Source organism: Aulonocara stuartgranti, assembly GCF_965226115.1.
Source record: "Aulonocara stuartgranti genome assembly, chromosome: 11".
NCBI lineage: Eukaryota > Metazoa > Chordata > Actinopteri > Cichliformes > Cichlidae > Aulonocara > Aulonocara stuartgranti.
Genome location: NC_138947.1, coordinates 14214223 through 14454641, shown reverse-complemented (window position 1 = coordinate 14454641; position 240419 = coordinate 14214223). Strand labels below are relative to the sequence as shown.

At 41.3% G+C, this 240419-nt stretch overlaps 21 protein-coding genes and 3 long non-coding RNA genes across 39 annotated transcripts; 14 read left to right on the top strand and 10 right to left on the bottom strand.

Annotated features, from left to right (window-relative positions):
* Positions 1-10240: 10240 nt before the first annotated feature.
* cox6b2 (cytochrome c oxidase subunit 6B2) lies at positions 10241-13289 on the bottom strand. 2 transcript variants are annotated; one of them, XM_082553129.1, is made up of 4 exons: positions 13189-13289; positions 12609-12778; positions 10969-11069; positions 10241-10598 (listed from the first exon to the last, which is right to left on the bottom strand). In XM_082553129.1, exons 2-4 carry the CDS (start codon positions 12712-12714, stop codon positions 10545-10547), a joined length of 261 nt encoding a protein of 86 aa, XP_082409255.1. In that variant the 5' UTR covers positions 12715-12778; positions 13189-13289; the 3' UTR covers positions 10241-10544. The 2 variants fall into 2 exon arrangements, with proteins under 2 accessions (XP_082409255.1, XP_082409256.1); XM_082553130.1 differs by having other exon boundaries at positions 13131-13197.
* A 2305-nt stretch (positions 13290-15594) lies between these two features.
* rasip1 (Ras interacting protein 1) lies at positions 15595-23941 on the top strand. 2 transcript variants are annotated; one of them, XM_082552577.1, is made up of 16 exons: positions 15595-15879; positions 16553-16674; positions 16920-17371; positions 17545-17805; positions 17915-18156; positions 18236-18400; positions 18930-19134; positions 19381-19679; positions 19785-19946; positions 20870-20910; positions 21189-21343; positions 21493-21605; positions 22403-22697; positions 22905-23068; positions 23156-23297; positions 23400-23941. In XM_082552577.1, the coding sequence occupies exons 2-16, from the start codon at positions 16553-16555 to the stop codon at positions 23576-23578; spliced, it is 2997 nt and encodes a 998-aa protein (XP_082408703.1). In that variant the 5' UTR covers positions 15595-15879; the 3' UTR covers positions 23579-23941. The 2 variants fall into 2 exon arrangements, with proteins under 2 accessions (XP_082408703.1, XP_082408702.1); XM_082552576.1 differs by having other exon boundaries at positions 23156-23941.
* Positions 23942-33156: 9215 nt separating this feature from the next.
* On the bottom strand, positions 33157-35826 carry LOC309716447. Its single transcript, XR_014279437.1, has 3 exons — positions 35718-35826; positions 34781-34906; positions 33157-33388 (listed from the first exon to the last, which is right to left on the bottom strand). It is a non-coding gene; the product is annotated as an uncharacterized lncRNA (long non-coding RNA).
* Positions 35827-36002: 176 nt separating this feature from the next.
* On the top strand, positions 36003-41713 carry il11a (interleukin 11a). 2 transcript variants are annotated; one of them, XM_082550245.1, is made up of 5 exons: positions 36003-36114; positions 36873-37030; positions 39639-39734; positions 39860-40021; positions 40120-41713. In XM_082550245.1, exons 1-5 carry the CDS (start codon positions 36108-36110, stop codon positions 40297-40299), a joined length of 603 nt encoding a protein of 200 aa, XP_082406371.1. In that variant the 5' UTR covers positions 36003-36107; the 3' UTR covers positions 40300-41713. The 2 variants fall into 2 exon arrangements, with proteins under 2 accessions (XP_082406371.1, XP_082406370.1); XM_082550244.1 differs by lacking the exon at positions 36003-36114 and adding an exon at positions 36399-36625.
* Positions 41714-42051: 338 nt separating this feature from the next.
* Positions 42052-52265, top strand: znf628 (zinc finger protein 628). The gene is made up of 9 exons (XM_082551362.1): positions 42052-42206; positions 42659-43223; positions 45714-45786; positions 45874-46812; positions 47425-47595; positions 48555-48888; positions 49037-49191; positions 49583-49825; positions 49930-52265. Exons 2-9 carry the CDS (start codon positions 42838-42840, stop codon positions 51925-51927), a joined length of 4299 nt encoding a protein of 1432 aa, XP_082407488.1. The 5' UTR covers positions 42052-42206; positions 42659-42837; the 3' UTR covers positions 51928-52265.
* A 2519-nt stretch (positions 52266-54784) lies between these two features.
* Positions 54785-56816, top strand: nat14 (N-acetyltransferase 14 (GCN5-related, putative)). Of its 2 annotated transcripts, none has more exons than XM_082552709.1 (4): positions 54785-54985; positions 55421-55588; positions 55697-56002; positions 56086-56816. In XM_082552709.1, the coding sequence occupies exons 2-4, from the start codon at positions 55508-55510 to the stop codon at positions 56527-56529; spliced, it is 831 nt and encodes a 276-aa protein (XP_082408835.1). In that variant the 5' UTR covers positions 54785-54985; positions 55421-55507; the 3' UTR covers positions 56530-56816. The 2 variants fall into 2 exon arrangements, with proteins under 2 accessions (XP_082408835.1, XP_082408836.1); XM_082552710.1 differs by having other exon boundaries at positions 55375-55588.
* A 2334-nt stretch (positions 56817-59150) lies between these two features.
* aicda (activation-induced cytidine deaminase) lies at positions 59151-61740 on the top strand. Its single transcript, XM_082553127.1, has 5 exons — positions 59151-59908; positions 60547-60712; positions 60823-61105; positions 61247-61359; positions 61473-61740. The coding sequence occupies exons 1-5, from the start codon at positions 59847-59849 to the stop codon at positions 61521-61523; spliced, it is 675 nt and encodes a 224-aa protein (XP_082409253.1). The 5' UTR covers positions 59151-59846; the 3' UTR covers positions 61524-61740.
* Positions 61741-61868: 128 nt separating this feature from the next.
* LOC309718113 (adaptin ear-binding coat-associated protein 1-like) lies at positions 61869-70203 on the top strand. The gene is made up of 7 exons (XM_082553126.1): positions 61869-62315; positions 63241-63341; positions 65333-65437; positions 65906-65987; positions 66111-66219; positions 66419-66566; positions 68613-70203. The coding sequence occupies exons 1-7, from the start codon at positions 62215-62217 to the stop codon at positions 68723-68725; spliced, it is 759 nt and encodes a 252-aa protein (XP_082409252.1). The 5' UTR covers positions 61869-62214; the 3' UTR covers positions 68726-70203.
* A 74-nt stretch (positions 70204-70277) lies between these two features.
* On the bottom strand, positions 70278-73887 carry mfap5 (microfibril associated protein 5). Its single transcript, XM_082553128.1, has 7 exons — positions 73665-73887; positions 72640-72714; positions 72496-72528; positions 72375-72401; positions 72207-72294; positions 71324-71397; positions 70278-70833 (listed from the first exon to the last, which is right to left on the bottom strand). Exons 1-7 carry the CDS (start codon positions 73870-73872, stop codon positions 70721-70723), a joined length of 618 nt encoding a protein of 205 aa, XP_082409254.1. The 5' UTR covers positions 73873-73887; the 3' UTR covers positions 70278-70720.
* A 555-nt stretch (positions 73888-74442) lies between these two features.
* Positions 74443-77864, top strand: LOC309717710. The gene is made up of 3 exons (XR_014279796.1): positions 74443-74477; positions 77681-77745; positions 77839-77864. It is a non-coding gene; the product is annotated as an uncharacterized lncRNA (long non-coding RNA).
* A 298-nt stretch (positions 77865-78162) lies between these two features.
* sbk3 (SH3 domain binding kinase family, member 3) lies at positions 78163-82808 on the bottom strand. Its single transcript, XM_082552237.1, has 4 exons — positions 82491-82808; positions 80684-80831; positions 80084-80286; positions 78163-79165 (listed from the first exon to the last, which is right to left on the bottom strand). Exons 1-4 carry the CDS (start codon positions 82494-82496, stop codon positions 78380-78382), a joined length of 1143 nt encoding a protein of 380 aa, XP_082408363.1. The 5' UTR covers positions 82497-82808; the 3' UTR covers positions 78163-78379.
* Positions 82809-92155: 9347 nt separating this feature from the next.
* On the top strand, positions 92156-109781 carry epn1a (epsin 1a). Of its 5 annotated transcripts, none has more exons than XM_082552230.1 (15): positions 92161-92246; positions 92987-93036; positions 93194-93239; positions 96648-96808; positions 97073-97174; positions 97550-97708; positions 99036-99164; positions 99495-99615; positions 99720-99877; positions 100044-100115; positions 101308-101391; positions 102622-102901; positions 103538-103702; positions 103938-104180; positions 107729-109781. In XM_082552230.1, the coding sequence occupies exons 5-15, from the start codon at positions 97106-97108 to the stop codon at positions 108193-108195; spliced, it is 1947 nt and encodes a 648-aa protein (XP_082408356.1). In that variant the 5' UTR covers positions 92161-92246; positions 92987-93036; positions 93194-93239; positions 96648-96808; positions 97073-97105; the 3' UTR covers positions 108196-109781. The 5 variants fall into 5 exon arrangements, with proteins under 5 accessions (XP_082408355.1, XP_082408359.1, XP_082408356.1 ...); XM_082552231.1 differs by lacking the exon at positions 92161-92246 and adding an exon at positions 92253-92474; XM_082552229.1 differs by lacking the exon at positions 92987-93036 and having other exon boundaries at positions 92156-92246.
* Positions 109782-113162: 3381 nt separating this feature from the next.
* Positions 113163-118671, bottom strand: foxj2 (forkhead box J2). Its single transcript, XM_082552234.1, has 10 exons — positions 118293-118671; positions 117614-117979; positions 117427-117501; positions 117235-117327; positions 116549-116707; positions 115959-116460; positions 115708-115869; positions 115514-115615; positions 114181-114516; positions 113163-113863 (listed from the first exon to the last, which is right to left on the bottom strand). The coding sequence occupies exons 2-10, from the start codon at positions 117935-117937 to the stop codon at positions 113751-113753; spliced, it is 1866 nt and encodes a 621-aa protein (XP_082408360.1). The 5' UTR covers positions 117938-117979; positions 118293-118671; the 3' UTR covers positions 113163-113750.
* A 103-nt stretch (positions 118672-118774) lies between these two features.
* isoc2 (isochorismatase domain containing 2) lies at positions 118775-121774 on the bottom strand. Its single transcript, XM_082552239.1, has 7 exons — positions 121685-121774; positions 121389-121501; positions 120901-121025; positions 120599-120811; positions 119961-120031; positions 119722-119839; positions 118775-118911 (listed from the first exon to the last, which is right to left on the bottom strand). Coding segments are annotated over exons 2-7 (594 nt in total). The 5' UTR covers positions 121390-121501; positions 121685-121774; the 3' UTR covers positions 118775-118845.
* Positions 121775-121871: 97 nt separating this feature from the next.
* atg12 (ATG12 autophagy related 12 homolog) lies at positions 121872-126459 on the top strand. The gene is made up of 4 exons (XM_082552241.1): positions 121872-121981; positions 124088-124224; positions 124331-124393; positions 126252-126459. The coding sequence occupies exons 1-4, from the start codon at positions 121888-121890 to the stop codon at positions 126309-126311; spliced, it is 354 nt and encodes a 117-aa protein (XP_082408367.1). The 5' UTR covers positions 121872-121887; the 3' UTR covers positions 126312-126459.
* A 2476-nt stretch (positions 126460-128935) lies between these two features.
* Positions 128936-134576, top strand: LOC309717563 (germ cell-specific gene 1-like protein; the record flags this gene model as incomplete). The annotated part of the gene is made up of 6 exons (XM_082552238.1): positions 128936-129131; positions 132209-132391; positions 132523-132570; positions 132679-132831; positions 132972-133083; positions 133184-134576. The coding sequence occupies 6 exons, from the start codon at positions 128936-128938 to the stop codon at positions 133554-133556; spliced, it is 1065 nt and encodes a 354-aa protein (XP_082408364.1). The 3' UTR covers positions 133557-134576.
* Positions 134577-134660: 84 nt separating this feature from the next.
* Positions 134661-138186, bottom strand: LOC309717565 (visinin-like). Its single transcript, XM_082552240.1, has 4 exons — positions 138079-138186; positions 137443-137984; positions 135465-135576; positions 134661-135076 (listed from the first exon to the last, which is right to left on the bottom strand). Exons 2-4 carry the CDS (start codon positions 137821-137823, stop codon positions 134988-134990), a joined length of 582 nt encoding a protein of 193 aa, XP_082408366.1. The 5' UTR covers positions 137824-137984; positions 138079-138186; the 3' UTR covers positions 134661-134987.
* A 3367-nt stretch (positions 138187-141553) lies between these two features.
* On the bottom strand, positions 141554-143644 carry LOC309717568. Its single transcript, XR_014279740.1, has 3 exons — positions 143571-143644; positions 143012-143058; positions 141554-141643 (listed from the first exon to the last, which is right to left on the bottom strand). It is a non-coding gene; the product is annotated as an uncharacterized lncRNA (long non-coding RNA).
* Positions 143645-144596: 952 nt separating this feature from the next.
* LOC309717557 (C-Jun-amino-terminal kinase-interacting protein 4) lies at positions 144597-156557 on the top strand. 3 transcript variants are annotated; one of them, XM_082552227.1, is made up of 29 exons: positions 144597-144751; positions 145690-145807; positions 145915-146047; positions 146150-146344; positions 146433-146553; positions 147617-147687; positions 147800-147864; positions 148353-148425; positions 148534-148703; positions 148823-149082; positions 149475-149532; positions 149729-149881; positions 149975-150017; positions 150111-150238; positions 150371-150424; positions 150840-150980; positions 151581-151713; positions 151985-152071; positions 152561-152608; positions 152753-152894; positions 153058-153100; positions 153235-153315; positions 153423-153490; positions 153609-153757; positions 153855-154026; positions 154698-154811; positions 154903-155001; positions 155121-155210; positions 155317-156557. In XM_082552227.1, exons 3-29 carry the CDS (start codon positions 145949-145951, stop codon positions 155433-155435), a joined length of 2976 nt encoding a protein of 991 aa, XP_082408353.1. In that variant the 5' UTR covers positions 144597-144751; positions 145690-145807; positions 145915-145948; the 3' UTR covers positions 155436-156557. The 3 variants fall into 3 exon arrangements, with proteins under 3 accessions (XP_082408353.1, XP_082408352.1, XP_082408354.1); XM_082552226.1 differs by having other exon boundaries at positions 145912-146047; XM_082552228.1 differs by having other exon boundaries at positions 144599-144751; positions 145690-146047; positions 148371-148425.
* Positions 156558-158505: 1948 nt separating this feature from the next.
* Positions 158506-163272, top strand: LOC309717561 (coiled-coil domain-containing protein 106-like). 2 transcript variants are annotated; one of them, XM_082552235.1, is made up of 8 exons: positions 158506-158634; positions 159053-159145; positions 159235-159333; positions 159452-159673; positions 159882-159938; positions 160052-160330; positions 160454-160618; positions 161317-163272. In XM_082552235.1, the coding sequence occupies exons 2-8, from the start codon at positions 159076-159078 to the stop codon at positions 161631-161633; spliced, it is 1209 nt and encodes a 402-aa protein (XP_082408361.1). In that variant the 5' UTR covers positions 158506-158634; positions 159053-159075; the 3' UTR covers positions 161634-163272. The 2 variants fall into 2 exon arrangements, with proteins under 2 accessions (XP_082408361.1, XP_082408362.1); XM_082552236.1 differs by having other exon boundaries at positions 158526-158634; positions 159058-159145.
* A 998-nt stretch (positions 163273-164270) lies between these two features.
* u2af2a (U2 small nuclear RNA auxiliary factor 2a) lies at positions 164271-173288 on the top strand. Of its 4 annotated transcripts, none has more exons than XM_082550361.1 (12): positions 164271-165013; positions 166231-166372; positions 167748-167783; positions 168060-168163; positions 168536-168687; positions 168817-168933; positions 169038-169194; positions 169295-169374; positions 169836-169958; positions 170045-170131; positions 170834-171082; positions 171189-173288. In XM_082550361.1, exons 1-12 carry the CDS (start codon positions 164965-164967, stop codon positions 171321-171323), a joined length of 1431 nt encoding a protein of 476 aa, XP_082406487.1. In that variant the 5' UTR covers positions 164271-164964; the 3' UTR covers positions 171324-173288. The 4 variants fall into 4 exon arrangements, with proteins under 4 accessions (XP_082406487.1, XP_082406488.1, XP_082406485.1 ...); XM_082550362.1 differs by having other exon boundaries at positions 164277-165013; positions 169038-169176; XM_082550359.1 differs by lacking the exon at positions 164271-165013 and adding an exon at positions 165924-166106.
* A 4852-nt stretch (positions 173289-178140) lies between these two features.
* cacng6b (calcium channel, voltage-dependent, gamma subunit 6b) lies at positions 178141-186445 on the top strand. The gene is made up of 5 exons (XM_082551768.1): positions 178141-178428; positions 180013-180725; positions 183258-183332; positions 184763-184900; positions 185019-186445. Exons 2-5 carry the CDS (start codon positions 180368-180370, stop codon positions 185237-185239), a joined length of 792 nt encoding a protein of 263 aa, XP_082407894.1. The 5' UTR covers positions 178141-178428; positions 180013-180367; the 3' UTR covers positions 185240-186445.
* Positions 186446-191695: 5250 nt separating this feature from the next.
* cacng8b (calcium channel, voltage-dependent, gamma subunit 8b) lies at positions 191696-221736 on the bottom strand. Of its 2 annotated transcripts, none has more exons than XM_082550657.1 (6): positions 221266-221736; positions 202055-202344; positions 201073-201297; positions 198141-198224; positions 195569-195709; positions 191696-194237 (listed from the first exon to the last, which is right to left on the bottom strand). In XM_082550657.1, the coding sequence occupies exons 3-6, from the start codon at positions 201293-201295 to the stop codon at positions 193435-193437; spliced, it is 1251 nt and encodes a 416-aa protein (XP_082406783.1). In that variant the 5' UTR covers positions 201296-201297; positions 202055-202344; positions 221266-221736; the 3' UTR covers positions 191696-193434. The 2 variants fall into 2 exon arrangements, with proteins under 2 accessions (XP_082406783.1, XP_082406784.1); XM_082550658.1 differs by lacking the exon at positions 221266-221736 and adding an exon at positions 220443-220621.
* Positions 221737-225484: 3748 nt separating this feature from the next.
* On the bottom strand, positions 225485-239861 carry cacng7b (calcium channel, voltage-dependent, gamma subunit 7b). Its single transcript, XM_082552415.1, has 6 exons — positions 239567-239861; positions 234446-234641; positions 234059-234145; positions 232997-233137; positions 230140-230285; positions 225485-227400 (listed from the first exon to the last, which is right to left on the bottom strand). The coding sequence occupies exons 2-6, from the start codon at positions 234639-234641 to the stop codon at positions 226945-226947; spliced, it is 1026 nt and encodes a 341-aa protein (XP_082408541.1). The 5' UTR covers positions 239567-239861; the 3' UTR covers positions 225485-226944.
* Between the last annotated feature and the right edge of the window lie 558 nt (positions 239862-240419).

Sequence of the window (240419 nt, the reverse complement as noted above, 5' to 3'; positions counted from 1 at the left end):
CTCAGCATAAGTCAAAATTTAGAATAGCGGGAGACGTGCATTATCCTGGTTATTTTTTTTGGCATATGTGCTTTTTGTCTTTTTTAGCAAAGAAAAAGATATCTTAAAATCATCAATAAAACCAGGGAGAGAAGGCTTAGCGTTCCTCCATTTAGCACAATGGATATGATATTTACTCAAAAGTATGATGATGTTAATAATGTCTGAGACATCCAATGCTAGATGATCCATATAAAAAAAATTATGATGTAATTCAAACAGTGGCACATCATTAATATTTAGGGAAATCCAATTTTTTAAGTTGCACCAAATACATTGTGTGATAGGGCATAGGAAAAAAAAGATGTTCTAGGGTTTCATTTTCATCAGTACAAAAAGAACACTGATCCACCTCAAAGCCAAATCTCTTTTTTTAGAAATTCTGCCACAGTATTAGTTTTGTTTAAAGTGTGTTTCTTTAACTTTAGGTAGAATAGGCTATTTCATAAATTTTTAGTATGCTTTATCCAGTGTATATGAAATAACTAAATTAGAACCATGCCATGTAACCATTCTGTTGTAACTATGAAATATTTTGTCTTTGAAGAAACTACTAACAAATTTCTTATTGCATTTTTATCAAACAGCTGACATTGCCCTAGCAATAAATTTGGGAGCACTGATGAGAAATTATTGTATATCATAAAAATTTTAATCAAATGAAGCAGAGGCAGTGGGACCAGTTCACAAAATTTGTTATATTCTCTTTGAGAACAGTTTAGACAATATTTTTCTGAAAAGTCTGTGTAACTTAGAATGACACCGTTATCATCCAACAAATCTGTTATGAATATAATATTTTTGTTAAAACCAGTCACTCTTGAAAATTGATTTTTGATTAAGTGTTATTACCCTATTATTCCATAAGGTTGAATTATGGGGAGAAGTTGTGGGTAAATCTCATTTTCCCAAAAATGCAACGTCTGTTTTGGAAAGTTTGATATCTTTATGGGGATTTTATTTGCCGCAAAATCACATTTCAAAATAAAGTCTAATCCTGTATATTATTTTATTAAAGAAGAATCATGGGATGTGGAGCTAAGTAGAGTCTGGCTGTGACAGACAAGATTTTAACCATTTAATTCTAAGGGTGCCAACCATAAATTCTAATTCTGGAGTTTTGATACCACCTTTATTGTATCCCTTCACAGGCTGAGATCTTTCTATGTAATGGGTTTTATTCCTCCACAAAAATTCGAAAACATTTCTATTCATGGTTTTCATGGTATTTATCATTTTTTTTATTTTATATCGTTTACGTGGCGCAAAAAAGGTTGGGGACTGCTGTACTAGCAGGTTGCTGAGTAGACATCCTTGTAGTGTTTTGAAATATACCACTTTTTCCATCAGTTTCCTTGTCAGGAAACAACTTCCTGCTCAGCGGAAATGCCTCTGGTTTCAGTTGTGTGTGTGAGAGCATTTCAGTAGTGTGTGTGAGAGCGTTTCAGTAGTGTGTGTGAGAGCTAAAATTTCAGTTGTGTGTGTGAGAGCATTTCAGTAGTGTGTGTGAGAGCGTTTCAGTAGTGTGTGTGAGAGCTAAAATTTCAGTAGTGTGTGTGAGAGCGTTTCAGTAGTGTGTGTGAGAGCTAAAATTTCAGTAGTGTGTGTGAGAGCGTTTCAGTTGTGTGTGTGAGAGCTAAAATTTCAGTAGTGTGTGTGAGAGCGTTTCAGTAGTGTGTGTGAGAGCGTTTCAGTAATAATGTCCCTTACGGCACCTCATAGAAAAAAGTGCGAGAGAGTGAGAGAAAGAGGGAAAAAAAACAAAAAACAAACAAACCACGGCTCGCAATAAGGAGGCGGCTCTAAGAGCCATTTCGTTCACGACCGACACATCACTAGTAGAGAGAAGGTGTGCTCTATGGTTAATGGACGGGAATTGGAAAAAGAACGGCTATTAAGGTGCAACACTGAGCAGTTTCTTAGCACCTGGTTGATGAGGGAACAAGGTTTGTAACAAAGTTTGTCCTGTGGATATGTACTTTGTTGTTTTACGGAGCATATAGCTGCTGACCGCTACTAAGGATAAAGGCTAAGTTTTCACCCACTAGAGGGTGCTAACATACCTCGTCATGTTTAGGCAGCGATGCAACGATTTCACTTACATGCAAAATTTGTTTCACTGTTATATGTTATTGTGGTATCGCAAGAAATTAGTAGGTTATATAAATATATGAGTATGCATAATAGTTATTATTCATAGATACCTACATCCTAAGTTCCTGTTATTCTTCTGAAAGAAACAGAATGAGTGTGTCGTTACAATGGTAATGCCAGGAGAGGCAGTATTAGTTCTGTGTTACATTAATGTGTAAGGAAGTGGAAGAAGAGTGTGTCCTGTAGGAGGCAGTAGAAAATGGATACTGATGTTCGGTACATGCCCTGAAAGAAAGGTTCAGTAAACCAGTGCAACGATACTTCATTGTAAGTCTCACTTATTGTATTTTTTATTTTTTGAAGATGCAACAGTTATGTAAAGTTAAAGATAATTACTTTGTGATTAATGAATAAGTCAAAAGGTTAAAGGTAACACACTGTTTGATTTACTAATAGTCTTTTAGTCTGTATGTTGTAGCTCTTATGGTGTGTTCACATACACGGCTGTTTAAGTTAATAAAAGGATTCTGAACCATCAATTTGCGAGACCATCTTTTCAACCGGGGATGCTAAACACTTAATGATTTACACCATCAGAACTCGCTGTTTGTCTATAGAAGGAAGTTAATTCCACCAAAATTGTGTTTGTGCTTCGTAGATATTGCCAACGGTTTAAAAACATTAACTTATGTTTTTGAATTTGTCTTCCATCAGAAAATTAGTTTCAGTTTTGTTCTGACAGTCTTGGTTTGTAATGCAGTTCATTTGAAAAGTAGAAGTTATGAAACAATTTCATTTCTTCCATTTTCTGTAGCAGCATGTTGAAAACAATAAAGGTAGCTTACAACACTTCTTGCAAAATGTGGTATCAGTTACTGTGTATAGTGTCGTAAGCAGGTGGCAAAATGTTTACTTGATCCTGAATTTGTAAGTTTGCTCACTTCCAAATTAATTACAGTCTAGATTTTTAAAACCCAGGACTGAGTAAAATAAGGATTTGAACTTTTTTTTTTTTTTATAAGTGAGCAAACCTACACATTCAAAATCTGATGAATGTTTCCAGCACCTTGCTGAATCCATGAAAACAATGCTGAAAACAAGTAGCAACCAGGTGCTGATAATCATATGCATTTGGCTAACTGATCTAAAGCACTTTGAGGCAACAGTTGCTGTGATTTGGTGCTATATAAATTACATTTACAGTGGGGCAGTCAAACGTTTACTATAGGTCTTTACCAGGTTTGCACACACAGTAGCTGGTATTTTTGGCCCATTCCTCCATGCAGATCTTCTCGAGAGCAGTGATGTTTTGGGGCTGTCGCCGAGCAACACGGACTTTCAACTCCCGCCACAGATTTTCTATGGGGTTGAGGTCTGGAGACTGGCTAGGCCACTCCAGGACTTTCAAATGCTTCTTACGGAGCCACTCCTTTGTTGCCCGGGCGGTGTGTTTTGGATCATTGTCATGTTGGAAGACCCAGCCTCGTTTCATCTTCAAAGTTCTCACTGATGGAAGGAGGTTTTGGCTCAAAATCTCACGATACATGGCCCCATTCATTCTGTCCTTAACATGGATCAGTCGTCCTGTCCCCTTGGCAGAAAAACAGCCCCATAGCATGATGTTTCCACCCCCATGCTTCACAGTAGGTATGGTGTTCTTGGGATGCAACTCAGTATTCTTCTTCCTCCAAACACGACGAGTTGAGTTTATACCAAAAAGCTCTACTTTGGTTTCATCTGACCACATGACATTCTCCCAATCCTCTGCTGTATCATCCATGTGCTCTCTGGCAAACTTCAGACGGGCCTGGACATGCACTGGCTTCAGCAGCGGAACACGTCTGGCACTGCGGGATTTGATTCCCTGCCGTTGTAGTGTGTTACTGATGGTGACCTTTGTTACTTTGGTCCCAGCTCTCTGCAGGTCATTCACCAGGTCCCCCCGTGTGGTTCTGGGATCTTTGATCACCGTTCTCATGATCATTTTGACCCCACGGGATGAGATCTTGCGTGGAGCCCCAGATCGAGGGAGATTATCAGTGGTCTTGTATGTCTTCCATTTTCTGATGATTGCTCCCACAGTTGATTTTTTCACACCAAGCTGCTTGCCTATTGTAGATTCACTCTTCCCAGTCTGGTGCAGGTCTACAATACTTTTCCTGGTGTCCTTCGAAAGCTCTTTGGTCTTGGCCATGGCGGAGTTTGGAGTCTGACTGTTTGAGGCTGTGTCAGGTGTCTTTTATACAGATGATGAGTTCAAACAGGTGCCATTCATACAGGTAACGAGTGGGGGACAGAAAAGCTTCTTACAGAAGACGTTACAGGTCTGTGAGAGCCAGAGATTTTCCTTGTTTGAGGTGACCAAATACTTATTTTCCACCCTGATTTATGAATAAATTCTTTACAAATCCTACCATGTGGATTCATGGATTTTTTTTTCACATTCTGTCTCTCACAGTTGAAGTGTACCTCTGGTGCAAATTACTGACCTCTGTCATCATTTTAAGTGGGGGAACTTGCACAATCGGTGGCTGACTAAATACTTTTTTGCCCCACTGTATTTGAATTAAAACTTAGCATTTTAAATGTTAAAGTTTATGACAGTACAGTCAGAAAAACTGAAAAACTACATCCTGGAGTAAGCCTCTTGTCTCTAAAAAGAACATGTTAGCACAACTTAGGTTTGCAAAGTTTCATCTGAATGTATTACAAGATCTCTGGAACAATATAAGATAAGATAAGATAACCTTTATTAGTCCCACACATGGGAAATTTGTTTTGTCACAGCAGGAAGTGGACAGTACAAAAGTTATGAAGCAAAAATTAGAATACAATAAGAATAAATACAGTACACAACTGTACAGAATAAAATAAAAATAAAATACTATATACAATAGAATAAAATATACAATAGGACAAAAATAGAATACAAATGCTGTATCCAACTGAGTAAAAATACAATGATGTCAGAAAAGAGTATTGCACTTACTGTTACTGCACATGTGTGGATGTGTGTGTTTGATCAGTTATAGTCTTTGTTGTGGAGTCTGACAGCAGTGGGGAGGAAAGACCTGTGAAATCTCTCCGTCCCACACCGTGGGTGCCGCAGTCTCCCACTGAAGGAGCTGCTCAGTGCTGTCACAGTCTCCTGCATGGGGTGGGAGATGTTGTCCAACAGGGATGATAGCTTAGCCGCCATTCTCCTGCCACTCACCACCTCCACTGGGTCCAGAGGGCATCCTAGAACAGAGCTGGCCCTTTTAATCAGCCTGTTCAGTCTCTTCCTGTCCCCGGCAGAGATGCTGCCACCCCAGCAGACCACACCGTAAAAGATGGCTGAGGCCACCACAGAGTCATAGAAGATCTTCAGGAGTGGGCCCTCCACTCCAAACAACCTGAGTCTCTGCGGCAGGTACAGCCTGCTCTGCCCTTTCCTGTAGATATGCTTTGGACAGACAAGAACAAAGTGGAGATGTTTGACCACCATGCACAGCGCCAAACACGGCATAACCACACAAACACCTCATTCCACCTGCCAGTCATGATGGAGGCAGGTTACTGATTTGGAGGGTCACTGAGTAAACCATGAATTCCCCTGTATATCAAAATATTCTAGAGTCAAATGTGAGGCCATCTGTCTGACAACCAAAGCTTTACTTAAACTGTGTCATGCAACAGGACAATGATCCCAAGCATAGCAGAAAATCTAAGCAAGAGGGGCTGAAAAAGTAAAGAATCCAGATGTTGCAGTGGCCCAGTCAAAGTCCAGAACTCAAACGGTCTGAAATACTGTAGCAGGACGTTAAGAACGCTATGCATGAACAAATGCCTGCAAATGTCAATGAACTGAAGCAACACTGTAAAGAAGAGTAGGGCAACATTTCCCCCACAGTGACTCAACAGTCTAAAGTCATACAGAAACCATTTGCTTCTAAGGTGTTTCTACAAGTTACTGAAAGATGGGCGTAGTTTTCTCCATGCAGCTTCTGCATTTTGTCTAAGAATTTCTTAAATACATTATTATTTCCCCTGCTGAATTTACAATTTTCCTCACTTCCAAAGAAATATCAACCAGAATATTAACCATAAATAAATAATAAGTATTTGATCCACAAAGCAAAGCATGATTCAGTAATTGTGGGAGAAACCGTTGTTGCTGAGACATTTCTTGTAGTTGGTCACCAGGTTTACCCACATTTCAGGAGGGACTTTGGCCCACTTGTCTATAGAAACTCGTTTGATCATGTAGGTCTCTTGGCTGCTGCTTAGGAACTTGAAGCTTCAGCTCCCCCCACAGTGTTCCTCAGGATAGGGATACGGAAACGCCATTCCCATGACCTCAATGTGCTTCTTCTTCTGTAGTCACTCCTTGGTTGTCTTGACAGTATCTTTTTGACCATTGTCATGCTGGATGACCCATCCATGACCTATCTTCAGTATTCTGGCTGAGAGAAGTAGCTTTTCCTCCACATGTCCATTGGCCCCTCAATATGGTGAAGTCCTCCTGTACCCTTGGCAGAGAAACAGCCCCAAAAAATAATGTTTCCACCTCCATGTTTGACTGTTGGGTGGTGTTCTTTGGGTCATATCATTTCTTTTCCTCCAAACACACTGAGTTGACTTAGTGCCAAAAAGCTCATTATATGTTTCATCTGACCACAACACTTTCCCCCCAGCCTTCTCTGAATTATTTAGACGTTCACCTTAGAACATAAGACTGGCCTTTAGATGTGCCTTTTTGAACAGGTGGACCTTGTGTGTGTGTACCTTAGATTTGATAAAATTCTTGAATACTTATCTAACACATCCTCTAATCCATACTGCCAGGAAAAACATTCAACGGGGGAAATAAATGTCAGAAAACATTGCTAGGGGTATTTTTTTTTTAAGGTAAAGCATTGTGTCCTAAACAAGCGTATTGCACGAAAAGTGGTGTGTTATGGAAGAACATCATTTTGTATATAGTAGCTGGCAAGATTTAGACTCTTTACTCATGTGAAAGTTATTATCCTACTTAGGAGGTTTAATGGTGCAAATGCTTGGGAACAAAATACTTCAAAGTAGCTACATTAAAAAGAACAATTATGCATGATTATTAATTATTATCAATCATGGTGGTGATTTAGAGGGGCAGCTTGTGGTCACTGAGTTGTCCATGAATTCCTAAATATACCAAAGTATTAAAGAGTCAAATGTGAGGCCATCTGTCCGACAACTAAAGCTTCACCAAAACTGAGGTCGTGCAAAAGGACAATGAACCCAGTGAACTCATCCACAGCAACAAATCTACAAGATAATGGCTGAAAAGAAGAGAATCAATGACAAAGGCCAGACCTCAACCTGACTGAAATACTGTAGCAATATCTTAAGAGAACTAATGCCTCCAGACTTCAGTAAACTGAAGCAACACTATAAAGAAGAGTGGGGCAACATTTCCACACAGTGATCTAAGACTCTGATAAACTCATACAGAAACCAATTGCTGGTATTTCATGTGTTTTTCTGAGGTAGTATTTTCCTGATTTTAAGACCGGACAGATGATTATATTTATATCCTGATAAGTAAACCATTTGAATCCTTAACTAGTTAAGGAACCACGTATGCTGCAACACAGGAAAGGCCTTGCTTATTACAGAAAATTGTCAAACCACATTCTGCATTTATTCCAGTAGCATGGCTCCATACTAAAGATAACATTTCATATATCTCCCTTTGGGCATCAATGCTTTTAAGCTTTTTAGCTGTGGGTGAACATAGGTTATTAATGTTAAGATTGTGGGTCATGTGGGTTATGAAGTAATTTCTTTTACTGCAAAGATCTGACAGACTGTGGAGGGATAGCACACTAACTAGTGCAACACTGCCACCTCATGTTTCAGATTTGCTATTGATCCAAAAGAGCATTTTTTTTACTAACGATTGTAAACACTCCTACTTATTCATTTAGCTGATATTTATTGAGCAGAGGCTGTTACAAACTTATAAATAATTATAATAACAAGGTTTATGTTTCATACACTTTTTTCAGTCAACTCAAGTCAAGTCAATTTTGAGCAGATATCATGTTTAACTTTAGATGATTAAGCGTATATTTTCTACAAGCTTACGTCAGGATTGATAAAGTTCTCATTGTAACCTTCTTGATTAATTTATTGGGGTTTCAGTCACCCGTTCATTAAAACGTCTCGCACTTCCCTCTCAGGGGGAGTTCAGTTGGTGCACACCCACCTCTGATGAAATCCATTCCTGGTGTAACTTCCGCATGCTACACAGTTCAGTTTATGACATAAATTTGGGTGTAGCACCAGCTATGCACCAATACACCCCATACAGTCTCTTTCTACATCACTAGCCAATGACTCTTACATGCCTTTATTGTATCCTCTGGTCAGTTTTGATCTGGGCCAACTATAAGAGAAGGACCACATCCTCCATTCAACTCACTTCTATGTGAGGCGCACTTTGGAAGGGATACATTTTTTAAGTTCCAGGCTCTCCCTTTTTGAAATAAGACTAAAATGCCTTTATTTGCACAGCAAGGTTAAAAGAAACACATTTTGGCACACAGGTCTTCAACAGGGAATAAAACATGAGTCAATGAACAATGAATGTTTCCTGAATAGGTGGAATACCACTCAGAGAAGAGTTTATTTGATATCTAAAAACACTTATTTTGGAGTAAAATATCTATTATTACAGGATATGATGTTCAGTTTTGCCAAACACAAACAGACGTGGATTTAAAAATAAATAAAATTTTAAAAACTCGTGCAAACTTCAAAGTGTGTGTTCAAAGCAGTGGTATGAAACCTTTCATGTGGGATTTCAATGAGTTTCCGACACTCACTGAAATTGCGACTCAGATTTGAAGCAGGAACCTTCTTGTTATGAGGCAACAGAGCAATCCACTGAATCACAGTCCTGTCACAGATCTTGTGATCCTTGTCAAGTAACCCTCTGACCTCTGTTCCATGCATTATTTGCAGTGTATATGACCACACCTGTGCTGCTTTATTCTTACACTGTCTGGAACAATCCTTAAGAAAATGATAGGTTGATGTCTTCAAGGGAACCTGGACAAATTTAGTGGGAACACAACTGAAGACGGTGCCAAGTTACCCCTTGAACCTTTGTCCTATATTATCTATTGTATATCTCTATCTATCTATATACAGAGGTAGTACAAATTGGGATTCCCTAAAGCCACCATCCTCCTTGATCTGACTCATGCCAATGGATCTGAAGCATTCTGATTACATTTAGCACCTATACAGCAGTATATTTTCATATAATTTAGATCACATTAGGGAAAGTAATCAAATTCCAAGCCAGAGAATGACACTTCAGGTGTTTTTACTGTGGTTTGGTATAAAAACTGTTCCAAATTGACTAAAAAAAAAATAATGTAGGGTCCAATTATTTTAACTATTTTATACAGCGAGTGACAATAGTGCACCCTTGTGGTAAAAAGGGTGGTTTCAACAAAATCAGCCTCTGACCTCAGTGCTCCTGCCACTCCGTGGAAACAAAAAGAAAAGTTGATAAATAACAGTGGGTGCTACCATTCAGTCTACCAGGTCGAGGTTGCCGAGATTTAAACTCCTCAGAGATCTGTAGTAGATGCACCTATGGTATCAATGTGAAAATCCTACATCCCAGCTTTCTTAAGTTATCACATTCAAATTTAGGTGTTCGCCCTGGGTGACAAGACCGCATCAGCATTTTGCTGAGGGTAACGAATATATCTGAGAGGATTAAATAAACTTAGTTACTCATGAAGGCCTTGCTGATACTAAATAACAGAACTGAAAACCTGCTACTGATATTCAAGTGAACTTTAAGACGAAAGCAGACAGATATGTAACAAGGCCAATGTGAACAGAAGTTTTTGTCAGATAAAGCTTTAGAGCATTTTTGTTCATTAGTTATTGACTTCTGTGTTCACATTTTAGACATAATTACACTCTGAGTGCGCTCCTACAACTACATTTAATTTATTCAGCTTACTGATTTTAAATGCTGAGAAATAATAAAAGAATGAACTTTTTTGATAATAACACGATCGTTTTAAATTACAGATGGCAAAAAAAAAGAAAGAACTCACAATTGATTTGTGAAATTGATTTATTTGCTCTCTGGTGACTCACAAGTCAATCCAAGACAGCAGAATACTGAACAACTTCCTGAAATAAAGCTGCACTGGTATTTATTAAATCAACCACACTAAAGACCAGTTTATAACAGAGGCAGGAAACACATGTTTAAGCTTTAAAACTGTGCTTGTTGTGCGTGTTTTTAGTTTGTAAGACCAGTGCTAATAATGAAAGGGTAACAGTTGTAAAGACATTTGTAGGCAGATGAAAGAGGTTGCAAGTAATAGTCTTGCAGCCACCTGTCATGACGGGTTAGTTCAGATCTTTCCAGGGAAACTTCCGTTTTCTATCTGCTCATCCCATTTAGAAACCTGCAGGAGACATTAAAGAAAACATGAGGCTTAAGTGTAACTTACGCCTACCAGCAGCATTATTAGCCTTGGAAATGGTGATGAGACACAACAGTCTCACACAAGTTACATGTGATGTGGAAACTGTTTCAAAACATCAACTGCAAACAAGGTTTCCAGCTTTGACTGCAACACATGCAGCAGTGAGAACTTTGTGTCACAACAGTAAATGTGATGAAACGCAAAAGCCTAATGTGGTTAAAGAGCCCCAAACTCTTGTTTACTCCAGAACAGTCATTCAGAAGAAAAAAAACAAAAAAACAAAACACTGGAAGTACAGGGAAACAAACTGTGGCAGTCAGAGACATCTGCAGTTTCTTCTTAAACTTACCCAGCTCATAGGGCAGAGGCTCTTGTAAACCTTCTGGTACCACTCACATGGAGAAACTTCCTGGCCTTTGGCTGACAGAGCTTTGTTGCACCTGTGGAAGTCTGCAAGAACAAAAACGGTACAGGGTTTACTTAAATGATAAAAGTCTTCTTGAAGACAAATAGTACCGGCATGAAGCAAAACTAAGAGCTCATTGTGAAAACAGGTTAAAGCTTTTCTGTTTACATAAAACATCATTTTAAGCTGAACTGGTGTTTACATTGCTGAAGTACCTAATATGAACACTGAATGCTTGGAGGAGGGGAATATGTCTTTTTTGTCCTTCTCTTCAGGATTTGTTTGATATGTTTCAACTTCCTGAATAACAATACCTATTGTCTGTCCAGTGCAGCAGCTGCTGTTATTGCACTGATTTTTATCTATTTTTTTTTTTATCTAACACATTTATCTGAAAAAAAGAGAACACAGAAAGATAACAGCCAGAAAACAATCAGGTTAGAATGTTAATATTAAGTAAAGTTTTGTTATGGTTTATTTACAAAAAGGTTTAAAGTCCACATCTGAGAGCGAGTGAACTTTTAAAGAATGTTTGGCGGTCTTGTCACCAAGTCAAGTATCTTTTACTCAACATACTCGCTCTTCACTAAAAAAAAAAAAAAATCCTTTCAGGATTAATTTAAGTACTTAATCGCTAAGAAATTTGTTTTTACATATCAGTTAAAAAAACATAGCGATCCAAGTATAACATATAGCATATCATTATACTTGGATGGATTGTGTTACACAGTGAAGGCATAGTGATACTAGTGTAACATTGGGCTTTATAATGTATACTTTGTGAGACTCATATAGGGAAGTTTGAAAATTATGCATGAATTAAGAGTACCAATTCCAGTCATCAGTCTCTCCCCCTCCATTTATTTATATTTTGCTTCCAAGGAGTCAGACTTTGTCATTTTTAAAGTTGTCTTGAGTAACAGTTCTGCAGCCTTTCTGAAGACCTTTCAAAGTTTCTTTTGACATTGGCTGCTTTTCGCTCATTATTAGTCCAGTCCTTGTACATGAACATTTCCAGAGGAATATTTTTTTGGTTTCTTTGTTTAGCCAACGAACACTGACCTATAAAAGCATTAAAAAGGTCAAGGGAGGAACCAGTGTTGCATCCACACATAACAACAACTCAGCAAAGAACCAATTTCAGATTGCATTTTTGGCACTTTGTTACTAGCACCAGTCACTGATTCCCATTTTTAAAGTTACATCTAAGAACCAGACCTTTTAAATTTTCTACTATTTTCTACAGCAAATGACCAGTATCATGTCCTTGAGAAAGGAAACATCAAACAAAGACTTGACAGATGCATCTGGACCGACTGTCAACAAGGGACACATGGGGGGGGGGAAGAAAAGCGTATCATTTTTTTAACCTTAAATACTGTATTTCCGTGTTTGTTTACATGTTCCAATGAACTGCTCACATTTCCCATTTCCATAGCACAAAGTGAAGAAATAAAAAGTGTTTTTGCACAGTACTAAAATTAGCCCCATACGCGCATGTGAAGTGCATGTCCTGTTGTGTTAAGACAGTTCTGGTCGGGTTAATGTATGATAATGTGTGATCACAGCACAGCAGTCCTCACCCAGGTAGTTTTGGAAGCAGTTTCTGGTCTGGTTGGTGTTTGGGAATCGGGCGTCAAACGGAGCCGTCTTGTAGTTCTTGATCTTATCTGACACGGCTTCGGCCATTTTTCTATCCTTCAGTCAGTGGGAGGTTTAAACGATGTTGAAACAGGGCACGGCCTAGGTTAGCCTGCAGGGGAAACAGGAATAAAAAGGTGTAAGACAAACGAGACATTTAACTAGTGTTAGCTATCACAGAGGGAACAATGTTAGTTAACCGAGCTACTAGACGTTTACAGTCTTATTGTTACTAATTCAGATACACACAAATTACATGTTTTGAGTATATAAATCTATTGTCATAAGCACACAGGTCGGTATACAAATGAGCCCAGTCAACGTAATCACACAAAATAACTCAGGCAATAGGTTATCGCTAGCCGTTAGCTCAAAGCTAACGAGTTAATCTGTGTGTATACGGCCGTAATTAACACGCAGCACTTAAACCGTTTTAAACGACAAAAAAAACGCTGGAAAGACACCTTTAAAGGTTCAAAAGGTTAGGATTAGAACAGCATACTACGAAGTTACGAAGCTAACCTTGGGACGCTTCTTCAACGTGTCCTCTCTAGAAAAAATTGTCCTTCCTCTCCGACGCGCAAGGCACGCTGGGATATCGCCGTAATCAAATCCGTCCTGTTTATTTACGACAGCGTTTAATCTTTAACAGTCACATATTTGTATAATAATTGTATTTATGTTTTTTTCAGAGGTAAAAAGTTAACATACAGCGAAATAAGAAGAGTCAAGGGTCAAAGAAGAAGTTTATTATATATTTATTTATTTGCTTCCCCCCGTGTGACCTCCGGATTTGTTGCTGCTTGAGGGAAAGCGGTGGTTTTCATTCTGCGACATAATATTTCCAGATTTTGGATCAAAAGATGACCTCACCTTCTTGCCTTTAAGGCTGTTTGGTTCCAAGTCACTTAGACCTCAGATTAAATCAATGCCAGACCCCAGATATCCTTAAAAAAATCAGATACATTCCTGTGTTTCTGCTCTTAATTTGTACCCATATTTTGCTGCCCCCTCCCAGAGTTTCCGACACTGTGACATGATAAACAGAAGAAAATATGTAACCTATTAAGAGCAAATTTTTCAAAGCATAGCTTAACCCAGTATTATTATTTTATTTTATTTTATTTTTTGGTGACATCTTCTTCTTTTAATGTTTTGGTTGCTCTTAGATATCTTGCATATATACCCACTAAATACTTCACTACTTATATGTTGCTAGGGTTGGGCTCCCTTTGATTCAACAAGGTGCTGGAAAAATTCCTCAGAGAGTCTGGTCCACATCGTGATGACAGCATCACACAGATCCTGCAGATTTGTCAGCTGCACGTAGGTGATGTGAATCTCCTGTTCCACCACATCACAAAGGTGCTCTATTTGAGATCTGGTGACTGTGGAGGGCATCTGAGTACACTTGAACTCATTGCCATGTTCAAGAAGCCAGTTTGAGATGATTTGACCTTTGTGATGATTTGACCAAGGTGTGTTATCCTGCTTGAAGCATCCATCAGAAGATGGGTAGACTGGCGTCTTAATAGGATAGACATGGACACGGCGTTTAAATGATGATCAGTTGGTACTAAAAGGTCTAACGTGTCCCAAGAAAACATCTGCCATATTGCAACAGCAGCAGCATGAACGATTGATACAAGGTGTTCTTTCATGTTGTTTACACCAAATTCTGATTTTACCATGAATGTCGGAGAAGAAATTGAGACTTATCAGACCAAACAATATTTTTCCAATCTTTTATGTTCTAATTTTGTTGTAAACTGTAGCCTCAGTTTCCTGTTCTTATCTGACAGGAGTAGCACGTGTTGTGGTGATTTGTTGCTGTGGCTCTTCTGCTTCAAGGTTGACATGTTGTGCTTTCAGAGATGCTTTTCTGCATATCTTGGTTGAGAAAGGGGGTTATTTGAGTTACTAGTGCCTTCCTATCAGCTCAAAGCATTCTGGCCATTTTCTTTCGACCTCTGACAAGAAGGCAGCAAAGGATGTTCACCCAGAGAGCTACTGCTCACTGGATATTTTCTCTTTTTTTGGACCATTTTCTGTAAACCCTAGAGATGGTTGTGTGGGAAAATCCCAGCAAATCAACACCTTCTGAAATATTTAAAATCATTTAACACCCTTTTCACATTTTCTTCCTCATTCTGATGCTCAGTTTGAACATCAGCACCACATGCACTAACAAGCAGTTGGACAGGTGTGCCTAATGAAGTGACCGGTGAGCATAGGTAATACATACAGTACTCCTCTGTTTCGCAAACAATACGAAATTTTCATATCACTTCACTGGTAGTGACAATAACAGGAAATTTAACATTTAATCATAAGTAATATATTATTTTCTCTTTTAGTCATGGTAAGAACTTGGAAATGGTGGAGGAGTCTTTGTAATGGGACAAACTTTATTAGCCCTTTATGATGACTGTGACAGTTTCTCTTTCCATCAACATCTTCCTGTTGAAGACCAGGTCAAAGATCACAGGTGTCTCGCTCTAGCTTCCTGTCTCACTGTGTGCATTTCCTTCATCCTCTTTTCAGCAAAACTTCAAACTTCCTTGCATTTTGTTGAGCACTGTGATAGTCTTTCTCATCATAAATCACGTCACAGTACCTGGTTTAAATCAAAAATAGTCTTTTAAACCCATTAAGGCTTTTTCATATAATTTAGCTTTATTCTGTGACATTTTCATTTAACTCAGATGGGCAAAAAGATAGATATCGAGATTGTTTTGTGCAGAGTACAATACAGTATATTATATTCCCAACAGGGTGCCAAACACCCATGTGTGTGTTTGTGTGTGTAAATTTACCGTTCTCTCACTTCTACCAATCTCTGCCTCTCTTTCTCACTCAGTCAGGATATAGGTGTTGTCCAAAGCAAAGGAAGGAAATTCTGTCACTTAGAACAATGGGTTGGTTTCTCTATCTATAGACCCAGAGCGCCCGAGAGCCAGAGAGGGAGGTAGCAGCCACTTAGAGTAAAAAACTAATGTAAAGGGGCATTTTCTTTAACAGAAGAAAAAAGAATTATTAGAATTAAAGATACCTTTGTCCATTTTTAAGGAGCCAAGGCCTTTAGAAAATGGATTTTCATCCTGAGGAGAAGGACAAGCGCACATTTTTTAGGGTACTTTGAGCTGCGCATTGGCATTTTGGTGGCAAAGGATAATCAAAACACACTATAAAAAGGATTTGAAGTAACTGTGGGTAAGTTTGTTCAAAACCAAATAATTTGAGTAATTTCTTTCTTGTAGTATTTAGAATTCTGTGAAAATATCCCAACATGGTTTTCTAGGAGAGGAGGCCTTTCTGCCTAGAATACCAATAACAGATTTTAGGTGTGGACGCATGTCGAGAAATGGCGTGTCTGAGGGAACAACTTTAAAAAGGAACTCATTTTCAACATAGTACTAGCCTTTATCTCAAAATTCTAATCGTAGCTAAAAGAAAACATGTTATCCTAAATTGTGATGGTAGGTTAAATAGAAGTGTTACAGAGAATTGGACAGGCAGTGACCTTTGGAGTGGGTTTTTCCCTGTCACTGCGACAGCTGGACCTGAGTCCTACAAAACACACTTCCTGTTTGAGGATAGGAAAACACACTGGGATTTTCAGGGGCTGTAGGGAGGGCTAATGTCTTTTCATTTGTTTTTACCATGTTGACAACCTGCTGTAGGTATCCTGTTGATATTTTTGAAGGTTGACATCATTCTATTGTTATATTGTTTATATCCTGGCACTGGTGACACACAGCCTTTGGTATGGTGCAGAGAAATATTATTAAGGGAAACCTAATGTTTATATATCTTATAAAAAGATGAGTTATTAAGTTGATTTTAGAGAGAATTGCCCTTTAATATCTGAATTCTTCTCGGTCAGATGGAGGGATCTGGCAGTCCTCGATTCAGAAAACTCCATTTCCCAGTGGGTTTGTGGATCAACTCCCCCAGGAAACACTTTGCAAAGCTTGGTGGTCGTTGGCCCAGCGCGCTCTCTGTCAAGTTGGTCTAAACTTCTTTAATTCGCTTTTTTTAAATTAATCTTTAGTTTTGTTCCAACTTGTGTCCTGCATGTAGAATTAGTTTGTGTATTGATCTTATCTTATCTCACTTCCACTGTCATTTGTATTCATGTCTTCCATTTATTTTAGTCCTTGTTGTTTGTCAGTCATAACTCACAGCTGACTTGTCCCTTCCTTTCTGCTTCCTCTCTCCTCCATCTGTCTTCCCTCCTCTGTTGTTTCCAGGTCGACTACCAGCTCTGACGCAGCCTCTCTCCACGAGGCCCCCTCTGCTCCTTCCTCTTCCCTTTCTAACTCCACCCCCTCGCTGGCTTCCCCTACCCCATCCCCATCTCCTTCCCCGGCCTTCCTCAGGCCGCGGCCTGCTGCACCCCAGTCCCGTGCTAAGCGCCTTTCCCATCTCTTCTTACGGGGGCGTTCCAACAGTGACCGGGACCGGGCAGTGGGAGAGAAGGAGAGAGAAGTTTGGGCTCATTCGGCAGCCCCCTCCTCCCACCACTACTTGCCCCCTGCTTCTTCCTCTGCCCCAGGCCTGATCAAAATCTATGGAGATGCACTCTCCAGTGGAGCCAATTATCGCTCCCTGCTGGCCAACATACACTCCACAGCTAGGCAACTCATTGCCCAGGTCATCACTCGCTACACTGAAAGAGAGCGGGAGGAGACAGATGACGCAGGTATGAAAGGGAAATTTTGGCTCATTTGGACCTCTGCTGCGATCCATGACTAGGAATTGTTTGCTTAAAAATTTTTTACCAATTGGGAATGACTTTATATAAACATAAATAGCAGTGTTATGGAAAAATAATTACCCTCCCCCTCATTCCCCCTTTCCTCCATTACTTTCTAGTTCTCCAGAAACACAGCCCTGAAGACTTCCTATTGTGTGATGTCATTGGAAAGCCCATCCAGCAGCCAGATGGAGCTATCAAATGGGAGACAGAGTGCCGGAGAAGCGTTGCCCCGTGGGAATGTCCTTTGTTGTTAGTGGACATGTGGCGGCCTAAGGATGGATTTGAGCGGCGCTTTGAAATCCAAAGGAAGGAAGACTATGAGAGAGAAGAGTTAGAGAGGGAGAAGGAGCGTGAGAGGGAGGGAGAGAACTACCAAGGTACGTATGAGATGCAGCAGATAGGTACAGTGGCAAGAAAAGAAAAAATTGACCATTTATGCACAGCACAGGGCAAAGCTGATTGATACTTGGGTTGTCTGGGCAACAGGTGTGCGCTGGCGGCGGAGCAGGATGTCATCAGGTGGCGGAGCAGAGGAGGGCGAACGGGGTCACCGTGGAAGGAACACAGAGCTGAGGAGGAGCATCAGCGACATGAACCTCAGTCTGCGACGTCGCCAAGGCAATCACGTCAGCAACGACCCCCGCGGTTCTGGAAACCGGCCTAACAACAGCGCAGGGGTGCATGACAGGAAGAACATTGTGAGCATGATCAACCCACAGCCAGGAGAGGTAAAGAGAAGGCTGCAGTAAGTAGAAGCTGAACTGACCACACGTTCGGTCTTCTAACCATCATAAACCATTTCTGCAGATCAGGGCGTCGAAAGCTGAAGGGAAGGTTGGATGGACAAACCAGCCGGCAGAGGATGAGAAGGATTATTCCAGCTGTGACCTGGAAGTGATGTCACAAAGTCTGATCCTTCCACCTACAGACCGGCCTTACTTCCTGTTGCTGCAGGGTTACGATCAGAGCAAGGCAAGACATGCTGACAGATGGTATCGCCCATACAAATTCTCGCAAACAACACCCACGCACACGTACATCATGTAAACACATAAACACACATAAACAGCAACGTACTCGTTGACATGCGCTCTCATGTGCGCATTAGCAAAAGCGCAGGCATGGCTGTAGTGGAGTTGTGCACACGCGTGCACGCACCCTGTGCATTACATCATACCTGCATGTCTGTAATCGCCACATACCATCAGGGTTTCCATCCCTCTACACGCTTCTCCCATTCACCACCCAGCACAAAACAGCCTCTGAGCAGCACAATGCCAGAAAATGTATCCATCAAATGCACAAAACCCCCCTGTGTACATCACTTCATCTCACACAATGACCTCACACAGGTCTCCATTGTAACAAACTGTGACACACTTCATTCCTTATCGACTGCCTTCTGTTTGGCTTAACATCTGATAGAAGATTGATATAAACCATAACACTTAAAAGATAACAGACCTCCCTGACTCACTGATCCACTGTGTGTTTTGTGTAGGATTTTGTTTTGTACATCATGTCGGGACATATGCATGTGTTTGGAAGGAAACCCACAATAAGGGAGAGAGAGAAGGATAGAGAAAGAGAGAGGAAGGGGAAGAGGCCGCTGAAGGTGGACACGTTCCTGTCTGCTCCTGACCTTTTGGCTAGACACTTACTAGTCCGGAGAGACTCCGCTGTTCCAGAGACACCCACTGGACAAGGTACACCGGCACAGATCATCGTTAGAATCTTGCTGCACTCTCTTGCAGAAAATACAAAACTAGAGAAGGTAGATTGTTCATCCAAAGTAGGACATCATTGTTCTCAATGTTATTCCTGTTAAAAGAGGATTCTTCCTCTCCATTTTTGTCAAATGCTAGTTCACAGGGAATAATTTACCTTGACATGACTGTCATAAACTGGTGGGTAAATTTAAACTCAATAATATTTTATGAATTTTATCCCAGCCCTGATGCGACCTTTCAGAGGAGGTGCAGTTACACACAATGGAGTGGCCCTTTACAGGGAGACGGTCCTAAAGCCGGGCGATGTGATTGGTCTGGGGAACCACTTTCTTTTCTTGTATCGTGACCCTCGTGTGACTCCGCCTCCACCGCTGGCACTGACCTTGCCATGGCAGACTGATGCCTCCACCACCTGCTGCCCTTCAGGGTTGGTGGACAGACAGGAAGCTCTGAGGCAGTACCTGGGCTCCACTGAGGCCGTGTTGAAATTCCATTCTCGTCACGCCGATTCCTTGTTACAGGTAAGAAGGGAAAATAGCAGACTTCTTATAGTCTGACTGTAGTTATCTAGTCGAAATAAACTTTTATTTATACATATATGTGTTGATCCTTTACTTTTCTCATAGGAGATCATCTCCAGAAATTCCTCTCCAGACTCTGGAGGCGGGCCTTTAGCTCCTGCTTATCTCCTGTCAATCATGATAGATCATGCCTCCAAACACCTGGACCCTGCTCTCCTACCACAGATATTGCTCAAGTCAGCCAATCTAATAAAAGAAATTGTGTGGGTAAGTAACACAAACAAACAAAAACAATAGCTTGATGTCATGTTTGGTATTGTTACTTGTTCACATCTTGTTTTTGCAATCCTCAATTTAGCATTTGCTGGTCATAAACCAAAGTATTGGACAAAATTAAAACTTTAAATGGCATTACATAAAAAGTCAGGAGATGGGTGTCAAAATATGTCACTAAAACACAACAATCTCAGCCTCCCAGTGAAAAGAGGGTGCAAGATGATTCATGTTGGTGTATTCTTTTATATCTGTTGCCCACTGAAATAAATTACTTATTACTATTTCAAACCTACTTTGCGCACCTGAATTCAATTTATCGTTCCAGTCTTTCCATTTTCCGTCTTAGTGTCAATAAAACATTCAAAGGATCAGCAAATTCAGAAGGATTCATCCACTGGGAACCATGAGTCTCTAGACCAAAGCTCAAGGCCATCAATTCACCAGCTGTTAAGATAACTTGGACAAAATTAATGGACCAACTGGGAGACATTGCTTTCCAAAGGGTCATGCTGCTTGTGTAATTAAAAAAATACAACATATATAATCATATCTGTGACGTGTGAATTAATAATATGTTGGAGGAAGTCAGAGAGTGGCTCATCTATGGAACAAATGTTAAGTTTTTTATATTTAATGACAGTATGGTCGTGACCATACTTAAACAAGTCTGGCAGATAAACCTCAGGTAGGCAGATTGAGAATGCCACATTAAGTCAGACAGAAAAACCAGCAGACAGACATATGCCCTTCATTGTGGCCTACTGGCTTGTGAGCAGGAGTGAGGATGGGCTGATGTCACTTCCCTCCCGCTGGAAAATCTGCTCTAACTGTCCAGGCTGCAGGGCTAGACTCCACTCCCCCTCCTCCACCCCCACACTAAGTCTCGTCTCTTCTGTTTCCAACTATCTTTGCAGGATAACATTAAGGAATTTGGGGATAAGCATCCCACGCAAAAGTAAGAATATTTATGTTCTACGTAATGTTTCCTCTGTTTAGAGATTTCCAGCTGAGTGATTCATGATACATTTGTGCCTGTGCTGTTATGTCTTTGGTAAATTTTTGTGGTATGATGGAAGCATTGTCTCGAATATAGCTAGATAATAATAACTCAGTCTATTTTTACTTCAGTATGGAGCGTTTTGCTTTTAGTGCACAAACACAAACCTGACAGGGGAATGTTCACAATACTTGATAGCAAACATAACTTTGGAATTACTTAAATGTGTTGTCCAGTTCAACAGAGCAAGAAGGAGAGATAAGCACGCCAAACGTCCAGAAACTGTCATCTGACCTTCGACCTCTCATGTTCTGGATGTCAAATGCCACGGAGCTCCTCAACTTCTTCCAGGTTAAAGTAGAAGTGATGGAGAAAGAATGGGAGTTTGAAGGTGAGAATAACTGGAAAACAACAGAAGGCCGGGGGGGGACCTTTAGAAGATCAAACGTATAAGCTGGCACAGGAATTTGGCAAAGCTAAACAGAGAAATCAAAGCTGACACTGAGCCTGGAATTGATCATAATGATTGTTTCTTTGAAGCCCCTGGGGATCCAGTTTTGACAGCTGATATGGACACCTGCTCAGAAGCTCTGGCACAGCTGGATGATGTCATTATGCACACCTTCCAGCAGTGTGTGTATCACCTTACCAAGGTAAAGTGGAAAAAAAGCCAGATACAGCGGTCCACATACTCCGATGTGCTTTGGCTTCAAATCAACGTTACCATTTTATGTGTAATGTTGCATGCCCTTTTAAACTGTAACTCCGGATAGCCACTTCTATTTAACCTCACCGAGAGACAGCACAAATTACTTTCTTAAGACATAAAAACTGTTCCTTTCTGGAACAAGCTCACCACCACCCACAATTGATTTTAATTTTCTCCAGCTGCATGCAGCTCCTCCAGTCCCTTTGTGCATTGCATTCTGAGACCATACTTAGGATGTACTCATTTGTGAAATCATACTTTTTTGGCTTTGTGTGGAAAACCTGTATTGAATTGGAACATACTGACATGGAAATAGCAATACTAGAGGATAACATGTCCAGAAAGCCGATGCAAGCATGTTGATGGTGTAATTTTTAGCATGTTAGTCATCTTCACTAAGAGTCCCAGCATGATCCAATCTATGATTTAGCACAAAGTGAAAGTGAGTTTAACAGAAGTGTCATTAGTGTTGTATAGTTGTGCATTTGCTTATGAGCACAAGATTAAAAGCTTAACCTGATGATGGCGCTAGAGGAAAAGTCACCAAGGTCAGAGATCTGGACCTGTACAAACTATTGTGATAGCCATCACTTCAAGTGTTGCTACAAATCATCTTAACATCTTCTTCCACTTAATTCATTCCAGTTTATACTGTCCATTCAACATCCATCATTTCCGGATTTTTATAATATTTTTAATATAAAAATGAACTTACTTTTTTTTCTCTTTCTGTCCACAAAGACACTGTACTCCCTTCTTCCAGCCCTTCTGGACACCAACCCATTTTCCAGCGAGGAGAAGGAGAAAGAGAAGGATGGAGCTCAGGCTGCAGAGGGAGAAGAGAAAAGAGGAGGAGAAGAAGAGGTAGATGATGTGTCCACCTTGCCGCCCAAGGTTGCTGGACTTGTGGAAGTGTATCGCTGTTCCCTGATGCTGTCACGGGAGGCATGTCTTTCCCCACCGCTCACCTCGCAAACCTTCGGCTACCTCTTCTTCTTCACCAATACCTCCTTGCTCAATACTTTGCTGGAGAGAGGTGAGAAGGCACGGGGCAAAGAAATCCTGTGTGGTTAATTCAGCAATAAATACGGTATCACTTTGTAAAAACTGAAGCTAGAGATGATAAAAGTGACCTTTTGGATAAAAGGAAGACTCACTGCTTTACTCCTGATAAAACAAACAAAATTAGCTTTTTTCAAATGTTTTTTCTGTTTTCTCCAACATCCTCTCCCCCTCTTTTCAGACGGACTGTTTTCATGGTCCAGAGCAGTACAGATCCGAACAAACCTAGACCTGGTTCTGGACTGGCTACAGGGTGCAGGATTAGGAGACATCGCCTCAGAGTTTATGAAGAAACTGTCAGTCACAGTCAACTTCCTGTGTATTCCCAAGACTCGACTCATCCAGGTAACACAGCTGCATGTACAACATGCCCTTTGAGCCCTCTCCTAGAATGCCATCTAACATCTCCTCCATTAACTTCTTATCTCCAAGTCATCCTGGGCCAGTCTACAGGAAGAACATGCTTTGTTAAGTCCTTCTCAGTTGCACCACCTGCTCACCCATTACAAGCTGGGACCCAGCAGAGCTCCACCAGCATCCTGGGCCCCTCCGCCAGGCACTGAACTCAGTGGAGGTAATAAATCAAAAGGGCTTATGATTGAACATTTAATAACTATAATGAATAGTGGCATTATATGTCAAGTAAACTGTTTCTCAACCTTTTCTCATTTTTCAGACATCTTTGAGAGCTTTTTGGACCATCCTCCTCTTATCCTGCCAAATGAGACACCACGCCTTGACCTCTCCCAGCCAATCCCAAGCCCTGAGCTACAAAAAGAAGTTACACGTCTCCGCACCTTCTTGTGGGGACTCGACCAGGATGAGCTCCCAGCCAATCAGAGGACTCGGCTCTGAGGAAGCCCTTATATGTCTCTGTATTAATGTCTCATAGAAGTTAAAAAAAAAGGATATCACCAAAAACATCAAACTGGACACCAGAAAATAATGCAAACTGGACATGCTTTCTGTATTTTTATTGGCTGGTTGTTGGTTTTCCTCACACTTCATATCATCTCATTTATTCACTTAGATATTGTCTAGCTAAATAAATGTACTAGCTCTGTCATGCCTTTATAGGATTTGTTTGAAAGCAAGGAGCAAAACCCCATGTCTGTTAGGTAACATAGTGTTGTGCTTTACGTGGCTGTTTTCCTTGGCTTCCGTGTATGTTTTCAAACTACTTGTTTTTAATAAAATGCTGAATTCAAGCCTAAAAGACTTACAGTTTCCGCATGGTCTTTGACAAGCTTGTTTCCCACAGCGGGGCCCCTGGGGCTTGGCACACACCTTTGCTTCTACACCAAAGAAACATTCCACAAGGTGGCGATGCAGGACTCACTCCACTTGTAGGTTAACCGATGAGTCTGCAGGTAGAACTGCCTGACTAAGGAGGTGACCGTACAACTGCATTATCGACTGATCCAAAGCACATTCTCATTTCCTGTAATAATGGCATCATTTTACGCAGGGGTCATGACTCAGCGAGCAAATGAGACTGTGATCATCGCACACAAAGGTTACCTTTACCAAGGTGAGCTGTTGTAAAGGCCAAAGCTGGTTACTTAAAAGCAGGAGTGAGTTTTCACTCCTGGTGTGTAGGGTTTCCTTTTTCATTAATGTGGTGCGATCCCCCTGGGTCCCTGAAGAAAAAGTCCAGCTCATTAAGCACAAAACAGCAAGAAGTTCTCGTGAGTAGACAGCAGACAGGTGATATCATCATTGAGAGTGAGTAACTTGAAAGTGCGTCTGTTCCAGTTTGGCAATATCCAGTCAATTTAACTGCGGGGTCAGCCAAACGTCTTTAGAAAACAGTTCCCAACTTTCTTTATTTTGAGTATGAAGCTCTGTGACGTCTCAGAGAAAGTTATCACGCTCCTCCTTTGGCGTCCATCCAAATGGCTTCCTTTCTTCCGGTCAGCTTCTTAGATGAGTTCCTTTACGGTAAAAAGCCAAAGAATTTCCAAAAACACATCAGTCCCGTGGGAGACCCCTGCTTACATCATTACTGTTGCCACTGGTTCTGTTCCCCCGCTTTCTTACTGTGCCGACACTGAAAAACATGCCACTGAAATAGACCAGTTATAGATTATGAATCATGAGGAGAGGCCCCCTGTGGTTAAATTCATCAATTAGGTGATTGTAATCACTCTCATTTGAAATTCAATGTGGCGTATGAGTGAGAGTGAGACTGCGTTGTGTGCTAATTTAAACTTTCCAGTAATGCCATACAGATGTAGTTTGTAGCTTTATAATTAAACACAGATGGAAGACAGACTGGTATAGGTCCGTGCTCATTGTGTGATAATACAGTAGTCTGTGATACAATGCGGTGACCAGTGTCTGAGTACTATCACTAACAAGTGAGGTTTTGTAAGGATGTGACACACACAAGGTTTTCTGTGATCTCAATCACTAACAAACTGTGCATGTCAGCCCCACTTTCTCCCAGAATTGCGTAGTCACACAGAGACGCACAACTCTTTTCTTTTTTTTCTTTTTTTCTGTCTGACACACACACAAGGACTAAGTACACTTCTTTACCCAGGTGCACAGCCCCACACCTGTTGTTGCAGCTCTCTGTAATTAGCCCGACACAATTATCATTGGTGGATGGATGGAGGGGGTGAAGACAATGGGGCAGTTATTCCGTCCCTATCATCTCTTTCTCTCTCCCTGCTGTCGAGTAATGAAAGATACTTCCCTTCTTCAAAGGGACGGAGTTTCCTACAAAACGGCTGAGTCAGAGGAGAAAAGGAGGGAAGGATGAAAAGAAAAGGAGAACAGTAGGGAGGCACGGGTGGTAACGCAATGCTGCTGGTGTGAGGCCCAGTGGACCACAGTGATTGTGCTCATTGTTGTACACACAGGAGTGAAAAAGCCTGTGGCTCTCACACTTAACGCTAACAGCTACAACATGGCACAGCGTCAGTATCTATTTGCGATCTGGTAGCACTTTACCTGAGCCTTGCGTCATCCTAAAACCTACAGTATAAGAAGGTTTTTCAGGTCATATGTCAGGCAAAAAGGGCAGAAAATGCTGACTACTGGATCACTCATATAGGACAAAGAAATGAGACTTGTGAGGTTCAAGTGCAAACTAAAGGTAGTTGTAGCGTGAAGTCAGCTGAAAGTGGAATAATGTGCATGTCCCTGTCAGAGACAACAAAAAAGACAGACTGGGGGATGTAAGAATCTGTGTGGGGTTTGAGATAACTGAGGAGAAGGTCAGGGATGCTTGGAGGGACATCTGTGAGACGCAGACAGACGACAGGCTGAAGCTGAGGTTGGTGATGGGGAGACTGATGATGAACCAGACAGCAGAGCCTCAGTGGGGTGATTACAAGGCCAAGAGAAAAGCTCAAGGGACAGATTTGTTTTCTCCTAGTTACATCACCCAAACGTGAACTCCTCACATAAACACATAAACTTCTTCTTCTTTCTTTTTTTGGTGCATGCATGCATGCACCTACACACAAATGCACACAGGCATAGGCCGTGATATAAAGGAACCCCTGTGAGGTCAGATCCACCGAGCTGAGGCTGTCCACTGTTAGTAGGACTAGCCAGGTAAGCCTCACAGTCTCTCTGGCAGCTACAACCACCACCACCAACCACTGTATCTTACCCTGCCCTGTCCTGCCCTGCCGCGGCCTTCTCTCCACTGGCGGCTGTCTGTCCTAGGCTGCTGCTGCTGGTTCTCTCAAGCAGCTTTTGCCTTCATGCACGTGCTGTTCAATTTGAGAGAGAGGTACAAATTTGGAATTGGTGGTGTTTTCCTCTTTACCAAAATGCCCTCATCTACCTCTTCCCTTCTCCTTTCTTCTTTCCTTCTGTTTTCCTGCTTCTCTCTCTCGCTTTCGTTCTTATTCAGTATGTTTCTCCCGGGCCAGGGGGCCTGTGGGCAGGGGCCTTATTCCACCAGCCTGGGGCTTCTGTCAGAGGCTTGTTCCATTTTGCGTCATGGTGTTGACTGAGCGGACCCCACACTTAACTCCCATAGAGCCATGGGGTTGGGCGGCAGGGCGGCCGGCGCGGGCTAACGCGGCCCCGTGTTCAGCGTGGTAATCTGATGGCCATGTTTATTTTATGTAGCGCTGCTTTGATGGAGCAGAAAAAGTCTTTGGGCTTTTTGTTTCAGCACTTTCACTGCCAGGTCAGAGGTGCTCGCCGTGGTTACGCTCAGGAAGAATAATATTTGCCCTTATATTCACTCCAAACAGGCTTTTTTCCATATTAGTGTCAGGGATACTCTCTGGGTTTCTGCCTTCCACTGATTCGGCACATTGGGGGTGAAGGGTGGCGGGGGGACCACACCTCAAAAGCATCGCTGCCTGGAGGATAATGAGGGTGTTCCACAGGTCGTCCCCAGGCCTGGTCTTATACCCCTGAGTGAACCCCCATCACACTCAGCTCAGGGCCTGAGAGACAGACCTGCAGCCACATATATGTATGTATATATATAAGTCCCAGGAGTGAAGGAAAACACACACATAAACACATGAAAACACTCTCCCTCCTGCTTGGTTGCCGCAGGCTCCACCTCAGCTGTCAGTCGTCCAAACTTCCCAGGGGTTCTTTTTAATGGAGTTAATGAGAAAAAGAAAAGAAAAACTCCTCCTTGTCTGCCTGAGCCTTTCACTGCTTCACCTCAAAACTCACACACCCACTTATCAGCCTTGTGTCAGCTGTTTCAGATGGGTCGAAAAGCCAGAGAACCGCACCGAGTCATTTTATGAGGTTTTGAACTAAACATACGAGAGAAAAGCATAACTGTCCACATTCACTGGATCCAATCCCGACCCTGCACAACCACACCATAAAGTACAAATGGAGTCTCATGTATTGGCTCTCATCTCATCTCATCTTGGTCTTTACTTACTGTGTCTCCATTAAGCTTTACAATGTTGACCTGGTCTAGGAAAGTATTTTCTGACTGCCAATTTAAATGACCTGCTTTGTCAAGCAAGAATGCTTCTTACTTTGAAGATTAATTAATACATAGCTTTTGAAAGAGAAAGCCCAGATTGTGGCTGAGAATATTGTTTATCTGTCTCAATTTTGTTATTATATCTGGCCAAGGTCTATGCTATGATCATGATATTACAGGAATGAATCAATGTCATACAAGATAAGACACCCTTGGGAGTTTTTTAATGTTTCATTTCCTTCTAGGTTGTTATTTATGATCTGAATACAGAAAAGACTGGGTTTAGGCCAGATAGGAACAATAAGCAAACATGCAGAAGCACATATACAGGCACACACTAGCATGCATGAACAGAAACTAGATCCCCATCAACCATCTTCTACATCTCTTATCTTTCCATTGAGTTGAATAAAAAAAACATACACAGGAAGGACTGTTTACACTTCCTGCCCTGTTTCATATATCCCATTATCTCCTTTGTATTCTAACACATCTGACATGTTTTTGGCCTCCCGTGCATCTGTGAGGTATGTGCTTACTCACAAATGAAGGTGCTTCTGTTCTGATGTAATCCGGGGAAAATGGGGAAACAAGGAGGGGGGTACTACCCCGGTGGTAGGTAATCTAATCCCTCCAGTCGCAATTTGGCAACTCAAAACAATTACCGCCTGGCTGTTCAGAAAAACAGCAGCCAGACAAAAGGGGTGTAGGCTCGTTAGAAGAAGCTGATGTAAAGTCGCATTTAGTAGGTCACTACAGACGGGAGGCTAATCTGGATCAGGGTTTGGCAATGTTGCGCTCGCTGTTTAAACCATGTTTGAAAGCCTCTGCACATGCCACTGCGTGGGAGATGGCAAGAAAAAGTCAGGTGAGTGAGTCATACAGAGGCGGTGTCAGTCAAACCGAAGGGTTCACCAGCAAGAAATCGGTCTGTGAGGTGTGTGTCCTCTTCCCAGTCACAGTCACCCAATCAGGGCTGATTAAAGAGCTTTATCTTTCCTGTGACATGCCTCTATCTGAACGCCCTCTTCCTGCCCCACAGCCAGCTCTCGATCTCGTTCAGCACCCTTTCAATGAACGATAGAGTGATTTACGTCTTTGTAGTTGCTATCTTTATTCAGTCATTCTTTTCCATGGTACCACTTTGTTTTTTCAAATCCACCTCTTCCTCTGTTAATTTGCTCTTTTCCCTATTAGTGTCCCACCTATCTCGATCCAGTCATCCCAACCCCTCCTGTCCCTTTCTTGTCTCTTTATGTGTGTCATGGCCCCATCCTTTTCTTCATCCTCTCTCTCGGCCTCCTAATAAAGCCACTGCCTTTGTTCACAGTTTTAGAGTCATAGCCTAGACCTACGTCAGTCTAGATTTCCTTCTTCCGTCTTTTCCAATCCCACCTTTTATCGTCATTTATTATCCCAGATGAATGTCCTTGCCCCCGGTTGCTTTTGGGCATTTAGTCCAGTCTACTGCAGGGAATTTCCTACTTATCGTTCACTGGGCCATTCCTTGCATTCTTAGCATACTTCCTGGCACTGCTGGAGGTCCAGCCAGCCGCAAGGGTGTCAGCAATGCAAGGCAGGCGCTGATGCAAACTAACATCATTCATACATCCAGGGGTTTGCTTTTGATGAGGATGGACAGTGTGATTGATGAACAGAAAGAGGATGAGGAGAAGGAGGTGACATAAAAAGAATGAAGCAGTGGGTAGTGGTGGTGGAGGGGGGCTGCTGTCAATGTGTGTGAACTCTGTGCCAAAAATAGAAAATTCTGGATAGCTTTCATTTCTAAGTCCTTGACTCAGAAAATGTTATTGAAAAAAAGGAGACATGCAAGGCATTTAAATGTCTCCCGAAAGAGCAGTTTATGGGTAATTGGAAACAGCAGGGGGGTCAAAGTGCACATAAACAGTCTGAATAATTATAGAGAGATTAGAATAACTTTCATGTCGTTCCTCTTAGTCATAGACCTCAATGAAACAAATGGTTCTCAAACTGCATCCTAAACTGAGCTTTTTATTTATTTATTTATTTTTTTGCATTCCCACGATGAACAAAGGTCAAGAAAATAAAACTCGAGAGACACCGGGGGCTGTGACAAGGATGTGCAGATGTGCAAGGAAAAGATGGCCGTCAAACTTGTCAGCTGGAGATAATGATAAGGGTGGTTAAGAAGAATGCACGCAAACACATTACTTCCATATCTTACTCTCACTATTCCAGAGATAAGATAGCATGTCCAAGAAGTATGGGGGATAGACAGTTCACATTTTAAATAAACATTTACAGTAAATGTTTTTGTTCCTTGGAGAATACACAAAAAAAGAAAAGAGAAGAAAAACAAACAGCAACACAACAACCGCTGAAATTTGAATCTAAGACGGACGACAGTGTATCTTCTGTGCTGTGTTTGCACTGCTTTTAGTCAAAGTCACTTCAAACCAAAGTTGACATTTCAGTGAACTTGAGGTCCACCTCCCCTCCCTGTGCGGTCAAAGCGCAGCCTACTGAATGTGGAGAGAAGTCTTTCTTGATTTCCAGACATTTTCAAATATACTCTCTAAACCAGTTGTCCTCGGCTCCCAATCCCTTTACGTACTCTGCTTCAAAACATAAACATTGACAACATGCGGATATGAAACTTCCTTTCCTGTGTTTGCTCTCATTTATGATGAAATTTACACACTCTCTATGGCTGACGCACAGGAAGTGTTCAGGAGAACGAGCTGCCCATGTGCTCTCTTATAAGTTGTGTTATCTGCTATCATTGTTGTGGGAGGTTGATTTACGATTGTCAGTGTGTAATGAGCGTTAATTTAATGAATGGCAAGTGATGAAGGGACCTGAAATGCGTCAGCATTCAGAGAAACAGCCGGACCTTGTCAGGTTAAAGGGGATAGTGGCCTATAAATAGTTTTAAATGCTGGTGTGAACAGACGTAAGCATATGTGTCAATGTGTATGTAGGTGTCCATCTGTCTGCAAAAGGGCATCCTCCCGCCTCCCCCAGTGTGACTAAGGTCATGTCACGTTGACAAAGTTGCTCTCTAGGGTAAACTGTGACGTCACGCAAGTCCTCTTGCTTTTGTCTGCTTGCGCCCCTCACTCTTTCCCCATCGTCTCAGCAACCTCTGCTGCCCCCCGCTCCCCCACCACCGCACATTCACTTACACCCTTCCCAGTTTCCCCTGTGTGTTTGTCAGCAGCTCTCAGCTTCGGTAGAATAACACGACGACAGGCTGAATGTGTGACTGACGCAGACGCACTGCGCGCCGGTAAGTAGTGGTCAGCTTTGATTGAGTACACATTTCACATAGATGTAGTAACTCACCACAGAAGTGGTGCAATCCTGACAAAGAGACAGCGAATGCACAAGTAAGGTCTCTGGGGTAACTACTCTGCAAGCACCAAGGAATGCACCAAAAATAGGAGCTTCACTTTCACTCCCCTCTTTTTATTCCTTTACTTGAAAAAAACAAAACAAACAAACCTCTGCATGGAGTCAGCGGTGGAGTGATATGTCGGGCTGGTGAATAAAAATTTGCTCGAGCACTATTTCACGGATCTTTCTCTGCACTGTCATAGAAAACAGGGAGATCAGAGGTGAAGGGGAAGGTAGCGAGTGAGTGAAAGAGAAAGCGAGGGGGAGCTGAGGGGAAGCACTTTGAGGGGAGGAAGAGATGAGGAGAGAGCGGGACGCAGACAGGACACACCATGACAGGAGAGGAAAGAATGTTTAAGGCGACTGAGAATGAGAGTGAGAGGAGCGGGAGGGAGAACCGGAGGAGAAAGCGGGAGCTCTGAGACAGGCCTGGGCTCTCCAGTGTATTAACACCAGTCTGAGATGAAGGAAGCAAGCAGGGTAGATGGAAAGAGTGTTTGCACAGTAAAAAGTTCCTTGTGCGTGGGTTGCTTACTTCCTGCTGTACACCCCACCACCCCTCCCGCCCCTCGTCTTCTCCTTCTCATACTCCTTCTGTGACCTGTTCCTTCAGCTCGCGATTTCCTCACTGGCAGACGCATAAATGCTTGGAAGCAGTGAGAGAGAGCTGGGGAGGTGGTGAACGTGAGCAGGTGAGCAACACAGAGTCAGCGAGGGAGAGGGTTTCGGTTGAGTCTGCCCGCTACACATGCATGCACATACACACACATACACTGTGTTTTGTCACATACCATAGAGTTTGGTTTCCAAACAAAATGACCCTTGTAAAAGTGTGCTTAATAGAGAGTTGATTTAAACGTTCTGGCTCCCCAACTTTCTGCCAGGGAGAGACGTCTGCTTCATGCTCTCCCTTTCATCACTGCATCCTGCCCTTTTGCACGGCTCTGTGAACTAAGCCAGCGGAGGAAACCTGCCATAATGATGCTGGTTAATATGCTCCTTTAATGGGCGAATAAAAAAGGCAAAGCAGTAGATGCACAACAGCCATATCTGTCTTGAGTGGGCTGCTCGAATGGAAAAGGAAGAGAGCAATTGACACGCGTAATTTGTAAATCGCGTCTGCAGGGAGTTTTCTCAAATAAGAGCTTGCCAGTGGCACAGAGATGTGGGGACTTGAAAGAAGCCCCTTCTGTCTGATAGCTGTTTTTAAAAAAGCGCAAGAGCACATTAAAGCTGATCTTTGACATGGACAAAGAAAGTCAGAGACGTCACTTTATAGCCCAATGACTGCAGCCCCCTTTCTGTGTGTCACTATTTCTTCTTTCCCCCCAGAACTATTAGCACACTCACTCGCTCTCTGACGTAGGTTGAGGTACAGTAACAGGGGTTAAGCGGAGGAAAGAAGCGGGATGGAGCAGTGATAGTGATAGGTAGGATAGGATACCCCGCTGGAGTCCCCCAACTGGGAGCAAGCTGGAGAAAATGAATGAAGGACAGAATGGCGGAGGAAAGAGGAAGAAGACAGGAGGTTGAGGAGGTCACAGGGAAACTTGAAAGCGTACTGTTATAGGAGGATAAATATTAACAGTAATGGGTCGGACATTTGGTTTCCCCTTTGAACGTAATCTCCTGGTTTGTTTTTTCAGGCCCCGTTGGAATTCCCAAGAGGAAATGAGGGTGCAACATAAAAATGGTGAATTTATTACTACTTCTTCTCCCATAATCCCTTTTACCATCGAAGCAGAGTTGCGTCACGGCCAGCGTCTTCACTGTTTACTTATGACACTGAGGCAAGCAGAACATGAGACGTAACCCTAAAATCCACAAAGACTACTTTTTCACCCACCTGGACCTGGATATTGACCCACGGCAATAAACATTTATGAGAAAACCAACATTAACAGAATGGGCTGATTTGGTATTTGTTCTCATAATCAAAGTACAACCACAAAGCACACTAAAGTAAACATTGAACAAAAAAATCCCACATTACAAGATCTACTCTTCAAGCTTTTCCCTGTCAGTTTATTGCAGGATGTTACAAAAATACACACACTCCTGAATTTGATAGTTTTTTTTTTTTTTAATGACTAATGATTTGAGCAGCTGTGTGGATTAACAACGAAGCAAAATGTGAGAGAAGTGAGCGAGGCATTCGAGTGATTCGAAGAAAGCATAGAAGTGCGAGTACATGTCATGGCGCACAGCAAACCCAGTGTAAAGTACGGGCGAAGTGAGAGAAGCTTGTGTGAGTAAAGTTTGTCTGGCAGCGAGGCAGGCTGGCAGGCTCTGTCACAGGTTCCCCTTCCTCTCTGATGTCTTTGAGGTCGTAGTCTGAGTGTCTCACTCTGTTTCTCCTCCTGTGGTGGTTTACACAGATTGGTGATGTAATGGGTAGCATATGAAGGCCACACACAAACACACTCTCACGCACAGACGCGCACGCAAACGCTCATGCATGTTATACAGACACCGCACTTGTACCACCGCATACCCATAATTACACACATATACTGTATGCACACCCATTTACACAAACCCTGGATTCCCCCTTTTCCAACATGCGCCGCTCTGTGCTCGCTCTCACACACGAAAAGCAAACGTCTAAACAAAGATACAGAGCTTTTTCTTTTTCTTTTTAAACTTTGCACACTGACATCGATGCACGTGTGCACACTCCCACGTGCACAAACGCACACAGACGCACTCCCTGTGTCATAGTGTGTGAGTGATCAGTGCTGGCGGATGGCCTAACAGTGCTTCAGAACCACCCAGGAGACCCCCATCATAAGAGGCAGCCCGGAGAGGGAATGAGGGAGAGTGACTAACTTCACTCTTTCTTTTCTTCTCTCCCCAGCTGTGTCTTCAAACGTCCCTTTGATGTGGGAAATTAAAAAGAGCGAGTGTGTCAATATCTCCCTACGTCCAACCGCACTCATCTATTTCTTCTGCTCCTTCCCCCTGCTCTCCTCCTTTCCCTGCTTTTTTTTTTCTACTGTTGACCTGAGAAAACAGAGCATGACCCTTTTTCACCACAACAACTCCGCCACCCACTCGTTGCCACCGGGCCCTCATCATTTGGAGGGTGTTTGTTTGTCTGTGTAGGCCCACCGCTGGACTGGCAACTCTGTGTGTATATGTGCATGAGTGTGCAAGTGTGCGCATACAAAGCCCACCACTAATTATTTTCTAACCACACCATGAGTGTATGTCTGTGAATGAGGGTCTCCTAATCTCACACCCAGACTCAAAAACGCTTTCTTCCTTTTCCCCGCTCTCTCTCCGTCTCTCCTTCCTTCTCTCGCGTTCTCCCTTTTTTCCTCCCTTTGTGTATGTCTGAGTGAGATTCCCTTGTGATTTACTTTACAGTGTGTGTACAGTATGATGCATTAGCTGTCCCAAATGTGATGACTGGAAACTCATTTTTGCCCTTTTGCAACAGTGGGCCACGCTTTACTGCACCTGACTGAGTGTTTCCAGGCTGCCCCGCTCTGTATGTGTGTGTGTGTGTGTGTGTGTGTGTGTGTGTGTGTGTGTGTGTGTGTGTGTGTGTGTGTGTGTTTGTACGAAAAAGAGACACAAACAAGTTGGAGTAGTGAGTCTGTGATGTTTCTGCATGCATCAGCATGTGCGTTTTGGTGCCAGAAAAAGACTGTTTTGGTTTATTAGAGCTGAATCCTCCTTTCTGTGACACATCCACATGCATCTGTCTCTATATGATGTTGACCCAAACACAAACACAAATAACCCACCACCGCCTCGACACTCCTGTGGCGTGTGTCCGCTCACTGTTTCTATGCAACACTTTGAGAGGCCCCTTCTGGTCTGGACAGCACCTCTCCTGCTCCTATCCGTAGTCTCTCACTCTTTCCTTCACCCTGGAGAGGGAGAGAAGAAGTGAAAAAAAGAGAGGGGGTGGGGGGGCAGTGGAAATAACAGGCTGCTGTCTCAAGAGGGGCTCTGAAAAAAATAGCAAGGGGTAAAAAAAAAAAAGGAGGAAAAGAAATACAGGAGAAAAAGGTGTTTGCTAAAAGGTATTAGCCATAATACTGTACTGGGAATGTGACGTGTGTAGCCTAAACCACAAGCAGGAGCACAATTTCTGTGACATTTCCCCCTGAAGTATAACAGGAAAAAAAACACAAAAACACACCAGCACGCAAGAAAAAGATAGGACAGGTAAAACTAGAGTGTAGAGGCTCGAAAAGATACATGGTTACATAAGATATACTGATACACATGAAAACAATGGGCTTTTTAAAACATCTGCAGTGATAGAGAGTTAGGGGGGAAGAGATTTGGCGATGGAAAGATAGAAAGAGGTAGATGCGACTGATTGGGGCAGGTAGCGAGATGCGACGGAGGAAGTGCCGGAGATAGGGACAGGACAGGATAGGATAGGATAGAGAGAAAGTGATAGAGGGGGAAAAAAACAACGGAACATTTTTTTAAAGTTTCGCAAAGGGAGACAGGGCAGAAGGGAGGGGAGGAGGAAAGGGAGAGAGAGGGCGAGAGAGAGGGCGAGAGAGAGAGAGAGAGAGGAGGGAGAGGGAGAGAGAGCGTGTGTCTGCGTGTGTGTGTTTTTATGAATGAAGTGAGTCACTGCCGATGTGTCATAGGCCCGACGTCTTTATAAAGGAAGTTTTAAACAAGCCTAAACACTTCACTGCGCGCAAAAATTGGACTTACCACACTCGCATCCCTCTCTCTGCATTTCTGTAGCCTCTCTCTCTGTCTCTCTCCAAACTGCCAAAGTGCTTCTCTGCCTTCAGCACTCTATAAAGACTGCAGGGGCTCCTCTCAAACTTTACTGAAAAAAGAAAGTTTGACGATATTCGCTTTTTTTTTTTACCTTTAACTTTCTGACTTTGCCGTCTGAGTGCTCGCACTCATCACTCTGCGCTCTCTCATCCAGTGTGTCCTGACAACTTTCCTCCTCACTCTGACAGAAGAGTGAGCAAGAAGAAACCGGAGCACGTGACCGTTTCCGGAGTTCAATTTATTTATTAATTTTCTATTTATTTATTTATTTGCCTCCGTTTTTCTGCTGGTTTGCCTATCTCTTGGATCCGAACCAATATGAAATGTAAGTGATTATATGACTGTGGGTTAAAAAAAAATCTTATAAATGTTTCTCATTTTTAATCAGCTTTGTTCTAAAAATTTTTTGTTAGTTTTTTGTTGTTGTTGTTAAAAAGTTGCTTTCCCCCCCCCCCCCCCACTGTGCACAGGTTAAATTATTTAGAGATCAGAAAATCTAAGCAACTGCTTCTTTATTGCTCGACTGAAGATTTGGGCAACTTAATTCTGTTAAAGTTGCTCTGGGACGAAGAGCTCAGATGCTTCTGCAGTGTTATTTTGGCTGCGATTCTTGTGGTTCACCTGTAATTATCAAGCATTCATCATCTCAACACCACTGTGGTTCCCTTTTAATACTTAGTCTACCTTGTACTTGAACTTGAAAGGACAAGAATGAATGAGCTTACTGTTAGGAGAGTTGACTTGGCTTGACTTGGTCTATATAATTTATACCACCGGCTCACGTACCTATCGAGTTGCAGGTGTGACAATCAGCGGCATTCATTGCCTTGCTTATGGTAAAGATGAAATGGAGCTATTCTGTGTCAAAGCCTGGCATTTAATGTTTTAATGATTTGCATTCAGCCTGTGAAAACATGACTCTGAAGCTCTTCAGGATTCTTCTTGCCAAGTCTGGAGCTATTGTTTATATCATGGTGCAATATCTTCCCCTAAAGCTGACAGCCGTGCCCCGAGGCCATTATCATTATGGCGAGATGACAGCGCCTCTCCACTAATTGCTTCCGTTTTGTTCTACCCCTGCAGTGCTGCTCGACTCCTCCTCATCTCTCCTCTTCTCGCTGCTATTGGCTCAGCTGCCCGTGTTCACGTCTGCCTCTCCGGTGCCACAGCGGCGACCCAGTGACTTGGATAAACTGTCCAATCAGACCAAAAATCTAATGAAACTCACCACAGAACTGCTGGTAAGTGATGAAGCTGTCCTCAAGACCATTAGGTTTACCAATCAGCCTCTGACATCGGGAGTGGAGGCTGCGAGGCCCTGACCACCCCGTGCTAATTGAATTGGAAGACGATGCTGGTCATTACACCACAGACTGATCTTTTACTAATTGGATTTGGGTGCTAATGTTAGCTTTCGGTTTAGGTAACCTCACACATTAAACTGCACCCACTTTGCATCACGCACTATTGTGCAAACGCATACCAGGTTTGCTCGGGGCTTTAGTCCACCTTAAGCTGCTTTCACGAGTCCATCTGCATGCTTACACGGGGCAACAAACGTCTCGGGGGGGATTTGACTCAGTGATCTCACTTTTAATCCACACGGGAGAGGCGGTCTGACTCAGCAGCATGCCGGTGTGCCTGGTCACCTCCCCTGGTGGCGGTTGCATTAAGACTTGGTGGCAAAGAAGGTGCCAGTGGAGGTGCAGTGAAATTAAATCTACCTCCATCCAGCTACAAAAACAGCCAAGCACGCCGTCTGTGAAATGACAGCAGCGTGTGTCGCATGCTTGTTTACACAGAAACATGTTTATGGTCGGCGGTTGGTGAAGTGTTGAGCTTCTCTCCCCAATTAAATGCGACAAGTCTGGCCCGAAATCCTATTGCGATGACAGTCGAGTTAGTAGGGAAATCAGATTTGAGAACTTAGACAAGATTTGGATCCGACAGGTGATTGTGTATCAACACTGTGTTTTAACAGGTGAAAAGAAAACTGCATCATATCTCTGGATCTTTGGTTACACATGGCTGATATTGATTCTATTTTTGCATTATGCAAATCTTTAAACTCTTTTGTTCAGGAGATAAAATTAGAAATAGCCACATACTCTCTCTAGTCTTGTCCAGCAGTGTTGAGAAAGTGTTTGCGTGTGTGTTTGTGTTTGTGCTTTGAAATAATGTTATAGTCATTGTGTAGTAGCATCACAATCTGAAATCCAGATGTGAGCACACCAGGATTATCAAAGGGCATCCGAAACAGTGTTAGACAGTGTTCACTAACACTGGGGATTTATTTTTAATTCCCCCCCCCCCCTTTTTGTGTGGAATTCCACTAAAAAGAGGACAAAGTTAGGAAAGATAAATAGAATGGGAATCCATGGAAAGTCCCTGCAAAAGAGCAATGAAACTGATGCTTTAAAGAGGGAGAAATGTGCGTATGTGTATAAACATAGTTCTATATGGGCCCAGGTTTTCCAGTGTGCCTGTGTATGAGTCTGTGCACACTTGCATACATACAAATGTGTATACGTGTGTGCATGCGTTTGTCTGTATGCATTTTTGTGGCCGTGTGTGTGTGCATTGAGGGCTCTGTAAATAGCCGTGGTAGTGTAGGTGCGGTGTTTAGTGTTTTGCTTTCGGTCGCCACAGCAAAGTGACTTGATAAAAATCAAAAAGATTTATCACATTCCAGTATTTGCATTCAGGAAGAAAAAGGTTGGATGCTAGGTTCTGTCGGGTGAGGTCATGGTCTGGGATGAAGAGAGCGAGAGAAACTGGGATAAGAGGCAGAATTAAAGGCTGAGAAAGATGGGGCAAAAACCACAAGAGATGAAGAGAGATCAGAGAAACAACTAGATGACAAGCCGGTGGTGTGTGTGTGTGTGTGTGTGTGTGTGTGTGTGTGTGTGTGTGTGTGTGTGTGTGTGTGCATGCATGCACATGTGCACGTCATGTTGCATGTGCCTGTGCACCTGGTATGAGACACAGGGAGAGGCGAGGGACGGGGGAAGTAAGGGACAGCAGGGGAGAAAACGGCAGCGGAGACAAAACATTGGACCACAGACATAAGTGAGCTCTTATAAAGGGCTGATGGAGAGACAATACAGGACATTTATCTCCAAAAACATCAACAAAAACAAGTGGAAGCGAACAACAAGTAATGCAAGGGAAGCACAGAACAACAGGTTAAGGAAGCAATAAGCGCACTCAACTTGTTTATACAAAACATTTCTCAGCAATCATTATTCTAATGTTGTTATGTTCCTCTGCTGATTAGAAATGACGCATACCACTTCACTCATCTCTATTTGTCCCTATTCATTACTAAAATAGGCCTACGTCTTTAATACTAAATTGCACTACTGATGAGCTCAGCTGCCCTTCCAAAGCAGAATCCCATAAACCTGGCATTAGGTTGTTTATCCCCCTCTGCTGGTCAAAGTGGGCACTACACAGGCTGAGCTGGGCAGCGGCACTGCGTCATTCTTTCTTTTTATAGCTGTGACCCTGGAGTTTCCCCGCAGGCCTGTGTTGTCTGTCCCACTTGGAGCTTTCTTAGTCACTGCGTATGTTGTTATCCACACTCCCAGCAGAAAACATCCTGTGGGTTCAGCTCATTTTCTCTTATTGTTGACATTTGGGGAGGCTGAATGTGGGTGAACTCACACTGACCCGATCGACCACACTCCCCTCAGTGAGAGCTACTGTCTCTAAGTGCAGAAAACAGGCACCCAATCAAGATGCTAGACTAATACTTTCCTCATGCTGCCGTGACTTGTTTCAGGATGAGTAAAATTGCGCTGATGTAAATTGCTAAGGGGCTGCTCTGTGTCTTGTTTTCTCTTTCAGAAGGAGCATGCATTTGACTCAGAAGTGGAGCCCCACAGGTTCAAGTCTCTGCCAGAAATGAGCAACAGATCAGCCCATGACCTCAACAATCTTGAGGTAATGCTCTGATAATGTATTTGTGTGTGTGCATGTGGCGAGAAAGAGAGAGAGAGGGGGCGGGGAGCTGGCCTGTTTCGACACTCCCATGCTAAGTCTCTGAAGTATTTTTGCGTTGTTTCCAGCTGAAGCCCACGCTCTCACAGCTTCATTCCGACCTGAAGCTGTACGAGCACCACTTTGAGTGGCTCAACAGAGTGTCGAAGAAGCACCACCACCCTGCAGTGCCCAAGCTGGTGGAGATGATCAGAGAGATGAAATCTCTCATCACTCTGCTGCACCGTCAGGTGAGGAGCTGAGTTTGTCTGTTCGATTCTCAGCGCGCGCCACCGCCGCTGTGATTGAGCTTTCTAATCCGTGTGTTTGCCCGTCTTCTCCTCCACAGATGCTGAGAGTTGAAGCACCAAGGCTCAGTCCGGCGACCCCCTCCCTCCCCCCTCACCTCCCCTATCAGTTTGATGTCCTGCAGTCCACCAATGAGCTTCTTCAGCACTTCAAGCTCTTCTGTGACTGGGCGTACAGAGCCTTCCTCAGCCTTAAGCCCAAGGTCACTGCAGTCCAATGATGATACAGAAAGTAAAAGGGGGCTGCAGAGCCAGTGAGAATACATGGACTTCCGTCCCCATCAAAAGGGAAACAAGACCATGTCAGTGTGCACTGTAGTTGACAGCATCCCTAAAGAGGCCCAAATATCAACCTGTGTGTCAGCATGTGTGTTGAGGAATGTGTCTTTCCATCAGAGCCATTGAGGATGCACCACAATGCAGCCAGTTACAACCATCGATTCCAGCTCAAGTTCCAGTTTAACTCCAATGATTATGTCAAGAAACCGTCATGTCATGACTGTGTTATTTATGTATTTATTTATTTATTGAATGTTAGTTATTTATTTAATTTTTATTTATTTATCTTATTTCTGTACTAACGTGAACTCATTTGCCCACATTTCTGTAATCTTTCCCTTTCTCTTGTGTCTCACTGAACCCAAAAACAAAAACAAAAAACAAAAAACAAACACTGTAGCACTTCCTGAACTGATAGCTCTGATAATGACATTTGTATAAATCAGCTTAATTTACTTTTACATTTTTATTTTTCTTCAGATGATAATTCTTCCAGTAGATGTAGCATGCATTTGGGGCAGCCTAGGCCTTCACTATTCCTTATTTATAGGGCCCTTAAAGTATACGTTTCAAAAGCTCATAATGTCATCTCCAGCCATGGTAAAATATTCCACATGACACATTAATTTATCAATTCCTTATCAAATTCATTTTACTTTATTTCTTCCACGTTAGGATGGTATTTGAAGAAAAGCGAATCCTTTCTTTCGTACCACAGTCACATTTGTGTTTTCAGTGCCTGCTTCCCTTGTGTTCTGCACGTGGAGGCGTAGTTAACATTGTGGTAAAGTCATATGAATGTGCCCTGTTGCTAAGCACTGATGATTCTGATTAGATTCTTTGCACAAACTTGTCGGGATTGGCCCTTCCTAAGAGTGGGATGGCTGATTTTGAACCTGTGCTTTGGTGTAGAAAAGTTTGGGGATTTTTTTGTTTTTGTTTTTAGTTAAACACCCAAAGCCTTAAAATACTATGTATTGTGACACTATGTTCTGTACAGGTGTACATAAATGTACAAGAATGTAAATGTTGTATACAGTGCTTTTGTGTATTATGTCGTTTTCTACAACATACTGTAGATGACCAATTTTATCACTATAATTTTTATTCATTCCTATTCTAGTATTTGTTACAGTATTGACTATTTATTTAAGTAACTTGGTGGAACTATTTATTTTGTGCTGCAGTGGAGCAAGTCTCCTGTCCTTTTGTACTTTTATACAGTTTTTATTCTTATTCGCTATTATTATACCATCACGTTTAAATTATTGTTGTAACATCAAAATGCCTCTTACACACACTAATTGGCCTCAATGTGAAATATGTGCCTTGGTGAAATAAAAACTTCAGAATGTGCACACTGGTTTTTGTGTGTCTTTAAATATGCGTGGCCTACTACCACACCTGTAATATGAACTGTGTGACAGATGGACGTTTTTTGAGGGGGTGCACACTCAGAAACTACATTACCCAACAGTCTGTGCAGAAGAGTCGAGGCAAAAACTGATAAATGTTGAGCTCGAATGTGAAAAAAGCTTTTAGATTAATTTGGAGCATCTTGGAGTATGGATCCTTTACTAATAACTAGCTTACGCCAAATTTTGATTTTCTAAATGTTTTCTGGTAAGAACGTCAACCTGTCTGTTCAAGCCCCCAGCCAATGGGAGTAGCTCATCTATTGTACGTATCAGCCAATCGCTGCCGCTGTTCTTGAAAGGCGGCATTGGGTGGAGAACTGCTGTTAGTTTGTGCTGTGTTTATTGTTAAGGTTGTGTGGATTAGCACTGCAGCACCCAGTTTCTTTTCATATGATCAACAATATAGCTTTAAGATGAGTTAAGTACCCGCGGTGAGTACGGCCTCAGCCCGCATTCATGCACATTCATGGCGAGCAGTTAAAAGAAGCTGTTCCGCACTGAGCCGGAGGCTTGGTTAGCTTTAAAAGCAGGCCACTAACTGTTTTTGTTAATTCGCCAAAGAATCTGTGTGTGTGTCTGCTTTAACTGCTGGATTGCAAGAGCTCGTCGGAAGACATTGGGACAGTTATAGAGTAGCTCGGTGTGTAACTTTGCTGTAGCCGCTGGTTTGTGGTGCTAACAAGCACCGCACTGCGGGGAAGGACAGAAACCGTGCGCCAGTGTGGAGATACAGCGCACACGGACTGACGGCCGGAGGAAAGACAGCGGGGAGGGAGGACCAGCTTCAGAGATGGGAGGGAGGGAGGGAAATTTAAAGGGAGCTTTGGTACCAACTGTTATAATGTTGTAATACTGTATTTATTTCCATCTCCTTTTATCTCAGACTTGCCCTCATTTCACTGCTTGGGATGACAGCTGGTGCTACAGTGGCCAGCAGGGAAGGAATTTATGAAGGCACAGAAGAAAAGATGAAAGAAAAACCATGATGCCGCACACAAACTGATCCCACCCACCCCTCTGCCTCTAAGGAAAACCATCATCTGCCACCAGGTTGATCTGGTAATGGCCAACTCAGTGGCCCTAGTCGTCCAAGCAGAGCTTTTGCCAGCTCAGTCCACCACGTCCCTCTCACCTTTCCCGTCTCTTCTTGGTTCGGGGGAGGATGGCGAGGATGAACGGGAGAGAGGGGAGCTGGTGGAGGGAGAAAAAGGGGGAGTAGAAGGTGGCGAGGAAGTGGTTCTGGACATGGTGTCATCGTCAGTGTCCGGGTCAGTCCCGCAGCCAGAGCAGACGGATCATCCCTTCCAGTGTCTGGACTGTGGCAAGAGCTTCAGGTGGTCATCCAGGCTGACCCACCACCTGCGGAGCCACAACAATGAAAGGCCCTACCGCTGCAACCTCTGTCCCAAGGCCTTCAAGGGCTCCTCTGCTCTGCTCTATCACCAACGGTACCCACACTAAAATTATATTAATATTGAGGATTCACATATTAGGAAGTTCATGACCAGTTCTGATGTCTAAAATAATGTTTTGCTGTAGCTTTCTTCCGGCTAAAGGGTTGTTTTTCCTTCTCACTGTCACCAAGTGCTATCTCATAGGCAGTCATCTGATTGTTGGGGTTTTCTCTATATTTTTGTAGAGCCTTTACCTTACAATATGAAGCACCTTAAAGCATCTGTTGTTGTGATTTGGTGCTACATAAATAAAATTGAATTGAACATTTTAGCTGTTAGCAGATACCAGTGATGTTTTCCAGTTTGTTTTCTTCTGTTAATAATTCCAGTCTTTGTACCAGGAGGAGTAAAAAAAAACAAACCCAAAACTGTGTTTCATAAAAAGATCAGCATCTCCTTGCTCTTTATGCTATGTTTGAACATTTAGTCACCCCAAAAAACCACAAAAGGCAAATGTAAATGCATATATGTTGGTATGAGTCAACAAGGCTAATATCAGCCGATATCCGTATTTGGCTGTTATATCATTAAGTTTGATACTGTTACAGTTTTGTCTTTTAAGGCTAATACGGTTCTGCACTAACAAATTTAGTCATTTAACCTCCCTCACCTGCACATCTCAATGTGTCCTCATTAAATATGTTTGCCAAAGGTGGAGTCTGCTAAGCAAAAAAAAAAAAAAATCACCCTTTTTCTTCAATCAGCAGTCATATTATCAATAAACACTAGTGACCCGGTATTCTGACAAACCATCCTACTTTGGGAAAACGTCCTACCGTAAGTAGTTTATGCATATTTCTGCTGTCACAGAGTAATTCCAGCACAAATTTAAGTGGGTATGATGGTTTGCCACTTAACTTTGCCCATCAGAGTATGCCTGTAGCTCATAATTATAAAGCCAGGACGGTTTGCCACTTCATTTTACCCGTCAAAGTATGCTTGTAGGTAACATTCACAAAGATAGCATGGTTTGGCACTTCATTTTACCTGTTAAAGTATGCTTTTAGCTCATATTCACAAAGGTAGGATGGTTCGCCACTGAATTTTAGCTGTTAAAATATGCTTCTAGCTCAGATTAACAAAGGTAGGACGTTTTGCGACTAAATTTTAGCTGTTAAAGTATGCTTGTAGGTCACATTCACAAAGGTAGGACGGTTCGCCACTTAATTTCGTGTTGTGCGCATGCGCACAAACAACGAATAGGATGGTTTGTCAGGTAGGATGGATTCCCAGAACACCGGCTCATCCCATAACATTTCCTCCACCATGTTTTACAGATAATGTGGTAAACCTCAGATCACAGCTTTTTCTCTTCTTCTCAGTGTCATCTAGGGTTGTTTTTTTTTTTTCCCCAGAATGGTGAAGGCTCATTTAGATTTTTTTATTTTTTTTTTAATCTAATGTGACCTCCTGAGTGTAATGAGGGGTTTGCACCCTGTTGTGAACGCTCTGTTCATAAAGGCATCCCATGATTGTGGACTTTGACAATGACACACCTCCTTGGTTGGATGTTGTGAAGTTGTTTTTGTAACCATGGAAAGTCTGTCATCATGAACTTTAGCTGGCTTTGGATTTCTTTCAGGCTTTTTGGTGTTACTGAGTTGGCCAATGCATTCCTTCTTTTGAAGAATGAACAAAATTGTTGATTTGGCCACTCCCAAAGTTTATTTAATCCATCAGATTTATTTTATTCGTTTCGGTCTAATGATGGCCTCCTTCACTTCCATCGCCATCTCTTTGAACCTATTCTATTAGGATATCCAGTGAAAAGCTACGAAGTGCAAATTCAGCACTTGTGATCAACTCCAAATATTTTATCTGTTTAATTTATCACGAGTTAAAATCCACTGTGGAAGTGTACAGAGGCAAAAATACCAAATTATGTCGCTGTCCAAAAACCCTAATGGACTAACTCTATAACAGGGGATTCAAGAATTGTCTGCTACGTCTTTGTTTCAATCCTGATGGTGTTTTCATGTTCGCCATCTCATATCTAACTCGATGATGTACATTTCAAATACAGAAGACGTTCTGCAGTCAATTGGCTTCTACAGCTAAAATACAGATCCATTAATATTTTAATTCCTGCGATCAGGAATACAGGAATAGCATGTCATGTAAACAATATTTAATAAACCCAGTTTACTAGAACTGACCAGGAGATTAATCAGAAGCAGTGAGTGATTAGGGAATGAATGAGAAGAGGACTGAATATCAGCAGGAAGACATACAATCTAACCAGCACCTCCCAGCCTTCCTTTTTCACATCTTAAATCGGGCCACAGTCAGGTTGATGGAAAGTGTCAAAAAGGCAAATTTCAATGTAAAATAAAGAGCTAATTTCTGACATAAAACAAGATGTTATACTATACGATGCATAGCAAAAGAAATTACTTAGATATGGGTTTGATTGTATTTTGCACAAATAATGATGTCATATGATTAACCATGTTTTCCTCCTGAATAGTTACCTTTATTTTGCAGGTCACACTCAGGGGAGAAGCCTTATAAATGTCAGGACTGCGGCAAAGCCTTCAAACGCTCTTCTCTTCTCCAGGTGAGACGCCAAAAAAGGTTTTTTTTGTTTGTTTGTTTTTTTCAATGTTTACAAATGAGATATTTCACCATATCGGTTTCTGCCCAGGTCCACCAGAGTGTCCACACTGGAGTGCGTACCTTCTTGTGTCCCTACTGCCCCCTTACTTTTAAATGGAGTTCTCACTACCAGTATCACCTGCGCCAACACACAGGAGAATGCCCATACCCGTGTGACACTTGTCCGAAGGCCTTCAAGAACTCGAGCAGTCTGCGGAGACACAAGAATGTCCATCTCGGTCTCAAACCTTACACCTGCACAGTGTGTAACAAATCCTTCACGCAGTCCACCAACCTGAGGCAGCACATGAGGATACATACAGGCGAGAGGCCCTACATCTGCGGTGAGTGTGGACGAAGCTTTACTCATTCGTCAAACCTGGCCCTGCACAAGAACTCGCACTCCAACCTAAACGCAGGTGGGAAAGAGGGAAAGAGGGGCGAGGATGCAAGGAAGAGAAATGAGGTAGTGGAGGTGGTGGTGGGGGGAGAGGAAGTGACATCATCAATGTTGACAGACATGGTGGGATTTGTGAGCCAGGAAGGAACTGATGGAGTTGGGGTGGGGATGGAAGAAGTGTTCCTGTCAACCACTTCCTCTGGCCAGAATCCAGGCCTTCTCCCCCAGCTCACCCTCACTTCTTCTGGGGAGAACATGTGCACATCTAGAGCCATTGGGACAGAGGTTCACCTGAGTACAGACACCGGAGCCAGTGTGCTCTTGTACAGCTGTGGCAGCTGCAGCCACACTTTTGGCACACGGACAGACCTAGAGGAGCACCAGGCCATTCACATGGCTCCAGAGGAAGATGGGGTTGGTGGAGGGGCAGGGGTCGGCTCTGGGATGGAAGTTGGGGATGGGCTGGTGGGAGCTGGACACCTGCTTGCTGACTTTGAGGAGGTGGTGGAAACTACCACAGTGGCTGAAAGTGGACACACGACAGAGGTGCTCCTTGGATTGTCAGAGGGAGTAGATGGCAGCAATGCAGTAAGTGATGGGTTCAAACGGATAAATGCACATTGCATAAAAATATTTATCTCAAAAACTGCCAACATCACACATTTCTTTAAATGCTTTAAAATTTGTAGTTGTACAATTAAGCCCAATTTAGATCCTACAAATAGTAGAAACACATTCATAATAGTGGTAGAACCGATTTGAAATAGGGCGTTAGGCAGAAAAACTGTGATAACCATGAATTGTTGGTTGTGCACTTGAAACCGCTGTCAGTCAACTCATAGGCTGACACAGGTTTTTGCAACAAACTTTGCGATTGGCTCATCCTGTAACTGCTGCTGCAGCTTATGTGTCGTCTGAACATGATGTTGGTGTGTGAAGGCCACAAATGATCAACACCCAAACAAGCATTGTTAACATGAACCCAGTGGTATGCAAAATAAACTGGCGTGAATTCAAAAGGTTTTCCCTGTTAGATAGTGTAGCTTCTGTTTTTTATGTAATGTGGGGCAGAAGTATAAGTACTCTTAATTAAAATATACTTTGAATTGGAGCAAATAAAAGTCCCTATAAAGCCAATGAGTTCAGTTTGAGGACATATATTTTTGATATGTATTACTACTTCCTTTGGTTTGTCCTCAGAATGTCGGCACCACCCAGGCCCAGTTTGACCTGTTACAGAGCTTCACTGAGGTGACTCAGAGCTCTGAGACCGTTCAGCCAGAGGCCAGAACCACATGGGCAGGGCTGTCATGTGGCTACTGCAATAAGACCTTTAAGACGAGCGGAGGCCTCAATAGACATGTATCACTGGTGAGAATGACTGTTGCAACTGTTCTACTACTAACACTTTTGTACAGATTACAAAACCTACAGCAAGACTAACATTTATCCATCTTAAAGGTCCTTTTGTTAGTGTTAGTATAAGTGTGTCATATATCAAGAATGGGACTTTTATGGATTGTTTTATCATGCCCATGCTGTGTCTGTAGCTCTACATGAAATCTAACAGGCCTTTCCAAAAGAGCCCTCCAGCTCTCTATGAACTGTCGGTAACAAAAAAAGTCCAAATCGCACACATTTAAAACCACAATCCAACTCAGTACAGTGATGCAGTCATGCTGAAGTCACTATGTTAGATAAAACACAATGTTTTCCTGCAGTTGTGTTACCATTTCCAATAGTACATTAATTTTTAGCTAATTTTTCACTCGTTTGTGTTTGGGAATGCTAAGAAATAATCCAACTAATTTTAAGTGGCACTGTAGGTGATATAGGGAAAAAAATGCACCCCACTCCCAGTCCTTGTTTATTGGTCTGAAACTGGTCTTCGAGTTTCCATAAGTTCCGATTTCCTCCAAGAATGTTTTCTTTTCCTGCTGAGGGAACATTGCCACCAAAAATAAAAGTAGCGCATTGGAGTGCACGAAGACTCTTACATGGTCTTGCAGTAAGCAACAGGAAATTTAGTGTCATTTATTGCTTTTCTTGTGGCTGAGATGTTTTAGAGTCAGAGCTGGCAGTGCCAAAAAGGAAAAAAGTTGGATCGTTGGTGTAGGTGGGACTAAAGAGTTGTGGCATCACAACATTATGAAAGTCTTCATAGCTTGTGTTCAAGGCAGTTTCTGAGTGAACTGTGTGCATTGCTCTCTGGGTTCTGCATTTTCTATAATGTACTAATATTTATTTAGATCAGTGCTTTCTAATAAAAAAAACAACAACTATCAAATGAACTACCTCCTGTTTTCATTTTCTTTTTTTTCCCCCTCCAGATGCACTCTCTTTCATCACAGTCCCGTTCCCAGTTCAGCTGCTCTGCCTGCGACCGCTCTTTCCCTCTTCTCTCCTCGCTCCTCACGCACCAACACTCCCACACTCCCGAGCAGCGTCTCCTGGCTGAGGCAGAGGCCGAAATCGTGTGCCCTCCATCGCTTTCCTTGTCTCTCCCGCTTCCCTCTTCTCCGAGCCAGGCTGACAAGCAGCAGGAGGACCAGAGGGAGATTCATGTCGACATCATAACCGTTGGAGAGGAACAAGAGGAGCAGCCAGCAAAACCAACCAAAGCCCACAAAAAGACGGGATCTAGCAAGAGCACTCCTGCTGGAGGTAAAGATAATTAGAAAGAAAGCAGATGAGGCATAAAACTGTGCTGATATTCAGTCTCTTTTTTTTTCTATTTTTTTAAAGAACTCCTTATTCTGCTGTTCTTTTTGTTGTTGTTATTTTTAAACTCGTGTCTCACATGTTCACACAGAAAGGCCATACCGCTGTTCAGAGTGTGGAAAAGCCTTCAAAGGTTCATCAGGGTTGAAATACCACATGAGGGATCACACTGGGGAAAGGCCCTACCGCTGCACGGAGTGTGGAAAGAGCTTCAAGAGATCATCACTGCTCTCTATCCATCAGCGGGTAAGGCTCACTCTTCTGTTCCACTCAAATAAATCAAATAAGGTTTTAATTACCAAAATAATTTTCTTGATGTGAGGTTTCTTGATTGTGGTCTGTGTGAAACTCTACATTCCACTTGATTAGGTATTTTAGCTCTCATGTAATTACCTCTGGAGATGAATGCAGTCTACATCAGACAAATGCAAACAGCAAAAGGAAAAAAAATATGGTGTAAGTTATTGGTCTCTCATGACTAAAGTCACTGTCACTCAGTGCTTCAGTTGTAACAAGCGTTCATATTTTGATGTTCCCTGTGATGACTTCCACTCTTTGTCAAGCTCAGTTCTAGATTCTTCTTTTGGTAGGACACTAAAAATTAACTCCCCCCTTTTTTAACATATATCTTACCTAGGTGCATACAGGTGTACGGGCATTTCAGTGCCCTCACTGCCCACTCACCTTCAAGTGGAGCTCCCACTACCAGTACCACTTGCGGCAGCACACAGGTGAGAGGCCATATGTGTGTAAAGAGTGCGGCAAGTCCTTCAAGAACACCAGCTGCCTGCGCAGACACAGTCAGATGCACTCTGGTCTGCGGCCTCATACGTGCTCCATCTGCTCCAAGTCCTTCTCCCAGACGTCAAATCTGAAACAGGTCAGTGCAGCTGCAGTGTCATGTTATAAAATGTTCAGTTTTATCAACTGATTTCATAACTTCTTTTCTTTTCTTTTTTTTGGTTACTATTTTTCTGAGAGCAGCATGAACGCACGCATTCAGGCGAGAGACCTTTTCAGTGCACCCACTGCAGTAAGAGTTTTACTCATTCCTCCAACCTTCAACTCCACCTTCGCACACACTCCTCACGCAAGGACTACAAATGCCCCTACTGCTCGAAGGAGTTTGTCATGCACTCCTACTTGCAGAGGCATATCCGCACCCACGGCACTGGCGTTTCCCTGCCATGCCCAGGTGGTGGAGGTAAAGACGGCGTGGCTGTGAAAGCCAGTGTTGGAGGAGTAACCACCACCACAACCCTGCTGAACCCCATCACCCTGGAAGCCTCAGGAAACAATGGCAGTCTGATTGTATCCCAACCAGCACTTAATATTCCCCCCAACACCTCCCAGAACTACTTCATGATACAGACAGCAAGCGGCCTGCAGCTCATTCCTCTGTCAACGCCTACGCCAGTCCAGCCACCACCTCCTCCGCCACCACCGCAACTGTCCCAGCCTCAAAACTTCCTCCTCTTGCAGTGCCCCTCCAACAACGGCAGCCAGTCCAGCCTGATTCTCCTCCCCACAGCAAACAACCCTCCACCAGCTCCAGAGCCTCAGTCCCTCCCCATGCTTCAGACTATCCAAGCATTCCAGCCTGTGCTTAACCAAAACCAGACTCAGATACCCCAGTTTCCATCTGTATCACAGCAACAACAAATCATAATTACTAACAACAGTAACAATGCACACACTCCAGTTGCCACACCAATGCACAACCTCTCAGCCAGCTCCCTACTTACGAAGCCGATACTGGGGAAGAGCACACGGACTGCACGAGGCAGACGGGGGCGCAAACCAAAAGCTACACTTCTGAAATCGGCCCCAACCCCAGTCAGTCACACTGCAGGCGGAGCTGCTGCAGTAACAAACTCTAATGTGACCAGTGGCACCCAGACTGTTACTGCTGCTAATACTACCACAAACTCATCTTCTCTACCCACAACATCTGACACCATTACCCCGACTCTGTCATCCCCTGCCACTGTAGCCCCCATAGCGGATACCTCAGGACCCTTGCCGACTGTTACCATGGTTACACCAGCCACCACAGTAGCTGCAGCATCAGATTCTGCTCCTGTCCCTGCAGAAAGGAAACCTCATTCCACTGTGGAGCAAATGAGGACTGGGGAAACTTTGTCAGGGAAAGAGTTTGTGTTGTGTTTTGATAATGAAGAACAGGCAAAGGAGGGGATGAATATCGGGGAGGCCGGGGAGTCATACGTGCTGCAGTTTGAAGGGAATTCATCTGGGGAGGCAATCGATGAAGGAATGGGTGGAGAGGGAAAGTCACTCGTGCTGCAGTTCAAGACAGATGTGCCAGGTGAAGAGGAAAAAGGGGTAGATAAGGGAGGGATGATGTCACTCCTGCAAGAATGGAGTGGAGAAAAGCAGGATGGGAGACAATCGGGTGGGGATGGCAGCCAGGGGGAGTCGTATGTCCTTCATTTCCACACTGACACACAGGATAGTGGTTCAACCAGTGCTACCTTCAGCCAAGGGCAGGACAACAGCCTGCAGCTTTCGTGCACATCTACCCAAGGCTTAGTACCCCTTAATGGGCAGGAGGTGGTGTTTGAGCTGGGGGGTGAGACCAAGCTGGAACAGGAAACTGAGGAAGGCATGCAGATGATAGCCCTGATAGAAGGTGAAGGAGGAATGATAGGAGAGGAGGGCCGAGGTTGCAGTACTGGAAGTGGCACAGTTACTGAGGGTGGAGGAGGAATGGAAAGTATCTTTCAGCTGGAAAGTGGAGATGAAATTGTAATAATTGAAGTCAGCACCAGCAGCTTAAGAGAAGGGGGAATGGAGAGAGAAGGGGACGGGGAGATCCCACAAAGTAGCGAGGTGAAATATGAAGGTGTAACAGCAGAGGCCAAGGAAAAGTCTACAAAGGAAGTGAACTCTGCAGTCAGCTCAGAGGAAGACGCACTGAATGGACCTAGCTCTAAACCTAAAGAGGTGCAGTTCTCTAACTGAGAACGGTGTGCATGTTAGAGACGAATAAAGCGTATGTATGAGTAAATGCCTCACTTTTTGTGGGCTGTTTGTTAGCACTTTATAGTCAGTTGAGTTCTCATGCAAGTGAGCGAGGACATGCAGTTAGATGAGTACTGTGTTGTAATGCCATGCCAAATGTTATACATTTAAATAGGCTGTACATGGACCTCAGAATATTCCTAAAGATTAGTTTAAATGATACTGTCGTTGGCAGTTTTATTAAGTAAATATGTTTTTTGTGAATAAATGTTGTATATTGCCTACTTTCTTCACAATGTTAATAGTAACTAATAATTAATAAATCTGTTAATACCTTTTGTCATTTGGATTTTTAATTATTTTTACTACTTGTAGGTAGGGTGTCCACATCCCAACAAACAAAATGTTGAACAAAGAGTGTGTTAATATTGTTTAGTTGTATTTCACCTGCTCTTTAGTTTCAGTTCAGGGATACATCCAGAGTTAAGCACGTCCATTTCTGAGGTACATACAAGCCACAAGGCAGGATGACTGGTCAGGTGTCAAATTCATTTCAGTTCATGGACTGCATGCCACCACTAAAGGCGTAAAATTAATAAGAGCAACCCTTTTTTTTTAAAGTAATAGTAAAAGCCCACATCGCAGCACCACAAATAGCCTTTGATTATACACTCACACGACTATTTCTTAGATATACCTTGCAAGTACTGAGTTAGACCCTCTTTTGACTTCAGCACAGCCTTAAATCTTTGTGGCACAGATTCAACAAGGTGCTGGAAACATTCCTCAGAGATTTTGCATCACAAAAATGCATCACAGATAGCATCTGCAGATTCGTCGGATGCATGATGTAAACCTCCTGTTCCATTTGCCATTTGAGTGCACTGAACTCACTGTCAGGGTCAGCAACAGTCCACATAAATGTGATGGGCAATCAACTTTGATGAGGGTCATTTGGCTCAAGTCACTTTGCTATTTCAAATTTTTGCTTTTAAAAATGATATGCTCCAGCTGCAGAAATGGGCAGTTGATTGTGAACACACAATATCCATATTTTCAAGTAGTGTCATGCTTTAACACTAGCACACGTTGATGAATGACCTGCTTATGGTGTTATGAGGTGGTGTTATGAGAGTTACTTCCCAAAACGTGACTTGCAATAAATCATCCGCTCATCCGCACCAGGATTGCTACACTAAACTACTTTGAACTGAATAATTATTCAAATTCAAATTTTATTTGTCACAACCATACACAGTATGACATGGGGGTGAAATCCTTGTAGCTGTACAATGCCCGACCATTAAATGACAGAAGAAAAGTTTTACAATATTTACAATTTACAGTTTACTACAAAATTTACAAATTAACTTAGGAATTTACAGGAAAGAATGTGCAAATAGCAGAAGAGATTATAAAGATTATAAAGATTATAAATTATAGGATTATAGGAAATGTGTGGTTGTGCGTGTGGTGATGTGATGTGTGGGAGAGTCCAGTCCTACACCTGGTTCAGGGCCCGAATAGCCTGGGGGAAGAAGCTCCTCCTCATTCTCTCTGTTTTGGCCTTAAGGGAGCGGAAGCGCTTCCCAGACCTCAACAGTGAGAAGAGTCCATTGTTGGGATGGGAGAGGTCCATCATAATCTTCCTAGCTTTGGACTTGCACCGCTTGGTGTATTAAACTGAGGTTGCACTGTAATAACTTTTGGTCTTTAAGTTTTTTATCACAAAATAGTATGAATCAATGTAACTTATAGTTGGACTGTATCAGGAGAATTCAGCTGAGAGGGCAAAGTGACTTTACTGGGATTGGACTGGATCCGTGAGGCTCATCCATAACACTGATGAATAAAACAGTTTGATACGATTTGAGCTTTGTTGTATTTTCCCGCACAACAAAGATCGGTCTTTAGTAGATGGACATGGTCAACAATAATACTCAGGTAGATACTAACACTCTGTGTGAATGGGTGCAAATGGGTAAATGAGGCAAGCAGTTGTAAAATGCTTTGACTGCTTGGAGTTAATAAGAACCAGATCATTTACCATTTATTTGTTACTAAAGAACTAAGTATACAAACGAAATATACCCCACACCATTACACCACCACCTCCAGACTGAACTGTACATACAAGGCAGGAGGGTTCCACAAGATCATATTATTTACACCAACCTCTGCATACCATCTCATCTGAATGTTCCAGCAGAAATCAAGACTCACCGGACCACACAACTTTTTTCCAATCATCTATTGTCCGGTTTTGGTGAGTCTGTGTGAACTGTAGCCTCGGTTTCCTGTTCTTAACTAACAGGAGTGGCACCTGGTGTGGAATTCTGCTGCTGTATACCATCTGCTTCGAGGTTTGACTTGTTCATTCAGACATGCTGCATGCCTCAATCATGACAAGTGGTTTATTTGACTTTTGCCTTCCTGTCAGCTTCATGAGGTCTGATTATTCTTCTCTGATATCTGGCATCAACAGGGCATTTTCATTCAAGTGCCGCGCACGGGATATTTTCTCTTTTTCAAACCATTCTCTGTAAACCCTAAGTGCGTGCGAGAGAAAATCTCAGTAGATCAGCAGTTTTCCGAAATGCTTAAACCAGCCTGGCTGTAGTTTTGGCCATGCCTACAGACCTAAATGCATTGAGTTGGTGCCATGGGCTTGACTGGTTTAATACTTGCATTAAGAAGCAGTTAAACAGGTGTGGCATACAGCAGCGACTTTGCCACTGTAACTCCATCCAGACTGGAACTTGGTTGACGTCACAGCGGCCACCAGACGTACGCAGCGCTGTCACGTTGCGTTCGCTATTCACGTAACAGTTGCGCAGTGTAAGTTTTACGTACGCAAATGGCGTAGACAGCCACATTGAAAGCGTATAACGGGCATAAAATAGAGTAAGCTTGTATTCATAATTCCCTTCTTTCTGCAAGAAAACATATGATGGTCATTCAGTGAAACGTACCAAACGTACACGGGCTAAAAACCAACAGAAACGCACAGAGCGCGTTTCCCACCTTTCAGCTTGATCTGAGGTACTCTGTGCAGAAGGTAAGCGAATCTGGGGGTTAAATGTGTCAGGAGACCGCAGCACTTCGTAATAACCATATAAGGATTAGAACCAGGTCTTTTCGCTTTCGAGTGTACCTTTGATGATCTCTGTTAAATGTAAAGACGAAAGCTTGATGTATGTGAATTATACAGTACTGAAAAACGGTGCTGCAGGCTGCAAATCCCCCATAATCTCCATCTGCCTTTGTTGCTTGGAGCCAGTGTGGGTGTGCTGTTACAATGCAACTACTGGCTCAGTGGAAGCGAAGTCTAGTCCATTTCATAGTTTTGAAATGTATTGACCTATTTTAACTACGTCACGTTTGTCATACTATGTGTTTAAAAAAACACTAACCAGTATCTTACTGTCCAACAAAATCATCCACAAGCGTCTCACCAGAATTACATCCTCCTATCCATCCACTCCTCTTCAAGGCTCCCTGTGCAGACGGTGTGGATGCTGAAGTTTGCAACGTAAGACAGCGTTGGAGCAGGCCAGCTGTTTGAGCAAAAAGCCTAAATATGGTGAGGCTGGAGCTTGACCAGGTGGTGATAAAGAGGATGAAGGAGGAGGACATCGAAATTGTGAAAGCCCTTATCAAGGTTTGTATTTAGACAATGCTTTGGGCTTCATCATGTTGGGTATTAAGTCAAATCCTTTTGAGGTTAGTGCCCTTTATTTTTTTAAAAAGTGCATGAATTTCTTTGCAGGAGGGCTGCGAGGGCACGGAAAATCGTCTCATCCTCCACATCCTCACTCGCCCACTCTGCCTTTTCATCCTGGCTGTGTTTTCCTCAATTCTGCGCTGCCTTGTCCACTCTTTCATCCTGGCCCTTGCTATACCTGTCTTCCTGTTAATTGTCTTTCTCAAAATCACCATGCCGCGGTCAACCGGGGTCCTGGGCAGCAGCCGGCCCTACTGGGACTATGTGGGTAGCAGCTACAGAGAGGCACAGGATGACACCCTGCAGAATCCCTACTGCCGGATCAGTGGCAAGACACCATTTACAAAAAAGGTTAGTCTGTTGACTTGCTTAAATTCACTTTTTTTGGAGCAGTTTTTATTTAAGACTAGTTGCTAAATATTACTTCTGTTCAGCCAAAGCGCCGAGCTGGATCCAAAGACAAGGACAAAGAGACGACAACAGAAAAGATCACTCCAGAGAGGGAGCAGGCAGCAGGGCAGGTCTGGCTGGCAGAGTGTGAGGGAGATATCCTGGGCTGCATCTTCCGGGAGGGCGAGACACGAGCGGGCATCAGCAGGATTTGCAGGCTGGTGACAGGCTCCTGGTACCGCAGGGAGGGCCTCGGTCGGCTGCTTGTCCAAAGCCTGGAGCAGAGAGAGAGGGAGACAGGGGCACACAGAGTGTATGCACACGTCCCCTACCCCTCAAAGTTGGGGGAAGCCTTCTTCAGGAAACTGGGTTATCGCCAGCTTGGGGTGGAAACTAGTGATGAAGATGATATGGAACTGAAACAAGAGAGTCCTGAGAGAGGCTTCCTGGGCTACCCCCTCACTAAAGTGTATTACAAAGACTTGTGATTGAGTTTTAATGGACACGTGCAGTTTAAAAGGTAAAGAAGTGCGTCTGATTTCTGCGGCAGCATGTTCAAGTATTTCATTTTTGTAATCTTTGTGTTATTTATTCGATTATTTATTGAGTGTGCTGCTATCCCGAGGATTCATTGTTTTGAGTTTATTTTTTATCATCTCGTCATTTTCATTTAGATGAAAAACGGATTCTTTATTTAATCATTCAAAGATTGCATGATCATGCCTCAGCTGTGCTGTTCTCTGAGCATTTGTAATAAAGTAATAACTACATTTCATATCTGTTAGCTGTGTTTGTGCAGTTCCTTTTCTTAAGCAAAATCAACACTGTAAAAGGTGCGTGTGTGTGCGCGCGTGTGTGTGTGAGTGTGTGAGACTGCACGCATTTCTTTGTGTGAAACCAAACAGATGTGTAGGAGGCTGTACAGTTACTGTATAGGAAGTATGTGCGGTTTCGTGAATATGCAGAATTTATCTACTTTTATCTCTGCACTCCCTGACTGCCGCTGCTCACCTTCGTAATAGCTTGTGGGTCGATGAGGCTGCAAAAACAGCACAACCTCAATAACGTTTTCTTCCACTTTTAGTTTTCTATGTTATATTTTAGGCGATGGTAAAGTTATCAATCGCAAAGAGAGTGCATACTTTAATGCTAGTGTTAATTGATAAAATATATAGTGCTTTAACAATGCGTTCTTGTTCAATTATACATTATATTTCCTTAATGAAGAGGAAATAAATCATTATTTTCCACTTTCATTCATTTTAATTTATACACTAGAAACTGTATTATCTTTTTTTAAAATTAGAAGCTATTGTGGGTCACAGCATCATAAATGCAAGGATTTTTTGTTTTTTTCCATTTAAATTTACGTTATCACTAAAATACTACATGTAGATTCATTCTGCAGAAAGTAGCTATTAGCTGCATCCCCAAAATACTGAGTTATTACAAAGATTTAATCAAAATCAGTTATGCTTTCATTTGTATGGAGATTGTTGCACGCTATGTAAAAGTTATACATAGATATTATGACTTGAGCATGTGTGTGGTTTGCAGGTGAATGGCAGTTTATATGACTAAGTGGGGAAATGCACACAACCCCCCTGCTTGAGGCTAACCTTAATATGGTTAGCAGCCCTCACGCTTGCATTGCGAGTCTACCCCACTGCTAACCTCAGACGATGTCAGTATAGCATCAATCTGCCACACATAAACACCACAGGATGTTTGTGCAGTGTTAATGTGTGTGGGAAGGAGGCATATCACACCTGATGTGAAGGCAAATATAGGCCTATACTTTGCTGCTAAATCATGCAAGCCAAGCCATAGTGGAAAATCGCCGTCCTTTAATTAACTTAAATGACAAAGCTGAAACACCTAGTAACACAGCGGTGTTGTAGCATGCACGAGTAAGTGTGTGGTCAGGGCATTTTCGCCTTGTAAAAGCTGTAGTCTTTACTTGTGACACTTCTCGGTCATCATCAGGTTGTTTCCACGTGACTGCCAAACAGTAGACACCTGTAAGCTGGGCCTCTACCCGCCTGATCTGTAGCTATTATTGTTGTCAGGAAACAGATGTGAGTTCACACACTGGAAAGAAAGTCTGTTTGTGACTGTGGTCATATGCGTCTGCACGGTATGGCTGTGTGAGTGTGTATGTGTGTGTGTGCCTGTGCGCGCATGAGCAGGGTGTGGGCGGGTGGGTTTCGGAAAGTATGACTTGGCATTTCTTACACCCGGTCCCCCCCATCCTCGACTACGGTTTAAATGCATGTCTGGCCATACGGTACTACTCCAGCACACACACACACACATTCATACAGTGCACAGGAGGGGTGGTAGTGCACGCATGAGTGTTCATGAGTGACTGTGAGATGACCTTGGTCAACTGTGGTCAAACCCAGAGAGGTGGTTGGGAAGTGGTTACATATAGTTTGGCATTTGATCAGCCTCTTGAAGTCCAGAAAAGACACATGCGCTCAAGATCAAATGTGCAGAGACATTAGGCTTAGTGCGCTGTCAGAGTAATGCAATATGATGTGAGGTTGTTCAGTGCATGTAGACACACACACACACACACACATGAATCACTCTAAATTTGGGGGCACCACACAATCACAGGATAAATTAGATAAATTTGTTCCAGATGATGTATAACATATAGACTGTGTTAATGACATGCTCATACAGATGGCCAACACACACATGCTTGCACACATACACACACAGATGAGCGCCAAAAACAGCCACCCTGGGAAACGGTGAATTCCCCAAACCACAGAGTGCATGAGAGGGTGAGGGGAGTCATGGGAAAGCAGGATGCCTGCATGCAGTGCCACTGAGTGAGCAGACTGGGCCCAAGCTAAAACAGACTGAGCAAAAAAGAAGCAAAATAATACACATCCTGATTTGGCACCGAACCGATGACAGCATCTGAAGGTTCAAAGGCTTGTGAGTGCGATTTATCCACACGCTGTGGTCGGTCAGCTGGCCAGCCAGTCCGGCAGGCACGTAGGACGAGGTGGGTCGATTACAGGTCTGCTCCCATCCTGACACAGTTTGGGAAAACCCAGATGAAAATACAAAGTACGTGTTACGTCTGGGAACGCCTGTAACTCCACCAAATCTTGGGGCCCCTGAGGAAGTGGGGAGGGGGGACCAGCTAGGTGGAAAAGACTGAATAGCACTGTAAATCAAGGTGAGACGGTATCTGGAAGCTTTTACTTGATGATATGGCAAAAACAAACAGTTGAGAGCCTGTGACTACATGAGTCTTAAGTGTCTGGAAAGTTCCATCCAGTTGGCTCCATTTACTGACGTCTGTAAAAACTCCAAAGGTTACAAATCACGTCAAACGCTCCTCTCATGTGTGGTCACTCGGATTATTTTTTAAAATCTGCGTTGTGTAATCTCCCCCTCCAATAAAATTCCTTTATTGCCTTTCACCAAAAGAATGGTTTCACTTTAATCATTGTTTAAACAGATGTCAAATTCTTTAAATAAACATAAGAACCACGAAGCATTCAAAAAGAAAACATTTGGCCAGTGAGTAATCCAATTACAACTTTAATTGCTTAGCAGCAGCACGGTGTAATCCAGCCGTCTCTTCTGTATCACGCCTCCCCAAATTATCTTTGAAAAATCATTCTGTCCAACCAGATGCTGCCTTGTGTTGTATGCAGGATGTTTATGTTTAGAGGTATATCTTCTCAGTTCCCTCCCTTTAACCCCCCAACACACACACACACACACACACATACACACACACAAACACACTTTCACTCTTTCTCATTTACCTTCCTTTATGCTACCCAAGCCCGACGAGTGGCAAAGCGCGTCTTTTGAAATGATTGCAAAGCTAGACAGGTGAGCAAAATGGATATATTATATTTATATGTTGCATTTATCGTTCCAAACAACAACTATTTGACCAAATTGTGCGTGCAAACTATTTAATTAAGAAAAAAAAGAACGCTTTTTTTATAGTTCTTTTACCACGCTACGATACTTTTGATGCCATTATAAGATTTGTCATTGGAAATCTGTTTCAATAATTATGACCCTTTACTCGTGAGTTATATCAGGGTTTCAGTATTAACAAGTGATGAATAACTGTCCTGCTTTCACTAAAAGTCGTGAAACTGAGAGTGAGAAAAGGTTTGTGAGTGAACGTAAGCCGCTTTCTGACTGTCCATCACTTGTGTTTGGTTAACCACAGGTTTTGCATGCATTACTTGTGCTAACTTAAGAGATAAAACTTGTATTAATGAGCGACTCATCTAAGTAGTAATAAGAATTAGTCTCAGACCTTAGTGGTGTAAAATTATTAATTGTGCGAATGACTAGGGAAACTTTCTGACACCACAAAGCTGCCACACCTTTTGCACTGAAATGTTGACTGATAAATTCAACATAGCGTGCTTTTAAATTGTATCTTGTTTTTTTTTAAATCTGTGCTGTGTCTACTGCAGTGTGCTCTTTAATGTTTTCTCCCTTTATTTCAGTATGCTTTTGCCCAGAAAAAAGTTCCTCTATCATTACAAGAATGTGCGCTGGGCAAGGGGCCGGCATGAAACATACCTCTGTTTTGTAGTAAAAAGACGAGTAGGGCCTGACTCCTTGTCCTTTGACTTTGGACACCTCCGCAATCGCAATGGCTGCCATGTAGAGGTAGGTAAAGTGGGAGAAGATATGAAAAGGGTCTGCTCAGTAGCAAGAGAGAAAACAGCAATTGAATGAAGGCTGTATAATGATTATTTTATTCTTATTTTTCTCTGCAGCTGCTGTTCCTGCGCCACCTTAGTACATTATGCCCTGGTCTATCTGGGTATGGATTTCATGGGGAGAGGAGGGTCAGCTACTCTATCACCTGGTTCTGCTCCTGGTCTCCCTGTGCAAACTGCTCTTCCAGACTGGCCCAGTTCCTCAAACAGACACCCAACCTTCGCCTCAGGATCTTTGTCTCTCGTCTTTACTTCTGTGACATGGAGGACAGTCGTGAAAGAGAGGGTCTCAGGCTGCTTAAAAAAGTCGGCGTGCACATCACAGTCATGAGTTACAAAGGTGGATGAATGAATTTATGCATATGTGGGCGATAAACAGAAAAAGTAGAGACATATTTGACTTTAGAGTTGTGCACTATTCCCTAAAATAGTCCTTTCCTGGATGTCAGTAACAATTATTTATTTTGCTGATTGTTTTAAGACTTCTTCTACTGCTGGCAGACTTTTGTGGCTCAGCAAAGCAAATTTAAGGCCTGGGAAGATCTGCATCGAAACTCAGTACGTCTGGCCAGAAAACTCAACCGCATCCTCCAGGTATAACATGTAACACACAACATATTTTCCCTCAGGCAAGCAGGATGAGGCCAATCGAAATAATGATGTGTTCAGAATGATAATAATGTCCTGTTCTGCCTTTTCTCTTTCAGCCCTGTGACACAGAAGATTTAAGAGATGCCTTCAAGCTTCTTGGACTGTAAAACAAACCTGTGGCTGCCTCTGAAGTTAGCATTAAGTCTATTATTAAGTCTGATGAGAAAAAGATATGTTGGTGTTGGACCATCACTACAAGAGCTAAACTGAGAATTAGAAAAACTGAGAAAAAAATGCTTTCAAGTTGTGGCAAGGCTTGTAACATTGGGTAGCTGCTGCTTGCTGTATCTGTAGCGAAGTCAAATAAAGTACTTTACAATCAGATACTGGATTGTGTTATTGATTGCGAACGGTAATCATTATTAATGTTATAGTTTTATAGTACCAATTATTCTGGGCCGATAAGCTAACTACCGGTAGGTAGTAGCTACCATAACCCACAACTGTACTGGAATAGTTTTTCACATTTAAACTGTACTCTGGCAATAAAGTCGAAAAACAAAGGTCGTAATCAAAGCAGCAAAGGCTTAATATCAAAATTTTTAAGTTAAACCGAAAACAATCCCATAATACAACCAAGAGCTATTAATCATTTGATTTGTTCCTTTTGATCTAGCGTAGAAAATGTGTGCGTAACACCCCTTTAATGTAGCAACGTGTCGGTAGCAATGGCGCAGAGGGACCCGCTTATGCGCAAATACACCGTCTATTACGGTCAAATAGCCGTTAACGCGGCGCGGACACACCACACCGTCACCATCACCGCCACCGGCGTACTCCGACTGAGTAAAAGTCAAGATGGCGACTGATGGTCAGTTCGAATATGAGTCGATCCTCTGTGTCAAACCTGAAGTCAACGTTTACCGAATCCCACCGAGAACATCTAACCGGGCTATCAGGTGAGGGATGGGGGAGGTTTCTGACCCAGCGCTCGCTTGCTGCTGCCTTTAGAAGCCGTTGCCTCAGCGACCTGCCTACCAACCTACCCAGCTCATCCGCTAGTCACGAAGCCTCACGTAGCGGCGGCGGTAGTTTATGAGCAGGTTGTTTTTGGGTGTGTATTTACAAGGTCATAGGGTTGTACTGGGCCCTGTTAGCCCACTTAACAACGACTGTATCGGATCGGCTACATCCCTCTCGGTTTGTCTGTGTTCGTGCTTTCATCCTGTGACACATCAGGAGAGATCTGGCACTTAAAATCAGCTATCAGCTGAGAACAGCGTGCTACACGTCCTAATTTCGCTAGTTTGTCGTTTAAGTACAAACAGAAGAGCATCCCTGAGGCTGCAGAGAGGCTAGAGTCCTCCTCAAGGACGCTTGAACATTGTTTGATGTTGCTCCATGTCAAGGGGTTAAACATGGGATGTCCTGGCTCATAGCCAATGTGGTCACCTCAATCCATTGTTATGTCTTTACTGTGCAGATAATGCATATGTTATAAAGAGGTCGATATTGGTTTGTTTACCCCATTTTTCATTGGCTGGTCCTTCAGCATGACCTGCTGCAGCTGCTTCTGACTGGACATTACACCAACCAAACAGTAGCATGTGCCTCAGGTCCCATGAGCCACAGGATTGGTTAACCGCTGACCATATGTATTGTGAGTAAGGGTGATGATGTAATATTTCATCCCCATGTCTCAGTGAAATGTCTTAGTCACGTTTTGCACACGTAGAAAATGAGTGTGTCTGAGTATGACAAATCATAACAGTAACTTTCCTGTGTCTTGCTTATTCACCTCCTCTGTCAACATCAGTCTGAGTAAACTGTCAACAATTCACCTACATCACAACATCTACCTCTGTGTGTGTGTGCGTGTCTTAGGGCTGCTGATTGGAAGCTGGATGCTCCTGACTGGACGGGACGCATGCGTGTGACGGCCCGGGGCAAAGTAGCCTACGTGAAATTGGAAGACAAAGTCTCTGGTGAGAGACGAGCAGACAGGGCAGCGCCATTGTTTACCGGGCTGTCGCTGCTGTAAATCACTTCACTGTATAGTCTCCTGTTTGTCACCCTGCCCCTCTGTTACTCATCGATTCCAAGGTGACCCAGCCTGCAGCCGAGTGAGCAGTCTGGAGGCTGCATCAGTGCATTTTTTAGAAACTTAATGTCCTTGTTTTCTGTAAAATACACCTTTTGTTTTCCATTCACGTAACATGGCAACAATTACAAGTTCTGGTCTGATTCTTTAAATCCTAAAGAAAGGTGGTTTATTTACTACCTCCTTCAGCATAGGATACAAGTAATGTCCTGCAGAACAATCAGAATAACAAATAGGTGATGCAGATCGTGTAAATTTGAATTAACATAACCTGATGATATGTTTTGAACCTGGAATAGCAGCCTTTAAATGTGGACACAGAACTGCTGTGATAAAATCTTCATCATGAAGTAAATCATTTAGAAAATCAAGATTATTCAATTCAGTTTTATTTATCTAACTCTAAAACACAAGAACAAACACCTCAAGGTGCTTTATATTATAAGGTAAAGTACCTACAATAATGCAGTGTAAATCCCACCAATCAACTAACCCATTTTGAGCAAAGATTTGGTGACAGTGGGAAGGAAAAACTCCCTTTTAGCTGGAAGAAACCAGGCCCAGGTAGGAGCAGCCATCTGCTGCGACCAACTGGGGGTGATGGGGAGAAGACACAATGTGAAAGAGATTCATAGCTGTATTAAAATGACCAAAGTGAGTTTAAGGTTTACAGTAATTGAGCTTGAATACGTTATAGTACCATGCAAAAGTTGTTGTTGTTTTTTATGGACATTGACTACTTTTTGGTTCATTTTCGGTCCAGTCCCTGTACCTGACCATTTTCAGAGAAATGTTTTTTTCTGTTTGTTTGTTAAGCTGCTTAACATTGACCTGTGACTCATTCAAGCATAAAAAAAGACACCTGACTCAAGTGACAAACCAGTGTTGTGTCTACACATAACACTTAGGAAAGAACCCAGTTTAATTTGTACCTTTAGGCACTTTGTCACAAAAACACATAATTTGTTCCCATGTCTTTAGTTAAATCTACAGTAAATGCCAAAAATAACACCGTTGGAGAGCACAAAATAGTATTTTTTGTACCAGCAAGGTGATTCCCAAAAATTTGGCCTATGTCAGCATGGTGTGTAGTGTATCCTTAAAAAATGAGTAAACTGGATGAGAGTAGAGGAAAAAAGAAAAAGTGGGAGGTGTAAGACACTGTCTAAAGCAGATGAACAGAAAGCCTTGTCCTTAAGAGGAAAAACTACAGCAAAGACCTGAAATTTGCAGTTCAAGTCATCAGTATGTACGGAGGAGGTACAACAGCCATCTCCAAAACGTGTAGAAGACTCTGCCATGGTTTGGGGCTGCATTTCAGCCAATGATGTTGGTGAACTTGTCCAAATCGATTGAATTATGAAAACAAAGAAGTACCATCAGATTTTGATAATATAAAGAAATGATGAGGGATACTCAGGATGTTTGCATAGGACTGTATATCCGTTGTTGTATTGCTGCCTTTAAGATTATCATGAATTCATCTGACCTGAATCACATAAACCTTTATTAAAGTAAGTGAGGACATGATGACCAACTAATCTGAGTATGACCGGGATTTTTACTGACTTTATAGGCTATATATTCCTGTTTATTTAAAACCACCTGAAACATATTGCAACATACAAAGCTATAGGTGAGTATCTAAAATAAGCTTTTTGTAGTCCATCTTCAGGGCCCTGTAGTTTCAACACAGTCGACATCAATGATGTCATCGTCACATTGTTTAAGAGACTTTTGTGAGTGCAGTCAGATTCTCACCAGCTCCACACTTATTTAATTATTCTCCTTCACATCTGTCCTTTACCTCGTGGCATTTTCCATCAAACCTTCAGACTGTTTTGCCAAGCTGATAACGAACACATATCTTTTCAGGGGAGCTTTTTGCCCAAGCACCAGTGGACGAGTATCCTGGAGTTGCAATGGAAACAGTTAGCGACTCAAGCCGTTACTTTGTGCTGCGCATCATGGACGACAACGGTGGGTAAAACAATTATTGCTAAGCCATAAAATATTGAAAAAAAATGTGTTTGAACAGGATACAAGGACATTATCCGGATTGATGTGGGGTTTTTTAAAAGTCTAATAAATTTAAATTAAAGAATGTTGGGTATTTTTTTAAAGCCTTTAAAATATTTTTTATAGAATCACATACTGTCTGTTTTAGAGATTACTGAACTGTGGAGTAGCTGTATCCATAATTTGTTTCGCAAAGACAAAACTTTATTACATAATTCAAATTTCGTTCAGTCCTGATTTTTATTTTAAAGGTCTTCATTTTTAAAGTAATGCAGGGACAGTGATCATTACAGAAGTTCTGTTTCTGTACAGCACATTTTCAGCCAGTTTGTGCTACGGTGTGCAGGTCATTCTGAGAAACCTGTGGGTTTATTTTGTTTGTTATTACTGCTGTAACTTGATTGTTGTCTTTGTGTTTTTTTCTCAAAGGCCGCACTGCATTCATAGGCATTGGGTTTGGAGACCGAAGCGATGCCTTCGACTTCAATGTCGCACTTCAGGACCACTTTAAGTATGAAGCTGCTCTGTGAACGCAGCTCTAATCATGACTAATTGAGTTGTCAGTGTATTTTTTCCTTTAGTGTTTCCTAAGATACATTTTTGTATCACTGCTTTCCTCCCTTGCTTTCTACAGGTGGGTGAAACAGGAAACTGAATTTAGCAAGCAGGCTCAGGCTCCAGACTCCACTCCAAAGCTGGACCTGGGCTTCAAAGAAGGACAGACCATTACTCTGAACATTGGGGTATTATTTATTTTCATAGAGTTTCATAGTACTAGTGTGGTGTTCAGGCCTTTTTCAAAGCTGTACAAATATGTCTCTGTCAAGCTCAAATGCATTGCATCGCATATATTTACTGCTAGGTTTAAAAAAGCATCAATCATACTGGATATACCCTCATTCATGCACAGATTTTGTTTCCTTCCATCTATATCTTATCTAGCAATCGAAAAAGAAGGACAGGTCTCGTCCACAGAGTTCAGGCGGCTTTGGGCTCCTTCCGCCTCCCCCTGGGGGCAAACTGGCTCCACCCCCTTCTTCCAGATCAACAAATCATAACACACAACCATCAGCAGGAGGAAGTGACTCTGGTATGTAACAGTCCAACAACAACCCCATGTTTAATCTTCACCTCAATTTACAATGTTATGAGGTTAAGAAAAGATATAAAGGAGGTTTCAGAACTAGGGCTGCGGTATATCATATCGTCCAGTATGATACCGGAATAAATTTTTACGTGATTTAAAAGCGTCGTATCGTGATATCAGCGATAGAGCGGCGCCATGTGTTTACATTCCCTAGCATGCACAATAAGAAAACAAGCCCAGGCATGTCTGACTGCGAGAGTCGCATGTTAGCTTCCGATGATGATTTAGTAAAAGAGGGAGCTACTTCACTGAACTCCAAACACAGCACAATGGAAGCAACAAACTTATTTCACCACTCGAGGCAAAAACAGATCGTTGAGTTCAAGAAGGCTGCAAAGGTGGAGATGCTAGCAGCTGGTGATGTGCAGCCCAAAAGTAAAACAAATGAGTCACATGAGTCGCTGGCTATACTCCATATGACAGGAGGAGCATATGTGGATGGAAATTACTGATGCGGTTACTCTGTAGAAAAGTAGGGCTTTAAGGAGCTGGTTAAAAGTTCTACTCAAGGTAGAACATCCCGGTTGAAATGAAATGCTGTTCACTTTCAGTTTTATAACATGACAAATCTGTGCACAGTCCTAAAGAGTTTCAAGTTGTGAATTTTTTTTAAACACCGCATAGGCTTCTTCATCGCTTACATTTGACTTAATGCTGTGTCACTACTACGCTCAAAATGATGCTTGCAATTCCACCAGGTGCAGCGCAGCAGCTCTGGTCTGCGATACTTAAAATAGCATCGGGTCAGTTTTTTTATAGAACGACTGTCAAGCTGCACAGAGCCAATAAGGAGGGCAGGAAGTCAGGTATAGAAATCTGGCCACTTTTCAAAATAATAGACCACATGCACAGTTTTCTGAAACTCTCCTGTTGTGATTTGAAGCCGTGCTAAAGGCAACAGAAAACCGCACTCGAGACACAGTCTCACAGACAAGCGGCAGGTGTATTTCAGGGGTTAATGTGAAGGTCGTGAATCTGTGCAGTTTGCTGGTTGAGCCCAGTTTTTAATTTATGTCAGAAGCAGTTTTTTTGATTTATAGTGCAAATGAAGGTGAACCTTATTACTCCATTAATGCTTCGAGTTTGGGCGCTGCTTTTTCATTTACAGTGGGGGATCTGACCTGCTTAAAGCAGAAGTCAAACTGAAAAAAAAATGCTTCCAGAAATGAATCAGAGTGTTGAAGATTAGTTCCTTGAGCTTGTCTGTTTCCATTGAAGCACAAGTCAGTCTTCATAGTTGATGTAGTGAGTACAGTGTTGCGCAGGTCTATTATCCAAAACTATGACACATATTTTTTTTAAATATCTTTCATTTAGAAAATAGTGTTTCCTGTAGCTTCTGTAGCATAGATGTTTACAGAGCTAAACTGTGTCATGGTTTTCTACACTCTTCTAGTGGTATCTAATCATGCGCGCGGTTTCGGTTTCGTGTATTAAGATTTGTAGATGCCTGTGTAAGATTTCCTCCGCCATCTGTATAGAGCAGAGGTGAATGTGTGTTTAAAGCACTGAAAAACATTCCAAAAGCTTGTCTATCTGAAATCATTGTCCTGTTAGTGGCGCGGTGTGTGTGGTTTGTCCAGAGTAAATGTGGGAAAAGACTCACTAGTTTTGAGTTTCAAGTGGAAATTTTCAATACTTTACCACCATTGTGTTTGGGTGGCGGCAGAAGTTTCAGAGGTCGAGATCTAGAAAGCTCAGTGCATAAAACTGAAACCGTGTGCATCACTGATACCACCAGGGTAAACTGGAAAATAGTGCGAATACCACTGTAAGTAAAAGTTGTAGGACAATATTTTTTGTTATCTGGTGAAATTATATTTTTATCGATTGCTTAGAGCTGATGTATTATTTGAGAAATCCTTGTATTGACATTCAGATAACTTTTTTAATCCCTCAAAAAGACAATTTGTTTGCAGATTATAACATATGACGTGTATTAAAGTTTCAGATGTGCGTCTCTCTTTTTCTTTGATTTCAAACTGCCAGGGTGTTTGCTAGACCTGGACTCCAGTAACTCCAACTCTGTGGCTCCACCCAACCCCACCTCGACAGGCAGCTCTGACCTGTGGGGAGACTTTGATTCTGCATCCCCGAAGTGAGGAGAGAGTCCCCCTGTTTTTTTCTCCCTTTTCTCTGTAAATTTATGCAGCACTTTTTGCAACTTTCTTTTCCCGATTACGGGGTCCCGTATCTCTCCCTGCCAAGCAGGGTAAGCCCCTGTCGTAGTTTTATTTCTCTTGAATTCCTCCTACTTTGTTCTGACCTCACAGCACCGTCTTAATTACGCTTACAGCTACAGCTGCGGGCCAACTTGACATATTCAGCAGGCTCTGCATCCCCATCATTCACTCCATCTGCTTGGACTCTGTATTTGTCTAGATTCGCCCTGTAACAGTTTGTTCCGCCAATTTTCCCGTTCTTACAGTGTTTTATTTGCTAATGATACACAATAGGAATATCAAGGGAGGCATAATCTTGTCATCAACATCTAATGATCTACTGAAATCTAATGAAATGTTCATGAATGACTTAAATGTACAGAGAATATTTATTTTAAATGTGTATATACATATATTGTAAGTGGTTTGTAATTATTGTTGTTGGTCTACGTCCTGTTTCTCCAAGTCTCCAGCAGCGGGACTGATTATATGCACTGACTGACGGTCGCATCTGTCTGTGTAGTTAGTAATTCATGAAATCCGCAGTGAACGCCATGATTGGCTCATGCTAGCTTCAGTTTATTGCAACGTTTACCGCATAAGGATTTTACTTGAAAGACTCCTGTTAAGTCGCAGCTGATTTACAGAGCGGCTGTGCTCTTTAGCACTCTCTGCTCGGCTCTTGCGGTTCTGCAGCTGTCAAACACATATTCCACCGGGGACGGGCCGCGGGAGCCGCGCGCATTGTTTTAACCATAAATCAGGACACTTGGAAGCAGGAATGCTGGATGGGAGAGGGTGTAAGCAAAAGAAGGAGAGGCATCAAGTGCTTTTATCTTTGCCTCAGGGGGGAAGCAGAGATGATTTAGTCCGTGTTATGTCATCTTCACTCAGCACAGCTGTTAAAGTTGTGACTGGTGAGTCATTTAGGTCACGGCCTCTCTCCTCGTCAGTGAATCGCTCTGTGTTTCTGTCTCCGTAAGTGTTTATGAGAAGGGCGATCGGGTCGTGCTCAAGCACAGCGTGTTGTGCTGTACAGATGAGTTAAATGTGAACTCCAGTTCCATATCAAGGTGTTAAGCTATCAGCGGTATTGTGATGCAGACAAATGCAACGTGGAAATAAGATAGTCCGTGTTTGATGCAGTGTTTTGTTGTGATATTGTTGTGTACCCAGAGATGGATTATGTAAAAAATGATATCACACGCACATGTGTTGTAACAGATGTGCAGTGGAAAGTGGTGTGATAATGGATCAGAGAACAGAGTGTGTGTGAGTGTAAAGCCCCAAGGATGCTTGTCAGTGTTTGTTTATTGTCTAAATTATTTCTCTCAGATGTTACCTGTTATTCAAACCGTAAGTGTGTGTGCAAATGAATATGCAAAGAAAACTATAAAGAAAACACTTAATGGCCATAACTTTCTTTTGTGGTTGTTGTTTTTTTTTTCTTCTTCTTTAAATTGAGTAGTAAAAAAATAAATAATCTCGTGAACAACTTCCATTATATTTTATTGGTTACAATAGTGCACATAATACTGAACGGTCAGTGTGTACCTTACAATCCACAACAGAGTGGGTCTTTGTTTTACTTTGTTTCTTATACGATTAAGTGACTCAGTGCTCCTATAGGCCCATTACTGCAGTACCTCAAATGGATCGTAAACCATGGAAGACATGACCTGTGTCCAATACACACGGACGAAATGAAATACTCACACAGTAAAAGGACGAATACATAAACATATGTAGATATGACTCAGCACACGTGTGTGTGTGTGTGTGTGTGTGTGTGTGTGTGCTCGCGTGAAAGAAAAGGAAAGAGACCCTCAGGTGTGGCGCAGCGGATTTATGGTGTTTTTATTGGCTGTTTTCGATGACGACGCCCATTGGTCGCACCATCGTCACCCGGTGGTCACGGGCCCATTCTAGGCAAGATCAGGCTTTGTTTGCCCAGGTTTGGGGGTTGCCACGACGATTGCGACAACGTTTGCTATTGGATGACCTCTGGATACGTCTGGGCCACCCAGACAACTCTCTGCATAATTCAGCTGTAATGTAAAGAAAGGGGAAAAAATGGTTATTTATTTGTATGCATATTTTCATGGACTGTAAGATCACTGTTCCTTTATACAGACAGGTGACAAATGAAAGGCGAAACCTGAGCCCTGCAGTGGAGGGATCCTGTGGCTCTGACCTGCTGTGGTGTGGTTCATACCTGCTGTTATTTTTATCATTCTTCATCTATTAAACAAAAGATCCAAGTTTAATTTTAATAAAATAAAAGTGAGCGTTACAGCATCAGCAAATATATTATTATTATTATTATTATTGGCGATTTATTTGGTTTTTACCCTCAAAATCAAGCTGATGAATGTACCAACTTGTTAAACTGCACTCTTTGGCATCATCAACTGAGGGAACAAATTATATTTTTTTGGTTATTTGTTTTAGAGAATCACTGCCAAGGAGCAATGAAGCTGCTCCAGTGTTGTCTTTTCCTTTAATTTGTCACCTGTGTATACATTAAGACTAATTCACCTTTCAGATACTCATCCTCACGGCACACTGTCCTCACACAGATCTCTTTGTTGATCACATAAACACGAGGGAGGCTGCGAGAGCACCGGGGTAAAACATGAACATTATGAGGATGGATATACTGATACAGGCTGACAGGGTAACTGTGTTCAGTAATGAAAGTCTTGTGAGCTCAATACTGTTACACAAATATTGTACTAATAATTAAGGACGCTATTTGTAGTACTTTATACTTCTAGCTGTGTCTGTTAACATATCATTTAAGTAGTCTTCAGTAGTAGTTTTCCAGGCTTCTTGAAGGACATTCAAAGCTCTTTACTACTTGTACTGATGCAAAGATGAAGCTGTCATTTTCAGGGAATACCTCTTTGGGAATCACCCTGTCGGTGCAAAAATACTATTTTATGCCCGTCAAACGATGTTATCTTTGGCATAGATTAAATTACAGAAATGGCAACAAATTATGTGTTTTCGTGACAGGCTGCTGGTAACAAAGTGACTAAAGATGCAATTTAAAGCTGCTTTGCTGAGCTGTCTGTTATGTTTAGACACAATAGTGGTTCATCCCTTGAGTCAGGTGCCTTTTTATGATTGAATGACTCATGGGTCGGCGTTAAGTGGCTTAACAACCAAAAAATAAAAGTCCTCTAAAAATGATCAGGTGCGAGGACTGGACTGAAAATGTGTGAAAAACAGCCAAAATGTCCAAAGAAAAGCCTGGAGAACTGTTGCTCAAGACCATTTCCTTGTTTTCTTTCACCACCTGTCGTTAAAACACTGAAGAAAAAGTAAGACCTTTACTGCTCAGTTTTTAAAAATAAGTAAGTCCTTTTTCTGGAAAAAAGACTAATTAAAAGTGTGTTGTAGAGGATTTGCAGATCACCTGTAGAGACAAAGACTACCAATACATCTCTTGATGGGCTTGTGAACTGAGTACATCCTGGTGCAAGGATACGTCTCCTCCCTACATTCTGCAGAGTGATAACAGCGGAGACACATGTCATGTTGATATTGTGTAAATCACAAAAGTCCTAAAAGTGGAGATACTCACCGGTTGGTATGGCGTTCCCAGGTGCTTCTAGAAGTGAGGAAAGAAAAGAAAAAGAATAAATGAGAAAAACTCAAAGAGTAGCAGACGTCTGTCATCATTATCAAAAGTAAAAGGGCTTTACCAGTTGGCTGAGTTTGGGCTATAACCGTGAGTGCTGTGGAACAGAAACCGCATGAGGGGAGAGGTTTGCAGCATAAAAGCAAACACACAGCGACTCAACCATAATTAAACAAGTTGATTTGTGTGTCCTGTTTGGTAACGTTACCCTGGAAACTGCAGAGGAGCAGGACCACTGGGAGGCTGCCCATTCCTTCAGCTTGTAAGGGGTGAACTTTACGAGCTGCAGGAAACCGAAGAGGAAAAGAGTCGGGATGATTTCACAGAGTGGAACTGCTCAATATCCTCACTATGATTTTTTTTTCTAATTCCTTAACTGTTTATGTTTCCTTTAATCCCGTTACATAAATGCTAACAACATTTCAGCTCAGGGTAATGTTTTCCTTAGAGTTTTGCATCAGCTGAAAACACAAATGTGTAGCACAGTGTCGCACAAGAGCCTCTGATGTCATTTTTCCTACATTTATTTATTCTAGTATTTATTGGACTCCTTGTAAACAGATAAGTGATGCTTGATTTCCTTCCTCCTTTCTCCCCCCCCCCCCCCCCCCCTTCCCTCTCTCATCTCCCGCCCTGCACCATTCCTCTCCTGATGTGTCACAGTAACTTTGGAGTCCAAGATGTGAGTTCTCGCAAAAGAATGTGTTTTTTGTGTGTGGCCTATTTGAGAAACCCCTCCACCCCTCCTCTGTTACGCTCTCACATTCTTTCCCAGCTTTATTTTCAGAGAACATATCGCCGCTTTCCAACTGTACAATCATCGCCAGCCAATCTGAACTCGATGGTGGTTTTTTTTTTTCCACATCTTGTCCTTTCAGCAGCGATACATCCCAGAGTCACACATTTGCAATCACTCAGTTGAAAACACTGCATTTTTCTGCTTTAGCTGCTTGTTTGTCTCTGTTGGCTCGTTTGTGAGAGTTTTTTCACTCTTTATGTCTGCTGAACTTCGCATGCAATCAACCCTTCACTCGTCTACAAAGCCTTTTTGACTAAGTTAGTTAACTAGTCAGGCATTCTCCTCCTAACTTGTGTTTACATCTAATCAGAAGGATGTATCACCCAGTTAATGTCTTTGGCTGTGAGTTATCCTGAGTCTGCAGATGTTCTTCTGTGTAATTCCTACAGAATGTGTACAAATCAGGTGGAAAAAGAAACATAACTTGTACTCACAACTTTTGCTGTCGTCCACAACTGCTTTAGTTTTATGAATCTTTTGTCTTCTCTTCTTTTCCCCTCCTTCCCTCTCCTGCACCCTCCTTCTCCTCCTCTGCTTCCTCCTCCCTCTCCTCTTCCCCCTGTCCTCCTTCCCCTGGCACTTTTCATGCTTTTCGCTATTTTCATGTCTCGATTTGATAAAATCTTCTGCCTTTGTCGTCATATCTGATGGTTAGTATCCAATTATATTGCTGTGATAACACGCTATACTCACTTTACTTTGTAAAGGTAAACAGTCTACTGGACTGTATTATTCTCAAATCTAAAGGTGGGTCTTTATGACTGTTAGGATGCAGAGTAAGTTCAGGGGGCCTCCATGTGATGGATAAGAACTAAAGCTACCTGAACCTTTGCACAGTAGTGCATCTTTATATATTTTTACTTCCCCGTGTTTCACTGTTTCATCAGCATACATCAGCAGTTATGCTTCTCTGAATAAAGGTAGATTGAGCACAGGAGTTACAGACATGCTCAACAACTCATTTTCTTTGTATTTGCTTGAAAAAGCACACACAAAGATAAAAGAGATAGAAAAAGCTTTAATTTAATATTTCCTCTTGTATTCCTGTGACAAATGAGAAGGCTGTAAACATGAGCCATTTATTTCCTGGCATATGTTTGTAGTTATTTCACAAATTAACAGTCAAGAATGAGCTCCAAATCTGACTTTTGCAATACTTGGTACAGCCAGCAGATGGAGCAATGCACATAAGAAAGTGGTGCCTCCCATTAACAGACAATCGTCTTGACGCATGCTCAATCATTCAGGTAAGGATGCTCTCGTGGCCATTGATCAATGGTGAATGATCAATCATCGTGACAATTTGCATATTAATGATCATGATTATGATAAACAACATGAAGGCATGAATCCCTCCTGTCTTATATCAATGGTATTAATAGTGTTGGAAATATTTTCTTGGTACACTGTGGGTTCCTTAGTACCAAGCGCAAGCACAGCCTAACTGAGTGTTGTTGTTGTTGTTGTTGTTGTTGATCATCTCCATGCCTTTATGACCACATCACAGAATGTCACAAAGCTCAGATCATTTCAAACTGTCTTCATTGAGGCAGTTCTGCTTGCAAAAGGAGTTCCAACCCAATACTAGCAAGATGTAGAAAACAATTAACTTAATTAAAGTTATATGAGAAATGGATCATGTTATGACCTTTATTTAATTTATTGCCTGAAGTTAAAGGCGATCGACCTTGTCTGTATTTACAGATTACACAGGTAAGAATTAATCATGAATGCTCTCAAGAAAATAACAACATGTAGCTCCAAAGATGGTTTCTCATCCCCGATAAGCCCAAAGTACTTACACTCTGTCATCACCTCACGCAGCTCGCTGTTTGTTCTCTTTCGAAACAAAGAGATGCATCACAATTGCTTGGAAGACCACAAGTTAGACAGGGAGTGGACATTTTTTATTACTGTATATAAACTTGTCATCTGTGGACTACAGTTCATTACATACCTAAGCTATCATTCAGAGTTGTCTTATCCGTGTAGATGAAGGCCACTGTTCCAGACCCTTTGTCTCATTGTGTTGAAAGCTTTCTTTCATTGTGACCTTTATAGCAGCTTTGGTGAAACTTGACTCTTCTTTGGCTTCTACGAAGTTGACCAATATAAATATTGCTACGCATACTCTTGAAGCTACAAAGTCTTACTGGCTCTCACCATGTGGTGGGCCAAGTCAGCTCAATAGGGACACACTCATCATCTCCCTTGACATATTGGGGCTACACGGACTCCAGGTTGAGCCTGCGGGATGCCCCTAACAAGGTCGACAGGGTGAGGATGATGACAGCTTGACAGATAGATGCAGTGTAAGCAAAAGAGACGAGGAGAGGAGCCAATAAGCACGATCAGTCCTGCGAACGTATCCAACTGCCCCTCGGTCTACACTTCTGTAGCAGGAGCTACAAAGTAAAGCTAAAATGAAGACAAAAAAGAGGATTAAAGGGGTCAGGTGCTGAGCAAGAAGGACCAGCAATGGTTAAGGCAAAACATGCCTGACTGTAAACACATGATAAAAACTCTAGTTGTTTATTAGTTGTATGGCATTGCATGAGGCATGCCGGCAATGCAATACATACCCTCTCTCCTCTCTTTCACCCCAACATGCTTCGCCTTCGCTCTTCGTCTCACTTACAGTCTCTGGATTTCAACCAGCTGATAGATTTTTGTTTTTTTCTAGTACTGCTGTGTTTCCTGTGCACGAAAACCAGCAGCGCAGCACACTTAAGCACTTCGTTTTCTAAACTAGATCCAGTGTGGCTCATTGATGCTTCTCGCTGTTCAAAACTGATAATCTCAGGTTCTCCCAGTCAGCCAGAATCACCTCTGCCAGTCCTGTTGTAAGATGCTGCCAGGTGGGAGAAAAAGTTGCAGTGGAAATATTAGGCCATGATGGGCAGAGGGTTTGGCTTCCAAGTTGGGGTACATTTCGTTCATTTGGCTATATGAACATTTAATTTGGTCAATTAATCTGGCTCTTATATCGCCGTGCATTTTTGCAGACCTCATTCTGGTGACAGGTGAAAACCTTCATCAGATATCTGTCTAAATATCTGTTACATAGTGTGGAGTTTTCAGGCTGGTTTTCTCTGTGCCCTCTGTCTCACCTTTGTAAAAAAATGCACTTTTAAAAACACTAATGCATGTCCTCTCAGAGTCAGAAAGAAGGCAAACGCTGTATAATGTAAAGGATGAAAAATAAGCAGGTAGCTTGAAGGCAGCGAATGTGATGATGTAGACCTTTACAGAGTTTAAACTTTCCAGCTAAAGTGTGCTTCATGCAATATTGGTAACACGCAATCTCAATGGCGCTGACATCTAAATACTAGCTTCTTTGGTTTCTGGACGTGGGAGTGTGTCTTTCAACTTGACAAATGTTCAAAGGTCTGTCATGACATGTGACTTGGAAGTACATACGTGAGTTAAAATAAACTAAGCTGCATCTCCAGCTTGGTTCAGCAATTCAGCAGTAGTCCACATGTGTAGCTGTCCTTGTTTCTCCTGTTTTCATCATCCCCGCTATCTGTCCTTCTGAACCTCCAATAGATTTGCACCTCGATCAGCATCTTTGTGTTGGCACTCGATTGTCTCAGCAGTCTGCACCATGTGTTTCCATTTGTCAGGCTGAGGTCCTCCTTTAACGCCCAATCTGAGTGTCACATGAGCTTTGGTTCCCAGAAACCAGTAAATCCCAAACCACCATTGCTAAAGGAGATAACAAATGTTTTCACGTAAACATTTGGTATTGTGTGACACAGCTGATACGCGGCCGTGATCCGAAAAAAGAAGTAAGTAGAGTGAGGGAATGACAGCCGTCAAGTGTGAAGAAAACAGATCTGACTGTAATTGCAAAGATGAAAGGGAAAGACCAGGTCCAAGTGGCACGGCAGAAGAAAGGGAAAAGTAATCTGCACAAGGGCCAGAGATAAAACGAGATGAGGGTAAATGGGCAAGATGGGTCAAAGTGTTCCATCAGATTGTGCTGCTACAGGCCTGTGGGCGCCAAGGCAGCCTGACTTTTGCGTTTGGAAGGCTGTGAAGTGCAGATAGTCAGAGGGAGGTGATGATTTGCATGGTTTGTAAATAGATGGCCCAGAAGTCTATTTATAAATCCATCTGGAGTGGTCCTTAGCAGGGGTTAGCGCAGGCCCCACCAGCATGCACACACTCACGCACAGCGCATTAGCAGCTCGCTACCAGCAGGGATCCAGTCCAAATGGTACATTTGCTCCACATTAAATAGTCCTTGCACCATTTAATATCTAGCAGGGTGAGGACTGCGTCGTGTTTTTTCTTACATACTACTGGACAGTTAACATCACAGCATGACTGAGTGACGGCAAATGTGAACAAAGGCGCCATCAGCAATTCCGTGAAATCCATTTCGGAGGGTTCTGTATGCAGGCTTGCAGGTGATCTTTCAACGAGTAATTATTCTCTCTGACAGATACAGGACAGCTCTCTCCTGAATCCATACTGAGGCCAACTAGCCACTTGCAGATTTCCCATGAGGTGTGTTTCATTGTCAGTACATCACCTACAGTGGGCATCACTGAGAACAGCATGAAGGGGTCATTTTAGCCCTAAAATCCTTTTCTCTCCTAGTATAGGTGCCATGCCTGTGATTTTCATCACTCCAGCACGAAAGAAGATCATGCTGGTATCGCTGTCAGACTGTATTGTTAGTCCAATTTTAGATGTGCTCCTGCTGTTCTGCTGCACCTGTTGCTTCAACACCACATCCAAGATGTCACAATTTCCATAGATGTGCTTGTCTACGTGCTGTATGCAATGCTGTCTAAACAGAATAAAGTCTAGGGTGCTTTGTAGTGTCTTCAAATGTAGCTTTTATCTGAACCATCATCATCTGCAAATCCTCTTTATTGTCAGCCTGACTTGCTACTTATATAACACATGCAACACCACTGATTTATTTTGCATAAACCAACATTCCAACACAAGTCTTTAATAGCATTATAATACAGCTTTTTGTTCAGACATCACACTTTTCTTGTATTATTTTCACACAAACACACATATTTACAAACGTTCACAAACAGAAATATGTACAATGAAGTTGCACTTTGAGTATTAAGGGTACTTATAAAAATATGAAAACGCTTAAACAGTTTCATAAAGACAAAGTTTATCTCTCCCCCCTTCCTTCCCTGAGAAGCTCTTCTTCTACCCCCCCTCTCTCCCTCATTTTTCTGGCTTCCTTCTCCGCCTCCTCTGCTTTCCTCTTCTCCTCTCTCTCTGTCTCCATCAGCCACGGCCCTCCCAGATAGCTCAGGATCTCCTCTGGAGTCCCTCTGTGTTTGGGCTCAGGGTGGAGTAGCTCCTTCAACAGAGTCATCACTAATGGGCTGAGGCCCTCAAACTGTGAAGGAGGAGGATTGTCTCTTTGTTTTCTCTCCATAATAATGTAATCATCAGCGTCCTCCTCACCCCTCCACTCGCCATCTCGCATTTTCTCGTCACGTTTGGCCTCACGGTCAAACCACTCCTTATATTTTCGGTAGCCACGATCATCGTGAGTGCTCTCCTCCCAGGGGAAGCAGCCAGTTAGCAGGCAGTAGACGAGCACACCAAGAGCCCAGCTGTCAATGCAGGGCTCTACTGATATCCAGATGTCTTCTACCTCTTCTTCAGTTCCTTCAGTCCGCCTTCTCTCCATCTCCTTCTCGGCCTCCTTGGCAGGTTCCACCTCAGGCGTGCAGAAAGGCGACTCGTACCAGACAGCTCGAACGGTGGTGCCGATGGCTCGGGCGAGGCCAAAGTCCCCGAGTTTGACCCAGCGACAGGAGCTGTCACAGAGGAAGATGTTCTCAGGTTTGATGTCACGGTGGACAAAGCCCAGAGAGTGGAGGTGTGTAACTGCACCGCTCAGCTGGGACATCACCCTCTGCACGCAGTCCTCATTCACCCCTGCCTGAAACAGACAGACAGTATGATTGAGTGGTGGCCCAATATCAGACAGTTATTATTATTTTTTATATAATATTTTATAAGACAATTAGGCCAAGTGGAGTCTGATAGGAGGACTGTGTTACTGGCACTAAGACAACAAAATCTTAACTGGTTGGTGACGCATTTGGAAATCCCTGTTTAACTTCATGTACTCTCTCTTCACTGAGTGAGAGCGGGCTGTTCTTATTCTTATCAGCACTTCATTGTGTTATTGGCAGAGACACAAACAGGGAAGTAGGTGAGCTGGAAGCTGTTATCAAGCATGTCTTATGTTTAAACTTTTAGAAATGAGCGCTCAACAAGTACAAACTCCCAAAAGAGTAAAGGAAAATTTGTGGAATAATATGCCAATCTTCATGAATACAGTTAAACACTGTGCATGCTGCTGCACATCTTGTGATGTGATGCAGTTTGTGTGGCTGAGATGAATGTTAAGGTTTAGCTATAGACTCCTGCAGTGATTCATCACACCTGGTCACTGTTCACCTTCAGGGTTTTTGTTAAAGTATCGAATACTGCAGTGTTTTTTAGCTGATATGTCATAGTCTAAGAAGGAGAAGAAACTGAATTCAGGGTAGGTGATGTGAGTGAGGACATGCAGTTATATTATACAATAATATTTGGAGACTACAGCAGGAACACTTAAACAACAATACTGTGATTCTATTGAAAGTAATAAACTGTGTAGGCTGTAATAGCTGTAATAGCTTTTTAGTTCTTTGGATAAAATGACTGGAATATTGGGATTCTGGGGTTTATGAAGCAAAAACATATCAGCTTGTATAACATTTGTATTAAGTTTTGCTGCTGTATATGTTTTCTGTTGTATTAGTAGGGCGTGCATATAGTTTCTTTCATGCCACACGTCAGCCAAACTGACCTCGGACACTATAACACTGTAGAGGTCACCGTATAGACCGGCTTGCTGGGCAAACACATAGTAGGATGGCGTGGAGAAGAAGATGCCCAGGGCTCGTGTCAGAGACGGATGGGTGCAGTAAGATAGGGACAGATTGTATTCACGCAGGAAAGAGGTGAGCGAGGTAGACTGACGAGGGAAGAACTTCAGAGCCATAGGAGTTCCTGATGAGAGTAAACCAAGATGAGATCTAATTAGCTTTAAAATTCCCTTATAAATAATCTCACCACCTGTGGCATGTGAGTGTTGTCCATCACTGTGAACAAATATAACTTCCCCTTTGGGGAGACCATATTTCACGTCTACACCCCAGTTGCAGCAACTTTATCCGAGAGAATGTAAGAAAGCTCTTCATTAGAGCAACAGAATAAAGAAGGATCTGTTCTCACGTTACTGCAGAGCTGACCCCACAAAAAACATGTGGTTTCTTTACTAGAAGGAAAACTGAGTCTGAGGTGCTCAGGGACACTTTTGCAAATACTTCAGATAGGCAGCGAGTTTAAAAAAAATGGAAAAATGTTTAGTTAAAGAAGCTCCCACTGAACTGAGTCTTGCACTAACCTCTCTTTCTGTGCACAGCCAGCATGACTTTCCCATAGGATCCTTCTCCCAGGAGCTTCACCATCCGAAAGTGTTCAGAAACTTTCAGATTGGGCATGGATTGCGCCGAGAGGAAACATAGCTCGTCGAGTTCCTGAGCTGCTGCAGCCTGGGAACATATGAAAGCACACACACATAAATCCAAATTGATGAAATAAGAGCCGCAGCTTGAGCAGCATGTGTTGATGTTATTGATAGATAACTTCAGAGAATGAAGTCTGAATCTGAGGGAGCACGTTCAGATGCGTTACCTGAACCTCGGGCATGACAAGACCTCGGGACTTCAAACCTCACACATCACATTAGCTGCAATAGTAAAAATCTTTTTTTTTTTTTAATTCTATGCAAGTTTATTGGCTTACTATTTAAGTTTAAGATGTTTGTGCCATCCCAGCAAACATTTGGCAGAAAATACTGGAACATGTTGGGGTATATAGACACTCCAGACATCAGGATGTCTTATCAGGACTATCAGAACATTTGGCAGCGTGATTTAGTGTTCATCCCTATTGTTATTCGTTGCTTCATGAAGTCTCACGCATGATGATTTACTTTGAAGTAGATCCGCCACCACATAGCCCATAACACCAGGACGGGTGTGAACAACTAAGACAAGAGCTTAACGCAAAAGATAAAGAGACTCCAGAAGGATAACATATTTTTATTCTTGACCTTCCACATGTTGTGTAACTGTGACGTCCCTGCAAACACCTAGTAGTATTTGCTGTGCTGGTACCAATCAATATTTCTGGTTTGAATTAATATAAGAAGCCTGATTACTGTTACAGAAAAACATTTCCAATCACTTACAATCATTCCAAATGGTTGGAAAATTGATTAATTTCAGCTTTGAGTCATTTTTAAGGAAACTGATAGACTTGATGTGCAGCCAATACTGGAAAAAAACAGGTTTTGACCAGCCTGCGAGCACGACGTTGTGCAGATGAGCTGTATTTTAAACAGACTAATGATGGCCCGTTTGAGGACTGATACTGCACAGATTAATGCTGCAGGTGCAACAACAGACTCTGCTCTGCAGCAACTAAAACATTTTATATCACAAGGAGGATCAAACATGACATTTCAGACAGCTTCCACATGCATGAAAGCAAAATGTTGAAATGTTTTTAAGCACATTTCCACGAGTTTAAGCCTCAGTGGGATTTCGTTCCAGGAGCTGTTAACACGAGTTGAAGTTATCGCATTGTCAGATTCTTTTGGTGCTCCTCATTCCACGCGTGCTTAAGTGAAAATGACTATCATTTATTTTATCTAGGTCACAGTTTAGCTGAGTGACTCCTACACATTAATCACACAGAAGCATCTAAGACACTGGTTGTATGCTGATACTTGCCATGTCCTAAGTCACTAAGGTGATTATTAATTAAAAGCTCTTTGGCACAAAGCAGTAAGTGTTATAATGTCTTAATGTAGCTCATCACTAACTAATTTGAAGTCCATTAGAAGTGTCAAGCATCGGGAGTTGAAAACACCACTTAATGATACAGTCTGAAGCCAAAGAGAAATGCTGTAGTAAAAAGTCATCAGTGTATTCATGCAACGTCTGCATGCCATCCCATCAGCTAGAGGCAAATCATTAAGGCATTACAGAAAACCTGCAAACGGTCTGCACGATATTACTGTTTTCTTGACAGTAGTTTTTCCTGCACTCACATGTTGACATTATGAGTTTGATTAAAGTCACAAATATGTATCTGAAAACTAAATGTAAAGGTTTGGATGGACAGGAATAATGTGCAATACTTACTGTCATTTTCTGCTCAGTTGGATGATCTCTACTCAGTTTTCTCTGCTCTTTTCAGCATCTAATCAAAGAGACTTTGAAAACTTGACAGGCTCCTGTTAGGGAGCTGCTGTTCAGGCTGAAGATCTACTGAATGTTTGCAGCTAGACTGATAATCAAAGTGGATATTTTTGCCTTGGCTCCCTTGTTCCATGCAGTAGCACAGCTGACTTTATAAAGGAGGCTTATAGATGTTTACTGGAGACCAGGATATTGGCTGTGTGTTTCTCCCCATGAGACACATGCTTAACTCCCTCCCTCTCTTTTCCTACTCTTGTGCCAAGACTCCCGCTCTCTCCGCCTCTGGCCTGTTATGCTGGCAAATACGCACGAACCAGCTACAAGGCATTTCAAACCTCCTACTCCCCGTGTGCCCCTCTCTACTGCACAGCACTGCTAATATCCCACCTCTTCCAATCTGTCAGTCAGCCTGACCACATTAACCCATCGCTCTCCTGCCTCCCCTCTCCTCAGCTGTCATTCACCTTGTACCCCCTCGTTTTCCTTCCATGTCTCTTTCTCACCCTCTCAGCCTGTCTGAGTCAGTGAAATCCACACACAGTATAGGATTCCTCTTTTAATCAACAGGTATGCTGGAATGATTGGAATAGGCCAACAAGCTGTATCCATGATCCCTGAATCTTACTGGGATTACAGCATATAGTTACAGAGCATTTTATTTTTAAATATTGATGTTCTCTCTTCCTTATCCTTGATATCTGCCACTTTCTGATGGAGGCATTTAAAATTGATCAAAATTAAAATCGACTAAAATATAATCATCACATCCATAAATGAAGGTTTTCATTGGTCATCATAATTCCTCTTCTTGTTACACAATGCTATCTGACTTACTCTCTTTTCAAGCACATATTAATCATCAGACTCATATTAAGAAGATCTGAGACCTTGCTTTAAAAGAAAAACATAAAACTTAATTCTGCACTTGATCTAAATGCCAGCTTTATTTCCTACTTAACACCAGCTGTAGGTCAGGCCTTTCCTCCAGCTCCCATAGCTTCAACACCCTCCTCCTCTTTCGGTCTGCTCAGATAGATTTCCCCTGGTACTACATACTACAGACATATTCTTGCCACTGGATTGTTGGCTGTGCATTATGTAACACAAACACTGGCTGCTATCACAACGGGCCAGTCCCTTCTCAGGTTACTAACACCACTGCTTGTGTTCAGCTGGTCATCACCGACGGGCTGCATGTTTGTGCATGTACCACAAGGCTCTTTGGCCTCTGCTGTGACAACCAACTTGCCCACTCCACCAACAAAACTCTTACTGCTCTCATTTTGATGCCAAGATGCATTCAGTTTCATTCACAAATACTGTGTGTAAGGCATGCATGTACAAAATGCAAACAGATTGCCCACTTTGTTGCTGATGATGTTTCACACAAACTTTCAGCTTTGCTTTACTGGCACATTACATAATATACAGTAGATAGATATATATACACAAAGTGGGCCCCATTTGTCCAGGTTCCATGTTCTTTAAGGGATGTTCTGTGCTTATTATAACTCCTGCAGTGCTGGAGTTATGCTCTGGTTGGGATCTTTTCTGGCACGGGTTAGTCTTCTTGTCTCCCAGAGGAATGGGTGAGTGCAAATTAGTACAAATAGTCCAGCGTCACCTTCATCCTGCAATGACACATTTCCATGCTAATGAAAGCAGTCTCTTTCAGGATGTCACTGCCCTTATCCACTGGGGTTTGATAAGTATGATAATGATGGTAATCACATCATCTTAACCAAATCATTTATGTCAGGCTTCAGAAACAGAAATAGTGCACAGTCACCTCACAACACAGCCTGACTTTCTTATATGCATTTTGAAATAAAAGAATCCTGTTACAACTTGGTATGTTTGTGTTTCCTTATTATTTTATTTTTTCATCTATGGGTACGACATTTTGTCCTTATTTCCTGTTTCACTGATAAAAGTTCATATTAAACATGGCTAAATGTTTCTACATGAGCCAAAGGTTGCACTAAAGGTTTGGGTTATGACATTTTTTTCTATTGCTGAATCTCTGTGATGTCACAGTGATGTCTTAATATGGGCACGGGACTGTTGTGGCAGCCAGACAAAATAAGGTTAGTTTAACGACAAGCTAAAGCTGCTTGTTTCAGGCAGCGGATGAAAATGAGGTGTTTCACCAAGATTGAGTATGCAAAACCATGCAAAGCGACTCTGATACAGTCTAAACAAAGAGGAAAAACCTCTCACCTCTGAGACAACTGGAGCAATATTTGATGGGTTTATCTCAGTAACACAGTCTTCTCACGACAAGAAGGTCCTGTGTTTGAGACTCCAGCTAACAGAGATGGGTTTTTTTTTTTAATCTGTTTGCATGTTCTCCCTCTGTGCGTTTCTCCCACAGTCCAAAGACCTGTTAGCAAGCATGCCAAGTTAACTGATGATGCTAAATTGGCCATAGATGTCAATGTGAGTGTGAATCGTTGTGTCTCTTTCTCTCTCTCTAACCTCGCTCTAGTTCATAATAAAATGAAAGTGCCTAAAAAATGAATCACTTCAGTTAGTCTTGAGTTGATGCAGTATCTTTTAGTCAGTTTGTCTTGTGGCAAAGTAATAGTCAGGTACTGAGCAGCCGATAAGCAATGTATTACAAGTACAGTTTTCAAAGAAACTGGTTTGCCATCTCCTCACTCATCGGCAAAACAGGAATGAATAAATAAATGGAAGCAACTGCATTTACTGAATAGCCAGGAGCTCAAAAGAGGCCAACAAAACAAACTTATACAGACTAATACAAAAGGCAATTTTAGCATGATGATAAATTATTAATTCAAGTGATTGTGACAAAAGGACCTGATACGTACACAATGTTGCAGGGTTGAGCCTACAAACAAATACCTACTCAGAAAAAAAACGGTTTTTTTTAGTAATAAATAAATAACTAGACATAAAATGAACAGAAACAGATCTGAGAGTTCATTTGTCAGACAAGAAACCACAGTGATGAATGTTATTTACATCCAGAAAGTGACAGCACAGACTTTCAAAAGAGCATCTCGTGAGAGCTTCGGTGTTAGTTTGTTTGATTCCTCCTCTTCAAAAGCCCCTCCTCAGGCTGAGTCCAGGTCTTTCTTTTAAAACAAAGTAACAATCCTCTCCTCTTGGGGGAGTGGGCACAGAGGAAATACTAAATAAAGTTTCAGTGTGACATAATAGTGGAACGACACCTGTCAGAATAATTTATACTTGTTATAATCGCCGGCATTTTGCTTGTCCTCATAAGATTAGTGTTTCCAAAGCAGAGTAACATTACATTACAGTCATATAGTTTGCTTGAGTCACGCTGCAATGTTTTCTTCAATCCCCTCCTCCCTGGAGAGAAGGGAAAGATAAAGGGATAAAGAGATGAAGGATTAAAGGGGAACTTGTAACACACATGCATGCCAGCTGTTGTTCTGATCCAAGAGGCTTGCGGGGTATTTTTCATGGTCCCAGGGAAGGCAACGCTGGTCTGGTGTCACACCAGATAGTTCGAGGATGCCTCTCTGTGGACGGTGAGGGTCATTGCAGTTTTGGGCAGAAATTGTTGCTGCACGTTAAATCTTAAGATTTACTCAATTTATGGTGTCACTTTTCATGTTTTCATTCATTAAGAAGTGAAATACTTCCTGCTCAAATATTTCTCAATATTTTTCACATCATCAGTGTGCTTATGGGTCTTCTCACTCTGACAAGAAGCTTCAGTTAAACACAACATCAAAATAGAGTCTTTGGAATTTTACTTAAATGATGCGCTGTTACATAAATAAATAAATAATTTGTTCCTTTCCTGATTTTTTTTGTGCTTATTTTTTTTAATACACCATAAAATCAAATTCGTTTCCAGAACTTAAAAAAAAAAAGTAGTAAAGCTTACTTAAGATAACTAAGGCAGGACAACTTGTTCATTGTGGGTACACAGTACTAAAAATAACTTGAGTTTTCTTTTTTTTCTTTTTTTCTTTTTTTTTGGCCTGTCCCGTTTGGCTCTTTTGCCATCAGAATTGTTGTCTAAAGGCAAAGGAAGATGCCCAACGGATTTACTTTACCAAACTGACCATCCCAGCCTTGCCGTAATGGTCCATTTGATTCACCTTTTATTGTTTATTTTATTTTCACTTACTGAATACGGGACAGACTTGACTGGGGGAAAGAAGGGGAGAAAGAAAGAGGGAAAGAGAAACAGCTGAGAAGAGGGACGGGGGAGAAGGGCAAAAGACAAAAACCAACAGAACGGGCAGAGAAAAAAAAATGCATATATCAATCACCTGGATCACCTGCTGAGAAAGAAAAAAGAAAACAAGCAGAAGAGAACAAGAGTAATAGAATAAACAGCATCACAATGATATATGGGAATATGACAGTAAATACTAAATATTAAACATTATTGTGCAGCACATAAGATCAACAGAACACAGTGTGCTTTGAGGTAGGAGCCAAAAAGGGTGTAGTTTGTGGGTGTGATCACCCGTGTGTACACCTGTGAGCATGGACGCGCTTGTTTTTTTGGTTTTTTTTAAAAGGTTCCTTCATGTAATGATCTGCCTGAGGGTGTGGGGGGGCCACAGCCCGTCCTCCAGGGCATGAAGTAGGTATGGAGGAGATCAAAACTCCAGACATCCAGAGGCCCCCAGAACACAAGAGACCAAGGAAGACCAACAGAGGGGCAGCTGCGCCACTGTCCCAGAAAGAGCTGAGGAGAGTCCCAGATGAGGGCTCACTCAGCAGCCGCGGAGCAGAAGCCAGGGGGAGTTGCAGTGACGCGCCCGTGAGCTCCGCCGGCAGCCAGCTGTGCCTGAGTGACCGAGCCCCAGGCTGAGAGGCCGGGGGCACCCCACCTCCGAAGTGGCCCGAGCGAGCCCCAGGCTCCAGGCCCCGATAAGCGGCCGCCAAGGAGTGAGCCGGTGTGTACCTGGACGCCCATCCCCGGACACAAAGAACCACCAACGCACCGATGTCTGAGGGAGTCCGCCACTGGCAGGGGAAGTGGTGGTAGGGGGAGATAGGCCTCCAAACCTTGGAGGGCCTGAGATGTCCCCAGAGAGGTGGCGCCTGACACCCAACCTGACATATAGACACAGAAATACAGGCACACACATATACAAACATCCATTCCCACCCTCATGCTCTCATATGCACTTACTCCACACTCAACCAACGTGGAGACAGACATAAAGAGACGTTGTACACACGATCACACTCCCCAAGCGTACTCTACAAACCGGGTCTAGGTACCCTTGCCCCTGGAGGGGGGAACTGCACCCAGACCCAGGTGGTGTTACCCTTTTCCCTGCGGTGGGGGGAGGCAGACTGCCCCGACTCCGCAGCAGCAGGGAGGCCCCACACTCCAGACCGCAGTCGGACGGCCAACTCCTCCTCCTAGCCCCCCCCCCCCCCCCCCCCCCCCGCTCCAGCAGGCCGCAGAGAATGGGGGTGAGAGAAGACTCCAAACCTCCCTCCACCCGCTCATTGTAGTGTTGATGCATGTGTGTTCTAAGGTGCATTTAAAACCCAGGAGGGCATGGAGCTACCTGCCAGAGAGCAGCAGGTAAGCGCTCCCTCCTGCTAGCCCTCAATGTCTACGTGTATTTAACTTTGAGAGGTGGGCAACGACGCCATGGGTGGGGTGTACACCCTGATGGTACTTTGGACTCCGTGCATCGTGCCCACCCCCAAGATCCTATATGTATGTGTAATGAGAGTGTGAGTAATGTGAATGTCTAAGTTGTGGGATAAAATTGAGGCAGAGGCAGCCAGAAGGGGACGGGGGGGGGGGGGGGGGGGGGGGAGCCTCCTCTGCACCCTGGTGACATACCCCTACTCCAAGGTCCTGCATGTGTGGGTGGATGTGGTGGAGCGGGAAGGGGGAGGCAGCTGGAGATGGGGAGGGAAGGAAGGGAGGGGCAAGTGACCCCTCCCTGGGGCCAGCTCCCCCGCTGACCCCAGTAGGCACCCCCATACTCCGCCAGGGAAAGGGGGCCCAGGCCCATCCAGACCGGGGCCCAGTGGGCAGTGGACAGTCCACCCAACCCCACCACAGAGAAAACTGCACCCACCCCACCATCCACTCATCTTCCAGACTACATAAGACAATAAACACCCAGGCTGAGATCTTCCTCCACCTCTCCTGTATAACTTGAGTTTTCTGAGTGAGCAATACTAAATATTTATCCACTGACAAAAATCAACTAAATTAAATCACAATTTGTGAGAACTTTAAATTTTGCTTTCATAAAAATTGAGTGTAACTAAACTAAACTAAACAAATTATGTTTTATCATCCTGGAGCTTAAGAAATTTCTTATACGGTGTTCATATTAAGTGTTGTTGTATGTAAGCATAATTAAAAACACTTCTTGTAATGCAATTAAAATCAGCCCAACTTTTATTTTTAAATGCAAAAACAGTATTTCAGCCAACATGCTGGACACCATTCTGCTGAACAACAAACAAGTATACTGCAACCATTGTAGCTTGAGTTATTTAAATATTATCAAATTGAAATGTTATATTTATTTTTACACAATTTTAAACTTGAATAACCTTACAATAAAACAAGGTCTCAGATATAATTATTCTGAAACTAAACTTAGGCTTCCCATAACTTTGTACTGCAAGTAACATTAATAAATATAAAATGTATTTATTGTTCAGCCATAAGTGCAGTCTGTAGCTCAAACAACATATTTGTTTTGCATTTAAACACAGAAGCTTGGTATATTGTAATAGTTCTAAGGATAGTTTGTTTCTCAGTCCAGGCCTTCTCATTCCCGGCACTTCACACTCAGCTGTGAACTGCTCCATTGCCAGCTGGAGACCACCACTTGATGGCTGACCAAGCCCAATAGGACTCCTCCTTCAGCTTGATGGCTCCCTTCTGGGATTACCACCACAAAACAGGCACCACCAATCACGCAAAATAAAATGACCATTAAAACAAAAATAAAATGACCATTTCATATGTTTGTTTTTTTTTTAATTATGAGGGCATTTGTATTGACCTGAGATACACTCTCTCAATCTACTTCTTTGTTTTTTTATCTAGAAACAAAAACATAACAAACTACAAAAAAAAAAAAAGGTCAACAAGAAAAAACGATCAAAAATATATGAACTAATTAATAATTAATTATTTTAGTTGGGTGACTTATTTGTATGTTTTACATACAAAATTCCAACAGTAGTATAAACTGTCAGATAATGAAGTAAAATATAAAATATCCATAGAGAGGCAGCAATAGAGAGAGGCATAAAAGGCCAGACACTCAAGTAAAGTAAGCTGCCTGTGAGATGTAACCTACTTAAGTACAGCACAGAGTAAATTAACTTAGTTACATTGCACCACTGAAAAGCAAAATTTCCAGCTTAAATTTTCCTAATTTAAGCCAATTCAAATAAAGTTAGAGTTATTAATCAGCTTTTTTTTTTTTAACAAAAGCTGCTGGTAACTTAAACTGAATTCTAACAAGCTGACAAAAACTGAGTTCAGTCTACTTAATGTTTTTAATTAAGCACAATATTAGGTTTTACAGTTTACTTACATGTTTCAAAATCGTCAAACAAGAATAGAATAGAATAGAATAGAACAGAATAGAATAGAATAGAATAATCCTTTAATTGTCCCACAAGGGGAAATTTGGTTGTAACAGCAGCCAGAAAGACACATATACAAACAAACAGTACACAGGACAGAAACATACACAATTTAACATATGGACAATGGTTGCTATAAACAGAGTACTGTACAGTTATTAAATTAAATAAAAATAACTACAGATAAGAGGCAAACCAGGTTGTAGTGCAAATCGGTTGATTAAATTATTGCAGTTACAGCGCAGATGTAAACATCTGTGTTTGTTGGGAGCCGTTCTGATTGTACAGTCTGACAGCTGCAGGGAGGAAGGACCTGCGGAAACGCTCCTTCATGCATCTAGGATGCAGCAGTCTCTCACTGAAGGAGCTCTGCAGTTCAGCAACATTTACATGCATGGGGTGGGAGACTCTGTCCATCAGAGATGTTATTTTGGCCAGAGTCCTTGTTTAACAAATTTTAACATTAGATAACAATATCCCGAGCAAATATAAAATGCATTTTTTAAATGATGGTTTGGTTTATTAAGGGCAAAAAAAGCTATCCAAACCTATCTGCCCCTATGTGAAAAAAATTATTGCCCCTTAAAGCTAAGGGTTGGGCCACCTTTGGCAGGAAGAACTGCAATCAGTCATTTTCAATAACCGGCAATGAATCTTTCACATCACTGTAGAAGAATTTTGGACCATTTATCGTCTCAGAATTGTTTTAAGTCAGCCACAGTAGAGGGGTTTTCAAGCATGAATGAATTGTTTATGGTCAGGTCAAAGCATCTCGATGTGATTTAAATCTGGACTTTGTCTAGGCCACTCTAAAACCTTTATTTTCTTGCGTCAGAGGTAGGCTTGCTGGTGTGTTTCGGAGCTTTGTCCTGGTGCATAACCCAAATTCACTTTGAGTTTCAGGGTATAAATTAATGGCTGGATGTTCTCCTTCAGGATTTTCTGGTAGAGAGCAGAATTCATGGTTCCATCAATTATGGCAAGTCGCCCAGGCCCTGAACCAGAAAAGCAGCCCCAGACCATCACATTAAAACGACCATGTTTGAATGATGGTATGATGTTCTTTTATGAAATGCTTTGTTAGTTTTACTTCTTTTGTGACATCTTGAGTGAGTCATTAATGTGCTCTTAGACTAATTTTGGTTGGCTGACCACTCCTGGAAAGCTTCACCACTATTCCACTTTTTTTTTTCCATTTGTAGATAATGGCTCTCACCATGGTTCACTGGAGTCCCAAAGTCTTAGAAATGGCTTTGTAACTCTTTCCAGACTGATTGATGTTGATGACTGTGTTTCTCAGCTATTTCTTTAGGTTGTGGTGTGAAGCTTTCCTTTTTGGGATCTTTTAGCCTATTTCACTTGGTCAGACAGGAACGATTTAAGTGATTTCTCGAATCAACAGGCTGGCAATAATCAGTCCTGGAGACAGCTAAAGAAACTGAACTGTGCTTTCTAAAAAAAATGTTGTTCACATTAATTAACAGTTCCTTTACTGAGGAGGGGCCAGCTAGGTTTGGATTACCCTAATGAATGAAATCATCATTTAAAAACTGCATTTTGTGTTTCTTTGGGTAATCTTTGTCTAATATTAAACCTCCTATCACAATGTAAAAATATAAAATCAGGGGCAAGTTCTCCATTTTCTTGCCAATAGTAAAACGAGTTCCTCATCTAGGATTTTTAAAAATGAAACCAGAGAGACACCTTGTATAGTATCAAACAGTTTTCTTTTCTATTAGCCACACAAAATCTTTTTTTTTAATCTCTGAGAAGTCTGGAAAACGTGGAACAAACGTCTCCCAAATCAAAAATAATGACAAAAAAGAGGATGTGAGTTCTTCCCTTTGACACAAAATGAATATTAAAGAGGAAATTTATCTCAGATGTAAAAACGTACCCCGTATTACGTATTAAACGGTAATAAACAATCATTTCGATGTCTCTTTATTTGAGACTTTCATTTCATCTCAATTAATAATTCATGAGTCTCCTACTACCATCACAGGAAAACAAAGCTACAGGGGGTGCGGTCTTTCCTGTAGGCGAGAACGGAAGCGGAAATTCGGCCATCTCCTCGTACATTCAAGCTACAGCAGGGTCAGTAGACATTTATTTTAGATATTTATTGTGCCGGGTTGTCAGCCTTTTTCGACTCTTGAATGCGTGTATTCAGTAGTGTCCCAAAGCAGGACGTGAAGCTGGAGCTCATACGGTCTGTCAGTCATGTAGCGAACTAGCAACAGCTAACTGCTACCAGGCTAGCTGGCTAATGTGTCCGAACAGCAACAGCAGCAAAGTGATTTCTTTTATCAGTCAAAGTGGCAGGTAACCTTCACCTTTTTATCGATTTTGGGGTAATTCAGCGCTGGGACAGGAGCGACTCGTTCTGTTTAGTTACCCCGCTTTTTTGTGCCTAACTAAACCCCTCCGTGCACCTGTTAGTACTACACCCAGACTTTTTGATAGCAAAGTGGTCGCAAACAGTTTCGATTAGCTTAGCTGGGAATAAGAGAGTTTGGTGCTCAGCTTTAGTCGATAAATTAAGCCTCTGCGACATAAAAATGTTCGCTTAATACCCGTGTGTGCCATTTTACAGCGGGCATTATCGTTTGCTTGCAGCTAGAAAAACGTTAGATGACAGTTTGGTTGCTAACATGTCATTTAGTTAGCCTGCTATCTTAATAGGTGTGACAGGGAGCTCAGCATCTGCCTGGCAGGGTCGTTAACGTTATCTGGGTGGGGGTCACGTCTTCGGGAGGCTGTGCAGTGTTAGCTGGATATGAGTGATAGGAGGAATAAATCAGTTAACACTTATGCCTGCTTTTCGCCTTTTTTAGTTGGCTTCAACCATACAATCCATCCTTCATATAGAGCAGCTTCCTGTGACGTGAGTTATGAGTAAATAAACGCTACAGCAGATCGTTTATCGCTTGTTCTGTATGTGATATAAGTGAGAGATCTGTGTATTTTTGGCGCTTGAGGCTGATAAAGTGTGTACTGTAGTGCTTCTGATGAAACTTTGTGGGGGATCTTTTTCCCTTCAGTGTGGCTTCAGACTGACGATATCCGAGAAGAGGAGCTATATAAAAGGTATGTTATGTCACTTATCATGGTTATCACGGATTAGCTGGCGTGTCTGAACTTTGGCACTGGGCTTCAGGAGTCTCTGAACTGACTTTTGCAATGGTTGCTTTCTGTTCAGTTATGCAACATGCTCTCATGTTTATCTGACCTACAAATCTGAACCCCTTATAGCTGTCAGGCTCATGTAAAACACTTAATGATCTTTGGAACGGTTATGTTTTTCATATAGTATCCAAACTAAAGGCTTTAAGTTTGTGCCATTTAAAATCCATTTAAAATGTGTAATCGAATGGTTTTCACACAGCTGAAATGGTGTGAATGACAGTTTTAGCTGTGTGGTCAGATGAAGGCATTTTTGAACGTGACACTGGGGCCAAACCATCCTAAATCATCCAATTGTTAAGAACATTTTCTGCTCAACCTTGTCCGATGTGCCTGTCTTTTTTTGTACATTTTCACTGCATTTTTAATATTCTTTGTATATTTTAAACCTAACCTGAGTCATACAGGGCAGTAGGTCTTGAAAATTAAGAATGTGCATGTATTTAACAAAATTTTCTCAGTTGAAACTCTGGAAACTATAAATTTACTATATTTGGATTATGAATTAACTAAGAATTTCATGTCAAAACAATATTCTACACATTTCATTTTGTGTAATTGTGAAATAAAATTATATATCACTCAGAAATTATTAATAGTTGGCTTTTGCAATGTGATTTTTTTTTTTAATTTTTTTTTTTTTATCAGTATGTGAATAAACATGGGAATTTACAAGATGGCTTTCATTTTCCCCCTCCATATTTTAGTTAGAAAATACTCTGTATTTGTCTGAAATTACAGATCCCGATTCATCATTTGATATAGTAAATTTCAGGTATTTATCTTTAATATTTGCTGAGGTATGCTCATTCAAACATGGTCCCAAATTTCAAAGTGTAAGCTAGAGAAGTATTTCATATATTAATATAAATCCAAACTTTGGACCATCTCATTTTTAGGGATATCTGCGATGTTCGAGCAGAAGGCCCACTTTGTTTTGTGATGGAATGACCCAGCAGTTTTCAAACTTTAAACCAGTGTTTATATCTGCAGAAACTAGCCTTTATGTCAGCTAAAATGGTGTGAATGACTGTTTTAGCTGTTGTGTCAGATGAAAGCACTTTTAAGTGTGACACCTACAATTTTTTTTTTTTTTTTATTTTTTTTTTTTTTTTGGTCTCCAGTAAGCTCCACAAACATGCAACTTAGTAGTCGGAGTTTCTCTCAAGATCTGGTTTTCAGGTGTGTCTTGCTTGTGTGGCACAGCGTTCACATTTGTTAATACCTTACAGAAAATAAAGGCCTATTAACATCCCAGTCCAACTGAAGCTATAAAAAAGTATATTTTTTTGTATTTTTTTTTTCCTCCTAACAGTTCTTGATCTTGAAGTGGTTGTATGTGTTTTTCTCTATACAAAAAAGTGATCAGTTTTACCACTGTGCAAATTTGATCCTCACTCTCAATCAGGTCATTTCATGTCAACTAATGTAGTACATTTGAATTTCATTGGTTACTTCTTGTGCAGTTACAGTAATCATTTTTTTTTATCCAGCCACACTATTTGGGAACCACTGGTTTAAACATTGTCAGCAGGTTGATTTATTACTGCAAGTTACAACTTATTTTAATAAGTAACAAGCAGTCAGAGCTAAAATCTTATTTTTCTTTCGTTCTTTAACTAATCTCAAGTTTGTAACCAGCATGCTGTTTGTAGAAGTCAGTTTCTTTACTTTATTGGTTCAGTATGAAGAAGGATCTGCTTGAATCTGGAGAAACGGAAAGAGCAGCAATGTTTCTTGCCAGTGCTGGTTTGCCACCTGGGGGAAGGTCCTCATACAGTGGGTGGGGAAAATTTGATATTTATTATATTATAAAGGAAAGACAATGTGCTTCCTTTATTTTGATCTGTTTTATTGCCTTTATTCAGTTAGATCCATAAGTGTTTTGAGAGTGATAGTTTTTGTAATTTTGCCTCTGTTCACATCAGAAAAGTGTAGCTAGCCCCTTCAGTGCTTCTGTCGGTGTCCAAATACTTATGGACCTGACCGTATTTTTGTGGCACAAGCTGAGGTAGCATCTGTTACGCAAGGAAAATGCAGATTGTGGCAGTGAGAGCTTGCATCTGGTCAGCAACAGTGTTTCAACCTGATGCGTGTGCAATCGGATACTAAAAAAAGCTCAGCAGGTAGTGAGGGATGTGCTGTTGATCCACAAAAATCATTCTGCGTGCCTTTTTTCTTTCTCCATCAGCAAACAGAATAAGTCCATGGTTTTTTGTTTTTTTTTCTTAGACCAAATTCAGGAACTGTCAGTGGTGTTGCAAAACAGAAACTATACGTTATTGCACCATAAGGTTTCCCACACTTGTGGGTATCAATCTCTTCGAATTAAAATACTCATTTAAAATCCGTCTCAAGTTTATAGTTTGTTTTAACCATGCGTGTCATTTTCTTGACATCCATACGTGACTCTGTCTCTGATTAGTGTCAGCACTGGTTGATGATATGTTGTTTTTAATAATCCGTGGTTCTGCTCTTGAGGCCTGCAAATATGGGTTCAAGATTAAAGTTTGTGGCAGTGTAATGATTAGAGTACCTGAAGTTAAGTAAACGGATCCCTTCTAAAATATTTATCTTAGTGCAACTCTTGTATAAATTTAGTCTGGTGTGAAGCTGGAAGTTGCCTAGATGTTTAGATGTGAAAACTAAATTATTGACTTTGTTAAGGAATCAAGGTTGAGGAGCCAAAATGGTTTGCCTGAAAGTGTGAACGCCATCTTTTTCTGTAAAATCGCATCCAGTTAAATTCACTGCTACATTTCTGTCATAAATTTACTTTGTTTTCATTCACGCTTTCTTGCTCTTTTTACTGATTACTTTTATTTTTTGCTTCTAAAGATGGAATTTAACATTGTCAGTAAACATTATTTATCAGTTTGGCCTGGGGTAAATCTTCAAAGAAGATGTAAAGAAGAGAAAACAGACTTTAAAACTCACTGAATAATTATTTATAGTTAGATTGTAATGTTTCTCTTCACTTGACAAGTAAATAAAAAGACAACCTGTATTAGCTTTCAGTCAGATGGTCATATTTAAAATGACTGCATTCCTATTTTTAAGCTGTTTGCTCTAATAAGAGAAAAAGCTTGTAACTGATAAGTTGTGTCTCTGTGAAGCATGTGTGGATCAGCAACAGATCATGTGATATTTGTTGCTGAATATCTCCTTTGTCCTTTTGTTTTTTAAAATTTTTATAAATGGTTACTTTAGATTTAGTGACAGATTAAGTTTAAGGCTGCTTGCTGTGCTGTAGCAGAAGTATCCAAGTCACAATGCATTTACACTTACATTAATCTCAATCCTGCTCCCTAGTTTTCATCCCCCTTAGTCTGTGGTTTTGGGACCCAATGTTGCCACGGGAAGAAACAGACAAACCGAGACAAAGCACTCCATGAATGAGTGGCAGCCAAGATAGAGGAACGGCAATATACCAAGAGGAGAGACCCTTTTCCTGCATCAGTCTTGTGTAACAGGTGTGCATGATATTGTCTTTATTCCTCGTTTGATGCTGATTTGGGTTACCAATGCCATCTTCCACTCACTGATTGTTCTTCTTAAAGTCTGCTGCTCTTTCTTTCAGACTCTTGTATACGCACACTTCAAGTCTTCATCGTCTTTCTTGCTGGTTGTTTTATTGGTTGTAAGTCTTGTTGATTTGTGTGCGCTGGAAATAAACTTGTATTATTTGTATTGTACTAACTATACTTTACATTTCGTCTTGCCCATCTGCTGTTCAGATTTCAACAGAGCTCAGTGGCCAGACCGTTGCCATGTCGACCTCATCGCTACGGCGACAAGTAAAGAACATCGTCCACAACTATTCAGAGGCTGAAATCAAGGTTGTCTCTTGGCTTCTTAGCTGGCTTTTCTTCTTCTGTTTCATTTTCTGCACACATTCCCATTTTGTATCTAGGACTTAAGTGTAGCAAATGCATCTCTGCCACACAGATGATGAGATTATGCGGATTCCGATAATCTAATATTTCTTTGGAGAACCTCCTCACTCTTCCCCTTGTTATGTAGAGAATGAGCTAATCTAATCATATTGTACCCATTCATTATTCTCTGCAGCTTGTGATCTGATTGAATTTATTTTGTTAGTCAGAACACTGTGCACCAACATGTCACAAAGTAATGTCTGAAATAATTCCCATCTCAGTCGGTTTGAGTGGAATAATTAATGGTTTATCCCTTTTGTGTGTTCTTGTGTCCAGGTTAGGGAGGCAACGTCGAATGACCCATGGGGCCCCAGCAGCTCCCTTATGTCAGAGATCGCTGATCTTACCTACAATGTCGTGGCCTTCTCGGAAATCATGAGCATGGTGTGGAAGCGCCTCAATGACCACGGCAAGAATTGGAGACATGTGTACAAGGTTTGTGAGTCCAGAAGTGAAGTTGGGGAATAACAATACAGATTAAACACAAGACCGTAAACACAATGGGAAAACTCCAAAATATAGCATATCATTATCTCATTATTTCATCCAAAGGAAATAAAGCATGCTACTTAAATTGTGAATATTTAAAAGTAAGTTGTTTGGAACAGTTCATCAGATATCTGGTTTAATAAAAAGGGCGAATCTGGGACTTTGCAGTGTGCAACCTTTTTTTTTTTTTTCTGCATATTTCTGTCTTTTTGCTTAACCGAGAGACCCAAAATGTTCCTGCAAGTATTATTTTCATACTAATCTCGTGGTATTTACACACACAGAGCACCACTGTGACTATTGGTTGACATAGTATTTATGCCACCCCTCCTTCATTAGGTGCCTTGGTAAAAGCTGACAGTGGCGAACGCAGCCTTTTTGAAATGTGTAAAAATATGGCACAATTCTTACAGACCTTTGGAAGGAAAGTGCCTCAATTATAGGAGAATTCATAGTCACAATTATTGTATTAAATAGTAAGATTACAATTAATTTTTGGTTTTGCAAAAATCGACTGACTAAACGTAAAAGAAGAATGATGTCTTTTATACAAGTGTATTTCCATTAACTTTAATTCAACTGAAAAACTAAATAAAGAAATAAATGTGAACCAAACTAAATCTGCTGCCTGGCTGGAAGTAAATGTGGACTTTTATATAGAGGTTACAGTAAAGGAAAGGAATGTCCAAAACAGAGTGCAGCATAATAATCTTTCTATCAGAATCAGCTTGTGTTAATAAGTCGTGGAAACCGAAATTAAGGTTCACCTAATTGCACAGCCATAGTCTTTAAAAAACTGCTTGGTAGACACATCACCCTTAGATGTTTTGTAGTTTCAGTGTCTGCAAGTGCGCTGCTTGGGTCCAAGCAACAAAAAGTCTCCCATCAGACATTTTGCTTGAAGCTGTGTGCAGTTCTGTTTTCTTTTCTTTTTCTTTTTTCTTTTTTTATGACTGCGCAGGTTTGTTTACAGGACATTACCAAAGAGTGCACTACCTATGTGCCCTTTAAAAAAAGTTTTCCAGGAATAACTACTTATCCGCAATGTCTGAGTGTCTGCAGCAGGGAATAATTGCCACCTAAAAAGGTTTGGGGCTTTGGATGGGAATCCATGGCGTAGTTATGTCTGTAGTACAGAGATGGTCAGTAATTATGTGCGGGATTTAAAAACCGAAAGCTCAAATATTTGTTTTTATTTTTGTGTGTAAGATGTTTATTTTCTTTTTGGGAATTTTTGTATTTGAAAATTTACAGTTCTCTCCATTTTCTCTAGGCTATGACTCTTATGGAGTACCTGATCAAAACTGGTTCAGAACGTGTTGCCCAGCAGTGCCGAGAGAACATTTACGCAGTCCAGACCCTCAAGGATTTCCAGTACATAGACCGAGATGGCAAAGACCAGGTACACAGACACACCCATGCATTCAAAGCTGAATGGAAAGGAGAAGTCAGTGGTGATTAAAGTCCACGTTTGTGGAATGCAGGCGCACTCTGTAAAACGTCCTTGACTAAACTACAAGCAGCATGTTTGACTAGGTGTCTCTGACCTGTTGTGCAACTACACAAAGCCAGCCATAAAAGTTTTATTGGTTGTTGATAAATGAGCTTTGCTTGAGTTAAAACATTTTTTAAATCAATACAGTATGCTGTGTAAGTAACTGCTTTTATACTTGATTTTGTATCTGTTTTATGTTATGTATTAAATTAACAGTGGTTCGCTTTGTTTTTCCAGGGTGTGAATGTTCGAGAGAAAGCCAAACAGTTGGTGACGCTGTTAAAAGATGAAGAGAGACTAAGAGAGGAGAGGATCCACGCCCTGAAAACCAAAGAGAAGATGGCACAGACCTCCAGTGGTGAGACACCTACTCTAAGTAGTTAACAGACTGATCCAGTGGTCACAGTTGCAGTATTTATAAGAGGGTTTGGTCCCTTCTGTGCATATTTATCTCCACTTTAGCCTCCTCAGCCCCCTCAGCACCCAGCCTGGGGGGCAGCCTGTCGCTGGGCTCACATTCTGGGGGTGCTGATAGTGAGCAGGCTTGGCCACAGAGCTCTGGAGAAGAAGATCTGCAGCTCCAGCTGGCTTTGGCTATGAGTAAAGAAGAGGCAGAGCAGGTAACACCAAGTAGACCTGTTGAGCTAAGCTTACTGGTCCTTTACTTCAGATAAGTTTGCAGTCAGTCTAATGTACACGTCACTTATGTACACAAAGGCTTTACAAATATTGTACATGCAGCACACCTAGCTTTGCTCTCACCATTTAACCCCTGAACTCCCCCAGAATAGCACGGACCCTCTGGAGGATGCAGAGCTCCGCTATGCACTCACACTCAGCAAAGAGATTCACCAACAGGTCAGGGGCAGAGAGTGTGTCCAGCTGGCTGGAGAGCCAGTCATCAACTATCTGTCTTTCTGTCAAATGGAATTTCTCAAGCAAATGTCAAGTATTGATCGATCAAGAAAAAATGAATTAATGCTCGTATTTGCAGTAATCCTGTTGCAGTAATTCAGTTTAAAAAGTCGCATCCTAAGAGGCGCTTTTCAGAACCTCATCAAGATGTGTTAAAACTGCAAGAAAAACGTGCACCTAACAAATTAATCATCTGCCATCTAGAATTTGCATGTCACTTGCAAATATTTGCCATAATTTATTAACAATGAGTGGCTTGCAAGTATTGATTATTCTTTCTTTCTCATTGCCGTCTCTGATAGCATGCACTTAACCCTAGTCTTGATTTGAAACATTTCTTTCCTAACCTCTAACACCCTCCTGCTGTTGTAACTTCCTGTTTCTGTGTTTACTGAGTGCTAACCTTGTTTGTCTGCATCAAGTGTTTGCAGTCCTGCACTTACTGTAAAACTAGACTAGTTTAGCCTTTCAGATTTAATGTTAATGTTGCTTACTGGCATTAAAGACGATCTGTTGTCTTGCAGATAAGTCTGTGTTATGCTGTCAGTCCTCAGTGAAATGTGTTAGAATAAAGGTGGCAATAGGCAGGATCTTAAGTTGATGTTCAAGATCTCCATCTGAGCTGAAATTAATTGTTATTGATTTCATATAAAAGGCTTTCTATTTCTACTATAAAAGTTTTGTCCTTCAGGTGATAAAGAAGCTCTGCTGTGCGCAGCTACCGAACTGATACCATTGTTGGTGCAGGCAGTTAAAACCCACACAGCAGTTGGAGTATTCACCATGGCAGCATTTGATAGCAAACAAACGAACCACAGCTGCTTTTGCACCTGTATCCTCCCTCTCAGGAGCCGTTTTGCCTACCCATGTCTAAGACATCTTCCTGCCACCGTCTTCAGTTTTAGGATGCCGCGTGACAGCGCTTGTAATCTAAATTGTGTTAAGCTGTGTAAAAATTACAAGCTCTTCACACACATTGTGTGAACAGCCTTATCTTTTGCCTTTGAATCATGATTAAAGGTTAGGGTTTCCTCTTTCGCTCATACTGACCTTCAGTGTGGATTTAATGAATCTGTGCCTGTGGTGCGTTTTTGGAGTTTGCTGATGGATATAATTGTGTGTTTGTGATTGGCAGGAGGAGCGGCTGCGCAGAGGTGATGACCTGAGACTGCAGATGGCTATTGAGGAGAGCAAGAGGGAGAAACCAAAACCAGAAGAGGTGGGTGTTTTTGTTTTGTTTTAATGAATATAGATAAGCTGCATTGGATCATCTGCTTTACTTGGGTCTGTGTGTATCTCCATGAGTAAATTCAGCTTTTTTAGCTGTGTGTCTGATTAACAAAGTGTGACTTGACTTGAAGTGAAAACTTTCAGATACTAAAAGTGTTGGTAAAATACAGATGGACTGTTCAGCAAAAAGAAAAAAGCAGATGGTACGTGAAAGCATTATCAGGTGTCTTATTTGACTTCATGTGTAAGCAGTGTTGCTAAGGATTCAAATTTGCATGAAGCTTGGAAACACACAAGGTTTTCATTGTACTGGGGAGACACATTGTGCTCCATAAAACGCACAGTGCGTAGATTTTATCATGACTGATGCAATAATCCGCTCGTTCGTAAGAAAGCTTTGGGTCCAAAGCTACTCCTCAGTGTTACACAACCCTTCAGGTCTTTCAAGTTTCAGAGCTTAAGACACATTAATCATTCTCTGAAATGTGAGATACCTTTGTGCTTTCATTCAGTTTTTTTCTCCTCTACAGTAATAAAAATCAGTTCAGCCGTTGCCAGAATTTTCCACCAAAAAGGCATCTTTGTTGAGACTGCAGATGGTCTTCAAAGCATAACTAACAGCTATTATTATTTTTAATAATAAATTAATTAATATTTCTAATTTTCAATTTTCTCCTTTATCAGAACACTATTATCTAACCTCAGAATGTCACCTGAGGTTCTACTCCCCTGATCCTTGGTTCATACAAGCCAACATTTGAGATTATCCCAATTTTATTCATGTAAAATAGTTGCTTAAAAAGACCAAACACGCATAAGAAAAATGGAAGCCTCTGCAAAAACAATGGAGAGGAAGAAGGCCTTTAACCGCCCACACAGTGAGCAGTTTGGTTAAGGCTTACTTCCCTAAACTATTTGGAAAACTAAACTTTTGAAACAAAGATTGAAATCACTTTCATTTAAGTCCCAACTCAAGTAATAAATAATTTTTAAAATGTTTAAAAAACAGCGAAAGAAAAGTTGGTGCTGACAGAGGAGAGATGCCAACAATTCTCCTTCTGTGGTTTTACATCTCATCAGCACTATTGATGAATGCCCGAGAGAGAGAACAGGCTAATAAGACTGATAGAAAATGATAAATGTGCTGGCATAGTGAACCGTGTGTAATGATGTCCATCAGCTGTGCAAGCATTAATTCATTAAATGTTCTCTTGTACAGAGCGCTCTGATGGAGCTGAGTGCTGTGGACCCCTGGGGGACCCCTGCTGCTCCTGTCGTGAGCTCCGCCGGGCCCTCACCTCTACCCACAGTTTCTGCCTCTGCCGCCTCGGGCCCGTGGGGCACAGCCACCACAGATCCATGGGGGGTAGCATCACCCACATCCCCTACAAGCTCTGATCCTTGGGGTGGGGGAGCTCCGCCTGTTATAGCTCCTCCTCCAGATCCATGGGGTGAATCGTCCAACAAAGTAAACAACGTCGACCCCTGGGGAAGCTCAGGTAAGGATCTTCGACCTGTGGTCATGTTTGACCTCTGTCGGCAGTCAGGTGGGTGGGACTGTACTTGTTGCTGGTGATTAAAACAGAACCTTGTCTCTGTGGGTGAAAGAGGATGTGGAGACTTTTTCTCCCCTTCACTCCACGGTTGCATTTCCCCTCATACATGTCACCATGCTGTCATAGCTGATCTTTTCATCCGTCTATACATGCTTTCTCTTTGTAGTGATGAAAGCAAGCATGCCATTCCCCCTCTGTGTCTAAACCAGGGATTTTTATCCTCTTGTTTTTACTCAGGACTGACTGTGGCTGTCTCAACCAGAGCTTTCTCTTCTCTTGCCCTCTGTATGCCTTTTTCAGTTATTTATCTATTATTTATTTATTTATTTTTTTAAATGTATAAGGTTGCTTCTTATCTCTCCTTTACCTCCGATAAGTTTCAGATTATCTTTAGGAGTAAGTAATGTGGCTGTCAGTTGCATCAGTCCTCCTGGAAAGTTAACAATGGAGAGGTTGAGGAGAGAGAAACACCTCTGTTGTTGCCCAGCCCAGCTTCCTGTCCCCGCCTTATTGTGAGTTGTACCTGTAAGGTGTTGTGTTAACCCTCCCCTCCCTTGCGTGTCCTTCCCTCCCCTGTAGCTGTGACCCCCCCCAGTGCTGACCCCTGGGGTCCTCCATTGCCTCCCAGCACTTCCTCCTCCGGGGGGCCAGTAGACCCCTGGGCAAAGGACGGGCCTGTCCCTGCCTCTGACCCTATCACCTCTGACATCTGGAGTGGCTCCGCCAAACACACTAACGGCACAGGTACATTGACACTTAAAACTACGTGAACTCTCACATGCTCGGGTTCTGGCGCAAAATTGTAAACAGAATTGACATATTTTGCACACAAATTTCCAAATGCATGCACTCAGCAGCTGTCCTGTCTAACATTTCATCCTCCTTTGTGTGAGTATGTACTCGGATATTGTTTTTTGCTGTTATGAGTGCGTTTTTAAGAGTCTGATTTACTCTTTCTGCTCCTCATTACCTCGCTTAGGAGATCCAGAGCAACTAGGATCTTCAGGAGCAGGCGCTGACAGCACAGGCTCACCGGTACCCTTTGACCTGTCCTCTCTTGGTTCTTCACTTCCTGTTCGGAAGACTCCCGAGTCCTTCCTGGGCCCCAACGCAGCACTGGTGGATCTCGATTCTCTGGTGCCGTCTAAACCCAAACCCAAACAGCCACCGCCTCCCTCTATCTCGTCCTCATCAGCACACAACCCCTTCCTTCAGAACACAGGTTAGTTACAGCTGAACTTCATGAGCTCAACGTTTTGTGTCCAGAAAGACAAATTCAGTCTCGCTGAATTCCTGTGACTCGTATTTAGGGAGAGCCTGGAATATTCATGAATTTCTGTAAGCATTTATATGAAAATGACTGACATTAACATGAAACTGCTGTGTAATGGGGCTTTGCAAACTTTAGGGGCGTACCTTTTATCAGCCTATGGAAGCATTTACAGAAATTGAAAAAGGAAAGAAAATCATTGAGTTAATAAATCAGTAGAAAATATATAACTTATTTGTTTAAATGTAAAATTAAAATTTGAGTAACTGTAAAAGTAAAATGTAAGAGCAAATGTTTGCGTTTCCACCTTTATTTTGTGGGACTGAAACAAAATATGAGTATTTTATTTGAAAGATGAAAAATGAATTTAAAACATGCTTGTCAGGGAAATAAAAACAAAATGAAGATGTAAAATGATTATCACAGTGGTTTCTGATTAATTTGGTCGATCAGTTTACTAATTCAGCTCCCGTCTCTTCATTTTTATTTATTTATTTATTTTTTGCATTTGCCTCACTTTCATGCACATGTCACAATATCATAATATCTGATCAACATGCAGAAACCAGGCTGAAGTCCAAAATATTGTTTTGCTTTTTTGTTTGCTAAAATTTTAAAACTTCTAGGTTAACATGGCGAAAATTGATTTAATCTTCTCTGCGAGATTTTAACTCGGAGATGTCAAACTGTCTCCATTCTTTTATTCATTATTGTGGTTTACAAATAACGTTTGTGGCATTTTCTGATTCGATAACGAGAAACTTCTTCTTAATCACAATCCACACATCGTTACCGACCAAACACAGACAATAATGGCAAAAAACACAGAAGTTTCAGAATGAACTGCTCTTTTAGAAAGTGCAATGTATTAAAAATTAATTCCATAAAACGTCTGTTAGCAAAGCAAAGACAAAACGCAACCCTTTTAATTGTATGTGCGTGCCATATTCACATTTAGTTTGTTTGTTTTTTTTTTTTAAAGAAAACATTTTCTTAATTGCAAAAAATATATAATAATCTCAAATACTGTGAAAGATCATTGCATATATATCTTAATATATCTGGCTATGTGAACTAAGCCAGTAAAAATGTATCTTTACTATGTCTTAAAGGCTTTCTGATGTTAATAAGGATGATGTTATGATATAGACCAGGGGTAGGCAACCTTTCTGATGATGTGTGCCGTCTAAACTTTCCTCAGAAGTCAATGTGCCATATGATTGCATTAGCAATAAATTTAATAACGCTCTATATTAACAGTTTCACACTATATAGAACCACTTTGTAAAATTATATTTGTTTGTAGATGTTGGCAGCTATCAGCGAATAGTTATCAGCTATTTTGAAACAAAAAACAGACACTTTGTATCCATAACAAGAACTTCATAACAGCAAATGAACTGTACAACAGAAATGCAAATACTATTTATGGTCTCCTCACAACAATGATAAGAAAAATTAACTGGGCCAATATGGCATGTTTGTTAATGCAGAGACACACATGTTAATGTGATTTCTGGTCTCCCACTCAGAGACACAGGTCTCCGAGTGTCCAGCATTCAGACGGCTACCTGAGGACACTATTCGTGTGAGAGAAAATCTGCTCACACAGATACAGTATGTAGAGCCAAAATCTGTCAATAAGACCTCTGCAATGTTCTGAAGACAGTTAAACCTGTCAGGTAGTGATGTCCAGCAGGTGAAAATGCAAGTTCCATGAACACGCACAGCTGTGGATTCCAGCTGCGTTCGTAGTTCTGCAAACTTTGACCCCCACAGAGTCAAGCTTTCCAGTTCAATCAGCTGCATTTCAATGTTGCATTAACTGGCATTAACTCAGCCAGTTAATGCGAGACAAATCCAGCTGCTCATTAAAGCTTTCTGGTTTGATCAGAAAAGAAAACATTGGTCCATACACCTGAAAGTCCAGAAAACCTATTGTGAATTCTGTCTCAAGTCTACGGAGGTAGCCATGTATTTCCATGGTGCTGATGCTGCGCTGAGCAGACAGCTCCTGAAGCTTTTGAAGTGTCAGAATGTGGAAAGCTAGCAACGTCCCTCTCACCGGTAGGCTACGTTATTTTTAGCCAATTACAAGTTGAATCTGGTAGTTGGGGTTGTTAGCTAAGATACCATCAATAAGAAGCGGCACAACTACTGTGTCTATGTGAGCTAATTTGCGATGTGCACCGCTGGCCCGGCCATTTATTTGAATGCACCTTCTCAGATTAATTCACTGCATGTCGTGCCCAGGGCTGGACTGGGACAAAAAACAAACGAGAGAAAAGCTGATCACTGATCAGTTTCATGATTGGAGTAGCAACAGGAGAGGGAGGGGGAGAGAATGAGAGAAGAGGCAGCTGTGCAGCGTATAGACCCAGAATAACTCCAGCTTTGTGTCTTTACGGGACAAACTTTGTTTCTTTTCAGCTCCATATGAAACGTGTAATATTTTCTCTGAATACGAGACGATTCTGTTTTTCTCTACTAACTAACCTTATGAATAAAATAAAGTTCACTATCAGTAACATCATAGCACCCACCCAGCTGTATAGAAACTCAGTCATGCTAGCTAGTACGCAGTATGAGTTATTGTAACTGACGGTAAAAAGTAAGCCCAACGAAAATAAACTACACCTAAACTTGGTTTATATCTGACCCAGATAGACTGCAGGTCATAACTTCTTATCGGAAGTTCAGTTCACCTGACACTCGGACCGGCGGCCGCCTCGGGTCTCTCCTCCTCCTGCTTCCCCTTTCGCTCATCCACCTGCTGGCCTCTGTGGATCCTCTGCCACAGCAACCACCAAACAACTGAGTTATTTTTACACATCGGCCAGCATCTGGCCAATCCACCACCATTCATTGTTTATGCTGTTACAAAAAAATAATAATAATCGGCCCATAAAAATGAAAAATCACCATTGACCCATCAAGCAAATGTCCGGTATCCCGATGGCCAGTCCACTTATGGCCATGCCATCAGTTAACCCAGCTGGCAAGCGTGCCCAAGGTTGCCGACCCCTGGTATAGACGTTAATTAATATTAACAATAATTCACTGACCAACCTAACAACCCTCGGGTCAGTTTAATGGCTCATGAAAAAAAACTTTTATTTTTTATTTTTTTTAAATATTAATGCAATCTAAATAATATTTTTTTTTTATATCATTTCACTTTCAATCTGAAAAATGTTATGAAAGCCTTGTAATGAATATGGTCTAGTACACCCCTGCCCCCCTTTAGACTCACTCTGTCTGCTGCAAGTTGTTCCTTCCATGTAAAATATGACAGCTGCCGTCAGCCTTTAGAAAGCTGTATTTGTAATTTAACCATTCTGATATCAGACTACGTTAACAGATCGTCTGCATGTTTAATACAACTCCACAGCCTCCAGCTCCACATTAAACTGTGCCAATGTTAATAATAACATTAAATTAAAAATGTGTTAGACGAGTGAACTTTGATTTATCCCGTGTACGTGTTTCTTCTGTCCCAGGTTCATCTCCTGCTACTGGCATGGCAGTGACTCCGGGCAGTACCATTTCCAGTAGGGGGGTTTCTCCAACACCTGCATCATCCAACCCTTTTGGGGTGGCTCCTCCTATGACCTCCATCTCACCTCAGCCCTCCTCACTCGGCCTTAGCGGCCTCCGCACCAGTCCTGTGCCTCCCAATCCCATGCTGGGCATGGTGCAACCAGGAATGGGCATGGTGCCAATGAGTATGGGAATGGGGGCTCCGGGAATGGGCCTGGGCATGATGCAGCCCAGCCCCATGAGCATGCCGTACAGCGGGCTCTCCCCAATGGCACCCCCAGGCTCAGGTCTGATGGGACCCGGAGTCGCACCACCTCCTCAGCTGATTTTGGGTGGGCCCACAGGACCAGGAGGGGTGATGGGTGCTGGAGGATCAGTGGGAGGTGGAGGAACGACGGGCACAAGCACCAACCCATTTCTTCTTTGAGGAAGTGTCACCACTACTTGGCTCACCTTTCAGCCTCCTCTGTCATACCTGCTGCCCCCTTCAGTCACCCCCCCCCCCCCTCACCAATGCAATTTGTGTCCAAAAAGAAAAATGTCTACATCTCTATATTTAAAGAAAACAAACAAACAAAAAAAAACGAAATCAAAAAAATGTTTCATCTTTTCCTTTTTTGAAAGCATTATTTCATTTCAGAATAATTATTTCGTTTATTTAGTCCTTTCATTTCACGGGTTATTTTACGGGTGGGAAATAGAGATCTATTTATTTTGTTTTAATTCTGTTCTGTATCGTACTTCATGTATTTGTTTTTGTTTTTCATTTTTGGTCCTTTCAGTCCTGTCTTGAAATGAAGGTAAGTCTGTGATACCTCGAGGCTTTTTCAGTAGTGTCTCTATTCTAACATTACTGCACTGGGAGAGAGGGAGGATGAGGAGACAGCCACTAACAAACTGGACAAAGAAACTGTTGTACCTGCCTCTTCCTCTTCTCTCCCTCTAGGATGAAGACAAACACTGAATCACTGAAATGAAACGAGTGCATGAAGAGCTATTTTTAATGAACTGTAGACTGAGATACGGGCTGAACAACCTGCATTAACATTTCAGGCACAATGTGGTCAAATTGTTTCACTTTTAATTTAATGGTAAATGTAATTTATTTTTTCCAACTTTTTGGGAACAAATAAACAAGGAGGATTGTGTGATGATGCCATCTAGATCAAATGCCTTTCCCCCCCCCTTTTTTCCCTATTCTGCTTCTTCCTGGTTACTGTAGAAAACCTAAAGAGCTCTGACATCTGTGATCCAATGGGGGGAGGGAGGGAGTGATGTTCGTTGAAAGTGTGTGTGTGTGTGTGTGTGTGTGTGTGTGTGTGTGTGTGTGTGTGGCAAAGTGCGAATGAGAACACAAATGCTCATTTTTGAGTGTGCAAGTACGCAATTGTTCAAATGTTCATGTCTTTGTATGTGTCTGTCTCCATTTTTTTTTTCCCCCCCGTGTCCGATCTCATTTCAGTGACTCAGAAAGGAAGAATCCACATTGATTATTTTTGCTTTTGGAAGTTGTAATAATAAGATGTAATGTGGGGATTTCAAATGAGGTGTTGTAAGGGTCACCTTTGTTTTTTTGTTTTGTTTTTTCCCTGCCAATCATATTTCACACTCTTCTTTTCAGTAATTAAAAGCAGTTTTTCTTAATCACACATTTCATATGGGATTCCTGGCATGCAGGTGTCCTAGAGCAGCACTGTCCTTGTGTTTCATCCCCCTTTCCTTTGGAGAGGGACGGCAACTGATGCTTCTTTAAAAATAAGAAATAAACAAAAAAAGACAATTATTTCAGCAAATGGAAGGAGATAAAACTGGGACTCGACAATATGCTTTTCATGCTGTTCTTTTAATTTAGTTTGATGAATTTATTGTTATTTTATATCAACAAGAAGAATATCTCTTTTATCGGGTAAGGTGGAATTTTGTGTGGTGTTGACTGTGAACATTCACATTTGAAAAGTAAAATGGAAAAAAATCAGAAGAAATTTATGAAATAAAACAAAAACACGAAATGTCTTTTGCTTTTTCGTTCTTCCAATGTGACTAAAATCTTGTTTCATTATTTGAGTAGGAAGATGGGAAATGAGTGCATTAATGCATGTAAGGTGAACTAGCAAACACCGTCGTAGTTACATGCGGCTGTCTTCTTGTTTGATGGCAGATACTCCCTTCACCCTGGCCAAAAAGGCTAAAATGACCAAAGAAAAAGTGGAAAACAGCTAAACATGAGAGGTTTTTGGACAAAGTTTGTTTTTTCCATTGTTTAAGCACTGCTTCCAGCCAAGAGTGATGCCATAAATCCCCTATAGCTGCAGAAAAGGCTAACATTGTTATCTTTTTACAAAAAAACAGCTGAACATGACAGGTTTTTGGACAAAGTGTGTGTTCTCCATTCTTTAAGCACTGGTTTAAGCACCGGCGTTTCAAAAGTACCGGTTTGGTACTGGTATCGGATAAAACCTAAACCATACCCATCCCTATTCTTGGATGGATCAGCTGAAGTCATGTATCTCTGTGTCAGGTCTTTGCTGGATTTTCGCCTGTTTTTTAAGGATATGACTTTTCAGATACCATCCATCATCCACCATTTTTTAGGCTTGCTACTTCTTTCTTTTGTCCAGTTTCCTCAGATTTCTTTAAGAACACACCATGCCAAGTAGTAAAATAGCTCTGTGACTAGGGATGGGTACCGGTATTCGGTGCCATGATGGCACCAGTTCTGACATAAACGGTACTAGTAGTAACCAGACCGAAAAGCAGCGCACATTTCGGTGCTTTTTCCCCCCCTGAGATGTCAAGGATAGTAGGCGGGCCCAGGTACGTACGTTATTTTAGAGCAGAGCTACAGATTAAAAATGCCCAAGGCAAAGCGGTCAAAAGTCTGGCTGTACTTCACAGCAAAAGATGCAAACTCAGCAGCCTGCAACAAGTGCTTTAAGCTGATACTGTGATACTGTGCAAAGGAGGTAACACCTCAAATCTGATGAGACACCTGGCGACGCATAGCGTTTTTTTTAAAAGCCGAGAAATGTGCCGTATTTGATAGCTTGCTGCCAGACCTCACACCGAGCACATCTACTGCGGGTGTGGTGCCTGTTATCGGACCCGGAGTTAGCAACATCCCCCAAAAACCCGAAGAGGAGAGTCCTGGCCCCTAGCCCTGCCAGTGTAGCAGAAATGATGACGGATGATGATGGCAGCAGCAGCCGTTCTTCTCTGCGTGAGTAGCTTCATGTTGTTCGTGTGTAATTTACGCTGAGTAGGTTAACCACGTTATTACATTAATGCATGTAAGGTGAACTAGCAAACATCATCATAGCTACATGCGGCTGTCCTCTTTTTTGATGGCAGATACCAGAGGTGGGACCAAGTCATTGTTTTGCAAGTCTCAAGTAAGTCTCAAGTCTTTATCCTCAAGTCTCAAGTCAAGTCTCAAGTAATGTCAGGCAAGTCAGAGTCGAGTCTCAAGTCACTGGTGTAAAAGTCCGAGTAAAGTCACAAGTCTGAAATTTTGAATTTCAAGTCATTTCGAGTCTTTAAAAAAAAACGAAAAAAAGCATGTTGCAGTTTTATGCTAAGTGTAAATATTAGACCATGTAATTTTTAAATCTGTGTTTTTCTCAACACATGACAAAATAGTGAACTTAGAAAATATACACAAATTGTGAAATTGCACCTCTTTAAAATGCAGCTCAATTAAACCTAGCTCCAAGAATAATTTTCACCGACAGTTCTGAGATAAGCTGCATGTTATTCTTGGATGTGGTTGTAGGACCGGCTTTAAAATCACATGACAAAAATATCATACACATTAAAAAAAACTGCATCACCAACGTAGCCTGGACAACATATGCAAGTTAGATGAAGTCAGCTATCTCATCTTAGCATATTTATATGCATATTTATAATTATACGGTTCTTGGAGTGAGTGCATACACTCATGAAGTTTAGTAACTTCCGGTCACTGCAACAAGCCCAGGTACAGTTTACCGACGGATGGGTGCAGGACCTTGAAATGCACCGTGTAGAAAGTAAAGACCATCGTACGTATCATAAGTTTACCAGTCTCACAAATTGTCTTCATAAATACACATTCGTTAACCGTTTATTAATAGGACCTTTGAGCTCAATGGTAATTAATTAGCAGTGGAAATAATTTTTGGTAGCATCACAGAAATGTAGCAGTGACAATAATATTGTATGCTGTAATCCTACTGTGCAATTAGTGATACAAAACAACTGTTTTATCCTGTGAATAAAAGTATATGTTTTTGTCAATGTACCATAATAACAGAAGCGAAACGCAATATTGTGTCAGGACAATTTACTATTTATGCACAATAAATAAAGGAGCATAGCGCGACCATTTCTGTTCAGCGCCAGACTTGCTTGTAACCTATATCACCAATTATGTTATGAAAATGACGCATTAACTACAACAGCAGACTGACCTTTGTGTAAATGCTTGGAGCAGACTAACATGTGAGCTGGAGTGTTCTGGGACGTTATATTTTGTCTTTGAATGGCTGCAATCCAGTCGCCTCTTTGTTACTTCGGAAACATGGCTGAACAATTTCTCTTCAACGACGTAATCCGATAACAACCGATCTCTTTACCCGTCGGCTTCCCGTGGCTGTCATGTGACCGGCTATTGCAGTTAATAATACAACAGCTTCTTGACATTTTTGTGTTTCTTTTTATCGCTGTATAACTGATTTTAATTGAAAGCCTGCGTGCGCTAGTACCGCTTGCCACGAGTTCCCAGAATCCTTTGCGGTTCTATCCGTGAATGACGTCACATTTTCAATCTCTATATAATATGCATGTTAAATTTTATATTTGGGGTAAAATATCAAGTCTTTTCAAGTAAACCGGTTCAAGTCCAATTCAAGTCCCAAGTCATTGGTGTAAAAGTCCAAGTCAAGTCACAAGTCTTAGAACATTTTTTCAAGTCAAGTCTAAAGTCATAAAATTAATGACTCGAGTCCAAGTCATGTGACTCGAGTCCACACCTCTGGCAGATACTCCCTTCACCCTGGCCAAAAAGGCTAAAATAACCAAAGAAAAAGTGGAAAACAGCTAAACATGAGAGGTTTTGGACAAAGTTTGTGTTTTTTCCATTGTTTAAGCACTGCTTCCAACCAAGAGTGATAGCATATAGGCCCCATAGCTGTAGAAAAGGCTAACATTGATATCTTTTTACAAAAAAACAGCTGAACATGAGAGGTTTTCGGACCAATTTTGTGTTCTCCATTCTTTAAGCACCGGTTTGAGCACCGTTTAAGCACCGGCACTGTTTCAAAAGTACCGGTTTGGCACTGGTATCGGATAAAACCTAAACGATACCCATCCCTATCTGTGACAGGCAGCAAGTAACAAAGAGCCTAAAGATGCAACTTAAATTGAGTTCTTTATAAGTTATGTGTAGGCAACACTGGTTCATCCCTTGAGTTTGGTGTCTTTTTAATGATTTAAAGGTCAGTGTTAAGTAGCTAAACCAAAAACAAAAAAAACATTCCTCTGAAAATGGTCAGGTACAAGGACTTGGCTGAAAACGAGTTATCAAAAACAAAAAAAAAGCAGCCAATGTCCAAAGAAAAGCTCTGAAAGACCTTCAGAAATCTTGGAGAACTACTGCTCAGGAGCACTTTTACAAAAGCCTGGCTCCTTGGAAGAAAAACATAAAAAGATGAGGTGAGGCTCAAGACCTTTACACAGTTCTGTGTTTTACAATCCAATAGACACCAGCCTCCCAACTACCTACATAGGATACGCTAAACAAACAGTATTACAGCATATGAATTTGAGTAATATTGAAAAAATAACTATTTGAACCTCGGGGGGCATTCAGTCATATGTGACAAACTCGATCCCATACTTGCTGTCAGAGAAGCTTTAAACATGTACAACAGAGTGAGACAGCTTCTGCAAAGAGTAGAGTATTTTCTCAAAAACATTTTGGGGTTTCCACACAGAGCGAGAGGGTCAAACAATCAGAGAGTCCCAGTCAAAGTCGTCCTGGATCTCCTCACTGTTGCTGTGCAGATTCTTTAGTGGGGGACGCTGTCGTGGCGTCATCGGCTGAGGATGAATCCCAGCTGAGAAGGAAAAAAAAAGAGGACACATGGACTGAGTATATAACAAGAAGGAAGTGAGAGAATGTCAAATCATATTTTTCTATCTAAACAACTTCTTTTAAACAGACAAAACCTGCTGTCCAGATTTATAACAATTTCTGTTCAATCTTAGGAGAAAAACTGTTTTTAATTCAGTGTTTCCATAAATAGCTCTCATAGCAGAAACATGTCACTGATCTGGAAGATTATTCTAAAACAGGCTTGGGGAAAATATGAACCCATCCTGTCTTATTTCATAAAAGTAAAGAAGAAAATATGTTTTTAAGTCCAGGTCTCACCGGCTGTGCTTGCAGGCTGTGTTAGCTGTGGTCTCTGAAGACCTGGTCCCTGCATGGGCAGAGCCCGCCGCGGTGGTTGTGCACCATTGGCAGGGGGAGCTATTGAAGAGTAGGGAAGGGGTGAGGGCTGAGTGAGGCTGGAGAGGGTAGGGGGTGGGTTGAAGTTAAAGGCTGGTAAGGGTTGAGGGGCACCAGGGGCTACAGGGGAGTTATTCCCAGGGGTGATCATGCCTTTCTGAGTGAAGAAGCGGTTCAGAGAGTCGCAGAGGGAAGTGAAGACCGCCGGGTCCAGAGCCCAGTCGCAGAGCTCTGCCTGTCTCATGCTCTGAACAAGGTCTGCAAATATAAAATGAAACAGCAGATCAGAGCACGAAGGTCCAGTCTGTGGCTTTTTAAGAACAATATGAAACATCACAGGCCTTTCTTTACAAAATACAGAAAAGCTTTCAATGGATTGGATTGATTGTTTAGTGTGCATGATGTGCTTGTCTAACTTCTAAAGAGTCAGGCCGCCCAAATGACAATAAAAACACTGGAGGAATATAGCTACGACAACTCTTGTTTCTTGGCTTAATAATAACTTGCACACAGTCTGCAGACAGCCATTTTTCACAGCAGCCATTTAACATGAAACAGCCTTTCAGTCAGGTTGAAGTCTGACTGAACCTTGGTTCTTCATTCATAAGCTGAGTTGTCATGTTCTTTTTAGAGGGAAGACTCTTTCTCCTGGCAGCTCTTCTAAACAAGCCATACTTGTTCAGTGTTTTTCAGATTTTACAGCCGTGAACTTTAACATTTAACATCCTGATGTAGTTCTCAGAGTTCTTGAGTCTTGCACCTGGGGGGGGGGGGGGGGGGGGATTTGCTGGGACATCCACTTCTTGGAAGTTTGTGAGATTGACTGAATGTTTGATTAGGATCAGTTAATCAAGTGTATTTGATTAAAAGTGTAGGGATGATATTTATCCTATGGAAGTTGTAAATGTGTGCATGGTTTTTCAGAGGACTCTTTGCAATCTTTTGTTTTCCTGCCAATGTACGTAGCACTGAAACATGTCTGTGTTTAACCACTATTTCATGTAAATGGTCGCAGTGAAAGAGGACTGTGACATGTGACAAAGATAAAGGTGAAACCAGAAAAGACTAAATAAATAATAATAATAATAATGATTAAATTAAATGATGAATTAATGATCAAAATGACTGAATTCCAATCACTCTATTAACTGGCTGATTAAACATTTTTACCCATGTCCTCACGACTCTAAACTCCACAGATCTATGAACCCTGATGATTGATTAATGTGCCCATTTAAACAAGAACAAAACAGACCTGGGTGACCAGTGAGGTCTATGTTTGCCCAGTCTAAGTTGCTGGCAATGCGGAAACTCTCCTTCAGAGAATCTGGGTTACTGAACCAGTCAGCTGGCACCGCTACAAGTGGAAGGCAAGAAGGCAACTTTAGAAGCATTGAACTTTTATACAGTTTATGCATTTCTGGTTTGAGAAAGTCGCATGAGACTTACTTAATTGTGAAATGCGCTCAGTGTCGGCAGGATGTGCAGCTGGTGCAGCCAATGCAGGTGGTGCAATTTGTGCGGTTGCAGGATGGGGGGACATGGGTAGCAGAGTTGGAGTGTGAAGTGGGGTAATGTCATTATTTGGGATCACCAGGGGAACTATATCCGCTGGAAAGAAAAGAGGCAATTCCTTCAATCCATCTATGCAGAATCTAAACTGTACAGAGTCAAAACACAGATACACACATGCCACTTACACTGCGAGCCTCCCCTCTCGCGCACTGTCCTGAACAGAGACTTGAAAGACGCATACAGATCAGGTAAGTTGAGCTCGTCAAAGGTGAAACGCAGCAAGGGATCAGTAGGGGGGTTTACTGAAACGACGGGAGGGGCGACGGCTGATGATGGGACAGTCAGTTCGGATGAGTGATTGGGTCCCGAGACGATGCAAATGGGAACAGCTGTCAGATCAGGCGCGCAGGAGAAAGCGGGAACAGACACAGGGTCTGAAGTCACAGGAAAAGACAGCGCAGCGTCAGAGAAGGAGGGAGCAGCTGGAGACGCTGTAGACATGTTGGCAGGAGCCAGAGGTGTAGCAGAAGCAGGGGGGATGGAGAAAGTGGGGCCAGGTGGGTGAGAAGGTGGGAAAGAAGTGATGGATGACATAGGGGCTGCAGGTGGGAGCACCGCTGATGGCGAGACGGATGGATGAGGGACAGGGAGACTGGAGACAGAGGTGGGCATGTAGGGAGATGGTTGCTGTAAAGATAAGAATAAGGTGTTATGAAGAGCAAGGTGTTGTTTAATTAAAGTAAACCTTATAAAAGGAGTGAGAAAGTGACTGTACTTTGCATGGGGGAGGAGAGAGGGAGGCAGACTGTGGTGACTGCTGCTGGATGCCTCCAAGTGACTCTGAGTTAAAGAGCTGTTGGTCTGTGTGTGAAGCTGATTGAGGCTGACGAGGAGAGAGCCCCGTCTCTGCTTTTAGTTCCTGCAGTTGAGGAACCTGTAACAGCACAGCATAAATACTTTCAACAGCAACAACAAAAAAAGTTGTCAATATCCTGCAGGCTAATATATATATTAAATGTTAAATAAGACTGAGCACCTCCACTACAGCCAGAAATTACCTCCTTTCAAAAAAAAAAAAACCAACTCCCTTTTGGCTCTCAGCTTTTATCAAAAAAGAAAGTTTGCTCAGTCTAATCTTAAAACTAGAGATGCTGTTTGTCTCCTAAATCCAAACTGGGAGTTGGCTCCACATTGGTACACTTCTTTTCATAGGACGTAGCCATACCAAAACTGATATCTTAGTCCATCTTAATGTTCTCACACATTGCAAATAATGGCATAATTAGAAAAATGTGGCGGTTTTAATAATCTGCCACATGCTTGAGGTTTGGTTAAGAGTTTTAAGCGTTAATGGGCTATAATTTACATCTGTGTTTGCACTTTATGTGGTCTCATTATGTATTTGACAGGTGGAGAATAAAGGTTTGTCACAAAAAAACACCCCGAAAACCAAAAACATACATCCTCTCTCTCCTCGTCCTCTTCAGGATAGGAACGTTTAGGTGCCCTCACTTGATGTCCGTCTGAAGGTCCATCCATTGTCCAATAGGAACCCTGGAAAGACACCACAGGTTTGTGAACTCATGCTCTTTTTTTTAAACAGTCATCAATCTCAAATGATGAAAACTCCAACAGTAGGTAGAAGTAACTCACCTTGCCAGGGTCGTTCTGCGGTCGAGGAACTTTCCTGAAGCATTTATTAAGGGACAGATTGTGTCGAATGGAATTCTGTTGGGAATGACATGTGTCAGGAATGTCCAGTAAAGCAGATGTTACACTGACTACACTTTAGTGACATATTATTACTGCTCGCCCACACTGATAATATGTTGTAGCTTACTTTCCATCCGCGGCCCGCCCGGCTGTAGTAGGGGAAAGTGTCACTGATCCAGGTGTAAATGTCATTTAAACTCAGTTTCCTCTCAGGTGCAGCGGCTATTGCCATGGCGATTAGAGTAGCATAGCTGTGAGGGGGTTTCCCTTTACAGTTAGAAGGGGAGGGGTCCGGCACTGAGGGTAGAAAGTCTCCTTTCTCCCTCCCTCTGTCTTTTTTCTTCTCCTTCTCCCCTCCTCCTCTTCTCTCTTTCCCAGAGCGCAGGCTGCTGATTCCCAGCTGGGGCAACCAGTCAATACTGGTAAGACTGGAGTCCAAGTCAGAGGACATTTTTCAGTTTTAGTTTGTTTTGTTTTTTTCTCAGTCCAGGCTCTGAAGGATCAGAAGAGAAAGTACTGGATCAACAAGTCTTTTTACATTTTGCTTACTCTGAATATAGTAGGCAGTCAAAACACTGAGCACTCCCACAGAGGATTTCCCTCTGCCTGTAACTGTGTCAGCAGTCCTGTTCCTGTACTTCCCAACTAGCGTCTATTACACACCAGTAAGTTCAGACAGAAGACACTTTGTGCTGCTCGGGAAACTTTCCACTCACCAGCAAAGCCATAGCATGACTATAGGTACATATGTTTGCCAATTCCAACTACTTGTGTTGTTTTCTGAGAAGGAAGAATGACTTACTTACCTCTGTATGGTCACTCGAGGCCCAAGGCCTTCAGAAGTGTTAATGGCTTATGTTGTCATCAGCTGTGCACAGCTGCTAACAAACTGCTGTACGTCCTCTCCTTCAGGTCTCTGTCCTCAGCATGTCGGTCCCCGCAGGGCTGCAGTCATACCTTCGGCTAGTGAAAGTTTGTGTAACTTTGGAGAAATATACACACAAAAAACTTATCCGACAGCTTCCTTTTTCGCTCTCCCTCCCTCTCTTTGCTTCCCCTCCCTTTCTGGTTTACCAGAATTACGTCACTCACTCCTCCTCCTGCGTGATATCACTCTATGCACCGCCTCTGGGAGCTGGTTCCACCTCTTTACTCTTTCACCAGCCTTTTCTCTGCCTGTCAGGTTCTGGTTACAGATAATGCACCTGAATTTTCCACTAAGACAAGTCCAAGCTGTTATGCAAGGTACAAGGGTCTGATTCATATACACAAACACACACAGAGCAGATTTAAAGTAGCAGCATCGCTTTATTGGTACAGCTCTTTACAGTGGGACACAATGGTAGGACATGGGTCTCTTTACAGAGCGCTGAAGAAAGCAAGGAGGCCGGTGTCAGGAGACGGATGCGCCAGAAGCTTCTGAATCTGTCAACACAGTTTACGACGTGGGTTAGTCATGTAATCGTATAAATTTTGGCATGTTCACACGCGCAAAAACAGGTGTCTGATTGCTGCACCCTTTACAACAAAAGGTCAGTGGGGATAAGTCGCAAATTATTACCACTCACAACAGCTTATTGTGTGTGTGTTTGTGTGTGTGAGAGAGTGGGGGAGAGCGTGCATGGGCCATTTCTGTTACACCTGGTTTTTGTTTGTGTTTTTGTCTGTTTTGTGTGACTTTAATGTTTAGCTCTGTTTGAATTTTCCCTTTTTTTTTTTTATTCAGCCCCTGAATGCCAAAACATTATCTTATGCATGTCTGAGCATAGACATCATCAAACATTTAAACTGACATGCTGTATCACTGCAAGAAAAGAATAAAGTAATTTTGAATTTGATGATAGCAAACTGTCTCCAAAAAGCTGGGATGAGGGAAAACAAAGGGTTGGAATTAAAACAGCTGGAGGAACATTTTGTAACTAATTAGGTTTACTGGCAACAGATTGAAGTGTATTTCTTTTTTCTCACCAAAGAAAAGGATTAAAAAAAACATTAAAGGAATTTGTGTTAATATTGTAGTTATTGTGTAATTACTTTAATAATGATGATATAAACACAGAAATGTGTATTTTGCTCATTTTTTTGTTTGGTTTTCTTTAGGGGGTTAAGCCTGTTCAGTGTCTGTTTTGTACATTGACCACCAACTGTTTATGGAATCTAATATGTGTTGACTGAATAAACTAAGCTAAACAATACTGAGTCAGGAGGGCGACAGGAAGCATCTGTAGCAGGTACCTCCTTGAAGTTGGGGTGTTTGGCATCTTGAACCAGCTGCAGCAGAACAGCCTCTGTGGTGGTGAGGTATGCTCCGCTCTGTTTCAGTCGTGACAGAGCAAACAAACGATCCGTTTGGCTGAGGAGGGAAGTGAAAACGTTATAGTAAAGTGCACATGTAACTTCCCCAAGGCACACTCATTCCGTGTGTGTGACATCTCTTACTGCAATGAAAAAATACTGTTCAAATACACCGATACCTTCTGGATGACACGGCGTCAGCTACAATATGAACCTCTATCCCCTTCTCGAGCAGATCAAAAGCTGTGCACTGAGCAAAAGACAAGGAGGAAAGTTTTCTATTTGTCAACTAAAACTGCAAACTCAGTCAAACACAGTTACAAAATTACATATTTATGTTACTTAATGACAGTGTAATAAATTAATAATCACCTAACATCATTACCTCCACCACTCTGTTTTTGTGATTAAAACTTAACACTTAGCCGACATTATAAAGATACAATATCTTGCATGCATCCAAGTGCACCTTAAATTATTATATTTATGTCATTTCTGCAGGTCACAGATAAACTGCTTGTTGCTTCTTTTGTGGAACAACTGATAAGACACATACTGATGTGACATGCATTGTTTGTGCATGTTAGAGAATCCAGTTGAAGACTAACGTCTCCATATAATTGTCTCCTGATAACTACAACTATGCTTCGCATATAAAATATACATTTGAAAAATATGAAAGAGTTGGTGCCTCATTGAATAATTGTATGCTCAGAATAACAGATACTGAATGTCACTCTATTCAAAATACCCAAGTCAATGGAAAGATTTTGTTTCGTTTTAACGGCGCAGATGCTGAATCCCATTTGTGTCTTACAGCGATACAGGCGTGAGCCTCTATTCCACACAGTATGGCTTGTTTGGGGTTCCCCAGGGCCTCCAGCTCCTTCTGCACCTCCTCTATCATCATGGTGAATGAAGTTTTAGCATGGGCCTTTAGGTCCTCAGCTCCCAGCTCTGGTACTGTGGGCCCAAGACCTTTAGGATATTGCTCTGTCAAAATGGGGGGGATGCCCAGGATACGACTGGCCTGTCAGAGAAGAGGAGAAACCTGGCAAATCTGATTCAGACTCTCCAAATTATTCATCCTCGACAACTGTGCTGATGAGGAGAACCAACCTGGAGCAGTCTGGCTGCATTGCTGACAATGTTGGTGAACTGGAAGATGTTGGGTCTGAACTTCTCCTGCATATCGCACAGGAAAAGCACTGCATCCTTGGTGGAGAGCCTGCCAATGTTTGCCACTACAAGAGCAAGGTCACAGAAGGCATTCAGGTAGATTTAATACCATCTTGTACTATCATCAGAGAGATTTGAAGTAAAATTTATAAAGGTGAAACTTTATAAGTTTTATAGCTTACAACTGTAGCACAGCTGCTTGTTGCAGTCTTTAACCATTATTTGGACAATCGTAGACTCTAGCTAACCTGTCAGCATGAGTCTAAAATGGTGCGTTTTCTTCCTTGTAGGACATTATTTCCTTCTTTGATATTGCACTGTTTTGATAACAAAGGCACCAGTGACAACTCAAAAACAGCTAGACTCAAAGGAATTTGCTAAGATCATGGCTCGTTTTAGCGAATTAAAGCATAAGAAATGTCACTTACTCTTGTTGCTTTAATAGTCCAGAGGTGAGGTAGAGAGTAGTGGGTAACAGGCTGAAGGGGACTGCAGAAACTTTAACTGTCAGGTTAAAGTATTATTTCCCATGTGACGTCGCCTGTGTAAACCAAATAAAATATTTACATGTCTTACTTGTAATAGAAAAAAGAACGACCGAATTTAATATTGCAGACAAAATTGCGTATATGTAATCATATTAACTAATAATAAATAAGTATATTTGTTATTAAAGAGTTAATATATTAGCATCTATAGTCGGATGTAAAAAATAAAAACTAACCTAGCACGAAGCTAAGAAGACCACGGAGTTCAACTTCGGCTTCAGCCTTTCTTTGACAGGCGCTGCCTTCCTGGGAGCGATTATTGACCAATAGTATTGCGAGCTGTAGAGATTGACGCTTCTTTTGCGCCAATAGCCGCCGCTGCTGAGCAAATGTTGAGGTGGTTGGAAACCATAAAGTAACCCGGAGTGGTGAACCAAAGATGTCTGACACTGCAGAGTCCCCAACAGAGACGCAGAAAGAAGAAACACAGCCGCCGTCAGACGACTCGACGACAAATGACGAGAAGAAGAAAAGTAAGAGAGCGGAAAATAACTTCTCAGTTACAGGAAAACAATTGTGTTTCTGATGACTGTTGCTAATGCTAAAGAAAACACATCCGGATGTGTGACGTACAATATGATTGACAGTGAAAGTCGGCCACTAGGGTGGAAGCATGTTCTCTCTTCAGCCAATAAGCGCGTCGTTTTCTAGCAAGTGGTACTGCCGGTTTGGGGAACAGCTGAAGCTAATGCTAATAAACATTACATGTATTTTGTATTCTTATATGTTACATAGTTCACAGAAAGTCTCTGTTTTGCCATATTTGATCAAATATACTAACCAGTCGTCTCAATAGCAACATATTCTGCGTGCAAATGCAACAAGGATCTTAAGGAGCTACACTTGGCTCAAATCTCTTAAAATGTCACAAAATCCATGGAGCTGAAAATCTGGGATATGTTAAGAAGAGAACATAAACTAGAATATATAAAACTTGCATGGTGTGCCTACGACTGTGAGTTTAAACCTAATAAAATAGTTTATAGAGTCGAATCCTGGACTGCAAAAGGAATAACAACAGCTACTACTGATATTCTGATCTACACAAAGGGGAAATTAAAAGGCTTTGAAAGATTGATATCACTTTATAATATGACCTCTAAAAACATAACTTTTTCTGTTGGCTCCCGATGTGCGACTTTGAACATACCACTAAAAATAGAACATTCCATCTCAATTCATAATTTTTTTTTACATTTGCTGCTCAACTGTCTCCATTTGCCTAAAAATGTTAAGCTCCAAAGTTTTCATATATATACAAACCACTGCTGTTAAAATATTAGCTTCATAAATCAAATACTTTTAAAGATATATTTGTTTTAATAAATTGTCCATCAATCCACTCCCAGGATACTCACTTAGGCGATGTTTGAACATCGAAAAACTATAAAAGATAAGCCAGATGTTTTCACTGGCCTCTCTTGCCATAAAAGTCAGTCAATATCTGTAGTTTGGGACTGATCTAAAAAGATCTGAATATTTCCTTGTTCTACAAAAAACAATTCAAGCAGTTCAAAGTTCCATACTAAGAACATACTAATGAAAGTAATAATAATAGGTAATAAGAGACAAACAGCAACTATTTTTGAATGATATATAGCTAATGCAAAATAAAATGACTATAATACTTTTTAACATGAACTTCTTAGTCACAAAAGGGAAGAAAATGCTACTTTCCTTCAACCTTCCTGCTGGATTTACCAGAAATATGAGTAGACAGTCTAATGAACAAAATTAGGAGTTTGCAGATGTTATATCAATTATAACTACGGAAATAACGTTAAATATATGCATATTTTTCATTTTTGAGACCTACTGCACTGGAAACATTCAAGAGTAAAGAAAATAAGAAAAGTAAAGATAATAACTCACTTAACCTGCGTAGTTTTGCAGGACTAATTTGCACAAATACCACAACAGAAATTTAAATTAAAATGAGGTAAAGAGACAGCTTAGTCTGTATGTAGCCAGACATCTAATTTCAATTTTGCAATACCCTGCCTAAAATTTAATGAAACAAATGAATGAGGTCATAGTAACTTATAACTAGATTTTAGTAATTGAATTAGATCTGGGTGTTGAATGTTGTTTATATTACTATTAGAGGTTATGTTTAAGCTTAGGCACTGTTTGGGTTTTTTTTTGGGGGGGGGGTTCTGCCCTTCAGAAAAGCTGATGTGAAAGCACACGAAGACAAGAAGTTAAAGGCGGTTATTATGCACATTCCACATTAAACACATCACAAAAAAAAATAACAACACCTAGAGCAATATGAAATTAAAATTTCCACAGGGGAGTGTTTGATATTTCACCAAAACACTATTGGGGGAAAATATTACAGTAACATTTTTGAACTCTGTGCAGCACTGGCTTAGTTGCATAGGTAGATGTTTACTTGGGATGAGGGTTTGCCTTTACAGTGTTTTTGTTTTTCCACCATGGTATAATGTAGTGTCTATGCATCAGTGACTGCACCTTCCCAGAAATTCCACTGTAAATTCAAGTTGAGATTTGCCTGTGCCAGTCGGCGTTGCAACAATGTTGAATAACTTTCAGTTTTGTTTTCTTCATTTTTATAGTCGATGTGCTGTTGAAGGCAGTGGGAGACACTCCTATAATGAAAACAAAGAAGTGGGCAGTGGACAGGGGGAGAACAGTACAGTCTCTTTCACAATTCATATCTCGCTTCCTCAAGCTTGATGCCAATGAACAACTAGTAAGCATGACATTTTTTTCTACCAGCTTGTTAATTTTTGAAGTCTTATAATGGACATGATTTAAAAACCAATTATGAAAACTAAATCTTTTTTTTCTTTTCTCAGTTCATCTATGTTAACCAGTCTTTTGCCCCCTCACCGGATCAAGAAGTAGGGGTCCTCTTTGATGTGAGTGTAGTTTTAAATGGGGCAGCACACACAGACATACAGTTTATCAACAACATTATGTTCCCTGTTGTTTTATTAATTTAATAGCGCACAGTCTGGAGTTACAGACCGAGTTGGTCTTCACTGAAATATTACATCAGTAGCACTAGTGTTAGGCAAGTATTTAACTGGGTCCAAACTTCTTTGGACACTTCTTTTTGCCTCTGTACATCAGCTCAATTAATTTTTAACTCAAACCATCAAAATGTGACTAAAGTGCAGACTTTCAGCTTTAACTCAAGAGTTTTTTTCTTTTTGTTTTTGTTGTTTTTTTAATACAGAATCCATTGTCAGAGGCGCAAAATTAATTGGACAAATGAACATCATTTTAAATATAAGTATTGTTTTTAGTAATTGAAAGAAAATCCTTTGTAGTCAGAGACTGCCTGAGCTCTAGAACCCAGAGACCTCACTAAATGCTGCGTTTCCTCTCTTAAGCGTTTTGACCTTTACTGCAGCCAGTTGCTGCTTCATTGTGGTTCTCTCCACAACCAATAACTGAAAATCTGCTCTATCAGGTTGACATGAGGCCACTGACATGGCTATTGAAGTATATCTAATTTCTTGGCCGTGAGAAACTCTTGAGTCGCTTTTGCAGTACGTTTTGGGTCATTATCCATTTGGACTGTGAAGTGCTGTCTGCACAGTTTTGAAGCATTTAGCTGACTCTGAGCAGAGAGTGTAACCCTGCACACTTCACAATTTGTCCTGCTCCTTCTACCAGCAGTGACATCATCAGTAAACACCAGTGCCCAGCTTCCACTGGCATTTCCTCCACCAGATAATGTCATATGCTTCGTGAGCTGTTCTTTCCTTCTCCATACTTTTCTCTTCCCATTGTTCTGATACAAATGAATCTAATCAGACCTTCTTGTTCTTGAGGGGTTTACATGTTATTGTAAAGCCTCTATATTTCTATTCATGAAACGGTCTCTTGCTTGTGGACCTGAACAATGCTACTGCTTTATCCACTTGAGTTGTTGTCTGTGTTTTTTCAGGCCATTTGGTGTTGCCTGACCAGATTCCTCCCTTTTTAAGAATGAGCCAGATTGTTAACTTAACCACTCCTAAAAATTTTTGCTGTCTCTCTGATGGCATTACTTTGTTTTTCCAGCCTAATGAAGGTTCCTTTACTTGCATGAAACTACTGTTTGGACATCTTATCGAGAGTTCCAGTTAAAGCTGCCAAATGCATGTTCAACACTTGGAAATAACTCCAGATCTTTTATCTACTTAATTTGTTGTTAAATAACAAGGGAACCTGCTTCACCTGGTGATTACTCTGGAAGTCTTTGTATAAAAATCATTGTGGTTCCTAGGCAGTTAATGAACACTTCTGTTGAACCCCTTAAACTAATGCTGGACATCTGCACTTCAATCACATCTTGTTTTCTTGATTTAAAATCCACTGTGGTGGAGTATAGATGCAAAATTAACAGAGGGGAGAAAACGGTCAATGTCCAAAAACGTATGAAACTTCTAGACCTAACTGTTTCTGCAGGTTCAGCCTGTGTGACTGGACAGGTCATGCAGAGCTTCTACCAGCAGAGGGTGCAATAAGAGACAAGCCTTCTGTGACATAATCTTAAATCCTTGAGCACTGGTAAATGTCTTAACAAGTAACAGTAAAAACGTCAAAGTCTAGATCAGTGGTTGGCTGATCACCTCTCTGCTCTCACTGCTAGATCAATATCTAGTTAAAAGGTCCTTTCTGATGTCACAACAGCAGTTAACACTGATTTTAGACTTTGTTGACAGCTCACTCCTGTGTTTGACAGTTTAACTTCAACGTTTGTATTCCCGTCTTTTTGTCTTTCAGTGTTTTGGAAGTGATGGCAAGCTGATTCTACATTATTGTAAATCTCAAGCCTGGGGTTAGCTGCTTTCTACAACTACATTTTCCCTCCTATCCCCATCCTTAACTTCTAAACACGACAACATAGTGTTGTCTTTCCCCTTTGCTGTTTGCTGTCTTACAGGTTTTTTTGTAAATACACTGTAAATAAATTATTGTGTATATCATAAAAGTCTTGACACTGTTCTTGTTTTTTGTTCTGTTGCTAATCTGGGGAAATGTACATAAGGTACTATAATGTTAATAAAAATAATAAAATAGAGCTGTAATGCAGTGGAACTTAAACTGCTGCTTAAAGTTTAGGGAGGGTTAGTGAAGGCCACCGCTGAAAAGGGACAGACACGGGAAGAGAGGGGGCACTATAGTAACAGATGGACTTAGAGGGATTACATGATTCAGGGTGGGTTTGTGTCATAAATTACCAAGAAAGACAGTAAAGGGAATAGAGTGGCTTGGAGACAGACATGCAGTCACTCCATTGGTTCGCATCTCCATCGGAGGAGGATTACATGGGGCTTGCAGCCGGAGAGGTAAGGGCCACTGATGCTCACACTGGAGAAGGAAAGCTGATGCACAGAGAAAAGATGAAGAGAGTAGCAACAGAGAGGGTATTCAAGATGGAGCAGCTGAACTAAAGTTATGAACGAGCTTTTTGATTAAGGGCTTATCAAGAAGGCAGAGAAAAACCACAATGTAAGTTCACTGCAAGGCAGTGAAATATGTTTTATGATGGACATGAAAGACTACAGAGGGCGAGAACAAAGTCTGGTAGGTATTTTACTTATTTAAAAATAATTTGTTCTGAAGTCATTTGTGGATTCTTCATCAGCAATCGCAAAAACATAATTTCTTTAATATTTACACATAGCAAAAAAACGTCGTTATTACACTGAGTGTTCAATTAAATCTGTCATTTGTGAACGAAAACTGAACGAGCTATTTTGGATGGACGTCTGCAAAAATTGAGCAAGCTGGAAAATGATGCATCAGCTAGTTACTGACGTGTAAAGGCTGAAAATATTTATTGTCTTAGCAACAGTCGACATGGTAAGGTTCATGCTAAGAGTAACCATTTCAAACATAATCTTATAAATATCAATACTTGGTCACTGGCTGCTGTTAAACCATCAGTAATATGCAGAGGTAGACTTTCACACAGATTATCAAGGTGCTTTGTGGGGTAATTGTTTCAGTGCTGAATGAATTAAACTGGCATCTCTGTGATGGTGTGACGCGCTGAGCGGTAATCTAAACAAACAGTGCTTAAAAGATGTGCAGTTCTGAAAGGACATAATGTACATCTGAGAATAAACGCAATGCAAGTATTTAGGAAAGCCTTATCTCTGCTGAGCATTGGCTTTAACTGCCTCAGTAACACTCCAATGGTCATTAAGCGTATTATCATACTGATGGAGTTTTATTCCCAGCAGTACAGATGACAGAAACCATGCTAAGGGATGAGTGATGTGCTACATTCACCTGATTTAATCTGTGTTATGTTTCAGGGGCTGTAAGCTGACAGGGGGACATTGCATGAGAGAAAGATTGGCAGCAGACATGGTCAAAGTGTACTTCACACTAAAACACACCTAACAAAAACAGATTAAAGCAGATTTCCAGGGATTACGTGTAAAATTTCATTTAGATCTCTGGCTTATCTATAATTTCATCAAAAAAGTAATCTAGTGTTTTGCTCCCCTGCATCGTGCCTTCCACTTAAGGCTCACAGTTTATAATGAGCGGCAGGCTCGGGCTTGAGTGCGTTAATCAGGAAGCACAGAGATGTTAGCCGGGGTCACAGGAAAGTACACATTACTCAGCCTTTCACAACCCCCCTTTAAACAGCTGGAGGACTTATGTGACTTCAGGCAGTGATTGACAGTGTAAAGCTAGATTTCATTATATGGGCAATTTCCTTTTACCCTCTGTTTTCTTTTTTATGCTCACTTGCTCTCAATTTCATTTAACTTTTTTTGCAAAATAATAAGTTCAGGAATCTATTTTGATGTCCTCTTTAGACATACAAGTTTTATTAATAAATTCTAGTATTTGTAGATGCTTTTTTGATACAGTTGAATTGATCTAATACAGGAAAAAAGGGCTTCGAGTGTTGATTTCAGAGGACGCATGTCTGTATCTGTTCCCGCAGGAATCAATCGCTCCTCATACTGAAGAAGTCAGGGCAACAAAGAGTAATATCCTGGAATCCCTCGGTTCTCTCCCACTGTGCCCAAATCATCCACCTAAATCTCCTCTTGTTCATTTTTTTGTTCCTTCTGTCCCTCTTTCCCACGTGTATCAAAATCAGAGCATCTTGTCGTGCTCCCTGCTCTCTCTCTTTCTTTATCTTCCTTTCTATTAATCCCACTGACTTTACAATATCGTTCCCCATCTGTTTTCTTATCTTCTTTCTTTACTGTTACATCACGTTTTTATTTGTTTTCTTTTTAAACCTGGCCGCCCATAACCTCTTAAAACCCCCACAAAGCATCTGTCCCACCCTCTCAGCTCCATCTGTGGCTGTTTTCATACCTTCTGTCCTGCTATTCGCGTGTGCCTTGTCCCGTTCTGTCCCCTGTTTGTCTTACTTTGACCTTCCTCTCTCTATATCTGACCCCACCCGTACCTCCATCTTCTCCCGCGTGGCCATGCTGGAACGCATGTCCCGTCGCTCTCGCTCCCTGCTCTCCCTCACCTTGACCTCTTTGGCTCTGGCCCTCTCTATCCTGGCTCTCTGCACCTCCTACTGGTGTGAGGGCACTCACAAGGTGGTCAAGCCCCTCTGCCTGTCGCCTGTCAAAATGAAGAACTGTGGTCAAAACAACAGTGAGCCTTACACCACAGGTAGGAAACTCAACATATCCAAAGGAGTTCTGTATTTATTTACTGTTAATGTATTGTACATACACTTACAGTGTCATCGTCAAAAGGAGTTTACTCCCTTCCCGATTTCTTAGTTGTTTGGATATTTGTTAAACTTAAATATCTCAGATCAGACAAACTTTAATATATTATACAAAGATAACCAGAGTAAACACAATGCCGTTTTCAGATGCTAATTTCACTTGTTAAAAGCTATCAAAACCTGAATCAAGAGATCATTTAAATAGCTCCTGTCAATAAAGTGAAGAAGGCTATAAGATCTCAAAAGCCAACACATTGACATCTATCAGTCTAGAACGGGTTACAAAGCAATTTCTAAGGCTTTGGAGTGCCAGTGAACTACAGTGAGATCATTATCCACAAATGGAGAACACTTGGAACAGTGGTGAAGCTTCCCAGGAGTGGCCAGCTTACTAAAATTACTCCAAGAGCACATCAGCGACTCATTGTAGAGGTCACAAAAGAACCTAGAACGACATCTAAAGAACTGCAGGCCTCACGTCTCTCAGTTAAGGTCAGTGTTAGTTCCAAGTTCCACGGAGAAAACCTCCTGCTGACCAAAAAAACACAAGGGCTCATCTCTCATTCGGCAAAGAAAAACTTTAGATGAGCCCCGAGACCTTAGGGATAATATGATGTGAACTAATGAGACAATGCTGGGACTTTTTTGAAGGTTTGAATCCTGTTACATGTGGAGTAAAACTAACACAGCATTTCATAAATAGAACATCACACCAACAGTCAGACGTGGTGGTGGTAGTGTGATGGTCTGGGATTGCTTTGCTGCTTCAGGACCTGGACGGTTTGGTGTAACTGATGGGACAATAAATTCTGCTCTTTATTAGAAAGTCCTAAAGGAGAATGTCCAGCCATCAGTTTGAATTTTTGCTTATGCAGCAGGACAATAAAACATATCAGTAATGGCTCCAAAAACCCCAAAACAAAATAAAAGTTTTGAAGTGGCCTAGTCAAAGTTCAAAATTCAATCGTGGCAAATGATGATTGCAGTTTTCGTTGCCAAGGGTTACACAACTAGTTATTTGATTTAGGGCACAATTACTTTTTCCACATAAGGGCAGGTAGGTTTGGATAACTTTTTCCCTTTAATAAATTAAATCATCAATTAAAAACTGTATCCATTTTTATTTGCTCAGGTTATCTTAGTCTAATGTTATTATTTGTTCGATGAAACATGTAAGTGTGACCAAAATGCAAAAAAAAAAGAAAAGAAAAAAGAAATCAGTACGGGACAAATATTTTTTTCATCGCATTGCTTTTTGGTAACCTTTAACCTTTTATCGTGTACCTGTTTATTAAGACTTATGCTTTTATGATCTGTGAGTCATCATATTTTATAGTATAGTTTTGAAATAGCATCACTAAATCTTTAGGGCGTCAGCAGAAATTCAGTGTCAAAGTGCATCGTCCTTTGACCTTTAGACATTCCATGAAATGTGGAACCATGTGGAAATGCTTATGCTTCATAGTAGTGTTCAGGAGTATTTAAGAACATCAGGTTTTGACTTGGACTAAAAGAAAAAGCAAACAATCAAATCGGAGTCGACTTCTGTGCTGCACAGAAGTTGGGAAAATACACTGGTGACTAATCCAGAGTCTGCTGCATCACGTTCACAGACATGTCACAATTTGCTTGTAACAGCAAAAATTCTTGGATTCATTCTTGTGTAAACAGTTGTGATATTATCTTGGCATTTAGCCACTTGAAGAGCCTGGGATGATTTGAAAGTCTTAACTGTAAGTAGAAAGGTACAGCCAATCATAGCCACAGCCTTATGATACACCTTCAAAAGCAAACATGCTGTCTTTCATTGCATTTTATTGCAGTAGGTTGTATAATCGCCAACGCAATACAATAAAATAGGATTTAATTAGGGATTTCTATCATTTATAGACAATAGATAAGATTTGATTTGATTAGACAGATTTGTCAAAATAATTTAAATTTTTTCTGGAGCTTCTCTCTGGTTCTCAGTGTTCAGGAACGCTTCATGTAAAGCAGATGGAGGCAGCTCTGCTTGAAGCAAACTCCATCTGCTTCATCTGAAGTAAACTCCATCTGGGGGAAGTTTGCTGAAAAGAAAGCTCTGCTGAAAGGAAAAAAGCTCAACAGGTGGAGTCTTAGGTAACACTGTTATGTGAAACCACGTTTTTAAAGTTTAAGATTGAACCTTCATGCCTAGGTGCTTTTTGAGGCTATGCTTCTATCCTAAGTTAAACAGTATCTAGAGAATTCAAATCTGCTCCTCAGGCACACTGAGATTGTTTGCGGTGCTGGATCGGCTTACACAATAAAGTGGATGAGGCTTTCTGACACTGAACTGTTAGAAAGCAATTGTCCTTGCTTTTAATCTCCTTTCCCCCCCAATACCTTTGTTCCACAGTGTACTCAGTTATGGCTTAGTATTAATCTGTGGGGTGTGAGGTTATTTCTAAAGGTTTCGTTGTTGACAGCTCTTATTGCATATAACAATCATCTTTGACACTACACGTGCTTTGTGAACTCACACAGAAATATTTCATTTTTACTATGTACAGTGCGTCCATTTAACTCTCCCTTATGCTTCTAAACCTCAGGACGTGTTTGGCACATCATAGTGAACACTGACAAGACTGCATGTACACAGAGGCTTGCTGATTTTGAGGCACTGGTATAATTAGCAGACTTGCAGGACTTTTGTGTTTACCCCTAACCATTCTCTTTTTAACGACACATACTTTTACATGCTTACCTCTCAATTTGATACCCGCTATTCTGCTGTCTAACTCCCTCGTCATTTATATGTTCTCACTGCCTTTTCTTGCATTGTGTGTTTGACAGTCAGTGGATCCGCTGTTAATACTCACGCCTCACCAACAACATTTCCTGAATTTGTTAAATGTTTGCATCATATGGTGAGAAACTACATGGAGACAGAACGTACCCCTAGTGAAGGCTGGATTATACTCTGACCACATTAAGAATGAGCAGGTGCAGAACCGAACCTTAAATTTGCTTTTTTCCACTGTCACCCTCTCAGAGAGTCCCACTCAGAACCCATACAACCGCACGCTATCTCCAGCCAGGAGAGAGGAGCTGGCTAAGATCAGACAAAGGCAGCTGGCCAACGCTGTCCACTACATATGGGAGACGGGCGAAGACAAGTTTGCTTTTAGATACTTCCACACGGGCTTCTGGGAAAGCTGTGAAAAACACAGTGATGGTAAGAGGCACACCTGGGCAGTTCATTTTTTTGGTTGCCGTTTGGTTTCAACTTGGATTGTTAATCAAAGCTGATGTTTTTCACTTTCAACTACAAAACTTTATCCTTAAATCATGACGTTTTGTTGGCAGGGGAGAAGTGTCGCAGCTTTATAGACTTAACTCCAGGAGAAACTCAAGGTGAGATGTGAACTGCTTAACAGTCTCCTGCCTTAATATTGCCATGTTGCCATTTGATTAAAAGTTAGCTTGTGACAGTGTGCTCACACTGTTGTTGACATGTTGCAGGTGTGCTCTGGCTGTCAGTTGTTTCTGAGTTTACATACATCGGTCTGCTGGGAATGGGGTTCTTACTCATGTGGCTGGAAGTCTTGTGTTCCCATAAAGAGATGCACTCACTAAAAATCAATGCCTATGCAGCTATCTGCACTGTGTTATCAGGTCAGACTCAGTCTAATGCTCACTTTTACATTATTTTGTAACCCGCGTGTGCATATTCAGATATATCTATTTTATTGCATGTTCCTCTGATCTTTCCGGTTTATGTTGGATTAAGTTTGTCTGTTTCACCTCCTGTGTAGGTCTTCTTGGGATGGTGGCACATATGATGTTCACCACAGTGTTTCAGATGACAGTAATTGTGGGCCCCAAGGACTGGAGGCCTCAATCCTGGGACTACGGCTGGTCATTTGCGTAGGTGCCAGATATGATTTAAGCTTTCGTCGGGACTTAATGTTTCACTACAAGCTTGATATTTCTCATCTCCTAACTATGTTAAATTCCCTGCTCCTAGTCTCGCCTGGGTGTCCTTCAGCTGCTGCATGGGAGCTGCTGTCGTCACGCTCAACTCATACACAAAGACCATCATCGAGCTTCGCCGCAGACAGAGACTACGTTTAGAGGAAGCCAGAGCCACCACTCACGCTCCATCCTATGACGAGGTGGTCCCAGGGGGAGGGCTCTACTCTGTCAGTGGCCTATTGCAATGTCCAGATGGGATGATTGATGTGGCGTGGGCTCCAAATGGCAGCGTAGTCGGAGTGGGAAATGGGGATGTACCAACTTTGGTTTTAGTAGGAGGCTGTGGCCCTGAGGGGTGTGAGGACTGTGAGAGAGAGATGGATGAGATGGGGGAAGCCATGGACCGAGTTGATTCACCTTGTTAGCGAATCAGTAACACGTATCAACTGAAAGGGCTGAAAATCTGAAAAGGAAAGACACTTTAACTAAGGTGGAGAAGGTCAATGTAAGCAGACACATCCTTTCTTTCTTGTCGTCCACTTTGACTCTCTGTGAACATGGGATGTACTGATTGGGCTCAAGGTCCAAAGAAATCCACACATATCAAAACGCTAAGCCTACAACGTATGTATCTGTGTATGTATCTCGTTCACATGCAAGCCTGCATTTTTCTGGGTATTTCTCAGTGCCTCATAGTAGGAAAGAAATGTATGACTTTGTTTGCAAATGGAAAGAAATGCTTCCTCTATTCTATTGTTTATATATTAACTTGAAAAGCATCATCTTAGCGATCAGTTCGTTTCAGAGGACGATGCGTGTATTCCTGAAAGAACAGCACGTTCTATAGAGAAACATGCTGGTCATAAACATGTTTCCTTTTTTAAACTTCTTTGGTCAGAAACTTTTGAGAGACAAAATTTTTTAATGCAATTCATGTATAGCAGAAGCTACCACAAGCACAACCTCTCTGGAGATGCACAGACAAACCCATAGAGATGGAAAGATTACAGAGATTTTGAAAAGTCTGCTCTCTGATGTTGAACAGAAGATTATGTGTAAACCAGTAATCCCGAGTTGGATGGAAGGGAGGAGGAATAGAGGGAGGAGAGTGAAGCAAGAGGGGAGCAGCATGTGGGGGGGTCAGGATGAAAGCTGGAAAGAATTGCCTGCACACACTAATATCTGCAACACCGAGACACCAGTTTCAGGAAAACAACGCTCTAAAAAACTGCATTTAGCTCCTGTCATATACTATGTTTGAGATAAAATTGTATAAGTACTGAGGTTTTTTTGTTTTGTTTTTTTACAAAAGTCAAAAACAAGTAGTTAAATTTACCTTTAATTTTTGTAGGTTATACATTTGAGGTAATCCTGGATTTACTGTCAGGGATTAATACAATTGAAAAAGTAAAACCTAAAGTGAAATTTTTATCAGCTACCAGCATTTTAATATGCAGTATGTTTCTAGGTCAAAGGAGATTTAATTGTTTTCCAGGAGAGATAAGATAAATAGATTTCCAAAGCCCAGATGAATGATAAAATCTTTAATTTTTTTGTACAAGTGAGTAAATTACAATACTGGAGGACATTTCAAATTTCTAAAAAACAAGAAAAGCATAACAAGCTAATAATTAAGTATGATACTTAATGTGTATAAGTATGTGTAACACACAAATGTACAGAAACTGTAGGAATGCTTATTTACAGAGGGGCCGAGAATTTAAGGAAGAGGACGGAGAAAACATCTGATACGGAGAGAGAAAGAAGAGGGAAAAGTGGGTTTTTAAAAAAAGAAAAATAGTTTAATAAAAACTGAAAAGGGGTCCAAGAGGAGAAACGTAGGAATGAGAAGGGATTTAATGTTTTATTGGTTCGTAATGGATCAGACGCATTGCGTTCTCATTTTCGATCACTCCTGTAATGAACTCTCCTTCAGCCAGTCGATCTGTGAAGGGAGGAAAAAATAAGGAGTTAAGACGAGAAACGTATAAGTACAAAACAAGCCAGGAAAGTGAGATAACACGAGGATGGATTATTGTTATCTAAACAACATGTTCTTATCTCGTGTGCTTGGTACACAGTAGCATGCGATGTATAACTTAAGATGTTTTTGGGCCAATGATTTGTAATAAAGCTTGCGTGACACAAGTGATCCTGTAAGTGGAGACTTGCCCCCAGGTGGATTAATACTTGTATTACTGTTAAGCCAAACAGCTGATTGTAAAATGTAATCTCCCCCACAGGATGCTGGAACATCAGCTAAAGAAAGGTAGCAGAGGCTTCCATTGATATTATCTCCCTCTGAGCAGAAGCACTACCACTACACGTCCTACCATTGTCTTTCTTTTCAAAGCAGCCCCACAGCTTGTTGGCTCTCTTCTCGGGTGTGTTCTCATCATCTGGTAGTTTGCTGAGGTCCTCTTTGGGGATCAGCTTAAACAAGGCCTGAGAGGGGGTTGGGTATAAGATGGAAAGTAATGCTGCATGATTTTTCTCATCACCAGCACAGTACATAAAGCAGATGGATACTGACCAAAGAATATGTAAGCACTAGTAAAACTGAGGATGCTAACAGCCTTCTTCAGTTAATTTATTAATGTCTTGTGCATATTTGGAGTTACTGGTATTGTAGTGAAAATATGGAGGCCAGTATTTTTTTTTATAGTTTTTAAACATAGACTATTTATACAAATTGCAAAATCCTTTTATTACAAATACATAAATATTCAAACAAGCTACAGCATTTCATAGGGCAACTCTCCTGTCATCTCTCAGACAGTGGACTGAATGACTAACTGAGTGTAAACCTCCTGAGTGTGCACTTTAGGTTCAGGCCTTTAAGTTTGTGTCCCACTTAGAGAGGGAGCACTCATCTCCCACATTTAAGACACCTAGATTAACATGGATTAGTGCCAAGACTCAGGCCACAGGCCAAACACCAAGATGTCATCTCTTTTCCCTGGACTATCCCTCAATCTCGCCCCTGCTCTGATGTTATGGTCAGTACAGTTTAGACTTCAGACTGTGATCTACGCTGACAGACATCAAGGTTGTGAAGTCATAAAAATAAAATTAAGCAGCTGGTTTCCTTAAAATAAATCACACTTGCAGTCTTTAAGGATTTGTCTAACATGTCAGAACAGTGTACTTGCGGGCTGGTTTTGAGGCATTTCCACCTTTTTCACTTATGTTTTCTAATTTAACATATTATTTATACATTACATAAGAATACTTTCTGGAAAATGGAGGCGGTGTATCCTTTTACCACACAGTAAATTTGTATTTGTCGACCTCTACCTCAGTGTTTTACAGACCGGAAAGAATCTCATCTTATAGTAAGTTTTTGAACTGCTATTGGGGCTTTAAAATGCAGCTATTTTATGCAGTGTGCTGTAAACATGGTGCTTATGGACTCAAGCCAGTTGGCCAGGAATTCAATCCCATTACAATGCCAGCTGGATTCTTGGCTCATCTGTCTAAACCTCTTACAATTCCATATCATTTGTCTGAAGAGAGAATATAGAAAAGTGTAAAACCTCCATAAGTTTCATAACATTTATTATAGTACAGTCTTCAGTCCACAGTGGCAGTCTCACAAGTAAAACAGCCGTGGATTAGAATCGAGATGATGAGTATACTCTTGTTTAGGAGTGGAACTTAAGAGTAGCTCTGCTCAGGAGTAGGGCTCCCTATATTGTCTGCAGGCTAAACCTGTAATCGCCAAGATTATCAGGAGTTTTAGGCTCAAATAGACTGGCTAATAGGGCTGCCAATTAAGACTGAGACCTACATACCATGAGAAGAATAGTAAATTCTTAGTTAACAGCAACACAGCTTTAATGGATTTTGCAGAACGTGGACAAAATAAGGAGATAACCTAACAAAATAATCCATTAATAATGCTAGTTGACCTAATGTTACAGAGTTAAACCAGTTAAACATAGAAAAAAAGCAAAAACATTAGATTCAATAACAGGCATTAATGTAAGGTTTTGCGTTATGTTGCCTTATGTCAGTTAATCCAATAAATTTAATCGGACATCTCCGTTCCCTCCTCACTGAAACCACGGCTGGGAGAATAGTTTGAACTTCTGATTTACAAAGTTGTTATAGTGAAAGAAAAATAACACTTTAGGTTTTTGGGGGCTTGGGGATTAATAAAAACCAGAATAAGAAAAAAAGATCAATGTTTAAAATGAATCTCTTTCTGACGGGATATGAGTTAACATTAACTGCTTGCTGTCACACTAGAACCATTAAAGCCACTCATCCATTCATCAATGTCGCTTTTATAAACTGAACCACGCTCACCTGGCATATTTCTTTCACTTCTGCCTTGGTGATGTATCCGTTCTTGTCTACATCAAACAGGGAGAAGGCCCACTCCAGTTTTCGGGTTGTCCTCCCAGTGGAGGTCATATGTAGTGCAATGATGTACTCCTTGAAGTCTAAGGTGCCGTCATCGTTGGTGTCAAAGGAGCGAAACACATGCCTTGCGTAGCTCTTAGGATCACTGTCAGGGAAGAAGCGCTCATAGATTTCCTCAAACTCCCCTGGTGAGATGCGTCCTGATGGACACTGCTTCTGAAAGTTCTCGTACCACTGGGAGATTTCTTGCTCAGTAAATATTGTGGTGAGCTTCAGGTCCTCCAGGATCTCCTTTGATATCGCGCTACTGGTTGCATTTCCCATTGTAGTTTCTTTTTAATATCTTTGCAATGTGTTAAACTGCTTGGCTGGGATATGCCACTTGATAGGCTTTCTTCTCTGGTGTCAAATGACTCTTCTTTTTCCAAACTATTATTGCTTACTGGCTTGATGTCTTCTCTCGATGTCAAAAACCAAGCAGAAATCTGAAATATAATTTTGAATTGTGATATAATTCACTTAACTTTAAATTAATAACAACTTGCTTGTTAAAATGTGCAAAATGTGCAGAAACCTTACCAGTGTGTTGTGTGAGCAGATGATGGCTGAGGAACCGAGTGTCTCTCTCGACAGTAAGACAGTGAAAGATATAGGCGGGCGGGGAAAGCACATCCTACACGAGTTGACTAGGTTAAGTCTGTTAATGCGGGATTTAAGGTGGATGAGCATTTGACCAAATTGCAACCCCAGATCCTAATTTTATCTATTGTCTGTTTGAAAATTCCGGAAAGCTCTAGTGTACGTTTATACCCCTGCTAAATTACTTATGAACTCTGGCAATCAATTTGTCCCTGTTAGTCTTGTACTCACTAATTTACTAGTACTAAATTGCTGAATATGAACCGATAAACAGAACTTTAGTGCATCCAACTGTAAGTTACAGTTCACTCTGGGAGCCAAACGTTACTTCGGTAAACTCACCAAAAAGTGATTAGGTGCTTTCTAGCAAACTGTGAACAAAGCTTCAGGTGGGTTTCAGAAAATTCTGTCTGCTGTTTTAGTTATGACCTTCAATAGGTTTGATTGAGCACTGAAAGCCACTCCACCATCTGTCCAGGCAATTTTAACTCCCCCAGCAACCCACGTCTACGTCCAATCCCACCTGCGCCCTTAATATCCCTGTCACTGCCGACCCCGTCTGTGCACGTCCTCCTTCCTGTCCTACAGTACTGCTTTCCTTTGAGTCACTAGTTTAGGTTTATATTACCTAGCTAAACTTTGTTTTGTTTTTTTACATGTTTTTTTGACTGTATGAATTTCTTTAATCTCAACATTAATAGTTGCGGACATGACTTACATTCTCTTTTCTCCGCCATAAGGTACTTTCATGTTTTAAAGGCTTACTGAACTGCACACTAACAAAACACACACTGATGACTTCACTTGAATTTTTTTCTGATAGAAACTCTTTTCTGTCTAGTCTCTTGTAACTCAGCTCCAATTTACTTTTTCTTGTCGTTTCCATATTCATTGCCAACAGCTATGTTCTCATTGGAGGCTATCAGGTATTATCAGTATAACAAACTCACTTCATGACACTTTGGCTGCCACATTTACGTCATTAGTCTGTTTACTTTGTGTCTACTTTAATTAGAGCGAAAGTATTATCTTGATTGTCTTAGGTGTTGTTTCAGACCAACATAGCATGTGTAAAGGAGACTTCATGAGTTATGCACACGTATAAGAAACACACATAAACACCAGAGATGAAAGCAGCATGCACTTATTGTATTTAGGACATGTATTTCCCTGTATGATAATCAATAATTCATTTTTTATGTTTAAACTATAATTTGCTAACTGGATTAGTCAAGCCCCGCCCTCTCCTACACAAGCCAGAGAATAGCCAATTACCCCCGTCTTCATCCTATAAGGGTGACGGTCAACTGAATTACCCCTTCTCTACAGAACAATCCCTGACATGTGATCTCTACTCTTGTTTGGGCTAATTGCTAGAGCCAGAACGAGCAAGGATTTGTAGCTACTCTTGAGATGTTTTTCCACTTGGGGGAGAGAGTGCGTAAAAATATCGGTAACATGGGCGTTTGGCATCTTAGATTAATTAGGATTCTGTCAGAACTTAATAAAGAAGTTTTAACATTGCTTTGCAACATTAAATCTGTATTTCTTTCACAGGCAGGAACACATGCACATACAGTAACATAAACAATGAAAACTCGAAGGTTTATTTGTATCAGAAAATAACATGACTATAAATATCCACAATTAGGTCAGTGACAACCTCCTACTTGGCAGCATTATATGGTATTAATGGGCTGTATCAAGTGTCGCATGTGTTACAGCACTGACCTGTGAAACGTCAGTACTGACGTATTCTATAAATCTGCAACACTTAATGTGTCAATGAAGGATCAGCCTTATTAATTACTATCTACATTTGGTAACAGATCTCTGAAACAAGGTTGTCTTGAAGTTAATCGTTTATAACTTGAATTTGTGTTGACCTATAGTTCTGTTTTAATATAGACAGGCTCAGGATTGAAATTCCCCAATAACATTTCAAAGTTGAGTACGAGTATAAAGTTTGAGATGTAAGAGCACTGAGAAAATAATTCGAGAAATAGGAATGCCAAACAGGAAAACGTTTAAAGAAAAAAAAAAACAATCTTAGTCCAAACAGTGCCTTGGTGGGACGCAACTCAAATCTTAAGACTGAAAGCAAGAGGAAAGGAGGAAGGGAGTTGTTTCCAGATAAATATCTGGTAATGGCTCATAATGACGCGTAATGACAGACGACAGCTTCCTACTAAACACAAGGAAAGAGGGGAACAAACATGCTGTGACGGAAGTCTTGATGATTGCGTCCACAATTTTGCAAGGCCTCGAGTAGGTGATGTATTTCAGAAAAGCACTTTGCCGCTGGCGCCCATTTCTACACCCACTGTCCAGAGAGAAGTCAGGAGTGCCTTTAGTGTCTAATCATAGAGAGTTTCATATTTAAAAGATACTTACTTTAAGACTTTATTTAAGGACCTTCACTTTTATAAAGTTTCCTCTGACGTCTAAGCTCCTGGATCAAGACTGAGGTAAGAAATGTTACACTTAAAATGTAAAAAAAGAGAAAAAAATGGACTTTTTTGGCTGTCTAAAATTACAAATATTAACAATTCATTTGGCTTTCTAGAATAAAAAGCTTTTATATCCTAATATTCAGGTCCACTCAATTAAAAAAGTAAAGAGTTACAGTTACAAATACTGGTAGAAAACCTGACGTGACAAACGCGTGTGTGAAAGGTTGTTTCGATTATCAGATTAAAACAATGTCCAATCTTTAAAAAAGTGTGTACTGAGCTAGTTTACATTTAATTCACTGAGCCTGCAGTGAATTGATCGATGCATATTATACTTTACAGCCACAAAATACACATCGGTCATCAGTTAAGGCTTTTTCATGAAATGTGTATAATATGTATGGCTATCATTATAAAATACAGATCCTATAAGCTTTGGACATTTTCTTCTGGTTGCCTGCCTAAACAGGTTCAGTTATTTCAAGGAAAGCTCAAACACACTGATGGGAATTTGACACAGTATATAATTATACAAAGTTTATACCAACAGCTTGGGATGATTTATTTTAAACTTGAAGCTGCATAACTGATACCAGACATGAAAGCAAAGTGGGGGGTTTTCTAATCAAGACTATGTGTGATATCGTAGAAAGAAGAGAGAAGAAGCTACATGTAAAAAGCCCTCTTGGCCATCTACCAAGCAATAAAAACAGACCATGGCGTCCAAAATGGAAACCCTTGATCCTTCAACTTTATCAGATGTCACCTCTACTGTGAGATACGGGTCTAAATCGGAAACCGTGACCTTACCAGGAGGAGTTGTGTCAGTGGCGGGCATCACTGTGGTTACTGGAGGCGTTGAACTGTCTTGTGGATCCTGCATGCTAGCTTTTGGATTTTGGGGAACTCTCATCGGCTTCAGCTGCCTGGCTGTGGGGCTGTGGGACCAGCTGAACTTCTATAAAGGGGGAACCTCTCATTTGCTGGGACTGGGGCTTGTGATACTGGCCCTCAGTTTTGTGGTGGTGGTGGGTGTGGCAACAATTCACCTCCTAACCAAGAGAAAAAGACAGATGACAAAAGAAGTGAGACAGCATGGGAAAGAAGTTCTTGTAGAGAGTGGTAGGGTAATAAAAAAAGTCACAGTATAAACAGTGTTTAATGACAGACATTAAGGAAAAAAGATCTCTGATCTTTTAGAAATAAATTATCACCATTCCAACCCAACTCTGTACCACTACTTATTAGGTATCTTTAATCTAAATAATGTAGAAATGCAGTTATTCAGTTTTGAGGCATTTTATTTCAACTTACAGTCATTAAAATTTTACACACTAATATTGTAGTTTTGTATTCTAATTGAGCCGTGTAGGCTGGCAAAGTTCTTCTTAATGATCAACATATGTTATTGCTTATGCTTATGACTTGTTGCTTTGTAAATCTAAAAAAAAAGCAGTGAAAATGAGTTTCGTCTTGAGCAGTGGTTTATGTCACATTAATAATAATAAGCCAATAATGTAACACTATTCGACTACATTATGCACATTGTGCTACTTACACTTAATTAAAATTATGAATATAAATGTTTAATCCCACTAATTATTTTCCTTGTAATGTTTTTTTTTTTTTCACTCCTGCAGCTTGTAATGTGTGCACAGAGCATAAACAGAATGCAATAATTGGACTGGGTAAAATGTGAGAGAATCAAAAAAAGGAAGAGAGAGACAGGGTTTTATTACAACAGAATACAGGACATTGCTCATTTTAACCTAGTGGGTCCCATGCATGCAGATACCTTTTAGGTTTTGTATTTGCACCCAAACTTGATATTAAAAACTCAGCAGGACGACATCTTTATAGAAACACTGGTTAGTGAGGATAACCCAAAGCCTTTCACAATGTTGCTGGGATAACAGAGACCTTCCTGTCTACGTATCTTTTAGGATCAGATATGGGGATTATCCTGAGCTACATTATCCTTAGTATTTTGCCTTTTATGATTTTTTTTTTAACTTTAAGCACCACAAATGTCATTTGAGGGTTTAGTTAAAGTTACTAGTAACCAGACAAATTTACAAATCACAGTGAGCATGATTCATAAAAGTGCAGACCAACAGAAGTAAGGTAGACTATAAAAAGCACTGGAGTTACTAATACACAGAAAAAAAGTTGTTAATTCTTTTTTGGGAGTCTCAGGAGTGTGTGTGACAATAAAATACTAAATATAATTTTAAATTGTATATTATTTTTCTAAGATTTGTGTTCACTGGGGTCCTTTATTTTGTATTTTTGGTCAGATCATATTTGATTTTATTGAGCTTTCCTGCTTGATTTGTAATTTTTTGTTGTAGGTTATGTTTAATGTTTTGGCTACTGTAACGAGAATAAATAAAGTACAAAATAAATGTTATATTTCAGACCTGTGCTTCTCATGTGATGTGCCCATATGTCTTTGCTGCTCACTGACCTGAAAAGGAAAAAAAAAGTGAAAGAGAAACTATATCACCAGTAAGACCCACAGAAGTTAGCTAGACAGGGACAGTTAAGCTAACTTAATAAAGTGCAAAACAAAGTTTAGAAAATTAATTTAATATCACAAATAACATTAAAAAATAAACAAAAGCAATGAAATACTTGATATCCAACAATGCAATTCAGGTTGTTTTTATCAATATTTTATTTAGTCAAAGAAAATGACCATATCGTGGGAATTTCATGGAACACAAAGTCACATAGTCATTTTGTTTTAGTCAACTCTAAAATTTGCAATTTGATGAATTATTCAACTAATTATTTTAATCCTGTAGAGCTAGCTAGGAGGCTAGCACAATTAAAAATGTTTGTATAGTAACACTCTGACTATCTTCTGACAAAAAGAGGGACAGGACTTCGGATATTAGGTTTCTGTGACTGTCTAACGTGAGAGTTTAAATGTATTGTTAATTTTTTGCTGAATTTACCTTGTAAAATATCATTTACCTGTTAAGGTTCATGGAGCAGGCATTTTAAAGTGAAGGTAGCTGCATGATGGACATCCTGCAGATAGGATTCATGATCATCCAGGTATAGTATAATACTTTACAAAAATAAAAAAAGGAAGGACAAAACTCCGAAAGGCTTTGTTTTTGTTTCCGTAGCTTATTTTCATTGACACTGAGGAAGTGTAATGTTCTTTTATGCTTGTAAAAGCAAATGTAAAAAAGTTGTGAGAAAACAAAAACAGCAAAACAAACAAACATAACAAAGCTCTAACCACATACAATGAACATGAAATGTACTGAGGGACCAATACTGCCCAAAATACTGACTTAACTGATTTACCTTCATTTTCCCTTTAGTTTTGTTACACAAGAACAATGTTTAAAGTTACATTTAATAAAATCGAGTCCAATTAACTGTACCCGATTGATATACATTCAGGTTAAGCACATTTTCCTTAAATATTAAGTATTTGAATTATTATTCTTTTTTTCTTTTTTTTTTTAGAATATCGCCATCTAGTGGAAGGAAAACTAACTGTACTTTATCCTAAGACAATTCTAGCTTTTGCAAGTTTGCAGTAGTTTTACTTTAGTTTCGTCGGTGTAATATTAAACACGTTTGCATGATTGTTTTTCCCCATCTCACTAGGAAAGAGATCCCTGCACAAATATCCCTTAAAGACACTTCATCTCTTTCGACTTTTTAATTTGACATCACATCTGTAATGTTTTTATTTTAATGATTCGCTCACAAACATTGCGGTAAACTGTTCCAACCACTTGTGGCAACATGGGAAAAGAGATTGAGCTGTTCTCAGGAATGTAAGGTATTTCGACAGGTTTCGGATTCGAACGTGCTTTCCTCAGATCACCTGACAGTCCGCTGCAAACTCCTTGGTCACGTGTCGTCGCTCAAGTTTCAGGAAACCGTTTTTTTTCCTCCTCTCGAAAACAAAACTAACAATGTCCCGCCCATTTAACCGTCCATTGGTTAGAGCAAACAGTTACAGCGCTCGCATTGGTCAATCTGAGGACATGTCTGCGCACGTCAAATTCGAGCAACACCCCCTTCTTTAAACTCGTTTATGTGTAATTGATATCGTCCCGAAGAAAAAGACGGCTGGAGTTTCCTTATTTTGGGGCAGTAAAATGAAAGTTGTGAGGAAGTCAGGCGCTAAGGTAAGTTTGTAAAACGGCAGCCGAACAACTGAAGAAACACGGCTTTATTTTTGGCTAGATTTCAACTTTGTGAACCTACTGCTAACGAACTCTCAAGGTGTCCACTGTCAGGCTTCTTACTTATTTATACAGTATGCCGATTCGAGTCTGTTAGGTCTAGTAATGCTTACCGAGAGTATTAATAATTAGAGTAAGGAGTCGAATAATAAAACCTATCGCTGTCATAGTCTGTCATGTTTGCTTAGTTGGTGCTATTTGTGGAGCTTTTAAAAACACACACACAGGAGGTCACTTGGTCTGCATGCTATGGTATTATCCTCATTAGATCCATATAAATAATTAACAGAAAGCCTCACCGTACTGAGGTGAAATGTCAGCAGTTTGAAGCACACAACTCGACTTTAAAGTCAAATATGAAGTATGTGATTCTTCGCTCTATTTGCTAGTTCAGAACATAGTTGTGTCTTGTGCTATAGCCTGGAAAACCAAGGAAACGGACAACATCACATTAGGTATCTATAGTTTAGTTGTGATTTATAAGGGTTTTTTTTAAATTATTATTGATCCCAAGGTTGAACTACTGGGGAAACTATTATAGATTAAGATCAATTTATTTGGTGTGAAAGCAGACGTTTTAGCTGAGTAAAAGTGCAAAACAAAGCGTTTAAAAATAGAAAATACACCAAAACCAGGAAATAGCTTCCTTTTCTTATTTCTTTTAATATTTAATTGATCAAAACCTAATAGCCTGCTTCATGGTCTCAAAAAAGTTCAAAGAATCATACCGGAATACAAGAAAACCAAATGATTGTGTTGTGTCACTTCCAAGGTTATAGTAATGCTGAAAAGGGAAAATGGCCAAAACAGCTGACAGTGCACTTCCAGTTAAATCATCTCTAAAGAAAGTGACATGACCTTTTCCTTCCTTTTTTCTGCAGGATGGACTCTAAAACACCTCCAGACATCAGATAAACCTCTATAGAAAGTGAAGTCTTCGAGGATGCTGCTGTATGAATGAACATGTGGAGAATGGGAGGTGCTAGTGTTGGGAGAAAGGTTAAGAACCTAGACAAACGAGTTGTTAGTGAGAAACTGTAACACACCATCGACTCACAGATCTGTTTGCTTTTGGTTTTGAGCTTTTGGCAACTGTGTTGCAGCAGAGGTAGCGAAAAAAAAGAAAAAAATCTTTGGCTGATGGAGTACAGTGAGAGAGTGCTTTGTGGGACCGGGGAGGTGGAGCCGGACCCAAACATTGTGAGTGAAGAGGCAGGAAAGCTGTATTCAGAATTACAGGTAAGAATGAGAACAATATGTTATGTTGATCTGGGTGGAAATATTATTTACATGTGGTCACAGATACCTGTTTTCTCTCTCTGCTGCTTTACTCTATCACAGACTGTTATTGAGATCCATGGTGAAAGCGTGGTGGAGTCTCTGGTACCCATATTTGTGTGGGTACTGGAGGGCCTGGCCAGCTGCAAAGCACAGCTGAGAGACAGGGAGGAAGAGGCTGAGAGGGAGAAAGCTGAACGAGAAGAGCTGCTCGAGCGATATCATGCAGAGAAAACACTGAGGAAAGAAAGTCAAGAGGTGAGTCATGATACTGTGAAGGTGTGCTATTGCAGGTTTTATTGTAAAAGCAGGCATTTCACTGTTCAAGTCTTTTTCTTTTCTTAAGAGGTATCTTGAGTTGGATGACCAAATTGAACAGGAGAGGAGAGCCATGAGGGGCAGGGAAAAGGAGCGAGAACGGCGAGAGAGAGATCTAGAGAAGAAAGCAAGACAACAAGCTGATCAGTGTGCGTATTTGAATATTTATCAGCAACAGTAATGTCACTGGTATTGTTTTGACCCTGTACGTCGGTCTCTGTTGATAAAATATGTTTCTGGAAACCTCTACTGCAGTAGAAGCTACTGCAAAGGCAATTTGAGGATTTTTAGCTGGTGTTCATATGTCTGTGGACAGATACTGTCAACATGACAGCAGCACAACTGTACAGGCGTATTGAGATCAAAATAAAGTCTTAGATTCATGCAGTAACAATGCAGTAATGACTACTCGGGGGTTATAATTTTAACATGTTAATCGGGTTTGTGGGGCTCTCATGCACAGTTTTCTCCAGGACGTTTAGTTGTTTGGTTTCATTTCTGTTTTTTCTTTTGAGTTTATCCTGTCTTTGCTGTGTACAAAGAGTCACGCACAATGAGGTTGGCAGCAGATTGTGTGGGTTTGCCATCCAGGGGTGACATGGTGGTGCAGCCTGCAAGTTCTTCCTGTGACTCTGTGGATTCTCTCCAGGTGTTCTGGGTTCCTCCCACAGTCCAAAGATACGCATGTTAGCTTAAATGCTGATTTGAAATTGCCCGTAGGTGTTTGAATAGTTGTTTGTCTCTATATGTGACCCCTGTGACAGACTGGTGACTTATACAGGGTTTATCTTGCCTCTCACCCCATGACAGAAGGAATAGGCTGCACCCCCTCCCCCTTATGACTCTGAATTGGATAAACTAAAGAAGGTGGATTGATGGACATTTGAATATGGTTTGCACAATGGAATAGGCTTGTATTCAGGATTTGGGAGGTTTAAAGGCCACATCAGTCCCTTCTTTCTGTGTTTCTCTAGCCATTTCGAGACAATTTCTTTAGTAGAGGACATTGCCCTGAAATAAATCACATTACACAAAAATAAATGTGAAGGTGCAAAGTTTTCCCACAGAGCACAATTTTCACTTCAAATGTCAGTGGTTTAAAAGTTGTGGCTTACTGGTGTGTATCAGGAATAAATGCCAAAGAGCAACTCAAGTCTAGTTTTAGGTGTCTAGACTGTATTCTGTTCTTACATGCCTTCTGTTTTCTTGCAGTGGTGGCCTTGGAGGAACAGAAGGCAAATCTCAGTAGAGAACTGAGCGCACTGAGAAATACCCACAACAAGGTCAGATATTTTTGGTTAACCTCCATGCGTATGCTCAGTAACCACTGTCTTATTCTTAAGTCGTCAGGTTTCTTACATGTAGCTGATGTTCTTTTCTTTTCTTTTTTTTTAGTTGGCCCTGACATATCGGGAACTTTTGGAAAAGAGGAAGGAGTCTGAAAGAGATTCTCCTTTAAGGTTCTTTTCAACATTATGCTAAAACACATTTGCTATTCTGCATAAAGTATCACACAGGAAGACTTTAAGTAGCAGCAGCCTTATTGTGAATCGTGTTGTAGCCATGCGCAAAATGAAAAACTCTCAGCCTGTTGTAATATTAAACTAAATGTTGAATGCTTCTGGCATTTCTGACAGCAGGTTGGTGGTATTTCTTTGTTTGAAAGGGATATCAAGTACAGTGTATACCACATGTGACTGAAAATGAAAACCTGAAGCTACTTTGTAGCGTTAACTTCAGCTTTTTAGTTGCATTTGGCAAGATACTCGCAAATTCTCTACCTTTATTGTTGTTAAATGCAATATTTGTGGAAAGTGATTAGTAAAAGATTATTAACTAGAAATTTTTTTTTTTTAAAGTCACAGGATATATTTTAGAAACACCGTTGCAAGAACATGGTGAAAAATAAGAGGATTTAAAAAAGCATAAACTGAGTTGTTGCGTTTAGGAATCATGTGCGTTCCAGGAATGCTGACTTTCCGTCACATCAGGTCTTGCCAGAACCCAGTGTTACTGAAAAGGTAAATGGCTTTGCACCTAAAATGACCATCTTCCAAATTTCTAATTCGAGATTTTGCCAAAGATGTAGCTTACGTGTTCTGTTTTGTTTTGTTTTTTTTCTTTTACAGATGATTAAAAGACCACATTCAAAGTCTGGTCCCCCCTGTTTGGAAGATCTCATGGCCAAGAAAGAAAAACAGGTCGATAAAGCTGCAAAGCCTTCCACAAATCAGTTTGTCATTGACATCATAAACTCCACTCCTGAGTTGGCACATTTTAATGGCTGTGTAAATGCAAGGTACTAACCTGAAAGCATTAACTGATTTATTTCAGCTTTATATTTATTAACTAAGCCAACATTTACTTGAATTCATCTGCTCGCACACATATTGTATCAACCACCTCCAAATTTTTCAGCACCCCAGTTAAACCTGACACTGAAGAACCTTTAAAAGGTGAGCTGGAGATCAGCTTCAAGGACGAGATGAATGAGTTGGGGCAGAGCAAAGTAGAAGAAGAAAAAGGAGAAGAGGCGGACAAAAAGGATGAGGGAGAGGAGGTAGAGGACGAGGATAGTATAGAGTGGGAGCTCCGCAACACTGACTCTGTATTCTCTGAACTGTCTGAGCTGAGCCGCGATTATGTGGAGAGTGTAGACCGAGGGGCCAGTGTCAGAGGTAAATGCAAGTTTGTTTTTTTTGTTAAGATCTGCATTCCTGAGTTGCTTTTTTGAGTTTTAAAGAAATAAATGTCACAAACATAGAATCTTTGCTGCTTCTTTGAAACACAAAGTGATCCGAGGCAAAAGAAGTGACAGAAAGTTGGTATCCAAAAATAATCAGGCTCTGTTGGGAGACTATTTATACTCTACTTATATTAAGTTCAAGTATGTGTTTTACAAAGTTTTACTTCCCCTTTTCCTATTCTACAAAATCTCATGTCCTGATTTCTTCTTAAACATGAATGCAGGTTAAATAGTCCTTAATACAGGTTAGAAATGTATTAATTTCAGTACTTGTCTGTTTGCATGTGCATTCACGCAGTTTGATTTTTTTGTGTGTGTTTTTAGGCAGCGTAGACCAGTCTGAGGAGATTCTTTCTCAGTATGAGGAACTGAAAGTCACCCAGTGAGTCCTCAGTTTATTTTCTATGACTAGTCTATTGTGATTTGTTGAGGACATGGGGAGTTTCCAAACACTTGGATTTCTTACTTCGCCAAATACCAACAGAAAGCTTTGTATTATCTAATATGATTAACCACTGTTTTTCTTTTCCACCATAATTCTGAGTTTTATATCTGATGCTATACTTCCTTTTTCTCAGTGAATTGGTTGAAACTGCTCGTAAGACTTTGATATCTCGGGTAGTGGAGCTGACAGATGAGCGTTCAGCTCTTAAACTGGAAGTGGAAACTCTTCGGGAAACACTCTCCCGATTGGAGGGGCGGGTGAAGGAGAAGGAGGAGGAAACTAAGAGGTGAAGAGGATCATTCAGCTGTTCAATAAATAACCTGTTCATTGTTGTTATTACATACACGTTCTGACAATAATCTCGCCCTTTATTTTACAGACTTCGGAAAGAACTGGAAACTTGTCAGTCTGAGGATTCTGATGTAAGCTGTGATGTACTATCTGTAGGTGTAGTCTTCACTGCCTTTCTAGCTGCTCATAGATGGTTTGATGGATTAATTTATTTTCCCCTTCAGGTGTCTCAGCCAGCATCCATGCGTAACTTTTCCCGTTCTGAAATGGCTCGCGTGGTCATGGAGAAGAACCAGTATAAGCAGCGTCTGTTTGAACTGCAGGAGGCGGTTAGACGCAGTCAGACACTCAGGTAACTTTTGTGCCTTTCTTGAAGATTTAAAAAATTGTTACATTTGAGAATCTGTTGTGTGATTACAACAACTCGTGTAACATCAGTGGCTCAAATCTTTGCCTCCAACCTCATCTATTACTTTTTCTTTAGAGCAACAAAGGAGGAGAGATTTTCAGAAGAAAGAAGGTCAAGTGTTTGGAGAAAGTAAGTAAATCTGTCTTTGAAAATAATTTACGACTTGTTACACACCCATCCTCCTGTACCTTAAGATGATGTTGAAGCTCTTATAACCCAAACAGAGGTGGGTGGTGCAAGCCGCATGATCTGATATCTGAGCTGACATCTTCATAACAGTGTTAGTCCAGGATCATCATTGCAGCTGTGCAGTCACATTGGCTGAGCATTCAGCTAGCAGTTGCCAAGAAGTGCAGAAAACAACACGAGATGAGAACCATTACATAAAAGTGAAAAGGCGTCAGTTAAAATGCAGGAGGGGGACAAATGTTTTGGTGTTGTGGTGTTACTAAATGCACCTGGCATTAGGTGGGCTGAAATTAAGAAGTGTATATTTGTTCATGGTTAAAATACTTAGAATTGTTCATTTTTTCTTCAATTAAAGATTCAACCGCTTCTTTGGCCGGTCCAAGGAACCATTAGTTTCACCTCCTGCTTCCATATCAGCTCTGCGACCTTCCCCATCACTCACTCGCACTGCTCTGGGCTCTCCACAACCACCAACCATCAGTCGAACTCAGGCTGAGTAAGCATCTGTCTCTTAATAAGTTACTCCTGCTTATGTGTTTTTCAGCAGTTGTGTGCAAAGATTTAGACAAAATGCAAGTGAGAAAAATAGAGATTGGATCTGAGTGAGGTCTTCTCTGAACTACAGAGTCTGGCCTAGCTGATTACCTCATTGTCAATAAATATTTTTCATTCACGGTTGGGGTTCAGCTACTTGCTAATGCAAGTGAAATAAGAATCAGACATGAAAAATTATCCGTTCCCTTTATATCTGCGGGAAATTCATAAGCACGCTTCACAAGACAGCCTAAGAATATCTCAGAATTTTAAGCGATAAGCTGGAAACATTGGATGAAAATCATAAATAGACACTTTCTATTTATATACAACAAGTGTTTGCCTCGGCCACAGGAGAGGTCACTAAGTACTGAAACAGGAGTGTCCAAACTCTTGCACCGGCCTCGGGTACTTCTTTCCACTTTCCAAATTATTAAGTAAATGAAATGCAAGATACTAACAGTGAAGGCTCTTTGTCCTACCGTGGCTCTATGTATTTCACTTAAAAAAAATAAAACATATTTAATGTGAAGCTGATAAATGCCAGAATCATTTTGTCTAGGTCTGCTTCTCCTGCTGCTCTTTCACCACGTGTCAGGAAGAGGGAAATCTACAGAGAAATTCGCTCCCAGATTTGGGGAACTCTGGGAAAGCGGCAGTTACATGGCTGGAGCCTGCCACTAGCAAACACACAGGTAGTAGAACCACATTTCTATATACAAATAAATAGTGACGTGCTATAGAGAATAAATAGGAAACAGTGGAATAAAAAGCTTCCTGTTGCTGTTATTGAGTCTATATAGTTAAAATACTAAAACAATGAAAATAGTAACTATACCAATAAAAAAAATAAAATAAAATAATGTCTGGCTTTCATTCAAGACTTTTTTTTGCACAATATGGATATTTACTGTGCAGATCACTATACAAGCAATACTCCGGTAAAAATATTGTTAATTACTGTAGGACTCCAGTGAACCAGTACCAGAGCCTAAAGACGTGCCTGTTCTAATGCAGCTCAGACTGCTGGATCACAAAGAATCGACTGCCAAGGTAAATGTCACTCAAAGGAGGCTTATTTTCTGTGCAGAAGTCTTGAACTACCCCACTGGATGTCACTCAGTGGTTTCGGGGACCTTTTTTTTTTTTTAAAAAAAATGGATGGAAATATGAACCCAGAAAAGTACCACAAGATTTTGATCCACCATGTCATACGATCTGGAAAGTGTCTAATTGGCAATACCTTCATTTTTCAACATGACCATGGTCCCAAACATACACATTGGCCTCACCACAACATTATTGAAGGGGTGCATGGGATCATCTTGACAGAGAACAGAAGAAAAGGCAGCTGTCATCTAAAGAAGAGCCTTGAAGGTCCTTCAATATGCCTGGAGAACTATTCCTGAAGACTACTACCCAGTTTCCTTGCAAAATGTAAAGAAATTAAGGGTGGCTCAAAACTTTTGCACAGCACTGTTTAATGCACAAGATGTTTTTTGTTTTTAACCATGAATTCAAAGCTACTTCTGTTCCCTTCAGCTTAAGTGTGCAGTCGCAGTCCCATCTGAGATCTCTGGCGAAGCCACAGTAAGTTTGTCATAATCCTAGTTAAGAAGCAGCTACAGTCATCCTCTAATTATGATCACCCAACCATGACTAACACTTGTCGAGGCACAAATTGGTTCATGCCATTCATCTTTTCAAACTTCATATCCACCCCTTTTCTGCCAGTGTTCTGTGTGGGTAGTTTCTGGCCCTGCCTCCTGCAGTGATATTACAGTGATTGATCCAGCACGCTCCAACACAGTTCTGGATCAGTTCAGCCTCCCTCCCACAGCTCCTGCCCTCTGCATCTGTGCTGTGCCTCCCATAGGTCAGTGCTGGTACAATGGGCTGCAGCAGCTGCCCACAGATGACTTGTCGAGTGTATTCTGTACTTCTATTATCCCCTGTTACCGTGCTGTTTTACTGGAAACGCTTGGAAATCAACATTGCTTACTTAGCTCTGACAGGGCCTGTCTGTCTTGTTATTTAAGGTAACACTGCAGGAACTGTGTGGATTGGAACTCAGGAAGGAAGGTAGTGCCAGCTGAATAAGCAGTTTACGACAGTAAATATCATCTAAACAATTAAAAGACTTTTTTGTCTGTTAGTTTATCACAGACTGCCTCTTCTTCCCTTGGCTCCTTTCTCCCATTGTCCTTCTCTCACAGTATACTGGTGCATTTGGCCTCTGCTGGCAGAAGCCTCTGTCTGCGGTCTGTATCCCTCTCTGAGAGTGTTCATTCTCTCACGTGAGTTCTGTCCATTTGCATTTGGATGTTGTAACACGAGATGAGTTACCTTGAAGTCTCTAAGCAGAATTGAAAACGATCTACTTTGTGTTGACTCGCTCTCACAGGTATTCACAGGGTCAGGTCATTGCTGGTTTAGGTGATGGGACTTTGGCTTTTTTCTCACACAGTACAGGTAATGGATTTGTTTCAAACTTACATCCAGCTGTCTCGGCTAATTAATTTCTTCATTTTGTTTGATTTGCATAAGTGAGTGAAATGAATAATGATGCAATGAGTCGTGTGATTAATAGATGGCTGGAATCTGCAGTCACACTCTTTGATGCCTCTTGGATCAAATCCTGTGCAGCCCATTCGTTGTTGCCTTGCAAAAGGCGGCCGCTTGTGGGTGGGATACTGGAACAAAATCTACGTGGTAGACACTGAAAGCAAGAAGGTGGAGGTAAGAAACAGAGGAAATGATACCTATTATTGTTTATTGTGTCTCATTCTTACCATATCTTTAACTCACTCTCTTTATTCCTTATCCTACTTTATAGCAAACATTCTCAGTCTCTGAGCGCAGTGAACAGCAGGTTCGCTTTCTGTGCGCTGGTGGAAGTGGGGTTTGGACTTCCTGCCGACTGGACCCAATCCTCAGGCTGTTTGACTGGTCCACAGGACGGCCACTACAGGAAGTTGACTTTGCAGCTTTGGTCACTAAAACATTAGGTAGTCGAACCGTTTTTGTTTGTTGTTTTTTTTTTGTTTTTCTTACAATACATATACCTGTATGTATGACTTAAGTGTTGTTACTGAGCAGCTACTAGAGCAAAAAAATCATTTGATGGACTACAGTAATGGGAACATTTATTACTATCATTTCTTATTTGGTAACTGGGAAAAAAAAGTAATACATCTCTTTAAATTTTGCTTCCAAAGAGCCAGACTTTGTTGTACTTTTTTAATCAGTCTTGAGCAATAGTTTTTCTGAAGGCTTTCTGAAGATATTTCTCTTTTGACATTGGCTATTTGAAAGGCTAAATGTGCCAAATTACACATAAACTGAACTGAAAGTCAGTGGCAACAGGTCCTATGTAGTAATGAACTCTCTTAGAAGCTTTCTTGTAATTTGTCGCCATATAAGGTGGTCACACCAAATATTGACTTTGAAGCTTGTACACTTTTTTGCCTTATGTACAATATTTCCATGTATGTACGTTTCAATAGATTGATGCCCCTTTTCCCCATTTTCTGAAGAAAATATAAAGCAATAAGGGATGCAGAGTACTGTGTGTATATTTTATTCATTATTTTTGTTTTACATACATTTTGTTTTGTAACCGACCACTTTAACTTTAATCTCACAGCTTTGCTAACCAGTTTTCTCTCTCTCTCCACAGGCCAGCCCTTCCTGACACTCTCACCTCTCCAGATCTCCTCTCTCACTGTTATCTGTGGCCGTTTGTGGGTGGGCACAGGAGGTGGTGCCATTTTCTCCATCCCTTTGTCCATAAGTATGTTTAGCTTAAGAATGCCTGGAACTTAAAGTTATTTGGCCATAAATGGTCTCTATGTACTATTAACCATATTACGAACTCTCTGCAGCTTCAGAGGATGTTTCCATCCCTTATTGCTCCACTGCATCTGCCCAGCTGTGTTACCATGGACATAGACAAGTTGTCAGATTCATCATTGCTGCACCCGGTAAGAGTTAGATAGGCATTACATGTAACTTCTTAACAATTAAGTGAGACGCTTCAGATTGCACATGCATGTTATTTTTTGTGTTTGAGTGACCACAAAAAAATGTTTGTGCCTGTCAGGTTGTTTGATCACCAATCCTGGCAGCAGCCATGTCACTACTGCTCAGCTTATCCTCAGTGGAGGAGAGGGCTACATCAACTTTCGAATTGGTAAGCTGAAGAATAATAAAACTGTACTTAAGTCTGTCTCATCCATTGCATCATTTGTGCACTACTTGGTCTATTTAAAGGCTGACAAAGTCCTCTTTGTTTCCAGGAGATGATGCAAGCGATGACTCGGAAGAGGTGTCCCAAGCCACGCCACAGCGATCTGAACGTAGTCACATGATCATCTGGCAGACTCCCACACCACCTGTGCCTAACCCTGCACTCTGAGCTTTTTCATCTCACACGTCCTTTTCCTTCAGCGCAGTGCTGGTACCCAATCTAGAAGCAACACCAACTAAATATATTTCTGTACCTGAAGTTTGAACCACTGATGTCAGCAGCTGTGTGAGAGTGTGAGAGGGACTAATGCAAGAAATTCTTCTGACTCAGTTTATCCCAACTTATCCCAGGTTTAAACCTGCTGGAATTCTGGCAGCTCTCTTGTTCCCTCAGCACCAGCACTGCATTGATGGAAAGGAGGTAATTGTTCCATGCTTCTCACCTATGATGAAGATGGAGCAGACTCAACAAAGCATTGAAACGGGTCTTTCGTGGAACTGAATGAACCAACATCTTAGTGTGGTAGCAATAAAATACCATTTAAAGATATGAATCATACTTGTTTACCTCATTTATATTTTTATATATATATATATATATATATGTACTCATATATATTATATATATATATATATATATATATATATATATATATATATATAATTATCCTAATGGATGGTGAAACCTTCCCGTGTGCCTTCATCTCATTTTATATCACTGCTGTATAACTGGTCAGTAATTCAGCTCCCTGGTGGTTAATAGATCAATACCTTTGCCCTAAAAATCAATGCAGTATTGCTGACTGTCAACTGAATTATACATTTTTCCTTTGCTTGGTGGGGAAAAAAATGTAGAGAGGAGTCGTGCATGCATCAAAAACATATAAGCTGGTGATGTGGCTTCTCTCGTAGCTGCTGTGTACATACTTTGTTGTTAATTGTGAACTGGAGATAGATTTTTGGTCTCGCACCATAAACACAATCAGACATTTTGTCTTATTAAAGCTCCATCTTTTGTGATGTATATTTTTTGGGTATTCCTGCCATGAGTGTTAACTCAATTTCTACCTGTTCACAGTGCTTGAGGTGTCTGTATTGAAAATATATCCGATATCCCCTCGCTTAAAGGAACAACTTCAGAAGCTGTTGTTAAAAATGTTTTATTTTCTCAATTGGCTGTTTGCTTGACGTCTTCCTTTGGATGTTATGCAATTCTTTTAATTTCAGTTATGTTTGGATTTCTGTTCTTGTTTTCCTTGTAAAATAAGGGAGATAAAATCTTTCAAATGTCCTTTGCAGTATTTATATGCAGTTTGTGCACACATGTTGATGTCGTAGCGGCTCTGTATCCTTCTTTGAAATTATGTTTTGACTCAACCTTGTGCAAATATGATTAACAGCTGAAGGCATTTTAATAACAATAATGTACAATCCTTAGCTTTGAGTGATTCTGCTGCCATAATCTGGTCCAGCAATATGACACAAGTAAATGAATGAATAATTTTCAATTAGCACTGTGAGACAATGTTGCAGATTCATGTCTTCAACCTCTATAAATTATTCCCTTTATATATTAGGTAAAGATGAAACAAACATAGTTTTCCTTATAGAAAATAGCACAACAGATCGTTTTTAAGTAAATGAGGTGGTGTCAGCAAAGGAAGTATTTGTAAAGAGTCAAACAGTAATGACACTCCTTTGCCTCAGGCAGTCTGGCCTGCTGCCTAAATAAGGACAGCCCAAGTCAGTTAGTCTTTGGTCCAGTGAGGCTTCTCTACCTACGATGGACTGCTTTGGGTCCTGGGCAGCCGTATCCTGCGACTCAGGTTGCGGGCAAGTCTGTCCACAGCTCCACCCACAACTCCACCAAGCTCTATTTTGGAGGTTAGACCCTCAATGTTTCCACTGTACCACATGACCCAGCCTGCTAGGGAAAACAGCACCAGCAGAGCTCCCGAGTACACCAGCAGATCCCCAAAGTCTTGACCTTTGATCTCCAGTGGGGCAAAGACCCCCAGCAGCAGAGATATCACACCGAGCAGGTCCATCAGCACAGCAAACACCAGAGCCAGCTTACAGTGGGACAACCCATCATACTTCGGTGCCATTACTGCACTGAAAGAGAGAGGGAGGGAAGCTTGTTCCTTTAACATATCAGCTTTTATATCTTTTGACTCCATTGTTAAAAATAGATACATAAAATATTTAAACAAAGTCATATTTACAACATATTATTGGGGCGACCGTGGCTCAGGGGGTTGGGAAGCGTATCTGTAACCGGAAGATCGCCGGTTCGATGCCCGGGCTCTTTGTCCTGGTCGTTGTGTCCTTGGGCAAGACACTTTACCCTACTTGCCTACTGGTGTTGGCCAGAGGGGCCGATGGCGCGATATGGCAGCCTCGCTTCTGTCAGTCTGCCCCAGGGCAGCTGTGGCTACAACCGTAGCTGCCTCCACCAGTGTGTGAATGTGAGAGTGAATGAATAGTGGCATTGTAAAGCGCTATATAAATCCAATCCATTAATATTATTGATTTTCACACATCTCTACCTAAAAAGAATTTTAAAAGAAGCTAACAATATAAAAAAATGTGTGTGTGTATATATATATATATGTGTGTGTGTGTGTAAAAATGGGAGTAATGTTGATAGCACTGTTTACACCGGCCATGCCACACTTATAACACCTGTGGATGCGCCTTTAACGCCTTTTACAAACAGATTTTACTGTTTACATGAGCTAAAAAAAAACATTTTACCAAACAAAAAACACACAAACTCAAAACAGAACACTTACCCCCTTCTACGTTGTTGAGTACTTAAAAGTCAAATGTTTCTACGCTTTTGTTGTCCTTCCGCATACAGTTTGTCAGAAGCGACCAGTAGACAAAGCTGAAACCTGACACCTCGTCACCTGTTCAACCTGTCCTGTAGTTTTCCTACACCAGAGGAAAAACAATGAAATGTTTCGAAACAAGTGAGTGGAAGTTACGGTATTTTATTTTTGTTTTTTTACAAGTAACATTTTATCAAGAAACATGAGTTTAAAAGTAAAAGGTTTCCCAAATATCTTCAAATAATATATACATTTTATATAAATATACCTAAACGTTTATATTTACTTATATATTTAACTATACACACGCATTAAATACCGTCGTTCAAAAAACCCCAACACTTTTCCTAAAATAAAAGTATCTGCAGCGGGCGGTCATCCGGAAGTGACGTCAGAGTCTCGGTAGAAAAAAAAAACCCCGATAATTGTTATTGTTAGCTTGTTAGCTAGCCGACGAACTGGTGAAATGGAGATATGACGGAGTTATAACGTCTTATTACATGTGCAAGACTAAGTTATTACAAACATAAAGTGGTATGTAACAGTTTCTGCAGATGATATTCGTAACTCGGGGATTTTAACAATGTGAGAGTGAAATCATTAAACTTGAGGGTGCAGAAAGAAATGGATTGTAATTTTATATTGTAGCTAATTTTTTGTGCTAATATTACAGGACGCTAACATAGGGCTCTCTTCTGAGCGCCGTAGCAGGGCGCTACAAACTTATGTTTGAGTAATACAATCAGTTTCACTGTTTTAATTTCTAATTGCATGGGAGAGAGCTGTGTGATAAAATTAGCTATGCTTTGTAGGCTCACTGCGTATGCATAAAGCACAACACCCCCACGTTGTGAAAGGTTTCCGGTGAGCTGTAGCTGTTTAGATAAATGTGAGCACATCATCGCTAAATGTAACAAAGTCACTGAAGACACCTTTTAAACTGTGCACCAAGCAAAGGTTTGTCTGTGGTGTGAGATGGAAGACGGAAACAGGAATGATGCTGCGTCCACATCCAAGAGCCACGCAGGCTCACTCCACCTGCAGAGTAAGATTTAGAAGTGGTCCCAGCACATATGGCCGTCCTGTCTTTGGGTCAAGCATGATAATTAATTTGTTTACGTTGTCTCTTCTCAGCGCCAAAAAATGAGGACGCCTATGAAATTTCCATCCCCTATGAGGAGGGCAACTTTGAGCAGCAGGGATTTTTTAACCAGAGTGATCAAAATTTTGATGGTGAACATCCGCATCAATACTTTAAATCTACTCTACAATAACTTAATTCCATACACACAATCTGTTGATGTGCATTATTAGTTATTGGCCAGACTAACTATCCATCGATACTCTTCAGAGTCACCGTCATCTGCTGGACCATCTCCAGTCAACAATTCCTACATGGTGATCACCAACCTGCGGACCCAGCTGCAGATCTCTCTAGAGAAAAACTCTTGGCTTCAGAAAAGAATTGAGGACTTGGAAGAGGAGAGGGACTTTCTCCGTTGCCAGCTGGACCGCTTCATCTTTTCCACAAAGAGCCATGGACAGGAGCAGAGTCAGAGCCAATACAGTAATGGTGAGGACAGGGGGCAGGTGTGAGTTAATAACACATCCAACAGTTTTACCCGTGGTTAATCCATGTAGGGGACTGGCAGCTATCCTATCTGTCACTGGGGGAGAAGATGGGTTCATTAATGTTAGTTGGTCAACGAGAAACTGATTTTTTAGCAAGTCTATTAGAATCAAAAATAATTTTTTATCTCTTGTTATTTTTTTCTCTTAAGGATATGAATCAAGACGATTTAACTGGAGGGCAAGAAGAGAGGAAGATCGTCCTGCTGGTAAAAATTTGAAAAGTCATAATTAGACATACCCAAACAGCCTGTTAATGTTATACTTTATTTCATATATTTGGGCTTAGCTTGCAGATTCTCAGGTTTCCTTCTTTTTGTAGAACAACAGAAGACCGACTCTCAGCATTTCCCCTCACGTCACTTTATGCAGCGAAGGCCTGGTCCTCCAACTATGGTGACTTCGAAAAACCACGTGTCCAGTCCATTGACCAATCAGCTTGCATCTATGAATGCTCTCTTCAACTCCACACAATCCCAAGCCATTCTGCAAGGCCATAGCCATAGTACTTCCAGTACAGCCAGTGGCAGCAGTGGCAACAGTAGCAGTGCTGCAAGGTCATCCATGAATGAAATGAGTGGGCATAGCAACGTACGTCCAGGTAATATACATGACACGGCATAAAGCTTTGAATCACCGTAATTAACTGAATGCAATCAGTGCTTTATACATGTTGTCTTTTAACTATTGGGTTTAGTTAAATAGAACATTTTTGTCTCGTCAGATTCCCTTTCACTATTGGGAGAATCAGATGAGTATCTTGAGCAGGATAGCTACATTGAGGAGGAGGAAATGATATCAGGGGAAGATGTGATGTCAGACGCCATTAACAGCAACAGACAGTTAAAAAGAAGGCGGGTCTTCAGACCTCCAAGAGAGCGACAAAGAGGTGAGGAAGGGAAAATCTCAACATTGCAGTGTCCTTAATACTGACTGTATATAAAAGCTGGACATGGCTTTTGGGTGTTGTTGACTGATTAACAAAACATAAAGACAGAGCAGAGCAGGAGCAAACTAACTGAAACCAAGAGGTGATTAAAACAACAAAACACACAACATGAAGTGCAACAAATCACAAAACTGATAGCAAATCACAAAAGCCTTGGGTCCAAGACCGAGGGACTACGATACTGGGTGTCTTAAACCTGTGTTCTTTCTAATGACCAGCAGGCTGCAACTCCTGGTTGAAAAAATTTAACCCATAAAAAGAATACACTTGATTCCTGATGAGCTGATAGTTTCAATCGTTAGTTTCTAATCTTGTTTAATACAGCATTAGGTTAATTCTGTAAAATGTGGTCCCATTTAAAATACAATAGATGATAAAATGTAGTTATGATTTAGTGTGTGGATGCCTTTTGACGTACAAGTCGCTACCTGTGGTGTGAGTGTGCACTGCCCTCTCTTTCTCAGTCAGATTTGTGACATCTGGCCACAAAAATGTCAAGTTAATGGTTAAAAATAGTATTTCACAAACCGCTGTGTTACATCCTGGCTGTTTAATCTGTCTTTTACATACTATGGTCATGAGTTACCACAATGCTCATGAGATTGTAGCTGACTCACCTGTGTGTTTTTCTTCTTCAGTGAAAGATGCTGCTGGAGTGCTTTTCCGTTACAAGAAGATCCTACTTACATACCAGCGACTAAAAAATATGTCCAAAGCCTTCCAAATTCATGGCGTTGACCGCAACACAGTGGCGTCTACCACGCCCATTGCTGAGCTGCTGCTAGTCGCCCCAGAGAAGGTGGCAGAGGTGGGGGAGTTCGATCCATCCAAGGAGAAGCTGCTGGATTATGCCCGGCGCTGCTACACTGCCCTGGATGAAGAGACACTTAACAGAGTCCAAGCCCTGAAGAAGAATAACCTGCTTCTGCCCATCTCCTACAGGTTCAGACACTAAGGAAAGAAAGAGAGAATAATGGGAGATCTCTCTAAACAACAACTGTGGTTTGAGTAGTAAAAGGAAAGGCAGTTAGGTTCTGCTGGCTAGCTCACTCCCAAGAAACAATATTAAGATCATTTTATTGTTATTATTTATTATTATTTTGCTATCTCAGCAATCTGGTTGTGGCCATGTAACCTGGGACAAACCCTTCACGTGTTACTTTTACAAACATCCTACACGTTTGTTGTTTGTCCTTCGACAAATCTTCACTGCAGTGGGTATTGAGGATGTGGGGTGCCTGCTGCAGACAGAAAGAAAAAAAACACGCTTCTGTTGTTGAGGCCAGGAGGGTATGTCTGTGTGATCCAGATTTGGTGAAAAACAATGTGTCTTTACCAGGATTATAGAGGAGACTGCTTTTTTCAGTACTTAAATGAGCGTCTTTAGCTTACCTCATTTAGGGCTCAGCCTTTATTGTGCAGAGCTGCACTGTTGTTTCCTTTTCTGTTTACAAAATCTGAATCAGCTAGAGGTTACGGGTTCAGTGTTTTACTGTCAAGATCATTTTGCAGCATGAATGAACACTTGGTAGATTTCAGAGGCAGGTGGAGTTTCAGGCAATGCATTCCTTCTAAACCAGCCAACTATGGCATAAAGCTTTGGTGGATCTGACCTTGGAACAAATTAGAATATCTAAACCGCTTAGGTATGGTAAACATCAATAATAGGGTCATAAATGACCACTCTGTCATGTTAGTCATTAAAATATCTTGGTTGCTTAAGGGTTAGTAATAATAGTAATATGACTTCCAGCTGCTCTTGTGTCTGCATTACTCTGTTGTTTCACTGAGGAGTGCACTAATCCTTTTTTGTACATGACCTGCACTAAATTACAGTAGATGTCATTTCTTATGCTTCTGATACCGAGGCTTCTGTAATGCATTGTGACACTAACACATTTTTGTAAAATACGGTTTTGGAGCCTTTAAAATGATTATTACTATACTGGTTTTCTGTAACATTGTGTAACTTTTGGTTCCTTGTGAAAAATTGTGAAACATTTTTACAGTGTCACTTACAACTTTAGCAAAAGCAGCTTTCTCATGATGACAAAAGATGTTTTATTCCTTCTCAATGCTTTCTCGATGCCGCTGCAAGTGCATGTTAAAGAGATCTTCAGTGAGCTGTAGTTTATAGGGATCTTTTACATTTCAAAGTGGCACACACATTGACTATAATGTACAGTAATGTATAGTGTGTGTTCCAGTGAAGTGAGACAGTAAGTTCTGTTAGAATAAAACAGACTAAGTTACAGTGGAATACTGTGACCTCATATCTCAATAACCTGTTTTCCTAACAGTGATAAGTACTCCAATTTGTGGAACTCAAGCCATTTTAGTGTTTGGTTGTGGAGCTAAAGAGCAGACAGTGAATCTGCTGCAGAGCCTTTTAAAGGTCATACCAGTGTGCAGTGTTTAAATAATGTAACGTATTATTCACCTAATGTATAGTAAGACTCAGAATTCATTACAGCATAGATTTCATACGAAAATGTAGATTTATTTGTCTGTAAAATTGCACAGCTCCACTGTTTATGACTCATGAACTCTACTGTTAAAACATAATACTAATTAAAAGATTTCATTTCTGATAAGTAGTGCGAACTTCTAATTTTATTTCTACTTTAATGGATTTGTTGCATTGCTGGTGCTGGGTAAGATGTGAGGAGACGTCAGGTTACAATAAATAGGTGATAAAATGTCTTAGTAAGTTATTGTGGTACCACCAGATACCAGACCAGCTTCTATGTCTCAGAGATTCGACTGAAGGGATGGAGGATAATTTTTCCAAAGATATTTCCTCATTTTTACTGCTTTGATACTGTCCAACATGTCAGTCCAAAAAGTTCCAAATTGATGTTTAAATGGGTGAAAACGGGTGAGTGTGATTGTCAAAGCTCACAGTGCTGTGAAAAAGTGTTTCCCTCTTCTTCGGTTCTTAGTTTTTTGCACATTTGTCAGACTTGCGTGTTTTAGATCATTAAAAATGTTTTAATACTAGCCAAAGACAACCCAAGTAAATACAATATTTCATTTATTAAGGGGAAAAAAGAACTGCAATCAAGTGTTTGCAATAACTGGCACTGACTCATTCACATCGCTGTGGAGGAATTTTGGCCCACTGTTGTTTGCCAAATTGTTTTAATTCAGCCACCTTGGAAAGTTTTGCAGCAGAAATGACTTGTTTAAGGTCATACCAAAGCATCTCAATCACATTTAAATCCAGACTTTAAATAGGCCACTCCAAAACTTTTTTAGAGGTGGACTTACTGGTGTGTTTCAGATCATTGCCCTGCTCCATAACCCAAGTAAGCCTCAGGGCACAAACTTATGGACAGAATGTTTTGCTTCAGGATTTTTTGGTAGAATTCATGATTTCAGTAATTACAGCAAGTTGTCCAGGCCCTGAGCCAGAAGACAAGACAGCAGTCAGGTTTGCAGTAGGAGTGACAGATGGGTTCAGAGTGTGGGTGGGATTATTTCAAGTGTTGGGCTGATGTTGAAGGTAAGAAGAGAGAGTGATATGGAGGCCTGTGGCGACCCCTAAGGAAGAAGTAAAAAAAAAAAAAAAGCAGTTTAAGACTGAAGTTAAAGGTTTCATCTTCACTTGAACTACAAAATAAAACTTTGACACTTTGGGACTCAACATGTCCTTAGCAGATAAATTAACTCTGATGGGAAAAGAATAAAAAACAAGCGAAAACGGACACCGGAGCGTCTCTTCTTTCTCACTCACCGGAAACAAGGCATTCATCAACTTCCTGTGTCACGGAGCTCCAGGGAGACGGAGCAAAAAAAGCGGGCATACCGAAGTCTTAATTGTTTTCTCTAGCTTCGAAATATTTGAAAGCGCATATATTTGTCTTGTAAAGCCGAACAACTGGCTCCCGTGGATCATTAACTCCCCGGATCCGCTTTGGGCTCCGAAAAGAAGCTCATTCATTCGGCGTTGGTAGCTAGCTAGGAGCCACGGGCCCACTATTCTTCTGGACTTTGCTACAAGCTAGTTAGCTAACGTTAGCAGGCTAACCCATGCGAACACGTTTTCTTTATCAATGATTCTGCTGTTACGTTGTAAACAAATACTTTGCCGCTAATATATGTTCTAGTTAAACATTTTCGATAAATCTGTCGTTAGGTAAGCTACTAGTCGAGGCTAACTTTCCGGAGCTGCATCTGCAAGACACTTGTTTTTAAAAGTGTTGTTCACTTTGTTGCTAGCTTAAGCTAGCCACCGCCAACTGAGCAACGCAATCTCCGAAAGCGTAGCAGGCTTCAGCAGAGAGATGTCGGACTTCGACGAATTCGAAAGACAGTTATCTGAAAACAAACAAGGTAAATCACTTTTTCTTTTTGCATCAGCATTTAGAAACGCCAATGGTGCCTTTGTTTGTACAGGCCGCCATCAGTGTATCCTACTGTGGCCATGTCTATTTACTGGAACAGTATTAGCAAATTACTAGCCTACAGTTTTACGGGAATATTGCTCGTCATTTTATTCTGTTGGATGAGCATTTTTCCGACTTTTCTGTAAGTTTACCGGTAACCAAATACAAACTAAATAAAGGTTACTGTTTCTTTAAAGCATTGTAAGTTTATATCATGAGTCAAGACCAGCTGACTGAATAATTGGTGCAGCTAGCATTCATTCTTTGCAGCTGTTGCGTGCACTGAACGTTTCTAATCCAGATTACTATTACTACTAGATTATTGCCTCTAACTTTTCGACACACAACCAGTAACTGTACCAGTTAAAAAAAAACTTATCCGACACAGACTGTTTTCAAGGTAGATTTGTATAGATACACGCACACTATGAGCTGCATCCGTGTAGTGGATGGGGTTTATTAAATTCTACGAGCTGTTATTCACGTTATTAATCTATAAAAGCTGTGGTCTTGTTTTTAAAATGCTACCATAACCAGTATTTATTTATAAAATGCTAACGTAACCACTTTAGCATTTCCTTATAATTTCAAATATCCTGCTGTATAGCACTACAAGGCTTATGGTCTTATGTCTATGTAAAGTTTATTTAGTTTATTTTACCAATCTGTAAATTAAGCTATGTGTACACCCATACGGTACACAGGACTAATATTGTGTGGTCTCCATAGGGCTTCAGAAATACCTTGTGGCCTATGGACATGGGCTTTTTGTTCAACCATAGACAGGGAGCAGTGGATCTTTTTGGGTCCTGTAGGTTGTGAGTGGATATTCTGTATCCAGCTTGTCTGAATGGATCCTACAAATACTCTTTCAAATTGTTATGATGCAGTTTTGAGGCTGTGTTAATCCTTTGAGCCATTCTTCATGGCCCTTGCAGTTTTTTTTTTTCTTTTGCTATCTAGGAGTGCAAGGCAGTGGGAACGAGGTGTAGTTGGATGTGGATTGTACATTTCAATTAAACATCCACAAGATGATCAGTGTTAAGTGTCACCTCTCACTGGTTTTAATGCTGTGGCTAATTGGTGTATATCCCCAGCTAGCTATGTATCCCATTTATGTGCAGTCATGCAAGTTATTAAACACTTAATATTTAATTCCTACAGCTGAAAGGGACAAAGAGAACCGCCACCACCGTCGGTCCTCGTCCCGCAGTCGCAGCAGAGAGAGGAAGAGGAGGAGCAGAGACAGGGACAGACGCAGCAGAGACCGCCGTGGAGACAGTAAGGAGCGGAGACACAGACGCAGGTTAGTACCACATCTGGGCCAACAAGCAGTCAAAGCTACTGTGTTGCATCAAGAATCGCCCCACTATACTGGAATGTAGTGTACATTGTATAGTCATCACACTGGCCGAAAATAAAGCATCTGCAAAGAATAGATCAGATTATATTAACCTCTGGACACCTTCTTAGTACAATGATGAAAGCTACTTGTGAGTCCAAGTAAACTTGGATCTCACAAACATGTAAACACTAAATTTTTGAAGTTTTAAATTGCCCTATATATATGCAATACAAATGTGTTGAAACACCAGCTTGTCTAAACACCCTCGACTTTGCACTGACATCGTGCCGCACAGTAGGTGGCTGCAAATTCCAAACTCAAGAACATGCGCACAAAAAACTGACACTATAAAAATTTGTTATGTTTGCAAAATGCAGCCCTCTCCTTCCTGGCTTTTGCTGTCATCTGTTCTTTTTCTTTTGTTTGTTTGTTTGGTTTTTCTGTCTTAATAGCATATTGTGTTGCTGTTCAGGACAACAAATGCACTTAAACACATTAATCAGAACTAAAAACTAGCTTAGGCAATGAGCTTCTGCCACTTCCTGTCGACTGTGGAACTCATCATGCAGAATATCAAGAGTCAAAACTGTTTTTTAAAAAGAATTTCAGGTCTATTAATAAAACTCCAGAAAGAATCTTTTCTGAAACGTAGATTATTTGCATATTCACTCTGAAGTTGCATAATATCGGGTGTCTCTGAAATGTGCTCCCACTTTTTCTCGTGACAAGCCTGATCTGCAGTCTTTGATCAAATCTCGTTAAGCTTCTTGCTGTGGGAAAATTGTCCGTTCTTCTAAGAACATCATCTTTGATACCAAAGAGATGAAAGCTTGCCTGTTGACGGGGCAACACATAACCGTATGTGTTTATGCTCACGATTAGCCAGTCTTTCCTTCACTTTCACCTTTGGATTGCATTTATATACAATAACTTCTCATTTGAAGTCACACATCTCCTTTGTGACTGCTTCATTATGTTCACTCTCTTGCGGACTTCTGCAAAGTTTTCCAGTTTCCTGCTTCTTATTGGCTGTGAATGTGACCTCTTTGCTTGACTGCTGCTTGACTCTTTTCTTTCTCGGTACCAGTATAAAACGCGTTACTTGCAGATATGCAGTGTGAGTAGTTAAAAAGATGTAATATCTGGCTCCTCAATTTTTAACGATGTAATTTATGCTTTCATTGCCTCATTAATAGTTTGAATTCGTGCCAGCTGTGAGGCTCACTTAGTGACTGACTTGTATTCAAAATGGAAGCTCTAATTTTGTCAAGTGGAAATGTTGGTTAATGTGTTTATTATTTGAGAGAAATGTGAAACCCTTCCGATGTCATTTCAGCTCACCATCCAGCTTCCCCCAGGACAATGCTGGAAGGTAATACAGCAAACTAACACAAAGCTGGTTTGTGCATTACTGCAGCAACTGGATTTTAATTATCTTCTTAGATTCTGTCTACCGTTTAGTATGTAAATAACTGCCTGGATGAGGGTTTTCTATCCCTTTTATCATCTTTAACATGAGTTTTACAGTGTTGTGATTGAAATGTAGTCTGTTTTGTTCATTTCTGAAATCAAACCATCGTTTCCTGTAGTAGTCCAGTGTGAGCTAATGAGAGATATGTTACATGATGATTGTGTGTTCCTCAAACAGCCGTTCTCCCCACCGTGAGAAGAAGAAGAAGGTGAAGAAGTACTGGGATGTCCCTCCACCTGGTTTTGAACACATCACTCCCATGCAGTACAAAGCCATGCAAGGTAACCATCCATTTTCCTTCTCGTCTCATCTATTTATATGTTTACTACAATATTTGATTCTGCCTTACTTGAATGAAAGACACCTTTAAAGTGGATCTATTATGCTCTTCCTTATTTTCCCATCATATTTTAAACATAGTCAGTGTGTGTAAAATTACTCGTTTTCACCCTTAACAGAAACATAGTAGAACTAAGGGGCTATACCAAGGCCCAGCTTAAGATGAAAAATGATTAATGGAGTCCAAAAATGCAAAATATGAAGAATAGAAATGAGCATAATAGTTCCACGTTTATGTGCGTATTAATCTGCCACATGGCTTTATTGAAACAACAGAATGAGGTTGTTAAATATTTCCTGTCTTCACGCTCCAGCTGCAGGCCAGATCCCAGCTACAGCCCTCCTGCCGACCATGACTCCAGATGGCCTGGCTGTTACTCCAACCCCAGTACCTGTAGTGGGTAGCCAGATGACCCGACAGGCTCGTCGGCTCTATGTGGGCAATATCCCCTTTGGTATCACAGAGGTGAGTAACAGGAGAGCATTTGACTTTGGCTCCTGCCCTATAAACATCCTGCAGTAATTTATACTTGTGTTTGGTTGTTATTGTGCAAATTAACACAATCTATTATTTTTTCCCCTCCCTTATGTTTAGGAGTCAATGATGGACTTCTTTAATGCCCAGATGCGTTTGGGTGGTCTTACTCAGGCCCCCGGCAATCCCGTTCTTGCAGTACAGATCAATCAGGATAAGAACTTTGCCTTCCTTGAGGTGAGTCAATTTTCCCATGAACACTGATTGTTCTCTCTTGGTATAATACTAAAACCTTATTAAAATACGCAGTTTTGAAGTCAGCCATCTTTTGTCTTGTGTAGTTCCGTTCTGTGGATGAAACAACACAGGCAATGGCCTTTGATGGCATCATCTTTCAAGGCCAGAGTCTTAAGATTCGCCGTCCCCACGATTACCAGCCCCTGCCCGGCATGAGCGAGAACCCCAGTGTCTATGTGCCTGGTATACAGACAATTAATGGTTTTTAACTCTAATTACTTCTGGCACAATTCTCAGCAAATTGTAATCTGTGTGAACTCAATTTCTCCATTAATGTTTCTGTCTGTTGCTGCTCCTGCAGGTGTGGTGTCCACAGTAGTCCCAGACTCTGCTCACAAGCTCTTCATTGGTGGCTTGCCTAACTACCTGAATGATGACCAGGTCAGTGTTTGTGCCTTAAACAGCTCATATTTTCTTATAAGTGCAGTACAGCTTGTTCAGTATCAATTGTTCTGCACAATACACTTACACACTCACCTTGCAAAATGGCCCAAACAACACTACATTGCATTCTGTTATACTTTGAGTCCTGTATTTCTCACATGACTAAAGGTTAAAGAACCCCAGAGTGTACTCTGTTCTTTCTTGTGCTTTTCTGAAAAAAAAATGTGCATACATCGGCATATAATTTCCACTAGTATTGAAACATAGAGACACTATACTTACTGTTGGAAGAAGCGAAAGAGAAGGAGCATTGTGTTATTCTTTTTATGTTTGCTGTCATGTTACCCAGTAACACATCTTGAACAGTGGTGTCATGTTGGGAGTGTCTGGTGTTCATGAGACCTGTTGGAAACCATTGGAAATGCCTTGCAGTGACCTTTATGCATCATGTGTGCTAGGTGAAAGAGCTGTTGACGTCATTTGGCCCTCTGAAGGCTTTTAACCTGGTGAAGGACAGCGCCACAGGCCTATCCAAAGGATATGCCTTTTGTGAATATGTTGATGTCAACCTTAATGACCAGGTAACCAGTCCAACAGAATATACAATGCTATCTCTGTAGTATGAGTTTTTGAAGGCATGGTTTTCAACGTTGTTATGTCATTATAGGCTATTGCTGGACTGAACGGCATGCAGCTGGGAGACAAGAAGCTTCTGGTGCAAAGAGCCAGTGTGGGATCGAAGAACGCAACTCTGGTAAGTGTCCAGGAGCTGGACAGATGACAGCGGGTGGTGGGAGGATCGATGCTCTTTTAGAGAGTGTAAAATGCATAAAGATTGTTTGGCCACTCTTCTCCAGCAATTCATGAAGTTACTCTTAAATTTAACCATTTACAAGTGCACATCTAAATGTAGTACATTTTTAGTTGCCTCCCCCTGCTTTTATTATTATTTTATAATTATTATTTTATAATAAAAGCAGGAAAAATGCATGTAGCAGCACTTTCCTTATCACTGCCTGAACTAATCTCTGTGTAGTACATCCATTCGGATTCAATTGGATACGGTACAATAATAATAAAATATGAAACAGATCGTATTTATTACTAATCGGCTATGGCCAATGAAATACTGCTGACTGAAGCTCTGCATGAAATCAGTTAAAACGTGTTCACCCGAAAACACATTTTCTCAATATTTTATGAACCAGCAGCCGACACTACCTAGGGTTAAAGCTGCAACCACACTTACGAAAACGGTGATTGGAGACCAAACTGAGTTTAAGCTGGACTGAGATTGTTTGTCTGGTGGGTGGCAGTGGCCAGTAGTTTTTGTTTTTTTAGCTGTGAAAATGGATGTAAAGAATATTAAATTGTTGGCTTTATACAGTTTACTGTAAAATGTAGAGAAAGCTGTGCTATAAAATGCCTCATCTAACCTTTGTGTGTCTCCTTCCAGTCGAGTATAAACCAGACTCCAGTGACGCTGCAGGTGCCAGGTCTGAACAGCTCCGTGACTCAGATGGGCGGTCTGCCCACGGAGGTGTTGTGCCTGATGAACATGGTGGCCCCTGAAGAGCTGTTGGATGACGAAGAGTACGAGGAGATTGTGGAGGACGTCAGGGATGAGTGCAGCAAGTACGGCCAAGTTAAAAGCATTGAGATACCTCGACCTGTCGATGGCCTGGAAGTGCCTGGAACCGGCAAGGTAGGAGCCGTTTACATTTGACTTGTGGTAAACAATGCTGTGAGATGTTACAAGCCCTCACTGCTTTTTTTTTTTTATTTTTTTAATCTTTTTAAAAAAATTTCAGATCTTTGTGGAGTTCACATCAGTTTTTGACTCCCAGAAGGCCATGCAGGGGCTGACAGGCAGGAAGTTTGCCAACAGGGTGGTGGTGACCAAATACTGCGATCCAGACGCCTATCACCGCCGGGATTTCTGGTAGAGGGCGCATGACGAGAAGAGGGGAATGGGGAGGGTGTGCACTGCCAGTTTCCAAATCAGCCCCCAAAGTGATTTTTTTATTTTTTTTTGTGTGTGTGTGTGTAGCGCAACGTTGCAGGTCGATCTGGGAGTATTATTTGTTTGGCAGTGGTGATATCCAGATTATCATTGGAGATCTTCACGAAATATTCAGCAGTTAAGACAGAATTGGAAATGGAGGAGGAGAATTTATGGGGTTTGTTTTCAGTACATAATAAAAGGGGGCTAGGTTTGGTTGCTAGTGGTGTCGCTGGGTGGGTGGGCAAGTTAAAGATTTTTGAGAAAAAAAAAGTGTGTAATAATAGGTCCAGGGGTTGGGCGAACATTTTTTATACTTTGTGAGACAGGGATGTCATTTCTGGGTGGGAGGGGGGGGTGCCACACTTTAAGGTTTGTATTTAAATGGAGTTAGCCTGTTTTAAGTACATTAGGAAGGAGCCGCGGTAGGGCACTTACTGGAAGATTCTGGTTGGGGGGTAAAAAAAAAAAAAAAAAAAAAATGTGACAGGGAGGTTTTGGGGAGATGGAGAGGAAGATGGGAGGGCATTTTCATTTGACCATCCAGTGTAGATACACAGTAGTTGTAACATCCACTTCAGCTTTTCTGTCATCATTAGAAAGGCAAAAGAACACTCTTATTATTTTTTTCCTCCACCCCCTGTCTGGACTCTGTCCTTTCCTTATGTTCCTTCATTTTCATCAGACTGCTGCCCCCCACCCTTCAGGATGATCTCTAGAAAATCTGTTGTCTGATTGGACTCTATCTGAATGTCAACTGTAATTGTTCTGATACTGTGTGTAGCTTCACTGATTTCAGCTGTAATATCACCCTGCATTCAGTCCCTTAGAATAACACAAACTGCAAAAAAAAAAGAGAATTTTTTTTTTTTTTTTAATTATGCGCTTTCTTGTTTTTGTTCAAATTTTTGCATCATCTTTTGTGAACAGCATTTTAAAGGTGAGATTGTTTCGTCTCAGCAGTTCAGCCCTGATTTAGTTTAAGAGACAATAAAGACAGATTGGGAGGGGATTTCATGGGGGGATATATATTTCTTCCTTACCAACAAGCCTTAATGTTATTACATGTCAATTTGCTATTGAAAGAAATATGGCTTACCCCTCTACCAATGATGTCTATATATTCATGTATGTTACTGTCTTGTCCTTCAGCCAGCTCACATTTTTCCTTGTTTCCCAGCAGATTTGGGATGTAAGATGTGTTGGACCCAGTTGTTTGTTTGTGCAGCGTCTCACCTCTGACAAGACCAAATAAACATGAGACTAATACCCACGACTCATGTTGTACTGCAGAGTGAAACTAAAATCACAAAATGCCAGATTTGTCTTTCAAAAAATTAAAATCAGAGTTAAAAGTAAAACTAATACTACAATCTCCTTCAGAAATTTGGGGGCTTTGAGGAGATTATTTAGGGAAAACAAATAAAGTAACCTGATTTTTAAATTTTAGTGTTCACTGTTAGTCATTTTTCTGCTGTTGAACTATTTGGTAATTTCACTAAATCTGAGGTCAGCTGTTGGGTTGATAGAAAACAGTCCCTGTGTACGTAGACACAATCTGCTTATCGCTCATCTCCCTCATCTTCTGCCCTGTATCCTCTGAGGACCACATGTTCAAACTGTATGGGCTTGAGACTGTGCTTTCATTTGATCCTTTGGTTTGCTTTACAGCGCTGAAAGAGAGACTGTGTCAGTGATAACACTTTAGAGATGTTACTCCTTACTTTCTGAAAATCTGCTTTTCTTTTCTTTTTTTTTAAGTGTCTTTTAGTTTCTTTTTCTCTGGAAAAAAATGTGATTTCTTAAATGATTTAAAACCTAAAAGCCACACATAGTTTATAAAAGCAGAAGCAGTCTTTCATTTGTCCAGTTTGTTTTCAAATGTTGATTAAAACATGAATTTACATGACTGCTTTTCTTCCCTTTGTGCTTCCTTTTCCTGTGCACGCCCACATCCATTCACCACACCGTAGCACAGTTAATAATGGAGATGGAGTAGACTGGAGCTACAGTCAGCTTTACTGACCTGATAGCATAATTAATCAAACTGTAGTTATTGGTAATGTCCAAATGATGGTGCTATTTCACAGTCACTAGACTGACTTTTACGTAAGAGTAGTATAAACATTGGTCACACACAGGGGCCACAACTGCCTCAGTTCTTCATGGTATAGATTCAACAAGATGCTTGAAGCATTCTTCAGAGATTTTGATTCATACTGACCTGATAGTTGCGTTCAAGCAGCCAGTTTGTGATGATTTGAGCTTTGTGACATGGCGTGTCAACCTGCTGGAAGAAGTCATCAAAAGTGAATAGATATAAAGGGATGGACAACAATATTTGGGAATACTGTGGCATTTAATTGAAGCTCAGTTGCTTCTAAGGGGTCCAAAGTATGCCAAGAAAATATCCCCACACTATTACACCACACCCAGACAGCCTGAACCTCTTGTACAAGACCGGATCTTTTTTATGTTTAAGCCCAATTCTGATCCTACCAAACGAATGTTGAAGTAGAAATCCAGACGAGACAATGTTTTTCCAGTCTTCTATTGTTCAATCTAGGTGTAAATTGTAGCCTCATTTTCCTGTTTTTAGCTAACAGAGAGGAGCATGCTCTTCGGCTGCTATAGCTCTTCTGCTTCATCGTTCTGTGTGTTTTGCATTGACAAATGCTCTTCTGCATAGCTCGCTTGTAACAAGTGACTGATTGCCTGTCTTCCCATTCCTCTGATGCTCAGCTTCAACTTCAGCAGGTCATCCTGACCACGTTGTCAAGCTTTAAATGCATTGAGTTGCTGCCATGAGTGATTAGAACAGGTGTACTTAATAAAGTGACCGTGAGCATATAGTTTTCATATATATAAAAAATCCAACTGAATCATGTCAATCTTGATGATAGATTCAGGCTTATTTTGAGCCAAGTCATTTATGTTCTTCCAATTAACCCATTTATTTTTCTACATCTCACAAGGTACAAAGAGTAAGGCAGAGCAAAAGCTGGATTGTCTTATTCAGCCTGGATTTCATGTAAAATGGTTACAGGAAAGCAACTACACTCTGTCATGCAATAATGTCCTGTGTCAGCTCTATACTACCCATCTCTATCTGCATCGCTGCACCTCACTGCACAAAACCCAGCAGCAGCAGGGCCTCTGATGCAACACTCACTACCCAGTAGTTCCCTCAGGACAAAGGTAAATCAGCAGCTCTCTCATGCAGTTGAAACCATGTCCACTGGAGCAAAAATGGAGAGCTGACCCTGAGTCTTTTAGAGATGGCTGTCTGTCATGAAAGCCGCTGAATGTTATTGGCAGCCCTCTCTCAAGTGCATTGTATGCCCTCCCCAGGCCTAACGCTGCAGTAAAGGCTTGTTAATACATTATCTCCCTCTAGTGGCGGATGCAAGACTCTGGTGATGGTCATTGTCATTCTAGGCAGTGCATCCCCATTGATCTTCATTCAAAAAGATAGAACACTGCAGCAGTGGGAGAGTGCAACAGTGGAATAGAATGGACACATTGAGTACATGATCCAGTTTGTATTTAATCCACAGGAGGTTAGACGAAGTAAACACCTCACAAGAAAGAACTTAATAATACGTACATGTCAAAAACATTAGTAGAAATGTGTCCTGTTGATGTTCTTCCACCTGTGTAAAAATGTCAATGATTTGCAATAGAAGAGATCAAACATTAATGCAATGCAGACAAGCCATATTTGTAGTGTTTATCATTTAGAAAAGGGTCAATGGGCAGGAAACTGGAACTTTAAAATATGAATCTACAGAGTAACATAACTGTTACTAAACAGAACATGTAAACTGCACAAAGACTGCAGGCAGCTTATCCCAGGATGCATGAATTAATGTATAAGGTAATGGTGGTGATGAAATTTGGGAATTTATAGTTGTAGTTTACATACATTCATTCATCAATGTTATGGTAATTATGGGCTTTTAATGACCACTTTGAACTGTTCTTTTTCCCGGGTGGGAATATACGGCATCAGATATATACATCCATCATATTAATATTTGGTCTATTAGTAAATTCCATCAACATCCATCAACAAGCTTCTCGCATTTTGTGGTTGGATATTTTACTACTCTACTTGGCAGAATTGGTAGAGTTCATTAAAATTGGTTGGTTTCCTGGCACAGACACCTTTTAAGCATAAATACACAAATATACAATAGGGTTGAGTTCAGGGCTTTGGTAAGTCCATTAGCATGGCTTAGTTTAGCATTAGCTAATGTTAGCCTGCTTTTCAAAACCACTTTTGGTTTGCTTTTGTTCGGGTTGTTCCTGAACATGCTTTTGATTATTGACCCAACAGTGTCCAAGTTTCAGCCATCTTGCTGTTGATTCGAGGTGAAGATGAAGAATTTGGACCGTGGAAATGTGCTGATATACCTGAATTACTTGTACTTACATTTACATGTTTAAAATAATGGATGATCTTGGAATGTTTTTTTGGAAATAGCTTCAAGAGACCTTCACAACTTCTCTAAATCTGCAGTTCTCCTTCTTATCACTTCATTGACTTTCTTGCACTTTCCCATTGTTCCCAGCATTGGTCAGTCGAAAGAGTGACGTCAAACAAATCCTTTGCATGCTGGAAAAGAGAAACTACCCTGCCCTTGTGGTGTTAAAAGGCTCTCGAGACCTTTCAGCACCACTTATTAAAAGTTTAAGTGCACATATAGATTTGGTGTATAGCTGTTAATGTGTACCAAGACACATACATTAATATATCTTAATAAAAGCCATCCAGCAGTATGACTGAACATTAATTTTTTACTTTAATCTAGTTATTAAGTCTTACCCCTGAAAAGATTGAGGGTTTTTTCCTAACTGTCCACATCGCTCTCAGTGATCTCCAGGCGTATACCAAAAGGTCAGTTTATCTTTTGCTGTCTCAGTGGCATCTGCCTTGACAGCTGCTGTTAATAAAAATGTGTCTTTTTCTCCAGGAAGATATCATAGAGCATCGTATCAGATCAGTTACTCGTTGATCTGTTCAAAAATTAGATTGATTAACAACAATTTACTACCTAATAGAAGGAACCTGTATCTCTTTATGTGACACAGTGGTACATTGAATTTGCTTCAAGGTCCGATCTGTTGTTCCATCAGAAATGCTTTTCTGCATACGTTGATTGTAACGGGAACTTATCTGACTTACTGTTGCCTTCCTGTCAGGTCGAAACAGTCTGGCAGTTCTCCTCTGACCTCTGGCATCAACAACGCAGAGACACCCAGAGAACTACCGCTCACTGGCCATGTGATTGGTTGATTATATATTTGTGTTAACCAGCAGGTGAACAGATATAAAAGTCCCCCCTTTCCCTTACCGGATACTCAGGATACTTCTGCAGTCCCTTTTTTTGTTTTATCAAGTTCATTATTGAGTTTTAAAGCTTTTTGCAGGATTGTTCGTAGTAGGAAAATCATCAGATGCTTCAAGTGGGCAAATACTCTTAGTCAGTACTACTTAGCAGCATGAAACTAAGAATTTTCTGTAGCTGTAATCATAAGTGTGAACGGCATGCGCATGAGTGCATACATGAGCGTACAGTACAAGCATAAATCAGCACTGCTGACAGGGGCACTACAAGACATATGAACAAGACTGTTCACATCAGCATAATGTAGAATATTGATGGCCTCCAACTGCCTGTGGACACTTTGGATCTATCTTATATGATGGATGAGCAGTGGTGGTGTGTGTAATTAGAGGAAGCGATTTTAAAGAATTGGCACACATGTGTGCCTTAAAACAGATAGCTGTCCTCCACATTAATTAATCTATCATGGATGTCACGCATTTAGCATGTGACCTCTGTCTGAAGAGGCCGTCTGCAGACTGAAAAAAGGAAAAGAGAAGCAGAGTTTGACTTTTTTGGACATTCCAGGTGTTTATTTCCCTGTCACAGCCTGCGGCCTACTTTGTCCCTTTTCTGCAATTGTCTCCTGTTATGTGTTTCTGTCCCCGACTCACTCTCGGTTTGCATCCCCCACCCATCCCCGCCCTCCCTTAGTGTTGCTGGCTGCAGGGTTTGGCCTCCCTCCCTCTCTCTCTCTCTCGCTGTGCCACGTATGTAACCTAAACTGTGGAACGGCCAAGCAGGGATGGGCCACGAGAAAAGCTTTCCACAAGATCAGCCTGAGCCTCTGAAGTCTCCCTGGACCTTGTTCAGTGAGGAATGAAATGGGGGCTGCACATTCTCATTTTCCTCTCTGTACTGCTTCATTTCAGCCAGTGTTGTCCATTTCGGCAGCTACCTCAGACTTCAGCATTCCCTTACAGTTTTTACTCCCCTTTTATCTCCTGTTCTCATACGTCTTTTTTTCCCCTTCTATATGCGTCCCTGCATGCTGTGGCTCTTTTTAAACCCCGAGTACACTTTCAATCTGTCTCTCTGTTAGATTTTCACCTCTTCACAGTGTATTGTGTTGCTGTAAAATGCTGTTCTGGTCCCTCTCATATAAACACAGACTCCTACTTCACTCTTACTTAATGTCATTAACAGGTGGCTGTCCGAAATAGACGCACACACACACACAAACAGCAAGGCTGTCGCAGATACAGAGATGTTTTTTATCATGCTGGCAGGCTTGTCATCATGTGAGCGGACCACCCTGCAGCAACTTTCCTTGCTGATTTAAAATTTGAAACATTTATGGAGCATGAGCTGGATGCTGTTGAGATTAAACGTGAGGTGTAAGCACAGTCTGGGGGCCAAACACCAGACACACACCCACCCACACACACACACAGATGCACACGCATTTAATGGGCAACAGCATTAACCAACCAGACTCCAACCCCCTTCACATCCCCCACCTCTACTCCTTTACACTCACTTTCCATAACTCTTACGTTCCTCTCTCCCACCCCTTTCCTCTCTCTCTCTCTCTCTCTCTCTCTCTCTCTCTCTCTCTCACTCTCTCTCTCTCACACTCACTCTCACATCACTGCTCTCCCCCCTCTATTAAGTTTCATGCTTCTCTTCCTCTCGAGCTGAACAACACACACGACACAGGTCAGATTTATTCTTCTTTTCAATCAAGTGCATTAGCCAGCTGTTGCTTTCTTACGCCCACGTGTCACACAGGTGGCGGTGGCTGTCACCGGTCAAGCAGTAGAGAGAATTTCTAATTTTCACGACAGAAAATGCAGCATGAAGTTATATCCTGTGTTCAGACGCTTTAGAATTTAGGCTACTGCACCAAAGTTTTCGTTGCATTATAGTATATAACTTTGTATACATGCTCTATATACCCTGCTAAGGATAATCCTTCACTTACTGCAAAGTAAGCACTTGTTTGTGTCGCCCACCCTGAGAGCAGCTTGGCTCCTCTGAGCCGTCTGATCACACTGTGGTTAATATGAATGTAATGTGATCAAGGTTTGTAATTCTATGACCACTAATTTGGCTGTCAGCAGCTGCAGTATTGATGTCCTCTATTACAGTTAATGTTGGAGGGTTATTTTAATGCACGGTTGCTATTCCATACCTTTGGTTCACTAGTCACACGTATGTACCTGCCTTTTGTTAGCTATAAAATGATTTTTACCCCAACTGTCACTTAGTGCTTGTTGATAAGCTGATATTATTGTTTATTGACATTGCAGAACCATCTTCTCATGCTCTGTGTAAATGCTGTCTGCTCTTACTGAATTGTTATTATTGTGATTATTGCGGGGCAGACGACACGCAGCACGACTAAATGACAATGAAATGTTTTTTGTTACATGTTTATTATGTTTATTATTATGTCTCCTCACATACTACAAAGTATCAAAGACAAAGGCTTTGCGGTGAGACTTTGCACATGTTGCCTAAATAAAACCTCTGATGCTGTCAGCCCAAAGCTCTGAATTAGGTGATTCGCCAACTGTGCGTGGCCTGCTGGTGCTGCTTTCCTAACTGGCCAGGCCTCTCGCCTCCACTCTGTGACCTGTTGGACCTCACAGCAGAGTTAATTACTATAGCCCCCTCTCTCTGTCAGAGGGTTCAGGATTGAATTATCACCTCTCGTGCAGACCATCGACACCGTTGTGCCCCGTCACTCACTTTGTTTAAATCGCTCCAAAGGTCCCTCGCTCACAGTTGAAAGTCTCTGTAAGCTGGGACCAAACTCGTGCTGAAGCACACATGTGCAAGTGCACAGCCGCTGCTACATATTCCCAGTTTTCCTGGTATAAGTAATGCAGCCTGAGAGGTATTTGTGGCAATCCATTATCCCCTCAGATCAAAGGGGATCTGTGTCTAAGCCAGAGATAGTGTACCTGCTCAGAGAGACGATGGGTTGTCAACTCATCTGGGAAATTGGAAGCTGGGTGGTCCGGTGTGACACTACGGTGTTATCTCTCACCTTGACCTTGCACAAACCTACTCCAGTAGCTCTTCCAGTCGAATTGTTTCTACATCTCCTGCAAAATCTGCCATATGGCTTATCTATTGTTGGCTGAGAGCATTTCATATGGCTTTTAGGGAGGGAATACTGTAGATGCTGATAAAGCTGTTGGAAATTAAATATTACGCTGGTGATGAAAGGATTTTGCTCTGGTGAAGCATATGCTGGCTACTCTTTCATCTTCCTGTTTCATCTCTCTTTTTCAGAAGCCTGGACGGAAAACAGACAGACAGCTCTCCTGGTCCTTGCCTCCATCTATCCCATTTTGTCATTACCTCACTTCATCTGCCCCCCTCTCCACTTCACAGTAGTTCTATTCATATCTCTTATGTCCAGCCCATTTATTTTTACTTGATCTTCTCACTGCTTTTGCTCAATTTTCCCGTCCATCACAGGACAACTGATAGCTCTCTTGCAAACTTTCGCCTTCCGAACCTAAAACATCTCATTATTTGATTCTAATTAAAACACTTTTCATCTATTATCTGCTTCTCTAATCTTCATTTGAGGTGTCCCGTCCCATCCCCTGTACTTCTTCGGTTCTGGCCACTTTAGATCAGTATGTGGTCCAACTTCTTTGTACAACAGGATGAGGAGGGTCGCACAGGGGTGGCAGGACAGAGTGGAGGTTTGGCTGGAATGAAAGGTGGTAGAGGACAGAGGCGGATCCACAAGTTGAGCGACAGCCAGGAGGGAAAGATCAAGCTGGCTTTCTTTGTCTCTATCGTCGGTGTGACCCTCACGGTGCTCGGCATGGGGACAGAGTTTTGGGTGGAGCTGGCCCAACCAAAGAATTTCAGCGGCAACCAGACCTGCCAGCTGGCCCATTACGGCCTTTGGAAGGGCTGCATCCGCACCCTACGGGTGGATGAAATAGACCCAGAGAGGACAAGCTGTGGTCCTGCTGATCTACCTGGAGGTGAGACCTCAGAGTGGTGTGTGTGTGTGTGTGTGTGTGTGTGTGTGTGTGTGTGTCTGTGTGAATTTGTGTAAATCTGTTTGATCTGCACAAGATGAGCTGGTGAGTTTCTGCAGGGACTATTTTGTGTTTAACTCCCTGTCTGCTTTCCTTGCAAGTCTGAATTGAAGCTGCCACCATGTTACAGTATGTGTATCGGTATCAAAGTGGATTAACAGCAAGGGGTCAGAGACTGTTTGTGGAAAGAAGTTGCTGACATCACCCTTAATCACTGTAGGTTTTCTGTGCCATGACAAATGTTGTAAAATAAGAGTGAGCTGTCATAGCTGACATAATGTATGCCCCCTGGGAATACATTTGTATCTGAACTCATAAGAGGCTGAAAAAAGCTCTGTTGCCACTTTGTTTAAAAAAGTCATTTGCATCCAACGCGAACAGTCTTCATTTTTCTGAGCAACATTTTTCTGAGTTTTGATATAGATTTAAAAATAAATGTATTCCTTGTGTGTATGTACACTTGTGTGGATTTGCAAAGGAATAATGAGAGTTGGGTATCTGAAGCCGCTTGTGTAGATACAGTATGTATCTAGGTCATCCTACAGATAATGTGCAAATTGAATCATTAAAAAGTATAAAGCGTGAAAATGCATTCAAGTGCATAAACACAGTGGTGCTTTATCAGTTTGGATCCTGCTGGACCAACACACAGCAGCATGCAGATACAATATACAGCATATTTGTTGGCAGTCATAACATGATCTGTGTAACAGGGCATTATTAATATTAAGATTTTCTCCTGACTAAGCATCGAATCATCTCCTGTTTTACCAAGAGTGCAGACAGGTGATAAAGGGGCAAACCAGAGGTTTATTGTGCTGACGGACATTCATGTTTAGAGTAGTGACAGGTTCTTTCTAAAAGCACTTTATTCAACTTGACCATGGTTATGTTCTCCGGAGTGCGCCGATTATCTGCACAATGACCTATTTCTGTCTGAAAAGTGAGTCTGGAGATGGAAAGAGGCAGGTACTGGAGGAGAAAGACTTGCTCCTGGAATCACACATGTCTCGTGGATTCTGCCAGGACCCAGCAGCGGTCTGAAGAAATCACAAAGTCTCTTTAAATTTCAGAGACACAAGTGGTTCACATATACAACTTAATGATCCAGTTTTCAAGGATTATTTATCTATCCTTTGCTAATTTCTCTTTTGTGCCTTTTTGACTGCTTCGAGCTGGCAGATATGATTCCAAGATGCTCTGTTGGTGTTTGAGAGAAGCCAGTATGCTTCTGACAATCTTCATCACACGTCCCAACACTGTTGGCCCACGCCGCCTGTCACAGATGGCCGTGGGCTCATCATGTTTGCAGGAAAACAAATGTTTTTGCCATCTATGGTTCCCCATTTCACATCCCTGTTTACATGCCTCTGGCTCCCGTCCCGCTCAAAGTGCGGCCTGACGATGCCGTGTCTGTCATCCCGACACCAGCTATCCATCTTCGCTGCCTGCTGGAGAGAAACATGGCGGCTCAATAATTACAGTCTCAGCGGGGGTAGTGGGAGCAAAACCAGTTGACTGTGATAGCATAATGTGTTACAAAATCAGTATGGTTGACAAATGGACGGTCTGCTTCATTAAAAAATGTTTGCAAATGCCCTCAGCCACAGCTATATTTGTGTGGTGAGGAAGGATGTCAGAATATGTGTGTGTGTGTGTGTGTGTGTGTGTGTGTGTGTGTGTGTGTGTGTGTGTGTGTGTGTGTGTGTGTGCACATGCACGTGGTCATCTTGGAGCACATAATTCTCAGTGGGTGAAAGTCATCACTATGCACTTGTGAAGCCAAACGGAATCTGACTACTTCACAGTTTTTGTCTAAATATAGAGAAGGGGAAACGAGGGGGGACAGGCAGGGACCGAGTGAGAGTGTATAACTAATGCAGTATTAACTAACCCCCCTGTGTTTCCCCCCCCCCCTCTTGACATCTCCTGCTCGCTCGTCTCACCTCCTTCTCCATCTGCGGCTACCCTCTCTCTTTCCCTTCACTCACCACCCTTCCATCTGCCAGCAACTCACTCCTCCTTTTCACCGCTCTCATCCTCTGAGCCTGTATCCATACTTCTCGCATCTTCCTCCTTCTTTTTCACCCGGCACATCCTCTTCCCGTCTTCTGTAGCCATGTCCCTTCATTAGCCTCCATCTGCCCCTTCTCTCTGTCTACCACTATTTCTCCCCTCTGCCATCCACCCTTAGTGTTTTGCTGTCTCTCACCCTCTTTGGCGGCACCATATGTGCAGTGCTGGAGTGTGCGTATGTGTGTGTGTTTGTGTGCGAAGAGGTGTGTGTCTCTGGGTATTCCAGCTAATGCTCGATATAAATAGGAATGATGCCTGGAAGGACAGAGTGCATGGATGCATAGTAGGCACATCAGAGAAGACAAGAAGTCGTCCATAGGAGAGTGAGTGTGTAAGTGCGTGTGCGAGCGCGTGGGTGCACGTGTGTTTCTTTGTCTGATCTCTTCTTTATGCCCACAGAATCCAACTGTACTTACTTCAAATTCTTCACCTCTGGGGAGAATGCAGTCATATTCAAGAAGACAACTAAGAAGAGTGAGATGTTACACCTTCCCCTGGACATACACATTAGCAGTTACACCAGCAGCTTCTTCTTTCAATAAAGATGCTCACTGCGGTGCTCACAGGACCGTACTGGTGGTTTTTGCATGTTTTAGACCATTAACTTCCACTGCCACCCCTTTTCCAAAGCAAGCCATAAGCTATCAGACTGATTAATGTGTTTGCTGTGCTGCCCAGGGAGCCACTGGTTTCAGTGTAGTTTGGAGATAAGCTGGATGAGAATTAATAGGCTACTTACATCACAGCAAACATCAGTCATTTTTATCTTTTGGTCGTAAGTTGTGAGCAGAGGCTGTTTTGAAAATTTGCTTGCTTATATGGTTAAAGAGAAGGCGGCATTTGACATATGAGCTGTGGGAAAGATTTGCTGTCAGTGGCTGCACAGTAGACTTGACATAATCACACCAACAGATATGCACAGTCCTGTGAAAAATAAGTAAGGGTATACCACTTCTCAATCATAAGTCATTAGCCAATGAGCATATCCCATCTAACCCTTTCTGACTTTAACAGTGACCTTAATTTACAAAATGTACTTAGTTTTTACTCAATATGACCCGAAACTAGTGAGTGAGCCCATAAACGTTTCAGTAATTTTTTTACAGAGGTCAAATAGGAAAGGAAGCTGATGGTCATTTACCCATAGGCACAACCACAAATCTTCTTGCATCCAGAAGAGTCGAGTCGCCCCCTGCTGGTTATTACAGAAAAGTACATTTTAGGTTCTGAGCTACCGGGACGCTAGCATATCTATTTTGTACTGTGTTTACGGTTTATGCTAACTTTGTGGCAATTTTTCAAAGCATAGATTCCTAAAGTGTTGACCGGGGTGGGCTACGAAAGTACTGCAACTGGGCTACAGTAATAACAGAAATTCTGTTGAAATTACTCACAAGTATGTAGAGTTACATATTTATATGATTTTATTTATTTGTTTAAAAAGAGAATAAAAAATGATAATAAGAGGTGGCTAGTCTGTGATGTTACTCGTTACTCTGACGGAAGGAATTGACCAACTATGACCATTCCTGTTATCTGCAATGCTTTTATTAATGAAATAATATCTACGTGTTGGAGAATCAAAAAAACAAAACAAAAACAGCACAATTGGCACAGGCTATTTTTTGGGGTCGCACCTGTTCAGGTTTGGAATGCCAGGAAAATCTGTTTTAAGCAGAGCCAGTACAGGAAGGAGCACAGATGACATCATTTTTGTTCTTTAACAAAAATCTAGATTTAACCAAAATCCCAGAGGAATCAAACATGTGTGAGGTGGTGTAACATAACTAGTTTCCAGACCTCACAATAATTCCTCCATCTTTTGTGCTGCAGATTTCTTTCTGCATGCACTTCTGAACATCTGCGCTTTATATTTTGTTATTTCTCGCTGCTCTCCCTCACAGGTCTGAATCTAGCAGCAGCTGTCTTGGCCCTTTTGAGTCTGACCATGATGGTGATGGGCTCCATATGCATCGCCATGTCGCTCAGCAAAGGAGTGCAATTCTTTCTTAAGCCAGCCTCCTTCTGCTTCATCCTATCAGGTGGGATGTGACTCTTTTTTTAGTCATGCTAGGACAATATTTTCATGAGTATTTTAAGGATTGTAACTGCTGATTGAACTTTTAAATGTTACTGTTACTTTTTTATCTTCTCATGCAGGTGTACTGGTCCTGCTCTCTGTCCTCATATTCCACCAGTCTGTGCTGGCCTTACTGTCCAGTGACCACTCCATACCTTTACACCATGAACTGTCCTGGTCTGTGGCCTGCGTGGGCTCAGCGGGAGGCATTCTTATTTTTGGAGGCGTCCTCTTCATCATTCTCGCTCTTCCTTTCAGCCCATGGCAGAAATGTTTTCCACACAAGAACAGCGACACCTAGCCCTCCGATGCTGCACACAGTATTCACGACGTCTTTGCTTATGAGGAAGGAGAAATTGATTTCTGACAGCTGTGATGTCAAGCTTGCTCTTGGCATTGGTTTTGCCAGAGAAGCCATACTAACTTGGTCTTAAATTTATGAAAGGGAGTCAACAACACATACACAACACAGCATGGCCTGCAGAGGTAGATTTTGCAACGAAGTGCTTTTGTTCATTTTAGCATAAAATCGAATGACTGACGGGGCTACTGCTGACTTTTTTAGTATTTACTCAAACCTGCGTCACAAATAGGTTTGTTAGTCCGCCTGTAGCTGTACAAACATATAAACCCAACCTTTATACTGGGATAAGTCGTGCAGATGCTTTTCTTTTTAATTGCTAAGACTTTTTTTTTGAGGTTTGAAAATGTTCATAGTCTGCTTTGTATGAAAGCTCACCTCTCCCTAAAAACACAGTTAAATTAGAATATACAGTGTAGTCCATGCCCTGGAGAAACTCTTCTCATACTAATGTTTTCTGATGTGACTATTGGCAAAATTACAATATTTAGCTGTGCATTTGAAGAATTCATTACATTACACCATAGTTTAAGTTTGATGAGGGCACAGTTAGGTTAGATCATGACACAAGTTAGAACGTTTACATGACCTAGATTGGTATAACAATAATTTAAGATAAGGGGAAAATGTTTTGTTGATCTACACACTCACTCATTTCTCATGCCTACTAATGTCAACTGACTTTCTAATCTCCGCTTGCTGTTCTTGGAAGAATGTGACACAAAATAATGCAATAGCAAAACCAAATTTGGACTTTAATCTGTTCGAATTATAAATAAACAAGTGAAAACTTTGGAATCAGGCTGCTTAATATTGTTATTTTTTATTTCTATTTATATCATGCTTAAATTGACATATATCAACATTAAACAGTAGCAAATGCTTTGTTTTGATAGCGCTAGTAATTATATCATGTACATGTTATATGATTACATGTACATGCAGGAAATTCTGTTAAGCTTTTTAAATCTTAATATTTTATGTATTACTATTTATTTTATTACCTGTGTTTTACACTTGTGTAAATGCTGCTTCAGTGTAGCAGATGAATGTAAGTTGAATGAAACAGATGAAACACTATGTTGATATCAGAGAAGTATGTGGGCATGCGTCCTCTGTATATAAAAGGATTTGTTTTGTGCTTTATGAATGGTCAATGCTTGTGGTGTTGTCTCTAATCACTCTATGTGCAATGCAGTAAATACAATTTATTTTTGTCATAGGATGCTAACGTCTCAAACAGGAAACATTGGTTTACAGTATGTAAACTGTGCTCAGTATATGGCACCACTATTGGTTATTATTAAAACGATTTGACATAAAATAGCTGCCTTCCTTTGTTCTGCTGGCACGACACCATGTCTGCCCTCCAATTTGACATTCACCCATTTTCACCCCTTTGCAGAGTGACTCTTAACCCCTCTGCCAAACACCCCCCTCCCCCAGACTCCACTCCTCTATAATTAGGCCAGAGCTCATCGCAATGCATTTCACTGCAGAGGTTGGGAAACTTAATACTTGAATTTTAACTATGTACCCCTATCCTCATACCTATGGGGCCTCCCCGTCTCGTTCTGCCACCCCGACCTCACTGTGTCACCGCCAGCATGCCACCCGAGTTTTTTGCTCCATCCAAAAACCGACTGATTATCTCAGAAATAACAAATCTTCACACTCATCTCTCTAGAGACTACTTGACATCCTGGCAGTCACATACATTCCCATGCATGCATGTGTGCATGTAGACTCACATGTTTTTACCTCCCCAGTGGGCAGAAACTGAATCCACATGACACACTATCCGGGTTGTATATATAGCTGTTTAATAGTTCTACTGAGACTGCATGAAAAGTGGTTCGTAGGCACTTGTTACGTGTTTGTAAATGGAGAAATGCTTCCTGGAATTCTTTATGATGGACCTGTAGACTGAATGTGACAAGTAAAAGAGCATGAAATGATGAAGGGCTGTCATTATTGATTGTATATATAAATATATATGTATCTATATGATATATATGATAAACTGTTAATGGTGCTTGTGCAGTAGATTTGTTTGCTTTGGCAGTCCCTCTCCTTAAATGTTTCATCACAGTCATCCTTATTGTGACTGCAGCTACGTTGCAGTAAGTATGATAATATGCAGGGAAAGACACTCACTAATCCTCAGGGTGCTGGAGCACTTCTAGGATTCTCAGGCCCCTTGTCAAGGATGTCACTGCTTCCTCCTGCTCTAATGCATCTGGAGTATCATCTCTTGTCAGTAATGGGAGTCTTTGAGCTGCCACTCCTCTGCATCCCTCTGAGGAGAGTAGTGACCGAAGCACACCTTTACAGTATTTTGTAATCGTTCATGCAAAAAACGTGCATGAGGTACCAGATGGCCCTATGAGGCGGAAAAAAGTTATTTGGAGGTAGGGCTCAGTGAATTAACTTTCAGTTGCTCTTCTCATTATCTTCTCTGGCAAGTACCACCCATCTGGCACTATCCATATATTTGCAAATATTAGGAGCCTCAAGACTGACAGGGAAGGTTGAAATCGTTTTAGGATCACAGCAAACAAAACATTAGCTAAGAGTCCTTGAGCCACAGTAACTACTAAGAGCAGTGTTTATGACAAACTGTGTGTGTTATTGACAAGTGGTGAAATATCACAGTTGCTGTAATGTACTGCACTCACTTTAAAATTCTACTCTACCAAATATTTATGGAAAATAATGCAACGATTGCTCCAATACGTCAAACAGTTAAATCTGGCTTTAGCAGATTAAACTGCAGCATTAAAATTGCGCCTGTATGTTAGTTAAAGGATGACGATAATAATCCTTCTTCTTCGTCTTTCGGCTGCTCGCTTGAGGGGTCTCACCTGCCTCCATCTCAGCCTATCCCTAGCATCCTCCCCTGTCATACCAACACTCTTCATATCCTTCACAACACATCCATAAATCTTCTCTGTGGTCTTCCTGTTTTCTTCCTGCCTAGAAGCTCTATCTTAAACATCTTTTGTCCAATTTATCCACTATTCCTTATGTGAACATTTCCAAACCATCCTAACTTTGCGTGTCTAACTTGTCAACTACTCAACCTAACTGCTCCCTCTGATTTTCTCATTTCTAATCCTGGCCATTCTGGTCACGCTTAGTGAAAATCTTAACATCTTCAAATCTGCCACCTCGAGTTTCCTGTCTTTTGGTCAGTGCCACTGTCTTCAAAACATAGATCATAGCAGGTCTTAATACTGTTTTATAAACTTTCACTCTTGCTGCTATAATTCTGCCACTAACCACCCTGACACCCGTTTCCATCCACTCCACCCTGCTTACACCCTCTTCTTCACCTTTTTTTTGTGCTCTATATGCTGCTTTGCATGGTATTTAAACTCACCTCCACCTTCACTACATCTCCTTGCAACTTTACCTTTTCTGTCTAGCTCTCATTCACACGCATGTAGTCTTACTTCTACTAAATTTCATTCTTCTTCTCTCTTGAGCATACCTCCGCGTCACCAGGTTCTCTTCCACCTGGTCCCTACTCCTACTTCAAATCACATTGTCATCTGCAAACATCACAGTCCTCAGAGACTCCTGTCTGACCTCATCTGTCAGAATGTCCATCACAATCGCAGTATGATAATAATCCAACTATTTCATAACATAAAAGTGACAGAGGCCATCATGAGTACCTTTAGTTTTGATGCTTTAAGTAAATTTTGTTGTAAATACTTTATCTCATGGCACTTTTTTTTAGATTACTTTGATATGGATCAGAGTTTGTGAAATGGTCTCTTGACCAAACAGTTGAATATGCTCACATCGTGTTCAGACTACTGGCTTCAAGACACGTTCAGTGGAGGCATGTGATGTAACGTGCCAAACTGTCGCACAACACTTGGAGCTCGGTGACAGTCATGATGGTGTAGAGATGAAAGCTGGGTTCTCCTTAATTTTTTAGCTCTCTAATGATACGGTGAAGTACTAACTTCAACTCTGCAACAATGTAACTGGCCAAGCTTTGGCATTTTACCATTTTGTCACTTGCAGAGTGAGCAGAAAAATCAATTGCTCTCCTTAGCTGTAATTGAAAAAATATTTTTTTTTAAAATTATGCAAATATTCGCTTATTTCAAAGTATTAAGTGCAAAAAAGGATCTTCCAGTTAACTGAGAAGTCCATTCTCAGTCATGAACTAGACTTGCAGATCTCACTTTCAAGGTCATAGTTTGGTGCACTTCTGGGTGGTTTTCAGCAGCATTCTGTTTTTAGATTGTTCCTTACAAGTACCACTGTGTCTCTTGGCACTTGTTTCTCTGCAGTGGGTGCTGGATTTCTTCCAATGTGTCAAAATGGGGATCCTTCAACTTGATTTTCCTTTTTGGGAAGTGGATGAAGTTGCAAGGAGCCAAATCTGGTGGTGAGCAAAGGTTGTGTTTGTCTAGCCAAGAAATTTTGCGCTTTTTAGTGCACTCTGAGTGGGACAGTGGCACGGCTGCCCCTCTGTTAGTCTTCCTTGGTCTCTTGTGTTCTGGGGGCCTCTGGATGTCTGGAGTCTTGATCTCCTCCATACCTGCTTCATGCCCTGGAGGACGGGGCTGTGGCCCCCCCACACCCTCTAGCAGATCATTACATGAAGGAACCTTTTAAAAAAACAAGCGCATCCATGCTCACAGGTGTACACACGGGTGATCACACCCACAAACTACACCCTTTTTGGCTCCTACCTCAAAGCACACTGTGTTCTGTTGATCTTATGTGCTGCACAATAATGTTTAATATTTAGTATTTACTGTCATATTCCCATATATCATTGTGATGTTGTTTATTCTATTACTCTTGTTCTCTTCTGCTTGTTTTCTTTTTTCTTTCTCAACAGGTGATCCAGGTGATTGATATATGCATTTTTTTCTGCCCATTCTGTTGGTTTTTGTTTTTTGCCCTTCTTCCCCGTCCCTCTTCTCAGCTGTTTCTCTTTCCCTCTTTCTTTCTCCCCCTTCTTTCCGCCAGTCAAGTCTGTCCCGTATTCAGCAAGTGAAAATAAAATAAACAATAAAAGGTGAATCAAATGGACCATTATGGCAAGGCTGGGATGGTCAATTTGGTAAAGTAAATCCGTTGGGCATCTTTCTTTGCCTTTAGACAATAATTCTGATGGCAAAAGAGCCAAACGGGACAGGCAAGAAGAATAAAATAAATAAATAAATAAAAAAGGTTGTGTTTGTCTAGCCAAGAAATTTTGCGCTTTTTAGTGCACTCTGAGCCAGCACGAGGTGTCACACTCGTATGCCCTACAGTTAAGAAGGTGGAATATTCTCCCTAAGACGTTACAGCAGAACTCCATCTTTACAGCCTGTCCCTGGGGGCTGAATTCACAATGGTGAGCCCAAGAAAAGGAAAAGAAAAAGAAAAGATGAACATAGTCTCACTACTAATCTTGAAATCTGCAGACTCAACTCAGAACAACTGAAAACCACTTGGTCTCACCCAGCACCCCAGCTTTCATAATCAGCAGTTATCCTCCGCACAATATTTAGGTGAGTCTGAAACAGAAGTTGATGATTGCTCTCAGGTATAAGGTCCATGACCTCTGCCAAATTGCAGGTCACGGTGTAAGTTGTCTATAGGGAACTCTTGTTGTTGTTGTTTTTATAACTTTTTGATCCACTTATATGGACTGGAGAGTCTTAACTGACAGGAGTCATACTCAGTGCTGCGTTTAGCTACTGTTGCCCATCTGCTTCAAGGTTTGGCATGATGCATGTTCAGAGATGCTCCTCTGCATACCTTTCACCTGCATACCTGCAGACCATTCTCTGTAAACCCTAGAGGTGGTTGTGTGGGAAAATCCCAGTAGATCAGCATTTTCTGAAACAGACTGACAACAGCAACCATGCCACTTTCAAAGTTACTTAAATTGCCTTTCTTCCCCATTCTGAAGCTCGATTTGAACTTCAGCAGGTTGTCTCGCTGATATCTGTATGCCTAAATGCACTGAATTTCTGCCATGTGACTGGCTGATTAGATACTTGAGTTGACAACATAATAAAGTGTCTATCAAGTTAATGCCTAATTAACTTGTTTTTGTCAACCACCATAACAAATTAAAATAAACTAAATAATTTTATATATGAATATGCACTGAATATGAACGGAATTAAATCTGAATCTTTATGATTCAACTGTGTTTTTTCACAGCCTTCTACTGTAGCGCAACAACAGGAGAAAGAACATGAAACACAAATTAACTGCAGGACTTTTTTTTAGTGCAGCATTTGTAAAATATTGTATTGCTTCATTTACTCGGGTAAAAAACCAGAATATTCCACCTTTTTTTTCAGTCAATTTGGAGGTTCTACTGAACAACAAAAAAAGGAAAAAAAAGACAGCACTCTGTAAATATTTCTGTTATTGTTTTTTTTATAAACTTCGTGCAATACAGTGTTTTAAGTTTATCACACATTTAGATAAACCATAATCATTTATCTAGATATATCTATTCTCAACTACATACTATTCATATTGCCCACATAAATGCTATCTGTGTGCATTTTTAATCACATTTTTTTCTTTTTCTGAAATGAAATCAACGAAATGAAAATAATCTGGAAGCATCTGGTCATTGTTTTTGTTTCTTCATTATACCACGTAGCAGGTGAATCCACAGTTTCCACCTAGATCTGCAGTCACTCGGGACAGTTTGGAAGAGGGTGGGATGGCTGGGTGTTACATGTGTCTACATTCTCATCCACATAAACAGCGCAGAGTTCAGACTCAGGAGTTACTGGGGAAGCACAGTGAAAGGAATCTTTGGGGAGCTTAAGGGGTTGTCTGTGGTGAAGCCGCCATTGGTGATAAAGTAGGGAAAACACTGATCGTGTGGCCGTAAACGGGCAGATATGGCGGGCCAGGGTTGGCGGTTGAAACCACCCGACAAGAGTCCAGGGACGGCACTGGGAGCAAAACACTTAAGCCAAACCGGCTCGTTCCAAAATGCATACCCATTTTGAACAGTGGTCCCGAGAAACATGTCTATAGACGTTACAAATATATGTATGCATAATTACAATGTACAGGTATCTTTTTTAAACCCTTTAACCCACATATACAGAGTGTTTTTCTTTTTTGCCACTGAAAATGATGATTTGCATGTGTCACTTTGGGACTTTTCATAGAAAAAAATCTGCTTTTTTTTGTTTTGTTTTTCTCCTCAGGCAGCAACCTTCACCTGATTCTGTACAAATGTGTAATTCTATGTCTCTTTTTTTTTTCCTGCTACGTCTGAGCAGAGGTTCTGTTAATGCCCAAGAACAAACATCTTCAACACGACTAGAGCTACAATTACTACTGTTCACACTGATTAGAATGGAAATAAGACTAACAGAGGCCCATAGAAAACTCAGACTCATAATAACAATGAAGTTGGTGAGCTGTCGCAGTCACTCACATTATTGTTGCATTTCTTTCAGTATCAATATTGGAAGACAATTTACAGTATTCACATCTGACTTCATCATATAAATGAAAATCATACAACATTTGGGTTAAAAAAGAAAAAATAATTATACAGGCTCTCATTCTCCCACGTTATTGTGCACACTCATGCTGGACACTGACATATTACAGCTCACTGTTAGTCCCAGTGGCTCTGCATGGAAGAGATTCACAGTAAAAGTCATAAAGGAAAAGAAAATGTGAAAATTAAAATTTCATTCTAAATTATAGTGTTTGCACATACAGCTAGCCTGTAATAACTCTAAGAATAATCACAACAACAATTTTACATCAATGATGGCCTGGTTAAATTAGCGGTAATATTGCACAAAAATTATGTGAAACATTTTCATAATAGCCCAAGGTTAATTGCGTTTGATCATTAACAAAATAAATCATTTCTAGCACATTAAAATATCAAAATAGTTTTATTGTGAAAGTTCATTGTTGTTGTTATTATCGCTCTGTTATTACTCTTCTTTTTATCCTCAGTGAGATTGAGTAGACTAAATAACAGTGAACATGGAGGGAGAGATGTAGCGTTTTACCTGTGTTTCTACCTCCTGTTGAGCCTGCAGTGCTCCTTTCTGGCTTCCCTCTTTCTTTACTACCCATCCTCCTCCCTCCTCACCTACCCCTCTAATACCCTTCCTCTAAACAGGTGTTGTTTTTCTATTGAGGGTGTTAGAGTTGCTCTCCCTGTCTCCCTTCAGCCTGTCCAGAGTCCCCATCCCTCGCTCCCTGTCGACTGTGGATGAGGTGAAGGGCGGAGGGCCAGAGCCCACAGAGTTGGGAATTGGTGGATTGGAGTTGGAAGAATTGGAAGGGTTGTGGGACTTGAGTGATGGGAGAGTGCCGCTCATCATCACCCCCCCTCCCCCTACGCCTCCATCCTTTGGAAAGCAGTTGTGGAGCTGGTAGAGCGTGGCCCTGTCCACCGTTCCATACATGGGCGGCAACCCTCCCAACTTGGGGTCACGGGACAACGTGTACAGGGAGATGTCTCCTCCAGCCAGGGCTGTGTGGGAGCGAGAGTGCGGGTTGGGTAGAGTGGACACTGAAATGGGGCCCTGGGAAAGTAGTGCAGAGGGGGGCAGCCCGAAGTTCTTTCCTCCACCTCCCCCCACAGGCGAGGGGTCTCGGGAGCGGGAAGGGTCAGTCGAACGGGATGAGGAGCGAGAGCGGCGGCGGAAGCGGTAGCTGGGCAGGCGGAGCATGGCGTGCGTGGTACTTTTGAAAATGTCGGTGCGAGAACGGCAGCGGAGCTCCTTGTTCTTCTCGATGTAGATGTTGACAGCCAGCACCCCCACCATTTCAGCCATAATGAAGGAAAGGCCTCCAAAGTAAAAGGACCAACCATAGGAGTACTGCCATTTCTTATCTTCATCCTTCTTCGGAGAAATGTCCCCCAGCGCAGCCGAGATGTAGACAATCACACCAATTATGTTGCTCAGACCTGCGACAGCACAGAAATACGATATTTATAAAAGATGTACACAAACATGGGCCTGCATACAGTGCTAATACATAAATTTGTCTGACATTTGTTAATAAAAACAACAGGTAGCCATTAATTTGGCAGCGACAGGCACCCCCAAACAAAGCATAGAAACTGTTGTGCCACATGATATTCTCCAGAACACTGTTCACACATCTACCCTGCTAAAAAAAGGTATAACAACCATTTAAAAACAATCAGATCTCAATGGAAAAAAATGCAGGATATCTACACTGATATGGACTGGGTAATGCAATAGGTACAAACGGATCCTACATCATTTCAAGGAAAAGAAAATTGTCATCCTACAGAGAGCTGAATTCAAAGACACTGCAAAACCAAAGTGAAAAAATGATGCAGGACTGAAACAGAATGTCACACACATTAAATCTACCGGATTTAGATCAAGTGATGGTGGGAGCCAGTTAATGGTATCAATTCCTTCATCCTCCAGGAACTGCCTCCATGCTCTCAGCAGATGAGCATTGTCATGTACCAGGACGATCCCAGGACCCACTGCACCAGCATATGGCCTGACAGTGGACCCAAGGACTATATCCTGATACCCAATGGCAGTCAGGGTGCTGTTGCCTAGCTTGTAGAGGTCCTTGCATCCCTCCATGGATACGCCTCCCCAGACCATCACTGATCCACCACCAAAACAGTCATGCTGAATGCTATTACAGGCAGCATAACGTTCTTCTCCAGACCCTTTCACATCTCTCATGTGTTTAGGGTGAATCTGGTCTGATCTATGAAAAGCACATGGTGCCCATGATGGACCTGCAAATTCTAGTATTCTATGTCAAATGCTAACCAAATCGGGCTCCACAGCGCTGAACAGTGAGGACAGGGCCCACTAGACAATGTCAGGCCCCGAGGCCACCCTCACGAAGCCTGTTTTTGATTATTTGGTCAGGCACATTCACACTAGAGGCCTGCTGTAGGTAATTTTTGACCCTAGCAAAATGCAAAACTAGTGAAAAAACAGTCAGGAAAAATAAGGAGGGAAAAATGTAATTTCCTCTCTAGGGGATTGTCTCACTGTTGTCCCTCTAGTGCATCCGTGTTAATTTCATTAACTCCAAAAGAGATGAAACTGATTAACAACCCCCTCTGCTACTTAACCGACCAGATCAATATCCCAGAGGTGTAACTGACTTGGCACTACTATAAAAATGTGTTCCTGTAATTTTTTTATAGCAGTGTAGATAAATACATGAAGACATGTGCACACAAGCACAGATACTGAGCTACATACAGAGTTACGTAAAACAGTCCTCACTTACCTGCAGCCACGAAGAGGATCCCTGCCCCCAGGATAATATTCCTTTTGCTTTTATAGAAACGACTAGCAGCAATGCAAACTCCTCCCATCAGCAGAAGGATGGCACTAAGGATGGGGAAGATGTTGGAAGCCCTGACTACCCCTAAAAGAATGGAAGATGAAGAGTAAATGAAACAAGCAAAAAGCTATTACTGTGCAACATGACATCAAGAAACTTAATGAATAGAAGATTTTCACCAGATCAAAACTTGCTTTTGATAAAGTTTGTGTAATATAATCAAATTACCTAAATAAGCACAAGTTATTTAGCTCTTGTATACAGGACAGAACAGTCAATTATGTCATAGGTTTTCTAACAGAGTATCACAAGCATTTTATTCTGAAATAGGTCTGTTAGAAAAACCCTATACAAAAAATAAGATCATTGTTGCAACTGTGATTGGCTTCTTCATTAAATCAGCATGCAATTGTTGTGCCTGTGCTGCAGGCAAATTTACAAATTGCTCTTCTGATGTGTTTTTGACAAAGTAGGTGCTCAGAGAGTGTTTATTGTGCATCCTGGCACTACGACAACTAGGACTAAATCTTTTATGCTCATTTGTAGCACTTTCACATTTAAAGAAAACATTTATTCTCTGTCTGAAAAAAGTACCACAAGGCTCCATTTTTGGACCTTCATCTTTCTCTTTGTACCCACTTGGCACTATTTTCCAGACACATAATATTTGCTTTAACTGTTATGACTGTCAAGTTTATTTTTATAGTGAAACACATTGGTGCATGTCCTGTCCAGCCTTTCCTTAACTGGCTTATTGATTAAATTTTCCAAATTTTAATGAGAGCAAGACAGAAGTTATGTTGTTCCAGTGGCACCAAATGCACCTCCTGTGTCACATTTTCTTCTTGACCTTATATAAGAAATTCATTATCACTAATTTAGGTGTGAAAATGAATCATTCTCTATAGTTCGATCCTCATGGGAACACAGTGTCTAATTCCTGCCTTTTCCACTTGAGGCTGCTGTCACAAATCAAGCCTCTCCTGTCCATATGCAAACCTTGAAACATTAATACATGCTTTTATTACGTCTCATCTCGATTACTGCAATGCACTTTTCATAGGAATTAGCTTGACTTCACGCTCCTTTGCACCTCCTACAACTGGTGCAGAACACTAGATTTTTATCTGGTGCAACCAATAACACTCCAATTTTAGTTTCTCTACACTGGCTTCCAGAGCCTTTACAAATCCACTTTAAAATCCTTTTATTTGTTTTTAATTCTCTAAGTGGTTGTTTCCCCCGTTTCAGCTGTGTGCGCTGTTACATCCTTACATCCCGTCTCGTTCTCTCAGGTTAGCAGACCAGATGACTTCGCTTGTTACAAAGATGCAACACAAACTCAAAGACGATAGAGCTTTCACAGCTGCGGCTCCATGTATGTGGAACAATTTGCCATCGCACTTCAGGCAGTCTCCTTCACTTGCTGTTTTTAACTCTTGTTTACAGACACATTTTTACGCCATGGCCTTTGACCCAGTGTGTTCTCTAACTTTTACCCTTTGGTCTTTTATGTTTGCTGTTATTGTGCAGCACTTTGATCAGCACTGTAGTGCTTTATAAATAAAGTGGTATGGCATGGTAACCTAAGCCATGTTAAAATAAGAAATATAAGGAAAATCGTTCTGAGCTGACATCAACTCGACACAAGAGTAGAAAACCCATTGGAAACCAAGCGTTTAGTGCTGTCTGACCCCTGACCTTTTGGCTCACTGGGATTTCTTTCGCTATGCTTAATATGATCATCTAACACTGAAACTGTAAGAAGCATATTTCCCTATAAGGATTACAAGGAAGAAATTATAGCCAACCTGTTTCTGTGCTCCTACTGTAGTGACAGGTGGAGAAAAACATTCTATGTCCTTGTTAACCAAGGCTTAGAAAATGTGAGAAAAATGGGTAAAAATGCTATGAAATAATTAAATATGTTGAAATTTGCTTTAAATAAAATACACAGAATACTTTTTTGAGGAAATTAATTACTCAGTTCTAGGCACCCAACTGAATCAAACCCTTCCCATGTGGCCCCCGGTCCTTTCAGGAGGTCTGCCAACCACACACACACACACACACACACACACACACACACACACACACACACACACACACACACACACACACACACACACACACACACACATTAACACGCCTCTCTCATCTAGGACAACTAGGCCACAGGAGAGAAAATGCCACCTAAATGCCAGCAAAATGCCTCTGCAACATTGTAAACAGAGCACAAGCTTTTCTTTACGTATGCACGGGCACACATGCATCATATCAGTGCAGAAAGACATGTCTGCAGGGCATTGAGCATGAACTAGGGCACCCCTTCTCTCATGGCTTTGTAAACCTTGTCACGTGTTTATTTCTTAATGTGATTGAGAGAATGAGCAATAAAACGCCAAGTTTAAAGCATCAAGGCATCATTTTATACTTTGCTCTTAATTTGTTTTCAGGTTGTTTTTTTGTTCCCCCTCTACATCACCCACATCTGGCACTTCAGGTAATAACTTACGTAGGACGTACTCTGCCCCATCATGGTCAAAGTCTGCATCCTCTGGGAAGTGGTTAATCTGAGAGCACACTCCTCTCTTCACTCCTGAGACAGACAAGAAGAAAAATGGTGACCAGACTCAACAAAAGGCAACAACTCAAAGCTGAAGCCTTATGAGAACAGTTTCTATCCTCTTGATGAAAAGACTGATTGACCTGGAAAATGTTGTACCGTGATTTGAAAATGAATGGTAAATTTGGGTATATTGTTTAGGAACATCATCGAGGTTAATGACTCTCGTTGTAATTACAGCTTATGTTAGTAATGTCACAAACACAGTGAACGCACAGGCACAACGTAAATACATACAAGCAGACACACAGGCAGACCGATAACTACCCGGCGGGGTCTTGAATGTAGACAGACAGACGAACGGAGGGACGCACGGAACGATGATGACAGCCCACCACTGTTGTTGGTGGATGGATTTTGAGAAAGGTGGAGTGATGAAATTAAGAGACACAGACTGAGGGAGAGACGAACAGATGTGGGGTGAGATGGTCTCTCAGTGCTCCTACATTTCCACAGGTAGGTCTGTAAAGAAACAGATGGTGGTACAATGGGAGGGAAATACTGGATGAGCCACATGGATCAGGCATTTTTGAAACCCTGCATTAGTCTATGTTGGCATTTTCCATCGTCCTTTATTAAACCACAAATCCAGGACTGTGAAAATACCACCTTATGCACACACGTTCTTAGAGTATTCTATATCTATAGTCTTATATAAATGTAAGAGTTAGTTTTAGAAACACTGGTTCATGTGGTCTGCTGCCCTAAGAGGCAGAGAGAGTGAATAAAACGTTTCAGTAGCCAAATAGGCTAGTCAGTATTTCAGAAACTGCTGATCTGCTGGGATTTTCCTACACAATCATCTCTAGGATTTACAGAGAATTGTCTTAAAAACAGAAAACATCCAATGTGCAGCAGTTCTTTAGGTGAAAATGCTTCATTGATATGAGAGGACAGAGGACTGCTTCGTGTAATAAACCTCATTACAACCAATATATACATCTCTCAATTCATTTCATGGATTCCCATCAGCTGTGTGACGCTGTCATTCCAATATGGAGCAACATTTCAGAGGAACATTTCCAGCACCTTGTTGAATTTGTGCCAGGAAATAATTAAGGTAGCTCTGAAGACAAAAGGGGCAACTGAATAAAGTATTCAATGAGTGTATGTGAACGTGCTTCCAATATTATCTCACTACATGACCTCAAACACAGCTGTGCTAAGTGACTCTGGCAGCTGACATGTTCAGTATCGGGCTCACACATTTGTGGAATTATCTAACAAAAAATCACACAGACAGATAAAATCTTCATTGACTGGTAAGTCAGTGCAACCCCACCTTGAATGAGTCTGCAGAGGGGAGAAGAGGACAGGACACGTCTATATCCACAGCACAATGTGCCACCCACCTGCAGGCATAAATCTTTTGGAGCTAGCATGTCCTGCATTTCCACCCCTTCTACACCTCACTGCATCACTGCACAACTACTGAGCATCTATCTTGGCTGAATACTCCACAGACATCAAGGATACTTGACCTCTAAGCCACGCCAAGACTCTGTCAGCTTTACTGCAGCAGAAAAGGCTGAAAACGAGAGGAAACTACAAGGAGGCAAAGATGAGGACAAACCAGTGAAAGATGAAATGTAAAAATGTTTGGGGGAGGAAGGCAGAGAGATAGCAAGTGGAAAAAACTGAGAGAGAGAGCGGTGAGGGAAAGAGTGGGTGGGGGTGCACTGCAGCAGAGCTGCAAGGGCTAGAGCTTATCTCTAATTGGCTGCTTTGCTATCAGGAAGCTTAGAGATGAGGACAAATTAGCTTTGTACAATGACCAAGCCCAGGATGGGCCAGGGATGCTTTATAAAGAGAGCCAAGCGGTTTTCCCGGAGACAAAAAAAAGCTTTTACCTCAGTCTGCATGTGAGCAAAGGCACAGATCGCAAACTCACACCACCCCTTTGCTTCTTCACTGTTAACTCCATCCCAGCTTTTACTGTAGAGTGTCAGGCAGGCAGTGTAATGTATAATGAATTAGCAGCTTGTGTTGCAGTGACACAAGAAGTGAAGATTGAGAGATGGTTGCTGCCAGATTCTGTATCTTCCGCCACTTGAAATGAGAAGCCGATGGGTGAACAGAGGCTTTTGTTTCAGCAATTGACTTGAATGAATGCATCCTGAATCACAGACAATGATTAATGGATTATTTTGGATGAGGGTTACGCTTCAGTATCACGTAATTATATTGCAATTATGCAAAATTGTTTTTTTTGGCCCTGTGGCACGGTCGACCAAATACAAATGAAATGTGTATGTTGGTGCTGCTGCAGTGCTGCGCCCTCCTGAACAAAGTTTTTCTAAAGTCAAGTGAGAGGTTCTTGCTGTTAGACTCTGATCCCATTTAACAGAAGAACAATGCATACTATTAAAAATATGTGACTGAATAATGGGAAATGTACTCCCATTTATAAGCTTTAACATTTCAATGAGATACGATTGTCTCGTTGGACCTCAGGAGCGAGTTTCAGGCCACCAGCTTGAAGGTTAAATATTTGAATATAGAAAATTAAAAAAAGAGCCAATAAATACAGTATAATAAACAGAGTATCAAAATTACTGCGTGCAGTGATTAATGTGATTTAAACAGTGGTTCAATTCATCTGCTGCCTGCACAGCATCCAGTCTGAAACCGCCACGACCATAACTTAAAGTCACACAATACTGTGAGTGCCCTTCCACCCTGCAACTCTATTATATCTCTCAGTTGAATATGAACCTAAAGATCCAGAAAGTAGCTATAAACTTCAAACTTTTTCAAACATGCGTCTACTTAAGTCCAAATCCCGCACACAGATTCCTGTCGATGAAAGCTCTTTTGTTACCTTCCAAGCAGCATATTCTCCATAGACCGGAGTGGGTGAGAGCACCAGGGTCCTTCTTGTCCTTATTATGAGGGTCATCCTGGGTCACGTTGGCTGTGCTGTTGCAGATGAGGGCACGGGAGTACAGCCAGTAGTCCGTGCCTATTGCCACCGTCATCAGGCCGAAGGCAGCGAATGCCCCCACGGTGGTGAGAAGGATCTGGATCCCCTTCTCACACACCATGCCTTTAAGGGAAACCAGAAAGTGGAGGAAGAGGTGAGTGAGAAGTTGGAGAGAGTGGGCATCAGGAGTGCAAATAAAAAGCATTTATCGAAGAGTAGGAGAACAAGGAAGAACTTAACAAAGTGCAGTTTATTAAAAAAGACAGCAAACAAACAAGGTGAGATGATGAGGAGCAGGAGGAGGCGAGGGGCACCGGTGGGAGGGAGAGAGGGAGGCGATGAGAAAAGATGAGCGCGAGGTGTAGGCGGATGTGGGAGGTGCATAAGTGGCTCTATGATGTGTCCTTGGAGGAGAGTTTGATGACTCTGCTGACTCTGCTTAACAAGACAGAATTGATGTGAAGCACAACAGATCTCACCCTCCCAAACTCAGTCTACTCCATATTCATGACCCTGACAATGTTCTCCCCCTCGGTATCAGCAGGGCTCGATGCACACACACACACACACACACACACACACACACACACACACACACACACACACACAGCAGATGAAACATGGGATCACCTTGCACCTACTTCTATTACAGAGGCAATGTTGGTGAACCTCTTACATACAAACATCCATGTATACACTCACACATTACATAATTCACTTACAGCCTTTCACATTGAACCAGGCAAGTGTGAAAGACAGAAGGTTGTCTCAGTATCGCAGAGTTACCTCCACAGATATTTCTGTTGTGTTAAAAGTTTCCTTTTCACAGACACAAATGTGCTAAACCTGACGGTGCAGAGAGTGACAAAGTGAGACCTACCTGACGGCGAGTTTCTATCCTTCGACTCAATTTTGAAATCTTTCTTTTCCTCGTCAGTGAAGAACGTGCTGTCCCCTCGATCCGGACAGCATCCATCGACTGTGTTCACCCGCTCTCCTCTCTCCTTCTTGCTCTTGTCCTCTCTCTTGCCTCTGTCTCTTTCTCTCTCTTTCTTTTCGACTCACTGGAAAGTTGGTGCTGGTGGAAGTTGTGGACGGTTGTCCCGCCCTCTGCTCGTCTGCTGTTAGCAGGAAACTTGCAGATAGAAGTCCATGGTCACTGCTCTGATGCTGCACATGAACAAAGACAGAAATATATTGCACTGTATTAAATTTATGTACAGCAGTAAATATTAAGTCATGACTCTGCAGATGAGGGCTATTATGTAACGGTTGACATGAGCCATTGTTGTATTTAACTTCTTTTCACATGTGCATCTATAAGACTTTTTAGCTGGTATCATGGATAACAAAGAGCTGTATAAATTAGGACTAAATTAGTAAATGGACTCTTATTGTTGCTGTGATTTTTGGGTCAACGACATATTATGAAAAAAGTAAATGTGGCACATTACATTACTTTCCTTAAATTAAAATTTCATTTTGCCAGCTCAACAGTAGGGTTAGGGCTAGGGTATCCTTCGTATCCTTATATTTGAGGAAAATGATATTTCTGTTGGCATGTGGTCATTTGGGAAGACTTCCATAAAATTCTTTAAGTTATTATGAATTAATTTAAGTTATCCCAAGTAAGATTTATAATATGCTCAATATTTGCTTGGAACCAAGTCGCAACCTCTGTGGATTGAAATAGAAACATGCAGTTCCTCAAATGCACAGCTCTACAACAACGTTATACATTCACCAGCCTATTTGTAAGGTCCATCTCGAGAGTAATGGGTTGGACCTTCTTAAAGCTGGTGTGTGCCAAGAAAATATGTCATCCAGGGAAGGACGGACGTTGTTTTGCTGTGCTGTATTTTAATGTGAAGTGTACATATTTATTTTTTATATTGCATGCATTGGTTATATTTTTGTGCAGTGTTTTATTTAGTTTGCATGTTTTAGTTGCCGGCAAATTGTCCTGGAGAGACTCCGCCTTTTCCCCCGTTTTTACTAATTGGACACACCTGAGAGAAAAAAGGTAATTTACAGAGTGCTCAAGGACACATAAGAGGTTTGGAGCCGGTGTTCAACGAAAATGTAACACGGAGAATGCGAGACAGACAGAGGAAAGACACAGACGATCAGAGGGGAGAGCGAGAGACGATCAGAGAGTAGAGATGATCAGATGGAGCAGACGACCAGCGACTGGAAAGGGGAAACGATCAGAGGAAAAAAAGGCAGATGACCAGCGACTAGGGACGCGTAGCGGCAGTCTGGTGGCAATAACGACAAGAGCCAGCTCGTGCACTGCGGGAGAACAGAAGCAGTGAGACCGCGGTGCCGATTGCAGTTTGAGGAAGCGGCGGGCGGAGTTGAGAGCTCTGCCCACCCGGGTAAGTCTTTGACTTATCCTTTTTATAAAGTAAACTGCCAAAGGAATAGTGACTGCCGCTCCCTCCCTTTCTTCAGTGCACCAGGACGTGGAATGCGGGGAGGAAGGCGAGGACTCCGCTGGGTTTCCCTCTTTTAATACTACGCTGGACCTCTTAGTTTTCTGTGACTTTTAGGCCGTGGTGGATTCCACTGGACTTTTAATGTTGTGTGTTATTGATTTTTATTGTGTCTTCCCTTGGCCAAGGTTGTTTTAATTCATTTTACCTTTTTAACTATTTAAATATAATAAATTATATTTTTAATCTTACAGTTTAAATTGTGTGCTTTCCCTTGGCGGCTCCACTGCTCTGCCCGTTTTGAGGAAGGTTTCCTTCCTTTTAAAAAACACAAACCATCTTGGAAACATAATCAGCCTTTCCGCTCCGTTACAAATATCCCCCACAACATTATCCCACCACCACCAGCAGCCTGAACCATTAATACTTAATAATTTATCAGTGGGTGGCTGTAGCTCAGGAGGCCAATCGGAAGGTTGTTGTTTCGATCCCTGGCTCCTCTGGTCTCCAGTCTGCATGTCTCAGTATCCTTGGGAAAGATACAGAACCCCAAGTGGCTCTCCCATGTCTTCCATGGAGTATGTTAGATAGAACGCACTTGTATGAATGAGTGAATGTGCCATGTTGTATAAAGCACTTTGAGTAGAACAGAAGGGTGGTCTACAAGAACCACTTAATTTACTATTTATACTTTCACACTGCTAATGTCAAATTCTCACCTTACCTTCTGAATGTTGCAGCAATGTTTTTCTAATCTTCTACTGTCTAATTTTGATGAGCCTGTGGGATTTGTAGCCTCAGTTTCATGTTCTTAGCTGACATGAATGGCACTTGGTGTGGTCTTCAGCTGTTGTAGCACATTTTCTTGAAGGTTTGAGATGTTGTGTTATCAGAAATGCTCTTCTGTATACCGTGCTTGTAACAAGTGGAAGGCAACAGTTTGAACTTTGGCTGCCTTCCTATTATCCTGAAGTGGTCTGGCCATTCTATTCTGACCTCTAACATCAACAAAGTATTCAGCTCACCTGTTTATTCAGTCTATTCAGGCTTAAAGTTTATTTATTAGCGCCATGGCTGCCTTAACTAGCCAATGCTAACTGCTAGCTTCTTCTGCTGGGATTCACCAATTTGTTTTTAATTCACTGAGCTTGACCTCTTTACAGTTTGGCCTTTTATATATTTAATTGTACTAATGGACCTCCCAAAAATTCTGTGCATCCCCTTTGGTGAGTGAATGTCTTATGTTTATTTAATTACACATCACAGTTAGCAGGTGTATGTGATATGCACTCAGCTAGCTAAGCTTGGGGCGATCATGGCTCAAGAGTTGGCAGTTTGTCCTGTATTCGGAAGGTTGCCAGTTCGAGCCCCAGCTCCGACAGTCTTGGTCGTTGTGTCCTTGGGCAAGACACCTCACCTGTTGCCTACTGGTGGTGGTCAGAGGGCCCGGTGGTGCTAGTGTCCTGCAGCCTCGCCTCTGTCAGTGCGCCCAAGGGTAGCTGTGGCTACAATGTAGCTTGCCATCACCAGTGTGTGTGAATGACTGAATGTAGTGTAAAGCGCTTTGGGTCCTTAGGGACTATACAAATACAGGCCATTTACTTGTTAGCATTCATGGATAAATTAGCACTCCAACCTTGGTTATTGAATCTGAAATTAAAAATGGTGAAACAACATTTTATGTACTTGAAATCGGCACACTGTCACCGTGATAGTGATGTGTCGTCGCAAACGAAATGGCTCTTAGAGCCGGCTCTTTGACGTGAATGACGCGAGCCGGCTCCTTATCGCGAGCTGTGGGTTTTTTGTTTTTTTTCTTTCTCTCACCCTCTCTCGCACTTTTTTCCGCTTCACTCCGCACGTGAGCCTTGTGCTTTGCGCTGGGAAGAGGGAGAGGGGCAGTAGTTACACTTGCAGTAGCACAGGAACAGAGCGGGAGGGAGAGGCAGAGAAAGAGAGCCAGGGACAACAACCTCACATTAGAAAGGTATAGTAATCAACCACAACTATTTTCAGTTGCAGATGCTAAAGGATTCAGAAAGTTTATTCATGCAGGCCCATATGACAGAGAATGTTCATCTTCTTTTTGTTTTCATATTTTAATTTATGTGTTGTGGTTTGCAGTGTTTTGTGTTGTTTCACTTTAAATTTGTTTAAAAGGAAAAAGCTGAAATTTTAAATAATTAAAAGTTGAAATATAAATGGTTGTTTTTTGTATTATATGATTTATTTATTGCATTTTATGTGGAGTGAATAAATAAGTCTATCTACGATGGCCCCTCGAGACAAAGCCCATACAAACTTCAAAACACGTACGAACTCTGAAGCACGTACAAACTCCAAAACACGTAAAAACTCAGAAGAACATAAAAACTCCAAAACACGTACAAAAGACAAAAGAAGTGCTCCAGGATGCTAGGGCGCAGTGTTGAGTTTTTGTTACCTAGTGGCTACACAAGCCAGCAAGTACCAACGACCGGATTTGGTGTGTGGTAGTAACAGGTAAATGAACATTTTTTTTTTTTAAATTATTTGATTATATATGTGTGTATATATGTGTGCTTGTGTATAAATACACAAACAATACACATATGCCTTCAATTGTGTAATTTAAGTGATCTAGGTAGCTCTGTTTTGGAAGTTCAGTTAACGCTAGAAATGTGTTTTGGAGTTTGTACGTGCTTTGTCTCTAGGTCTAGGGGCCACCACATATATTTATATATAAACATATATAAATTAAACCACTTTTTTTTTTTTTTTTTTTTTACATTAGTAATTCATTTTGTGCATAATTTTATATTATTGGTAATAATAAATTAATTAAAGCAACAAAATAACCCGAAGAGCCGGTTCGGAGCCGAAAGAACAGGCTCTTTTTAGTGAGCCGAGCCGAAAGAGCCGGAAATCCCATCGCTACACCGTGAGGCATGCTGATGTTAGCATTTAGCTCGACTGCTGCCTAACTGACCTGTGTGGCATTCAGGAATGTCGACGGTTTGTAAATTAATGGAAGTGAAGTGTATGACATGAGTTATGATTTATTTTCCATGCTTAGGGTTATGGCCAAATTAGTTTTTCCATTTTCAGCTCTGCTCTGTTGTGTGTTTTAACACTGTTTACAGAAAGTGTAGTAACAGGAGGGACAGCTTTAAAGGTTAAAGAGAGAATGAATCCAGAGCAAGGAAACTGCATCTACTCTGAATAAGAGGAGCAAGAGGGGGAGGCAGGGAGGACCAACCCGACATTGTTACCATAGCAACATTGAATTCCAAAGTCTGGATCAGCATCGAGCGAGGGGGGTGGTGGGGGGAGACAGAGGGAGAAAGGGGCAGAGATGGGAAAGAAAGAGGCAGAAATAAGGCAGATATTTCAAGACACTAACGGCGTGTTGACTCTGAGGCCGGGGCAGAAGGACGAGCGTGCTAAAGCTTTATCAATAGATAAATGTGTGACCACAGCAACACAGATGCTCTGGGTCACACACACACACACGCACGCTCATAAATACACATGAATAAAGACTAAACGGCATCCGTTACCGAGGGCACAGGAAGTATTTCCTTTTCTCAGCGTCTTTGTATGATGGGTTTTGAAACAAACACGAGGGTAGGATGAAGCAGCACACATTATTCAGCAAACATTATTTAGCAGACATAATGCAGTGCAGTCAAGTCTGTTAATATTTGATGATGCAATATGGCACCGTGATCAAAATAGGTTGCCTCAGAGACAGAAAAAGAGACATGGAAGGAGAAACGGTGTGTGTGTGTGTGTGCACATTTCCTCTCCAGTGCTTCTGAGGATGGGTCTAGTCCAATCTTATTGAATCCCAGCAATGTTCCCCTCAGCTCCCTTTGGTTAGACAGTTAGCCTTGTATCTCTGCTTTCAGGCATCTTATTATGTAAACTGTCAAATGACACCACCACAGTGTGGCTTATTATTTATACACTGTGGTTGAATATGTGTAAGCAAACAAGCGAAAGTGATTGTGTGTGTGAGTGTGCCGTATGACCTTCCAACCCTATCAACATGCTGCCTCTCCCTGTGGAAAATAAATTTCTAGAAGGGATTACACTATCTCCAAGGCGTAAAAATACAGTATCTAATCTGTGTGTACGTGTATGTGTGTGTGTGTGTATAGTCTTTGACTCCATGTAATGAATGACCTTAAAAATAACCTACAAAGTTACTCTCCCGAGTAAAAACTCCCCTGCGTGGGCGGAGATCATAATTGTCATTTAATTATCTGTAATTTCTATTTTCCAGCAATAATTAAGAAAGAGGGGAAAGAAGAGAATGGCACAGAAGCTAGAGCAAGAGAGCGTGAAAGAACAAGAGGCCATGAAAAAAAATTAAAGAGCTGCACAAAAAATATTAAAGGGGTTCAAGGTCAGATAAGGGAGAAGGCATTGTAACTTTTCTTTAGGCTAACAGGAGTCTTGCTTTTTTTTAAAAAAGTCTTTATGGTGTAGTTAAAAGGGTATGTGAACATGACATGCTTCTTTTGCAGTTTAAAATGAGAAGACTTTGTATTTTGGGGAAACATATACTGATTTAGGCTAGGTTGTATCAGGTAAAACAATAAAAAAAGAGACTGCAATAACACTGTCTCTACCAAAAACCTCCTCCATGCAGGGATTTTGTTGCTCTATGAAACCCCACTTTGGCATTTTGATAATGAGCCATACTGCTGTAACCATGCAAAGTAGACTTATTATAAGCTATGACACCACAATGCTTTGTGCTCCTGTGGAAACAACAAGTCCGTATTATGTTAACAATCTTTGACAAAAATGCATTTAATTTGAAATGTTGCAGAAAAGAACTACTCTACCTACAATCCTAAACTGATATAATCTCTGACTGATGGGAGTTGCTGTTACTGTGGAAATGTTTAAACCCTGTAGCATCATGTCACTTATTGATCACAAAACCTCAAAAACCATCAGAGCGGTGATTGCATTCAGGAGCGAAGCACTGTACCATAACCAGGCTATATTACTTTACGGCCTGATTATTGACAAAAAAAACCTACGTACTGTTATTATACAACACTATTATTAATCACATTAATCACAAACCCTACGATAATGAAAAGGAGTCAATTCAACTGCTATGGAATTAGAGACTCACAGTTGGTTATTTAAGGAGTAGTTCCTTCACCATTAAAATAATTAAGTTCGGTCCTTTAAAGTTTTTTTTTTGCTTTGTTTTTCTTCTTTTTTGATCCAAATATTTTTTTTATGGTCACGATACAACTGACAACCAGTATTATCTTTTTTTAAAAATTCAATGTCTGGTTAGAAAATACAGAAAAAACACAATGGTACGTTATATTGTAACTTTACAGAGCTTTTTTCAGTGTAAGGAAGGTACAAACAGCAAGTTCACTTGTGGAAATGGAGAACTTATAAAAGTGGAATTTCTATTGTCTGTAAAAATACCGGTATAAACTTTTACGTAAAATAAAAGTGTCATATAACAATATAATTTAAATATAGGGATGGCATGCATTTACACGCCCTTGTGCACCACACCAGCCTTTCTTTTTAGGCAGAATGATCATTTCTACCTAAAAAGGTAGTAATCATAACCAAGCACTACTTCAACAATTTGCAAGATATTTTCCAATACTTTTCCCCCCAAAACTGTTTGTTAAAGATGGAAACAACAAACTTGTTTCAACACTTGAGGCAAAAACACAATGTCGAGCATAAGCAGGCTATGATGGCATGTGAGAAGAAGATCCTAACAAACCACAGAGTAAATAATTAATCTCTGTAACTCTGGTTAGTTGCACTCCAAATGACAGAAAGAGCAAACAGTGGATGGGAAATATTGATGACATTATATGGTGATGGTCTTAAACAGCTTTAAAAACCTTGACCCAAGATGTAACATCCCAGGCTGAAAATTTTTTTTCAGTTATATTATGTGACAATATTGTGCGGCTCCTGAAGCCTTACAAGGTTAGTTACTGTTAAAGTGTTAAACAGTTATGTTAACACTTTTACTTCTCCACTGAAAACACTACCTGAGCTCTGTGAACTGGCTACATGCTACTGTTTGACTATAACTCTGGTGGTGCTGCTGAAACTTTGCAGCAACAGATTCACAGTTTGATTTAGGCAGTCTTTCATCAATGGAATATATCTTTTGTTTTGTTTACACTAATACATATTGCTGTATTGCAAACTGCAATCATTAATATATCATGTAATCAGTATTGCTTTTCTATATCATCATAAATATCATTATCATTAGTGATAAATACCATTATTGCAAATATCATGATATAATTTTGAGGCTACAGCATCCACCCCCTAGTGGTCAGTGTTGAGCTCTGCAGAGTCTTTTGTCAGCAGACATTTGCAACTGACAGTGTTGTTAATCTTGCAAGCACTGGGGTTGTACTCTTGACTGCTGATTGGCCGATCCATACACTCGATGATCTACTGTGTTACTGACACAAGTGGGACATCAGTTACATGCCAGAGTTAACCCATTTTTGCAGCAGAAAGAACGGTAACACTTTATAATACAGCCTGGAACCAAAGACATAATTCTTCTGTAATTAAATGGAATTTCCATGTATTTTGCTGTTCCATGTAAATAACATTGTAATAATGTTTAGATGGACAAACTTAAAGGTAGTAAACTAGATTAAGGGGCTCAGTCAGCTTTTTACAGGAAACCAAGAAAAAATTATATTGTAGGTAAATTTCAGTAGTGCATAAGTCATTTTAAGTACTGCATGCGTAACAACACATGCAGGTATTTTGCAGGAAAAGAAATACAAATTATACTGTAAGCTTAAGTTATTTTAAGTGTGGTAATACATCAGCATAATTACGATGCGAGATGGGGAAAGAATAAGACTTTTCAGTATTATAAAGTGGCTTAACTTCTGGGTATTTTATAAGAAAGGAGACACACATTGTATTTGAAGTAATTTTAAGAACAGTGTAAGTAAAAAAGGACAGCTGCATAACACAAAATTCATCATGCACATTAGCTAAATGAATATTAAATAATGATGTAAAAAAAATAAAGACGTAAAAGGTAAAGTTAAGTCACTCCATAATATGGTGTATTCCCGACATAAAATGGGAAAATATTGCATTTGCTCAAAGGTAAACACACATTACTTAAAATTACATACAGTATAATTTGTGTCACTCTCCTTGCAAAATAGCTGGAAGTTAGGAAAGATGAAGTCACTACATAATATGGACCTTGCCCCAAAATGTAAGATGGGAAAATATTGTTTGTTTATTGTACATCTTTGTCTACATTACTGGGAAATTATCCAGTACTTACAATTACTTATGCACTACATACATTTACTTGCAATATAATTTCTGGTTTGTTTGACTTGTTACCCTCTTATTCTTGTGTAATGCCTTTATATATTTTCATGTAAATATAATTACAATGTAATTTTGAATAAAATCCATCGAACTCCCTTTTTATTGCAGGAAAATTAAACCCGTAGTAACGAGCCGTATTGCAAAGTGTTACCGAAAGAATACACCATCTGCAACAAACTGGGTAAGTACCCAACCTAAACGAGATTTCTAAGTCTAACTTACTTAACCTTTACAAACTGTCCGCATGACTGCATTTCATAAAATAAAATAAAAAATCAAAGAGACAACATTCCAATCACAGGGCAACGAGGCAACAACCAACAAAGTATGTATTCTAAAAACCGTAGGCTACATTTTCAGTAACAGGATGTTCTGTAAATCAAGAATTAACGTATTTTAATATAGTTTGTCCCATAATTGCTCTTTGGAATACTTGCAGTGGGCAACAGCTGTCAGCAACAGCAGCAGTCCACCTACACCAAGCTGGATGTAAAGTATTCTCTCTCATCAAAAAGTAAAATTTATATCATGATAGGAAATGTCAGATGTGTTGTTGCTCTGGATATTTAGAGATACAGATTTGGAATGTAAAGAGCACATGTTGGAGTAGTGTATGCTCTGCAATTCTACTACATTGTTAGGTGGTTGGCAGAAAACACGTTGATGTCATAATATATCATGTTTACTTCAGGTTTTGTGGATCAAAATTCTTAAATGTTATTGGAATAAAATTATAGTGACACATGATATAGATATAGAAGAACCTTGAGGAGTCTATGATGTACCTGTGTGCCAAGTTTGGCTGCTCAACTTCTGACTTGGTAGAAGTTCGCAGACAGACAGGCAGGCAGAAGGATTTTGTGTATTTTATTAAGATATGGACAGGTCTGTTGTTATCATTTCTGTGTAAGATAACAAGGTTAAAATGATTTATGATGCACCAATGCAAGCTTAATGTCTGTTTATAATTCATTTAGGCCAGGAGGGCTCACAGGTGGAGTGCACTCAAGTTTAGGCCACAATGCACTCAAGTGCCTTGTGGCATATATAGAAAGTCTGTATATGTTTTTTGGTTGAAGAGTAGATGACTTCTAAAGGCCAAGATTTTCTAACTGCACCCTGAGGAAATAGTGGATAATTAACAGTGGCAGTATTATTTCAATAGTTGCGTCACAGTGATTAGTTCAAACGTTAATGTGGACAAAAGATTTTACACATTTAGTTCTGTTTGCAGGTCCTGTGGGGTACTACTGCATATGTGCAGAAATCTGTACAAATGCCCTCTGTGGCTCCCAAGGGGGCTGCGCAAGATCTGACAAGCGATTTCACTTGACTCAGTGCTGATCTGAGCTGAGGAATATAAAAAAAGGAGGAGGGGGGAGTTTGAATATGAAAGAGGTGAGCTTAGCCAGACCTCTAACTCTCTCCTCACCCCTGCTTGAGGCTAGCAGATCAAAGCAACATTAACCACAACTAACATAGCAGACCTGAATCTCAAATACACACTGTCAGCGGCCATTGTGTACCGTGCTTAATGCAGGTGCCAGGTTGAAGGATGAAGAATGTGAGAAATAAATAAGATAGTACCTGTAGCTCAATTCTGATCCTTTTTTAAACTGTTGCAAGCCTGACGATGTCATAAAAGTGCACTGCAGCATCACCTTTTTGACATTATGAAATAGTGGGTTCAGAGCCACTCTTCTCGGCAATAATGTTCACACTGGTCGTAATAGCAAATGATTGCAGGAGTGGTGATAAATTCTGGATAGTACTGGAGTTTGTGTGGATGTAATATACACATTCCCCTTTGCCATAAATCTGAGCATCCCGGACCTAACACCCTCACAGTGATGCCTTCATTGTATGTTGCTAGCTAGGGGCAATTAGCTGTAGCTGGACTTACTGCAGAAACAAAGGCTTTGGAAGCAAGCGGCTGCAGGGACCATTACAGAACCAGGCTCTCACTTGCCTAAAAAAAAAACTTCAGATATAATCAGATCTACCTGTGTGACTCATTCCCAGCAAGGCAGGCCACCTTGCTTGTATGAAATACAAACATGCCCAATGAGTTGTGGCGCTAATAACACAGCCATAAATCACACAGGAGATTTGAATTTTGTAGCAGCTGCTCCATTAGCTATTCATTGCATAAATCAGCTACCAAACTGCTTGTTGAATAAATGATGACAGCCGTAATAAGTTTTTCCACACATGTGAAAGGCAGTGGTCCTGCATGGGCGAGTGTGGAAGTTTTCAGTGCAGCATCTACACACACACACACACACACACACACACACAAGGGTATCACATGGAAAGAAGAATTATGTCTGGTCTCCACAGGACCAGAATCGGGACTGTAGTTATTGAAAATGACATAAGCTAACAGTGAGTGCTTGACCAAAAGTGAGTGCTTGACCAAAAACATGCACTAGGCCTACTTATGATGGCAGATCTAAAAATACAAGCCGAGTATTCTATTCTGAGGTGCTGATGGCGGCAGTGAACATTAGGAAAACATGCACAAATATTCAGAGCAGTGACTTTTGGTAGCCGCAGTGATTTTTCCCCTTAATCATGAGAAAGAGCTACACACCTGAGCTCATTGCTGAGCTCCCACATCTGGCAGGCGCACATTTACATCTTTGCACGCTCACATGCAGAAACACACTCGTGAATGCACAGGAAAAAAAAAAGAAAAATAGGAAGAAATCCACATGCAAACGAACCAAGCACATATGCGGCCTTTAACACCCACAACTGTCAAAATGATGACAACAAATGCATAAAATAGGTCATCTTTAAAAGGTACTTTAAAGTGTAGCTGAACTGCCATTAAGCCCTCGTGAAGAGTCTGCTAAGATCCTCTGACTCCATGTGATCAAGGCTTTGCCTGTCTGAGCAGAAGTGCCTGAGGAGGCAGTGGCAGTAACACCTTGGTTTAAGAGGCTCTCAAAATAAAGTGTCTCTGAATGACTGGATGCTCATGAACCCGTGAATCCATGCTTAAACACATGGACACTTGCAACCATGAACTTTAAATATTCCAGTCTTCACAGATTAAACCGCTTTCTGACAGCAATTCTAACACAAAATTGCCCTTTAAATTTATAGTTATTATACATAAAAGAGTAAGTTATCCTGTTATGTAAGTGCAGCAGGGGAGAAACAAATTAACCAGGAAACAAGCTTGCAAATAACTCAAGAAGAAAGCTGGCCGTTGTAAAGATAGAAAAACTGGGGATTATAATTATTTTATTACTGCTCTAATACAGAGTTTAGTCAACAAGACTTTGGGAAACTCAAACAAGTGCCTATCCAGTTTAACCAGGGAGATATCTTCCAGTAATGGGTGATCAGCAGTTAAATTAGGCCTGCAACAGATTTTCATTACTGATTCATACATTATACGACTGTCTCGTTAATTTAATTTTAATTACCATTTGGCTTCAAATGATTAATAAAATGAGAGAATTGAGATGAAATGATTATTGGTTTTTTTTTGTTTTTTTGTGTCCCGTTTGGATCTTTAGCCATCAGAATTGTTGTCTTTAGGCCAAGAAAGATGCCAAGTGGATTTATTTTACCAAGTGGATCATCATGGCCTTGCCATATTGGTCCATTTGATTGACCTTTATTATAATTATGAATTTATTTTATTTTCAGTTGCTACAAACGGGACAGACATGACTGGGGGATAGGACAGGGAGAAAGAATGAAAGAAAGAGAGGGAGAGAAAGAAAACCAAAGGGGTGAAGAGACGGTGAGAAGGGGGGGGGGGGGGGGGGGGAGAAAGAAAAAACCCCAAAACAAAACACCTGGATCACCTGTATGGAGAAAAAAAACAGAAGAGAAAGCAAACAACAAAGAGCAACATAATAAAAAAAACAGCACCATCACAATAAACTAGCTAACAGTAGATAACGGTAGATACTAAATAATAAACGATATTGTGCCACCCTCCTGGGAAGAGCTGAGTAGAGCCCCAAAGGAGAGGTCACCCCGCAGCTACGGAGCAGAGGCCAGAGGGGGTTGCAGTGGCGTGCCCACGGGCTCTGCCGGCAGCCAGCTGTGGCAAAGAGGGCCGAGCTTCAGGCCCAGAGGCCTGAGGGCACCCCACCCCCCGGAAGGGGCCCAGCCGGGCCACAGGCGCCAGGCCCTGCCAATCGGCCACCAGGAGTGAGCCGGTACATACATGAGCGCCCAGCCCCAGACGACAAGGACCACCAACACACCAACGTCTGAGGGCATCAGCCACCGGCAGGGAGTGTGGTGAGGGGAGATAGGCCTCCGTACTTTAGAGGGCCTGAGATGTACCCAGACATCAACCTGACATATAGACACAGACGAACAGGCACACGCGGACACAGACGTGCATTCCCACCCCATATGCACAACCAAATACTCGGCACTCACCCAACGTGTAGACAGACACAAATTGACACTGCACAGACAGTCGCACTCCCCAAACATACTCTATATCCCAGGTCCAGGTACCCCCGCCCTCAGAGGGGCAAGCCGCACCTAGACCCAGGAGATGTAACCCTTCTCTCTGGGGTGGAGGCAAGCGGACCACCTCCTTATCTGCAGTAGCAGGGAGGCCCCGCATCCGAGACCCCAGTCTGACGGCCAGCACCTCCTCCCAGCCCCCCAGCCCTGACGGCTAACAGAACCGGGGTGAGTGAAGACCTCAAACCTCCCTACGCCCGCTCATATGTAGTGTTGCTGTGTGCTGTTCTAAAGTGCATTTAAAACTCAGGAGAGCATGGTACTAGCTTCCTCTCAGAGAGCAGCACGGCTCTTCCCGAAAACCCTTAGTGTCTAAATGCATTTAAAATTGAGGGTAGGGCACCAGCGCCAGAGGTGGGTTGGAGTACACCGACCATCCTCTGGATGCTGTAAAACGTGCCCACCCCCAAGGCCCTATATGTATGTGTTATGTGAGAGTGTGAGTAATGTGGATGTCTAGGTTGCAGAATATAATTGAGGCACAGGCGGCCAGAAGGGGACAGAGGGGGAGTGCCCCCCTGCACCCTGGTGACATACCTGCACCCCAAGCCCTGCGTGTGTGGGTGGGTGTGGTAGAGCGGGAATAGGGAGGCAGCTGAGGATGGGGAGGGAAGAAAGGGAGGGGCAAGCAACCTCACAATCTGGAACCCACCAGGGCAAGGGGGCCCAGGCCCATCTGGACCGGGGCCCGCAGCAGCAGCACCGCCCAGCCCCACAGAGTCCGGGGCAGCCCACCCGACTCCATCCCAGAGAAAACTGCACCCACCCCATCATCCAATCATCTCCCAAACTACACAGGACAATAGACACCCAGGTTGAGTTCATTCTCCACCTCTCCTATATCTCTCCCCCACCTGCAGAGTGAGTGATTGATTATTGTACTTCATTCTGTTTTTGAATCCCTCTCCCTCTTCACTTTTGCACCTCCCTTAAAGTCTAAATACACAATGTCATGCTGTGGCATATTTAGTTCAGTTCACATTTATTTATTATTTATTTCATTTTTTTCCAGTTGATTTATAATCTATGTTCAAAGAAATGCACTTAAATACAAATAAAGTAACAACAATTAATAGGTTTCACCATAAATGAGTAGTTCAAATGTGGTGCCTGTTTTCTTTATGATTTGGTTCCTGTTAACAAAATATCAAACTTACCTAAAGCCCAAGCAGGTGATTTAAAGATGTTTTAACTGTCTGACAAACAGGCCACCAGGTGAAGGCATCACTGTGAGGGTGTTAGGTCCGGGATGCTCAGATTTATGGCAAAGGGGAATGTGTATATTACAGCCACACAAACTCCAGTACTATCCAGAATTTATCACCACTTATGCATCGTGTAAGAAATGCATGAAATCTTCATTAATGAGAAGGTAAAAATGAGTCCCCAACCCCACTAAACAGAATATCAACATATGTAGCATATCTAAATATGTAACTAAAGATACTAAGTTAAACACTTGCCGCATCATCTTCATTATTTCTTAGGTTGATGCAGTGATGTTATGGGTGTTTTTTATTTTTGTATAAACTGAAAAACAAAGAAAGATTTAAAAAATGATAAATGTTATAATTAATACGTTTGTCGTTGATAGATCTCGGCCAGTTGTTTAAAAATATGATATTCAGATTTTCTTTCAGACATGTGAAACATAAACTGATTTCCTGAACATTTGTTATGTTTGGTGATTTATTTACTCGTCTACGCTCTGTCCACCTCTGCTTGGATCAGCTGACTGTGTTGGGATTCCAAACACGCCTATTGCCAGAAAAAGCCACCAATTGTATCTTTACATTTTGCAATTAAAATGGGAAGAAGTGCAGCGATTTAATAAAACACTTGCAAACATAAATGTAAATAAAGCATGTAAGCCAAAAACAGTTCGTACAATTCTAACGACTTTGAAAGTCAATATTTGGTATGACCACCTTTATTTTTCAACTGCCTGAACTCTCTTAAGCAAGCGTTCCTGTCATTTCTTTGAGTAGTCTTCAGAAATAGTTCTCTGGGATTCTTGAAGGACATTCAAAGCACTTCTTCGGATTTTGGCTGCCTTTTGTTCTGTTCTCTGTCAAGATGATCCCAGACTGGTTCACTAATGTTGAGTTTACTATGGATCAGTCCTGGACTAACAATCATGGTTTGGCTCCAAGGGAGACCAATCCATTACTGACAGTGTTCAACTGTGGGTTTTTCTATCCGGCTATGTTTTTAGTGCACTGGCAGTGTGTTTGGGATCATCGTCATACTAAGAAATGAAGCTGTTATCAATCAGATGCTTTCCAGATGGTACTGCATGGTGGATCAGAATCTGATGGTACTTTTCTTCCTTCCCAATTTGATCAATTCTGACAAGATCCCCAACACCAATGACTGAAGTGCAGCCACAAACATGACAGAGTCTCCAGCATGTTTTACACATGGCTGTAGACACTCACTGTTGTACCTTATCCTGACCTCCTCTGTACATTTAACATTACCCATTGCAAACCTTTCAGTTGATTACAATGGTAATGCCAGCTGTATCATAAAACTAGGAATTCAGGGTAACAACACAAAGTACATTCAAACCTGACTCTTACTGCCTCGTGGCAGCTACACCAGTCACCATCATGAGGTTTTGCTTTTCCGAGTGTGGTTTTTCCTGCACTTGTGGGTGTCATTTTTCTTCAGTGTGTAATGATACACTAGGACGCTTGGTTCCTGTGACATCCCTAGGTTTATGAGAATACACATAAGCCTATTTAAGAAACTGTTGAGCAGAGTTTTCTCAAGATCTGCATACTAGATAATTTCTGGATCGTTTCATAAATAAATAGGGAAAAGAGTTGATGACAAATGTAAATGAGCAAACTCTTGTGGACCTGGGGTCTGCTCTGTTAATCACTCAGCTAATCTCAAACAGATGTTTAGCAGATAGTCATTCATTTATTTACTCATAGGCTTAATAGTAGAGTGATATGTCTGCACCTACTCTGAGTCACATAATCTATTTCATGTGTGAGCAGCTTCAATATTCTAATATAAACAACTAAGACTCTCACTCACACCTACACCGTTTTGTAATCTGTTTGTGGGATTTAGTTACAGGTGCTGCAACCTGTATCTACAGCCTTGTGCTGGCCTATCAGACATGCTAACACGGTTTCTGTCGTGTTTTTATGCTGCATGCTCCTGCACACACGGACAGGTCAGCTAACAGCATATCACTGACACAACACGGTTCAATCACAGGCTCTTACAACCCTGCTCTTAGGCTATACAAGCTTAAACAAAGCACTTAAAAACACCAAAGCTCTGGGTTAATTGATGCATGGGTCATAGCCACTGAGAACGGAGTCATTTAGAATGCTTTGGATAAAAGCCTCTGCTCACTGGAGTTATAAGCAGTGTTGTGTATTGAATGTAAGCTTTCCCAATACTGCAAGACTTGCTACAAGTGTAAGTTTAGACTTTTTCTTTAAATATGCAGGAGTTTCTTTTTACTAATAGGGTAGAGATGAAAAGTTATGCAGTAATGTGAATGAACATTAGATTGTTAAGGGGCTGTATTTCAAACTGAGGCATTTGTGGCTCTTGTACAGCACTGGGCTTCCTCCTGCACTAAAGAGAGGAATGAACAGTGTGAAATCTCAGACCATCAAGAAAATTGCAGCAAAGGCATTGATCCTCTGAACAACAGCTACATGACAGATGTGATGATCATTGCAGAATTACTTCTCCTCAAAGGGAGAAAGCGAGATATAGAGAGAGAAAGAGACCAACCAGGAGTGAAATTTAAGCGAGACAGGTAAACGAGTGGAAACAGTCAAAAGTTAGAGATCCTTTCCGATTGTTGTGGACCGCTTGAGCATTAGATGATTATAATTTGGCCAGCGTTAAATCACACCTACAGCCTGTTTGGGCTACGCATCAGTATTGACTGCAGTGAGTCACCTTAGAGTGTAAAAAGCAGATCTTAGAGCCAACTCAGGGGTTTTGAAAGTGATCCAAAGTCCACAGAGACGATCATCAAGGCCACACGTACATCACACACACGGCACAGACGGTGTTTAGCACGTGGGAGGCGGAGGAACTGATGGGGTGTGACAGGGCCAAGATCACTTAATGAAAGAATCACTGATAGCTGATAAAGAGGTGGGCGGCAAATGGCAGCAGCGTGATACAAAAACGACACCTTTGATTTCTCATCAGACATAACCGAACCTTTTAGGCCCTTTCGGTGTGCAGTGTGTAACATGAAACTTGCACTTGCACTGTCATTAAGTCACACAACTGAAGTTATAGCGCAAACAGTAACTGCATGCATTTTCGCAGAATTACACGCAGTTAATTAATGATTTGAGGTGTAGTTAAGAAATGAACAACTTTAGGCTCTCATCCATTATCTCATTGCTGATAATATTTAAGAAATGCACAAATATTTCAGTTCAGCTGCCACCCAGTGGCAATCGCATTTGGCATGATCACAAAGGAAAAGTTCAACAGCAAACTTGTAACATCAAGTGACAGAAAACAAAACAAAACAAGGGTATAAATGAACAGTGTAAAAGCAGAGCGCTGACGGTCATTTATGCTGGCTTTTTAAAACCAAAGGCTGGTCCCCAAACGGAATAGATGCAGCACTCAGTGAGAAGCTGAGCTTAGTGGGTATAAACTTGTGCTACAGTCATCAACACTGTAGGCTAGCACAACAGCGTATTTCTCATTGAATAATGAACATTTCTGAGAAAACACTCAGAGCTGTAACCTGCCATGGGCTGCAGGCACAATGAAGACAGGTATAAGTCACTGTGCTGTTTGCTGACAGTGCACAGAAACTCCTGAATACTGCAGTGCACACTCCTACATAATTTCCAATTCAAGACGTTTCAGTCCTCCTTTAGCAATGACATGATGTGAGCTGTGATGAATACTGAATGGCTGATCGCGTGCCAGGTGTTCGGTGCCCTTTACCTCTGGATCTGTCGAAGCTGCACAGGTTGTTCAGTGAGAGAAGACTGTGGAAAATAATGGAAAAAAATACGCGTCTGATGCAATGATGTGGCCCAGGTTCAACATGGAGCCAAGATGAGATGCTGGCCCTGCACTCCAAAGCGGTGCATAACACACTGATGAGACACATACGAGCTCAGAGCCACGGGGCCGAGAGCGTGCAGAGCTGACTTATAGTGATGCGGACTGCGGTGCATTTGTTAACAGAGTACGCTACACACATCACCCTGCCTGCATAGGCTGCACGGTGGAAAATGGACGCCTAGCATCGAGAGACCAGTACAGAGAAAACTCAGCGGACTGGGACACGAATGACACACCGAGACTCGCATTCGCACACGCTGAAATAACTCTCCATCCTCGGGGAAGCGGCCGATCATGTCAGCGAACGCAGCAGATATTTTAGTCTCCACTGCTGCGGCGTGAATGCAGGCAGAGCTTAAAAACGAGCTATTAAAATGATCATTTGCATAATAGACGTTGCGGTCGCTAATTATAGACCCGCGCAAAATAGGTGGGAATATTATCATTCAGCATTTAATCAGAGAGAGAGAGAGAGAGGGAGATGGAGAGGAGTGGTGGAAGTCTGAGAAATATTATTATTCTTTTCTGGAATTACGATATCAACACTGTCAGTAGTGTGTTAAGTTGCAGGCAACGTGAAACAAATCAATGTGCTATGAAAATGAGCCTGGATGAACTGTCATTCATTAAGCTGCAAAGTCAAAACAACAGTGTCTCAATGCAATTATAATCATTTTAAAGAAGCTTACGGCGGTCTTACCTGCAGGCTCCCTCTCTCTCTCTTTTTTTTTTTAAATTTCCGAGCTTCGCAGCGCCTTGCACTCCCAGAGAGAGAAGGGGATGGAGGGAACAGGAGAGAGGAGGTGGACGGCGCTAAATAACGGGTCTATCGAGGCAACAAAATAAATAATTAAATCGAAAGGGGTGATTAAAAATCATGAATTTAGGAGCAAAAAGAAAAAAAAGAGTGAAGTCTCAGGTCCCGGTTAAATTTAAGTCTGAGGTGGAAAATGGTTCAGTGTGTATATATTAAAAAAAAGGCTAGTACAAAACACGTCACTGAACACGGATTTGTCTACAGTGGATGTGGCCGCTGCTTGTGTGTACTCGGGGAGAATGCGTCTCCCCCTCCCCTCCGGTTGGATGAGCGCTCGCCCGCCTGTCTGCTCCTCCATCGATTTCTTCCACACTGCGCGCGGCGCGAGCAACTTGTCGCATCACACTAAAACTCCACGCTAAATGTGAATGAGGTTGGATCGTCGACACAAGATGAAATCTCCCACAGTAGCCTATGTTGTGCTACGAGATCACTACGAAGGCATGACCCCCCTCACCCCCCTCTTATATTGAGGGAATTGGTCTGGATGTGCTTATTGGAGCGTGTGCCACACGCTCATGGTTGCGCGCTCGTAAGTAGCCTATTATGACCAGCTCGTAAGTGCGCGAGCGTTATTGATGTCGATATTTCTTTTTTCCTTTGCTGGAGAGCGACTTGATGGAGCGCCAGTGGGACACTTTTCCTCTGTAGTGATGATGCTGATGATGAGGGCCGCGCTGGTAGTTCTGGGAAATGGAGCACAAGCGCAGCCCTGCAGAGAGAGGGAGAGAGGAGGAGGGGGAGGAGTAAGAGAGAGAGAGAGGGGGGGGGGGGGGGGGGGGTTATAAGACGGAATCAAACATCCACAGGTTAATATCAGTGTATCAGCAATATCAGCAAAAACGGAAATTCAGCAGTAGCGCTGTAATATTAGTGGTAAAATGATCAAATCATCTGGGGAAATTACACAGCTGGTGTGGGATCTCACTGCTGATGGTATAGATCGGATTATTTCACGCGCAGATCTATAAAAATGAAGCCAGAGCTGCTGACCTCACACAGCATTTAGTGCGCATAAAACAGCGTGAGCGAACAATGACCTTCAATAGCTTTAAAATGGCTTTACTGCCTAGTTCAACCTTTCCCTCCCCCCCCCTCTCTCTCTCCCACACACACACACACACACACACACACACACACACACACACGCACGCACGCACGCACGCACACACACACACACAGAGGGGAAGAGGCAGAACCTAATACAGACTGACAGGTCTTTCATGCAGTAATGGTGATGGTGAAAAGAGAGATCCACTCAACACACACACACACATGAAACTTTGTATGTACACACACAAACAAAAGGCAGGGGAAAACAGAAGTCAACACACGCTCACGGTGTAAAGTACACTATTGCAGAAAAGTGTCCAAACAAGCACAGGCCACGGTTTAATCTCACTTGTTTGCAGCTACAGTCGGGCTTCATTCATCAGGAGAGGCGCTCGCACACAGGAAACCCTCAGTCCAGATGATCACACAGCAGAGTTTACACATTGTTTTAGTTGTATTGACTGTGGATGTTTGACTTTCTGATGTCAAACCAGGCATGCTGCACCTCCTATGCATCTATGCACATGTTTAGCATCTTGCGCTTCATTTTTAATTAATAATGGTTTCAGTCAGAAATATGTGTGTTAATTTTTTTTCTAAAGATTGATATGAGTTACAGCTTGGTCATAAACCACAACGAGGCTGTTGCACTGTACGTATTATTAGTTCACCTACACAACGCCCTCCTTTTTTGTACTTCCTTTGTGACCTTCACCAAAAACTGGCATTTCTGTCTTACTGTGACACACTTTTAAAAGACACAGTGTTCAGCACAGACATCCCTGCTTTTGGAGACAGGAATAAGTAAAAAAAAATTTTTTTATATCTCTCACTGTTAATTCTTATCCTTTTTTTCAAGTCTCACTGTGATAAACACAAGTACACATGCCAGCAAATGCAGCCACACACACACACACACACACACACACACACACACACACACACACACACACACACACACACACACCCATACAACACTCTGATCAATTGTTGCCCTCAGGCTGTGCTGGCGTGCTATGACTGAGGAGGGAGTCTAGTTAACACCCAGTGATTCATTGCAGTACAGCATCCATCCACTTGCAGGTTCCCTCAATCAAAGAGAGCAGCCAGAAGCCAGGACAATGTCTAATCACATGACTACAATATTGTAGTAGTAGTAGTAGTGCTATAATATATAAAATAATTAAAATGAAATGGCAACATTTTGAACATCTAACAACAGAAGTGCAAACAGAGCACAATCAACCCACATTAAAAGTTTTGTACAAAAGTGTTGTACAGCAGAGCAAAGTGAGTGTCAGAGACCAACTTTTTAAAAGCAGTGACTTTCTTCTGCATCATATAGCACCAGATTAGACAGCATTAGTATCTTTGAAACACTAAAAAAAGGATTCTTTTGCCCATTTTTTATTTTAGAAAGCTGGTAATGTGGATGAAGATCAGGCTGTTCCGCAGAAGCAAGCACAGCTACACTCTTTTATATAATCATGAGGCAAACGAATCATGAGGCTAGGGATAGAGATGGAAAAACAAAGAGTTGCAGAGATGAAAGGAGTTTAGGAGTTATAAAAGTATTATTAAATACTTCTGAGAATTAAAAGGGAAAGTTATTTTCAGCTGCTCCAAAGTCATTTAGTGAAGCACACTTTAACTGACTGGAGAAAAAAACTTTAACAGCTACTGTTGAGGTGTGCCTGAGCAAGGCACTTGACCCCTTAACTGCAACAGCACAATCAACAAAGACAGCTGCAGGTACACTGGGTGTCATCTCAATTCCAATGTGTGCAAGTGCTTAAAGAAAAAGCAGGGGAGTGTATAACCCTGCATGTAGGTGAAACATGACATCACAATGATCTCACTTTATACTTGTGAGCTGTGAGCTATAATTTTCATCCCACTCATGCAGTGAAGGACATCAGTGTGTTTCCCTATCTCCAGCATCACAGTGATCTTTATAATGAGCCCATATACACTATTATTATAGGGATGTCTCGCTGTGAGAGATGCACCTTAAAACAAACAGCAAATGTGTCTATTATAGAGGAAAGAATTATGTTTCTGATGTGCAGGTTCTTCTTGCCTTGCTCTGGGTTTTGTGATACTGCATCATTTAACAAGCGTTCAACTTCTAGAGCAGGGATGTCAAACTCATTGTACATCATGGGCCGGACCAGTGAAACACCCCTTTCTGTCAGTGTGAAGAAGTTTAACTATGCCTTTAATCGCTATCTTGATATAAGAAAAAGAAGTGCACTTTCAACAACGTGTCTCAATTCTTCTACGTGATAAAGAAATGAAGCTGCAATAAATGAAAGAAATCGGTCAGCATGACTCTTTGTGCTAAAATTGTCAGAAATAGATGTGTAAAATTACTGAAAAGGTTCTAGTAGCTCATTTCCCACTGTCCTGTAATTATAAAACAGTTGTTGTTGTTGTTTTTTACTGTGGATCCAATGTAAAAAAACAAAAAACAAAACAGACATTTCTTTAGTAAGTGGAAAAGTGTAAACTTTTCTGTCACTTAAATGTTTATCTATTAGTGTTTTATGAATAGCCAAGGGGAAGGAAAAGTTGTAAAACTTATGAAAGCACAGTTAAAAATCCAAAATGTGTATCCTTCTTCACAACTGGACTCTTTTCTGGGAAGATTCTGGCCCCCGGGCCTTATTTTGGACACCCCTGTTCTAGACCGTCTGAGAAAGCACCTCACTACACTTCAAAACCACCACAAAATAATCACGTGTGGCTACAAACATCTTACAGAAGAGCCTCCTATGTCTGCTGGTACAGGGAATCCATCCCAGAGAGAGATGCTGAAGTCTGTTTATCCGTAGTTTATTAACAGAAAATTAATCTGCAACTATTAAAATCTATAAATCATGTTAATTATTACTGAAAAAAAATCTGCATCATTATGTGAGGATTTTATGTTCCCTGCCTGAGAGCAAGCTGAATGTGTTGAAAACTCTGGAACTGCAATGAAAAATTATAACAAATTTTTAATCGTCATTTGTCGGCATTTCATAGACACAGGGATCACTCAGAGACTCATCAACACACAGAAAGAGCTCAACGTTATATTTTTTAGTTTTTCACATTATTTCAGATATTCTAAAAACTTTGTACTAATGCTGTCACAAATGCCTGCCAAACAAGCTGCAATAATAAAATGTTAAATTAAATGTTGCCTTTAATGGTGTGTGCCGCTGTTCGTTAAGCAGCAAGTAAAAATGCAATTAATACTTAGTTGTGACTTTTTCCAGATAGACATTTACAGCTACAAAGCTTTTAAAATCTTTCTAATCATTCTTTAAAGTTATGTGTCACTCCTGATTTGTATCGTTCACAAACACTCGTCTCATCATCGTCATACATTCCTTACATGAGTGTAACTTTGTCATCTGTGCTGCACCAGCCATAGACACACAGTGGAGGTCAGGGAAGCAGGAAGAGTGCATTAAAGTAGTGAACCAGACCCATGGCTGATACCGGGGTCAGTGCAGGACAGTGGCCAGTAGAGGGCATCAGCCGCCTGTATCATTGTTGGGTGGTTCCTCCTTCAAACCAGCATGCCTGCATCCTGAGGGCGTGTTGTTGACTGTGGTGTGCCTGTTGCAGAGTCTTCCTCCAAAGCAGAATGAGTCAGACCTTTCATTGATGTAATTTGTGCCAAAGCTTCATTTACAGTTTACTACAGACACCCTCGTGAGCAATTATATACAGCAAGTTAGAAATTTGTATCTTATACAAAGATGTAAAACAGTAAGTTGATTTCTCCTGACGATGTTTCATTGCATCATCAATTTCTGTGTTTTTTTTTATTTTCACACGATATCCATACACAGTTTTCTCAATTCAGCATTACTTAACTTCTTTTTAAAACTATTTTTAATTCATGATATTGATCACTCTAACTTGACAGTGTGAGTTGTGAAACTGAATTGATGATTTACTAAATTCAGAGAAGACAATAGAATATTTAACTGCATTTGCCATTTGGTAAAAATGTACATAGTTCATGTATCGGCATAGTATATGTATGTTAAAAAAAAAAAGCTATGTGCATTCTCTCTTTGTGAAGAGTGTTTTGCATTGTACATTTCCAAGTGCATACAAATTTCCTGCAGCACTGCAGTATCTCCGTATTATACCGCAGCCCCACGCTCTGTCTGCCTCACTCTCCCTCGCTGGTATCTCCTCTGTAACTCAGCTTAACCTTCTATGTCTTTCTAGGAATCACTTTTTCCTCCCATTTATTTCTCCCTTCTTCCATGTTTTGTCCTATTTGTTTCTCTCAGTCCACAGTTTTTGTTAAAGCTTCCCGCTCAATCTCCAAAACTGCCTTTGATCTCAGTTCATATTTGCTCCAAAACTAACATTTGAAAATATATTTGGTCTCCTTCCACTTCCTCTGACATGATCTGCAATTCAAGCTCAACATTTACTGTCATCACATATAAATGTACATGATTATGAAGAGTCTACTTTCCTTCCTGAAGCTCCTTATTCCTAACAGGGGGAAGCGCTCATGTGCACGTGTGTGTGATAATGAGGGGGAGGTACGGGTGATGGAGGCATGGCCATTGGAAGAGCCTGGCCCTGGGGATGTGAGGAGTGAGACCTGGGCAGGGTGTGTGTGGAGGGATAACCGGTAGGCTGTGGGGGCATCTGGTAGCTTCCTGCGGAAGAAGAGCCAGAAGGTGGGCTGCCTGGACCAACCGCTTGGAGGTTGCTTTTTGATGGGGCTGGCGGAGTCTGGTTAAGCTGGATGGAGATGTCGCTGGAGGCCTCAGAGGTGCTGCGTCCACGTTTTGGTGGGGGCCAGGAGGAGTCTGGTTGGAGGAACTGGCCGCTATAGTCGCTGCTCTCAGACAAGCGGGGGCGGTAGAGCGCAGGGTGGGGGCGGTACATCTCTTCTTCTGCATAACGTTTCATGAACAGATAGACTGACATCACACCGGCCCCCTAAAGAGATGAGCGAGATTAGATTATATGTGACAGTGCGTATTTTGTTCAGAGACAACATTTCAAAGAAACAGTAACGAGTAGGTGTGTGGGATGTGATTATAAATGACTAATAAAAGGAGACATGAAGAAGAATGTATAAAATAAATTTAAAGGTAAAACAATAGCCAACAAGGAGTCCGGAGAAAAGAAAAGACGAGGGAAAAATCAGAGGAGACAGTTAGTTTACACTGAATCAGCCACTGCAGCACATTAAGAGCAGGGCCACTGATGACAGGAGAGAGGAAGCTGCAGGACGGGGAGGAGGAAGGAGAGAAGGAAGGGATATGTGAAGATGAGGACTCACGTGAAACTGCACCATGCACGAATTCACACATGAGCACAGCTGTACGGAAACCCTGCTGTTCTGCATCATAACCACTAATACTCACATTACCTTCAGAATACAGATCATCACACTCAGCAGGGAGTACCTGCACCATACAAACTGTGTTGCACGTGTGCAATCAGACACTCAAGCACACACTATAGCCCCTGTCAGACATCTCTCATATATTACAGCATCAGCTTCATGGTCACTTTTTCTTAATGCTGGCTTGTCAATTTTTAAGCAGCACAAGTTTGAACTACCTCCAGTCACATTACAGGAAAGCAGGCACAATATTACAACTTCACGTGTGTCTTCTGTTACTTTGTGAGCTGTTAAACTCCTAACATGGGGACATTTGGCATGATGCATTTTTGCTATTCTAAATCCACAAGAGACAAGAAAAGTCTTTCTCTTGAAGCCTGTGTGCCAGCGGTGTATCGCAGCTTTCTCTCAGCTGCAGAGATCCTGCTCTTAGTTACACTAGTGGAAACAACAACAAAGTGTTGATAGGACACTTTAAATTGTTGTGTTCAAAAGTGTTGTTATACTTCACAACAGTCAATACTGGCAATGTTTTTCGACAGATGTGAAGCAAACGTAATTGATTAGTGTAGGTGTGTTTCTAGGATATATATATTTTTAAGAGGAATGGCACAATAAGAAGGAGTCATAGAGACTATGGGAAAACATAAATGTCTTTCAAAAATAAGGATTGTGTTGAAAATTTGGTTAGAAGTGATCTTCAAGTCTGTTGTGTTCTGATACACTTTTTTCAATGCTCTTAATATTTTTCTATCTAACATTCACACTCTGATGGATGCATTTGGCCCAACGATAGTTGGCATGCAGATTGGAATTGAACCACCAACCTTCCAATTACTAGGTAACCTGCTTCACCACCTGAGCTACAGCCACCCAAATTTTACAGTGCATTAGAGTACAAATCACTTTTAAACACATGTTCATAAAATGCTTTAATCAATGCAACTTAAGCACTTTATCTGCTTTATCCAGAATCTTAGAACTGTAGTAGCATGAGGAAACCAATGAAGAGACAGGGAGGACATGCAAACTCCACACAGGGAGTCCCCCGCCCACCACAAGATTCAAACCAACATCTGCTGTGAGGCTGACAGACCTAACCCCTGCACCACCAGCACAATATGTAATATAGACACAATATATTACTAACAACAGAACTGATAATGGTCGAGGTTTGGAAATAATCACTAACAGCTTCTTCTCTTCTGGGAATGCTTTCCACAAGGGTTAGGAGTGTGTTTACAGAAATTTTTGACAATTCTTTCAGAAGGGCATTTGTGACATCAGACACTAACGTTGGATGAGAAGGCCTCGCTCAAGTTTCCCTTCTAATTCATCCCAAAGATGTTCTGTCGGGTTAAGGTCAGGGCTAATCCACATCTTTATGGACCTTCCTTTATGCACTGGTGCTCAGTCATGTTGGAACAGGACCGTTCCGAAAGTGTTCCCACAATGTTGGGAGCATGAAATTGTCTAAAATGTCTTTGTATGCTGAAGCATTAAGATTTCCTATCACTGGAAATAAGGGGCTGAGCCCAGACCTGAACAACAACCCCACACTAGAATCCCCCATAATCCCCTATACTCAAAAACTACTGGTCTCCTGGCAACTGCCAAACCCAGACTCGTCCATCAGATTGCCAGATGGAGAAGAGAAGATTCGTCACTCCAGAGAACACATCTCCACTGCTCTATAGTCCAGTGACAGCGTGCTTTACACCGCTGCACGTGACGCTTTACTTTGTGGTTGGTGATGTAAGGCTTGGATGCAGCTGGGTGTCCATAAAAACCCATTCCATGAAGCTCTCTATGCACTGTTCTCGAGCTAATCTAAAAGAATCAGCATCTGCTGACCCTGCTTTGTGATTTTACGTGGCTTATCACTTCATAGTTAAAATGCTGTCAGTCCCACTCATTTCCACTTTGTTATAAAACCACTAACAGCTGACCGTTAGCCACGAGGAAATTTCACGCTCACACTTGTAAAGGTGGCATGGAAGTGGCCACAGGTGTACAAAGGAAAGAACACCTGAATTCATTGATTTGGATGGGTGAGTGAATACTTTTGGCAATATAGTGCTTTTGCACACTCTGATACTCTGAGGCAGACACCTAACACAGGAATGGGAATCTGGAGATGCCCCTGATGCAGTGGGAATATTTTAATGAAGCAGTGAGGAAAATATTGTATAAGCGAACCATGTCTGAATGACAAAATGCTGTGCTTTAACAAAAAGATGAAGCAGCTTCACGTTTTCATGTCTGAAAAGGGCCTCTCACTCTCTTTCCCAAATTTTCTAACTAGCACACACAGAGCCTCGACTGACCTCTTTGAGTAAGAAGGAAGAGGCAGCGAAGGCAAAGGACCAGCCGTAGTGGTAATTGAAGAACTGCTCAGGCTCTCTGGGACGGTTCATCACCTCGTCATTAATACTGGAGATGTAGAGCACCAGCCCCACCACCAGACTGAGGCCTGCACACAGCACATTAACAATGACACTGAGCGTAAGAAAGAAAGTCACATACAAAAGTGATCCAGACAGCCACACCAATGTGTGCAGAGTGAAAGAGAAAGATGGGGAGGGGCCAGGCCAGCTAATTAGCTTTCAAAATACTTACACTGATCGAGAAATGGAAAAGACACCAGAGAGACAGACGAGACATTTCATATCAGTTATTCACAAAGACCTTTGAACATTTTTCCTTTTACAATGAAAACAGTCTTTTTAAAAAATAAGATTCTTTTTGCAAAAAATAAAATAAAAAGAAATAAAATAGAGCATACTGTCACTGTGGATTACTTTCAGCGGCAAATGATTTTAACATGCAGTTAACATGTAACTAGGTTCAGGATTCAAAAGCACTTTTGTGACAATTTGATTTAAAAAGGATATATCAGGATATATCAACGTAACCTGTCACACCACCTTTGTGTTTTTCCAGGTTTAACCATAACACCAGTGTTTCTATAACCAAGTGCTTAACACACCTTTAACCACCTCAAACATAATCCTGTAAAAAAGTTTCAAATCCTTTAGTTTTTATGATGTGAGGATTGCAACACATTACAAGGAAAGCCACATTCTTTTTAATATATGAGTGGATGAATGAACATGCTGGCATACTGTATGTCATTCATATCCTCATCAGGCAAATAAATAAATACATAATAATAAATCTTCATTATAAAAATGTCTTATTATGCTAGCACAACTTAATTAATAACTTAATTCACTAAGACAGACTGGCAGCATGTCAGGGTATGAAAGGTGGGAAAATGAATTACTGGGAGGAAAATTATAATTTAAGTATTATAAGGTTCTCTTATAATGACTGCTGTTTCTGATTAGGTGTATGTAAGGATATTTCTCTTTATTAAACAGTTAACAGTTACTTGCTATTTATCTTAAGGCAGAAGAAGAAGAAACCCTGAAAAAAACCCACTTAAAATGTAACAAAAGAAAGAGAATAATTCTGCTCCTCTAACATAGCATGCTAATTAAAGTCATGCAGTCAGAATTGATGCAGCATGCTGTGAAAACTTGAATATGTTATAGTGAAAAATTCAGTATATTCACTGTACTGGAAACAGAAGTGCCTTTCAAACGTGAACGGATGATCTGGAATCAGCCAGAAGCATCCCATACAACATTTAAACCTCTCTTTTCCAGGAACCCTTACCTGCCCTCCACCTTACTTTGGCTATGTTAAAATTATGAGATGCAACATATGGCCAACATCACAGTATCAATATTCAAAGACAGCATCATGCTGTAAGCAGCGAATATGAATATTTCACCGCAACATTCAAGTGCACTACAGGGCTGTCAAGTGCTTATGCCCTCTACGTGAATGGCCTGGTTTCGTTGTTGACTTAAATTTGAAACGCGTGGGAAATGCAGAAACCGTGCTGCTGTCAATCCTGCAGCAGAAGTACATCTTTATCTGAGTTAATGCCTGAAAATCCAAAGGAACACACAGGCACGTGCACAGTCAGAGGCAGGAAAAGAAGAAGTGTTGAGTGTGAGACAAAGGGGAAGCAAACATGAAGGTAAATGGTGCAAGGAGGCGTGCAGCTCATCTGTGGTGTGTTTGTTGGGGGAAGAGATAAACAGAAAAAGAGAGGGAGGAAAAGCGAGTAACAGAGAGAGCGGGAGAGCCTCTAACCAAGATTAAACATCTGTGGCCCCATGCTGTTTTTTTATTTCCTGCGCTGAATACTGTTATGTTAACCAGAACAGGGTGCCATTGCACCCAGCCTGCCAATACAAACTACAATATTTACCAGACTACAGCGTCAGAGATGCCAGTGGAACATCCTTCCGCACACACCACTGCAGCAACAATGACTCAGAAATAATATCCTTTGAATGAAGGGGTGAGGAAAGGAATAGGAGGAAGGAGAGGGGCTGGGGAGGGAGGGTTGAGAGGGGTGTGTAGTAGGGAAGGCAGGAGGAAGGCACAGAGAGGCTTAGTGCAGCAGAGTATGTAAGCAATTTGATACACTTGCACCTTATTATCACCCTATTATCAAAATAAGGCATAAAGTAAAACACTGTGACACTCCAGCAGAGGCTATAAACATTATGTAACCTTCATTACATAACATTTATTACCTCGTATACTCTGAAATGGCATGTCGAAGTCATCATATCAGACTCTGCGTGATACTCCTCTGAGCTCTGCAGTCACGCTTCCTCCTCAAAAGTGCGTGTTAGGAGAAAGAACCGCAAGAGAACACAAGCTCCAATGTGGCCACTGACGATCAGGCTGAGCACCAGAAACGGGAGCATTACCGCCATCTGCTGTTCAACAAGACCGGCTGCACTAATGAAGAAAATGCTGCTGAAAAACCTGCTTAAGCTGCTTAAGAAATATTCAAAGGTTTTTGCAATTTTTTTTAACACTCTTTTAAAAATATGCCACTAAAATATGGAGGAAGAGCTACTCCTAATTAACAAGTTAATAAAGTTTATACGAGACAAAGTCAAATGAAAAACCCAGCGGGAACATTCAAAGCAAATCCATTGACCTTTTCTATTGACACTCCCCACACCTGCATCACAGACCAGAAATAGAGCTGTGATGGAGTGTCTGCATGTGTGACACAGGACACACCAGGACGCTGTAATCAATCACAGAGTGAGGGAGCAGTAACAGCAGGACATGAGTAATGGGTCCCACCTGAGAGGATGAAGAAGATGCCGGACACAAAGGCCAGGATGGTGCGCTGAGGTCGGATGTGTCCGATGTTACTGATGACGAAGGCAGTGAAGACAAAGAGCAGCGACACCATCGGGAAGGGCGTGGCCGTACGCACCATCTCTGGAGGAAGGAGAGGTCACAGTGTTAAATGCACGTTTTAGGATGTGACCTTAAACTGGGGAGAGAGGAGATGATAATCTTGGCCTTAAAAGAGTTAAATTACATTATTTTTTATGTCTTGCATGTTTCATAAGACTTATGTCTCATCCTAGATGAATTGAGCATGAATTGAATAAACTTTTTTTTTTTTACAATGGGGTCACGTCTACGAGGAAAGTCCTATAAAACTTGTAAAACACAAACATTTCTACTTGGAGACAACAGGAATTTGTCATTTCCCCCCCTCTAATTCCTTGTAATTTTCTTCTTTCTGACTTCTGACAACAATATATAAATAAATGGCATTACAGCAATTGCAGATATACAAAAATATAATCACTCACTCTCTACAACCCAGACAGACCACTGAGGTCACCAGGCTCAAATGTTTTACGTTTTCAGAGTCAGATCTCAGTCCACAAAGGGTGCTTTCAGTTAGTGTGGATACATTGTCTGTGCGTACATTCAAAAACAGACTCAAAACCTTTTTATTAACACAGTCCTACACTTAATACGTGCTATATAAATAAAATTTGTAGTGAAATATCTAATAGATTATGGAGTTAAATCACTGAATTTACTAATTCATTGGTAATCTACTGCAATCTGAAGGGTTTAACACAAAACATATTATACCTCATGCAAAGTCTTTACCATGAAAAAATAAAACCTTTGAATCACTGGATGAATAATTTTTCTAAATTCAACATCTTTGGATTTCTTTTTTTCAAACTTGTCAACTTACAGAACCTGCTGATGAATTTTAACACTGATGAACTGCTGCACTCAAACATCAGTACCCTCAAACAGTCAGCAGGGGGACACCGCCGCAGGCTCTCACACAGTAGATGAAGTGTAATGCCGCTGCTGTGTTTTACTCACTCAGGATGTTCGCAGTGTTTTCAGTGGTGATCTCTATATCGGGCTCGGTGAAATACTCTGATGCAACACATCTCCCATTTTCTGATCCTGTGAGCAACCACAAAAGGTGGAAAATGTTGGGGTTGGTCAAGGATCAAAGTCAGTGGTGCATGAAGAAACACACTAAAATCAAAAGAGCATGTGGGTCTCTGCAGTCCTGCTCACAGGTAACGATCATGTTTTGTGACAGCTATGATTCCAAAGGCCGGAAGGTTGCTAGCTGTCTTTTCTCTGATTTCTGCTCTCTCACTCTGTTGCTCTTTCTGTGTGTTTGTCACTGCGTGATGATCAAATATGAATTCAGTCATTCTTTGCATATATATATATACATGTGCTGTATCTTCCTACCAGCCACAAAGCAAACTCTCCAGAGGCCTGAATGGAGCGCCATCTTCACCTCCTGGCTCTGGTTCTGCTGTAGGATGATTCCCTCCACCATTATGAGCCAATAGTCCGTGGACACAGCCACCCCGACCAGCAACAGTCCGCAGGCGCCGAACACTGTGGACAGGATGGTTAACGCACGGCTGCTACACGTACTCATCTGGAAGGCAGGATGAGAGAGGCACATCAAAACTGCAGACAGAAATATAGGTAGATATGGAAGGGCTCACTAAGGGGAGGTCATTAGAGATGGGAAACTCTGAGACAGACATGTGACACGCTCACATGGGGAAAAAGAGCTACAGGCTATCCTCCTGTCCTGCCTTGTTATTGCTAAAGAAGAGTTAGTGACACATTCACTGGCAACCAATCCTGTTTAAGGTTAGAGAGGAGCCAACAAAACGAATGATGAATTCACAAATAAAATTATGAAAGGACTAAAAAAAAAAAGCAGAAAAACAGATACACAGATTAGGAAGGAGAGTTGAGGTCTTACGTGACTCACACATGGTCTTTCTGTGACTTAATTCTGGTTGACCGGGAAAGACTTGAACATGCTGTCTGTATAGATTCAAGAGTTTCTGTGTCTGTGTAGCCTCTGCTTAATTTGGAACCTTGTTCAGTGTCATCAGCTTCATAAGTAATGGAGGCATGCGAAACACAGAGAAGGCTGATGCTTACTGTAATTTGTTATAGCTATATTGTGAGGTTTATTACAATAATGAAGATGACTTGTCAGCCTGAGAGTTTGAATATTTTCCTTTGATTTGTATTCACTGCAGTGTTTGCAAAAGTGGAGGACATCAGGCTGACGTTCCTTTCACTTTTCAAAATCTTATACATGCCCCCCTTTGCTTTTCCTGCTAAAAATCTCTTTAAATCCAGATGAAGGAAGAGAAGAGAGAACAGCTTTCAGGTACTATGATGCACAACATGCCTAACGAGCTTAATGAGCCTAATGAGCAGACGTGAGTGTCTGCCAGACGGTCTTCACCCTGGTTTTTCCCTTACCTTATTAACACAGGTTTTTTGAGCTGCATAGTGTGTGGTGATCACCTGCAGACACTCCCACTAACTAATCATGGTGTTTGCATTTCTTTACACATTTCCCTATGTATGATCATATAATCTTTAAACATTCTTAACACTCCTTAGAAAAATATGTTTCTCTAGCTTTAGACGGCTAATTAGGTCCAACTGTCAACATTTGAAATCACTTAGATGCTGGAGATGTGTCTGGAATGACTTGCATTTATCAGCAGCTGCACACTTTTTTAGTTTGTGATTTTCACATTCTTGCAGTGTGTGCAGCAATTAAGATGAAATAAATAAAACCTGACAGTGTAATAGAAGCATTAAATAAGCACTGCAATCTGACATAAGCCACTAAAAACTACTTTAGTGTCCTAGTGCTTACTAAGGAAACATCATTTTTCAGGGCTGTGTTCATCGAAACTGTGGGCTATAGGTAGAATAAGTAATCCATCCATCCATCCATCCTCTTCTGCTTATCCAATTCAGTGTCGTGGGGCTGCCATTGTGGGAGAGGCAGGGTACACCCTGGACAGGTCACAGAAAACCATTCCACCTATTTATAATCACTAATTAACCCAACCCCACTAACTGCATGCTTTTGAACTGTGGAAGGAAGCCAGAGAGAACATGCGAACTCCACACAGAAAGGCCCTGGCCCAGATGGTGGATTTGAACCCAGTACCTTCTTGCTGTGAGGCAACAGTGCTAACCATTGCGCTCTAGAATTAAGTAGCCACTTTAAAATATAACCCTTAGCTTGCTTGAGACCAGAGTTGATTTTCACCACACCATGGATGGTTTTTCACCCTTACCATCCATCCATCCATTCGCTTCCGCTTATCCTTTTCAGGGTCGCAGGGGGTGCTGGAGCCAATCCCAGCTGTCATAGGGCGAGAGGCGGGGTACACCCTGACAGGTCGCCAGTCTGTCGCAGGGCCAACACACAGGGACAGACAACCATTCACACCTAGTGGCAATTTGGATTATCCAATGAACCTATCCCCACAAGCTGCATGTCTTTGGACGGTGGGAGGAAGCCGGAGTACCCGGAGGGAACCCACGCAGACACTGGGAGAACATACAAACTCCACACAGAAAGACCCCGGCCTGATGGTGGAATTGAACTCAGGACCTTCTTGCGGTGCGGCAACAGTGCTAACCACCGTGCCGCCCTTTTTCACCCTTACACCATCTAATTTTGGTAAACATGTAGCAACTCATTTGGGTAGGTTCTCAGTCATCCAGGTCATGGCAATCTAAGGAGCTTGGAAAGAAAGCAAAAGAACTTCTTTAAACAACAACTCAAGCTTCAACCTCTTGTTCTTTCAGTAGAGGACGGGAGTGGAATCATCCATGTTCTTCAGCTGATGTAACACGTTGCTTTAAGGTTTGAAAAATGTGCGCTTGAGCCTTTCCTCAGCATATCACTGCTGCTCTGAGCTCTTATTTGAACTCACACTACACTGTTTCACGGTCATTAATAAAAATCTCCACAGTTTCTTGCATCACCCCTTGTAAATCCTGACCCCCTTTTTGCTGCACAGAAACTGCAAATCAATTATTCACACCTATTAAACATACGACAATACATCTGCATAAAATAATGACTTAAAAAAGTAACGCTCAGGGTCGCAAATTAATTTAACAGCGTGGGCCATTTATCGTGCACCTCCGACGGCTGTGACAACAGAAACTTTAATGTCAAATAATGACTAAAACATGAGAACCACTTTATTATTCTGCTCTCTCTTTGTATGACAAACCTTTGAGTCTTTGAGAAGTCTGGTTACAAAAAAAAGTAGTCTACTGGGGAACAAACTCTTAAAGATTAAGCCTGGTCTCGTCTTATCTGGACACCCATTGTGGGAGATGTGACCACTAAGTTCCCTCAGTTTCTATGCAGCAGCAGGGATGAATAGAGTTTCTTTTGTGCGCTAGGCACAATAATGATGTGTAAGAACAGAACTGGGTGATGGTAGAGGGTACACATTAGAGAAATAGTCTGAGAAATGACAAGTTTGGGCATCTGAAAGGATGAAAGAAGCAGATGAAGTAAGGATTGCATTACTAATGGGGCAGACAGAAGTGAGGAACCACAACCACAAAAAGTCCAGTCAGACAAACACATGAAAGATGGAAAGCCACTGAGATTAAAAGGAAAACTTACAAGATACATAAAGGGCAGGATACAAATTGGCACTGTCATCTGCCACACAAGGGAACAACTGAGGATTTGCATGGGCTTAAGCTGCACATGAGTTTCCTGCTGCCCTGGTCTTAACTTTCCTTCTTTAACTGGGGGGTCTAAATCACACGGCAGGCCAATTTCAGCTCCCGCTGCCACAGTAACAGTCGACTGGTGCTGAAAAGTTTAAGTTAAAGAGTTCAAGGCAGGGTCACCGTGAACTCAAAAACAACTCCGTGAAATGACACAGCATGATTGGAGGGATAGACCGATGAGGTATAAAGATAAGATCAGAGGACACAGAGGAGTGGGCTCACGAAGAAATAATCACACTTCCCAACTTGTTGGAGGAAATGCCAGAGTGGTCAGAAACGAGTGTGAATCAAAGTGGAGTTGCAAAATTGCACAAACGAGTTGATGTGCCCGAGTTGCTCTCCTAGGCTTGTTCAGCACCACGGACAGCACCCTATTTTCAGACTTGTTCAGCACCACGGACAGCACCCTATTTTCAGACTTGTTCAGCACCACGGACAGCACCCTGTTTTTGAGCACAACGTCATAGAAACACACTGAAATCCGAGAACAACAACAAAAATACGACCTGCTGGCTCGTAAGAGATTGGGATTAAAAATTAAAAGCACTGATTTATTGTGCCAGAAATCTTCTAAAGGGCTGCTGTGGCTTTTGAAGAAATAAGCACTCAGACTTAAGATTGGGTTTGAGTTTGAAAAAAAGAGCAAAGGAGAAAAAAAATCAGTTTCCTGTTAGATTTGTGATAACAATCCCATTTTAGTGCTCTGACACAGCCCCTCAGCTCCTTCATCCTGAAAGCAATGAGCCAATTGAATTGGTTAGATAGGAGCCACAAGGGGGACAAAAGGTTTAATTCACTCCAATCTGTCACAATCTGCAGACTGACATCACCTGTAAGCCTCTCAGGAAAGAGACACCAAGAAAGAAAGAGGCAGTGATGGAAAAGAGGAGAGGATGTGAAAGAAACAACCCAGCTTAAATAAAACGAAAGCAAAAGCAGCAGAAAGAAGAGAAGATGGGGACGAACTACGTGTGGAGAGATCTTTTAAAGACAGGCACAGAAGGAGTGTATCGAGAAGATATAGGTTAACACGAGAAAAGACCTTGGCCCAAAAAATGGAAGGAGTACTCGACATGGACGCGCACGACGGGAGTGCGCGTACCCCGAATTAAAAGGTGTGCACTGGTTGTCAGCCCTGGAGAAATCAATGAAACCACTCATTAGGAAATAAAAGACTTCACGGGAACTAAACGTGGATACCATGACTCAGTAGAAGGTTTTGCTCGTGGTTTCTGCGCAGACACACTCTGACAATCCACTCGCATCATTTCTTTCTCTTTTTTTCACGGTGCAAAGCGGATAGATAAACACTGCCACTATACTCTCACGTACCCGCAAAAGAACACCCTAGTACTGAGTGAGGCAGTCACACGAGCATCTATACGGGTTTGTTTAGCCCCCCCACCCCCGCAGCTGTCACACGCACTCACACGCGGAGTTTTGAGATGATAAACACAGAGCAGGGAACATGTGAGCGACTCACGTTGAAAAACCGGAATGGGTAAAATAAATAGAGCTGCTCAACGACTTAGCTGTCAGGTAAGAACATTTTTTGCCCCCCACCACCACCTCGCGTGCGCTCTCACTGGAGCACGAGCGGCTATCTTTACGCTAACACGACTTATGAATTCAGCTCTTTTCACAGCTGTCACACAGGCACGTACATTTTAAGTCGGGTTAAAAAGACGAAACAAAACGGGGAGTCATGATTATAATTCCTACGAAAAGACGCATAAATGCAGGTATTCAATGAGAGGGGGAAATACTCACCGTGCCACGAGAGTCGTGCGCACACGTCAGTAAGCCAAGAAACCTCACACCAGGGAGGCTTGCTGGGGTTTTGTCTCTCCTCTCACTCTCTTCTCTCCTTTTTCCCCTTTCCTTCTTACTCTCTCTCTCTCTCCCTGTCTTCTTCTCTCCTCTGTGTGTTTTCCCTTAAGCCCCCTTACCCATCCTCTAAAATTCCTCACTCTCTCTTTCACTCCGTCTGTCCCAGGCACTGCGGTGGATCGGTTCAGGAAGCTACTTTGGTTACCAAAGAGACATACTGTAGCGGGAGCAGGGGGGTAAAAGTGTCGAAGGGAGAGAGAGTGAGAGAGAAAGAGAGAGAGTATATGTGAGTATGTGTGTGTGAGAGAGAGAGGTGGAGTGGAGTGATGTCATATCGCACTTCACTGTATAAACTGTTGTATAGTAATACTCACTCATCCTTTTTAACATCAATTTTTCTGGATGTGTTGTCACATTTAAAGAAAATAATATAGGCTTTTTTTTTAAATACTTGCTTTTGTACTCACTCTTTAAAACTCTTTGAAACTGTCCCAGCAACCTTCACAGAAGCTGCCATGAGCATACAGTTTCTATAAATTACTTGATGTCACATCTTTTAAAATGATTTTAAGGGAATAAATAACGTCCATGTGGTAAACATTTGCAATAATTTTCTCACACGATGAACAGTAATATACAATATTATATATCACTATATAATAAATATAACGTTCAGCCAAGAGAAGCTGAACGAAAAAAGTTGAGGACTCATTAGTGAGTATCTTTAGGGATGGAAAGGGTGAAAAACTCCAAATTTCACACATTTGCTGTGTGGAGTTTTGAAAATAAACAC

Coding starts and splice junctions, on each gene's coding strand:
- cox6b2 (XM_082553129.1), bottom strand. CDS start 12,714: ATGGCCGAAGCCGTGTCAGATAAGATCAAGAACTACAAGACGGCTCCG. Junction 11,070..12,608: donor CTGCTTCCAAAACTACCTGG/GTGAGGACTGCT, acceptor TTGTTCTTGCAG/ACTTCCACAGGTGCAACAAA. Junction 10,599..10,968: donor GCCTCTGCCCTATGAGCTGG/GTAAGTTTAAGA, acceptor TGTCTCCTGCAG/GTTTCTAAATGGGATGAGCA.
- rasip1 (XM_082552576.1), top strand. CDS start 16,553: ATGGAGGGATCTGGCAGTCCTCGATTCAGAAAACTCCATTTCCCAGTG. Junction 21,344..21,492: donor GAAAGAATGGGAGTTTGAAG/GTGAGAATAACT, acceptor GTTTCTTTGAAG/CCCCTGGGGATCCAGTTTTG. Junction 21,606..22,402: donor GTGTGTATCACCTTACCAAG/GTAAAGTGGAAA, acceptor CTGTCCACAAAG/ACACTGTACTCCCTTCTTCC.
- il11a (XM_082550244.1), top strand. CDS start 36,505: ATGAGCTTACTGTTAGGAGAGTTGACTTGGCTTGACTTGGTCTATATA. Junction 36,626..36,872: donor CATTCATTGCCTTGCTTATG/GTAAAGATGAAA, acceptor CTACCCCTGCAG/TGCTGCTCGACTCCTCCTCA. Junction 39,735..39,859: donor ATGACCTCAACAATCTTGAG/GTAATGCTCTGA, acceptor CGTTGTTTCCAG/CTGAAGCCCACGCTCTCACA.
- znf628 (XM_082551362.1), top strand. CDS start 42,838: ATGGCCAACTCAGTGGCCCTAGTCGTCCAAGCAGAGCTTTTGCCAGCT. Junction 43,224..45,713: donor GCTCTGCTCTATCACCAACG/GTACCCACACTA, acceptor TTTATTTTGCAG/GTCACACTCAGGGGAGAAGC. Junction 47,596..48,554: donor TCAATAGACATGTATCACTG/GTGAGAATGACT, acceptor TTCCCCCTCCAG/ATGCACTCTCTTTCATCACA.
- nat14 (XM_082552709.1), top strand. CDS start 55,508: ATGGTGAGGCTGGAGCTTGACCAGGTGGTGATAAAGAGGATGAAGGAG. Junction 55,589..55,696: donor TTGTGAAAGCCCTTATCAAG/GTTTGTATTTAG, acceptor ATTTCTTTGCAG/GAGGGCTGCGAGGGCACGGA. Junction 56,003..56,085: donor AGACACCATTTACAAAAAAG/GTTAGTCTGTTG, acceptor ACTTCTGTTCAG/CCAAAGCGCCGAGCTGGATC.
- aicda (XM_082553127.1), top strand. CDS start 59,847: ATGCTACCCAAGCCCGACGAGTGGCAAAGCGCGTCTTTTGAAATGATT. Junction 59,909..60,546: donor ATGATTGCAAAGCTAGACAG/GTGAGCAAAATG, acceptor CCTTTATTTCAG/TATGCTTTTGCCCAGAAAAA. Junction 61,106..61,246: donor CACAGTCATGAGTTACAAAG/GTGGATGAATGA, acceptor GATTGTTTTAAG/ACTTCTTCTACTGCTGGCAG.
- LOC309718113 (XM_082553126.1), top strand. CDS start 62,215: ATGGCGACTGATGGTCAGTTCGAATATGAGTCGATCCTCTGTGTCAAA. Junction 62,316..63,240: donor ACATCTAACCGGGCTATCAG/GTGAGGGATGGG, acceptor TGCGTGTCTTAG/GGCTGCTGATTGGAAGCTGG. Junction 66,567..68,612: donor AGCAGGAGGAAGTGACTCTG/GTATGTAACAGT, acceptor TCAAACTGCCAG/GGTGTTTGCTAGACCTGGAC.
- mfap5 (XM_082553128.1), bottom strand. CDS start 73,872: ATGACGACAAAGGCAGAAGATTTTATCAAATCGAGACATGAAAATAGC. Junction 72,529..72,639: donor GCTCCTCTGCAGTTTCCAGG/GTAACGTTACCA, acceptor TCTGTTCCACAG/CACTCACGGTTATAGCCCAA. Junction 72,402..72,495: donor AGCCCAAACTCAGCCAACTG/GTAAAGCCCTTT, acceptor CCTCACTTCTAG/AAGCACCTGGGAACGCCATA.
- sbk3 (XM_082552237.1), bottom strand. Junction 80,287..80,683: donor GGCTGTGCACAGAAAGAGAG/GTTAGTGCAAGA, acceptor TACTCTCATCAG/GAACTCCTATGGCTCTGAAG. Junction 79,166..80,083: donor ACAGTGTTATAGTGTCCGAG/GTCAGTTTGGCT, acceptor TGTCTGTTTCAG/GCAGGGGTGAATGAGGACTG.
- epn1a (XM_082552229.1), top strand. CDS start 97,106: ATGTCGACCTCATCGCTACGGCGACAAGTAAAGAACATCGTCCACAAC. Junction 99,878..100,043: donor GTAAAGAAGAGGCAGAGCAG/GTAACACCAAGT, acceptor GAACTCCCCCAG/AATAGCACGGACCCTCTGGA. Junction 103,703..103,937: donor CAAACACACTAACGGCACAG/GTACATTGACAC, acceptor TACCTCGCTTAG/GAGATCCAGAGCAACTAGGA.
- foxj2 (XM_082552234.1), bottom strand. CDS start 117,937: ATGTCCTCTGACTTGGACTCCAGTCTTACCAGTATTGACTGGTTGCCC. Junction 114,517..115,513: donor AGACCTCACTGGTCACCCAG/GTCTGTTTTGTT, acceptor TTATATTTGCAG/ACCTTGTTCAGAGCATGAGA. Junction 113,864..114,180: donor ACAGCCTGCAAGCACAGCCG/GTGAGACCTGGA, acceptor TTTCCTTCTCAG/CTGGGATTCATCCTCAGCCG.
- isoc2 (XM_082552239.1), bottom strand. Junction 120,812..120,900: donor ATGCAGCCAGACTGCTCCAG/GTTGGTTCTCCT, acceptor CTTCTCTGACAG/GCCAGTCGTATCCTGGGCAT. Junction 120,032..120,598: donor AGGCTCACGCCTGTATCGCT/GTAAGACACAAA, acceptor TCTTTTGCTCAG/TGCACAGCTTTTGATCTGCT.
- atg12 (XM_082552241.1), top strand. CDS start 121,888: ATGTCTGACACTGCAGAGTCCCCAACAGAGACGCAGAAAGAAGAAACA. Junction 124,225..124,330: donor TTGATGCCAATGAACAACTA/GTAAGCATGACA, acceptor TTCTTTTCTCAG/TTCATCTATGTTAACCAGTC. Junction 124,394..126,251: donor AAGTAGGGGTCCTCTTTGAT/GTGAGTGTAGTT, acceptor TTTGTCTTTCAG/TGTTTTGGAAGTGATGGCAA.
- LOC309717565 (XM_082552240.1), bottom strand. CDS start 137,823: ATGGGAAATGCAACCAGTAGCGCGATATCAAAGGAGATCCTGGAGGAC. Junction 135,577..137,442: donor AAGTGAAAGAAATATGCCAG/GTGAGCGTGGTT, acceptor ACCCCCTCTCAG/GCCTTGTTTAAGCTGATCCC. Junction 135,077..135,464: donor CTTTGAAAAGAAAGACAATG/GTAGGACGTGTA, acceptor CTCCCTTCACAG/ATCGACTGGCTGAAGGAGAG.
- LOC309717557 (XM_082552227.1), top strand. CDS start 145,949: ATGGAGTACAGTGAGAGAGTGCTTTGTGGGACCGGGGAGGTGGAGCCG. Junction 149,533..149,728: donor GAGGAACTGAAAGTCACCCA/GTGAGTCCTCAG, acceptor CCTTTTTCTCAG/TGAATTGGTTGAAACTGCTC. Junction 153,491..153,608: donor TTTTTTCTCACACAGTACAG/GTAATGGATTTG, acceptor TGTGATTAATAG/ATGGCTGGAATCTGCAGTCA.
- LOC309717561 (XM_082552235.1), top strand. CDS start 159,076: ATGGAAGACGGAAACAGGAATGATGCTGCGTCCACATCCAAGAGCCAC. Junction 159,334..159,451: donor GAGTGATCAAAATTTTGATG/GTGAACATCCGC, acceptor GATACTCTTCAG/AGTCACCGTCATCTGCTGGA. Junction 160,331..160,453: donor GCATAGCAACGTACGTCCAG/GTAATATACATG, acceptor TTGTCTCGTCAG/ATTCCCTTTCACTATTGGGA.
- u2af2a (XM_082550359.1), top strand. CDS start 165,992: ATGGCCCTTGCAGTTTTTTTTTTTCTTTTGCTATCTAGGAGTGCAAGG. Junction 167,784..168,059: donor CCCCAGGACAATGCTGGAAG/GTAATACAGCAA, acceptor TTCCTCAAACAG/CCGTTCTCCCCACCGTGAGA. Junction 168,688..168,816: donor TCCCCTTTGGTATCACAGAG/GTGAGTAACAGG, acceptor CCTTATGTTTAG/GAGTCAATGATGGACTTCTT.
- cacng6b (XM_082551768.1), top strand. CDS start 180,368: ATGTGGTCCAACTTCTTTGTACAACAGGATGAGGAGGGTCGCACAGGG. Junction 180,726..183,257: donor TCCTGCTGATCTACCTGGAG/GTGAGACCTCAG, acceptor TTATGCCCACAG/AATCCAACTGTACTTACTTC. Junction 183,333..184,762: donor CAAGAAGACAACTAAGAAGA/GTGAGATGTTAC, acceptor TCTCCCTCACAG/GTCTGAATCTAGCAGCAGCT.
- cacng8b (XM_082550657.1), bottom strand. CDS start 201,295: ATGGTGTGTGAGAAGGGGATCCAGATCCTTCTCACCACCGTGGGGGCA. Junction 198,225..201,072: donor GAGAATATGCTGCTTGGAAG/GTAACAAAAGAG, acceptor TGTCTGTCTCAG/GAGTGAAGAGAGGAGTGTGC. Junction 195,710..198,140: donor TGGGGCAGAGTACGTCCTAC/GTAAGTTATTAC, acceptor CCATTCTTTTAG/GGGTAGTCAGGGCTTCCAAC.
- cacng7b (XM_082552415.1), bottom strand. CDS start 234,641: ATGAGTACGTGTAGCAGCCGTGCGTTAACCATCCTGTCCACAGTGTTC. Junction 234,146..234,445: donor GAGAGTTTGCTTTGTGGCTG/GTAGGAAGATAC, acceptor GGTTGCTCACAG/GATCAGAAAATGGGAGATGT. Junction 233,138..234,058: donor AAACACTGCGAACATCCTGA/GTGAGTAAAACA, acceptor TCCTTCCTCCAG/AGATGGTGCGTACGGCCACG.